General features: G+C 39.9%; 10 protein-coding genes and 1 long non-coding RNA gene across 20 annotated transcripts; 5 read left to right on the top strand and 6 right to left on the bottom strand.

Moving 5' to 3' along the window:
- Window positions 1–18,029: 18,029 nt before the first annotated feature.
- Window positions 18,030–25,373, bottom strand: LOC119904263 (zona pellucida sperm-binding protein 4-like). 3 transcript variants are annotated; one of them, XM_038720779.1, is made up of 12 exons: window positions 25,203–25,373; window positions 24,055–24,369; window positions 23,855–23,964; window positions 23,497–23,734; window positions 23,275–23,397; window positions 23,003–23,184; window positions 19,535–19,632; window positions 19,281–19,429; window positions 18,975–19,152; window positions 18,765–18,830; window positions 18,182–18,256; window positions 18,030–18,105 (listed from the first exon to the last, which is right to left on the bottom strand). In XM_038720779.1, exons 1-12 carry the CDS (start codon window positions 25,348–25,350, stop codon window positions 18,075–18,077), a joined length of 1,713 nt encoding a protein of 570 aa, XP_038576707.1. In that variant the 5' UTR covers window positions 25,351–25,373; the 3' UTR covers window positions 18,030–18,074. The 3 variants fall into 3 exon arrangements, with proteins under 3 accessions (XP_038576707.1, XP_038576706.1, XP_038576708.1); XM_038720778.1 differs by having other exon boundaries at window positions 18,765–18,897; window positions 25,203–25,372; XM_038720780.1 differs by lacking the exon at window positions 18,765–18,830.
- Window positions 25,374–29,737: 4,364 nt separating this feature from the next.
- mpc2b (mitochondrial pyruvate carrier 2b) lies at window positions 29,738–37,161 on the bottom strand. Its single transcript, XM_038720777.1, has 5 exons — window positions 36,800–37,161; window positions 35,256–35,296; window positions 33,146–33,230; window positions 32,510–32,621; window positions 29,738–30,670 (listed from the first exon to the last, which is right to left on the bottom strand). Exons 1-5 carry the CDS (start codon window positions 36,891–36,893, stop codon window positions 30,622–30,624), a joined length of 381 nt encoding a protein of 126 aa, XP_038576705.1. The 5' UTR covers window positions 36,894–37,161; the 3' UTR covers window positions 29,738–30,621.
- Window positions 37,162–42,625: 5,464 nt separating this feature from the next.
- Window positions 42,626–68,855, top strand: dcaf6 (ddb1 and cul4 associated factor 6). 5 transcript variants are annotated; one of them, XM_038720772.1, is made up of 21 exons: window positions 42,626–43,020; window positions 47,856–47,917; window positions 52,560–52,652; window positions 53,949–54,134; window positions 54,228–54,341; window positions 55,210–55,345; window positions 56,397–56,608; window positions 58,137–58,230; window positions 59,091–59,210; window positions 59,934–60,275; window positions 60,566–60,760; window positions 62,650–62,709; window positions 64,207–64,384; window positions 65,250–65,359; window positions 65,503–65,845; window positions 66,023–66,064; window positions 66,724–66,862; window positions 67,468–67,624; window positions 67,723–67,811; window positions 68,502–68,607; window positions 68,740–68,855. In XM_038720772.1, exons 1-21 carry the CDS (start codon window positions 42,924–42,926, stop codon window positions 68,796–68,798), a joined length of 2,934 nt encoding a protein of 977 aa, XP_038576700.1. In that variant the 5' UTR covers window positions 42,626–42,923; the 3' UTR covers window positions 68,799–68,855. The 5 variants fall into 5 exon arrangements, with proteins under 5 accessions (XP_038576700.1, XP_038576701.1, XP_038576703.1 ...); XM_038720773.1 differs by having other exon boundaries at window positions 42,627–43,020; window positions 66,035–66,064; XM_038720775.1 differs by lacking the exon at window positions 60,566–60,760 and having other exon boundaries at window positions 42,627–43,020.
- A 3,195-nt stretch (window positions 68,856–72,050) lies between these two features.
- gpr161a (G protein-coupled receptor 161a) lies at window positions 72,051–83,424 on the bottom strand. Its single transcript, XM_038720767.1, has 6 exons — window positions 82,752–83,424; window positions 80,535–80,922; window positions 77,203–77,924; window positions 76,681–76,788; window positions 74,817–74,942; window positions 72,051–74,677 (listed from the first exon to the last, which is right to left on the bottom strand). The coding sequence occupies exons 2-6, from the start codon at window positions 80,876–80,878 to the stop codon at window positions 74,400–74,402; spliced, it is 1,578 nt and encodes a 525-aa protein (XP_038576695.1). The 5' UTR covers window positions 80,879–80,922; window positions 82,752–83,424; the 3' UTR covers window positions 72,051–74,399.
- On the top strand, window positions 74,429–76,242 carry LOC119904259. The gene is made up of 2 exons (XR_005444675.1): window positions 74,429–74,568; window positions 74,801–76,242. It is a non-coding gene; the product is annotated as an uncharacterized LOC119904259 (long non-coding RNA).
- Window positions 83,425–84,476: 1,052 nt separating the features above from the next.
- otc (ornithine transcarbamylase) lies at window positions 84,477–88,541 on the bottom strand. Its single transcript, XM_038720771.1, has 10 exons — window positions 88,380–88,541; window positions 88,097–88,235; window positions 87,918–87,999; window positions 87,384–87,471; window positions 86,927–87,080; window positions 86,725–86,847; window positions 86,505–86,558; window positions 86,270–86,419; window positions 85,808–85,945; window positions 84,477–84,865 (listed from the first exon to the last, which is right to left on the bottom strand). The coding sequence occupies exons 1-10, from the start codon at window positions 88,457–88,459 to the stop codon at window positions 84,806–84,808; spliced, it is 1,068 nt and encodes a 355-aa protein (XP_038576699.1). The 5' UTR covers window positions 88,460–88,541; the 3' UTR covers window positions 84,477–84,805.
- An 85-nt stretch (window positions 88,542–88,626) lies between these two features.
- Window positions 88,627–102,942, top strand: rpgra (retinitis pigmentosa GTPase regulator a). The gene is made up of 14 exons (XM_038720766.1): window positions 88,627–89,010; window positions 89,255–89,341; window positions 89,600–89,725; window positions 89,825–89,917; window positions 90,706–90,768; window positions 90,862–91,020; window positions 91,158–91,307; window positions 91,423–91,581; window positions 94,143–94,298; window positions 94,399–94,523; window positions 94,758–94,964; window positions 96,405–96,951; window positions 97,055–97,134; window positions 99,028–102,942. The coding sequence occupies exons 2-14, from the start codon at window positions 89,311–89,313 to the stop codon at window positions 102,853–102,855; spliced, it is 5,724 nt and encodes a 1,907-aa protein (XP_038576694.1). The 5' UTR covers window positions 88,627–89,010; window positions 89,255–89,310; the 3' UTR covers window positions 102,856–102,942.
- A 2,739-nt stretch (window positions 102,943–105,681) lies between these two features.
- On the top strand, window positions 105,682–130,992 carry srpx (sushi-repeat containing protein X-linked). Of its 2 annotated transcripts, XM_038720769.1 has the most exons (10): window positions 105,682–105,861; window positions 120,664–120,720; window positions 122,522–122,710; window positions 124,355–124,531; window positions 125,882–126,008; window positions 126,141–126,262; window positions 126,733–126,912; window positions 128,026–128,159; window positions 130,025–130,146; window positions 130,230–130,992. In XM_038720769.1, exons 1-10 carry the CDS (start codon window positions 105,801–105,803, stop codon window positions 130,411–130,413), a joined length of 1,353 nt encoding a protein of 450 aa, XP_038576697.1. In that variant the 5' UTR covers window positions 105,682–105,800; the 3' UTR covers window positions 130,414–130,992. The 2 variants fall into 2 exon arrangements, with proteins under 2 accessions (XP_038576697.1, XP_038576698.1); XM_038720770.1 differs by lacking the exon at window positions 120,664–120,720.
- A 981-nt stretch (window positions 130,993–131,973) lies between these two features.
- Window positions 131,974–180,736, bottom strand: sytl5 (synaptotagmin-like 5). Of its 3 annotated transcripts, none has more exons than XM_038720764.1 (18): window positions 180,599–180,736; window positions 155,570–155,910; window positions 155,263–155,478; window positions 153,077–153,189; window positions 152,810–152,927; window positions 149,138–149,281; window positions 147,822–147,924; window positions 147,578–147,701; window positions 144,906–145,006; window positions 144,118–144,213; window positions 140,786–140,851; window positions 138,454–138,632; window positions 137,521–137,623; window positions 137,269–137,430; window positions 137,061–137,169; window positions 136,080–136,218; window positions 135,509–135,717; window positions 131,974–134,324 (listed from the first exon to the last, which is right to left on the bottom strand). In XM_038720764.1, exons 2-18 carry the CDS (start codon window positions 155,686–155,688, stop codon window positions 134,182–134,184), a joined length of 2,244 nt encoding a protein of 747 aa, XP_038576692.1. In that variant the 5' UTR covers window positions 155,689–155,910; window positions 180,599–180,736; the 3' UTR covers window positions 131,974–134,181. The 3 variants fall into 3 exon arrangements, with proteins under 3 accessions (XP_038576692.1, XP_038576691.1, XP_038576693.1); XM_038720763.1 differs by having other exon boundaries at window positions 147,816–147,924; window positions 180,599–180,735; XM_038720765.1 differs by lacking the exon at window positions 140,786–140,851 and having other exon boundaries at window positions 147,816–147,924; window positions 180,599–180,735.
- Window positions 180,737–182,101: 1,365 nt separating this feature from the next.
- Window positions 182,102–186,915, top strand: dynlt3 (dynein light chain Tctex-type 3). The gene is made up of 5 exons (XM_038720762.1): window positions 182,102–182,255; window positions 183,635–183,676; window positions 183,786–183,909; window positions 184,015–184,092; window positions 185,233–186,915. The coding sequence occupies exons 1-5, from the start codon at window positions 182,229–182,231 to the stop codon at window positions 185,307–185,309; spliced, it is 348 nt and encodes a 115-aa protein (XP_038576690.1). The 5' UTR covers window positions 182,102–182,228; the 3' UTR covers window positions 185,310–186,915.
- Window positions 186,916–196,409: 9,494 nt separating this feature from the next.
- xk (X-linked Kx blood group (McLeod syndrome)) lies at window positions 196,410–208,312 on the bottom strand. The gene is made up of 3 exons (XM_038720761.1): window positions 207,867–208,312; window positions 201,721–201,983; window positions 196,410–200,138 (listed from the first exon to the last, which is right to left on the bottom strand). The coding sequence occupies exons 1-3, from the start codon at window positions 208,109–208,111 to the stop codon at window positions 199,201–199,203; spliced, it is 1,446 nt and encodes a 481-aa protein (XP_038576689.1). The 5' UTR covers window positions 208,112–208,312; the 3' UTR covers window positions 196,410–199,200.
- Between the last annotated feature and the right edge of the window lie 1,764 nt (window positions 208,313–210,076).

The raw sequence follows: 210,076 nt of genomic DNA, 5'->3' as shown, positions 1-210,076 counted from the left end.
TCTACTCCAAGGTGTTGGAATGGAAGGTTTGGCCGATTGTCGAACCTCAGATCGAAGAGGAACAATGCCGTTTTCGTCCCGGTCGTGGAACAACCGACCAGCTCTTTACTCTCACAAGGATCCTGGAGTGGGCTTGGGAGTGTGCCCATCCAGTCTACATGTGCTTTGTAGATCTGGAGAAGGCATATGACCGGGTCCCCCGGGAGATACTGTGGGAGGTGCTGCGGGAGTATGGGGTGAGGGGGCCCTTCTCAGGGCTATCCAATCCCTGTACATCCAAGGCGAGAGCTGTGTCTGAGTACTCGGCAGTAAGTCGGACTCTTTCCAGGTGAGGGTTGGCCTTCGCCAGGGCTGCGCTTTGTCACCTATCCTGTTTGTGATATTCATGGACAGGATATCGAGGCGTAGTCGTGGCGAGGAGGGGCTGTGGTTCGGGGGGCTTGGGATCTCGTCACTGCTTTTTGCGGATGATGTGGTCCTGATGGCATCATCGGTCCGTGACCTTCAGCTCTCACTGGATCGGTTCGCAGCCGAGTGCGAAGCGGTTGGGATGAGGATTAGCACCTCTAAATCTGTGGCCATGGTTCTTAGCAGGAAACCGGTGGAGTGCCAACTCCAGGTAGGGAATGAGTCCTTACCCCAAGTGAAGGAGTTCAAGTACCTCGGGGTCTTGTTCACGAGTGAGGGGAGACTAGAGCAGGAGATTGGCCAGAGAATCGGAGCAGCGGGGGTGGTATTGCACTCGCTTTACTGCACCGTTGTGGTGAAAAGAGAGCTGAGCCGTAAGGCAAAGCTCTTGATCTACCGGTCGATTTTCGCTCCTACACTCACCTATGGTCATGAAGGCTGGGTCATGACCGAAAGAGCGAGATCGCGGGTCAAGCAGCCGAAATGGGTTTCCTCAGGCGGGTGGCTGGTGTCTCCCTTAGAGATAGGGTGAGAAGCTCGGCCATCTGCGAGGAGCTCAGAGTAGAGCCACTGCTCCTTTGCGTTGAAAGGAGCCAGTTGAGGTGGTTTGGGCATCTGGTAAGGATGCCTCCCGGACGCCTCCCTAGGGAGGTGTTCCAGGCACGTCCAGCTGGGAGGAGGCCTCGGGGAAGACCCAGGACTAGGTGGAGAGATTATATCTCCACACTCGCCTGGGAACTCCTCGGGATCCCCCAGTCAGAGCTGGTTAATGTGGCTCGGGAAAGAGAAGTTTGGGGCTCCTTGCTGGAGCTGCTCCCCCCGCGACCCGATCCCAGATAAGCGGATGAAGATGGATGGATCGATGGTTTCACATTTCTGGGCATTTATAACATTTTCCTAAAATTGAGAAAATTACTTTTAGAGATGGTAGGTATGTTTATTGTCACAATATAACAAGTTATAGAGTGAAATTGAGTTTTATAACTCCCTTCTGCTACATAGCAGACAACATACATTAAAGAATCAATTATAAAAAAAGAATGGCAAATAGAAATAAACTGGAGCAGTGCTGAGGATGAATTTGAGTTTAAGAGCCTGATAGCTTGGGGGGGAAAGGCTGCTCTGCAGTCTGGTGCGGCAGCAAAACTTATATGTCTCTTCCCAGAAGAGTAGTTTCTTATTAGTTTCTTAGTTTTGCTGATGTTGAGCAGTAGGTTGTTCTCTAAGCACCACTCTACAAAATTATGAATTTCCTCCCGATACGAAGTGTCATCGTTGTTTGATATCCGGCTCGATGATGGTGGTGTCATCCGCAAACTTCACAACAGAGTTCTCTCCATGTCGGGGGATGCAGTCGTGGGTGTATAGCGTGAACAGGAGGGAACTGAGTACACAGCCCTGGGGGGCTCCAGTGTTGAGCACTAGAGGAAGAGGTGACTCTGTCAATCCGATCAGATTGTTTACTGTAGCCAGCTACCAAATACATTGCCAAAATATTTCTACATCAATTAACATGCAGAAAAAGTTTTACTAATTGATAGTATGCATTATTTTAATTTAATACTTTACTTTGCCTTTTAGTTTATGGTTTACCATTTACAATGTGTGCTTCCATGGGAGCTGTCATTGTTGTGTGATGTCATTACGCTGCTACTCGTGAAGTAGGGGTACACATTTTTTCACCGAGTTCACAAGTAGGAAATCCGACCTCAAGTAGCGTTCCATAGTACTTTTTCTAATTGGAGGTTGGAAATTTCCCAGTCAGGTAGACGAAGTAATGGAACAATATCAAGGTTTCTGCAGGTTTCACCTGGTCAAATTTAAGACCTTTTTAGGGACATTATGAATGAAATTTAAAACCTATATCACAACTTTAAAAAAACAAATGCGCAAAGGAAATGCAGTCACAAAATTACTTGCAGTGTATAGGCTAAATCAATGTATTCAAATTAGGGTTGAGTGATGTCAACAATGAAACACTGGGATGGACGATGACATTGATAATCTACGTAATTAACAAGCTGGCATGCGGGGACCTGCTGACGTGAAAAATGGTGGGAAAAAAAAACTTTAAAAAACTTAACCTACTTCTGATGGATAAACACAGGGAGACAATAATAAACTACACCCCAAAAGATAAACTTGCTAAATAAGTCTACTGAGGTTGAATTCTAACTATTAGATCTGGGAAAAGTAATTTGGTTAGTTTTGATGCTCTCCACAGTGATTTTATATTCATTGCCATTGGGGTCAGGGCGGCATCTGGCCACAGCGTAGCAGGTGGTGACCGCTGTTAAGATCTTTTCACAGGGGAAGCGACACTGCGCCTGCGTAGTCGCCTGGCCCCGCGGGGTCACTCTGCGCTTCCCATGTGAACAGACACGGAGACAAGCGCTCCGCGAGTAAACAGAAGGCGCTCTATAGATAGTAACCACTGCAACGGCTTCTTTGCTCTAATGTATTCCTGCATAGCTGGCTTAAAGTAAAACTATAAGTAACGTTAGTTGATAGGCTATATTATATATATATATATATATATATATATCATATTCACATAGCTGTTAATGTCCCAATAACTTTTCAGTGAACAGTTACATATTTCAGGCAAGTCACAGATGGCAAGGATCAGTCTCTCATCCAACTTCTTTTTGTGCTGTGCGTCGCATACATAAAGTTTTGGCAAGGGCAGGCGTGTGCGTGAGACGAGCACAACCGCGACAGTTTCACGGGAACACGCTCGCTTGTCGCTACGCCTGTTGCAATGCCCGCGCCTCCCTTCCTACACGCTCACCTCTCATTGACAATGAATTAAGAGGCGCATAAATCGCTTCCGTGTGAATAGGCCTTGAAAAGGCCACAAAGAGAGCCCCATGTAATGTTAGGGTTGAGCTAACTTCTGATGGTCTGGCTTAGCATCCTGCGTGTGGGATAAACTTGCACCTTGCCCACTGTAGAGTTTAAAAAGTTACAACAAAGATGAAATTTTTTTACCAAATGTATTTCAGTGTTTTCTGTTTTTCTTAAAATATAAACTGCTGGATTTTAGGACAGACAATTGCATCAGAATGTTGTTGTAAGCCATGTGAGGGAAAAAGGACCTGCCCACATACCTGGAGGATATAAGCATACTATTTTGTAAGAATCAGGACCGTAAGCTGTAAATCTTGAAGGAGAAGCAACTTTCCAGTCCACTGCTGGGGACGGCAGTAACTCAGTCCATAAGGATTTGACTGGAAACTGTGGATCTTCACAGAGAAGCGTCTTCGGTCTACTGCAGTGTTTTTGTTTGTTCTGTAATGCCATCATTTATTCACCAATTTCGTAATTAAATCTTTTGTTAATTTGCATTGGACCAAGCCTCTCCTTGATCAAAATCCATTATACGCAACACCACTGACCGTGAGCTCTCCTTGTACTGGGTCAACGTGTCTGCTGGTCATTATATTTACTGCATGTCAGCTAGTGTGTGTGTGTTTTATGGGCTCATTGATATCTCTTGCCTTCAGGGTGCTAGGGACCTGTTGTTTGTGGCTCCAAGGGGGGCCTCCACTTTCTTCCAGTTTCTTAGCTGTCCATCAGTTGTATTTAACCTCCATTTCACTAGCAAGCAAACAAACAGAAGATGTATGATCTCCGCGACCCTGTAAGCAGGATAAGCGGTTGACGATGGATGGATGTATGATGCTTGCAGTAGCTGAATAGACATTCAAAAGCGTTGTGGGGAAGCTACGTAGCGCCCAAGCATGACGGACCCCCATATAACCCTATGTAGAGGAAGGAGATGAGGAGAGAGACTGGACTGAGAAAGGGGTGGGCGAGAGGGTTGCGGAATGCGAGAGCGAAGAAGAGAAAGTGCGTTGTGTGGGTATTTATGGAAAGCCGGGAGTGAGTCATTGATGTGTGGTCCCGCTCCTGAAACTCTGCTGGTAGCCCCACTTATTGTATTTCACCTATATAACCATGAATGATAGAGCACTGGGTAGTAGGATTAGTGTAGTTTGCTCTTAGGGTTTTCTGTATGTAGGTTAGAAATTATACTGTAGATTGCATGTGCTTCCTTTATTTGTAGTATTTATTTAGACAATGTGCCAGAACTAACACACACTATGTACAAGCTTCAGAGCTTAAAAAAGGGTGTCCCTTTTCACAAATATTTCTTGTATAATATTTCTAGTACTTTTATTTTAATGTTTTGTGAAAAAACTAAACTGGACTGAGCTTGGCATGCTGCAGCGACAAAGACTAAAACTAACACTAAAACTAATAAAAACCAAACAAAAATTAAGCATTTTCAAAAATCCAAAGTAAACTAGCAAACCCACGTTGAAAACAAAAAGTCATAACAAAATAAAAACTAATGAAAAATCCCAAACTATAATAACCTTGCGCAACACCAAGCAGTTTGGAGCCTCACCACCTCATAATGGCAGAAAACACTGTTAACAAGCTGATAACTGGAGAGTAATCTGATTTCTGCATTTCACAGTGTAAACTAATAAGAGTGTAATCTGATTACTGCATTTCACACAGTTACACCTGATAACTGGAAAGTAATCTGATTACTGCGTTTCTCAATGTAACCTAATGTCTAGAGAGTAATCTGATTACTACGTTTCACAGTGTAAACTAATAACTACAGTAATCTGATTACTGTGTTTAACACAGTGTAAGCTGATAACTAGAGAGTAATCTGATTACTGCGTTTCACACAGTTACACCTGACCCACCTCTCCCCCAACACAATCTTCCAACAGTCACCTTCCCCCGACTGCCACGCTCTCACCCCCCCTCTCTGACCCCTCACCTGCACTCACAATTTGTGTAGATGATGTGCGCAAGCTCTTCCAGAGGCAGAAAACCAGGAAGGCTCCTGGCCCCAACAGTGTGTCACCATCCGCCTGAAAATCTACACAGACCAGCTGGCCCCCCATCTTGACACAGATCTTTAACAGATCACTGGAGCTGCGTGAAGCTCCCTCCAGCTTCAAATGCTCCACAATCATCCCGGTCCCCAAACCTCCATCTCTGGATTAAATGACAATAGGCCTGTCGCCCTGACATCTATCAGAGCTTTATTGCTAAGTATTGTTTTACACATACAAGGAATTTGGTGTTAAGGTGCTACACACAGACAGACATGCAGCTGACAAATAGATGTAGAAATATACAAATATTTAATAAACAAATGCAAGTTATATAAGAATAACAGAATACTACAACTGACAATATAAAAATAAATCCCTCTTCTTCTGTCCTCTTCCTCCTTTGTCGGTAACATGCCAATGTCACATCTCCCCTCTGCATCCTCTTCTTGCATCTTCACTGGTTATGACAGTTATTTTTCCTTCCTTGTGTGAAACAATCCATGTAGAAAATCAGTATAAATGGGATCAGTTCGACTGGTGAGTGCAAATGAATCTGTGAGTGCTGTGGTTTTATGAGTACTATTGGATTCGGTTTGTTGAAAACTCCTAGACTGTAGGGAATGTCTGTCATCTGGTTGAGCTGGTGTTGGAGTACCCTAACTGTGCTGATCAGGACTGCGGTGAGCACTGCAGCCATTGTCTATGTGTTGTTGGAGGGGATCCTCACTGTGGAAACACTTTGCACTGTGATGCATGGACTGACGTATCCCTCTCAGCTACCCGGACAGCAGTTGGAGTCGTCAACACCTGATATGGTCCTAGCCAACGGGGATGGTGCCAATGCTTTCTTCGCAAATCCTTGATCACGACCCACTGTCCAGGCTGGATGGTGTGAAGTTGTGTTGTTGCAGGATCAGGAAGGGCCGCTTTAACCTTAGGGAAAATAAGCTTCAAAGCATGCCGATGTAAGCCTGTTTTGAGGAAAAGGGGTGTTACTCATCCGCATGGGACGCCCTGTTAGAATCTCATAAGGGGAGAGACCAGTTGTCTTATGTGGTCAGCCTCACACCTCAACCCATGATAGATTAGTTTCAGTCATTAGTTTTGTTTTTAACATCTGGTTAGCCCTTTCCACTGCACCTCCATTTGCTGGGTGATAAGCACAGTGTGTTTTTAAGTTTATCTGAAGGCTTTGAATGACATTTACAAAATGAGAACCATTATCACTTGTCATTTTTGATGGTAGCCCCCATCGTGGAATGACTTCTCAACAGTGATTCCGCAACTGAGACAGCCGTTGCATGCCTACATGGGAAACATTCAATCCAACGTGAGAGCATGTCGACAATCACAAGGCAATACCTGTATCCTTTGCATGGAGAAAGTTCAATAAAATCCATCATCAAATGTTCAAAAGGACCTTGAGGTTTAGTGTGGGCTGAGAGAGGCATTTGCACACCTCTGCCAACATTGTTAGTAGCACAAATTACACATTTTACAAAAATTCTCAGCAAAAATTGAAAAACCTGGTGCATACCACAACCTATTTACAATAGCCCTCATCCCTCCTTTTGACACATGGTCCTGACCATGTGTCAATTTGGCCAAGAAGGGAAAAATGGACTTTGGGATTACTGGGAGGCCGTCTGAGTTTACCCAGACTCCAGAGAAAACTTTTCCCCAGCATCAACTCCTGTTTGAAGCAAGGAGACATCATTAAGGGAAAAAAAAAGATTTTGTACAGAGAGGGGCAACTGCAAAATGGGGGAGACAAGAGACCCATGAAACCTACGATTTTTCCACAAAGCATGGAAATTGTGACACACATTGAATGTATACCGAGAGTCAGTGTAAACTGTGATGTCTTGTCCTCCTAAGATGAAAGCACGGGTCAATGCAAATAGTTCAGCTGCCTGTGCCGACAAATTATTTGGAAGTTTGGCACTTTCAATTATACCGTTTGCAGTAAATATGGCATAAGATACGCAGGGGGAACCATCACACTGATTTCTCATAGCCGAACCATCTACAAAGAAAACAGAGTTAGCGTTAGGAAGGGGTGTGTCAAACAAAGCATCCCTTAGTTGTGACACCATCTCAACCACCTCCAGGCAGGTATGTGGCTCTCCATCTTCAGCTGTTGGAAGCAAAGTTGAAGGGTTAAGGACAGTACAGCGCTTGAGGGTGACATGCGACATGGTTAGTAGGACATTTTGCCAATGCAATAATCGTACAGAGGTTAGGTGGGCGGTTTTTGCTTGCAAGATAAGGGAATGGACAGCATGCGGGATGTGCACAGTTAAAGGACACATAACAATGTCAGCTGTTGCCAAAACTGCTTTAGTAGCAACTGCTACAGCTCTAAAGCATGCTACCATTGCCCTTTCAGTAATGGACAAGCGTTTTGAGTAGTAACCTATTGGTCGCTGTTTGTCAGCATGTGATTGAGTGAGGATTGCTGACCTAAAACCATTACATTCGGACACAAAAAGATTGAAAGATTTAGTTGAATCAGGGAGTCCTAAGCAAGGGGAACTAGACAGATCTTGCTTTAAGTCAGTGAAAGCTTTTTCTGCCTTAGGGGTCCAAGTCAAAAAGTCAGTCATGGCCAGGTGTTTACCCCCGTGTGTGATGTCGTAAAGGGGGTGGGAGATCCCCGCAAAATTTGTAATCCATGGACAGCAATAGCCTGCTAAACCTAAAAATACACATCTGTTTTTTAGTTTGCGGTTTTGGAACATTCAGAATTGCCTGAATGCCTTCAGGGCCCAATGTGCGACCGTCCGAAGTGATTATATGGCCAAGATAACGCACCGATGTTGACACAAGTTGCAACATCTCTTTTGAAACCTTATGACCATTTTCTGCCAGAAAACAAAGTAGTGACACTGTGTCGTTTCTACAATCCTCCTGTGTAGGAGAACACACCAATATGTCGTCAACATAAGTAATCAGTGTACTCAGTCACAGCCGCAGTAAACAGCGTAGGGCTTGAGGCAAAACCCTGTGGCATTCGCGTCCAAGTATACCGCTTACCATTGAAATATGCATTTGCTAAGTCAATCACAGAGAACCAAGAATTTGATGGAACCAGTGACATTAGCGTTACCACATTAAGTACTGTTGGGGCTGGATGTTGAACAGCTTCATTAATTGCCCTAAGATCTTGTACTGATCTCCACCCCCCCATTTGATTTCTTAACAGGCAGGATGGGGGTGTTGCATGGTGACTGTGGGCATTTAACAACGGAACCTTTCTCTATGAGAGACTGAATCACAGGAGCGATGCCCTCAGCAGCTTCAGGGCTGAGCGGATATTGCCTCTTACATGGTCTGAAGTGTGATTTTGGCTGGACAACAGGAGTTAGACCTTTGATGTCCCCAAAATTACTCTGAGCCCACATTTTTCCAGGCACTACTGAAAGTATCGCTTCCTCTTCAGGTGTTAATTGCATAAGTGTGACTTTGTGTGTCTGCATGTGAACAAGTTTCGAGGCCGTTTCAAATGAGTCAGGAATATTCCAGGTGTAGAACTGATCATTCCCAGAAAATGAGACGATATAGACCAGCTGTCTTACATGTTATCTTAATGCCTGTTGGATCGCAATGTACATCAATTCACAGCGCAAACATAAGGTCGTGACCCATCAAATTTACAGGACAAGCATCAGAGAGAAGAAATGGGTGTTCACCTCTGTAATCCCCAAAACATATAGTTAATGGTTCAGAAATTGGTTCGCAACCTGGAACTCCTGAAGCTCCTACTGTTCAAGAAATTCAATATTTTCGGGGCATTTGGGAGCACTTTAGATTGGATAAATGAGACTTCTGCTCCTGAGTCTACAAGGAATGTCACATCCACACCTTTTACCTTTAGTGTTAAGCTCTAGGGTGTTTTAAAATCTGGTGTTAACTGTACATATTGTTGGTATGTAGTCACTGGTTTGTCACGCTCATCAATGGTGTTTACTTGTGAGTTTGTGTCTATGTGCTGCTCACTGCTCTGACCTGTCTCCACTTCATCCTATGTCTGTGCTGATTGGAACCCAGGAGACTTCACAGTGAGACCCCCCCCCAGGCGGTGCGTGTGGCCAGGATTCCTCTTGGCCTCGTCCCTCTTCTTGGTGAAGACCAGGGGTGGGACACTGATGTGATGTGTGCCCATAGCCTCCGCATCTGTTGCACCTTATTGTGTTTCGGCTTGTGTTTTTGTAGTCCCCTTGATATTTGGAATGTGGTCTCAGGGTCCTTCCTCCAGCGCCTCGCCTTCTATTGTTGCTTTGATGGGACTGCCACCTCTGTCCGGGGTTCTGTGTTGCACCCTGCTGGTAGAACATTAACTGAGCAATAGGCAGTTCTTCTGCAATTTCTGTTCATCTGGCTGCCATGGCCGGTATACAAACACTTCCGGATCCCAGTGGGCATGTTCCTGCTCTCCCGTTGGTCGAGTCTGGGGATTTGGAAATGTCAACATAGGCAGTAGCTGTGCATCCCTTTCTTGTGTTTGGCTCCTGAGCCAGTAGTCAGAAGTAGCTGCGACTGGAGATAAAAGTTTCTTGGGAAAGTTAGTTTGGGTGTTCTTCCCATATTGTCTTTGTTCAGTCACTGTTGTGTTGGTTTTCCTGGGTCTGTTCAGCAGAGGGGGCAGTATTTCCATGTGAATGAGTAGTTTCTGATGTTACCAGGATGGGTGGCTTAGAGACAACATATGGTGGCAGTAAATTCTGATCTGGCCTTTTTGTGTTTATCTTTCTTATCATTTAAAACTGTATCCCATATCTGTTTTACCATTAACCCTGCCACTGATTTAGCTTCCCTGAAGTGTGCTGCCTTTTCCCATTTCTCAAAAGCTTGCCAATCAATTTCTTTCCTATTTTCTTTGCTTTCTCTGTCAACATAATTCTACATCTCCCTAAACAATCTGTACTCAGTGTGCCTAGGATAGGAAAAATGCCTTCAGTTACATCATGCCAAAAAGGATCATCAACAACCACACTCCCCCCCCCATTTCTCTACAATTATTTTAGCTGGACCTGAAAGAGAATTTAGATTATTCCCCATGTTTTCCTACTGACTCAGACTCACTGAACAGATTTGATTTTACTAGCCAGAGTTTGATCCAAGGACAAGGACAGCCTTAAAACGAAGGTTATTTATTTCTCTTTTTTCCCCCAGAAACACAAAGGAAAATGAGAAACTCTTCCGGAAACAAAAATTTTAAACCAGCAAAGGAAATTACGTACTATAAGCACCACTCAAGGAATTATATTTTTAGGCCTTTCTTTGTATAAACCACCAAAGGAAATTACGTACTACTTCTAAAATACCACCAGAGGAATTACATTTTTAAAATGAGATGTATCACCATATAGACTATGGAATTACATACTATCTAATAGCCATCACCCACTGGAATTACATGTCTATCAACCTAGGGTTTTTTTTCTTCAAGGAATGATTCAAAACATCGTACTCACGTTTTTAAGTCGATTGGAGCGTCCAGCCAGTCACCACCCGGTCCAAAGTCAAGCGGGTTCCTCTCTCGTTTTGCGAGGCAGACTTCCTTACCGGTAAATGTTACCTGCGTTTTGACTCGGGCGTTGATCAGCTGGAACGTCCAATCCCATCCTCGTCGCCAAAAATGTCAGGGAAAATAATGCCTTTCCAAAGAATACGGAGTCAAATAGATGCGTTGAATCATTTTTTATGTAACGTGGCCACGGAGAGAACGCACGGTTACTCTCCCGAACTCAGCATTTCCTCTCCTTAAGTACAGAACAAGTACAAAGCAAACAGCAGAAAGGAAATGGTAGATGTAGGATAAACAAATGGTAGAGTATTAGCATACAATCAAAAAATCTTCCTGAGCTAAGAAAGGACATGCAAATGTATGTGGTATCAGATGTTTCTCTGTCTCTTGATTGGTCTATGTTAAATCTCTCACCTACATGCCAGCAGACGTTTATCGTAAATCAGACAACCCTTTGTTTAGGAATAAAAACCCTGTGACCAATGCTAATTTCTCACAAGTTAATTACAGTGAAATCCCTTGACTTTAACCATCGTTGGATAACCATGACCTGGATGACAGAGAATCTTCATAGACATCTTACAGTGAAATCCTAAAAATCAGCAACTTATAAATGTATTTCTCACAGGAAGTCGTTGGTGATGTCACTTACTGATGTTTTGGGGGTTTTCTTCACAGCTCTCACAATATTTCTGTCATCAACTACTGTTGTTTTCCTTGGCCGACCTGTTGGACGTCTGTTGCTCAGTGCACCAGTAGTTTCTTTCTTTTTCAGGACATTCCAAATTGTTGTGCTTGCTCTGCCCAATGTTTGTCCAGTGGCTCTGGTTAATTTTCCTTCTTTTCTCAGCTTGACAATGGCTTGCTTTTCTCTCATAAACAGCTCTCTGTTCTTCATGTTGGTTTATCCTCTTTAACAGGAAATGCAGTCTTTATAGGTTTGAACCAAGGATGAAAATGCAGAGCTATTTAATGTTTGGACAATCAATCTAAAAGGCAACACCTGGGCAACAAGAGACATCTGTCAGTCACATGTTCCAATAGTTTTACTCACTTGAAAAATGGGTGGGTTCAAAGAAAGGCTGATATGTCCTGAGTTGTTTAACACATCTAGATGTGAATACCAGGAAATGAGAGCTGAAATTCTGAACTCTTGTCTCATACTCATCTTTTGATCTTAAACCCAAATGTCTTCAGTGAACAACAAAAATAAAGGAATTTGCCTCACCGTTCCAATACTTTTGGAGGGGACTGTACCTTTTGTACAGCAGCTTATAGTAGTGACAGAAACAAGCCGGTGGACTGCCGAGTCGTTTTCAGGTGGTAGAAGCGTAGCTCTGCTGCTGGGCGCATAACGTAAACATGTAAGTGCAAGCGCTCTCAGAACCCATAGAGATGGCATTGCAGTGCCTGCAGTTAGAAAAGAACTGTCTTTACATGAAAGTCTATGAGAGCGATCTGGGCGAATTACAACCAGACTATTTGGATTTTTATTGACTTTATTTTTAATCATAAATCTAAATAAATAAATTTGCATTAATCTTTCACATTAACATTTCATACCTTTTTGGCCATTTCTTCTTCACTCTTAACTTTGATGTCAGGAACATTATTTATTTTACACTTACACTGACATTTTTCTATGTCAAAAATCAAAACACATCGCTAAAATTAATTATTGTTGTTCATGAAGTCACCTGTCTGTCATTAGGAAAAACACAATTGTGGATATGTAACAGCGGGTAAATATGATCTTTTACCTAATTTTTTTTTTTTTCATTTCATCAGTGCAGTGCCTGCCACATCTGTCTGAGCTAGTCTAAGCTCTAGTGTGCTAGACATTCTCTGGATCCCAGTTTGTTTTTGTATCCCACTATAACTTTTGCTAGGAAACAACGAACGTCTCCATATTCACCCCTGTTATTTGTCCTGACCCAAAACAAAATACTTGATAGTACTGTTGTCGCTATTTGTGTATGAAAAGTGCTGTTTAAATGCAATGCACTATTAAATTGTTATGATAATAATTGACCCTTTAAGGAGGGGGACTGAGAACAATTTCCAGCAATATCCGAAGGTTATTTTAAAACCGGGACACAGAGATGGGCAGGACATTTTCTCAGGAGTTGGGATCATTAGGATTTTATTGACACACTTGTATTGGTAATCCTTATTGGTTCAGTTCTTTATCGATGCTCTTATCAGTCCTATTAATTACTAAATAATTGCATATAGCCATAAAAAATAATAACATTTTTTATTAACTAAATGTTGTTTCTAGAGCAACAACAGGATTTACAACAGCAAAGTCACTAATAGCTCACTGGAAACAAATCTAACATATCAGTAAAATAGATCATATTCTTGACATCAACATAAGTTTAGAAATAATAATAATGTAATAATAATAATAACAGCTCAGTCCCTCCTGTCCTCCTCCTCCCTCTGCTGCTGCAGGAAGAGAGGAAGGTCTGCTGGCCACCAGCTGAGTTTATAATGTGCCATATTTGAATGTGAGTGGCAAACTAAAGACAGACAGCTTTCACTTTTTTCTGTAACAATAAGCTATTATCTGAACAAGCGCTGTGCTTGTGTAAAACCAAAACACAGCTTTGGTGGAAGAGAGACTGAGCAGATTAAAACATCATGTTTTGTATTTTTATGCTTATTAAACAGGAGTGTTGGTAAAGAATTAGTAGTTAATAGTTAAGTCTTTATTGCACCACGTACGTACACTAACCAGCGTAGTTGTCGTCAATGTCCGCTGATCAGCTTCCTGACTTCGATCCGTGTGCGCGCGTGCACTGGCCATAGTATGGCAAGCCATTAGTGCCAAAAAACGTCACTCTTGTAGCATGTTTTGCTAACAAAACGGCGTTTAAAACGGCGTTTTGTGTATAAAAACGCCGCGAAAAACACATTTTGGCACGCCGTAAAAAGCGGCGTTTAGTTAACAAAACGGCGTTTAAAACGGTATTTTGTTAGCAAAACAAACTGCGTAAACAACAGCGTTTTCTAAAATGATAATGAGCTCCGCCCTGTGGATTTTACAGCCACTAAATTTAAACTGTTGTCACCCAATCAGTACAGAAGAAGAACAGACCACACTAATTCAGCACTGATCTACTTTACTGTGATCGTAGCCACCCAACAGCAGAAAGTAACCACAGACAAGCATGAAAAACTCAAGTCCCAGACTGATCAAGTAAATTGACTACATTTACTAAAAATGTTTAACTACTCTAGGTTATAGCTTGTAACATCTATTGATTGATGATTTTAGATCAAATATGACATAAATAAATAATTTGCATTTTATTTATCATCACTGTCGGATTAAAGTATCTCCTAAAATAAAACATACAAACACAAAGAAAGTAAGAAATCACCGTAAGTGGAACAACTATCTTTACATGGTCATCAGTGAACAGGTTAAGCCTCATTTGTCTTTTTATGACCCCTTCAGTCGGTGTAGTATTGATAGCGAGCCTACCCTTGTTTCTACAAAGCTTTGTTTTACCATATCATCCTAAATCCAGGCCAAAGGAAACCTGACACAAACGTGTGTATCAGTCGATTCAGGGAAAACACAGCTTGTCATTTATTCCCTGGCTGGAAACTTTTTATTTATTTATCCAAAGCTATCCTTCCGGACTCCTGCGATAATATTTGTTACCCCAAAACGCTACACTATACAAGTTGCTACAAAAACATATCTTATTCCATATTTATATGTTTCCACATTTATTTATGTTGACTGTATGTTTGTCTACATGTAGCACCTTATCACCACAGCAAATTCCTCGTATGTGTAAAACACTACTTGACAATAAAGCTCATTCTGATTCTGAAAAGGCATCTGCAGCCTATTAAGATACTTGGTTTTAAAAAAACGCTGCATGTATAAGTATTAAGTCAAATATCTAGTAGTAGTAAAGACTCCAATCAATTGTCTCTCACAAATAGTCTGACAGATTCTTTATCCTGGTTGTTCATAATAATAATTTTGAATGTTGTGTGGTTTACACAGTAAAATAAATTTCAACCTTTCAAACTGATTTCATTTTGTCATTATCAGCCAACATTATTCACAATGTAAAGATAGCTTATTGATGATTAACATGATTTCAAAACATGCATCTTATTATTTAGCTTAGGTATCATCAGAAGGTATGCTTTCACAAAGACTTCAGGTAACCTTTCTCAAATATATCCATTTTGGAGGAAAGCAATGCAGTGTTTTTTTTAAAACCAAGTATCTTAATAGCCTGCAGATGCCTTTTCAGAATCAGAATGAGCTTTATTGTCAAGTAGTGTTTTACACATACGAGGAATTTGCTGTGGTGATAAGGTGCTACATGTAGACAAACATACAGTCAACATAAATAAATGTGGAAACATATAAATATGGAATAAGATATGTTTTTGTAGCAACTTGTATAGTGTAGCGTTTTGGGGTAACAAATATTATCGCAGGAGTCCGGAAGGATAGCTTTGGATAAATAAATAAAAAGTTTCCAGCCAGGGAATAAATGACAAGCTGTGTTTTCCCTGTATCGACTGAAACACACGTTTGTGTCAGGTTGCCTTTCTTTGTGTTTGTATGTTCTATTTTTGGAGATACTTTAATCTGACAGTGATAAATAAAATGCAAATTAATTATTTATATCAAATTTGATCTAAAATCATCAATCAATAGATGTTACAAGCTATAACCTAGAGTAGTTAAACATTTTTAGTAAATGTAGTCAATTTACTTGATCAGTCTGGGACATGAGTTTTTCATGCTTGTCTGGTTACTTTCTGCCTTTGTGTGGCTACGATCACAGTAAAGTAGATCAGTGCTGAATTAGTGTGGTCTGTTCTTCTTCTGTACTGATTGGGTGACAACAGTTCAAATTTAGTGGCTGTAAAATCCACAGGACGGAGCTCATTATCATTTTAGAAAACGCTGTTTACGCCGTTTGTTTAGTTAACAAAACCCCGCTTTTTACGCCGTTTTGTTAGCAAAACATGCTACAAGAGTGACGTTTTTTGGCACTAATGGCTTGCCATATACAGACAGAGGAGCGAGAGAGGCTGCAGGTCGGACAGTTATGTTGAGCCTTGAGGTGACCGGTACAGCGCATGTGATACTCAACCATGATAAGGAAACGATCTAGTTCACTCTTTAGCGATCGTGCAAAAGTTCATTTATTTCAGTAATTCAACTTAAAAGGTGAAACCAATATAGACTCATTACATGCAAAATGAGATATTTCAAGCCTTTATTTGATATAATTTTGATAATTATTGCGTACAGCTTATGAAAACCCCAAATTCAAAATCTCAGAAAATTAGAATGTTACATGAAATCAATAAAAATAAGCATTTTAAATACAGAAATATTAGCCCTCTGAAAAGTATAATCATGCATATGTACTCAGTACTTGGTTTGGGCCCCTTTTGCATGAATTACTGCCTCAGTGCAGCATGGCATGGATGTTATCAGCCTGTGGCACCGCCAGGTGTTATGGAAGACCAGGATGCTTCAATAGCGGCCTTCAGCTCTTCTGCATTGTTCGGTCTCATGTCTTCCATCTTTCTCTTGGTTCAGGTCAGGCGAGTTTACTGGCCAATCAAGCACATGGTCATTGAACCAGGTTTTGGTACTTTTGGCAGTGTGGGCAGGTGCCAAGTCCTGCTGGAAAATGAAGTCAGCATCTCCATAAAGCTTGTCTGCTGAAGGAAAGCATCAAGTGCTCTAAAATATCCTGGTAGACGGCTGCGCTGACTCTGGACTTAATAAAGCACAGTGGACCAACACCAGCAGATGACATGGCTCCCCAAACCAACACAGACTGTGGAAATGTCACACTGGACATTAAGCATCTTGGATTGTGTGCCTCTCCATTCTTCCTCCAGACTCTGGGACTTTACTTGTTATTCTTATATTAATTGCTTAAAAAAAAAAAACACAAAAAAAAAACAATTGTGTCAAATTAAGCATGCACAACCTTTTTTAAAAAAAAAAAGTGAGACTGAAGTTGAAATGTAAAGGATGAACTATCTAGTAGTGTAAAGATGTAGAAAGTCTACAATACAGTAATAAATTACAGCTGGGGAACAGTGTTAATTGGTAAAAACAGAGGAAAAGTTCATGAGGAAAGGAGGGGGCAAACCAGCCCAGAAGATATAAGACTGTCTGTAGGCCATAGCTGCTGGGATATTGTATGGGGTTTGTGTCCCGTTTTGGCATAAACTCCTTTTGCACCGACTCTTGACCGCATCCAGAGAAGTTTGATTGTAAATTTGACTAATAGAAAGCTAATTGAGTATTTGACAACATTTAAGTTGGCAAAGGTGGGGACCAGGCTTAACTGGCCCAGCCTGGTCATACATCTGACCCAACATGTTGACCTTGGACCTCAGAAAACACAGTGGACCAACACCAGCGGAGGACATGGCACCCGAAACCATCACTGACTGCGGAAACTTTACACTGGACTTGGATTCTGTGCCTCTCCTCTCTTCCTCCAGACTCTGGGACCTTGATTTCCAAAGGAAATGCAAAATTAACTTTCATCAGAGAACATAACTTTGGACCACTCAGCAGCAGTCCAGTCCTTTTTGTCTTTAGCCCAGGCGAGACGCTTCTGACGCTGTGGCTTGACACAAGGAATGCGACAGCTGAAACCCATGTCTTGCATACGTCTGTGCGTGGTGGTTCTTGAAGCACTGACTCCAGCTGCAGTCCACTCTTTGTGAATCTCCCCCACATTTTTGAATGGGTTTTGTTTCACAATCCTCTCCAGGGTGCGGTTATCCCTATTGCTTGTACACTTTTTTCTACCACATCTTTTCCCTTCCTTCGCCTCTATTAATGTGCTTGGACACAGACCTCTGTGAACAGCCAGCCTCTTTAGCAATGACCTTTTGTGTCTTGCCCTCCTTGTGCAAGTTATCAATGGTCGTCTTTTGGACAGCTGTCAAGTCAGCAGTCTTCTGAGAGACCATTTGTCAGTTATAACATGTTTCACTTTCTGAAATAAATCACCTTTTGAGATATTCTAATTATGACCAGTAGAGAGATTCCTCTGCTCAAACCTTGATCAAGACGCTGAAGATCACTACCAACAGTCTCCTTGTATGAACAGAGTCACTGTTTCACAAGGGAAGTGTGTTTTCATCCCACTCAAGTCATTTACCGACTTACAAGTCTACATTAACAGACACAAGACCTGGTATACTGCGTTATAAAATTGTTCATTTATTCCCCCCCCCCCTTATCTTCATAAGTCTTCTGCAGCATCCTTATGGTGCCTAGGAGAAATTGATTAGGACTTTAAACAAAACCCACACACAAACCCTGAGGTAGTAGCATAGTTTACAGACTCACCTTTCCATTAAAGCACCGATGTTCACATGGCCTATCTGCTGCCAAACACACTTCTGTAGAGCACATGAAATAGATCTACGGGGAAAAAAAAAAAATATGCATGCATTCTCACAACACGAGCCGCATGTGGCCCCATTGAAAACATGGTACCAAATGACAGTGGTAACAATCCGGTGTTGTCAATTGGGGATGGCCGCCGAGACTGATAATTGAAATGTTTACAGGGTCACCAAATATACTTTGGCAGCCGTTAATACACAAGTAAAGTCTGTGTGGGAACCAGGGACAAGTTGCCTCTACAGTACAAAATCTCAAGTGAAGGCAATTCAATTGGAGCAGAGACTTCACACTTGAGAGCTAGACAAGCTGTAGTACAGACTTATTTTGTAAATTTCATTTCAGATTTGCAACCATAGCAGGATAGGATACATTTAGTCAACAGGTTACTGTTCCATTTTAAAAAAGGAACCCTGTAAATAACAAGTCACAACATTACTGTGTCAGGGAACTTCTCAGTCTGCACCAGTTGTATACAGCGTAGCTTTGACCATTTTAGGCCCATAATGGCTTCCTGAATACTTACTTCTTCATCAAGGTATTTGTTTGTCTTTTGAACCATAAACTGGAAGGCATCAACCACGAACCGCCTCTGGTGACGATTTTTGCAGTCAATGATTTTAAGGATGGACACATTTGGAGCATAAAGGTTGGGACACCTCGAGAGAAACAGCTTATGGTTAGGTGTACAGGAGGAAGATGTGGTTCAATACACATTGAGTTCAGTCATGCTTACCCTTCATAAATAAGCACCAGTGCGTTCCTTGCAGAGCGAGGGTAAGCTACACAGTAGTTGACAAGGATTACCGCATCTGGTTTTGGAGATATCAGGCGCAATTCAAGATAGACTGGCTTGCCAAGGAGCAGTCGCAAGGGCCGGTTGTTTGTGGGAAAGTAGCTTGAATACGTCTGATCTTTTGGGGTTAGACAAAGAGCAAACAGTCAATGAAGGACAAAAAGTCAATTTGAGACTTACTCCAGCAGAATTTAAGATTGTACTTTGATTGCAATTGGTTTAGAGTGTAAGGCATAAATACCTGACCTTTAGCAATTCTCAATTCAACAGCATATAAGCCACTAGAGAGGACCGCTGATGGCAAGCTGGAACTCGGGGTCTTCACCATGTAGCCAACGCTGGTTAGTGACTGCGGAGCAACACCTGCTTTGCTATAGCGGCACTCAACCATGAACCTATGCAAATACATGGTTAACATTTAAGCTTAGCACTACACACAAAAACAATAGAGTGGTAGAATTGTGCCCACAGAGTCAAAGTGTATTGTGTAACCCACTAACCTGAGTGGATCACGTGTTGTAATTACACCATACTGGAGGGTCAGAGATTGGACAACAGTCTGCACTTCAGCCAGGTAGATAATTGTCTCACCAACTTCCTGTCAAGAAAAGGCATTTGAATGTAAGATCTTAACTTAAAGTGCACTTTATGGCACACGATTAAAAATCTAAAATCTAGATGCGACACTATCAACATGTGACATAACCGTGCGCCACAATGGCAGGTCAGGGTGAGGAACTCCAGGCAAACGTAGAGGGCTGCAGCATTAAATATGCCTGTATTTGGGAGTATCAGGACATGCATTGTACTTCCTTTCACACAACTCTTGCTCAGAAAAGGGTAGCTATCAATTTGTTTATTTCAACCAGTGAATTTCTCGTGTGGCAGGTTGAGAGTTCCCCCCCCTCCCTCCACTATGTGGCACTGCACTGGTGCCCTGACAACTGGATGCTGCTGCTGTGGCCTATAAGTACAGGTGATGATGCACCTGTGGCAGCCTCTTACCTGGGTGGGCGTCTCAACTGTTGGCAACGGTGGTCCGGTGTTGTGGTGTGCTGATGCGAGTGCTGTCACGGCCTGTAGCGCAACAGTTTAGCTGATGTTTAACAGCCCTAAACCTGTGGAGTCACCTGGTAGGCGTTCTGTATGTGCATGCAACATTGCTCTTGGTCCGTGTGGCAAGTGTGCCGTCTGCCGATGTAACTGTCTGCTGTGTGCGGTTAGCGCATTGTGGTTAAACAGTGCTCCCTGATTGTTTCAGGGCAAATCGTTTGCTGTGCGGGCTGTCTCGCTCTGGCCTGATTGTGTGCACGCGCTGTGGAATCGTGGGGGTATGTATGCATGTCTCTTGTATCCCATTTAATTGGATATATACACACATGCGAATTATATAGTTGTACTAAATCTTCCCCTCCCTCTAGTGATCCGCTGCACTGCTGCCTCAGCAGGGGTTTGAATGGCAGCTTGGTCTGTCTGCCTCGTCTCTGGGTACATCTCCCTCTCTCCCCCCCCTGTGGGATTGTCCTCTGCCTGGTCGGCCCAGTTCCCGGCTCTGTTTTAGCACTAAGCGGGCTTGCTGGTTTTAGCATTTCTTTGGGCCTAGTTCCTACACTCACCTAAAGGATTATTAGGAACACCTGTTCAATTTCTCATTAATGCAATTATCTAATCAACCAATCACATGGCAGTTGCTTCAATGCATTTAGGGGTGTGGTCCTGGTCAAGACAGTCTCCTGAACTCCAAACTGAATGTCAGAATGGGAAAGAAAGGTGATTTAAGCAATTTTGAGCGTGGCACGGTTGTTGGTGCCAGACGGGCCGGTCTGAGTATTTCACAATCTGCTCAGTTACTGGGATTTTCATGCACAACCATTTCTAGGGTTTACAAAGAATGGTGTGAAAAGGGAAAAACATCCAGTATGCGGCAGTCCTGTGGGCGAAAATGCCTTGTTGATGCTAGAGGTCAGAGGAGAATGGGCCGACTGATTCAAGCTGTTAGAAGAGCAACTTTGACTGAAATAACCACTCGTTACAACCGAGGTATGCAGCAAAGCATTTGTGAAGCCACAACACGCACAACCTTGAGGCGGATGGGCTACAACAGCAGAAGACCACCGGGTACCACTCATCTCCACTACAAATAGGAAAAAGAGGTTACAATTTACAAGAGCTCACCAAAATTGGACAGTTGAAGACTGTAAAAATGTTGCCTGGTCTGATAAGTCTCGATTTCTGTTGAGACATTCAGATGGTAGAGTCAGAATTTGGCGTAAACAGAATGAGAACATGGATCCATCATGCCTTGTTACCACTGTGCAGGCTGGTGGTGGTGGTGTAATGGTGTGGGGGATGTTTTCTTGGCACACTTTAGGCCCCTTAGTGCCAATTGGGCATCGTTTAAATGCCACGGCCTACCTGAGCATTGTTTCTGACCATGTCCATCCCTTTATGGCCACCATGTACCCATCCTCTGATGGCTACTTCCAGCAGGATAATGCACCATGTCACAAAGCTCGAATCATTTCAAATTTGTTTCTTGAACATGACAATGAGTTCACTGTACTAAAATGGCCCCCACTGTCACCAGATCTCAACCCAATAAAGCATCTTTGGGATGTGGTGGAACAGGAGCTTGCACGTTTGATTCATTTGTGTGGCGTTTAATTCTTTTTGCCACTGTATTTCAAATGATTTGGCCCATATTTTTTATTCAATAATGGCATGCCTTGTTAAAGAACTTTTGGTTGTCTTCAATTAGTATTTTGTCAATAAAATTTGTTTACATGTGAAACTATGCTCTGGCCTTATTTCAGGTGAACCTGTGGGACCTCTTGATTGTAGTTCCTGGGGTGAAATTCCCCAGGTGGTGTTCGCAATTTTTAAAAATTAAAATATAGAATCACATCCTCGTCATACCACAATTGCATGACGTCTTCACTTGTTTACCATCCCAGTAGGTCTAAATTGTTTCTAAGTAACTGAATGAATGATTGAACTGTGGGGGAAACACGCCAATATTACAATGAGTGCGTGTCCATATTTACAAGTTTAAGCACTTAGTGTATGGGCGATCTCAGCAACTTAGAACTAGCTGAAGAGGGCGAACCGGTGGGCTTTAAGAGGTTTTATACATTTAAAGAACTTCTAAAAACCAGACCAGGTGTTTGAGTCCTGCATTTATTTTTTAACAAATTTCCACACCAGTAAAAAAAAAAAAAAAAAAAAAAGGGGGGGGACAGATATCGAAGGCAATCACTATCCAATCTGATTATTTGGCGCATGCGAGACTCAGATCAGATTTTTGGTAACAGTGTTAACAGCCCAAGTCACATGGAATCTGATCCTTTACAATTCAGGCAACTTTAATATGTAGCCCAAATCAGATAAAGATATTATGCAGATAAGCATAAAGTTGAATCTAATCAGAAGTGGTACTAAATGAAGAGCTGTTTGGGAGCCGAAAGGGCCAGCTCTTGGAAAGGAAGGGATCCATAATATCTGACTCCCTTCAAAGAGCCCTAATCCCATCACTGAATCCTACTTGGCAAAGCTATGACCCACCCTGCTCCAATTGGCTCTGACTGTCAGAGAACAGGATGTTCTTGCTGTTCTGCTGTCTTTATCAAATTGGCTGGAAATTGTTAAGCCATAATGTCTAAAACCAAAACTGTTCACAGGATAGGTAGCAACTCTGTTGCAGAAAGTGAAATAAAAATTAGGTTTTAGTAGCCTGAGATTGTTAACATTTGAAACACCACCATCTCCCCTCCAAGGATCTTGCCAATGTTCAGTCAATCTCAGATGTGGGCAATAAATTGGAATTGAGTATTAAGGACCGCAGTGTGAATATAGCTTAACTAGGACAAAGCTTTTAAACTAAGTTTTACGGCAGTCAAGTTGTGAAGCATCTTCCAACTTGCTAAAAACAAAGTGGAAAGTGCAATTGAAAAACAAAGGGGACGACTTACATAAGCATGAACTCCACATTCTGTAACTTTGAAGTTAAAGATGGCAACTTTGTCGTTGACAATGACTGGTTTACAGTTTGTACTCCCATCACTCCCAGAAATAACGAGCCTGGTGGGGTCCACAGGGATGGATGCAGAGTTGGCACGAATGGCGAACACAAAGTGTTGATTGACAGTGCACTCTACAGAGGAGTGGGGGGGGGGTCACTTGAAATAAAGACATTTCCTATTTGAATTTTTTTAAACCACGTCTCCCTAAACAGAAGCCTCACCATCCATTGGGTAGTAGCAGGCAGATGTAGAAGAATTCACACAGCATCCCATCATCTCACAGTCTGAGGACAATATTCTTGACTGGCCACAAGTCACCTGCTCCCCTGTGGGTATCCCACAACCTAATCGGACAATGACAAAAAAAAACACATTGACATCAAATACCTGTATAGTGTTAACATTAGTATTCAGCACATTTGCTGAAGGCAGTTTGTACTCACCATGGGGCCCTTGTGGCGGCGACCCTGGCCGCTGGGGCCCTTGTGGCGGCGACCCTGGCCGCTGCAGACATGTAGGCCGTTGCGGCAGCACTGGGATTGGGTCAATGTGTTTTATTTGGCCGCTGGAGTGAGGGAACACGCCTGGGTCAAACTTCAGACTTCTCTCACAAGATGTGGTAGTAACTTGTGTCTGATCAAACTCGTCGACATACAACAACTGCAGGCTGTAGCGGTCACTCTGTAATATTCAGAGCTTTGAGGATTGAACTCAATTCAAGACATACAAGACTAAATGCAACAATTTTAGAAGATTACACAGCCAAGGCAATTACTTTACAGTACATTTACAGAAACCTACCTGTTTCACATAGCACCCTGTGAAAGGTACAGCCAAGGTTTTAGTCCAAGGATTCACTTCATACCCACAAGACTCTGGAGCATCCATAACAGACAGCAGGTCCTTTGAGCCTGATGGACATGAAAGCCCAGTCAGTTTACAACATGCATTCAGCAAAATAAAGACTTGAGTTTAAATATGCACAACAGTCAAGTACATACCCACAACTTTAACGTCACTCAATGAACCGGTCAGCAGAGTAATTTGGAAGCCAACATCACCGCAAATCACATCTAGCCCAGTCCGACGCTGACCGGTACTGCTAGTCTGGCTCCTTGAAGGGATATCTTCAAGTTCCATCTGGAAACCACCATCAGTACCTCTGCGCCATGTTCTTGGACTAGAAACTACTGCATCAATCTGGTCTCCATGGTTAGCAAAATTGTATGAGTTTCCACTGGTGTTGGCACCTTGAACTTGAAGTAATGAATCCTCAAGAACTGCATCTTCACTGTGGTCGTCCTCCCTGCGGTCATCTAGAGGAGAGAGGCGCAATTGTTCAGATGACTGCAGTCAAAAAAATACAGCCATTTCCTGTCAAGTCAATGTAAACAGCCCAACCAAATAGCTTCTTCCGAAGTCTTCATGACTAAGCAGTTGCTAGAATGACTGAAACAGACATCTCAGGTCATCTATGCTTGATGCTCTATGCTCATGGAGTTACATAGGCTAATAACGTCTCATAGGTTTGATCCACTAAGTTAATTTAGTTTGTTTTTAAACAGCAGAAGGATCATTGTAGGAGCCAATTTGATTGTAAATTTAAATATTTGCATGATTTGTTCATGCTCATGTCCTTGCAGGTCCAAAAGGAATAAGGAGTGTGCTGCAGCCTAGTGGCATAGCTGACTGAAGGAGCATACGGTTTAGACCTTGTGTCAATTGTATTGTTATCAATACCTTAGTTAACATTTAGTTCATGCAATCATTTTCTTTCAACCTCTGTAAGCAGGAAGTAAATAAACACTCATGTTGGAACACACCATCTGGATATAATTTTTTTTGGTCATGCATTTCTACAAGCAAGCTTCTTAAGTCTCAGTCCATCCAAGAGTGACACACACACAGAAAAAAAACAAGGTGATAACAACAATCAAAGTCTGTGACTTAACTCTGTAAATGACAGTGATGTCTGTAACCATCCCTTATAAATTACATTATGGTCCAGCTGTAAAAACATATGCAGACCCAGATTTGTTAATATGGTGAAGTTCTTAATGCAGGCTTATGTGAAAGAAGACATTTGCAAGAACCTGCTTTCAGTGACCACACGCTCATTATCAGTGCTGTGTCATTGGTGGTCGTTTACCTGGCGATGTAGCACTTCGTGGTTCAGACAGCTGGCGGCTCTCATAAACATTAGTACGTTGAATTTTCTTTATCTGTGGCCATCCCTCTACTGAAACCAGCAGAGTCACAGTCAGGACCACCAGCAGCTCAACTCTGACACCAACCATGAAGCAATGTGAAGGCTTTCCTGTAACTGCTGAACACCCAGACAAAGATGTAGCCTCTTGAAATGCTGCAGGTGGTGGTTTGAAGTTAATTGAGTGCACCTGGTGACTACTGATTGGCTACTCAACTAAAGTCACAGGTTTGGGAATGGAAACCACCTGTTTACTAAAGGAAAGGCCTATTTCATGTTTCTAAGATGTTACAGTTCTTTTAAAATAAATCAATTGACCAACATTTAATTATGTAAATGTATGACATTATCTTACAAGTCACAGGCACACAGCCTGTGCAAATACTTTATTGGACACTTTTTGAAATCAGCTGTTTAACCTCTAACTAACGAACCAGCAGTATCAATGACCCTGGCAAATGACCCCACTGAGGTTAAACAGCTGAGTTTCCCTGCCAGTCAGTCAGAACTGAAGAAGTCCTTTGGATGAGGGACGAAACGCCTTCCAGTATCTTCCACCACGTCCAGTTGCCCTTGACTTTAACCTTCGTTGGATGAATAGTGAATATTCTCTCTGACCAATCAGCAGTCGCGTTTTCACGTTACATTTTAGTATCCCTCAGCTCGCTTGGAACCTCGACGGAGGTGAGGTGATACGAAAAAAAGTACCTGGAAGCAGGTACAACATTTCTACAATGGAAAACCAAACAAAGGGGAGTTTTATATACAGTCTATGGTTTAAGGGGCTTAACTAAAATCAAAGGGCCTCCGCTCAGACAAGCTTGGTTTGAGGGCGTGCCTGACCCCCACTAGCCGCTTGGCAAGCTTTATGACGCATTTTCATTGTGACGTCACAAGTAAAGGAAGTGAAGGGCTGGACTACAAAGAGCTGTTTTCAGGGAGTTCAGAGCATAGACAGTATATTACTGGACGAAGCCACTCTGCTGATTTGAATGGAGAGCAGTGAAGCCAGTTTTGGACCAATAAAATACTACTAGAGGGCTACTTCCTGTTGGCACCAGCGTCTACTGCGCATGATCGCGCAGCATAGCCGTGGTTTGATGACCTAGAATAACAGCAGAAACACCGTAATTCTGGTAGCTGCGTAGCTGCACCAACAAAAAGTTTCATGGCTCAGTGCGTTTGTCTGACTCGGATCGTCACTGATTAATCAGCCCACCTACGAGGCTCACCTGTGAAACACCAATGCAGTGAAACACTGATGGCCGAAAAATTTATAATCTAAGCAATACGGTTACATCTCTCATGTGCGACGGGGTGTCACAGGGTTTTGACGTCATTTTTGGGCCTACATGGATCCCTCCATGCAGGCTTTGGTCGGCTTCACTGTCCGATCTGTCCCCTTGGTTCAGAGCAGTGCTTTCTGTGGGAGATGGGAACTCCCTTTGGGCTGGACTTTGGGCTTTTTCTAACAATTAATGTAATTCTTTTTTTGATCAAAACATTAATGTATTCAGGCTATTAAGTATTCTGTTGCATGGCTGTGTGAAGCTGAAGGTTATCTTTACAAATTTGGTGTCGTGCTTGTTAAAAAAAAAGTATTTAAATAACATTTATTTTAATTATGCCTTCAGCCCAGTGCCACAGTTTAGTGTGAAGATTTTTATTTTATTTTGAAGTGTATGTATGTGTTAGGGTCCTCTTACACTTAATCTTTTAATATTAGTATTATTACTATTATTGTTATGGCTTATAGATATAGATGTATTGGGTTTTTTATCCTTAACCTTTCCTTCTTCTATACTCCTTATGTTAGGTTTATGTCAGAGCTGTTAGATTGTTTTGGTGTTTTCCCTCTCTTGTTGTTCCTCTCCTGTCCTGGAATGTTCATTCAAAGCCAAGAGATGATCTCTGTTCCCCAAAACATAGAAACCTAGACTATGTAAATGATTATGCATCTCTTTGCTCAGGGCCAGACGCCTGAAGCTGCCCTAGGCAGCAGGTCTCTGGACCAGCTGTTTATGTGTCAATAATTTGCTTAATCCCTCACCAGAGAGATACAATTTCCACGACAAATAACACCAAAAGAATTAAAACAATTTATTGCCTTGTGAAAAATAAACAAATTATTAATAAAACTATATCCCTCTCCTTGGTGCAGTCATGTATTCTAAATATATACTAGTAGCATAGATAACATGCTTACTGTGGCATAGTTTCCTTTGCTGTTGCCTGCTCCTGCAAATACTAAAGAAGACCGTGGTCTCTGTGTGAACTGATTATTTTGTAGAAAAGTAAAAATGTTAAAAAGTATTAAATAATTGCATGAGTGTGAGGGAATTAAAATAAATTGGAAGGAAGTTACAATTGTGTTCATATATTTAATGTTTTGCTTAAAGAAATTATGAGAAGTGCTCTTTGGTGTGAACCCATATAGACACTTTAAAAGTATTAAAATCAACTCTGACCATGTTAATTTGGGTTTGCTGATTTTACTGTGTGGATGAGATGTCCCAGTGTCTGCTCTCTTTTATTTCAGTGAGGTCCAGGGTTGGGGAGTAACCGATTACAAGTAACGGCGTTACAAAAATAAAGTAACTGTATTTTGTTACAGTACAGAAAAAAAGGCGTAATCAGATTACAGGTACATTTTGTAATACAAAAAAACACTTGCATATTCTGAATCGGGGAACATAGAGGCTGTTTACACCTGGCATTAAAATGTATTTGGGTGATCAGATTGTGATCAGGTAGCACTTGACCACATGAGTAGTCATAAGTAGGCCTACAGGTATAAATGCACCCGAGACGCATTGAGGACAGATTGTGATCCAATCAACAAAACGTGACCACATGGATGCAAATATGTTGTCTATCCACGTACAACAACTACTTGGGTGGAAATATGTACCGGTCACAGCCTTCTGCAAATAAAATACAAATGTCTGACAGCGCAGACAGGAACCTACACAGTGTGTCCATTCAGTGTCATGCATAAACATGCTCTAACAGTGGCAATTAGGCCTATTGATCATGCTCAGGTTTTTGGTGAACTGATCATGTCCGTTTGTGGTGAACTAGGGCAGGGCAATAAAACAATAATGTTAATTATCGTGATGCAATCTTCCTCAATAACAATATAGAAATGTTCAATAAATATTTGATTTAATTTATTTCAATCACAAACGAATTAGCACTTTCTTTTCTATTAAGATATTTATTGTGTTGAGGAAAAGGGACTGAAAAAAGATATTACTTTATTTTTCTCATGCATATTTGTTTTGAATGTTCTCCCTCAGCTTTGTGAAGTGATCCACTGTTTGATACCAGGCTGCTTTTTGGAATCAAGTGTTTGTCATGTTCTGACCATAAAGAAAAGTTTAAAAGCACAATTAACTATCTGGTTTCTTCAGGAGCAAAAAATCTGCCTTTAAACTTATAATAATAAAAATAATGATTAAATAATGATTGTACTATTTTTGTCCATATCGTCCAGCCCTTACTCATACACTGCTGTATTAAACTTAATACAAACTACTAAAATAACCGAACTTAAGTTTCACTTTCACTTTCCAGCAGAGCTAATACACAGGCGCGCCGCTACAGAGAGGTAAATAATCCATGGAGTAAAACAAATCACGGTGAAAGACATACTTTAGAAAGTTATTTTAACCTGTAGCCTAGTTGCAGATCATTTTTGGCCCTGCGCAAATGAGAGGAGGACGTGATGCAGGCAACAGTTTGAGCTACACAGAACGATTGGACACACTAGGGACCATTCTTCTGCATAATGTAGTTTTAGCTTTTGCTAATTTACATACTTTCCCTGAAGTAAGGTTTTGAATGCAGGACTTTTACGTAATTTAAGTAATAGTAGTTAAGTATTTAAGTAAACAATTTTATACTCCCACCACTGCAACTGAAGTAGCCTACTTTTAGGACCAGACCTAATGTATATTTAAGGGCTGCAGCTAATTAGTATTTTCATTATGGATGAATCTCCTGGTTATTTTCTGTAAATGTGTGGAATTTTTTCCGTGAAAAATTAAAAAAAGGATTAATTATGTATTAAAGTAGTTAGCGATTAAGTTTGTGTGAACTTGATTTGATTGCGAGAGATTTAAAGATATCATCATCTCATCTTACCCTCTGTAAAGCATCTTTGAGTACCCAGAAAAACACTACATAAATCTAATTTATTATTTTTCAGCCCCTCCTCTGGGTCAACCTCCAAACATACTTTATAGTATGGTTTCCATATTGCAACTCAATAACCTTTAGTTAGACACTCACTGCCTCTCAACACAGGCTTTCTATAAAATAAAATGACATCTCAAGGCATTATTATTTTCAGTTTGAATAGTACTAATGGTGAGAAGTAAATTGGTCTTCATGTGTAACACTGGTGCCCCTTTAAACTTCAGCTTCAGTCACTTTGTATTCGCAAATTCTGAGATCTCCATACTTTAAACCAGCTGTATGTGTTAAACATGATTTATTAGCATTACATAGCCATTATATACCTACAAAACCACAATGATCAAGCTCCCAAGTGTCATTTGTTCAAACAGTCAGCAGATCAATAAGTATTTTAAAGTGATGACACTGATTATTGCTAAAATAGTCAGGTGGAACATGTCAAATAAAGTACCATTCTTACACAGAAAAACCATTAAACACCTTTCCAGGAACAAAAGAGGCATCCAGCAGACAGTCTGTTAAGAGCTGTTAGCACATCAGTACCCGTGTTTGCTAGTTGACTCTTTAGAAAGAATCAATAAAAAGCTGCACAGGTTAAATATGTGGCATTTGTGTAAGGTATCCCGATAAAGAATCAGAACATAACAGCATCTTTCTGTACAGTTTAAACTGCAAGAGACATTTTTTAATCAAGTGATTAATAAATTATGATTTACTCTCACATACATTAAAAGACTTAAAGCCATTAAGATGGAAGGAATCATTACATGGTGATCAATAATGATTGAATAATCACTGAGGTACAGATGTCGTGACTAGAATCATGAAATTAAATTTAAAAAAAATTTACAATCATACAACTTGTTGAACAAGTAGTACTTGTGCGTTGATGACCACCTTTCTTGAGTGTGTGTTGACTATAGTTCAAAAACTCTCCCTCTTTTTATTTAATTGTTTTTTACACCCTGAGGAAATTTGAAACTTAAAGAAAAGTGCACATTTCCAACAGGGATAGCAGGCTTAATGTGGTAGAATAATGGTTATGGCATGGGTGTTATGGAGACAACATGTAGAGATGATGAGAAGGGGCAGGTTAGTGCCCGGTGTGACGTCTCCCTCTCTGTCCACTCAATCAGGTGGAGGGTTGGCAACAGGAAAGCTCTCAGGACTCTGCGGCCTCTTTAGCCTGTGCCTTCATATCCTGCTTGTGCCTACCGAGAAGAAAACATATTATTAAGAATAAAATTTGAACAAAATGTTTTTTATTTGCCATCTGTTTCATGTGCTGCTTCAACACAGTCAATAAAAGAATCACACGTGAGCTGTAACAACTTTTTAATCAGTTCTGCTTATTATTTTTTTTAATAAATCATCATATTTAGTTAGATTTTATTACCAAAATCTCTCTGGGCATTGTTCTTTTCTAGTATAGAACTAGAGGAAATAAAAATCTTGATGCACTCATTAGTGTTGCCTTTAGTTATTACGGTGCAGCGCAACCAGCAACCGTGAGACTTTTTTTTTTTTTTTTTACCCTGGGTTTAATCTCTCAGGCTAAACACCAATACCCACACTTGCCTCCTATTTATGTGAGATATTTCCGGTGATTGCCACAGTACTCAAATTAAGACAGGAAGTTTGTCAGACACGCTTGATTTATAAGGACGTCCGTCACTCGCGCAAACACAAATACTACATGGCACAATCGGGCTTAGATGATTTGTTGTGTCGCATCACGAGTGCACATTTTCTGCTAAAATGGATGCTGGAATTGACCATCAATGAAAGATATGGTAAAATATCAGGCCTCTACCAGGGAAACTTTTATGTGGTTGTGTGCACATAAACAGTGCAGACATTTTACATAGGATGTTTGTTTGTTGACTACCTAGCTAAATCTTATTCAGTATATTCAGTATTCAGTACAGCAATCCAGAAATGAATCCTCCTTTCATGAAGTTATGTTTTAGAGAGGTGTTGACTCAACCTCATGGTCAGTTTGGCGGATGTATTTTCTGGTGGTGCTGCTGCTGATTTGAACTTGAACTGAGTTATACTGAGTGGTAGCTCTAATATTTTGTACCCTCACTGATATAAATGGGATGGACTTAATATTAGAAACACCTCAGTATAACACAAATTAAATTCAGGAAATAGCATTTACAATCAACTACAACTGTAACTATCTAGTTATTATTTAAGAATGAAAAGTCATCACATAAGCCCCTTTTCCATTGCACGGTAACGGCTCGTCTCGACTCGACTTTTTTTTTGTTTTCCATTGTGGAAAAGTTGTACCTGCTTCCAGGTACTTTTTTTCGTATCACCTCCGTCGATGTTCTAAGCGAGTTGAGTGGATACTAAAATGTGATTGGTCAGAGAGAATCGTCACTAATCACGAAAAACGGCAATAGTTTTAAGACAAAATATGGAGGTGTGCTTTTCAACACATCTGTACATCTGACTTGGGAGAAAACACATTTTCTGTAACTACTAGGATGTACATGACAATTAATATTTTTACAAGATTTTAATTTGGATTTGGAACCTTGATGCCAAAGTTTAATGAATGCCTAGACTGGTGCAGCTCAAAAATGCTTATTATTTCTAATTTAGCCTGAATTTAAGAGCAGACTTTTAATTTGGCCTGACAGGGATCCTGTTCATTCATTCCCTCACTCACACACACACACACAGGTAGTTTATTTGTCAACTATGTGCAATTGTTTCAGTTTTCATGGTCATTCAGTGAGTTTTACTCTTTATGACAAATGTGTATTGCAGCTGACACAGTAAGAAGTGTAGTAAATGTATAACATACTGTAATGTTAAACATTACACTGAGAAGTAGCCTCCCATTTTGCAGAATGCCCTGATCACATTCACACCTGGAAGCTTCCCAGTACAACCACAGTCTGATCTGCTGCCTGAGTGGTGGTAAGTTTTTAATCTGCCAGTCAGGGGATTGAACCAACAACCCAGTCCCAATCACAAACTAGGCCCCTTATAATAAGGTCAGATAATTCATTGGTCAGTTATAGTGATAGTACCTCCAGATTCTGTAGAGCTGCGAGGCTCCCGCGGAGCCGACAAAGAAGTTGACACAAAACAGGTTCCAGTTCTTCGGGATTATGACCAACGAGTATCTGGACCAGATCAGGCCTGGGAGGAGGAGGACAACAGTGGGTGTGAAGGTTATGCATAATAATGGTTAACCCGCTGTTGTATATGAGAACAGAGTCTATGTTTTGGCAAAAAAATAACAGATAAGATCTGTTTGAAGAAACACATTGCAAAAGCAGACACATCATGCAACCTTTAGCACAGATTGGTCAAATCTCTCTGAACACTGGACTCATCAATTACGAAATGCATGTCAAGAATTCAAGGTGAGAGTTTAAAAAAAAAAGAAAAGAAAAACACTGACTCAATTTAAGGCTACATATTTTGAAAACTTTGCAATAGGAAGTCTGACTTGTCCCTGTAATATAAAAAAAATGCACATTTTCCACAGATGAATTTAAACTTTTTTACACGACCGATAACTCAAACGTTTTCTGGTGCCTGGTTTCTTCTAATTTTCTCATTATATTTAAAAAAAAAAAAACACATGTTGCAAACTGAGAGGTTTGATGGTAAAGTCTCCGTTTGTAGTCCATATTAAGATCCATTTAATCTCATCTCACCAGTGGCTGTCAGCACTGCAGATTGGGAGGTACTGAGTTTGTCTGCTGGTCGAGTCATATCAGCCAAACCAGCTGCAACCAGACCCTGTAAAGATGAAAACTACATTTTACTGTATTTACTGTATGTTAACAGACTAATAATTACAGGTTAACTTAGGTTTATGGCAATGGTTCCCAACCCTGGCGTTTGGGACCCCAAAGGGTTCACGAGATGATTAACAGCAAAGAAAAAAAGAAAAACATCTTTCTGCTACACAAAATTTTGTCGATTTTTTCATACATTTTGTAGACGTGGCCCCAAATAGTCGAAGATTCGATAGGCAAAACCTGATTCAATCCCAATCTCACAGTCCAAACATCGCAGACCCATTATGAAACGAGAATCATACCATTTTAGCTACATGGGGTGCTCAACGTCTGACTTTACATAGAACTACCGGTTTTCTCCCAATAACATATAATGCTTAAATAAACATGTGAAAAGAAGCTTTTTAAAGTGCGTGAATAAATCCAAAACTGTAACCCTGACCCTGAAGGAAGGAGGTCAGCGCACATGTGTGGCGTAGCTTGTGTGTGTGTGGTAGAAGAGGGAGAGAGACCGAGCACATCCAAGAGAAAAGTACAGGAAAATACTGTTTTGGTTCTGAGGACTCATTACTACTATGGGCCTTTCCGAAACTACACCCTCACCACTTCCACTCTGACACGGAGTGAACTCTGGTCGGAGTCACCCTCACAGCCAAATTAAGCTCCCTAACCCGCGTAGGGTTTAAATACAGCGGCCAACTTTCGGACAAATACCCTCTCCCCCCAGCGTAAATAAGATCTGACGTTACCGCTGCACTCACTGCTTATGTGTATCAAATAAACAACAATTGTATTAAGATTCAGGACTGATGTTGAGGGAAAGTGTGTTTTTTGGAATAACGAAACTGGAAGCATTTGTCATTCATGTTGTGTTTGTGTCGAATATTTCTTTAAAAACGTGACTTTAGATATTTACGAAAAAGAAACATTTTATGAAAAGATTTATATTCATTGTAAAGAAAAGCCTATATATTTAAACCTCTTTATCTTAGCCTATATGAAAAATATTACATTCACAAATACAACATTTCAAAAGAAATCAAACATTAAATTGAAGCATTATATAGTCTGAAGAATTTAAAACAGTTAAAATGCATAAAGACTTAACTATTTTACTTTAATGCCTTTGTTGCTTGTTTCGTGATCCCCCTGTGTGTTGTACTGTGTTCTATTATTCTGTCGTTTAATGTAAGCTATTTTGTGAATACGATTTAATAAAAACAGTTTTATTGTCTAGCAGACAAGACCATTTTTTTATTAAACACAATATAACCTTTGGGTTTTACGAAATGGTGATATGAAATGTTAGTGTGATTTCGGAACTTAAAAATCCCACATTTTCACCACTCAATGTGACGGACCCTCCACATGAACGCGCAAACGGAGTGGAAGTAGGTAGGGAGAGGGAGTAGCAAGCAGTTTTGGAAAGGCCCTTTCTGTCCCTCAAGTCCGGACTGAATTGGTAAAAGGGAGCGTTTAAGTATGCTGCCCCCTTTGCTTGAAATCAACTGCAAAAGTTCCTGAATCTTCAGGAGCCAGTTTCACTGGTTGTTTTAAAGTACTTTTAATTGACATGGAGGCTGGCAATTGTGGCTGTAGATGTTATGATTGGTTATAAGTTAGATCCTTGTTGATGAATATTTAAAAATGTTTTGATATTTTAAGACTTTGAAACTTACTATTTATTCCCATTGTAAATTGTTTTATGTTGATATCTCTCTCTATGTCTGCAACCTTTTTAATTGTGCTGCTGCCTGTCTTGGCCAGGACCCTTTTGAAAAAGAGTATAATAAAAAGAATTATAATAAGTTGACATTGTCAGATAACACAAAGTGCATCATTGATTAACAGGCCACCACGCACAGATAAAAGCAGCATATGAAGAGGGGGGGTTGCATGTAGACAACGCTTTTAATCTATTTAATCTTTTAAGGGGTCTCGAGCCACAAAGGTTTGGAAACCACTAGTCTAAGGTGTCCTTACATATATTAAAACAGATTAAACTGTGTGAAAATGCCCTTACCCATTTAAACATCGGGGCCCAGAAGAAAACTGTTTTTGGACCTGGAATAAAAACAGAAAAAAAAAAACAACATGAAAATGGGCAGTTATGTTCTAACACTGGATTTCACAATATTTATTTTTTAAAGGCTTTCCCTCTGACGTAACTAAACTGCCTGCTGGGATTTTCTAATCACTGTAAATATGAAACCTAATTCCATCCAGGCAAGCGTGAATATCTGTATAACAGATACTTGGACACGTCAATGTGATGCACACACTGGAAGCAGACTCTTCAGAAAATCCAGTGTTAAATGTCCCCAAACACACTGGGAGAAGACACACGTACATGTTTGCACACAGGGAAGAAAAATGTGCAGGACCACAAAAAAGTTGCTGGTCTGGAACAAATAAGCTTGCTTTCTTCACATTCCCGCCCAATGCTGTAGGCTAAACAAAAACTGGTACTTCTGTTGCTAAAAATCGTCGTTGAGGGAGTTGGCTTTTGTCGCCGCCCCTTCATACCTAGTCAATGTGCCCTTGACAACCAAAGCTCCAGTACTCTTAATACGCAGACTAAACAAAGACCAGAACGACGCCTGTGACCCCCCGTGACTCCTTAAATCTCAGTACCCTCTAGTTAACAGAGCTGAATGTGTGTTCAAGTTGTACTTTGTGAACAGGAGAAACATATTCAGTTTATCAGGTACTTCTATACAAAATCTCCCCTTCATGAACGTCATAATGTTTTTGTTTAAGCTGTTGTAGAGAGGTCCCACTCATCATTTTGGAGGCTGTCCTTTGCGGTGCTGTTGACTGTATAATTACAGTGGGAGGTGTCTCTACTATACTTAGTCTGGGCTCATTTATAGGAAGTGGATTGTCAAAATATAACTTCATGAAGGTAGGATTTATGGCAGGACTGCTGCATTACACTGTGGTCCCAACAAACTGAGCTAAGAAGTTACTTTAATGTTCAACATTGTGTCACAAGACTTAGACAAATGAAGAATGCTATAAATGATATTAGATCTTAAACAATGAGACAATTAAGACTGAAACATATGCGATTAATCATTTGAAGTAAAAATGTCACATTCACTTTTTTCACCATCTCAAATGTGAGGATTTGCTGCTTTTCTCTGTTTGGTCTAAGTTTAAATTGAATATGTTTGACTTGTGGGCTGTTGGTCTGGCAAAGAAATACGTTTTTTGGGAATATTTCATGGACTGAACAATAAAATGAAATTATCAAATGCACCTGAACTCCTCTCAAACCCAGAATTTAAAACCACAATAAACGTCCTGGCTTAACTTTGCCTGTTATAAACTCCTCTTCCCAGACTGAGCAGCTAAACTTCGTGTTATCACAACAGATTAGGGTCCCACAGAGTGACACATTCAGTCAAACACTTTCATACAGCTCAGACATCAAGAATAAACTGGGGCTGCTGTTTAGACACAGGTTAGTGCATCCACATCACTTCCAGCTGAACACACAGATAACGTTACAGTTACAGATCCAGCCTGCTAAGTTAAGGAGCTGGATCATGAAGTCCACATTACCTGCCGGGTGGTTGTACAGAGGTCTCAGTTTGGCCGGCAGCATATGCTCGATCCGGTCCAAGATCCTGTGATAGGACACTCTCAGCGCAGCCATGACTGTAGATGATCTGAAGGAAATGAAGACCCGAACTCGAAGCTAGCTCGCTAAATGTTAAGCTAGCTAATTCCTTTTTTTAAAAAAAGCCACTGAATTTAAGTTCGGTTTGTCTTCGCCTGTTTGTGCGATGTTAACAGCTAAATAACTGAAGGGTCGGTTAAACGATATGAGAGGATGCTGCTGTGCTACTGTCGACCTTCCCCGGGAGCCACTGTGACCAAGCTAGCGCTGCTAGCTTCTCAGTAGCTTCTGTTTGACCGACAGGACGAGGTGACTTTCTGTACGACGCAACCTACCGCGGGAGGGGCGGGGCTCCATGTTTCCTCTATCCTCATTGGCCCCCCTGGTCAGAACGCCGATATGATTGGTTTAGATAGGATTCTTACTTTTCCTGCCCGGCGTATCTCAACTGGGTGGATGTATTCAGATTTTAGGCGTGATCATCAACATTATAAACACAATTTAGAGCTGTTATAGACTCCATACCACATTTCGAATGTAAAGATCCAAAGTTTTGATTTTATTGAATTTTATTGTAAATACTATGACGTTTTTATTCACAAAAGAATAGCCTACACATGTTTACTGCATTCCTGTGCAGCATTACATATTTCATATATAGTATATATTATGCACCACAAAATATTAGGCTTGAATTCCTAAAACATCAGCCTCTATTTTTTAAATTATATTCATTTTCACTGGTAGTCTTTATATAAATATTGAGAATCACATATCCATTAGCATAATAGAGTATTTTGTTGAGCAGAAATTGATCACCAAATGAGCAACACAGGTAAGACCTACTAAATATCAACATTGGCAGGTCCTGCATTACAACCTGATCTTGAGGGCCTATCATGTAGGTTTCATAACAGGGGCCCAACAGAGAGTTTTTGCCCTAACAGGTTAGTCCTGTCGTTGAGGACTCTGGAAAAGTCTGCAATACAGCAGTGCATGTAGTTTAGTTTAACAACCTGACCGGTTTTCTTCAAACTTTGAATATAATGGTGTCTTATATTTGTGCAAAGCTGAATTACTAGATATGAGATTCCAGACACACTCGATAGATGTGATTTCATTTCATTTTTATGAGGTAAAAAAGTGCACAGGGGTCTCAGAACAGCAGAGGTCCCGATAGTTCCAGGCTTACTGTGTTAAAATAGTATTTGGCAGAAATTCTTTTGGAAACATACACCACTAAAGGACATCAACTGACATGACAAAGACTTAAGAAGATGCCTCCTGAGTCCTGCCTTATTACCTGAATTTAAGGACTTGTCCCAAAGATGGTTCCTGTGTCAAAATCTAGTTTTTAGACCTTCACAATTTCACTTTGTTCTGATATGTTGCACATTGTGAAATTAATGTGTTCAATCAAATTACCACACTAAAAATCCACGGAAAGAGGGCTCAGCAGCTCATTTTTGGCCTGTAGCAAGTTAATCCAGCCTTGCATCTGTGACAAGATATCATCATCAAAGCAAATGCATTAAATTCACAAATGATGATTAAATGAGGTAGAGATTTACTCCCACAAAACCTTAACAATCATACTGGTGTTTTTGAATTTTTGTAGATCAATTACCACATTATCTTCTATTTTACTATTAAAAATGTCATTTTTTAAGTTATTTTTTCAGGCACAGTTTTGTAATATGATTTGAGACAGATGATGATGGAAATCTCTTCTATTTGCACGCAAAGGTAGATTCTGCAAGGTCAAAAATGCAGAGACCCCCAAAAAAGGAAATTATCTGCTAATTTTAATTTATAAACTGGGGTTATTGCGGTCAATAATCCTTCAAATTCTGCAAATTTGAAATATTGATAAAAACAGTGGATATTGATCAACATTCCTATGACCAAAAGCACTCCCTTTTGCTTTACAGGCCCACAACTTGAGAACAGAACATCCCACAGGGCTGTAAGTGGGCTCTTTCTCTTCATATTGAGCAGACGAATCTGCTCCCAATATCGGGTACATGCTTAACTTAAGGAAAATGTTATGGCAGACTAGGTGAATGGACTCAAAAGCAGACTCAAGGCAGGTTCAAATCCAGAAATATAAAGTTTACCTCGCTGGTCTCCAGAGACTCCAGGGAATGGAGACCAGCGAGTGAATTTCCAGGCGGGCAGTGAGCTGTGCACAGGGAGACAAGGTAAGTGATCTCACAAGAAACAAACAAACAAACAACAACAAATATAGCACGAGACTTGTTGGCCGCAACGCAAATACCACTGAGGTAAGCTGACAATCTGGCGATGAGTGAGGTGAAGAACCAGGTTGATACTGCAGAGTCTTGATAAGTGGAATGTAGATCAGGTGCGCAGGTGGAGGTGGAGAGCCAGGCCCAGACTGAGAAGCCACGCCCAGACAACACAGAGAGACAAACAGGGAGACTAACAGGAGACAGTGGGAGGGAAGAGATTAAAGGTTCCCTGTGAAGGTTTTAGAAGTGTTGCTTTAGCAGTGCTACTTGGAAACTGTAGTGAGCTAAGCTAATAGCTACTCATTAAATAAAGCTTCATTACACAGAAGCTACCCCCCAGTGAAATGTAGCAAGCTAAGCTACAACAATATGGCAAAAGTGGCTTAGTTACATCTAAGCTACTTTTAATTTTTAATATTTTATAGTTAGGTCATATATATATATACAGGTGCTGGTCATATAATTAGAATATCATCAAAAAGTTGATTTATTTCAGTAATTCCATTCAAAAAGTGAAACTTGTATAATGTATACATTCATTCCACACAGACTGATATATTTCAAGTGTTCATTCCTTTTAATTTTGATGATTATAACTGACAACTAATGAAAACCCCAAAATCAGAAAATTAGAATATTGTGAAAAGGTTCAATATTGAAGACACATGGTGCCACACTCTAATCAGCTAATAACTCAAAGCACCTGCAAAGGCCTTTAAATGGTCTCTCAGTCTAGTTCTGCAGGCTACACAATCATGGGGAAGACTGCTGACTTGACAGCTGTCCAAAAGACGACCATTGACACCTTGCACAAGGAGGGCAAGACACAAAAGGTCATTGCTAAAGAGGCTGGCTGTTCACAGAGCTCTGTGTCCAAGCACATTAATAGAGAGGCGAAGGGAAGGAAAAGATGTGGTAGAAAAAGTGTACAAGCAATAGGGATAACCGCACCCTGGAGAGGATTGTGAAACAAAACCCATTCAAAAATGTGGGGAGATTCACAAAGAGTGGACTGCAGCTGGAGTCAGTGCTTCAAGAACCACCACGCACAGACGTATGCAAGACATGGGTTTCAGCTGTCGCATTCCTTGTGTCAAGCCACTCTTGAACAAGACACAGCGTCAGAAGCGTCTCGCCTGGGCTAAAGACAAAAAGGACTGGACTGCTGCTGAGTGGTCCAAAGTTATGTTCTCTGATGAAATTGCATTTCCTTTGGAAATCAAGGTCCCAGAGTCTGGAGGAAGAGAGGAGAGGCACAGAATCCAGAATCCAAGTCCAGTGTAAAGTTTCCACAGTCAGTGATGGTTTGGGGTGCCATGTCATCTGCTGGTATTGGTCCACTGTGTTTTCTGAGGTCCAAGATCAATGCAGCTGTTTACCAGGAAGTTTTAGAGCACTTCTTGCTTCCTGCTGCTGACCAACTTTATGGAGATGCAGATTTCAGTGCCAAAGCTACCAGTACCTGGTTTAAGGACCATGGTATCCCTGTTCTTAATTGGCCTGCAAACTCGCCTGACCTTAACCCTATAGAAAATCTATGGGGTATTGTGAAGAGGAAGATGCGATATGCCAGACCCAACAATGCAGAAGAGCTGAAGGCCACTATCAGAGCAACCTGGGCTCTCATAACACCTGAGCAGTGCCACAGACTGATCGACTCCATGCCACCGCATTGCTGCAGTAATTCAGGCAAAAGGAGCCCCAACTAAGTATTGAGTGCTGTACATGCTCATACTTTTCATGTTCATACTTTTCAGTTGGCCAACATTTCTAAAAATCCTTTTTTTGTATTGGTCTCAAGTAATATTCTAATTTTCGGAGATACTGAATTTGGGATTTTCATTAGTTGACAGTTTTGATCATCACAATTAATGAAAACATTTGAAATATATCAGTCTGTGTGTAATGAATGAATATAATATCCAAGTTTCACTTTTTGAATGGAATTACTGAAATAAATCAACTTTTTGATGATATTCTATTTATATGACCAGCACCTGTATGTATGTATGTATGTATGTATATATATTAATCATACACACACACACACACACACACACACACACACACACACACACACACACACACACACACACACACACACACACACACACACAGTATAGGCCTAGATTATATTGAACCAACTTCATTCCACAGTAGCAATAGAAGAAAGACTAAAAACCAGCTCCAAACAGAGTGTGTGTGTGCGAGAGAGAGAGCTGCATCATACACACAGAAACTCTCCTACTTAGTGCCATATCATTGCAGCTAAATGGATTTCCTCATGCAACAAACAGATTGTTGTTTATATAAAGTTACTTAATTATCACATTATTACCATTAATATTGTTTGTTGTTTTAAAATTGTTCCTTTGAAAAGCAAGGCATATTTTTAATGTAACATGGGTCTATATTGTGTTTTTATTCCTCTTTCTTTAGTTTTTATAATGTCATTTCATTATTTATTAATTATCTTTTTTATTGTTTATATGTGAAAATGTAGCATGTGTGGAAGCTACGGCTCTTTCGGTCAATAAAAGAGCTTTGTTACTGAAAAGCTATTTGATCCAGAAAACAGCGACGCTACCACCAAGCTACTGAGAAATGTAGTTAAACTATAATGGCGCTACTTGTAGCGACGCTACTGCCCAACACTGGGTTTTAGTGGCATCTCTTGGTGAGGATTGTGAATTGCAACCAATGGCTCAGTCACTGCTCACCCCTCCCTTTACAAGCGTGGAGGAGAAGCTACAGTGGCCCTACACGTTCTGTCAGCTCTTGTGCTAAATAATACGTGTGGTCCTCCATTTGTTAAAATTTCACTTCTCTTCTTACTTCTAATAAACCAGTCGACTACTACTACTGCTATGCAATAGATCCTCCAAAACTTTACACATTGGACCTTTAAATAGAAATGTCAAGAATAAAGTTGAAATGGTACTTCAACTTTATTCTCATTATATTGACTTTATTCTCTACTTTCCCACTTTATCTCTGAAATGCAAAATATAAATAATACATCATCATCCTCACTTTTTGTGGCCCCTAATGCTCCGTACTGTTTCCCCGGATTAACCTGGTTATTTTACATGTCATTCTGTGTGTAATAATGATGTTGAAACCTGTTATATCTTTTAAATCACTTCTCAAGACATACTTTTATAAAACAGCCTTTTATTAACTTTAGTGCTTTCTTCCATTTCTATCTTGTCCTATATGTCCATTTTATCTGTATCACTGTTGCGAATATCTTATTTCTTTAACTTTACATAGTTCATTTAATTTGCCTCTGCCTTGAAATGTTTTTAATTTGTGTTCAACCATGTTAAGCACTTTGTAACTCTGTTGTGATAAGTGCTGTATTTATAAAGTTTATTATTATAAAGTTTTTATATTCCACACGCAAGAATCCGAAAGAAAAACGACATCAAAGCTCACTCCGCCCCGGCAGCTGTGTGGCTGATTAAACCGAGCGTCCTTAACTTCTCTGTCAAATCCCGTAGTTTATCGCGTTGTTTGGAAACAGCTGTCCGCTGTCTGCTAGAAGAAATAAACCAGGCTATGCTAGCAGGGCAGATAGTTAGCAGCGCAGAGAGCAGGGTTACAGTCAGTGTAAACTCCGGAGGACAGCGGAGACTGGACAGGAGCGGGTCTTTCACCTCCAGCTATGCGGCCGTTGAGCGCCTCAGCTCGCTAACGGCAGCGCCGTCCGGACACTCAGGGACTGATGTCGATGGCAAACCCGTCATAAAAGGCGACATCAACAGGAACGGGTTAGCTCGGATTCAATGTTATTGTTAATCAAAAAACACATATGGTCACAATGTCCTGCTCTGGCAACCTGGTTTGGGATGTAAATAAACGCTTAATTGGATACAACGAGCCAAACACCATCAGGACCAACTATCTAGGTAAGAACAAAACAAGCCTCTTTAATGCTAACGGCAACGTAGGTGATATAACAAGAAAACATGTTCTATTTTAACATGAACTCTGGCTGGTAACTCATGTAACTGTTCACCCATCATCATCATCACTGTGTCCACATCTCTCTGTTATTATCTGTTTATTAAGAGAGCTGCTAAGTTGCGCCTTCTGTAAAGTGTAAATACATCATCTGCTGCCTGCTGGACATTTAATTTAGCACCATCCTCTCCTGTCGATCTGAGTGTCCAGAGCGAAAGCACTACATAGATGGGATTAAATGTTATGTGTAATCCTTAACAGTGAAGCTCTGTCTCTCTCTCTGACGTAAGGGCATCAGCAAAATCATATTTATCTCCTCACTCAGAGAGTTTCCTTTTTTCTTCACGCAGGGAGTTCTGTGTAATCACAGGGTAACAGATTCTGCCATAGATGATGCGCAGCAAAGCTTCAGGCCACATCACCTTATAGCCTACATAATGTAATTGAGCTGTAAAGTATAGCCCTAAAATGGCAAAAACAATTAAAAGCAGTGATCAGTTGTGTAATGTATTTATGAAGACCTAGTGCATTATGCAGCAATTTGCAGGCAGTTGAAATGAGACCTTGCGCAACAAAGTGCTCTACATTTAAAACACGCATACAGCAATAAACACACCTTTTGTCATATAAAAATGAGAATAGTTGACAGTTTTGTAGTGGTCGACTGATATGGGTTTTTCAATGACCAATGCAGATGCGGGGCAGGGCAGCTGATGGCCAATACATAATGCAGCTATTAAAATAAGTCATGTATAATTCTATTTTTCAATGCAGAGTACAATCTAATATACATGGTTATCTTATCTTGCTTTAGATGGAAGAAGTAATGACATAGAAAAATAATACATAAAAATACAATGGGTTTTGCTGTAGATCTCAGAACGTTGCTGGTGTTTAAGGAACAGTGGGGTAAAGTTTGTCTGAAGTGACTGCATTATTTTCTACGGGTATAACAATATTAAAGCTAGCCAGTAATGGTTTTAGAATAGCTGTCTATTAGGATGGGAGAAACGTGTTAACATTTAGAAAAGACGATGGTGAAATTTAGGGCTTTCCCAAAACTCACAAGGAGGAGCACTAACATCGTTCCACAGCAGCTGCAGATGTGTGAATTTTCTGTTTTTCTGCCTCATGAGCACAGGCAGTGGCCAATGATGATTGTCTCAAAATGGCAGATAATCAGACATATTCTCAGTCTACATATGAGGTAGCATGTGGTTTTAAATCTCTGTGTTGGTTGTGAGAGAATAGCGAGGTAAAACAACAGTGACCTCGCTGTAAACAGAGGGCAGCGCTGCTGGCACACTGCGAGACAGAGAGGTTTATAAGACTTGTCTGCAATGTGGCCTGTCAAACAGTCAGCACCTGACACAGAGGTTTAGTCAGTGCTGCATTTAGCTTGACTGAGATATGGTTGGAGCTGTTATTGTGTATGGGTAGAGGATACATGCAGTGACGTTTGGGTCAGAGCTCTTGTAGGATATATTTAGCTTCAAAAAGGGGGATGGGGGAAACAAGTAGTGGTCTACATTAAATTCCAACAGAGAAACTTCCGGGGAGATTAAAGAAAAGGTGTTTTTTATCCCCGAACTAAGACAGATTTAAGTTAATAATGACATTGGATGCTGTTTTACATGGTGATGTGATACTCTGTGCTAAAACTCACAGAAGAAACTTTGATCTCTAATAAATCAACTAAATGTATTTACCTGGCATGTCTGGATCCACTTTAGCGTTTAGCCCCTTATTTCCATGTATAACTGGAAGTGAAAGACAGATCGGGCCAATTTCTGGCATTTTGAGATAATCGACATCGGCCAATACCTGCACTCACAAGGCTAATAAACACAAAATATCTGCGGACACGTCTGTGTGGCTGCTGGGGAACGATGTTGGTGAGTTTTAGGAAGTTGGTGAAAAGGTTAATTTGGAGCCCTAACCCCATCAAATCTACTCTAAAACCATTACTGGCTAGAGTTAAATATATATTGTTATACTGTAGAAAATAATGTAACCTTCAAATCTCAAGCAAGTCCCAAATTACTGTGATGAAAGTCAAGCAATTCAGGTCAAGTCATTACTGGGGTCAAGGAAGTCACAAGTCATATGAAATTATTTGGAACTCAGTTTATGTTGAAAGAGTTTAAGAGAGGTGGCAAGTCAACTGTCATTTTTGGAAGATGTAATGAGTGTTTCTATTCTAACTATATTGAACTATACACAAAGGTATTTCTATTATTTAGCCTACTATTAGCTTCACTGATTATTGAAATGGGGTAGAAAAATAGTAGAGTAGTAGAAACAGGTGCAAGTATAAAAAAAAAAAAAAGTCAAGTTCTTTTTCAAGTCATCTTTCTCAAGTCATGAACACCAAGTCAAATTCAAGCCGAGTCTTTTATCCGTTTTAGTCAAGCAAGTCTCAAGTCTTGAGTCCCCCAACTCTGGCATAACTCAATGTATTTTTCTATTTCATTAATTAATAAAAAATCCATCTAAAACAAAACATTACTGCTAAGATAAACATGCATTTTACATTGTACTCTGCTTGGAATAATGGAATTACACATGAATTTTCTTTGATATCAGCTTTAAATATCGGCCATTGGGCGCCTTGCTCTCTAAATATCGGCATCGACCATTGAAAAACGCATATCGGTTGAGCACTAATAACTGGCCAAACAAATGGGCTTTGTATTGTCACTTTGAGATAGAATTAGTTTCAATTTACCTGTTGGTCAAAATTAATTGAATGTATTAATGCCAATTGTCTCCAATGTGACGATTCGCTGCTTTGGCTTGTTTTTAGATGTAATCGTAAATTAATATATTTGGGTTTCAGGTGGTGGGTTCTGCTCTGTCAATTTGTGTTGGGCATTTTTCAAAATGTTCTGGCTATTTGTTAACAAACAATTGATCGATTTAATTTAAAAAATGAGAAGCAACTGAACTGAACAGAACTGACTGCGTAATTTGTCGCAGCTTGCAAAGCATGTACAACAGTATTCAAATGGCCGGCCCTTCTTTAACCAACATGTTTACAGTCACTTGTTTTTTTTTAAACTAAAAGTGAGTAAATAGTACATTTGTTGTAATTTCTTTAAATAATAGCTTTCAAGCACGTTTTACACCACAAGATATCACATGGCACATTATAGAATAAAATGAGATCAGTCTGATCATGACTCCAGTAGAAATCTTTTTTATATTACTCCTTGTGTTTGGGAGCTTCAGATGAGGCTGTAGCTGTCATTTACAGTAAACACTGACTCCTGCAGCACTAATAAAACCTGTTGGTGCAAGTCAGTGCACTCTTTGGATACACAGCACCTCGCTTTCGCAACTTCTCTCTGAGACATTTGATTATTCTTTTTGAAAATGGAAAAACAGCATTCCCACATTGATTTGAAGAGTCATTTATGTTTCTCACAGTGAACCAATAACATAAATTACTGGCTGCATGCTATTTTAATTACACGTGCTATGGACCTTTCTAATGGAGGACACTATTGCTGTGTCCCAGTTTCAGCTGTATTCAGTGTGTACTACACTAATCGTTATAGTATTCTGTTTTTGGAGTTGGTGTACAAGAAATAAACACACTGAGCCATTTCATCCCAAAAGAAAATGTAACAGTGGAGGCAGCAAAATGTTTTCTGAGGTTGCTCCTGGAGTCCTTAAATAGTTTTCATTTTTAGCAGCAAAGAGCAGCTCCTCCATTTCCAATTGTGCATTACATTGTGGGAGAATAATGTCAACAGCACACTCAAAGATGAAGTGTTTTTTTTGTTTGTTTTCTGCATTGAGTACACTGAATTTAGTTACTTTTACAGTGTGACTACACCACAACAAAAACCTTCAGCTCTTAAGTGATGAAGTATTTCATCACAAAATAACTGATATCTCTAAACATTGCAGTTATTTTCTTCTCTACTGTCGTTGAAACAGGAAGTCACAGCAGAGATTGCGGTTCACTTTGGAGGCTGTTGATCACTGTTTCACTCAGATCCTTTAACAGGTCACATCTCTCAGGTGTGCATGGAGCTGCAACCATGAATCGATTAGCTGTCAACTATGAAATTAATCGCCAACTTTTGTGATAATCGATCTGTTTGAGTCATTTTTTTAAGACAAACTCCATTCCAGCTTCTTTAATGTGAATATGTTCTGGTTTCTTTCCTCCTCTATGACAGTAAACACAGTATGTTTGGCTTGTGGACAAAACAAGACATTTGAGGACATCGTCTTGGGCTCTACATTATTCACCATTTTCTGACATCTCATAGACCAAACAACTACTTGATTAATTGGGAAAATAATCAGCAGGTTAATTGACAATGAAAACCGTTGTTAGTTTCAGCCCTCCTGTCTCTCACAGTTCTTAATTAATGAAATGACTCATAATTATGTCTTAATATGTGATGCATCGTATCATCCTGTCCTTGATGACAGTTGTCCTTCAGAAAAAACTCTTTTCAATTTCATGATTCAGCAGAAAGATGTCCACAAAAATAAACTGCGCTCATATCAGAATTAGTTTCTTATTGATGACGTTTGGAAAAGAGTTTGTTGCTAACTACTACTGTGATACAAAAGGTGCTGAAGTCTCATCTTACAGCAATGTGAAAATGTCTCTTTTTTTTCTCTTTTATGTTTTGGCGTAAGCGAGTTCAAGGGAGGCATCATGTGCATGACAGACAGACAGAGACAGGTAGATGGATAGATGGACGGAAAAGTTAGTAAACTGTCGTTCTTTCACATCTGTTTTTTTCTCTTTTCACAGGCAGAAGAGAGTTTGTCCAGAGACTTAAACTTGAAGGGACTCTGAATGTACACGATGGCTGTGTAAGTGCCTCACAATTGAATCCATTTGTTCCTTTCGTATTAGTGTATGTCTAGGAAAATAAATGTTTGTGGTGACTTACAAAAACAAAACAAACACGTAGTGCCACTTTCCCTTTGGTCAGTCTGTGAGGCCTCAGTGTCTTTGACTTCAGGCCAGGTGGTTAGTGCCTCTGAGAAACCTGAAGCTGACATAACAGTCACACGTCCTGTCACATTATCAGCCAGGCCGTCAGTCCATCCAGAACATCAAAACAGCTACAGCACACAAGTCCCAGCAGAGCTTCAGAACTGAGGCAGTCAAAAGGATTTGGGGAACATTTTTATTGCATGTTGTGAATTTATTAGCTGTTTAATTTAATGCATAGGTAAGCTGAGATATTCTGTTAGCATTGTGGAATGGAAAGGGATTTAAAAAGTGCTGAAACTATTACTAGTTTAATCATTTAGGTATACATTTAAGTTATCTATTGAGTAAAGACACAAAACATCTGCACTGGGTTGCACCGACTATGTGTAAATTTCTCTCCTATGTTAGGGCGCAAAGTCGACACTATAGACGTAGTAACAACTAGTTAGTTTATTACTAAATCAGCTACTAAAATTGTTTGCTCCACAGTTACTTGGGGCATGACTTAACTGCAAAATGACATGCAGTTATTGGAAAATAAGGCTGTGGGGCAGAAAAACTGCATTTTTACCATTAGTGAGTATAATTCTGGCATTTTGTTATTTACACTGGGCCATGTGTAACTATGTAGTTCTTACTTAGAGTTATGTTTTAACTTATCTCTGTGGTGCAGCTTTTATTTAAGTAATGCATTAATTAAAACTTAGTAATAATTTATGTTATAACTAGGCTAAGTTTGAACTTTCACACAGCTGGTGCAACAGTCTGCTGCTTCTAAAATGTGAGGATTTTCAGCTTTTCTCTGTTGCATATAATTATAAATTGTATACTTTGTGTTTTTTTTTTAACCCACTTTGAAGACACTCTGGACTCTAGTAATATGTGATTATACATATTACATTACATTTGTCATTATTTTTAGCTCAATCAAAAATAAAATCAACAGGTTCATCAGTATTCGGTAAGACAAAGATGTGTTGGCCCTCATGAGTTTCTGATCTAGAGGATTGGATGATGTAGAATGCTTTTTCCTCAGAGGCTTTCACCAGGAAGTGATAGATCATAGAGACTAAAAGGATCATCCCTGCTGAATGTGAGTGAAGAAGTGAAAATAAACCAAGTAGAGACATTAGACATTAGACTGGTCTGGAGGTCCCTGCTGGCCCACAATATCTGAAAAGTAGAGTTTTGGCTCCATTGTGGGTTTATTATCTTTTTGAAATGTATATTCTCAATATTGTCCTCTGATCATGTGTTTGTGTGTGTTGATGAATTGATTATTAAATCAACAGAAAATAATCTGCAACATTTTTGACATATTTCAAACAAAATTAGTAAAACAAAAAAAATCTCTGGTTCTAGCTTCTCCACTGACAATGGCAAAACAAGCCATGAGGACATTGGACCTTGGACTGTCACTATTTTATGACATTTCAAAGACTAAATGATTAGTTGAAAATTAAACAGCAGATTAATTGATCATAATTGTTTAACAACATACACCAAATGAATAGACACACCTCCCAACACACATACAAATAAAACGGTAATAGTTGTGTCCTCTCAGGGAGTGGATGGCCTGAGTATTTTCTTATTTGTCTGTGGCTAAATAAAGTACATCTTCTTCTGAACGCCTCGACCATGTCAGCCTTCGGATGGGAGACCTGGTGGTTAGGGAGGTGAAGAAAAGAAAGCATGAGAAAGAGCCACACCAAACATTGCTAAATCAGTAAAAACAAGGAAGTAGTACAACAAATACAACTTGGCATTGTTGGTCAAAGAATGGGAGATTTACAGTAGTAAGTAGTGGTAAATATAAGATTCAGATAACATTACCCAATGATGTAGCTTTCCCTAGATCTGATCTGCAGAAGGTAAGGACAGTAAGTGCCTCTACATTTTCCATATTGCACAAGATACTCAGGCCGGTATTTAAAGAAAGTCGTAATGATACTCTATATTTAGATTACCTCATCGCCTGCACTCCACCACCATACACTCTGACCTTCAGATGATGTGCAGTTTCCCGGAAATCGATTTTGAAACCTGTTAAAGTGTATTATAAGACTGAGTGTTGAGTTCAGTTTGCAGGTTGTGGTAAATGGACAAACGCACATGAGAATGAAGGCCACCCGCGTAGGCAGTGCAATAATGACAGCAGAGCGAGTCTGTGGAAATGAAGAGCAACAGTGTGATGATGAAACACTGAATAAAGCCACAGACAGCAGGTGTTAATGAAGTATTGATCCACAGAGTCATGGATTACAGCTTTAAATGTGTGACTGTATATGTTGGGAGTAGTTCAATTGATTTCTTGGTCTCAGACTGTTTCATTTAAACAATTTAGAGGCCTGAAGTGGTGAAACTATACAATATTTAACAGAAAGTTCTGGAGCTGCACTAAATTAAGGTCTTATTGGAATAATGTGAATACAATTATATATAATAATAGGGTATAGATATAATAGGGTATGCTGTTCCTAACCATTGTTGTGATGAACCTAGGGAAGCTAGAGGAGGCCATATGAAGATGAAACAGATGTCTGGTAAAAAATCTTTTTATAGCAAAAAAAAAGCTATAACAAGAAATGGTATAAAGCTGATCCTCTAGGGAGAAGATAATGATTGTATTGTCCAGGATATCTATACCACAGGCATACCTACTGTAAATTAAGGAAGGCATATTTGAAAAGGACTGGGGAAAATTGACTACTCATATGAAACATGATGCCAACAAGTACTTTAACAGCTGAGTCGTGGCATGAATGAGAAGGAGACTGTTTACTTGTCTCATCCACTGACAATGTTTTGTGTTTATATTGAGTCAGTGTGATGTTGATGGATGTGTTGAGTTCCCAAGAAGCTATGTCTAAAACTGAAAATGCAATAAAGATGAAATAGATAAATTAATGAATTAATCAAAGAAATGCACAGATTAGAGGAAATTGGAAAAATAAATATAATTTTATGTAGGAAAATGTTCTTTTCTTTATTCCTCCTGTGATGATAAAAATCTCATGAACCCTTATATTCATCTTCTGACCCCTGACATGAGGGTCCAGAACAGACTGTATAATAGAAGTGGATGTAGTTCCCGTGATCTCACCCATTGGTTTGTGGACTGCCGGTTTGAAGCCTCGAATTTGGCATTTTGGCCCTCACCATCTTGTTTTTTTGGAACCAGACACCGGACGTGACCATATTTGGATGACAGGGTGGTGCTAGCTAGCTTGGTTAGCAAGATGCATCCGTAATTCACGTAACTGTGAAATTAACCGGGATGCTAAATTTGGCTTCCCGAAAAATGAAGAGCCCACTACTAAAAAGCTTTTTCAACGGCACTAGTCAAATGTACACAGTGCAGTGGATATGAGACGCCTCTATCCTGATTGAAGTTGCTATGACAGCATCATGTCAATCACAAGATATCCACCCCCTAAAAAATCCCCTGCTTTATTATCCTCTTAATGGGACCATCATTTACTAAATGAACTAAAGAAAGAAGACTTGAATCTAGCGATTGAGATCATAAACTCATTAGTAAAGTGTTTACTGAGGAAATAAATCAGGTGAAAAGTAGAGTCATTAGCCGCGTTTCCATCACCGTTTTTTTATGTGCATTTTGGTGTATTGCATTAGAAAAACTTCCTTGATTTCACAAAAAAGTTTTTACGCTCGTTGAGGTGGTTTTTGTCTTTGTCAAAAAAGAGTGTATGCACTAATTGGGAGATAAAAACACTTTTGCCGAATAAGTTCTGATGTAGCGAACATGTATCCCACAACTGATCAGCTGTTTCTGCTGTCTGCGTCTTGACGGATGTCCTCATAAAGCGCAAAGACATAGCGGGTAGCGACATGCCTGCTTGAAACCTGGCCTGAGGACCTTTCTCCATTTTTTTCAGATCCATGGTCCTTCGGTCCATGTGACTGGTTTTGTTTGTGGTTGGCAACCTCTACTTCTTGTTTATTACAGCCATGCTTAACATCAACTACTCACATAACTACGCTAGTTTATTCGCTCGAAGCTGATGGAAACTCACCTAATTCGCATATCCTTTTTTTTCCTTCTTTTGCGACATTTCAATTGTCCACTTACAATTTGCTAGACACTTGGCTGTTGTGGTCTCCAATGCGATCAGACTTCTTTTTGCAACCAGTGCAGTCTCCCTCTGCTGGCCGTTAGAAGGAATGCAGGTTTAAGGCACTTCCATATTGGCTTCTCTTTACAGACCCAGAGGTAACTGCTTGGTCCGGATCCCCAGGTTGGGAACCACTGGTTTAGTCTCTACAAAATATCAAAACCTGTGGAGCCTGTGACGTTTCCCAGAACCCAAAGTGACCCAAATCAGTTTACAATCAAATTATTTGAATAAAATCAGCAAATACTCACATTGACTTACTGTATAAATTATCCAAATAGTTAGTCAGTAAGTCAAATCAGCTAATCCTTTCAGATGTAATGTAAATTGTAAATACCTCTGTCTTTGCTTAATCCAAGTTTTTGTCTCTCCGCAGGTCAACACTATATCCTGGAACGACACAGGTGAATATCTCCTGTCGGGGTCAGATGATACCTTTTTGGTTATCTCCAACCCTTACAGCAAAAAGGTAGGTTGCACTTCCACTTAAAGAGGTGGTATTATGCTTTTTGGCTTTTTCCCTGTCCTTTATTGAGTTATACCTTTTTTGTGCTTGTAATAGGTTTGCAAAGTGAAAAAGCTCAAAGTCCAGTCCAAAGGGAGTTCCCACCTCCTACAGAAAACACTGCTCTGAACTGCCTGAAAACAGCTCGTTTGTAGTCCAGCCTTTACTTCCCTTTCATCCTTGTGATGACACGGGGATGAAAGCAAAATGCCAAGGGGCTAGCCTGACACGCCCTCAAAAACACCAGTGGAAAAACACTGAGCTGCAGCACACACCTCTCCTCTCCCTTCCAAACACTAGCTACCCTCGAGGCAGTCAATGGAGGGAAAGTTGTTACTGTGATGTAGAGACAGAGCTCAGTTATAACTTTATGGATGAAAGATACATTTGTTACAGGTTCATAACTCACCACTCTGAAACTCTTGCTCCAGCCCATGTTCCTAAGCTGGTAAGGGGAACACATACAGCTGAACCGAAGCCATGTTTGCTTCTCACTGACCCGCCCTTCTCTGCTTCTGATTGGCTAGTAGTCCTTAACCAGGAACTGCGCATGTGCAACTCCCAACAAAGGTCATGTAGAGGCAAAATGTCTTGGCTGCATTTGTCATTTAACCACATGGAGCTCAGTTGGCAAGAGAATATTGTGTGCTGGTGCCCTTTTCTCTTATGATTTGAAAATATTTTTTAACTTAAAGAAAGTTCAAATCATCAAACCCAAAAACTGAGTCGGTTATCTTTAATTCTGTGATGTGACGGTTATGTCAGTGGTTTTCACAGCTATTGGTCCTTGTTCATTGTCAATAGATTTGAAAGTGATATCAATGTATTTGTTTCCTTAAAATTAAATTCACACAGAAAGGCAGGGTTTTGATAGTTTAGGTGACAATTTTATGCAGGTTTTGCACCCAAACATGTCAGCAGTTTATTTGTAAATAACACGTAGCGAAATTATCAAAATATGAGGCGAGTCTTTAACTTTTTATCCCAATGAAATTGTCTTGGGGAAACAAACACATTGCAGTTTTTTTGAAGCAGAGCACCAAACAGAATTCAGTGCAGGAGAAGTTTCCCTGTTTGCTCCTTTTGAAATGGGTATGTAGTATAAGTATTATGTCGGATATTAAGTATGTGTTGAGGTGTAGTGTGGTTTAGGTCAGTGTAAGGTCCTGGAGGACATTGAAATCTCAGTTGGTTTCATCTGTTACTTCCCAGCAGCCTCTCCCGTTCAGCTGTCACGTACTTTTCGTTTTTCTTTCACAGGTCAAGAAGTCCATACGTTCAGGCCATCGGGCAAATATCTTCAGCGCTAAGTTCATGCCCCACACCAATGACCAGGAGATCATCTCCTGCTCTGGAGACGGCATTATCTACTACACCAACACTGAGAAGAGTGCTGAGCACAACAGACAGTGTCAGTTCACTTGCCATTACGGAACAGCGTATGAGGTACTGAACAAGAGAAATGCTGGTCCACATTTCACGTGTTTTTTTCCTCACAGTTTCTGTCTCCTAACCTCCACCTCGCTCTGGTTTTGTTAGATTATGACGGTACCAAATGACCCCTACACGTTTCTGTCATGTGGGGAGGACGGCACGGTGCGGTGGTTTGACCTTCGCACAAAGACGAGCTGCACTAAAGAAGACTGCAAAGATGTACGGTGACAGCTGTGATGTTTTTCCTCCTTTCAGTTATTCATCATGCATTTACACTGAGGGTCTCAGGATCTCTAATATCTGCTAACTTATTAATTGGTGAGGATCAGTTAGTGTTTTTTGTAGAACAACTGGCACGCTATCGGCAATAATGTTTATTTTTTTCATGTTACTGGTCTTGACCTTTTAGTTCTTTAAAATGTTTATAAATGTTTTGTAGATAATAGTGTGATATGCTTATTTGTTTCAGAATAGTTTAATGGTCCAGAATGTAAATGTAGATTTCTGTTTCAATCATCCTTTATTTTATTTATGTTTTTTGCATTTAGTTGATTTAGTTGATCTTTGGCTATTATAATAATAATAATTATTATTGATAATGTCCGAAGCATTCATCTCCCACATTTATTAGATGCGTATGTCCTCATCACTGCTCTCTTCACAAACTGTGTCAGTGTGGAGTAATTCAGAAAACACTTTTCTTGGCCTCAGGCTGCATCAGTGGGAGCTGAGTGCCTCGTGTGTGTGCGCGTGTGTGCGAAGCTGTTCCTTCTAGATTGTGTTGCATCTTCTCTTATTTCATGCTCGAGATCAGTACCTGTGACCTTAAAAATGCCTAAGTACTTTTACCAGGCTCTGTTACCTCCCCCTCTTAAAAACCAAATGAAGATATTTTCTTCTGAACTGCTCAGTCATACCTAACTCTATTATTGTCCTCAATTCAATATTACTTAAAATCCTGATTCTTAAAGTGCCACCTCTGCTGGTGCTGACTTTTGCATCGGGCTGATTGACTCTAGGACCAACAGAAATGACTTGATAATTTGGCTTGTTAAGCCTTACCTAATTGTGTTTGCTTTGATTTCAGGACATTCTGATAAACTGTCGAAGGGCAGCGACCTCTATATCCATTTCTCCCCTGGTGCCGTACTACCTGGCTGTCGGCTGCTCTGACAGCTCAGTGCGAATCTACGACAGACGCATGCTGGGCACCAGAGCGACAGGTAACCTGTGCTGCACACTCACGTCATCCACTCAGCTTCCTCTGTCTTTATATTTAAGCTGATAAAGTAGATTCATCATTCCTTTTAACTTTGTATTCATAACATCAAATAATGAGAATCAAGTTAAAGTCACTGCAGATGTTTCTGTAAGGGGAAAAAAAAGATTCACAAAGCATTTTGTATTAAAATTTACCTTTTTTTGAGTATTTTTTTTGTTTACAGTCAGCTGTTTTTTAATAAGTCAAACTGACAAAAACATTTAATGACTTATCATGAGCTTGGGGTCATACAAATGTGTCCAATCAAATATAATTTGAAACTGCACTTTGAAGTCAGTTGGCTAAAACTTAGCAAAAAAAATTAGCAAAAATTGAATGAAACAGATGAAATGGGAGAAAGAAAGCAGTAAAAAAAAAGACAGATAAATGAATAGTCCTAAATACAATTTAATAAAAGGTAGTGACAAACAGAAATGCTTTAAGCCTCGATTTAAAAGAACTGAGAGTTGGAGCAGACCTCAAGTTTTCTGGGAGTTTGTTCCAGATATGTGGTGCTTAAAAACTGAATGCTGCTACTGCATTTTAAGTTTAGACTCTGAGGACAGAAAGCAGATGATCTCAGAGCTCTGGACAGTTCACAGCATAGCAGAAATGTATTTTGGCCCTAGTACTTATAGCTTTTTTTCTAAAATCAATTATTTGACACGCAGGAAGTCAATGCAAAGATCTGAGCTATATTGTTGTCTTAGTGGGTTAAAACTTGCGTAAGTTTTTTTCCAGAAATGTACATGAAAATAGACTAGTAAAAACAGATTCTAGGTAAAAGCAGGGTTAATAAGATGTGTTTTTAACAAGAGCCTAAAAGCTGCAGTTGATGTTGCTGTCCTCAAATTCAGAGGCAAGGAATTCCACTATTTGGGTCTAAAACTTTGTCTCGGTTTTTGGTGTAGTGAGCAACAGAGAGTTTGTGGATCTGACTGCTCTACTGGTGCCATTCTGTATCTTTGCGGCAAATCAACTGAATAGTCAGGGACTCTCTTTGTCATCCTCAGGTAACTACATGGGCCGGGGGACGACGGGCATGTGCGTGAGATTCGTTCCGGCTCACCTGGCCAACAAGTCATGTCGCGTAACTTCTCTCTGCTACAGCGAGGACGGTCAAGAGGTGCTGGTCAGCTACTCCTCAGATTACATCTACCTGTTCGATCCCAAGGATGACCAGGCCCGAGAGCTAAAGGGCCCGTCTGAGGAGAGGAGGGAGGAGGTGAGCAATGACTCGAGTCATACAGCTCTCACATACCAGCGCACATCACCTGAGTCTTGAAAGGAACTGTGTTTCACTTTTTCACTTACCATGCTATATTTTCACGGCCCTCTGGCTGGTAATGTCGGTCTGTTGGTTGGTCAAACCACAACTTTGGTCTAGACTGAAACATGTCAACATCTTCTGACTTTTCCCCTAGCTATCCTATCTTCTCATGAGGTTGACATTTGCAGTTTTGAGTAAAATGGCTCAACATCTATTGGATGGATTGCCATTAAATTTGATTCAGACTCTCATGTTCCTCTCAGAAGGAATTGTAAAAACTTTGGAATCCCTTTAATTCTTGTGTCAAATACAACAACATTCCCATTATCATCAGCTGTACTGTACTATCATCACGGTCTCTACCCAAATAAAGAAAAACAATTCTTAAACAAAACCCCCACAAATGTGCCTTATGGTGGCACTACTAGAAAAGTCAGAGGATCACCAAGTCAGTAGGGCTCTTCCTGTGTTACTATATAGAATTTCATTAACCAAAGTGGTGGACTGACCACTGACGGGCCATCCCATTACCAGCCCCAATCCATAAACAAGATGGTGACGAACTTATTGTAAGCGTTTTACTCTAAACAAACACAACAAGGGACCTTTCTGCCTCTCTAACGGCACTGCAGACATCAGTGCTAAATCTGTGCTGGCTGACGCAGTGCAGTGAGTGGAGCAAATGACCCTGAAGAACAGAGGAGAGAGGAAACACAGTGAGAAAGTAAGAAAATAAAATCTGAAACCTTATTTAAAATGTATTCTTCTTCAGTGTTCCCATCATATCTGTTTGGGTAAGCTTTTAATTTTATAAATCAGTTAAATGAATAACCAGAGAAATTGGACCTCTAATAAACTGAACTGGGAGTACTGATCTTCACGTGTGTCTGAATGTGCTGGATCATGCTGCCAGTGTTTCAAAGCCACATGGTGAGTTCAGCTGTGTCGAGATGCAACCACCACCACACACATTCCTTTCCAAATACAGCGACCGACGCAGGCAGTGTTCCTCTGCCGTCCAAAATAGTTCAGCCTGGGGTGGAGGCGACAGCCAAGCAGAGGTTCATTACCCCTCTCTCCTTTTCCTCCACCTGTAACCTCATTTGTTCAGGGCCTTTTTCTCTCTGATTTATTCAACTGGCTCTTTCAGCCTCTGTTCCTTTTCACCACCTCCAGCCCATATCCAGACCTGATGACATTTCCTGAGGAAAGCAGTTGATAGTCCCTGCACTTAGACCCCATTTTTCTATTTCTGGCTCTCAGCCTGTTGCCCTGCAACGAGAGCCAGGGGACAGGAAAGTGAGGGCAACCTCACCCGTGCAGCCAGAAGGGAGGAGGGGGGCATGTTAAAGAGGACACTGACAGAGACGAGCAGTGTTTTGCTTTGGCAGCGGAGCTATTTTTGATCATGCTTTGACTGACAAACTGCTAATCTTTCCGTGTGTGTGTGTGTGTGTGTGTGTGTGTGTGTGTATTTCCATAGCTGAGGCAGCCTCCAGTGAAGCGCCTCCGTCTAAGAGGTGACTGGTCTGACACTGGACCCCGAGCTCGTCCTGAGAGTGAGAGGGAGAGAGACGGTAAGATCAGAGCAGTCAGTACGGCAACTGACATGTAGGAAAGGCATCTTTATTTAAATAACACGTTTCACTGAGTGCTTTACATAGGCAAATCATAAAGCATTACATTGAGCTTCAAAACAATTGGTAATAACACAGAATCAAATGTATTAAGATATAATAAAATTACATTATAAAAATGAGATTAAATAGAATAAACTACAATAAATGAAATAAAGTCCTATTGGAACAGACCATAAGTACAGTTACAGTGAAGTAAAATGTTGAACGTTGCCCCAAATGATTCAAAAGAAAAAAATAAAAGTGCAGTTGTATTCTATGTATGTGTTCCTGCTCATTTAGTTTAAAGTAGAGACAAAGCTCCCCACATGTTAACAATTTATAGTTGAATCTGGCCCACAAATTAATTTTTGGACATTTTATTTCCTCAGTCTTTTTTTTTTTTTTTTTTTTTTAAGAATTATATTTTATTCTCATTATCTCTTTCTAAACCTAGAGATTAAACAGTTTAAACCTTTAACTGATTTTATCACCTTTTTTAAGTTTAAATGGCTAACAGTCATTTTATTTACACATCCAGGAGATACGGAGCAACGTTAACTTTCATTTAGAGTCACCTGGGAAATGTCCAATATTCACTTTCTTTTAGCCCAGGTTTTGGTCTTCAGGCACTACGAGCAACACTTTTCACATTACATATAGTCATGTGATCCAGTGCCAAGATAAAAATGTTGATGATGTAAGCGGTCGTTCTCCAGGAACACAATCAAACATAGCCGACATTGTTTGTAATTCACGCAACCAGTGTCGTAAAACGCAGCAATAAGCCTGTGAACATTTTTTCTCCTGCGCTGTTGTAGGAGAGCAGAGCCCGAACGTGTCTCTGATGCAGAGGATGTCAGACATGTTGTCCCGCTGGTTTGAGGAGGCCAGCGAAGCTCAGAGCAGCAGAGGAACTCGGCCTCAAACACGACCCAGAGGTGAGGCGTCAACTGATACACAGTCTCTGCACTCAGACATGCTTTATGTCCGTAAGGCGGTTTGTTATCATGGTAATGTTATTATGCCATTGTTTGTTATTGTGTTTTATGCTGTTTTTGTTTATTTTGTTGTTGGGTATTTGTATTTCAAAAGCTCATCTAGGCACAGGCATTGCAAATAAGCTGATATAAAGGTTGTGGCATTTGCTCATGCTATCCAGTTTTTCCAATGCGAATGAATACTGAATAATATATAAATAAAAATGAAATCCATAAAAAGGTGTACTGTGAAAATGTAAACATAAATCTGCTCATGTTTTTCAAAAAAAACATCATCAACTTCTTGCAAAAGAAATGACTGGGGTGCATGCACTGTAACATGCGATTATTTTTTATATTTTTTAGATTGTAAAAAATATGTCTGATTGTTAACAGATTTTTTTGACTTAAATGTTTGTATTATGGTATAAGCTAGTGCTAGTGGTTAGTTAACGAGAATGTCAAGCATCCGGTATTCTTCAGAGATGAAGGCTGATCAACTATGGATCCAGAGACCCAAGATCATGTTCTTATTCTTATTTAACTAAATGTGTCAGCACCACACACACTGAGTGAAACTGTACAGAAGTTATTTATGTGATCCCAACAAAGTCATCAGTACATTTTGCAAAAACTTGTAGCAGCCACGACGATCGTAAACATCTATTTATTTTCTTGCTTCAGGAACCGCTGTCCGTCCAGTGGGGGCGTCGAATACGCCAGCTTTCCCTGCAGGAGGCTCCGATCAGGGGTCCAGCATCCCTGAGAGGCCCGTGGGGACAGACGCCCCAGAGGTACCTGCTGGCCCTGCTGCTGCGGCTGCCGCTATACTTAAATCCACTTCCTCTTCCTCCTCAGGGTCATCCTCAACAGTCACAGCACCTCCTCCTTCTAGCTCCTCGTCAGTCGAGAGTTCTGCCCCTTCCTCCTCCCCCCTCACCTCCTCGCCTGACTTGGAGCAGAGGAGTCAGACAGAAACGACTGGGACCCCCACGCCGACGCCCACCTCAGAACCCGCTCTCTCAGGTAATAGTTACACACACCCCAAATACACTTATACAACAAAATTCACATAACGACTCTTCAGCACAGTGAGTAGGTATCCTCGGGTCAACTCGGTGTGTATGTGAGAGTGTGTTTCTGTGTGTGTGTTTGTTGGAGCCACGCCACTCAAGCAGCAGCCTCACTTCACATTTTCCTCCTTCAGCATCCTGTTTTCCTTTCCTCTTGGTTTCATTTGCCTGACCCTTTTCTCTCATCCTCCCCTCAGTCGTCTAATCTTTCCCTGTCCCTCTCTTCCTCTGCCTCTTTGTCAGAGTACGGTCCTCATCGGCTGCCCATAAGTTTAGTGTGTAGGCGTTTGCAGAGGTTACTTCGTCTGGCCGACCCACCAGGACAGGGTCAGCGATCGGCTTCTTCTTCTTCTTCTTCTTCTTCCTCTGCAGCGCCTGAGAGTCAGTCACAAAGAGCTGCTGCTGCTGCTGCTGCTGCTGAGATGCAACCTCACACAGGTTACCTTCCCCTCCGAGCACTCCCTCCACACGGACTGCTTGCCTGGGCCCCCATCCCTCCCCCGCCATCCTACCCTTCCCCTCTATGTAGGAAAGGACATTTTGGATTCCAGAAAGACCTGGTCTTGCTAGAACTGACCACTAACCCCACAGTGATCCTCTTTCCATTCCCCAGTAATGCACCTTATACTATGGAACCTCTATAGCAGTCGCTTTGTCGCCTCTCCACTGTTTGCCCCTCACTCACTAACGCTCTCGCTCCATCGCTCCACCTGTTGCTTGAGTTTTCACTTGCAGACTCCCCTGTTGGAGTGGCACCAGACAGTGTGAAGCTCTGCTTTGGCGTCCTCATGGCTCATGTGGTTGCTCACCCATGTTTGATGAAACATACTGATCTCTGCTAGTGACCATAACATAGGACCTGATTCACTTTGGTTTGATCTCACTTAAACTTGAGAATCAGAACTAAAGCCCCCTTTTCAGACATTAACATGTAACATTTCTGGCTTCTTCTGCTGTATCTGTTTAGACATAGATGTCCAGTATATAATGTTCTCTATAGGTTAATTCAGACATGACAGAACCTTTTACAGAAAGAGTCACAATACTTGACATCTGGTGCGCAAATAGCAAAAAAATTTAAAAGTAATGATGAAAAGAGGAGAGTATTCTCATTAATCTTACAGACCCGTGAGGGTTTTTTTCTCTTTATTTTATACATGGAGCCTTGCTCAAAGTGAATCCACTCGTACATTTTCTCAATTTCATCATTTATCAGAGAGCAACATCTGTTTTCTAACATCTGACAGTGCACAATGATGTTTTATTTAATTCCTTTAGCTCACATAGTCTGTGTAAAGAATTTTGCTCTATATTCATTTTTTCATTTATTCATTCATGTAGTTTGCATAAAACAAATCGGATATAATGTGAGAGAATGCTGCTCCAGTGATTATACACAGGTTTTAAAATGTCTCCTTCAGAACTGAACTGTAATGCGTAAAATGCTTTTTATAGACTGATTGGACATCAGAAGGATCTCCTTAACATTGTAAAATTGGCTCATTCACAGTGTTTTGTGGTTTGTTAAACTCATTTTTGTGAACTATTAAAGTGCGCTTAATGCAAACGAGACCTGCACTGATTCTCAATCTCAGAGCATATATAACCTTTTGCGGCCTTTATGTTAATTTGACGATTTTCACTTCAGAAAAGCGTTGGGACAAACATGAGAATGATGTGTAAAATCAACATTGCGTTTACACAGCGAGGTGCGAGTCTGAAAGGGGCTTTGGTGGACAAGTTGTTTAGCTCAGTCACTGATGCATCTGACACCAACAATTCATTCATTGAATAAAACGTTTGCTGCTTCTGTTGTTTGTGGGTAAAACCAAGCTGCACTGATGAATAGCAGAGAATTGGAGCTTTTGTTTGGTCGTCACATTTGTTATCGCTAACTTCATTTTATTAAAGTACTTCATTGAAATACAGTGTGTAGCAAGCAGACATTTGGATTGTTTGGGGGTTTTTTGTTTGTTTTTTTGAGGTGTCAAATTATAAGGTCTGTATTTTCCAATTGTGGTGTCTTCCAGTAAGCCTGATGGTTATTATAACATTACAGGAAATAACCAATTGCAAGCAGGACGTGTAGGAAGCATGTGTGAACTTGTCATGATTTACTAATCTACTTTTGCATATAAAAGCTGAAGCTTCACATAACCGTGTGTGAAAGCTTTTTACTCCTTTGGCTGATTTTACAGCTCCTCCTGCTTGGCCTTGGATCCTTTTTTAACATGACTGCAGTTTTTAACCCTTGTGGGCCTTGACTGTGTGAGCCCTCAGGTTTGACGTCCATGTCCGATGTTTAGTCGGTCTCATTTGTGTTCCAGATTCCCCCTCGTCTGTGGTAAACAAACAGCTGGGATCCATGACTCTTGATGAACAGCAGGGTGCGTCCCCCCCCTATACCCCTGCAACCTGCCACTCTCTGTGTCTTCTTCACCCTCCCGCATAAACACAAACACTTTCTGTCCTGCCTCTGCACCTTCTGTCTTCCACTGTTTTAATGCTTTTTATTTCTCTCTGTTGACAACTTTACTTTCCCATCATTCCCATTATCTGTCCAGACGCATATTTAAATCTCTGCAAGCAGAGCATGTCTGTCTGACCCAAGTCACTGTTACTTGGACTGAAGGATACTATAATAATTATAATACTAAATCAAATCAAAGTAACAAAGTCATACTAATCTCTTTGTTGTTGTTTTTTTAGTCTCATGGGCATCCATCAAGAGAAACAGTGACAGTTATATTAGCTGAATATTTACTTATGAACATTTATTTGGTTTGCATCCTGCAGGTGGGGGTCCTTAAGTTAACTAACTGTTTGTACCTGTGCGTAAAGGGTTTGTTCACCCAAATGACAACAAAAAAACTACAACAAAATAAAAACACTTTTACCTAGTTTTGTTTTTTCTTGCCCATGTTTCAACAAGCGCTGCTGCTAATGATCATTCTCATTATTGCTTAACATCATAGAAAAATAAATTTAATTAAATCATAGAAGACGGAAAACCAGCAAATATTCGCACTAGTGCCTGACCGATACTACTGAAGCATCTTTGATTAGTTTCTCCTTGAATTTGTTCTTTTTAAAGAGTTGTGTCCAAGATATGCTCTCTCTATGTTTCTAAATTGTTTGTTCTGTAGTTTATTGTTATGAATTGGCCAATTCATCGGTCTAGTTCTAATTCACATCTGAGAGGCTTGGACAAGTACATTTTTGACATTTTAACAAAAAAATATTTTTTTATTAACTTAAATTATGAATCGTTTGTCCAAATAGTTGCAGATTGAATTGTTGTCTCGACTAATTGATTAATTGACTACTCATTGCAGCTCTAGTTCTGAGAGACAGGCTATTTGTTAGGCTTCTCCTTTCACATTAATACAGTGTTTTTTCCCAAAGCTTAAAGTTAAATTAAACATGTATCATGCTCCCTTGACACAATCTTGCCTTTACTGTAGATAACACACAAGTGTCGCTGTTATCTTCTCATATAAACCAGGTTGTTACACGACTAATAACTGGCTGAAGTGTGTAATGATCCTTCAGGGGCTTTGACTTGTGTGTGCTCTGTGTTGATGTGTTTCTGTCTTGTTGCTGTGGCTGATCGATACGTCTGTCGCAGCGTGTCCACCTTCGTCCGCTCTGTTAATGTCCGCTGCATGTTTTCCTAATTGTTGTTAATCAATTGGAAGTGATGCAACAGAAGGTTGCATGTTTTCAGTGTGCTTTTAAACAACCAGTTATACTGTAAACAACAGAAAGAAATGCCCTTAGCTAAATAAAACCTTTAATCAGAATTATTGTTTTAAGCAGAACAGATTTTTTTCAATAAGTCATTCTTGCTTTCTTCGCCTGCGTGTCTTCCTCTCTCTTACCAGGAGCAGCAGAAGCTGCAGGTTCACCTCCTGATCAACCTGTTTCTGTACCAGCCAGCGGCAGCGCTCCCACCGCGACCGGCACCAGCCGACCCAGTGCAGCAGAGCCAGTCCTCAGCCTGCACTACAGCTCAGAGGGAACCACCACGAGCACCATCAAGCTAGACTTCACTGATGAGTGGTGAGTGATGAGCATGAGTAAATAAAATGCCGGTGAATCACTTGAGAGTTTTTTGTTCTCACCTTGAGCACATTTATTGCGTTGATTGTTTTGATGGAAGTTCATTAATTCTCTCTATTATGAGAGAATCCATCATTTATTTGTTTTTATTGTAGCTCTTTATTCCTGAGGCATGTGATGATGAATCTCAAAAGACGTAAAATGATGCATTACCTCATGGAAATGAATTGCAGGCATCAAAAAGAAAACATCAGACACAAAATTATTAGATATATAATAAATAACAGGCATCATAATCAGCATAACAGTGTCAAGCCCACCTGGCAGCATCAACCTTAGATGCTTATTGAGGAAAGAAAAATACCATTAGGAAGGACGATGTGTAAATATTGGGCAGGCAATTCTTGAAGTTTCTATCACCAGTTTGCAGTGACTTCCATGAAAAATGTAAAATAACTACACTGCACACATGTTGTTTATTCTGGTCTTTTCTGGTGTTTTATGACTGTCTGATTATTTTTCCATCCCATGTAAATTAAACATGAAATCACTGAATATTTATTCCAGAAACTACATTTCACAGAATCATTGCATTAGTTCTTTGTCACTTTCTTTGTTCATTTTAAACCTTCACCGACTAAGATTCTTTAAAAGAACCATAACAAAATGGAAGAATTCCTGGTTCCTTCACAGTTTACAAAGCAGTGGAATCTACTCAATAAACAAATGGTGACAACTCTGTAATGTACCCTTGAGTTCCAAAATGCTCACCCTCTCTGAATGTCTGTAAAAACGTAATGTAAACCATGCAGCCAATCCATTAGAGACTCCAGGGACTCAGTCGCTGTTTCTTCTTCCTCCACAGGAGCAGTAGCACATCCAGCTCTATGGGCAGCGGTGGTGCTAAAACATCTGAGGCTGTGGCTGTACAGAGCAGAGAGAGTCTAAAGACGGAGAGCTCTGTGTCAGAGCAAGGTGAGTCCTGCAGTGTCATGAATATTATTCTGACAGAATTACACCTTAATCAGTAAATAAATTAAAAGCATACAAACACACATCTCCAACAACACAATAGTAAAAGTGAAAATAGTCGTGTATTAACATATATTTCCTCTCAGCTCCCTCTCAGTCCTCGGGGCAGCAGAGTGTGCCGGCCGCATCCACGGAGCCGCCGTGCGACGCCTCCTGCTCCGGTGTTCTCGGCAGCTCGGCAGCAGGTCAGGCCCCGGCGGCGGGCTCCTCTGCGGGAGACACCGTGGCTTCTTCTCCACTGGAGAGGAGTCCACCGGAAGGTATGGAGGACACGTCAGGAGGCTGCCGGAGAGCGGAGCCCACAGCGGAGGAGGGGCAGGGGGGAGAGGAGGGCCAGAGTCAGCCTGCACGGGTCAACCAGGACTCTGATGACAGCGACGACGATCCGATTCTCATCCCGTCAACGAGGTTCAGAGGACAGGGACAGAGGTACGTTAGACAACTTTTTATTCATACAAGCAAGAAAAACCCTTGTGTATTTGAATGCAGGTTATGATCTCTTAGCTTACGAAATTGCTCTTGTTTAATATCACTTTTAAAGAGTGGGTATTCTGATATAGGTTATTTTGTGTGATGCTTTGATTGACCGTTTAACTACAAATATAGATTTAATTCCAGAGGATCTGCAGTAGGAGATAGGATGATCAGGTAAAGTGTTTGCACTGGCAACTTAAAGCATCTACCGTGTCAGGTGTGTGACATGCAGCAGAGCATTAAAACTCAACTGTAGTATGACGATAACAGGTTTTTGTCTTGGTTTGGTCATTTCACTCACAAAAAAATAATATACACACAGCTTCCTGTAGAGTTAGAGTGATGTGCATGTGATGAGCACTGACTCCACAGATGGTGTGAGCAACAGCATTTTAAAGTTGAAGAGAGATGGAGAATGGGGGGGAAAAATGCCTGCATGACATCCTGATGGAAAGGAGACAAACAAATATAAAGATATGATTTCCTTAGTTTGACCTCTCTCTTCTTCTCTTTGAAACACTTTTTTCAACTAGTATTCTTCTTGAACCAGCCTGTATCTGATTTAATTTAGTGGCACTACTGTCGTGTACTTAATGGACACTACTTTGCATAACAATATTAAGAGCTTAATGCAGTTTTGATGGAGCAGGCAGGTGTTTTGCCTTGAAAGTGGCTGCTTTCTAGCTTGGGGTTTGTCATTGGTTAAATTGATTATACTCACATAAATTTCACTCACGATTCCAAGCATGGGGTTCATAAGCATCCGCATGGGTTCGTGTATCTTGTTTTGTGTTTGCTTTATAATCAAATGTGTTGGTTTTCTTGTTTCGCAGACGCTCAGCAGCTGCTCGCATCCAGGAGCTGTTTCGCAGGAGGAAAGAGAGACGAGAGTTGGAGGAGAGTGAGACCCAGAATATCAGGAGACCCTCAGTCAAAATGGTCTACAAAGGTCATCGCAACTCGAGGACAATGGTACATCTCACCCCATTTACATCATATTAGACCTCGTTAAAAAAAGGCTGTTGAAGGAGCATTTATGTATGAAGCTGGAGATCTAGTGTGCAGTGTGTGTGAAAATAGTCTTGCGTGTATTATATATGTTTGTTTAATTCACACGAACAGAAGTATAAAAACTAAATGTAACGACTGTCTGTGCTTTTAAGTAAAAATACTCGCTGTAACTACTTCTTGACAATGAAGAGATTGGTGTAATGCAGATGTAATCCTGCAGTCTGGTCATCGCTATAAGGTTGCCAGGTTTGGTAGTAATTATGCCTGCACCAAAGTGCTAGGTGGATGGAAAAAACTAACTCCCTCTAACACTACAAATTGTTGCTTTTAGATTTCTTTGTGTAGAGATTAATGAAACAAAAACTTTTGTAGTTGTATCTCTGAATTTAGGACAAAGACAGACTAGCTGTTTCCCCCTGTTTCTAGTCTTTATGCTAAGCTAAGCTAATCATCTCCTTTCTCCAGCTCTGTAATTAACGCACAAATATGAGAGAAGAAAAAGCACCTATTCCTTTGGCTGTTAGCAGTGCAGTGACTCACGGTGGTTTCACTTCTTTCATGTCTAGATAAAGGAGTCCTGCTTTTGGGGCAACAACTTTGTGATGAGCGGCTCAGACTGTGGCCACATCTTCATCTGGGACAGACACACCGCAGAGCATCTCATGCTGCTCGAAGCCGACAACCACGTGGTCAACTGCCTGCAGCCACACCCCTACGACCCCAGTGAGTACCCACTCCCCCTTCAGCCTGCATCCCATTATCCTCTGCTCAAAGATGATATGACGACATTTCTGTCTGTTCGTTTTCTGTTTTTGTTTCAGTTCTGGCTTCTTCAGGGATAGACTATGATATCAAGATTTGGTCACCACTGGAGGAGTCGCCATCTTTCAACAGAGTTCTTGCTGATGAGGTATGATTGGCAAGAGATCAGTAATTGGTTTAACTGTCCTGCATTAAAAGCTGCCCAGGTTTACAAGACGTGTTTCGAAAGGTTTAATTTACATAATGCATGGGTCCATTTATGAAGGATACAGTGAACTTTTCTATTAATCTCACCTGAAAAAGCAAACTCAACATATCACCCTCACACAACCAAAACAAATCAGGATTCTGGCAACCTCATGGTGACTTCGGTTCTCTTCTCCTGGCCAAGAAATAATCCAACACATAACCCATTATTTTCCTTCTGTTACCATATATATAACATGCTAATTAGTGATCTTATTAACATGTTGTATATGGTTTGAGGTGCTGGTAGGTGGATTTTAATGCTGCTCGCCGTTTCCCCTGTTTCCAGTCTTTAGCTAACCAACGGCTTCATATTTACCAGATCTTCTCCTCTAACTCTCACTAAGAAAGTAAAGCATATTACATTAAAAGCCTTTTTCCCAAAAATGTCATTTCATTTGACAGTTTTTTTCAAATAACAGACTTCTTAGGTCACTGTACGTGTGGCATTAAAAATATAATTCATGATTCTGTGTCTGATAGAAGACGAGATGCATTTGAGAAGAGAGCTGATTCCTGGATTTTTCCTAAATCCAGTTTTGCCTGTCTCTTCCTCACATCTTTTCTCTTCACCTTCTTCTTTTTTTTCAAGGTAATAACTCGGAACGAGCTGATGCTAGAGGAAACTAGGAACACAATCACAGTCCCGGCCTCTTTCATGCTCCGAATGTTGGCCTCCCTTAATCATATCAGATCAGGTACACACACACAAACTCAAACTATCAGTTCTCGGATACAGAGACCGTATACTTGCCGTGCCTTTCCAAGACTTTGTCCACCTTCTCGTCCTTTTGTCCCTCTCTTTAATTTCTGCCTTTCCCTTGTTGCAGATCGACTAGAAGGTGATCGCTCCGAAGGTTCGGGCCAGGAAAATGAAGACGAGCAGTAGCCTGCTGTCATTTTTATTTTAAAGAAAACACTATTTCTTTTTGCTGTATAGCAACCCGAGATTTGTACAAGTATAGTGTAGAATACTTCCTTTTGAAAATTAGTGTAATTTCTAGCCCCCCTGTGTTTTTTTTATGACTTTCTTACTGATGTTTCTGTATGAGGATAAACTATATATGTGTGAATGCAAAAGGTAAGGACGTCAGAATATATATATATATATACACACACACACACACACACACACACACACACACACATATATACATATGTGTGTATATGTGTGTGTGTGTGTGTGTGTGTGTGTGTGTGTGTGTGTGTGTGTGTGTGTGTGTGTGTGTGTTAAGTGTGAGAATAATGGCGGCTGGTGTGCAAGGATGTTAAGTGCAATATTATTTTGTTAGGAGAGAGTGAGCTTTGATCAGTGTTAACGTGTGACATTTTGAATTTGTAGCACAAAGCTAAGAAATGTTGATGTGCTGCTCCGGCAGTTACGCATGTAAAAAAGGACTTTAAGTAAAACATACTTGGAGAATGCTTTCATTTTGTTGTTGAAGAAAAAAAGAAGCAAAGCTCTGCTTCTTCTTCCCAGAAGGGACATGTCAATAAGTCTTTTACAGAATTTGGAAAAAAAAATAAAACTATGGCATCTGAAAGATAAAATCTTAAGACAACTGTGCAACAAGTAAACAAATTAATTTAAAATCACTCCGTAAAATAATAAAACATTCTGTACTTCACACACAGAGTTACGTTAACTCCAGACAGCAGAGACCATCCATTATACTGCAGAAAACAGACAGCATGTAGTCTGTGATGCAGAAGGTCGACATGACTGGTTCACAATCGCTGTTGCTCTGTCATTAGCTTCATTTTAAGGTTTAAACCTGTTTTGTCGGAAACAAAATCACATGGTCTCTTAAACCCCATTTAATTTAGCCTAAACCCAGATTCAGTCTCCTGTAGAAATCACTTAAACTCCAGTAGAGATCACTGTATCTGAGAACTGCAGATTTGTAAAGCTCAGATCATTTTAGTAATTTCTAAAAGTTAAAAGATAAGTTCACAGTCTTTAAACAATAGTCAGGTGCTCATATGAGCATTTAAATAGGTTTTGCTTGCTATAATTACTCCTTCTGTTCATTCTGGAAATTAAAAGATCCTAAAGCGCCTCCAATGTAAATGACCATGGACAAAATCCATAGTCCTTATTCTGAACAAGGACTGAGAGGTAGACGTCTTATCACTGTGTGCTGCAGCTCAGTGTTTTTCCACGGTGTTTTAGAGGGCGTGCCTGACTAGTCACTAGGCGAGCATTATGACATGTCACAACAAAGCGGAAGAAACAGCTGGACTACAAACGAGCTGTTTTCAGGGCAGTGTTTTCTGTGGGAGAAGGGAACTCCCTTTGGGCTACACTTTGGGCTTTTTCACTTTGCAAACCTATTACATGCAGAAAAAAGGTATATAACTCATTAAAGGGGAGGAGAAAAAGCCAAAAAGCATAATACCACCTCTTCAATCATACAGAGCGAGGACTGTAGATTTGGCTTACCCATCACTTACATTTGACTACTGTTAAGACTGGCATTTTAAAAATGTTGAACTTAAAACCCTTTAAAATCTTCACAATGGACGATCTGATAAAGTCAACACTATTACAGACATTCAGCTAATGTATTTGTACACTGAAAATTTGTCTCATCTGCCTTCATTTTGATTCAATTAATTTGATTCTCATATACACTCACCTAAAGGATTATTAGGAACACCATACTAATACTGTGTTTGACCCCCTTTCACCTTCAGAACTGCCTTAATTCTACGTGGCATTGATTCAATAAGGTGCTGAAAGCATTCTTTAGAAATGTTGGCCCATATTGATAGGATAGCATCTTGCAGTTGATGGAGATTTGTGGGATGCACATCCAGGGCACGAAGCTCCCGTTCCACCACATCCCAAAGATGCTCTATTGGGTTGAGATCTGGTGACTGTGGGGGCCATTTTAGTACAGTAAACTCATTGTCATGTTCAAGAAACCAATTTGAAATGATTCGAGCTTTGTGACATGGTGCATTATCCTGCTGGAAGTAGCCATCAGAGGATGGGTACATGGTGGCCATAAAGGGATGGACATGGTCAGAAACAATGCTCAGGTAGGCCGTGGCATTTAAACGATGCCCAATTGGCACTAAGGGGCCTAAAGTGTACCAAGAAAACATCCCCCACACCATTACACCACCACCACCAGCCTGCAAAGTGGTAACAAGGCATGATGGATCCATGTTCTCATTCTGTTTACGCCAAATTCTGACTCTACCATCTGAATGTCTCAACAGAAATCGAGACTCATCAGACCGGCAACATTTTTCCAGTCTTCAACTGTCCAATTTTGGTGAGCTCTTGTAAATTGTAGCCTCTTTTTCCTATTTGTAGTGGAGATGAGTGGTACCCGGTGGGGTCTTCTGCTGTTGTAGCCCATCCGCCTCAAGGTTGTGCGTGTTGTGGCTTCACAAATGCTTTGCTGCATACCTCGGTTGTAACGAGTGGTTATTTCAGTCAAAGTTGCTCTTCTAACAGCTTGAATCAGTCGGCCCATTCTCCTCTGACCTCTAGCATCAACAAGGCATTTTCGCCCACAGGACTGCCGCATACTGGATGTTTTTCCCTTTTCACACCATTCTTTGTAAACCCTAGAAATGGTTGTGCATGAAAATCCCAGTAACTGAGCAGATTGTGAAATACTCAGACCGGCCCGTCTGGCACCAACAACCATGCCACGCTCAAAATTGCTTAAATCACCTTTCTTTCCCATTCTGACATTCAGTTTGGAGTTCAGGAGATTGTCTTGACCAGGACCACACCCCTAAATGCATTGAAGCAACTGCCATGTGATTGGTTGATTAGATAATTGCATTAATGAGAAATTGAACAGGTGTTCCTAATAATCCTTTAGGTGAGTGTATATAACAATTACATCCATGTCACAGAGCTAAGCATACATTTTTCCAAACAATCGTCATCCTTGTAGTACTCCTGTAAACAGACTTTGATGTGTAACTGTTAACGGCCTTCTTGGTATCTGCAGGAGAGGTGGCCGTTGTTTTGGTAGCTGTTGTAAAGACACCAACATGGCGGAGCTTAACCTCCTCCACTCACAGAATCACAGCAACACAAACATAATGAATAGAAAAATGGTTTATGAAATAAAAAGGTTTTAATAGGAGAATCGATACAAAACTTAGATGCAAATATTTGTATTAATATTTACTTTAAATCCAAAGATTACATCACTTTTCAGCTGTAGTACCATTCAATCACAATATGAAGGTACGAGGTAAGACTGAAGCAACAGAATTGTGCTCTACTTTTTACAAGTCCTCTGAGTTCCTTAAAGGGAGCGGTGGAGTGTATAAACTGAGGTAAACCACATGTACCAATGAATATTTTTCTAAGACACAGTGTTGTAGGTAAAGTTTTTCCTTAAGACAGAAATTGTCCTCTAATTCGACACCTAAGTTAACTTCCAATGATCAATATAGCAACATACAGTCATTTATTTCTGACTTGATCGTGTTGCACTAATATGCAATATTATGACATGCGGACACTTGTTGATGAATTTTAATTAATATAGCAATCTTGAAATACTGATAAGACAGTCTCCAAATGACCTAATTTGAACTTCTTCATTTGATTGATACTCAGTACCTCACTGCTAATCTACTGCTTTACTTTGGTCATTATACCAAACAGTAATAATCTGACAATGAAAGTCGTTTCTATGAGAACAGGTGTTCAAGTGCAACTACTTTTGCAGGTAATCATGAAATATCAGGACTGTCCTTGTTTCTCATACACAATAAGGAACACATCACATTATCAATAGTACAAATGTTGGCCAACAGACGATGACGCTCTCATACACATCCTGTAATATACTAAAATCATTTTGAGACTTTATCATAAATTATGATGTACAATTTTGAAATTGATTTCCTAGATCAATTAATTCCTATTGAGGGTCATGGTTGAGATGTTATCCCAGCGTGCACTGGGGTATCATTCAAAAATAACCCTTGGACATGGCATCAGTGTACTGCAGAGCTAATAAACACAGATACATTGTTACCTGTAAGAAATTGAGTAAAATAAATAAATCATTTTCACAGCACACATCTTGACTTGTCATAGTAGGAGAAGTGCAGGTGCTACTATTAACCTCAAGTGTCCCAGTGTGCCAGGACAGTGAGCTGGCATGCACAAAACCAGGACCTTGAAACTGAAGCAGCTAAATGGAATTCAACCATCATTCATTTTACTATTTATATCTGTGATTTTTCCTACGGTGACATGTCAAAATGTCTCCTGTGAAAAAGGTGTTCTTCCTCCGTCTACATTTTTCAGAAAGATTGTGAATATATGTAAATGTAAAACCGATTTACAGTCAGTTTCAAAAGGAGGACTTCTGCTTACTGTAACTCCTTTAAACAATCTCTGTGAAAACAACAAATCTTTTCCACATGCCAAAGTCCAAACTGAATTCTGTCACCCCAAGGACTCGCAACTCTGTTATCTGCTCCTTTTAAAATGTCTTTTGCGCACCTGCACAGGTGTTTTCACTAATTCTGGCTGATCAGACCTCTCCTTCATGTCATTTTAAAGTCGTCATATTTAACAGGGTCCAACTTGTTCACATCAACATCCCAGTCATAATTATGACAGAGATTTTTCTGACTTTGCACTTAATACTACAGTATCTGAAACACAAATACGGGCACCTCACATAAGCCGAAGTCTGTCATTCAAGGAAATTAAAACAATGTAACGGATATGGTGTTATATTGTCAATAAAAAATAAAACATGGGAATCTTTCTCATCCATCCCATATGATGGGAATGCAACATCAGGCTGAAGGTGGGTGGGGCTATGTTGGGAAATAATGTGAGGTCACCATGTATCAATAAGACTGATAAAAAGTACAAGTTGTCCCAAACGGTTGCAACAAAGCTAACAGTGTCAATAAAGTTCAGTTTGTACACACAGTCCACAAAGAGGTCTATCTAATCAGGCATAAGAGGAAACACCTGTGTATGTGGACCATCGGTGTGCAGAACAAGCACAAACTGGCTCTTTGTCTCTGTCCTGAACAAGGGAGAATTTGAGTTTGAAACGTACGTTCTTAATGTAATGAAGGAATTTTAAAGTGATTGACAACAGTGTTACGAGTCTTTTGGAAGATAGAAACGACGGCATTTCTTTTTTTACTGCCCAGAGGACATGCAATAATATATAGCAATAAACAAATTCCTACTACAATCAGATCATTTAGGTTACAGTAGTTAAGGTTCCTACTTGATTACAAAAATTCATACAAAAGCTTGCAAAGACACTGACACTTGGTCCAACATAGTGGAATGAATAATGTGCCTTTTCCTGTTTTCCTGTAGTATGGAGTGCCCATGTGTACAGATCAGACCTCAAACTGCACCACAGACCGTGAGGAGCACCACTCTGAAAGGGTGTGAAACCCTTGCAGTCCACTAATAAACTGAGTTCGGCCTATAAGCATGTCCAACAAACGAGCAGCCCAGCTGTGCTCAGGCTGGTTTTTCCTCCACATCCTGCTCTTCGTCCTCTCGGTCATCTTTGACGATCCCTTCATCGATACTTTCCAGCCTCAGTCTCTGACCGTCCAGGTATCTGGGTCTTGGCGTTGCCCTGGTCATAAACAGTCCCCCCGGCAGACCCAGATCCTCCCCAAACAGGGTGAGCTTAGCGTCACTCTCTATAGCTTTGGCCAGGCAGGAGGCAAAGGTGTCGAGAGATTTGTGTACCTCTGCGTGGACTTGAACCGAGGATGTGTTCGTGTGTTCACCTGAGGAGAGAAACACAGATACTGCATTACTTGTGACGTCTATTAGACAAATGTTTGTAGCTTACTGACCACAAAGTCATTTTTCAAACTGAACACCCTCCCCTCTAATCTTTTGTGGAGCAGGGGGAATGACAGATACCTTTGGCATGCTCCACCTGATCTTCAAAGGTGACCGAGCTCCTCCTCTTCCCGGACGGATTCCCATGATGCTGTGGGTGGGAGGAGCCATCTGTGGAGAAGTTATCCAGCAGCATCACGTCCGTGCCTGTGTGGGAAACATTACAGTGTACAGAAACCATCTTAATGAGTTTAATGATCAAGACATTTATTTGTATTACACATGACATTACTTGCCCTGCCCATGCCATCCTGACCTGAAAACATGAGCTGTGAAACAGGAATGTGAGGCTGACTGTAACAAGGCTGTGGCAGTATGAAGCAATAGAGTTAGTAAGACCATCTGATAGCCTTTTGAAGCCCATGAATCACTTTATCTCCATTTTATGTTCAAGTTAAGATCAACAGTCACGTTTTCAAAAGTAGGAAGGCCAAAGTTTAATAGCATGAACGTATGTCAGCAAAGACGCAACTTGGTACCTGGTGTCAAAATGGACCTGGTTCCAGCTTCTCAAATGTGATAACATGCATGTTATGAAGAATTTAATACATTTGGGTTTTCGACTGTTGGTCAAACAAAACAAGTCATATATGAAGATGTCACCTCGGGCTCTGTGTAATCTGTGATGACCCTTTTTCACCATTTTATAGAGTAAATGTTTAATCATAAAAAAGTAAATGATTGCTAGTAGTGGTAGATTTACAGATTTTATGGTAAAGACTTTTAAGCAAACTCAACTACAGCTGAAACCATTAGTCAATTACTGGGAAATAAATGTGGGCCAATTTTGATTAGTAATTGAGTGTCATTTCTATTTTTAAAGCAAATCAAATATTATCTTGTTCCAGCTTCTCAACAACAGTATTTTCACTGTTAGTTGGACAAGTCATTTGATTATGGTCAATTTTCTTTTTATTGATTAAACAATCAGTAGAGTAATCAGTCCTGTTTTTCTGTTCTGTTAGAAACAATTTCTTAGCAGGAAGCACAGAACACCTTTGTGTCTATTGGTCTATGATGTGTTAGCAAGCGAATAACTTATTACAGGTATGACACTATGACTAGTTAAAGCTTGCAGATTGTAAGACACATCGCTGGTTGTACGGTCACTGATTACTGATGCTATTTTATTGGATTCAAACAATTTTTTTACATTGGGAATTCCAATACGTGTAAATTTAGGTTGTTAGGAGATTCACAATGTCGCTAATTCTTATACCTTCAGTTTACTGTCGAGCCCTGATATCAGATATTGAATGGAGTATATGTTAGTAGTTTCACACGGGGTATCAAACAGAAGTACTTTAGTGGAACCAGATGTTTTCCTGACATAACATGTAGATGTAGATGTGTAGATAATACATACTTATTCTTAGCAGGTTTTGAAGTGTGTATGTAGTGTGTTCACACTGGAAAAATGACTAAATAAAGTATATTTAAACAGTCAGTATGCAGACTAAAAATGCTTGATTTTTTTGTTGTTAATGGAAACTACTCTCCCACAATGCAATGCACAAAAGAAACAGAAGAGCTGCTCACAGTTGAAAAATAATCTAACTACTTGTGGGTGGTTATGGGTGTGAAACACCTCGATCAGCTCAAACAAAAATCAAGTGTTAAAGCTTGAGAAAGACATCTTGCTGTCTTCGGAAAGTCATTGACAATTACATTTACAATGTTGCAGTCTGATTGACGTTCTACGTTGCACTTACTGTTTATTTTCCTGTTAGTATAAAAATGTAGATTATTGTTGCATACTCACTGCTATAACAGTATACTATGATGATAAGTGTAAACTGTGTAGAATTAGTATCTAGGATGGATTTGGGACACACCAAGGAAGCATTTCCCCCTGTTCTGTCTGCGTTCTGTGTGCAACACTTACATGAGTCCTGAGTGAAACTGAAGCCAGTATCTCCTGTGCTGCTTCCTGGAGCCAGCAGATGACCTCCGCCGGCCAGCATGGCTGTCAGGTGTGGGGACATACCTAAGTCTGAAAGAACACAAGCAAGTTCTGGTCATACAACATGAAAAGCACATCAGCACAGGAATGCAAATCTAAACAGGCTGTACACTGAACCACCCACTGTCTGTAAGTAACTTATTACACTACCCAGTCAATATCTATTCCAGCACTATTTACACTAGTACCCATCATTGCATTACTGTATCCCTGTTTACAGAAACTGTTCAACCTGTTGAACCTGTATGTCTATGCATATATCTTCCTGAACATTGTTCTTGGAACTGTGTATACCTATGTTGTATGTGCAATAAAGGCCATTAAAGAGATTCAGATTTGTGGTCTCTGATTTGGTATCTTAACAGTAAAAAATCAGAAATCCATACACAGAAAGATCAATGTTTCTTTGATTTGCATGATAAACAGAGTCCGCTGCCGTCCCACCTGTGATTCTGTTGGAGATGCTGAAGAGGCGGGATGTCCTTTGCCGAGTGGCGAATGACTCTCTGTAGTAGCGATCTCCAAAACACATCCCCAGCAGCTCCTTCCTCACCGTTTTATTCCACAGACCATAGATGAGTGGGTGGCACACCGCACTGCAGAAAGACAGCCAAGCTACCAAAGTCTCCAGTCCATGAGACACACTCCCTTTTCCCCACAAAGCCTCGGTACACACCACCCCGACATACGGCCCCCAGGTCACGAGAAAGGTGCCGATCACCACTAAGATGGTGACAAAGGCCTTGCACTGACTACCTGCATACACAAGGCTCCGCCGGCTTCCATTAGAGGAAGTTGAGGTGCTTGAGTTTTTCCGTCCATTCCTCTGAGCTCCAGTGGAGTCGTCCTGGGCCACAACAATTGTCCCACAGTGTACTTTCCGGGCTTTCATGCGGGCTACTCGGAAAATGACACCATAACAGGCAAACATGATGAAAAAGGGGGGAAGGGTGCACCAGGTGACCCAGAAGGCAGTGTAGCTCGGCTCTCTGTGCCAAGACGCGACACAGGTCCACTTGAAGCAGTCGAACTCGAAGGAGGACCAGCCGAACAGAGGAGGCACACAGCCCACCAGAGAGTGTAACCACACATAGGTGATGACGACAACTGCCCGGTTTCCTGTGATCTTCATGGGGTAGATCATCGGGTAAAGCACTGCGTAGTACCTGTCGGGAAGAGAGAGGAACACAGTGAGGAAACCCTGCAGAAAGGAAACTTAACACTGTTCTCATGGGAGCCAAGTAAAACCGAGGCTGCTCAGATTTTAGTGAGTGACTCAGATACTAAAGGATGCACTTTCCCAACCACGCTGTAAAGTGATTTCTGAAAAGCTGCAAACAGAATAGAAAAGGGGAGGCTCGGTGCGAGAACAAAAACATGCACTGTAATCAAAAATCCCCAAAGGTGCTGAGGGTAATTAGGACAACAGTGAGGACTGTATGCTACAGAGCCAATTTACAGCAGATCTTTGTAACTAGATTTTACACTCCTTTGTGATGCCTGACAACAGGAATGAATACACAATGTAATAACAGAGTGATATTCAATATCAGTTCCAGCCAACCTAACGTGCATCTACAAAAAGAAAAACAATGAACTTTACTTAACTTTAAGGTTGAAACTAACAATTATGTTCATTATCGATCCATTTGTTGATTATTTTAATTAATCGATTTATCTTTTACTCTATAATATTTAAAGCAAAAAAGGCCGTTTAAAGTTTTCCAGAGCACCAGGGGACTTTGGCAAATCCAAAACCCAAAGACATGATTGTTGGCAATATCTTTTTGTTAGAGCTGGTCTTTAAAAACCCTGTTCTGTTATTGCACACTACTTCTTAATAGGGCTGAAAATGCCCAAATGAAGTTGCAGTATTGATGCCAAAAGACCGTGTTTTTGAGGAATATAAACATTTTCCCTTTTTATCAATTTGACAAAGTGAGCCCATCTTTCCAAATGCATCACTGTCTAATTTTGTCTTAAAACAACCATAAAAAAACTTTGCCTCAATAACATAACAGTAATATAGTCAAAGAATAAGCAAAAACAAAAGTCTGTGTGAAGTGGTGAAAGTGGAGCTCAGTATGCTGGATTAGCCAAATCTGTGGAGCTTTTTTTTTTAATCAGTTTCTTATTTCTAAAAATAGGAATCAATGGAAATAATCTCAGCCCTGCAGATGAATGGTGCATTCATATCAGTCCAAGTTTAAAGTCACTTTGTGTAAGCCTGTCTAATGCTTGTCACTTGAGCTGGGAAATTCTCCAGAAAAAATACCACGACTGAAGTGTGTGGTTAACCAATATTATTTACAAGGCTACATACTGACCTTAAAAAGGGAAACACACCAAAAACTACTAAGTTTGTGAGCATTAATACGAGTCTTCCAAAGACAGAAACAGCACAAACAATGTCACATCTCACTTTCACTTTGTCATATGTTGGAAGTAAAGACACAGCTCACATTTTCTAAAAAATAAAGATAGTTGTGCTTCTTCTGAGAAACTAAAGAAGGTATAATTGCACAGAATTGCCCCCAGAATATGAAAAACACCTATTTATTGGCTTTTATTAAATGTTTTGTTGCATCAGCCAGAAAAGATGTTAACTGTTATCACTCTATGCAACTATACAGATACAGATGTCCCTAAAAACAGTCAGGGAGGTATTCTGAAGTCATATTTTCTATGGATATATGTATTTTTTGCAGACAGAAATATTCAAACTGCTTCATTGACAGCAAATACTGTGTCTTTATTTAAAAGGGGACAGTGCACATTAATAAACATAAGGACAATGCCCAAATGTAAATGAGACAGATTTAGCCATACAGATAATTTTCATCTGAAGTCCCTGGCAGGTTGATGTGATACTGTGAACAACATATGTGAAAACACTTGTGTATCTCACTCTCAAAACTGCACTTTATCTGGGTCATGACTGGGTCATTCAATTACAATGGAACGAATGTGATCAATTTCAAGTCAAGTCAAACATTTCTTCTCAGCAATGCCCCACCAACACTCACACTGTTTAACATGTGGGTGCTGCAACCACAATCCTATACCACTGGCCAGTGAGCAGCAGCACAGGTTGCCTTGATCAAGGACCCGTGAACAAATTCTGGTAACAAGCCGACATTTGTAACAGTTAGGCCACTGCATTAAAAACAGTCAATTATGTTTTAAGTTTGAATTTAAAACTGCATCAATCAGACTTCTACATTATTAATGGATCAAATGACTTTACTAATGTGAGGTGTCCCTCACTCTTTCCCTCAGCTTAACAGAGCGTCTTTCAGCTCCTTGCTTTGGCTTTATGGGCCGCAACATTATTTTTTCAATGATAAACCTCCTCAAAAATCAATCGTAAACTACCTGCTCAGCACCAAACAGCAGACAGACAAAGTTAGCAACGAGATGGTCAGCATGGTGGAGCATTTATCAGATAAAGTACCAAATATTTCCATCAGGAGTTGGTGGATACAAAACAACAGAGCTAACAGAGAGCGAATATTGATATTTGGTCAGAAACACAACTCAAAATGAATGCTAACGCTGCTCTGTATCCACTACATGTGTAAATAGGCAACTCTTCAACAGTTATGTCATATTTGTTAATGTTGTGTTTATGATTGTTGCACTGCCTCCTAGTGACCAAACAGAAATCAACCAATGCAGGTTTAAAGTAACAACATCCACTTCTTATATTTTTTCAAGATATGATTACACAGGGCTTATTCAAGTGCCTTTGTATGCAATCATTATCCAGCACTAACCTGTCAATGGCAATAGCGCCGAGGGTGAGCATGCTGGCAGAGCTGATCAGCAGGTAGAGCAAGGCAGTGAAGTTACACCACACCACCCCAAACACCCACTCTCTCTTTGCCGAGCTCACGGCCACAAACGGCAGCACCAGCATGGACAGCAGCAGGTTGGAGAGGGTCAGGCTGAACACAAACTTGTTGCTGGGTGTGAGCAGGTAAGGCCTGCGATACAGGGTTACCACAATCAGGAAGTTCCCCAGGCAGGCGAGGAGTGTGATGGTCACGATGGAGACTGATTCCAGGGCAGCCAGACCCCCACCATTTGCTGCCGTGGTGCAGTTCCTACTGGTGTTCATGGTGAGAGACTGGGCCACCAGACAGGTGAGGGAATGGTAGGAAACTGTTAGGGGAAATACTTAGTTAGAAATTATGTACACGGATATTACAAACAAGGTATCGCTAAAATGTCAACCTGTTAAAAGTTTGACTGTAAAAACAAGCTCATTTTAGCTCCTGAACTGCAAGTCATGTGTACTTGATATTTCTGCTAACAATCTTTAAATGCAAGCTGTACAATTTTAGTTTTTTCCCCCCTCCATTTCAGGCAAACAATGATTACCATTCATTTCCGTACACTATGAAAATATTTTAGTGGGATCTTGAAACTTGCTAGAGTTGTGTAATCTATCACCATTGAGCCTACATTACTGTTGTAAATGTTACATATTTGTGTGTGTTAACAGTTTAGGGGTGCAAATACCAAATACGTTCATAAATGTATAGATTTTTTTCTGATGTTCAGCCTATAAAATGTCAGAAAATAGTGAACAATTCAGTTTCTCAGACCCCAAGGTGATTTCTCCCAACAACTTGTTTTATCCTTGATATTTATTTAGATATAATAAATAAAAAATCAGTCAATCTTCATATTTAAAAATCACTATTCTTTCAACTGAGCTCTAATGCAGTTTAACAGCAGATTGATGAGACATGTGTGCTGCATGACCTCACAACAACAATAAACTAACTTTGATAAACATTAGCGCAGACTTCATGATCACAGTGATGGATTTCACATCTTTAGCAAGTTTCCAGTTCTGCTATTTGATTTCCGTACTGCACAGAAATTAACTGACTGGTTGCCAAAATGGTCAGTTGTGGTTGTGATGCAATGCGATCTTAAGTAAATGTGCTAAAACATTTAGAAAGAAAATTGATAAGCTCTTTCTTCTGTCTAAGTTACATTTAGCTTCTGTCCTCTCTCATGACTTTTAAGCAGAAAGTACATTTCATCAAGTATTGTACTTAACTCAGCTTTGAGGTACTTTTTCATTTTCTGCTACTTCATACTCCACTCCCCTATCTGACAGCTTAAGTTACTTTGCAGTTTATCACTAAACCATACAAAACATATCGCAGGTTTCTAAAATACGATATATTTGCAGTTATTAAACTAACTTACCGAACTAACGCATAATTAAAGTTGTCAATTTTTGCTCCAGCTCAACCAGCTAACGTACAGCATTAAAATACTTCTTACACGTTTATGCATCAGTAATAATAATTTAATACTGTAATGGATAATAATATAACAGTGACAGCAACATGTAAGCTCTATAACGTTAACTTACTTATTAAGACTTTCAATGCAGGACTTCAAGTACTTATACTTTGTTGTGTTGCTAACGTTACTTTTAAGTAAAGGATCGGATTACTATCCATCGGCTTAAATGATTACCAATGTTCGCATTGATGTAACGCAACTGAGCCATTATTTGCCTGTTTTAGCCTTAGTCCGAACTCAAAATTCTCACTAACAAGTCGTAAAGTTTTAGCCAAGCAAAGTAACTTAGTGGAACCGTGTCTTACATTCAACGATAGCTTTGTTAACGCTAACATTATTTTACAGCAGAAAGGTATATTTGTTGCCATCTCTCACCATGGCGTTAACCACTCGGTTAAAATTCACATTTTAAAGAGTTAGAGTGGCAATAAAACTGAAGTTTAACCCAAAGTCTAGTGACATGTTTCGAATCTGTACAGTGCAATAGTGACATGTGTAGTTAAACTTTGTAAGTGTGAACAGGGTGCAGCGCAGTGACTGCCACTACATAGGGCTGGCTAGCAGTAGCGCTGTTAGCTCAAAGACGTTACCGTTAGTTAGCCGAGGTTAGCTCAAACTTTCTCTCATTGTCCCCCCGAAACACAGCTAAAGTTATCCATCTTTACCTGCTTCGGTTCCGCGGTGTCGCTCCACATTTTCTCCTCCACAAACAAAAACAGTCCATCCTACTTGTCCGTTTTCACACTATAATCCAGTCACTGGGGGCTGAGCCTGAAAAAATCCCTGAAAGCCCCCTCGACATTGTTAAGTTTAACGTTTGTCCCTCCTCAGCCGAATCACAAACGGCCAGCTGCAATGGCGTCCTCCTCCCACCCCAGTTTCAACTCCCTCTCTCCTAGCTGACTCCCTCAGTGCGTGTGGGTGGTCGCCACAGAGAATTGCCTTGTTTTCATATCGCCATTGTAGCAGCAGCTGACGTGATTTCTCAGTGGTTAGTGTGTGTGGCTTATTGCGCTAATGCATATAAATTATGTGCTTTTTTAAATCACCATAACGCTGCAAGTGCTGTGGACCTTAAAATCAGCCTTTTCTGGTTTGGGGGCAACATATAGGTCGTGTAGACGTTTGTGTTTATGTTTACACAAACTCTGTCAATGAGTGCACGTGTATTTTCTTTAATAACGGGCTGCCGATGTTTATGAATGAAGAACTATGGAGCAACAGTTTTATCCGGCTGGACCACCCACGTACATCAAAGCTTCCCGCATTAACACGTCATCTTCCACAATCCAATCAGAAAACAGGGACGTTACCGGCTGCGTCCATGTGAAGGCGCAGTCTGCCTAACGTTACAGCCATGAATCATGACCTCTCCAGGGAGCAAGCTAAATAATATGCACATGGAAGTTAACATTTTAATATGTGACCTTTTAGTGAGTTATAGTTTATATATATTTAATATGTCCAGTGGAGAAAATGTATGGCAACATATGCAGACTATGTCCTTTTTTTTTTTACTTTCTCTTTAAATCTCAACATGTGAAGTAGTATAATTATTATAATTGTATTATATATTTTTGCTATAAAGTCCTTGCTGTAGATGAAATGCTCCTCCACAAGGTCTGAAGGGTGGTGGGCTTGATTTTCTGGTTGGGGGGATGCAGGGGTGCAATATTAGTGCGCTTTTTTTCTTGTTTTTGTTTGTGGAGTTTACTTTGGTTAATGTTATTTTAAAGGTCACCATGGCTTGATGAACTAGTGGTGCCATCCTTTTGTGTGACATTTTTACTAAACATGTTTGGAAAGAGTACGACAATGCCCTATTCAATTAGTATAGTTACTGTATTTTATATTACTTAAGTAGAAATAGGTACAGATAACAGGATCATAAAATAAATACATCATGTAAGTGCCTGTAAGTGTATTGTTTTTATTCTTTTGTGATTTTGTCAGTTTTTTAACTCATTTGATATACACTGTGTACATTTTACTTGTCTAACAGATTTTTTAACACTATATGGTAATACAGCAAAACCAATCTGCACAGCCAAGTGATATACCATACAATGTCTTTTTTAAGAATACATTGGCCGAGTGTTTTTAATTTTTATATCAGATTATTTGATTTATTGATTGCTGCCGGGATGTAAAGAGAATTTCAACAAATATAATAAAAATGTTTTATAATATATAAATTGCCATCCCCAGCTTTAAAGTTATATAGTTCAAATGTGTTCTATGTGAGGATGAACTGGAAGGGCTTAGGCATAGCGAACAATGTGAACTTCCTCCAAAATGTAACTACATGTTGGGCTAAGTAAATACCATGTGGAGACTGCAAGGTATGTGATTGGTCAGCTTGGGCTGGTTGTGTTCATCATTACACAAAGTTGAAGAAATGCTCAGTAATCTTTTACTTTTCAGTAACACGTTCGACATTTCCACTAAACTTCATACAATCCTCTCACAGTACATGTAGAACGTTAACAGATAGCTTTGGTTATTAATGACTGCACAGCAATAATCTCCGATTGAACAGTGAGACAAAGCAAACAATGCCATCTATGCCCTAAATCAGAAAGTGAATTAAACAAAGCCAACACAATTACTTTGAGGTAACTAGTGTTGTGATGGTGCTATCAGTGGGTGAAATGTGACATTGAACTATGTATCAGCTGTCATTACAGCATGACACACAAGTCCACCTTAAGACCTGGAGTTAAAATTTGAGCATGGGGATCTGTGGAGTGTAGTCAGTCAGAAGAGAAACCATCAGACCCTGAAAGAAAAGACAGTTGTTGTTAGCATACAGACAATCAAACTGGAGGCAAAGACTGGAACTGTGACACAGGGTTCATGATACGGTCAGTTGCTGAGCTAAAGTATGCCAGACAGCCTGTGACAGACAAGACAGCTGGGCTGGACGATAAAACAATAATGATAATTATCGTGATAAAATTTTCCTCAATAACAATATAACAAATGTTCAATAAATGTTGGATTTAATTCATTTGAATCACAAACAAATGAGCACTTAATTTTTCTATTAAGATATTTATTTTTTAAAGGAAAAGTTACTGAAAAAAAGATTTTGCTTAATTTTACTCATGCATATTTGTTGAAAAAAAAAAAAAGGAAGTTGAAAAGTGATCCACTGTCAATATTGAATGATATGACATTTTTTATCGTGATAACATTTTTGTCAGTATCGCTGAGCCCTACAAAACAGTAGGTCAGACTCTGTCTCTCCTCTCTGCCTGCTTGGTGGACTGAACGCGGCTGTCTTGATAAGGATAAACTCTGTGATCAATTTCCTGGGTAACCCAAGGACGAGAAAATCTTTTGTTTTGTTACAGACTGACTCTGTAGAAAGTGTTGCATGTGTCTTGAATGACACACTGACTTCGGTTAACTTAGGTAAGCCTAGTGTCTCGTTTTGAACCAATATTCAATAGAATCTTCACACATGTATAGAGGGGTGATCAATAGCCTTATCTGGAGTGAATCTCTGTAGGTTTAGAGAAGATAAATATCCCCAGACAGGAAGTATCCTTCAGATTTGTGGTGGCATTGCATGTGTTGTATGCTGGCACTGTATCTCCCTGGCAGGGCTTAATAAACAAAGCTGTGTAAGTCTTCATTGGTCTCTAAACCTTCTTCACCACACCTAAACCTGGCTCACTTTATTTCCATAACAACAGTATTTTATCAGGTTACTCACCATGATTGTCCACTTTCTATTCTCTGCCTCAGGGAAGACGAGGGAGCGGGACGAATAAAATACCTGGTCATCAACCTCCTCCATTTTTCGGGGGAGACAGTGCAGGAAGGTCCAGTCTGGTTTGGCAACACTTCCTGTCTGTAGTGGAGCAATACAAAAAAATAGTTAAGACCCATTTCAAGTCAGTGTAGTGAAACAACGGCTGTCATCATACAAGGAGAGAAGAGACCATGTGCAAACATACACAGTCAGGACAGAGAAATTGTTTTGCTCTGATTTTCTTACTGTCAGGACGTGTGTACAGCTGTTAAGAGACCAATTTGGGAACGGATACTAACCAAAAACAACAGCTAACTTCTCCAGGAGCTCCCGGTATGTTGTGGGTGACCCTTATTGATTTCTGAGCCAAAAAGGGTGTCTAAAAAGCATCTAAATAATACTAAAGACAATATCATTCTTTACCTGCATTGTAATCTGGTAACCTTCAAAGGCTTTGAGCCGCTTTTTCTTCTCCTCCTCCTGTCCCATGCTGACCCAAGTGTCAGTGACCAAAACATTACTGCCGTGAGCAGCCTCCATCGGGTCAGAGGTCAGAACAAGCTGGGTGCCGTGCTGAGACAAAATCAAAATGTTATGAATGAATAAGTCCTTTGACGAGAGGTCTGTTTATATTAATGCCACCTGAAAGAGACATCACCTCTTTGGAGAGTCTTTGTGCCTCTTGAATAACACTCCTTTCTGGCTCATACCCCTGAGAATGAAGATATAGTTGTAGCTTAGTTTCTGAGTAGGATTATTGATGTCCATTGCAAAACAGAACCACAGGGTTTTATTTTCATTCTCTCAACAAGCAACTGGGGAGATTATATGCTAAAAATGAGGTGAAATGTACATGAATACATAAAAACAAGGTGAACCTTTGGTGTAGCAATCTTAAGATGAACTCCCAATTTGGCCGCAGTCATCATGAAGGAGTGGAGGACGTTGTTCCCATCTCCAATCCAGCTCACTGTTAGTCCACTAAGGGACCCATAATGCTCCTGGAAAAGAATGGCAGTACTTTAGAAAACACCACGTCCTTATCATTGACTGAATCTACATTTCAAGGGTTTTCAGCACCTGTAAGGTGAGGAAGTCAGCCAGAATCTGGATTGGGTGGTAGAGGTCAGACAGGCCATTAATGATGGGGATGGAGGCTTCCTTATCCAGCTCCTCCAGTGTGGAGTGGCTGTAAACTCGTGCCAAGACAATATCACAGAGTCCTGAGAGAACCCTGTAGGTAGGAGTTTAGAGATCAATGGCGGCCGTGGTTCATATACTGGGCCATGAACACCCTTCAGTACATAGTACAAAGCACATAGCAGCAGCAGTGGAAAATACGAGATGACTGTTACTACCTTAAAAAACTCAACACTATTACAACATGTCAAGCAGAGCTACACTGAAAAATACCATGCTAATTAACACTTCCCTGGATGAACACATTTTTAAAAAGTATTGCACATATACATCCAACAACTGACTGGCATTACATTAATTTTTTTCCATTAGTGAAAGTGAAATATTCTATACTCACCTAGCTGTGTCCGTGCAACTCTCATTCACTCCCAGGTGGATGTCCTGAGAGGTGAGGAAACAGGGGTGCCCACCCAGCAAAGCAAAACCTGCAATTATGATATTAAAGCAACTTCAATTTCCCTAAAGCCCAACTTACATGAGTAGTTAAGCAAATAAGGACACAACTTCATGTAAATGTTGACAGGGGACAGTATGTGAAAGAGAGGAGTGGGAATAGTTCAGAGGCAAAGTGTTTTGTTCCTGCAATGCACTGAAAGTCACCTTTCAGCAGTTCTTTTGTGTCCATATTAACAATGACTTTTACGCGGCTGAACAAGCTCGTGAACAGTATCAGCCAAGCTAACAGTATGACACATGTCACATTTCTGTCTGATTGTTTTCATAAATGTAATTTTAAGTGTAAATGGCAATTGAAAACTACCCAGTGCCTTTATAAAAATGTGCTCCACCTCCAGTATTCTGATCATTCATGGGGGTGTTTAAGTGAAGCACATGGCATACACCAGTGCAGATGCTCATACAAAACACACACCAGTTTCTGTGGACATTCTTGTTCTGGTGCTCCTCTTCTCAAATATCATAGCAATCGACTTTCCTTGCAGAAGAGGAAGATACTGAAATAGAAATGACAGTTAGATTGACCCACTCTGAGGCTACACGTTAAAACTGAGGAAAAATAAAAAATGGATAACGTTAGCTAACGTTGGGTACCTGTTTTCCATGCTTGATCCGATGTTTTAGATCCCCAGACACCCACAACATTCTCTTGATTTCATCTGAGCTGAAGTCTTTCAGGGTGAGACAGCTACGACCCTTTAAATTAACAGAACCAAGGGAAGTAGCTCCAGTGCTGGAAAAGCAACAAACGAAGGCATAGTGCATGCATTATTTCTCCTAACAATATTTGCTGACAAAACTTGGCTATCAATATTGCTAGGCTCAGCTCATTGCAAAGCATAACAAGTTCGAGATACAGTTCTCCGGAGTGTCTTACCTAAACCCTCGTGCCGAGCAGTCTTGAAACGTTTTCAAACATTTGAAAACTGTTTTGTTGACAGATAATAGTTTAGACATTCCAGCTCAAAATGATTGCGTAATGTTGTGAGACAATTTCATCAGCGTGCAAGCAACTTTCATTCACTTCCTGCCCCGGATGGCATGCAGCCACAGCTTCGAGCCAACCAACCGGCTGCGTGGCTGCCACTGACGCCACCGCAGGACCAGGAAGTGAGGCGTGGCTTGGCTTCCTCAATGCTACTGGTTTATGGTTAACAACTAAATTGGATAAAAGATAAAAATATTTTAAAAAATTTGGATTTATAATTTGTTTAACGGTCACAGACTAAGCCATTTTAAACGGTTACCACTCAAGAAGATGAACTTAAAACCATAGAATTTGGTAGGGGCATGTCCAGCGACCAATAGTTTTAATCAAATCAATTAAATGTAACCACTATTGTCCGTCAGCGTGTAGTCAATGTATTTGGTAGGCTACAAAACAGGTTAACAGTCCTTGTTGTCTACTACGAGTCCCGTGCGTTTATTTAGGTTTTGAAAGATTATGTCCACCCCCTCATATGCCTGACAGTGGTTTGGTCCACTGCCCACCTTTTTCAAACCCTCAGGTAGGCTATGCTAAATAGCCTAACTTGCTATTTTATACTTAGTTTTTCTTTAAGCGTGTTTTTTTCATTCCATACTAATTAAGTCATCAACATGGTGCTCTGCTCACCAAATATATTTAAAAGCAAACAGACCCATATCAATATTAATCACATAAACCATAACTTTACATCCATGGTTAGCGCATGGACAGCTAGCCATCTTGCCCCCCCCCCCCCTAACGTTTTCTTGCACTCCACCTGTCAGTCAGCAGCACAGAGAGACTCTGTGAGGATGAGCAGGTGAGGAGGGCAGCAGTGGAGATGACGGGGCAGAGCAATGTGGACATACCCGGTGAGAGTACTTTGTAAACATGACATTAGACAGCATATAGCCCTTTACCTTTATGAATGGTATACAAATGTTACTGTATGTGAGTGTGGTTAACCTGCTGCTATTTCTGTCTGGCTGCTTCTTAAATCCCCTGAGAGGTGACAGCAGGTCAGGATTTAGCCGGTGCTAAGTTAGAGACGAGTAACTTAGTGTTGCCTTAAATCCTGCGTGATGTAAATATCAAGGCTGTTTAAAGATGAATCTCACATATCTCATCAGAAGCAGGAGCCATCTTCACATTTGGAAAGAGCAGTTTTGCTGACAATGTGCCTAGTAAATTCTGGCTGAAGAATGACCAGCCAGTGCACCTATCTTGTGGCGGAGAGCACACTGCTGTCATCACAGGTGCAGGCAAACTATGTCTATTGATAATAAATCACTGTGTTCAAAGAGAAGCATGTATCTATCATGCTTCCATCTCTGTAATGATTCTTATGTCTGCAGAAAATGGCAGGCTGCTCATGTTTGGTGGTAATACTTGTGGACAACTGGGGCTTGGATTTAAGCCTGCTGCCAGCAAACCTGCCTCTGTGAAAGGTAAGTTACTTTACAAAGGCTGTAGCTAATGATTGTTTTCATTATAGATTAATATGCTAATTATTAATCCTATAAAATGTCAGAAACAGTGAAAAGGACATGTTCAAATCACTTGTTTTGTCCAGGGGTGGAAAGTAACCAAATACATTTACACAGGTACTGCAAGTTAGGACTTGAATTTGGAGTTGAGCATTTCCGTTGTCTGCTGTCCTATACTTCTACTCTACTACATTTCAGAGGCAAATATTGTACTTTTCACTCCGCTACTTTTATTTAATAACTTTAGTTACTACACCTTTACCAGCTGCAACATTAAATTTATGTACACATTAATGCATCAATAATTATAATCCAGTAATATAATATATATGATTATATAAATTGAGCATTCCATATTGAGAAATTTTACTTTTGATACTTTAAGTCTATCTTTTGTACTTTTACCTATGTAAAATTTTTAATACATGACTTTGACTTGTAATAGAGTATTTCGTCACTGGTTTTGCTACTTTTACTTTTTTTAAGTAAAAAACTCTGACTACTTCTTCCACCAAAGGGTTTGTCTCACTAGCAGGTTAAAACCCTAAGATATCCAGCTTACAATCACATAAGATAAAGAAGAGCACAACTCAGAAGCTGAAACCAGAGGAAAATAGAATTTTCTGTCAATAAACTAATGAATTAATCAAGATATTGTCTCAGCTCTAATTTAAATTTGTCATAGAAGATTATTTTTTGCATTTTGTCATTTATTTAGTAGCTATAATTGCTGTGTATTTTCCTTTCAGCCTTAAAGTCTGAGAAGGTGAAGCTTGTAGCTTGTGGGAGAGATCACACAATTGTCTGCACATGTAAGATGATGAACAAATAATATCTGTATTTTATGTGACAGATGTTTCAACAGCAGTGTTCTATATTTAATTCTGGTTTTTGTATATTTTTAGGGCGAGGTAGTGTGTATGGTACTGGTAGTAACCAAGAGGGGCAGCTCGGTTTGGGCCACTGCAACAACACTACATCCTTTCACCTGCTGAGGCCCTTCTGTGACGATACACCAATCAAAATGCTCTCTGCAGGATGCAACACCTCAGCTGCCTTAACAGGTTCAAACAGTGACAAATAATAATCTGACAAGTGTCTCCGATAGCCAAGGTGCTCTGAGGTCCAAACTGTTTATGTGTGGATGTGTACGTACTCATAATTATGTTTCTGCACTCTGTGTGTGTGTGTGTGTTGGTAGAGGACGGGAGGCTGTTCATGTGGGGAGACAACTCTGTGGGTCAGATTGGTTTAGGAGATGAGGGATTTGCAGCAGAACCCAGAGAGGTGAATGTTGGGGAAGCGGTGATGTGGGTCTCCTGTGGGAACCATCACTCAGCTTTTGTCACAGGTACAGCACAGCCCAAACCAAACACAGCAGACAATCAATCAGTTTGAGTTTTAATTTAACCAACATTAAGATGTTATTCATTGTGCCGACAATGTTGTGTTGGCTTGTGTTTTAGTGGGTGGAGATCTCTACACGTTTGGTGAGAGTGCGAACGGAAGGCTTGGTCTCCAGGTGGAGCAGCTGGCCAATCACAGAGTCCCTCAGCGGGTGCAAGGGATGCTGGGTCATGTCACCCAGGTGTCCTGTGGAGGGGAACACACTGTGGCACTCACAGGTAGGTCAATAGTATAAAAACCATTGTTCCAAAAAGAGACAGCATGACATTTCTACTAATACATTTTTTGTTTTATATACCTGACTATTTCTATTTTACATACATTAAAAATAGAAATATTTCACCTTCTAGCAGGTTTATCAGAGGTGAAATAAGGTGAAAGATCTTTTACTTTAGTAAAAGTATCAATACCGCCAATGCATAGACATGTAAGCATTTTAATGTTAGCTGATCAAAGTGGAGCTGATTTGAACAATTTTATATGATAATGAAGATCTTATATGTGTTTTTCTTCAATTAAGTGAAAAAATATACCAGTCTAATTAGATTATTGTTTCAGACAAAAATTAATTTGTTTAAAGAAACTTTTAGAAAGAGTGTGAGAAACTTGAAAGAAGACAGAGTAAATGATCGCTGCTTCTATTATATATAAGTTGCAATCTTGTCAACGCAGTGGCGCAATGAAACGCAATGATTTTTTAACTTGTTTTATCAAAGTAAGAATTTGAGGGCACGATAACAAATGCAAATTACGTGGTCTAATGAATATTTTTTGCAGTGTTTGCAATATGCACAATTTTAAACTACATCGGCCCAATGACATGACGTGCAATTTTGATGTCCAAACCCCTTTATGAAGTCAAAAATAAGGAAATGTTTTATAAAATGCACCTTTTTTGAATCTATTAATCTCTGTTTATGAAGTGATATGAACATATATTGAGGGACATTATAGTCACAAAATGTCATACCGGATAACTGTCCGGACCTCAGGCTGAAATGCAAAAAAGCTAAACAAACTGTAAAAAATCTAATAAACCCTAACATCTCTGCCACAGGCATTATTGTTTGAGTGTTGAAAACAATATATTTATATATTACAAAGAATATGACATCCAGTTGATTGTTATGCTTTGGAGCGTTCTGTCCCAAACTGGCATTCAGCCAATGTCATACGGGATAACAAGCAAACTGGAGCAATTTTGGGGGTAATTTTAATTTGACACGATATCAGACAGCATGTCACACAATCAGCAAGACCGTGAAGCACCCCTAAATACTGGTGAAAGGTAAGTATGTCTTTAATAAAATGTGTTTAACTTACCTTTTTACTCACTTGCACACTATATAGTAAAATCCTGTGTCATGTGGGATAACGCTAAAAAACATATATAATGTTGAGTTTATGCAAATATGTTTATTTAGCAAGAATTTGCATACTTGTAAGTTGAAGATCAAGGTTGCAGATTTCTATAGTTAGCCAAAACTACTGCCTGATTAAGATTCAAACTGAGTTTTTTCATACCGGATAACAGTTTTGTCATATAGGATAACACTTATTTTCTGTTAGCCCATAATGTCATCAGTTATCTTGCATGACACGTGTTTGCCAATATATTCTTTTTATATAGTTTTCAGCTTTCATTAGTATAATTAACATTCAAATTGTGATATTAACATATTATTGTCTGTAAAAAAAAAATGTGTTGTTCATTGATTGATATTTAATTATGTGATTCAACGTACTTTAACCCAATAAGAAGATTTTTCTATATTAAAAATGTTGTTCAATAACATGATTTTGTATTTTTGATTATTTATGTGCATCGAAATGAATGAAGTTCCCCTACTTTTTAACCCTTTTACGTTTTGTTATGAATATTGATGTAGAGTGACTATGATCTTAGTACTAAATAAAACTTGATGTTGAGAAGTTGTGCTATTTTGAATTCATAAACATGATATTATTGTTTAAATCTATTTGTATACTTACCAAATCCGGGAAAGAAACCACACTGAGAGGGGATCTGTATATCTTTGCAGTGTAGCCTAATTAATTTACTTAAACTATTTTGAGTGTGACTACCTTTGCATGACAAAAACGTTTATTATTATGAACATTATTAATGTGTAAATTGGGTAAAAATGACAATTCGCGTGTTAACTCATATGGTGTCATACCGAGTAACAATTTCAGTCAGGCAGGATAACGCTGTTTTTTCCAAAAAATAGTAAAACATTTTCAGACATTTTAAATCACACTGCAGTGTTAAAATATGGGTAAAGAACTTGAACAAGTAGGGTCACGTTTAAAGAAATCACAGTATAATGAGAAAAAAAAGTTGTGCAAGTTTTTTTTTCTGAGCTCTAAATATTGGTTACTGCCTCACTTTATATATTCTATACGTATTATTGATTTAAAAAGTTATAATATCATAATATTTAGAAAATTCATTAAGGTTATCCCATATGACATTTTGACTGGTGTCGTCACATGATTCTCAGTTAAACCACTTAAAATACATTCTTTGAAAATTTCATTATAGTAAAAAAACATCCTCATAAAGATAACAACTACTTTGATGTGCTGTTTTAACCTATTTCAATTTTTGATCAGTTTAAAACCTTATTTGTCACTGGAGTAAAAAGGACAATAATTCTCCAACGTATTTCTATACATCGAAATTGCACTTAAGTACTTGAGTAAATGCACTTAGCTACTTTCCACACTGCTGATAATCAAAGTAGTCTATTTCACTGTGTTTGTTTTGCTGTGCCAGAGGAAAGTGTGTACACGTTTGGCCACGGTCAGTACGGTCAGCTCGGCCACGGGACGTTTCTATTTGAATCTGATTTGCCAAAACCTCTGGAGCACTTTAGTAACACTAGCATCAATCATGTCGCCTGTGGAAGGAACCACACCGCTGTGATCACAAGTAAGCATTAAGCTCACTCGAGTCATTATTTGTGTAGTGCAGCAGTGATTAAATACAAGTTTAAAATTTTAGCTAAAGCATTTGTTTTCCTCCTTCACAGACAGCGGGCTTCTCTACACGTTTGGGGATGGTCGTCATGGAAAACTGGGGTTAGGGGAGGAGAACTTCATCAACCTGTTCAGCCCAACACTCTGCACACGTTTTCTCAAGTACAATGTTCAGTTAGTAAGTGCCTGTGATGAAAGTGGTTGTTGTCATCCCCAGCTTCACCTCTATAACCTCTGTCAAATGTTTAAACTCTGTACGCTGTATAACGCTGTATAAGTGCAGTGCACTTCCCAAGTGATTTATCCTGTGTGTCTGAAAGTAAATGAGTATAACGTAGGTGAGCAGATTGAGAGGAAATAAACATCACACAGCAATAAACTACATTGATTCCACGGGTTTTCTTATGTTTAGGTGTCCTGCGGTGGTAACCACATGCTGGTACTGGCTGCACCCAGACCACCAGGGAGCCAAGAAGTGGTGCCAAAGAAGGAAGTCACAATCACAGAGAACGTTTTGGAGTCAGGTTACACAGAAATCCTCCTGCTGGACACTTTGATCGATCCTAACCCACTAGTCCCGCTCTCGGCCCTCTTGGCTCGAGCCCGCCACAGAGAAAAAGTGAGAAGCTATACCTTGGTCCTTATTTTCCAGATTAAACAATCTTACAAGACTTACAAAACCAAATAGTCCCTTCTTTCAACTATTATCTGCTGTGTACATATAAAAGGGTTTTTGCAGGCCTTTAATAAAAATAATGAATTCAGCTTCCTCAAAAGAACTTAGAAAATTCTTACATTATACAAAATTTATTTAAAATGTTGTTGAATGTTGAAAATGGTATATAAAATATACTATTGCGTGCTTGGTACATGTTACACACATATAAACTAGGAATTGTTTGGACAGTGGATTGTGCTGCTTATCGTCTCATAGTGGGAAAGACTTTAATGCACCAGGGCTACAACTATTGCTTAATTCCATTATTTATTAATCTGCTGATTATTAATCGATTAATCTTCCAGGAACACTTTCTCTTATAACACCTTGAATCCCTAACCTCTAACATGCACTTCCTGTGCTCTCCTTCCTATATCTCCTTACAATTCTCTTGTATTGATTGCACTATTCATTAACTCTTACTTCTTCCCTATAGGTATTTGCCCCATTATGGTGTATATATATATGTATATGCCGTACACGCTAATAGCTCTTACTAGTATTTATTGCTGCTCTTTCTAGTATCTATTGTCACTTGTAGATCTCTTACTGTATTGATGCTTGTAAGTTGCTTTAGATAAAAGCCAAATGAGTAAATGTAAATGTTTAGAAAAAAAAACAACAATAACCTGAAAATAGTGAGAAATGCCTGACACATTATTCTAGACATTATTCATCTTAAAATGTCTTGGTTTGTTCAACCAACAGTCCAAAACCCAATATATATATATATATATATATATATGTGTGTGTGTAAGACCATGAAAAGCAGTGTATTCTCACATTTGAGAACTTGGAACCATGGATATGAAGTTTGCTTGAAATATTACTTTAATGATTATCTGTTTATCTGATCTGATTATCAAAATAGTTGCCAATCACTTTTCTTTTAATCACCTGATTGATTAACACACTAATTGTTTCAGCTCTAAAATGTAGATTAATTATTTTTTACTGGGTAATCCATCTGTTCATTTAATGCTGCTTATCTGGGTCCAACAAACATCATTTAATTGATTGTCTCATTGGGAATAATTGTTATGTACTGCTGGGAAGTACTGAAATCATAATTTGACTAGTATAACTTGTGAAACCAGTATTAAATTGCATTCTATGCTGTATTTAAATGTCTTTAGAAGTCTTTAATTTAACTTGGTGGGTCCTGATGAAACTACTATAGATAATTGTAATCACTCTTTAACTCCAGTAGGGAGCAGCGTTTCACCAAACTGTAGCTCTGCTGCAGTGCCACTAGCTAACTGCTTGGAGGTGCTCCATAGACGGTGGTGCAACCTTTTTACTCAGTAGTGGTTTTGATGTTTGTCCTCTCATGTCTTTCAGCAAAGCTCTGTGGAACTGTTTGGGGAGATGTTTCAGAACCTCCCACGTCTAAATTCTGGCTTCCTCGACACATCCTGGCAAACATCCAGAAATATCCCAACCCCTAAAACACTTTCAAAGGACATTACAACCCCTTCATCATCCCCCAAACCACAATCAGAAATTACACCAAGCCCACCACTCTCCCCCAGATCTCTGTACAAGAGTCCAGTGTCATCCTCTAAGCCATCAAGCCCACATTTTCAGTCATCAAACGTGTTTCAGAATAAATCCTCTTCCGCTGCTTCCTCTAAGTCTAAATCCAAAGAGTTGCCTTCTCCCTTACTGTCACCAAAGTCTGTAACTAAACGTAGCCCTCACATCCCAGTGTTTCCTAAAAAGACTGAAAAAAAAAGACTGCACAGATTGGCAACCGCTAAAAAGGCCTTAATTGAAAAACTGCCATCTCCTCTACCACCTAAAGAACCCTGTAGCCCAACAAGACCCTCCAGTGATATTTCCATTAAACATCTCAGCGAGGAGAAGCACCCTGCCTCATCACAAACAGGTATTTTCAACCCATAATTTTAACAACTGGAAAGTCTGCTTCATCCAGAGTTTTCTCTTGCTATAGATACTCTGTTTAACCTCATCATTGTCTGTTTTTTCAGAGGGAGAAACTGCTCAGGGACAAATTGTCATAGAAGATGGAGATGAAGAAGGAGTCGACTCTGACTTTTTGCCAAATATGGTGAGAGAAGTGACTTTTTTAATGGCTCCATGTGTCTTAAACATGGAGTCAGTTGATTGTTATTTTCCTCTTTAGGCATCTTGGTTGTGGTCTAGATTATGTGCACTACAGGACAGGAAGCAGAAACGTTGAACACTCACTGACTTTTCCAGGAAATGTGCGTAGCTCAGCAGTGTGTGTGTGTTTGTGTTCTTGCACACGTGTGTGTGTGGAGACATTTTCCACTTGGTATAACTTGAATTTAGTGTTTTGCTCTCGTCATACTTTATATATTTGCTTTATTCTAAGAATGTGTGTAATGATATTCAGAGATTAGGACAGCATCTGCCAATACACAAATCTGTTTGGGCTCCAACCTCAGATACACAAACATGCACACATGCAACACTTTGAAAAAGTTGGCAGAAATCTTGCCACATCTCATCAGTGTTTCCACAGCCAGTGATGAAGCAAGCTGTGAAGGAGTCTCCTACGTTGTTGTGTGTCATAGTACAATATGTGGTGCTCAGTAACCCGCTCCAGTCTTAAATGCGTGCATTCATGTTCAAAGGTGGAAGAAGTACTTGAGAAGAAATACAATAATACACTATAATATCAATTCATTGCAAGTAAAAGTCCTGCATTCAAAATCCTACTTAAAGTAAAACCACTAGAGTATTATCAGTAATTCATTTGATCGTGTTTTATTTTTTTATACATATATAAACCTCATTTTCTTTAACATAGTGATAAAAACTCTTGTCTCAGTATGGATATTTTCACATTCAATTTGAATAAAAAAAACACCTTAGAAAGGAACCTCTGTAGCTTGATACAAGAAAGTATGAGTTGTATCAGTTTGCTACACTAGAAAGATGAAAAATATTTACAAAATTTACAAAAATGCCTGAAACAAACATTTAAAAACAGGTTAGGTAGGAATATTCTTACAGCATAGCACATTTAGTCACTTTCTTTAACCAAAATAAGCAACTAAGTAATAACTTCAGGTGTAATGAAGTATACATTTTCTCAATATTGTAAAGTACAAGTATTTAGTGAAGTACTTGAGTAAATGTACTTTTTTACCTTCGACCACTGTTATCGCACGTGCGTGGGCTTTAATGTGGGACAGAGATTAATACACTGGATAAGGAATCCAAACGACAGTATATGAAATAAATCAAGCTGGCGTGAGAATATATATTTTTTTTAATTAATAGTTGAGTTACTGAAGTTGTATTTGAACGCCTTACTGTGCCAGAGAGACTGCCGTGACAGTAATTAAATAAGGCTGTTTTCGCATCACACCTCGTTGACCCTCAATTAACCACCGTCTGTTTATCTCCAGTGCAGATGGAAAAAATAAGGATTCCTCATTCGTCACCATGGTTTTCTTTACCTCCCACCCACATCTGTATTTAAACCTGATGAGTGATTTGTTATGTGTGCCCACCATGCCATATGTTTATGAAAACCCCCCATCATTTTCCATATGCTGTAAGATATTTTTCTATTTATGTTTCAAATTATACTCATACTTAATGACGTCCAACATATACAGAATACTGGAATATTTTATATATTTGTAATTATATTCAAAATATTTTAAATGAATGACATCTATGCCTACAAAAACTACTGAAACATAACCCTGTGAATTCTGATAATGTGATTATATTTTGAGTGTTATCGTAGTGTGTTATTGAGCAAGAAACCACTTCCTCAAACTAGAGATGACATGCATTTGGCAGTAAAACACAGGCAACTACATATGCCGTCACACTGATTGCAGGTCTGCTGCTGTGCTGGTAAAATGTTGCCACAGTATTATTGCATATGACCTTTTTCTACCTGTTTTATTTTTAGTTTGATGTCGGACTAAATACATATTTTCTCTGTGATTTATTATAGGAAAAGAAGAAGGGCCGAGCTCTTAGAAGAACTACGAAAGAGGCAGAGGCGTTTGCCAAAAAGCTCCAAGCCAATGGAAAGGCAGAACAAAATTCTCACAAAGCCTTACCCACAGAGCTCCTGAAAGGCTCCAGCTACTTAACGAAAGAAGTGTCTCAACTAAAGAGCCCAAAGAGTCCCCAAAAACAAAACCCCAAAGTCACATCTAAAGGCAAAGAGAACATTACCAAGCAGTCCAAGGAGATCAAAACTTGTGAAGATAGACAAGCTCAAAAAGAACCCTCACATTTTAAATCACCAAAACGTGAAAAGAGCAAACTATCAGAATCAACCCCAAAAACTTCACAATCTGTCCGGAAAACACTGACCGAAGCATCGCAGAGAATGACTGAAGTAAAAGAAAATACCAGGAGACATAGAAATGTGAAAAGTAATATAAACCAAGAGGATATTGAAGCCAGCACTTTAAAGACAGACTTGATAAGGAAACCAAAAAAGGAGAAGAATTTATCATCAGCTTTGGACAAGACTCCTCCTGTTATTAAGATCTCTAAAGGAAATGAATTAACCAGCATATCTGTCCAAAGTGAAAATTCAACATCTGTAGAACACGTTGCAAAAGAAGATGCAGAAACCACTGACGTCAGAGCTGTTGGAGTGGAGAGCCAAGGGGAGACTCCATCAAAAGATTTGCACAAGGTCAAATCTGTACGGGGCAAAGGTCAAAGTAAAGCACTAGATGTAAAATCACTACCAGTGAAAAAAGAAACCACACCCGCTCAGCTTGATACTAAGAAATCTACACCTGTGAAAGTTAAAGGGAAACCACACCACAAATCCACAACAGTCAAAAATCTAAGTAAAAGCAAAGAAAATACTCCAGTTAAAAGTAAAAGCAAAGGAAAACTTGTGGAAAATGAGTTAAACATTGCCAAGAACACAGCTCAAAGAGTGAAGGGTAGAGCTACAGATAAGCCAAAGATACCTGATGTTGACAGCTCTAACGTGAAGGACAAAAAGAACGCAAAAGAATCTAAACTGAAAGTGAAAACAAAGCCAAGGAAAGATGAAAGAGGGGAAATCAGAGTTGAAGGAAAAGATGATTTAAACTCTAAAGATAAGGAGAGTGCCAAGCAGAGGAGTAAGCAGACTGAAGCTTCTAGCCCGCTGTTATCAAAACAAGATACACCTATTGAAATGGCGTGTAACCCCATTTCCTCACAAAGCCCAAAAAGAACAGAGGTGGTTTCCAAATCCATGCATGGCCCCGAACCTATTCATAGGGATTTGCTTGTTTCTGATACAAGCAGAGAGGATTTTCCGGGCCTGGCAGGAGAAAAGCCTAGGTGGGGGGAAATTCTCAGTACCGCGGCCACTCTTGTTCCTGCTGTTGGGATAGCAGGTGCAGCTATGGAGGTCCTTAGTGAGGCAGTGACAAAACTTGGGGCTTTCCAGTCTGACAGTGACACAGTCGCCTCTACACCACCTAAAACACCAAGTCGAGGGAAGCAATTCAAAAAGCAGAGTGCAATTATGCAACCTTCCTTTACCTCAACATTGTCACATTTTTCTTCAACAGAAGCAACAGAAGAAAGAAAAGATGTTCAGGTTAGTGTCCGATCAGAGTCAGAGACAGTTCAAGAAGAAGAAAGTAAAGATACCACTCATGATGGGTCACAAGAGGGGGCGGTGATCAGTGACATGTCCGATCAGATTGGGGGTGAAGACATTTCACAAACAGAGGGGAAGAACAGTAGCACGGATATAGAAACGTCCGAGCAAGAAGATGAGAAAACCTACAAGCCTTCAGAAGAAGACGAGGATAATGAGGGAGGAACAACAGGTGCTGAGGACGAGGAAAAGGAGGAAGATGAAGAGGGAGAGAGTGAGAGCGATGTGGAAGACGAAGAAGAAGAGCATGAGGAGGGAAGTGAAAGTAGCGATGACATAGAAGAGGAAAAGGAGAGTGTTTCTGGAGAGGGTGAGGAAGAGCAAGATAATGAGACTGCAGAGGGAGATGGTGAGGAGGAAACAGACTCTAGCAGTGAGGAAGAAAGTGAGAAGAGTGATGTTACAGAGCCTGAAGAGGAAGAAGAAGAAAGCAGCGAGGAAGCAGGTGAAGGAGGGAGCGATTCTGAGGTAAGTGAAGAAGCAGAGGAGGAAAGTGAAAGTGAAGACTCTAGTGAAGAAGAGAACAAAGAAGAAGAGGAAGAAAGTGAGGATGAAGAAAATGAAAGTAATGAAGCATCGGGGAGCAGCAAAGAGGAGGAGGAAGAGGACAGAGAGGGAAGTGAGACTGCAGCATCTGATTCTGAAGAAGACAACGAAGAAGAAGAAAATGAGGTTGACACAGATGAAGAGGGTGAAACTGAGGAACAAAAAGACGACCAAGATTCCACTGAAAGTGAGGATGAGGAGAAAGAAGACGAAGAAACAGGTGGGAGTGAAGGAGAGGAAGATGAGAAACAGGATGGAGAAAGCGTTGAAAATGAGGAGGAGGAAGAGGAAGGCAGCGAGGTTGATGAAGAGGAGGAAGAGCAAGATGAAAAGAGTGATAAAGAAAATGAGGAGGAAGAAGAGGGTGAGGAAGATGAGGAAGATTTAGATGATGCTGAAGCTGAGGACGAGACTTCAGAGGAGGAGGAAGAGAGTAAGGAGGAGGAAGAAGAGGGTGAGGAAGATGAGGAAGATTTAGATGATGCTGAAGCTGAGGACGAGACTTCAGAGGAGGAGGAAGAGAGTAAGGAGGAGGAAGAAGAGGGTGAGGAAGAAGGATCTTTAGATGAAGGGGAAGCAGAGGATGAGGGTGAGGAGGAGGAAGAAGAGGGTGAGGAGGAGGAAGAAGAGGGTGAGGAGGAAGAGAGTAAGAAAGAGGTTACAGATGAAGAGGAAGAAGAGGGTGAGGAAGAAGGATCTTTAGATGAGGGGGAAGCTGAGGATGAGACTGCAGAGGATGAAGAAAAACATGACGAGGAGGAAGTGGATGAGGGAGGAGTTGAGGAAGGGACTGCAGAGGAGGAAGAAGAGGGTGAGGAGGAGGGTGAAGAGAGTAAGAAAGGGATTACAGTGGAGGAGGAAGAGGAAGGTGAGGAAGATATATCTTTAGATGAGGGGGAAGCTGAGGAGGAAGAAAAAAATCAAGAGGAAGAAGAGGATGAGGGAGGAGTTGAGAAAGAGACTGCAGCGGAGGAAGAAGAAGAAGACAGTGAGGAAGGTGCTACAGAAGAGGAAGGAGAAGAGGAAGAGGAACTGAGTGAAGGTGAGGACAAGGAAGAAATAAAGAGAAAAGAGAAAAGTAGGGAGGCTAAAAAAAAGGCGATGGTAGAGAGCGATGAGGAGGAGGAGGAGGAAGAGGGTGAGGAAGAAGAAGAGGAAGATGAGAAGGAAACAAAGATTAAACTAAAAACAGAGCCAAGACTCAAAAATCAGAGAGAAAAAACAAAACAGGAACAAACTGAAGGAAAGAAAGCTAATGATTCTGAAGAAGATCTAGGTGCAGAGAGTGAGGAAGAGGCTGGCGAAGAAGGAGAAGAGAAGGAGGGAGAAGAGGATGAGAATGAGGAAGAGGCTGATGAAGAAGGAGAAGAGGAGAGAGAAGAAGAAGAGGAGGAGCAGGAAGAAGAAGAGGAAAAGGTAAAATCAACAAATCCAAAAAAAGTGGACACACAGAAGTTGCCTCATGAAGTTGCTCCGTCAGACAGAAAAGAAAAGAGACAGACACCCAAACCGGCGCCGAGGACAAAGCAGAGGGCTGCAGGGGAGAAGAAAACGGACGGCCCTCAGCAGTTCTGGAACGATGTACTGCCACAATACCTCGACCTGCAGTGAATCAAATAGTGTTTAAAAACGTGTCGGCTAAAAGTATATTTTTCTTGTTGTATATTTAAACAAAGCCCATTAAAAGACCAAAACCAACAATGCATTACTCTGTCTCTCAATATCCCCAAGCCCATTCATTCCTACTGAAGGCATGATTTAAAGGCTCACTAATCTCCTATAACTTGCCTCAAGCTTTAGAGAAAATAGTAAATTTGTTAGGGACTATTTTCAGTCGTGGATTAATACACATTTGGAGCGCTACAGAGTATTTACAGCAGCAGAGTGTATGTAGGACTGGCTCATATAAACTAACTATATTCATCATATGTGAAGATCCTGTCACCCAGAGCAAGAGAGTGGCTCATGTATGTGTTTTCAGAAGAGCACTCCTTCGATTTAGCATTGCACTCTTATTACAATCTTGGTCCTTGTCAAAACCTGGTGCCTACATTACCCACAATGCAGCTTGGCCACTGAGAGTTTGGTCAGAGATTCTGGTGTGTTATGCTAGTAGAAGCTAATGTTGCCTCAAGCAGAGAGGAGTGGGCTAAAGAGGTCTGGTGAATCACTTCTTTCAAAGTCCACACCCACAGATTTTATTAATTTTCAAACTTTTAATATTCAAACTCAGCTGAGAAACTGATTTTGCACAGCTCCCCCTGGAGCCAGAAAACGCTTTAAACAGCTTTTTTATACATATACAATACATATACAAAATCAGCTCACTTCCTCTTTAAGAGACATTACTAGAGGTCTTACAGAGGAATATATCTCATCTGATTGCTAAAGCAGCAACTTAATAGTAGAGGGGCAAATTCATTGTTGGTTTTGGTCTTTTCATGGGATTTATGACAGTAAGAAAAACAGATTATCACCAGACTATCCATTAATAATGTAAATACGATTACAACTAAAGCTTGACTGTTGGAAATACTGCTCACGCTTGATTGCAAAACATCAATGAACATTTGCTGTATGTCATTTGACATGTTTTCTTTACATCTGGAGACGTTGTTCTTCACGGTCAATATTTGTATTGCTGAGAGTGCCTTGTTTATGCAAACGTAGTTTCATCATTATATGCCTTTGAGAGCTCAAAATGAACTGCAGCAGTCAAATATTTCATTCTGCATGAAAATCAAACCCCACTAATGTCTGTGTGGCTGTTCACTACCTTATTGGTGACAGAATCCCTGCAGTGTACTGTATGTTTAAGTAGGAGGGAGTTAATGCTTTTAATGCTGAAACCCTAAATACTCTCAGGAATATTCTCAGGGACAACACAGACAAGTGTAAGTGTGTGTAAATAACAGGTAATCAAATCAAAACCCTGAGAATTTAGAATCATTAGCTATAAAACCACTTCAAAATGTCAGACCAATCCTCCAGAGTCAGGTGAGCAAAGATGGAGTCATGTAACTCTTTCTTCATCTGACCTGAGGGAGCCGACAGGAGGCGTAACGGTCGGCTGATTCCACATGTAATTACAGTTCAGGAGATCAGCACACGCCTCCCTTTCCTGTTTCCCGTTCACGATAGAGAACACCACCACCTTCATGTGTGGACTCGCCCCCCCACACTACAAAGGGCCTGCGACCAAACCTCATGCTTGTGGAGGAAAAAAATTAAACACTGATTAGTGCTTTGGCGGCTCTTTACTTTCACACTGATTTTCCGCTGTGTGTGTTTGCGTCTGGAACAGAATAATAATCAGCTATATGCAAATATCAAGCCAGAATTGATCTACTATGCTAAAAAATGTTCCTACAGAAACGCAACTCTAATAGAAGATCAAAAAAGTTAAATCATAAATCACAATATTGGTACTATAAAACATTTAGTCAGGATAGTGTTGCTTGGAAACAACTTCAGATCCAACTATTCAATTTCTACCCATGTTTGAAACTAAAAAGCCTTTCCACTGTATTATTGATGTTGTGGGTGTTTGTGTGTGAAACAGTAGAGCAAGAGTTATTGAGCAGTTTCTGGGATATACAGTTATTAGAGTGGAGTGAAGATCCTTATATAGGCCAGTCCCAATACAGTACGTACAGTAGTTGCAGGATGAACCATATATTTTTTCTTGAGTGATGTACAATACACAATGTCTAAAAAATGCATTAAACAATGATTTTATACCAAAAACACATCCTTGTGAGACTAGTAAAAAAATTAAACCAATAATAGCATGACCCCCTTGAAAATAGACCTTTTTGTAACAAATTATATTTTGCAGTAAGTGCATTATAGTTGCTGTTCAATCTGTGCTTTCCCTGCTATGACATTAGGGAAGTAGTCTAACTAAGTCTAAGTCCAGGTGAAGCATACAACACATACACACTTGAACACAAGACACATATAACACCTCAATGTAAAAATACTCAGTTATATTTCAAGTGTAAATGTAAATGATAGTTTTACTTAGGTAGAAATACAAAAGTATTATGAAATGTAGCCTACATAGATGTATAGTATAAAAATAAAAGTACAGCTAACAGACAAATTAAGTGACTTTAACACATTACTAATTGAATACTGTATATTCTTATAGCCTACAATATACTGGTAGTTCCCAAACTTTTTCATACCTTCAACTAAAGTAGCCTACTCTGCGTGTGAGCCCTTAGGTAGAAATGAACTAATTTTAAGTAGCCAAATCCTAACAGACTCACAGGTTAATGCCTACATGTGCAGGTTTAATAAGGTGAACAGGGTTGATTTAGTCCAGCCTCTCCTGGTGATGATGGAGTCCATGTCACAGAGCTGACCCACAGGGGTTGGCACAGCCTCCTCTATCTGCCTCGCCTCGTGCCGGTGGCCGGGCCTGACTGTATTAGGAGAATCCTCCCTTGTTTCTGGAGCAAGAGGCGGGCCTTTGGGAAGCAGGAATGCGCTGGAAGTTTTCCTGCGAGCTCCCCTTCACATGTTAAAGAGCGTCCTTCCCGCGTCTCGATATGGACATGTGGCCGCTGGTGCTCCTGTTTGTCCAGCTCTGCTTCTGCTCCGGTTATGAAGGTAAGGACTGGACAAAAAGGCCCTCATTCACCTCTTGGATATGATTAACCCTGCTGGGGCCAGAAGGATAAAATAATCGAACAGTTTTAAATTAAGACTGGTTAAAGGAACGGGATATCACTGGTTTGAAGCTGGATTTAGGTCAAACGCGTTGAGTTGGGGGAAGTTTTTTGTGTCACTTTCGCGCGTGCAGTAGAGGCTTCTTATCCTCACCGCTGGTTTATGGTGAACCGCGTTGGTGTTTACGTGGAGGGGGTGGGAAGCGGGGGGAGTGCAGTGTGCATCTGGGGGACGTTTCTCTGCACAGAGCTCAGTCTGTAGCACTAATGAAAGCCCTGCAACTGCTCTGCAGTGTGAGTTTAACTTAACTCTTTTGATGCTTTACTAAGAGCGACCTTTTCATCAACTCTTTGAATGAAACTGAAACGTTCACATCTTGGAAAGTGGTTTATCTTTGTCTGGAGGTATTTACAGCACTGATGAAGTTTCTGTCCTGTCGCTGAGTAAACACAGAAGTTCCCTCTCTTTCTCTCAGAAAAGACACAGTGAACTAGAGTTGCAACATTTTAAGTTAATTAATTAAGGAGGTGATCACCACCAGGAGGGTTATTTTTCTTTTCTTTTTTTTGCTATTTTGATAATCTATTAATCATGTAAATCAATGTTCTCTGGTTCCAGCTTCACTAATGTGAGAGTAATTAGTTTTTATATTGTTGTAATTTGAGTATCATTTGGGTTATATAAAAAAAAGTCCAGGAAAGTGACATGTTTCAATATTTTCTCAGCTTTTATAGACAATGTGATTAGTCAGGTTAAAAAAGAACTGGCATATTCATCAATAATGAAAATAATTGTTAGTTGCAGCCCTACACTGATGTATAGCGTCCAACATAAGAAAACACAGCCTCAGATAGATGGAGCCAGACAGAGAAGCGCCTGTAGCCTCTACTGAGGAGCTGAAATGACTTCAAAGCTCAAGTTTGGATGGAGTGTGTGTGTGTGTGTGTGTGTGTGTGTCTGTCTGTCTGTCTGTCTGTCTGTCTGTCTGTGTGTGTGTGTGCAGTCACAGTGGCTTTGTGCCTGTAGATGGTTTGAGAGTGGCTCACCACTGCTGTATGATCATACAGGCTGAAACATGAATGCAAGCTGCAGAGCAGATTTACACTGACAGAATAAAAACTGCCTGTCGAGCTGACAGTGAGGACTCTGGCCTGCACTTGTGTGTGTGTGTGTGAGTTTATTTTACAGGGGTGTGTTTGTGTTTATTGTTGTGGTCAGTTAGTCAATTTATCAGTTGAGTGTGCATGTATCAGTGTCTGAGGATTGGGTGGCAGTGCACCAGAATGAAGTGCTTCAAATATGGAGTTTTTTAAAGGAACTACTTTTTTAACAGTGGAAATCTCTAAGCTTCTGTTTTTAAGCTCTGCCCATGCTCTGTATCACTTCTTAGGGTTAAACCCATTTACAGCAAGTATTCTTGAAAGCCTGATCATATTTTCCATGACGATTTTTGTGCTGATGTGAGTCTGGGGGGATGATACATCATCTGCACACAGGGAGCAACTTGGGTAAATGCCAGCAAGCACCATCAATGGAGAACAGTCACTTTAATAAGTGTTTCTCTGCCTGAAAAAGCAGCAACACTTAACAAGGTGAATCCTGAATAGTTACAAATGAAATCCTAAGGAACAAGTCAGGAACTAACTAACTAATAAGTACAGGGTAATTGAGCATGTTAGGAAGAAAACAGGCAGCATCCACTCCTCAAGTGTCATCAGAGATGTTTTTATGTGGCTATGCAGAGAAAATAATGAGGCAAAATTGTTAACCTCACGGTGTCGCTAGGGGGGAAAGTGAGGGGATCACCAAAGTCAGCTGGGTTCATCCTCTGGAAACCATGAATATCTGTATAAAATTTCATGGAAATCCATCCAATAGTTGTTGAGTTATTTCACTGTGGACTAACTGACTAACATTGCCATCACCATGAGCCATGACATAACTAGGCCACGCTTGTAAGAGAGTGTGTGAAATTCAGTGCATTTCTAAAATTCTAACAGCCCTGAAAATAAACTGTAGGCTATCAATGCTGAACTGGTTATAGAGTTACTGATACATAAAATATTATGATTTTGTTTTGTAATGGATGAAAGACCCCAAATGAACATGATCTGTGGACCACTTGATTGTAAATGATTTAAACAGTATATGTTAAAGAGGTGGTATTATGCTTTTTGGCTTTTCCCCTCTCCCCTTTATTGAGTTATATCTCTTTTTGTGCATGTAATAGGTTTGCAAAGTGAAAAAGCCCAAAGTCCAGCCCAAAGGGAGTTCCCATCTCCCAGAAAGCACTGCTGTGAACTGCCTGAAAACAGCTCCTTTGTAGTCCAGCTGTTTCCCTTCCTTCACTGTGACGTCACAATTAGAACGCGTCATAAAGCTTGCCAAGCGGCTAGCGGGGTCAGGCACGCCCTCAAACCAAGCTAGTCTGAGCGGAGGCCCTTTGATTTTAGTTAAGCCCCTTTTCCACTGCACAGTACCAGCTCGACTTGGCTAAACCATAGACTGTATATAAAACTCCGCTTTGTTTGGTTTTCCATTGTAGAAATGTTGTACCTGCTTCCAGGTACTTTTTTTCATATCCCCTCACCTCATCGAGGTTCCAAGCGAGCTGAGGGATACTAAAATGTAGCGTGAAAACACGCCAGACTGCTGATTGGTCAGAGAGAATATTCACTATTCACTTCATCGTCGCGTGCACCAGACAGAGGCCAGCAACAGAAAGTTTTATATTTTACAGTTTTCGTACATAATTTCATCACTGAATCCACTTCTGAGAAGTTTTGAGGTGAGAAATCAGCCGTGTAGATTTCGAATATTGACAGTTTTACGAGAAGTGATGGCGGAACAAAAATGTGCTTGAATATTTTCGGAGTTGAGGAGCTCCGCAAGTGTCTGCGGGGGAAGCCTGTACCAACCTGCGGGAGGAGCGTGTGAGTCCGGCCAGCCGCCCGCTCACAGAGCCCTCTGCTCCCGCCGTCACACAGACCGCTGCAGCAACAACGGCAGAGGAAAACACGACTGGAAGGTTTTCATACCGCTTATCTGTCTTTACATCCTGAGTAATGTTGAAACATTTTAACTTAAAAAAGAGAAAGCTGTGTGGATCGCTGGTGTGTGTGTCGCATTGAACGTTACATCGCGGCAGTTGTGTGTGGCGTCGCTATGACGACAAGCTACGTACTATCTCTGGTACTATCTGCAATGGAAAACGGAGCAGGGCCGAGTAGAGTCGAGTCTATCGATTTGCGCTATGGTAGCATTTTTCGGCAAGGCAACATAGATCGTCAGAACACCGGCAACAGTTCAACGTTTAATCCTAAAAGACGATGCAACTCCGACTCTGTTTGGGCCTGGAAATTCACAATCATAACCTGTAAGTATGCTTTATTGGTTGTGAATTATATTTAAAATAAACACAGCAATGTAACTTCACAGACTGTTCAAGTGCGGAGTTGTTGTAAATGTTGGCTAACACAGCTAAAGTTACAGCGATAATTCTAACGTTACACCTGATGTGAAAGCTACTGAGCAAACATTCAAATTGTTTGGCCAATTTTTATGTAAAATTGAGTTGAAATTTTTGTAGTGGTTTATGGTAAGATGCGGAACAATGATGTTGTGGACTTGTGAGTAACTTATACCATCTGCTAGGTTACGGTCGCAGTCCGAAGTAGTTCATTTGACCTAATCGTGTATATGACTCGGGAGGAACGGGTTGTCTCAGTGAGTAATTCATTCATTTTCACGCATGCGTGAAGGATCTTGGACTCTTACGTTCACTCGTCACACGGCAGCTGCATGGGCTCCGTCAGCACAGGAAACAGAACTGATTAGTTCACGACAGCTCCTACTGTGGATCAGGAATGAAGGACTTGTTCACCGCTCACATGGGTCCTCCTCAGTCTTTCGTTCACTCTGCAGGCTGAGTGACCGCCAGCGCCGGAGAATGAGAGGCAGGTCAGCCGTCAGGTAACAGTCACTGGACTGATATTATATAGCTATTTTGTTAATTATGTGACATTTTATAAAGCATAACATTATTACAGCGCAGTGATGTTGTGCTAAGTTATAGTTTTAACACAGCCGCAGTAACTTTAGTCCTGCTAGTGTTTAACATTACAGCTAACAGCTGATGAGAGTTGTTCTGGGTCCACTTCAGAGCCCTGACAGGTTTCTACCTGGAGCCGAATTACCCCAGAGGTCGTCTCCTCTCCAAAAAACAGACAGACCCGGTAATTAAAACATTAAAACACAGCCACGTAGCAACGTTAGCGTTAACCCTGTAAACAGCTAACAGCTGATCCAGGTCCGCCAGAGAACACAACGTAACTTTTACTTTTTATTTACCAATACAGAGCTGTGCTGTTGTTTCACAGCTCGTGACTGGTGAACAACCTGTAGTGTTTGAGAGCGATGTGCTCATGTGTGTTTCTCTGTCTGCAGAATCCGGACCTGATGTGGCCCATTCTGCGTCCAGACCTGCCAAACTGCTGCGTTTATATAATGTGTTAATAATTCTTTGTTCCTCTCTCTGTGCTGGAGTTCTTTTAAGAACTTGGTGGCTTGATCCAGATTATTATTAAATTGGTTGAATTTTAATAAGAGTGTGTTTATTCATATAGTGTATCAAGCTGATTACTTCTATATAAGCAAATCTGATAGTAATATTTTACTCATGGATAGGGACATTAGGTTGAGACGTTAGAGATAAAGATAGTAATTATATGCATAAGCCTTTATATGGCTTGGTTGAATACTCGGGAAAGATTGTGAAAATGGAAGGATTTAGGCGGAGTAGTGGACTGCATATAGACAACATATTTCTGTGGTTTTTACATGGTTTGAATTTGGTTGTGGGCCCAAGGGGGGTTATATAATGATGATAGTGATCAAGAGGTGAATTTGTGCATTATACTTTCTCAGTTAAAGCAAGCCAGGCAGCCTTCCGTGTTTGGGAACGGCACGTTTTTTTAATCGCCCACTAGAGGGCTGCAGCGCCACAATAACCAGCCTAGTTCAAATGAATGAAATGAACGAAATGACACAAAAAAAGATTAGTTCATTTTAATGAACGAGATTTGAATGAACAAGTCTGTCAAAAGAGTCGAACTTGCCATCACTGTCTGAAGCAGCTTTGATTTGGATCACACTAACATGTTTCTTACGACCCGCCCTTCTCTGCTTCTGATTGGCTAGTAGTCCTTACCTGGGAATTGCGCATGTGCAACTCCCAACAAAGATTTCTTTAATGATTCAAGCTTTATGATACATATAAGTGGTTGATCACTTAAACTGTGATCACTACAAGCGGTTTCCACTGTAATTATATCACAAAATGCTAATTATTTATACTTGGTTGCATGAAAAAACACTTGCAACAATGAAAAGAAGACTAGAACATGTAGGAATACTGAATACTGAATGCACCACACTCCTAAATTAACTAACCGGTTAGTCTTCATTGAATTCAACTGGCTACAGCTCTGTATATTAAAAATGTCCAGCAGGTGGTACTGAATAGCTTTAATACATAATTTATGGTCTTTTTAAGTTACCAAATATCTCTAAATAGTAAACTAGAATGTAGTTCACAGTATAGTTGAACAAGCTGTTAATACAACACTGACATAATATTGTCTTATAAAGTTGCAAACGTGCCTATTTACACACACGAGACCTGAAGCAACATTAGTATGTATTTGAAGTTGTGTTTGTTTCCACCTGATTAATGTAAGTTAACTTTTAGCTCTGTTTTTGGTCTCTAACAACTCCTTAGGGAGTCATTTGATCTATTGGGAATACAAAATGAATGATTAGTGCAGCTTTAAGAATGTGTAATGATGAGTTTCTAACTGTCTGTGTCTGTATACTAAACACTTTCTGAAAGAATCATTCCCAATGAACTAATTAACGCTAAGTAGTTACTGAGTGTTTACTGGAAACACACCCTTAGTTAACAAATGACAAAACAGACGGCAAAATTATTATTTAAAACACATTTGCACATAAATATTGTTAATATTAAATACATATTTTAAACCAGCCATACTAGGTGCAAGCTAGATAACTTGTTAACATATAATACTATATTTTATGGTGAACTATTGGTCCATCACTGTGACTACTTAGCAATTGTTGTACCGCATTATTAGTGGAGATAAAAACAGCAGCAGCAGTTTGTTCCTCAGGGTCAGCAAATGCTGATGTTAAAGAAAACGTGCTGGTATACAGTATAAATGGGACAGAAATCATTAGTGTTCCAAAAGGAATTATATAACTCTAATCAAGGCGTGTTGATTTGAGTGATAAAAAAATGACATCCCATTTTATTTTCTGCTCTCTAATGCTCTGTTAGCCTGTAGCTATACTTCAACAAGGGACTAAGCTTCCATATAATGGTACTGTATTACAGGCCTCGCAGAGAAAAGCTTTGAATATCAGGCTCTGAAATTTAAAGTTTATTCACTCCCACAGGTTTGTCAGGAAGACAAGCTTCTACACTTCCTGCTCTATTAACATTTTGACATCTTGAACTCCTTTGAAGTTGGAGAGATGAGGAATGTGATGCTGGCTGCTGAGCCCACCTCATCATGTTGACAGATTTGTTACAGATATGAAAACAGATCACATTTTCTCTTCTTGGATTTGTTTGAATATTGAATGCTTTTATATACAAGGACGAATCAGGCTCAGCCTGTCACGGTTTGTCGTGTGGAGGCAGGTAGTAGGACCCAAATGCAGGAAACGAAAGCTGGCAGGTACAGTTCAGAGAATTTATTAAGGGCAACAAAAAGCGAGCACACTTACAGACTGAGTGGCTGAAAGACTAAGTCCAAAACAAAGGTTGTCCAACAGAAAACCAAAATCCAAAACGAGCAGGGAAACAGGGAGACTAAAACAGTCATGCAGAGGGATCACTGGAGTAACAGACATGAAAAGGTTACCGAACACTAGACGACAGACAAGACAGAACCCCAAAATCCAACAGACCAAAATAACAGATAATAACGCTGACTAAACACAAAAGTACAAAACACGGCACGGCAGACAGGCAGAGTGTGACAGTAGCCCCCCCTCAAAAGGACGGCCCCTGACGTCCTAAAATGAAACATCACAAAAAGGAAAAAAAAAAAAACAAACAGATCAAGCCGGCCCAGGGTGGGCGGAGGAAGGTCAGGTGGAGGACAAGTCAGCCCGGGTGTGCGGAGGGAGGACAGGAGGAGGGCCAAAAAAAACAAAACAACAGTCTCTTGGCCAAATACAGGCCGGGCAAGGCAGTTTAGGCCGACCGAGGCGGCCAGAGGTGAACAAAAGTTCGGGGGGCAGACCCGGAGGTCGACCCAGCAGGCCAGGCCAAAAGGGGGGGGGGAAACAGTTCAGTGGGTCGTCCCAGAGGACAACCTAACAGATCAGGTGGCCGGGCAAATCAGGGGGACGGCAGGAAGGCCAACAATGAGGCTGGAAACCCGCTGGAGGCCAAGCTGGCAACGAGGGCGGAACCTCTCCGGAGGCCGGGCAGGAGGCCGGCGGCAAAGACGAATCCTACCTGGAGACTGGCGGCGAAGGCAAGGTCTCTCCGGAGGTCGGGCAGGAGGCCGGCAGCGAAGGGGAGTCAAGAGGACGAGACCCCTCCAGTGGCCGAGCAGAAGGTCGTCATAGGAGGCTAGGGACCTTGGAAGGCAGAGTAGGGCTGAGGTCCACCGGCGAGACTGCTACCGATCGAGCCATCAACAGGGAACGAGGAGTAGGAGTCAGCTGGACCTCCGGTGGAGTAGCTACCGGTCGGACCACAGACGGAAAACAGGGAGCAGGGGTCGATCGGACCACTGGCGAAGCTGGTGCCGGTCGGACCACCGACGAGGGAACAGGAGTTGGCTGGGCCACCAACGGAGCTGGTGCTGGTCGGACCACCAACGAGGGAACAGGAGTCAGCTGGTGATCAGGCAGGTGGGCAGGCAGAAAGCTAGCAGCGCTAGCTGGCCGGTAATCAGGAGGAGCAGGTTGGGGGAAAGACATGCAGAGGGATCACTGGGGTAACAGACATGAAAAATGTTACCGAACACTAGACGACAGACAAGACAGAACCCCAAAACCCAACAGACCAAAATAATAACGCTGACTAAACACAAAAGTACAAAACACGGCATGGCAGACAGGCAGAGTGTGACACAGCCAATTTCATCCAGCAGTTTCTAGCTTTGTTTGTGCTTACGCAAGAAGCCAGGGTGCAGGCTAGATAGCGTGTGAGCTACAGCTACGTTGTGTCTGAAAGGGTAGCCGTGTAGATGATAACATTGAGGATTTATCTAAACAGCAACCTACGTGGGCTGAAAAATGACGCCAATGTGGAAGTGCCAAAAACTGCAGTTCCTCGAATGGCCACTTGAGGCTAGCTCCAAAAGCAAGTCAATCATCATAAACCCCCATGTTAAAATGCCCTACTTTACAGCAGAAAAAAACATATTTACAGCCTGGTACAAAAAACGGTTTTGGTCTCTAGCTAATTTCCCCCTTCATGACAACTGTACAGGGGTGAATCTTTACATAACTCACCCATTTAAATTATATTAAAGCTAGGGTAGGCAAAAGGGGTGTGATGAGACACTTAACCCACAAGACTACATTCGAGATTGGGTTCACAAGATTGAGATGAGACGAGATTTTAAGTCTATTTTTAAGAAATCTTTAATGCTGAATTATATGAATTTTTTTTGCATTAAACACTTTATTTCCTGCTTTCTGATTATGGTGATTTTTTAATTTTATTTATACAAAGAGAAACACAAAACTCAGGTGGCAAGTACAGAAAAAAGTCTGCTCTCAGTCATTCTGTGCTGCTATCAGATCTGTTTCTCCTGCAGATCAACTGATAAAAAAATCATCCCTGCTGATTCATGATTTAGTCTTCCCTCCTCTTTTTCTGTCTTTGTATGGGGAAGTAACCTCTTTAAATGTGACTGTGGCACCTTTTCACCTTAATGATAAACTATTTCATTTTAATTTAGTTGTAAACTCCTGGACTTTAAATTTTATTTTTGTTCTGTTTTGTTTATAGTGTGTATATTTGTGTTTTCTATTCTGCAGCCTGTGTTTGTTTAGTTTTAGTTTTATTATAGTATTATTGTATTAGTAAGCACATCGTGAGCAATGTACAATCCAGAGTCAAATTCCAAATTTCAGCAGATTTTCTGCTCATCCTCAACTTTCTGCACATTCAGAATCTCTCACAAATCTGTGTTCTCTGACATGTCCAGAAAAAAGGCAGAATATTAACAGACTAACGTCATCTTTTAATGAAAAGTCTACCTGCCTTTTACTCTGCGGTGCATTACGTTTTTCCGCTGGTAGTGACGTTATCTCCTTCAGACAGTTTGACTGACGCAGTTTGGGACTGCATGTTGCATGTGAAACCGAAAGTAAATGAAACAATCAGGCAGAAATCTCACCACAAATCCACACGTTAACTTCCAGTGCAGCTCACAGTCCCAAACAGAAAAGGCTGCGCTTCAGTTTTTAGATGCTTATGTTGCAAAACTCTGCCAGTTGCCTTACCATTCGTCACAGCTGTCTGGACCACTGACTGGATATAAAAAGGTCTGGACTCATAGCGCGACCGGGTTCCGCTGATTACTATTACAGCATACACGTGTGGCATCAGCTGGGCGGAGTTGATTCGCTTATCTTATAAGTTATACATTTGTATTTCACTGCGTGAGAATATGTGTGGCTTGACAGCGTGTGAAAAATGTAATTTGCGTGAGTCTCGCAAGACAGCTTTTTACCTGATGAGAGTTCTCGTCACAATTTAATCTCGCGATATCACGTGTCGCAAGATCTTGTCACACCCCTAGAAGGCATTTTATTTTAGAAGCATTTTTTTCAGTGTTTTTTTAATTTTTCTTTACGTCTCAACAGCAATCAATAAATCAAACACAAATAAAAATTAAACAAATCCAGTGTCTGTAGCTCTCGCAGGACTGGAAAAGGATAGGTAGCCAACTGGCCTACCTACCTATTAACCTGCATGCGCTCTGCCCATGCACTCTCTGCGCATGAAAGTGTGTTTTGGGAAAGTGGCTTTGGAGGGAGGGCTGAAGGGAGCAGGTGGGATTTTTTTTGGTTAAATACTTTCAAAATCTAGCTGTTTCTTGCTAGTTCTCCAGCGTTGCCTACTACAGATTTACCGCTTTAAGTGACAGGTGGGTGCCATTATAGGTGGCTGGCCACTAGGTGATTTCAGCAACCAGGCTTCATTCGGCCTACCTCATCTCCACTCCTCTTTCCCATTTTTGGATTAGTGTTTCTGGGTGGCTTTTAGTGTAGTGCCTTCTACAACACATGCATGTTAGCATCTCTTTCTCTTGGCCTGTAGGCTAGTATCGTAGACCTTTTCACAGAGATGACTCCAGGCTCTGCAAAATTTGTCCAACAAGGATATTTTCTGCTCACTACTGAGAGGTTTTGCAGAGTTCACACTGCTCTGAGTGTCCTCATTTGTCCTCTGTCCTCCTGGTTACTTTGGAGAGGGAAGAAGTCCTGACCAAAAAAACAATAGGGACGCAGAAGAAAAAACAAAAACCCAATTCAAGACAATAAACAATAAATGTTGACTAAGTTCTGTCTTAAGTACTGCCCTGCATGTTATTGTTTACATATCTCTTGTTCATGAGTTAAAACAACTGAATATTTCATCAGGCAATTAACCAACAAAGAAAATAAAGATTATAAATGTATTTTACGAAATCATGAGGTTGCAACACAAGTTGAATTGTACTTCTGTTGTGTGTGTGTGTGTGTGTGTGTGTGTGTGTGTGTGTGTGTTTGAAATCCACTGGAGGCTAGTGTGGTGCAATGATGTGCAATCTATATTAGTTATTTTACTTTAAGGTATTTATAATAGAGTTTGGGGCCCTTTTCTTTGAGAGATATTGATTTAATGTCAGAACTGAGAGTTATGTACTTTGCTCCTTTGCTTGTGGTAGGATTATTATCCATCATGGATTTTATATCGGACCTGATCTATTTTGTATTTGATGCTATATATATATATATATACCTAATGCCCCTGCTTTTGGATTTCTTTTCACCATCTGTGTTCTGGTACTGCATTTGAGTGAACTGTAATGAAAAAAACAGTTTCTAATGGCCGGTATGTTCCATACTGTGTACAATGTCTTGGGGTGAAACTGGGTTTCTCTCTCTCTGTCCTATGTGGATATGAGTCTGCAAGGTGCTATAGTCTCATTAAATGGTTAGATGATTATTTCTTTTTCTTGGTCTGTTTAAAGACAACGATATATTGAATATGTGACAGTTACGTGGTTATGTTCATCTTAAAATAAAATATATTATATAAAATATATTATGAGTGACAGGTGGGACAAGCCTTAAAAAGAAAAACACACACACACACACACACACACACACACTGCTACTGCTGTTAAAAGGTGAATTCAAGAGGACTGCGGCTGACTTTTCTGACTTGATAGCAGGCGACTGGAGGGGTGGGGTATAAAAACACTGCTGTCAAGTCGGACACATTCCTCTTCCCGTAGAGTGCGTGAGCTTACTGTGAGCTTAGATTAATGACTGTTCTAAATGACTGATCTTGAGATAATGCAAAAGGTGGTTCCAACTTGGTGCAGCCGGAGAAAAGCAACTGCCTTTTCTGGACTCAGAAAACTGCAGCTGCCTTGCTCCCGCAAGGTTTTAATGTCATGTGACATGGTGACATTTTTCTTACATTTTAATTTTGCTACTCTGATGGTAAGAGAGATGCTGTGTGCATTTACGCACAAGGCACAGCAATGCAACGTCATTTTATTTATTAGTTTATAGTAATGTAGCGCAGTGAGGATCCATCTGTTTCATAGAGTAGGGTAGTGATGCCGTAGTGTATAAGACGCCTGCCTTTGGTGTGAGAGACCAGGGTTCAACTCCCCACTGTGACCCATCCACCATTGTGTTCCTGAGAAAGACACTTAACCCCTAGTTGCTCCAGAGGCGTGTGACCTCTGACATAAATAGCAATTGTAAGTCATTTTGGATAAAAGCGTCAGCTAAATGAACAAAATGTAAATGTCTATAAATTAGACTCCAGTCTGAGTTCAGACATTTCCCTAATATATAACACAAAGCTGCAGAGTAACATTAGGCTTCATGATCAGTGACGCTTTTATCACGTCCACACTTCTGCCTACATCCCCCCTCTGCTGTGAGTCTGCCATTCAATTAGTCAATTGATGTTTTTTTATAATGTGCCATTCATCCACCATTATAATAGCAATGTGCCAAGGTACAAGTGTACCTGGCTTTTAAAGGGAATAGGAGATGACACTTTGATTGGTGTATTGCATGTTACGCCCAAAACACATCTATGACTAATTCACAGACTAAGTACAACCCTTTTGAACCATGTGCCTGGTGCACTGACCATTTTCTCTGCTGTTTTAAACTAGCAAAATTTGAGTTGGACACACCTCAAATGCAACTACACCACGCGCTTCACGCCATGTTCTTAGATTGTTAAAATAGGGCCCCTAAAGTTATAATGCTTAAGATTTTAGTAACAGCAAGTGTGTGTGTGTGTGTGTGTGTGTGTGTGTATGTATGTATGTGTGTATATATATATATATATATATATATATATATATATATATATATATATATATATATATATATATATATATATATATATATATATATATATATATATAAAAATACATAATACTACACTACACTCTACTTAGTCTGAAATACAACTATTGAGCAACTGCTACAGCACAGCTAAACAAACTCATGTTGTTTTGATAAAGAATTCTGTCAAAAATCACCCCTATTTCATCATGTCATGACCAATCATGATCTGATGATCTGACGCAGCGTGAGTAGTTTCCCACACAACTGCAGAGCACAGTAAAGTTGTTACCTTGCTGAGGAGTTGGATGTGTGCAATTTGTTACCTGTGGCTCTTTATCTAACAGCTCACAGTGGCTGCTACTTTTCTCTTCATTAATTTTGCTGAATGATTGCTGTCAGGGCTAACCGCAGTGATAAGTAAAATAAATGTCTTTTCAATGGGGCTGCTTCACAATAAAAGCTGTCCCATGAGTGGCCAGTTGAATGCTTTTAATGTGAAGCAGCAGCAGTAGGTAACATTCACTTTTCATTAGCTGTAACTTAATTCAGTTCTAACAAAGCATAAAGAGAGTCAACAGTAAACAGTGAGACACTTATCAATAAGATGAAATTTCAGGATGATATGCATCCATCAGTTCTTGTGAATCCCTCGTGCATGTGAAGGCAACTTGAATCCAGAGCGTGATGGTGGACTCCACCACTAAACATCTGTATAGTGAGTTACAGAATGTAAATACATTAAATGGGTCTTACAGAAAACATAAATAGTATCATCATATTTCATTTAATGTAAATCTTAATGATTATAACTTTAAAACTCAGTTCCATGAGGCGATTTGCGTCTGAGAAAAAGTATGTGATTGTTTGTGGTAACACCTGCCAGCCAATCAGAAACAAGCTTGCCGTGGTGTAAATTGTTGCATCCTGTTTGCTTGGAGTGGCTGAATGTCTTTACAGAACTGATGAACATTTTCTGGCACTTGTGGCTTTAACTAATGTTCAGCTTGAAGAGGAGACACACACGCGCACACACACACACACGCACCTGTAATTAGTTTTCCATACCTTTCTCTGCCTCCCTCCTTCCCTCCATTAAGAAGCAGACACTGAAGTTTTCCCATTAGACAGCTAAATCTGACTCACTCAGTATGTGGGTTTTTTCTGTACAATCCATGCTGTGTGATCTGACTGCTAAAACCTTAGAGCTTGCAGCATTTTGGTCCAGACAGCTTTTATCAAACTGATAGTAAACCCATGATGAGGAATGGGGGACGGGACTCGAGATGGATCAGGTTCAATGACCACGCAGCTGATGTATGAAGCTTTCGGAGGGAGGAACACTCCTTCACTTGTAGATCCTGAACAGAGGACACATTCACGCTGGGTTCATAACATCCAGGGGCCAAGGTTGAACACCCTTCCCCCAAACTTTAACACCTTCCTCACCCATTTCCTGTTCTGTTTTTATTGCTTCGTGACTGGCTCCACCCCCATCCTTTCTCTTTCCTAAAATAATCCTCCTTGCTCATCACAATTCCCCTCACGTTTGACTTTTATCAGTGTCACTCAACTGTGTCCTCCACAGGCTCTGCAGCCACCACTGAGAAATATTTCAGTTCTTCTTGGATGCTGCTGTTTTATGGTCGAAATATCTTTTGCTCTGTCTGAGTGATCTGTTCACTGTTACAGTTGACTTAAAATGGTAAGTATGATCTATGAGAGCTGTTTTGGAACAAAAAGTTTCTCTTTCCGTTTCTACCAAACTCAATAGGGGGCCACAAAAACCCACAACACTGGATTGAGCTGAATGAATCTGTGTTGAATAGATTCATTTTTCCAAACCAGCTGGAAAAGAGGATCTTTTGACATGTATTCCTTTTGCATGTGGTCTGTCCAAAAGATCCAAATCCCCCCCAAGAGTCTGGTTCAGAGGAAAAGTTAAGCAATCTTTTAAAGCCTGTTCTTGGTGCTGTTTTGCAGTAAAAGAAAAAAAGCCCCCACAGGTCAGCCCAGGACAGTGCTTTCAAACATTGCTTAATATCTTGGATGCAGCTCTTTTTGTCATATTAGTTGCATTTTCTTATTTTCTTTCACCCCCAGGGTCAGGACAGTATGCTTACGGAGACGATGAGGACTGGCATTCTCGTAGATATAAAGGTAACCACATGCTCAGTTTGACACTGCCAAATACATGCATGCATACATATCCAGTACACTCATTCTAAAAAGTGACACGCATTTCAATTTAGGGACTGCTTACGCTTAATTCAAAGTAAACATAGATATTTCAGAGCAATACAGACTGGATCCCATATAGTCTGGGGTTTAGTCGCAAGAGAGCTATAAATGAAATCCTTCAGATTTGATTGGAATGCTCAAAAGTGCCCGTGGCGTAGGGAATAGAGCATGATGTGGAGCTGTCGAGGACTGTAAGCTTGCACCCACCCACACCTCCCTCTCCAGTACAGTTGGATCAGAAACAGGAGAGCAAGTGTGATAGAAATAAATTAGAGCTAAACCATTAACAAAGTTTTTCCCTCTTGAGGATCAAACGCACACCTCTGACCTTTCATATAACTCTACTAGCTACTATGACCCACTAGCTAATGATTGTGTAGCCAGTTGCTTCAAATTACATTTGACTGGATTCATTTTTATTCCCCTGATTCAAGAAGTGTCATAAAAATATGTTAATGTTTACAGGAAGAGGGATTTTTATATCCTCAAAATTATTTTATTGACATATATTTGGAATATAACAAGATAACTGAACAATTAACACAGGGTTATAATTAGAAAAGCGTGTCTTTAAAGAGGCATAATTCAACGGCAGTTAGTTCAGCCAAGTTTTGTAAACTGACTCAATTATGTCAAAGTAGCTTCCAGCTTTAAATTCGGGGTCAGTTAGACACGGAACATTATCGTCCAGGCCAAACCAAACTCTCCCCTTGTGTAAAAGCTCAAATGTTGTATTATTTTCTCTTACTCAGTGGTTGTGGAGACTTTGCCAACACACACACATACAGAGAGAGAGGGAGCGAGAGAGGCTTGCTGTGTAAATGAATACTCATTTTTATTCCTGGAAATTAGCCTAAACTGGCGTATATTCTTGTCTCCAAGTGTGTGCGTGTGTGTGTTGGTCCTCTGGGCTGAGTGTTTGTCCTGAGCTAGCAGGAAATAAACTGCAGATTTTGATTTCCTTGTATTGGAATAAGAACCTTGTGGCCCCACAAACTTGGCATCTAACAAGGAATCTTTACACAAACGTTGTAGAGATGGGCAGAGGTGTCCACCATGGGAGGAGAAAAGCTGAGAACAAATGCATTTGTGGGATAAGTCTTAAAGGAATAGTTTGACATTATGGGAAATGTATATTTGTTTTTTTGATAAGCGTTGAGGTGAGAAGATTAATGCCACACTGACTAGGACTTTATTGTTCTAAAGTAACGCTGATAAATCTGTGTTCAGTCTAATCATTATCATGTTTTAGACAGACTAAATGGAGGGACGGAAATGAGTCCAGGGTAGTGGTAGTGTGATAAGTATCACTTAAGAGCTACACTCTCAACATAGACCTTTATCTGTGTTGAAACCTTCTCTACTCTATTCTCAACTCTATTACCCTCACATCCCGAAACTTAAGTGCGCTCTACACATCATTATCTGTCTCTTCCTCAAGTGAGACTATCTTCTTTGCCTCACAAGACACTGCTGGATTATGGAAAGTCGCAGATAAGGTAATGAGAAATCCACCGTATCTGTCTGAACTCAGATGATGGGTGGGTTTTCACATTTTCACACTTAAGTCTTTCTAAGCTTTTTATAGTCTTCAGGTAAGTTATTATTGGATATTGACATTAATAAGAGTCTCTCCCGTTCCAAGGCCGCACCATAAAAACATGTAATTGCCTTGATGCAGTGACGGAAAGGTCAGACCAGCCATCTTTCCTCCATATAGGGACACCGTGGTGCGCGCCCATTAAGGTGAAACATGGTGACGTGAGCTGTCGCACACCCAGAGGAGAGCACTACAGGAATGTGATGGGGACTCGCTGTAAAATACGCTGCAAGCAGGGATACGAGACCCAGAGCTCAGAGGTGGTGTGTATGGCCAGCAAACATTGGTCCTCTAACTACGCCTGCCGAGGTAAGAACTGAAAATGTAATAACATACACACATGCATATATGCACACATACTCGCACCCATATGCTAGGTTTGCCTCATGTGGATTCCTGATAGTAGTTCTTACAGTTGAGCAAGTTCATTCTTGGCTCAGGAAATAGCAAGTCCACTTCTTTTTTTTTTTACCATAGATTACCCTCTGTGTCAGGGATGGGAGTTACATTTAAAATGAAATAAAATTGCCTGTAGCTGATGTTCATGATTTTTTAAATTGGTTCATTGGTTTGAAAACAGCATTCACATCATAGGACACTAAATCACCTAATTGTAACTCAGGATACCAGGTTTTCATCCAAATGTAGCATACAATTTAACCGAATTTTGAGAAAATCGTCAAAATGCAGATGAATGTGTCTTTCCATCCTCTACTGTTACTGCAGTTATTAGGAGTTGTTACTTTGAGAGAAACAGCTGGTGATACCATTGCAGAAGAGGACTCAACAAGATGACATAGTTAAAAGAGCGCCAGTCAAACCTCAAGCAGCAAAAAACAATGTATGAAATACGGCATTTAAGTTTGTTTTATGTATTAATTTGAGGAACTGTAGTCTCCTCACTGCTTCACACACATCTGGGGTGCATTCAGCCCAGACAGAATGTAGCAAGACGTTTATTTCAACGGAAACGGTGAAGCCATGAACATCCTGTACTGAAGTGCACTGCATTGCTTTTTTAATATGGTGGTGGTGAGATACATGTCGCTGCTAATTGGGTAACATCTCTGACACACCCACCAAATGAGAGAAAACATACCTCAAAGACTGTTGCACACCATTTTGAGGAAACATGTGGATCAATCCTTAAATATAGCAAAAGATAACTGTTTTAATGAAAATTAGTGACATAAATACAAGCTACTCGTTAACTGTGTTCTCAACTAGCTACATCTGTAGGTAATCTGCAAAAGTCAGTAAATATTACATTTTCCAAAATAACTTTTGTTCAGAGAAGATGATTTTCAGAGATTGTTTACCGTAACCAGCTACCTAATAACATTTTGACATCAATTTACATGCAGAACACTTTTTACTATATGATAGTATGTATTATTTTAATTAAATACAGGCAAATATACTTTATGTTGCTCTTTAGTTGATGGTTTTCCATTTATAATGCGTGCTTCCATTGTTGTGACAACTGCTTCTTCATGAAGTCGGGATCTATTATAGGGGCCCAAATGCAGTCCTCCCTCCTGAAGCCCCTAGTGTCTGTGGGCAACTGTGGTTTGAGCATGAGTACTGGGGTCCTTTGTATGAAGAAACTTTATGTGGTGTTTAATTGTACATTTTCTAGTATGAGGTCAGAAATGTTTGAGTTCACGGTTGTCTGGGAGCAGCATTAGATTTCACAACTGCGACAATAGCTACTATTACCACCCAGGATTCAGTTTAGGAGGTTCACAGGGAATCTATTATACAATAACTGTGTGATTAAAAACATTGCATCATGTTCAGCATATTTAAGAAGCAGTTGATTTGTAACTTTTAATAAAAGACCAAGATGAACCACTATACCTAAACCTATTGCATGTAGCCTACCTGAAACCAAATTAAACACAGCAAATCATTCCTTCACCTTCCATCAACACTGAGTTCTTTCTCTGACAGAGATCCGTTGCGCCAAGCTGGACATGCCCGTTAACGGTGGTTACAAGTGTTCAGACGGCTCCTACTTCAACTCTCGCTGTGAGTTTTTCTGCTCCCCTGGATTCAGTCTGAAGGGCCAGAAGTCGGCAACCTGCCAGCACACCAAGGTGTGGAGCGCTGGAGTCCCCACATGTGTTGGTAAGACTGTGTGTGTTGTTCTTTTGTGCACAAATTTCATCTCCCACAGACTGGAAATCCTGCAGACTTATGAGCTGCATAGTAAAAACCCACATAACATGTAATTACCAATAACTTGCATAATGTCAGCTGCAGACTACGACAAAGAATATTCCTCATAATACAAGGTTAGGTGATGGACATGTACTTATACACAGACACACAAACAAACATGTTGTGTGGTTTGTCTCTCATCACCAGAAAATGATCAATGTTTTCAAGTCTGATCAAGACTGAGCCTGAAAATTACATTTTTTTTGTTTTTCATGAAAAGCTGAGCTATAAAGCATGCACTTGTTGATGATCATATAAATGGCTGAATAGTCTTGGGAGCTTGGTAACAGTGGACAATCACAGACTCATTTACTGTAGATCTCACTGCACCACAGTCATCACGTCCTAACAGTGCTGTTTGTGAAGTGATGTGCATGGGTACGCTGCAGTTCAAGAGTCTGGAGGGTCTTATTGTCTTTCTTCGCCTTTCCAAAACCAAAACACAAGAATGGATTAAACTGTGTTTTTCTGCTCTAATGTAACCTGGAATTGTTAGGATGTTCGGCTAACGAGCATACAGCTTGTTGTAACCCAGCATTACTTCCAAGGCAAAGGAGCATTTCAGTAACTAGTGTGTGAGTTTACTGGTTTTAGGACTAGCACAGCCACTGTGTTCCTCACTGCGTGGAAGTCGGTCCTGATGCTGTCAGAGTTTAGGCTAATGTCGGCAGCTCTGTTTTTATTTCTCTGGGGTTCCAGTCCAGGAACCCCAAAGAATGTTACCCCTGATCGCATTATCTTTGCCGGACTCATAGGTTAGTCCTCATCCTAAAAGTCTTTTCTCTTGTAAAGTTAAAAGTGAGGACATACTTTTTAAACAAATAAGTATATAAGCTAAGCAGCCAAACAGGGTTATGTGACAGTCTTTTAGCATTATATCATGTCTGTAGCCATCACTTGCATATTTAAGACCCTGTTTTCAACCAACGCATGAAGGTTTACTTAGCTTATCTAGATAGCGACAGGTGGTCAAATGTGCCACTGACGGCAAAAATGACAGTCGGCAGCTAGAAATGAGAAGCTGCTTTTGTCTACCATTGTCTGAAATCAAGCACCCATTGTTTCAAAAATTACCAAAATTATAAGTGGTAAATCTGCCACTGTTATCATTTTAAAACAGTATATTGCTACACTTTGTCCACATTTCCTATTCTTAATTTGTAGCCTATGTAGTAATTTATACATTTAAATGTAGATGATGTGATTTGCTTTGTCTTTTTTTCTTCCTTTGTTAAAGGCATCTTTCTCTCTCTGTAGATATTGATCCTCCAAAAATCAAGTGTCCTAATCTAAAGGATAAGTGGGCAGAACCGGGAAAGCTGACCGCAAGGGTGACCTGGGACACACCAGAGGGTGTAGACACTGCAGATGGCATCCTTACAGAGTCAGTCTCATCTCCACCACCCTTTCAAGCTTTTCTCCCATTTAGCTTCAGCGCACTCTGTTTTAGTCCTGTTGGTTATTCCACTCTGAAGAGATCCCAGTGAAAGATTAAAACAGGGCCTGTCTTTTGCAGTGTTATCCTGAAAGGGAAACCTTCAAAATCAGACTTTCCAGAGGGGCTCCATAAGATGTCCTACACTGTTTTTGACCGTGCAGGGAACAAAGGATCCTGTCGCTTCACTGTCAGAGTGCGAGGTGAGCTTCTAAAAGCGTCTTTTTGATAATGTGTGAGGAGCAGGATTTTCAGTAACACTTGATTTTGTTGGTTATTTTCATGAAGTCTCCTGGAAAGTGCTAGGAAATAAATTTGTAAACAAAAGTGCAGACAGCATTTACTTGGGTTTGAAAGCTTTTTGCTGATGGAAACTCTGGAGAAAATTTTTCTATAATTAGTACCAAATTACATAAATTTTTCAGAATATTATTTTGAAATTATGGACCTGTAAAATAAAACGTTACCAAATAAAATGGGAAGAACTGATATCTGTTTTAGCATCGCTAAAAACAAATGAAATTATTCCAACCACAATTCCTCCATTTCATTGAATTTGTAGATATATGTGCACAAAGAATTGCATTCTTCCTCTCTTTTTTCTTCCTTTAAATGCCACCTCACTGCCTGTTGTGTTTTCCCTCATTTTGTGTGCCTCTCTCTGTCTGTGTAGTGCGTCGCTGCAGCCCACTCTTTCCCCCAGACAACGGTTACATGAAATGTGACAGTGACGGTGACAACTATGGTGCCACTTGTGATTTCACTTGCACCGGCGGCTACGAGCTGCAGGGCAGTGCTGCCAGAGTGTGTCAGTATGGACTCACTTGGTCTGGCACAGACACAAACTGTGCACGTACGTACTGCATGCAGCAGATAAACACACAAACATACAACAGTTCTTTATTTTTTTTGTTTTTTTGCTCAGAGCAGATTGCAAAATATTGAAAATACAGCTAAACAAGAACAAACAATTGGCCTTCATCAGTAGTTTTTTGCAATGCACTACCTTCAATTTGCTTGCCTCTCTCTTGTGGAAGGTGCTTCCTTGCCATTAATGAAAAATCTAATATTTAGTAAATATGAATGTCTACAATATTCAGGAATTACTCTCAGCACTGCAGCCTTGGGATTTATTTGCAAAACATTCTCCAAAACGTTATTGATAAGAATTAAAACTTTGGTCCAAATGTTCATCAACTTGCGACATGACAGAAAAACAATTACTTTGCAGATATTTCTACACACTACACCCCCAGCAGGCTCCTGTTACTTCCAGTTTAATTTCTGCGATTCTGTTTGAGGTTAAAAATACTAGCTAGATAATTTTTTGCATCATTGCTGACATTAATATTAAGGCTATATTCCAATGAATCTGTCCCTCCTTCTCAGTGATTGGTGGAGATTGTTTTCCATTATTTAACGCTAAGCACAGATTTAGGTTTGCTTAATTTTACTAAGCTACTTATTGTCAGTCAGTTTCCATGTTTCATTCTCAGTAGGTTCTCCCAGCTCAGATTGCCATTTATTTTCAATTTGCTTAGTGCTTTTTTGTGGCATATTGTGGCAGTAAACAGTTGTATGCAAAGTTTGCCCTCCTGTGCTAAACTGGTTCCATATGAGAAGCTCAGTGGAGGAGAAAATGGCCCCCTCTGCTATACATCGATTAGAAAAATCAATACTGGACTTCTCTACTGAATGTCTGTATTTGTGAGACATGAAAAAGTAGATGGGATGGGACTGTGTAACAGCTATTGTGCAACAGACCGTCAAGAATTAATACTCATTGTTTTGTGTTTGGTTGAATACACTTGGATGGAATATAAGTTTCTTATGTAATATCATCTGCTCAAGAGCCCCAAAGAATCCAATTATGTAGCATCTCGCTGTAATATTGTGCAGCACTGAATCTTGTACTGTGTATCATGTCTCTTCGCATCACTTAATTGTACATTCAATGTCATCACAGCCATGAACATTAACGTGGGAGTGCGTACGGCTGCTGCACTGCTGGACCAGTTCTATGAGAAACGACGGCTCCTCATTATCTCGGCCCCAACGGCTGCCAATCATAATTACCGCTTCCAGATGACCAACTTGCAGGTGAGGCACGACTCACAGGGAGAGAACACGAGTTGTATGTGAGGCGAGTGAGACAGAGGGAAGAAGTGATGGAAGTCAATATGGCAGTGGTTTGTGTCTCTGCAGTGTGTTTGGTTTTCTTTCTCGCTTTGTGGGACAAAGAAGTGAGACAAAAAAATAGGAGGTTGTCCAGATGAACAGAAAATGACAAGGCGACAAATAAATGATACTGACACCAGCTTGGATAAGGCTATTCTGAGGCTGGACGTTTCCCCGGCTCGTCAGAGACCATTAAGTCAGAGCTGATCTTTCAAAATCACTGGGTTGTAAGCTGAAAGAAAAGATCATGTTATAAGGCAGTCAGCTCTGTTATCAAAAGTTGTGTGTGCTATTCAGAACTGAATTGAATAGCTAATTAATCAATCAACAGAAAATTATTGAATTATTTTAATAAATGATTGATTTTTTTGGTCATTTTCCAAGCAAAAATGCCAAATATTCTCTGGTTCCTGCTTCACCAATGTGAGTTTTTGCTGCTTTTCTACATTTAACAATAGGATTGTAATTGAATATCTCACGGGTTTTGGACATTTGAAGCCATCATTTCAGACTGTGGGAAATTGTAATAACTTTATAGGATTTTATTCTCCATCCATCCATCATCAACTGCTTATTCTGCATACAGGGTCGTGGGGAGATTTTCTTACCTGCATAAGATTAATTACCTGTTTCTAATACAAACATATTGTTCAAGAATTTCTGGAATAAACTGTCTTGGCAATGAGGTTTTTCCAAGATACAGTCTCTGATTTACTGCAAACAGTTTGAATATAATCTTTCTGCAGTTGCAGATTAGATTAGTTTTAAGAAAATACAACTTTTTTTAATGCTAAGCATGCTCTGTAGAAACAAATTTCGGACACAAATCTGCAATCAAAAAGAACAAACTATAATTGTACGTATACCCCATGTGGTACTTATTGAAATATCGTGGCGCTGCTCAGCTAATTTGAAAAGATTTGGTATATATTCACATGATTTGTGTTTAAAAGGAAAATAAACACACAAGTATCATTAGACATTGGTGTGAGACTGATCTTATATTAATACCACAACAACCCAAAAACTACCAGCTACAACAAGCTGACTGGACAAGACAATGCCTTCCACCAACCTGAACACCACGTGTGAAAACTTGAAATGCAAACTTGACCAAACATACTGACAGAAAGACGTCTTTGCATAAAAGAAGTCTAAACATAAACAATTTCAGGACACCTATGCCTTGTATGAAAAAGTTATTGTACACTAAACACTTTTGTAATTGTTATTATTAAATAACATCTCTTTTAAATTTAAATTGAAACATTTAGAAGACAATGGAGGTATGTGAGCTCATCTGATAGAACTGTGGGGTTACATGAGAATAAAACAGTTAGAAACCACTGCTATACACTTCATACAATTATTTGTTTGGGCATTTTATGCCTTTATTGGATAGCTAACAGTGGAAAGATGACAGGAAATGAGGCGAGAGAGAGATGGAGCATGCCATGACATGCCACAAAGGTCTCACATTCAAATACTAATGATTCACTAATGGAAATATTCTAAGATAAAGTTGAAAACAGCCTTCTAGTATCAAAACTTCACAGTGAAGCTCAAATTTCCAAGTGAAGGAACAATAAACAAAACACATTTTGGAGTAAAGGGGGACTTCAATTAATCTTGAAAATAATCGTTAATTGCAGCCTCTGTGCTGTCTATGCAGCCTTTGGTTTGTTAGAGTTTTATATTCTCTGTAAATTTTGCCTGCATTTGAATCAATAACAAAGCTATAAAACAACAAAGCTTATAGATCAGTCTCTTTGTCTTTGTGGGAACAGCACGCTCAGTGTGGACTGGACCTGAGGCACGTGACAGTGATTGAGCTGGTTGGGACTTACCCAGCACAGATTGGCCGAATTCGACACAGGCTGCTCCCTCCAGCGCTGGCCCTGCAGATCAGGTACTCGCACACCCAAGCACACACTTCCATAACGTGTCTTTGGCTCGCTCCAGCTGCTTATCGAGCTGATGTGTGTTTCCTAGGTTACTGCTCCAGATTCCTCAAAGGTCTTTCCAAATGGTGCTGGTAGACAAGCAGGGCATGGACAAGCAGCGCTACCCGTTCCCGATCACAGCGGCTGAATTATTCACCACCATCGACACCTTCCCCCTTCGCAAGGAGGAGATGGTGCTGCAGCAGGAAGCGGGCCAGTCCTGCCAATCATAAAAACGCGTCCACGGACTCTCAGCCATCTTTGATCCTTTCCCCCCTCATTCACAGCAGACAGGACTTATTCAGATCTTCTGTTTCTAACACACACACACTCCTACCTGAACTCATTCAGTCCTGTTTCCAGAAGGTGTGAGTGTGTCTGTGTGTATATGTGTGTGTAGGTATGTATGAGTGTGTCTGTGTGCCATCACAGGGATATCAGTCTTGACGCTGATCTGAGGCAAGCAGATTTATTAAAAGAGGTTACGAAATGGAGTGGGTCATATAGTACATTACAATCATATTGATTCCTGTGTCTTGTCTATCTGTATGTTTTATTATTATTATTGATATTCTCAAAGCAGAAATATGTTTTACTATTTTGTACAAAAAGTATTTTTACTGTATGAACTGGAAAACTCTTCACCTGTCTAATATTTATGTCTCACGTCACTAATAATGATGTAATCTGACACTCTCTGGAGTACTGTGTGGGTGTGTTTTATGTACAGGACACGACAGTGATGCTGCTCTGTTAGTACGCTGTATGTCTGAAATCACAAGACACTGATTAAATATGTCTATCATAGAGGATGTGATCTTTAGTGTGTCAGTGTCAGTGGAAGAGTCATGCATGATCGCCTGACAACAAATACAAAAATCTTCATCTTATAAAGATAAAACAAAATGTCCCTGCAGTAAGATTATTTCAACCATTTTCTAGTACAAACAACTTGTTTAACATTTTTACAGAACAAAAGTGTCATTTTTTAAGCAATAGTTGGGAAATACATTCACCCTTTTGCTAGGTGTTAGATTCAGTAGATTGATAGCATTTCCATGCCTGCACACTAAATATAAAGCTACTGCCAGCAGCTGGTTAGCTTAGCATAAAGACTGGAACACACATAAGATACGAGAGTGGTATCAACCTTCTCGTCTTCTTCTCATCTTTCATAAGGAAGTTTGTCTTGTTTGAAGATAGAGACACGACTCTTGAACAGTAAGCAATGAAACATTCCAGTGGTGCAAAGGACATAGTTCAGGCACTTCTGTGTGGAGAAACAGGATGTGATGTGGGTTTTTGATACAATATTGGGTTCATGGCTTGTTAAAAAAAACAGCTACGGTAAAACTTATGAGCAAATACATGAGCTGGACCTTTTGATGCATTCATTCACAGGTGAGTCCTGATTGGACAATTGGGACAACTAGTGGAAGATAAAACCTTACACCAAAACATCTACAGAAAAAAACCCAATTCAAAAACAGACAATAAAGGTAAACACAGTTATTGAAATAAATGCTTCATAAAAATTGTCTGAAATCAATTTCCCCATTCAGATCCGGGTGTATTGTTGCATCAGGTTTTTGGAATGGATAAAACATTCTGCTTTTTTGTCTTCTACATAACAACAATTACATATATACTTTTTGGACAAAAAAAAAGACTTGAAAAGATGGATTTTAGTATGTCTTAAATTGTTGTTTTTCTAGCTGTACCTACAATGGTAGCACTTAATCAATCTTATTGTTTACTAATCAAAATATTCTCCAAAAAAAAGGCAGTCAGTCTATGGAAAGATGCTTTTATTTCAAAATATCCCTGTAACACATCTGGGAGAAAATAGGCTTGAATACAGTGAGTTTGATGCTTGGAAACTAGACACAACAGAGATAGTACATGCTGTACATCAAATGTTTCTTCAGTAATCAGGTATTGCACGAGCCTCTCATCTAAAGTATGTTGAACACCATGTATTATTACTATAATTGTGCAGTGTGAAACTGTTTGTCTCTGGGAGCAGAGGGTTTGCCAAGGACAAGCAGACAAAACTGGCATTCCACATGAAAAAATGGTTGTACAGGGTTTAAGTTGAGAATTATCAACTGCGTGATTCATCACAGGATGGTGGATCGCAGAGCCCCTGAGCGACAGGGACAAGGTCACTGTCACTGACTCATTATTAGGCTCCCCCTGAGATGAAGGCAGCTCGTCTCAGCGCTGACTCACTCTATAACACACAGCCCTCGTCTCAGGGTTCCTGGGAACACTTTCCCGTCTGAGCTTAAAGTCATGTCATTATCAGTGCTTCATATTACTTTCTTTTGTTCATCTCCCTCTGTTTTCTCTAACACCATGCAGTTTCTATGATCACGCTGATACAGTGTTATGATTATGATGAAATCTTGATTTTTTTTTCTTCTGACAACCAAAGGTGGAAAGTAACCACAACTACTCTCTTTTCTGCTTAAATGCAATTTTTAAGAACTGAGAGCTGATTAATCAGTTAGTCGATCAAAAATTACCAACAATTTTGCTTTAAATTAACTGGTTGTCATTTATCAGACAACACAAAGAGTCTATGGCCATGCTACGGCTCTGTGAGGCTGTCCACAGTGGAGCTTTGAGTGGAATTGCTACATATCAGCATGCTAACATGCTCACAAAACAGCACTAACTTGCTGATGTTTTGCAGGTATAATGTTTACCGTGTCCACCGTCTTAGTTTAGCCTGTTAGCATGCTAAAATGTGCTAATTAGCACTAAACATAAGTTACAGCTGAGGCTGATTGGATTGCCATTATTTTGCAGGTTTTTGGATGCAAACCAAAGTATTGATGATGGCGCTAAAGAAACATCAGAGACTCAAAGTTTTTACAATTCACTCTGTGGAGAACAACACATTTTGTTTTCCATCCAATAGCTGTCAAGACATTTCACTTCAAAACCATAAATGTGAACCTCAAGGTGACTGGCGCAAGAAGAAAAGGTTTGCCGAAGTCATTAGGATTCATCAACTGGGAACCATAAATGGCGGTACAGTCTATCCAGTAATTTTGAGATATTTCAGTCTGGACCAGAGGGGTGCAGCGACCAAACAAGACTGACATTACCTTTATGAAGCTGCTAGTGTGGCTAAAAATGCTCAATGTATGGTCTAAAATCAGTATTTATACTTTTACCCTAAGAAGAAGGAGGATACTCCATTTTGCTTAATTATTATTTTCCCCCATAAAGTGTTGTAAATGAAAGCATATAAGACTACTTTGGAAAGCATCGGATATTAACTGATGATTGATAATAATTTTTGTTTCCTCACAAGTGATCATCAATAATGTTTCAATAATAAAGTTAGGTAAACATACTACTTGAGTAAGAAGAATAGCACTAGTCACTTTCCACCTCTGTACACAACTGTTTATAAGGAGATGAATCTCAGCATCATCGTGTGCTTCAGACCAGGGTAAAGCTTGGTTGCTAATAAAGGGAATGTCTAAGTCTCTACATTATTGATCAGTGCCTCATCTAACGCCTTACAAATAGTCTCTATCAGCTGTAACTACATGCAGATGTGACTCTGTATGAACATGAATCACAGAGACGAGGACAGACAGATCAGGAGTCACACCGTGTGCTTATTCAGTAGATACAGTAAGTTACATACAACACATGTTTTTCATATACAGCAGTAAACAGCAGTGCTTGGTCAATACTAGATGCTTTGGAGGGCAGGAGGGGGTACATGTGTATGATTGTGTAAGGCATGACTGGCTGTTCTGGACAGGAACAGGGATCTGAACAGGGCATCTCAGGGGAGAAGAAGTAGTGAGAGGGACGGTCTCTGTTCCTTTATGAGTGTTGGACCCTTTGCTGTTGTTTTTATGTTTTTTTTCTGACCGTTCCACTTCTCCACCTCTTCGCCTTCACATCACTTCTTTCTGTTTCTCCTCTCCATCTGTTATTCTCTTTTATCCTCTCTGTCTGTGCTTTGGTCCGCCTCATGTGTTGCACTTGCGCATGCTGGATCGCAGCATCAGAGTACACTCGTGAGGGATTTCTGGGTTTTCAATCATACGTTGCCACAGCCGCTGCTCCTCCCCGTAGGAGTCCATCCAGTCTACCTCGTTCCCGTAGCTTTTGCCTTAAGTGAAGAAGAGACAAACAAATAAACATTTGTTTTATTTTGTTAGAGCCTCTGTAAAGGCCTGATAACATTAATGCTCTCTCAACACTTCTAGATATATAGATGTGATTTATGTATTTGCGTTTATAAAACCCATTAGATAGTCTTCTTCTCATCTTTCATAAGAAAGTTAGTCTTGTTTCAAAATAGAGACACCTTTCTGAAACAAACTTTTTTCACTGGCAGATAGCAGTGTGCTTTAATGCTTAATAGGTAAATCTCAGATGCACTCAACAAACACCGGTGCTCTTGAAGAAGCATTGAAGTGATTTTTTGAACAAGTGAAAATTTTGGACAAATTAAAGATTTTTGGTAGTATGTCATAAATTCTTGTTCTTTCAACACTTCTAAAAATTAGATGAAGTGATTTCTATAGTTAAGTTTATAATTATAAATGAATGATATACATTTGTTGTGCCATGCATACAACCAACATTGGCTTACAAGACACAGATCCAGAATACTCCGTATATACATTGTGAAATGATACTTCAAAAATAGGTTGACATTTTCAATATAATATCCAACTATTCCTTTAAACATAAAAATTTAACAACCATTCCAATTTTTGATCATCTGTATGGAAAAGAATACAGGGTTTTGTTGAGCAATTTCAGGGAAAATAAACAATCATCAAAGAGTGTACAATACAAAAGAAAATGGGCCTCAATTTCCTCTTCTCCAAAATCGCACAGCTCACACAATCTGTTTTTTCCCTTTGGATATTTTTCAGCCTGTGAACCTCAATAACCAGAGGAAGAATACCAGCTCTCTACTGCTAAGATATGCTACTAAATATCTTTACGTTATCTACCATAACTTATAATTCAGGGACTTTGTTTGGTATGCAAGTATATTCTTAATTTAGGTTTTTGCAAGATATTTTAAGCCATTTTTTCTTGAACTTACTTTTATGGAGTATGCATTACAGCAGAAATTATTCCCGAAGATTTACAGCATCCGCCTCCTCAAATTTCCAGTAAAGCTCTTTAGCCCACCGACAACTGTGCAACTTCAGAGGTTTAAACCACCTTATCTGAAACTCTGTCAAGACTTTGACCTTTTAAGAGAAATAAACGTCTCTCAGACTAACAAAATCTAACCAGGTGCTTTTCTTTTCCAGCAGTCAAGCTTACACACACCTGTGCCAGCCCCAAGCCTGACTCCTCCCAGGAAGACATTGCTGGCCAGAGCTTCTTTGTCCCAGACCGTGAGCTCCAAGCAGACGTTGTTGAGGTCTCCTGGCTGCAGGCCACAATAGGTGAAGGTGTGGTTCCACTGTGGGTTCACAGTGCGTCGCTCCACCACTGTCTTGTGCTTGGTTGACTTGTTGCTGTCAGGCAGGAGGTATCTGGGGGTTAAAATAAACAAATTTACTTTACAATGCTTAGTCTGTGTTTTTCAAAACTCAAATTTTATGTAGTAAGGGAGCCAGGAGTGAGGGGTTAGTATCATGGATAGATTACTGAACCGGGTACAGGCCCAGAGGCAGTGGACCAGAGACTTTGTATAAAATGACAACATTTCAACATTTCTCATTTGAAAGTCAATCAAATTAGTAAAATTAGTTTTTGGCATTAGTTTATTACATAGAATAACTGTACCAAGAATGCTAAGAATCGTTGCTTTAGAACTGAGTCTTTTACCAACATTGTGCCTCAGTTTAGCATCCATTTAAAGGTTTCTAACCCGCCCATGAAAGGAGCATCTCACCCTTTCACAAAAGGATCAGAAGTGCCTCCAGACTTGACAGCAGTAAGATTTTTGGCTCCTTTGACCAGCAGCTCAACCATGCCCCCTTTGGGCAGAGTAAAGCTGCTTGTCTTCTTGCCTTTCAGGAACCCTTTCTTCACTGAGGGGGAAGGGAAGCAGACAGAGAGAAAGAACAAACATTCTTCAATTCAAAAGTTCAGATTTATTTATTTTACACTTATGAAAACAAAGCGTATGCACACAGACATGAATATTCACCTTTTACTCTATGCACACATAAACTTATGATGATAAGCATGTTTTTTTTTAACAAAGAAAGAATAACCTGCATTCAGGTGTCAACAAACCACAAATTAATGAAAACATTAGAAATAGATTAAACCAACAGAAACATAATCAAAAACAAAATCAACCATAAATGTAGACAATAAAAATAAGTATTAGGAAAACTCATAATATTGTAATAGCAGCGCTAATTAGAGACAGAGAATAGAATTCTCAGCAAGTCTTTAAATTAAATTGCGAGAGAATATTTGTGTATGAACAAGTTTTTCAATTCAGGCGGCGGAAGGAGGTGCTTATTTTAGATAAGTTAATTTAACTCTGTTAACAAGCAGCCTTCTCCCTGGTGGGTCACTCTGTAAACTGTGCAGACAAACATTGATCAAACCCACAAAATCATATTCTAAAGTCTATTAGGGATCTGAAAGTTCCCAAATATACCATAGAAATTAAAAGAAAATGATCTACAAGAAAACTAGGACATTTCCATCTCATGGAGTGGTTTATCTCACTCAGTGTAAACATCATATAACTTCAACAAAGAGCTGAAACAAGCTTATACAGAATATACTGAATAACATTCTAAAAGGGAAATTTATTGTCTAACTCTATCTGTCTGTGAAATTATTCTACCTATTTTAAACAATATGAGTTAGAACATGATATATAATTTAATAGCCATCACAGTTATGAATGTACCTTGTACTTGGTCCAGAGGCAGCGTGAGGTTCTTCTCTGCAGGAATGTACTTCAACACGACAGTCAGTTCTCCTTTATACTGCATTGTGGAGTCTATATTGCTCTCCAGCTACACAAACATCAATCACATCATTCATCATTGTTTTTACTGTATAACGCAGAAGAAGAAGACAACATGTGTGACAACATGCTCGATTCTAGTTCCTACCTTGGGCTGCAGAGCGTACCAGTCCTCTATTTGGGAATCAAACTCCCAGGAGTCAAAGGTCAGCTCCACCTCTCCCAGGAAGCTGTTGTGTCCAAACCGGTCATGGTGCCACACAGAGACCTGCAGGGTTCGTGTCTCCAGCTGCGAGTGGCTGATCACGTACTACACACCACAGGCAAAACATGAACTCAAAGACCAATGTTTTGAATTGGGCAACTTAAGTTCACAGAATAATCTTTGCAAACCACTGACCCTCAGAGTCTCATTGAAAACGGGGTTAATGGTGTTGGCCTTGATGCTTGTCTTCCTCTTGCTCTGTCGTGACATATCTGGCAGCAGGTAAGTCTTCACATAACTGCCATGAAGAAGACAAGGTGACTCAGAGGAGATAAATATTAATTAAACATGGACCATGCACAAAAAGCATTAATCTTAAAATGAGAAGAGATGATTTACACCAGATTTAGCTATTAGCTCATTTCCATCTGCAGTCCCTGGGCAGGTACACACAGAACAATCACCAGTCACTAAAAACAGTAATGCAACACAATGACATAGTCTCCATCACAATTATACAGACAAATCCACAAGCACACATCAACACATAAATACCAGCAAATACATCCAGTACACTATTATTTATTGTCTATACCACTGCCCCTGATTTATTATACAGTAGATGCTCATGTGAACAACTATTCATTAATGGCATTAGTAACATTTGATGACTTATTAGAAATGGCAGAAACACCTGACCTTTAATGAATTCCTTTATTAATGATTTGACTATTATTGACACACCAGCAGCGGTGGTTTTTCACAACCTGGCACCCACAGTGTTGTTATTACTGGTTTATAACTGAAGCAAATAAAAAAATGAACACTAAACATTTTAAAACAATAAGTATAAATAAATAAATAAGAAAAAGATAAGAACTTGAATGCTTAACTTGTAAGCCAATGTGGACATTTGAACAGTTGTTGGAAGGTGTACTTTGCCTCTTTTTCTTAGATACTGTTTTCCCCTGATGTTTTTGTGCTAAGCTAGGCTACTTAACACACAGAAAATAAAACGGACATATTAATATTCTCATCTATCTCCTGGTAAGACAGCGATGTTGGAGTATCTGAGCGCTAAGCACAGTATTTATGTGTGTGTGTGTGTGTGTGTGTGCGCACTCTTACGCGTCTGTGCGTTGCCTCCTCTCATCTCCTGTTGCCAGGTTGTGACACTCTTTCACCAGGACATTGAGAGCACCGGTTTTGTAGCTGTAGCTGATTTTCAGCAGGATCTCGCCGCTCACCCTGGCGTTGCCATAGTCACCAGTCTCGCTGTACATGCTCATCATGCTGTTTATGCTACTCTGTTAGGCAAACACAGGAGATTGAGAGCGAGATATGAGAGGAGAAGGTCAAAGGAAGAAAAGGGAGTTGAAGAGGTCAGGAAAGAAAACGGAGAGCAACACATGAGGTATAAAGTGTAAAAGAGATGATCTGGAAAATCAAGAAAACAAATAAAATATGGAAATAAAACAGTATGATCTTCAGTTGAATAAAATCTGTGGCAATGCACGGTAATGTTATGGGGAAGGCTCATGCCATTAAAAATGTGCATTGCTGCACTCGCACATGGTTGCATACTGTGGACTTCAGAAGATTCAGTGGTCTGCTGGACACATAGGGGAGATGAGGGTATTCTGGTATAGAGGACGTATGAACAGGGCCCTCATTAAAAAAAGAGAGCACTGCTCAAGTTTGCCTTGAAAAATCAGAAGCTGGAAGGCACCTGGAGCACCTCCTCTTCAGGAATGAGTGAGTTTGGAAAGGTTATTGCTTGTGAAAGGATGTGGTCCATCATATAGGACATTAATGGAGCAGAAAACTATTTCCTATGTATGAAGTGGAAGGATGTAGTGGAAGCACATTTGTGTCACGGATATCCATGTGGGATTTATGCTTTTATAGTTTCTTCCAGTATAATATGTTTTTTCCTTTTTTCTCTTTTTTTTTTCACTTTGACATATTTTGGTCGACCCTCTTGTTTGTGCGTGTGGGTGGAAAGGGGACTTTGGAAAAGTTATGGATTTCAAAATAGGTTGTAATTTTTCATTTGATGATATTTTGATTACACTGCAAATTAAAAACTGAAATGCTCAAGCTGATCAATCTATTAATCGTTCTTCAAATTGTTTATTTTGTATGGACAACTGCCCAAAACCCAAAAGATGTTTAATTTACCATCAAATAAGTCTAAGAAAAGCAGCTAATCCTTACAGCTGAAAATCTGGAGCTACACTTTTGTTTGTTTGAAAAATGTCTTGCCGTTGCTGATTCATTTTCTGTTGCGCAACTCTCAATTAATCACCTTTCAACTCTAATTGCATATAAAAGTCATTAAATAAGTACATAAATATTGTTTACTTATTGTGTTACATAAATATTGTTTACTTATTGTGTTACATAAATATTGTTTACTTATTGTGTTGTCCCACTCAACATGTACAATCTGAAATCATAAAATCCATTCTTAAATTATGGCTAAAAACCTATTTTGAGCTCACAATGACCTTTGACCTTTAAGTCAAAAGTGTCACCTGTTCAGTGTACAACCAACTGTGAAATATGGTCACAATCTTCCCTTCTGGCCAAAGAAAGGACAAAGTGACCCTAACCTTTGAGTCAAAAGTGTCATCAGTTCAGTGTTTGACCAATTGTGAAATTTGGTCATCAATTCTTGAATCTAATCAGTTCTTCCTTGCGTCCAAGTGAATGTATGTGCCAAATCCGAAGAAATTATGGCTACGGCTATCGCCACCGCAGAGGCCAGTCGTATGGTCTTGTTATCATCAGTAACACCCAGAAAGTTAACAGTAAATTCTTGACAGTGAGTGTATTGACCTGTGTGGCAGCGCCTCCTGAGTTTCATAGATAGCCAAATTAAAAAGTTTTTAAAAAGTCTTTCACGACTTGAAGCTTAAAGACAACATTTTGCCTCCTCATATTGTTCACCTGCAAAACCTATTTCATTAACAAAAGACTCCAAATCATTACAACCGCAGCAGGTAATTTCGTCTGGAAAATGCCTTGGAAAGCAGGCAAACATGACTGTGGTAGCTCTGGAAAGGATATAACGTGTTATAATCCACTGATAATAGCATTGCTGTCTGGCAAGTGCTGAAGTAAAGAAGCCCGAATTGAGCCACACTGTGCTTCTTCTAATGGAAAGTCTACCTCACTTATATCCTGCAGGGAGCCAGTGTGATACATGACTAGTTTAATGTGAGGAGCTTAGACGTAATGGAAAGAGACAAAAAGAAAACATTAAGAAAAGCAAAGTATGACCAAAAAGACACACTGAACATTCAGGTATATTCTGAATATATGGCAGTACATTTAGGAAAAATCAGCATACATTATATATCAAATGTAATATTTGTGCTTTGGTGCTGCACCTTTATGTTTCTATTATGTAATGGTGGATTTAAATGCATGCACAAATATGGAATAGGAGACTTACAGTCTCAGCATCCGAGTCAGGGACATTGAGGTACCCCCACCTTCTCTCTGAGCAGGGAGTGGAAGACTAGCAGCCGATTCATTTAAGAGACAGAGAGATAAACGGGGGAAGGAAGGAGGGAAAAGAGAAGGAGAGCGATCTGAGCACTTTTGATGTGTTACTGATAGAGCCAGACCTCGAGCACAGACCCCCCCCCCAGGCCCCTGAGGAGGAGCAGCAGAAACCCTCCTGTCTACAGCGCCACAGCCAGAAACCACAGTGCGCACGGTTACCATGGAGATTATCAGAGGAAACCACAGAGATTACAACTGATCTGGAATCGTCTGTGAAATCAACACGTACAGGACAACAGTCAGAATGAGGAAGGAGTGTAGTTCCTCCATAATGTTTACTATGTCTATCAAATCTTTATATATTTATAATTTTAAATGTTTCCAGGTCCCCAGAGAACGGCTTTGGTGATCTTGAATTTTCATCTAGCACCGCCTGTAGGTTGATTTTTGAGATTTTGAGTGAAACATCTCAACAACTCGTGGATGGATTGCTATGAAATGTGGTACAGACATTCATGTCCTCCTCAGTGACGCAACTTTGGTGATCCCTTACCTTTTCATCTTGTGCACTCCAAGTTCCATTCTGTATTTGTCCAGTACGATCAGTTTTGTGATCAAAAACCCACAAAACTAACAGTCCTCAGCTGTTATACTGACAGGTGGCCCAATTACTTTTGTCCACCACATTGATACCAATGAGGGTAGGCTAAAAACAGTAACACTTCTCTGCATAATGCAATACAATTCAACAGCATGAGAAACTACATCTTTGAGGGCAGCACAGGGGCTCAGTGGTTAGTACTCTCTCCTTACAGCAGGAAAGTCCTGGGTTTGATTCCAGGCTGGGGCAGGGCCTTTCTGTGTGTAGTCAGTGTCTTGGGCAAAAGGGACTGGAGAAATTAAGAATTTACATAGGTTGAGGCTTAGATCTGGCATTGCAGAGAACACATTTTGCATACTGTACTGTTTATGCTTGTATATATGACCAAAGTCGATTTCATTTGATTAAAATAATCATAATCAACCTCTCTAAATTAAAAGAATAAAAATAACGGTTCCTCTAAAGCGTGAAAAACACTACTACAGTGGCGCTTTCATTATCCACCCTCCATGAAGTGAATCACGTAAGAGTGAGCAGAATATATTAGAGCTCGACTCAATGATAGACTCAACTATCTGCATAATATCCCTCATCACCTCCTTCCACTTCCATTCATACAACCAACAGCAGCTTAGTGACGGGCTGCTGTTGTTATTTATGAGATGACTTGATAAATGTCAGACAGGCAGGACGTCTGTCTCACCTGTTTACCTATGCAGCTCTCACTTTACACACGCACGCACGCATGCACACACGCACACACACATACATAACAATGAACATGGTATGAGTCAGCAAATAAGCCAATTATTTAGGACATTTGCATAAGTGGATTTTCTGCCAGTGTCCAGAAGAAAATAACGTGTGATCAAGTTCACTTTGCACAAGGCCCAAGTGTAAACATGGGAAATCAAGTCATGTAAAAAAGGGTACCATTTTAATATGTGTGATAACAGTTAACCATGCAGATAGTTTTATGTGTCCATGATTTGAGATATCGATCATTTGTGCCACCCCCCCAGTACAATGGACTTCAATTCAACTTGTGTTGTTGAGGGCAACAGAAAATCACATTTAAAACATATCAGCAGCAACATCTCTTTCCAGAATCAGTGTCCCTGTTACTCTAGTCAGTCAGCAGAACACAGAACCGTTTTGACAGGAACTATTTCAACAAAAATCATTTTAGTTACAACAAAAAACTGTTCACAGCGAGGTCTGTGGATTATCCAGAGTAACACTATTTCAGAAAAGAGATATTGCTCTTAAAATATTAAAACTGTGACTGGAGTCTGTTGTTGTTATTGCTCTTGAGATGTTCACCGTTGTATAATTTCTTTTTATTGGACTGAAAAATGACATTGTTTGTGTCTAATTGGCTGTCAAAGATAAGGAACAAAGCCACTTATGGGCAATACAATTTACAATATTACCTTGTTGGTGAGGTAAAGGTGTTAGCAATCAGTTGCCTATTTTCTCATTCAGCAGACAGAGCAACATTAGCAGTCATTTGGAGTTATGTTTGCACCCACTCAAGTCCAGATCTCTTTTTAGTCTTCCCTAACTCCTGGGGGAAGCATCTGGCTCTTTAGCTGCTAAATGCTTCACTATATTCACCAGCTAGTCCCTAACTTTGTCTTTCTGCTATTTGGTGCAAAGCAGTTTGTGTTCAAGTTCAATGCTCATAGTCATTTACTCCATGCATCCATCATCAACCGCTTATCCTGCGTACAGGGTCGCGGGGGGCTGGAGCCAATCCCAGCTTACATCGGGCGAAAGGCGGGGTACACCCTGGACACATCGCCAGTCCATCGCAGGGCCACACATACCCAAACAACCACTCACACTCCCATCCACACCTAAGGACAATTTTGGAGACACCAAATCACCTAGCCTGCATGTCTTTGGACGGTGGGAGGAAGCCGGAGCACCCTGAGAGAACCCACGCGGACACAGGGGGAACATGCAAATTCCAGGGGTTTGAACCCACGATCTTCTTGCTGTGAGGCAACAGTACTAACCACTGCATCACCGTGCCGCCCGTCATTTACGACATAATTATTAATATAATAATATTGAATAGTGCAGCTTTAAATGTATTTTCTTATTCATGTGAGCATCACAAAAGAAAATTCACTTAGCTCCATTGCCCAATGCAAAAAACAAATAAAACCAAAAACTGTCTGTAAAGCTAGATTCCACCAGGGGTAAGAGGGATAATATGTTTTTGGGTAACGTGGCTTAATCAATCATATAATATGATAAAAGAATATAAAGTTATTACTAACAAGGAATTTTTAACAAATATACACAGAACAAACACTGCATTAACCTACATTTACATGTGTTTCTGCAGCTTGTTCTCATAAACATAACAGTAACCCTTTACATTATCATACTACAAAGTCAAGATAGATTATGTAAATGCTACAGGCTTCCTAAGCGTGCAGTGGAAGGTGTCGTGACACAAGCTGTCCCCCGGCCTCAAAGCTTACACTATGTTTACACAGTCAACAGTAGAACAAACACACCTGACGCATGTGTCAGCTGATGGTGGTTAAGCGAGTGATGTGTGTATACGTTGTGTGCATGTTTGTACTGCACAATATGAATACAGGACTTCCCAGAATCTGGTTTTGATCATGGTGTGTTTGAACTAGCTTCAACATGGGTGTTACCGTTGACACTGCGTTGCTCAAGCGTCGGCTGGCAGGATTGCTGTGGGCCGACATCAGGGCATCGATGTCTTCCTCCGCATCCTCATCAGAAAACTCCTGCGGATGACAGCATTCAGATTTAATCAAAAGGGAGATGGCATCTGGGAGGCTGGCCAAAGCGTCTTTGAGCGCTGCACAGTTTTCCACACCGCAGCCCTGTGTGGGTGGATGCAGCCGGCTTCCATAAATCCGATCAGACAGAGTCAGGACAGAGTGTGGTCATTTGTTTACTAGTTAATCACGGGCAAAATCACACTGTTATTGGGTTTACAGTAAAGTTGTGAGCATGAATGGTATTAGTCGGTTAAAAAAAAATCATGTGTCTGAGTGTCTGCATTTTCGTGAAGCGCTGTGAATGCAAAGGAACACCCAGTAAACACAGAGACAAAGCAGCCCTATACTGAATATCAGACACTCCACCTGTTTTCAGCCTACAGCCGTTTAGATGTTGTCATGCTCTTTGAAGTGAGCTCTGAAGGGAAATTAACATTCAGCCCCACATCTGATGCATCACGTTGAGTTCATCAGCCCACAGATCCTGAGCTCGATGTGGACATACTGTATAGTAGATTTATGGCTTTAAAAGGGGTGTGGACTGAAAAATCAAACAGGCTGTGTGGATTTCACACTCAAAAAGCTTTTCCTGTGATTGTGAATTCTGTGGTGAATTTGTTGCAGAAATCAAATACGTTGTCAGTGTGCAGGGATGCAGCTGAAGGAGGATAAGGGCACAAAGTGATGGCGCTTACTTTTTCATTGAGTCCGGGGACGGAATGGCTTCTGAGACTGAAGGCGTCGTCACTGGGTTCAGAACCAGGAGCTGACAGGTCCATCTCTGAGCGACTGTGATCTGGCCAAGTGGTGAGAGGAGAGGGAGACAGGGGATGCAGAGGAGTACAGTAATACAGTAATAATAACAAACTTAATTTACTTTGTAACTAGCGTGCCAGAAAAGCAACTAAAAAGTTCTTGCCTAGAGTTAGACAAGAAGATCGAAACCATCTCTCATGACTTTTTGTTAAGTTTGGAGCTAGAGTTGGAGGCTCCACCTGTCAGGCTTTCTGTTCTCACACAGCACATATACAGTTTACAATGATAACGGTTGCAGATTACCTCTCAAAATTCAAACATCGAGTCATGACGTTTAGACAGCAGTAGATAAAAGCAGCTTTTCATTTTGCTGAAATTTCAAGTGTCACTGGCAGATTTTATAAGCTGTAGTTAGCTTGCTAATGAAGCTAATGTTAGCTCCATGAGCAGTGTTGGGCAAGTTTTTTCCAAAATGTATTACATTATAGATTACCAGTTAAATTTGAGAGTAATTAGTTATATTACAATATTACTGTCTCAGAATTGTAATGGTTTACACTACTTTTGTGTTACTTTGAGTTACTTTCACTGCTATTTGGGCGCGTTATCATGGTATGATAGTACGATGGGGGGGCGGGGGGATATGGGTGAATCATCTCCCAAGTAAGAAAGACGCTGTGCGCATTTATGCATGAGGTACAGCAGCATAATGTCATTGATTATTTGAATCTCCTGACACTCCGACAGGATCCGTCAGGATGAACTGACAGCAGCCTCTCTGATCATGAAAGTAATTCATTAAAGCACAAACACATGGCCTATAGAAATCTATTTACGCATGATCCATCAGGGGAGCTACCGTCTTGTTAAGAGGAGACGAGCTCCCCCGTAGTTTGCACTCTGCCTTCAATGTCAACCATCGACTTTCAGCAGGAAATAACGTTACTCTTTTACTCATGGTCATGGATTTGTTTTTCTGGTGGTGAAATGCTTCTTTGTGTTGGTGAATTATTAAAAAAAGGTGTGTTGTAACGCGCGTTACTGAGATTGTAATGGGTATAATATTACCGTTTTCTTTTAGTAATTTGTTTTATTACTGGTTACAGCAAAGTGGTCTTGCTCTAAATATGCACTTGATGGCTAGATTCATGATATCATTCTAAAACACTGGGGCGTAAGCAACAGGTCCCAGACATAAGTCAGCAGGTTCACCAGTTGATGATCTATGGAAAATTACACATAGTGGGAAATACTACACAGTGGATGTGCTAGTCCTGACCAGGGCTTTTCGTAATGTAACCTGTAACCCCACAAACTAATGTAGTTAGTTAGATAATCAGGTGAGATGAAACTGGAAACATTAACTTTTTTTACATAAAAATTTCATTAAAGGGTCAGTTTTAAAAAAAATAACTTTCTGACACATTTGCTGAAACTGTCACTATATCCCGAGTAGTACATGAGACAGATAATCTGTGAAAAAAAATCTGGTTCCTCTGGTTCCTCCTACTGCTCCTGATGCCATTTGCAAAAATCCACCCTGCCCGAGTCAAAACAACCAATCAGAGCAGTAATTTACTGCTCCTGCATGCTCTCACTCAATCAAGCTCAATATCTAAAGCGCGCTTCAGAAGTTTTGCAAACACTAATTGTCTGAGAAACAACCAGCAGCAATGAAAGAACACAGTTAATAGTACAAAACACTCATGTCCCATCTGCACAGGAGCTTCGGGCTCATGTTCGATGCCATGGCTCTCGTATTGACGAGTGGCAAAGAAGCATGATGCCAAACAGTGGGGAATAACTTTTGAGTTGGGACAGTGGTGTACTAGCCTCTCATCCTGCTGTTAGACGTTGTCAGTTGTTGCCGACTGCAGCTTTAAACATGTAAAATAACTGTACAGGAAAAAAAGAGAAAGGAAATTGGAAATTGATAACCAGTGTAAAGAAGCAGGCACAACTGGGTCTAAAACTACAGGAGGCAGCTTTACCACAAGAGTTTGTATGAGATTTTTGAAACAGTGAGCATCTGAGTTTTGAGGATCTGAGGACTCGTCCAGAGACAAACTGTAGTCAGGATCTTAAAATCCTAAAATGGGAAATACAATGCTACAAAACAAAATGATTATATCTTCAGTATACAGTATAATACTGAATATGTGGTCTGACACATCTGTGGGTGTGGATGGGGACCTCACGCAGCAGCTTTTTTCCAGCTAATTTTAAAATCTTAACACACTTCTTAGCAGCTGTTACTAGTGGAGATAACACAGAGAGACACAAAGTAGAGCAGATTATACTTTAAAAAGAGGAGAGTTCAACACATATAGCAGAGCAGTGACAGGGGCTTAAGTTAGGAGTCAGGAGTGTAGAGTAGTTCAGCCCTTTACGAGGTACTTCATGGTCTGGGTTGGAGAGCAGCTAAGTGTTTCTGCACAGCCCTGTTTAAACTGTCTAACCTCCAGTATAATACTGCTGCCTCTAACACGTCTTGAAACTGTGACTCAGATATTGAAATATTTGTGTGTGGACAGCAGGAGCCATGTCGCTTCAATGTGAAGCAAAAAAAAAAAAAAGACTAAGGAAGAGGTGTGGGTCATAGTGGAGATACCTGATGAAACTGAGGCCCTGGACACAGAAATGGTCGGGGTGCCTGAGTTCGTCCTGTGATGGCCGGCAGCCTTTTTCTCAGATGCGCTGTCGCGTAAACTGGCAGTGCTCTCTGCTCCGTCAGGCTGCGTGTAAACAAACACACACACACACACACTCAAGCGGTTAGGTTTGATCTGGATAGTTTATCCTTGCGTGTTGGTATGTGTGTTTTGTGTTTGTGTGTATCGGTTGCTGACCCTGACCCTCCGGTTGTCGCTGGGAGTAGGGGATCTCTCCTGAGTTTGGGACCGCAGGTTGTTGGGAATCGTGGGTATCCCCGAGGACTCCAAGGCCACTGCACCGCCCCTGAAAACCAGGATCCAGATCAACAAGAAGTATTTAACAGCCATGACACTCCTTTCATCCGTCATCATGAAATAATGTTAATTTAAGTCTTGCATAGTTGTGTAACACTTGTGGGAAACAACCTGCTCAAAGCTCTTTGAATTTCACTCAAATAGATTTACTCAAATATCACGTTAATGTCATTGCCATCTCACTTTCTTCAATGCTCTTTTTTTGTTGTCACTGAAATGTTTTCAAACAGATATCAACCAGCTTAACCCTCTCATGTATGAATTATTAAAAACATTATCAAGATTTTTTAAAGATTCTTTTTATTAATCAAAATTGGGTTAATATAAAAATCCATTTACATTTTTTTCAAAATTCTGTTTTGTTTTTAAATTATTTAACTGTCCCCGTATGTGGACACCATGCAAAAAAGGAGTAAAATGCCACACCTGACAATATGTTTTTTATACATCAACATACAACATGTAACAGATAACATAGTTGTAGTTAAAACTGATTTCTTCACATTATGTGAGTACAGTACTTATTCTTATTTCATGTAAAGGTCGGAAAGCAGTCAAATGTTGCAATTTAATGCTGTAGTTTGCATTGTTGTTAATGTTCATATATTTGTTAAATGTCTGTTTTATTATAATACAATACAATTAATCACATCTTTGAAAGTAGAATAGATATACTAGCTGGTTACAGAAATCCAACTTTATGCAATCTGACTCCACTGTTGCAGGGCGTCCATATACGTGGAAAGTTGATTTTTGGTGTATAAAAACTACATTTTACTCTAAATTTTAATTTATAAACATAAACCTGTTAATAATACTTTACTGCACATACTAAAATTTTCTTATCTTGACTGACCTCCTTGAATAAAAGTTTTTCATAGATATGTCTGAGGCATTTAGCACATGGCCATCACAGTCGGCCATCTTGGACTGATGAGGTCATCAAGCAATAAATACTTGGAGTAACCACTGTTACAATGTTGCTATCAATCAACTGCCACTGTCCTCAAATGACTTGGAGAACATAACCATGATATATTACCCCAAAATGGAGTTACAATAACTGTCCCCAAATGTGGACACCATGCACGAAAGGGTTAAGCCTAAAATACTGTGTTAATGTGAACTCTTATAGAGCAATGGTATGACATTGATGCGGGGTACAGTACATATCTCAGTCTATTGGTAGTGTGAATAGGCACCTGTTTGAACGTGGACTCGGTGCAGAGCGAACACTTCGTACGCTTTGAGCATCTCCATCCGAAGCAGATTTGACACTGACACTGTCGACTCCGTTCTCCGGCTTCAAGGTGTTTCGGTTGCCTTTCTTATCCATCTTCATCCTTCTACACACAAACACAGGGAGTCTGTTATCTGCTGCATGTTGGAGATAATCAGTCATGTCCATTATTGCAGAGTCACTACACTATATCTCCCTGCCCTGTCTGCTTTATCAAAATCATCTGGGTCACTCAACTCTACAGTTTGCATCCTGCAGATGAAAAAACACTCTAGATAGAGATTGTTTTGGCAATTGTTTTGATCAATTATTTGCACTAAGTAGGTTGTTTACCATCCCGTTTGCTTCTATTTTTTGTTAGGAATGTGGTTTTGTGTTCATGTTTCCTGTTTAAATCTGTTTTTGGTTCTGTGTATTCTGTGTAGCCTTGTTCATTATTATTCATCTGCATCCTTAAGTTACTTAGTATCTGTCTTGTCTCGTGTCTTAGTTCTTAGTCCTGTACATTAGTTCAGGTCTTTAGTGTTTACTCCTGGTCTTGTGTTCTGTTTAGCCTTGTGTGTTCCTGTGAACCTTACTTCCTGTTATATTTTGGTAACCCTCTGTACCTGGTGTCCTTGTCTAGCTTTGTTTGATTACCTGATGTATCTCACCTGTGTTGCTCCCGCCCCACTCGTTAGTCCCTGTGTATATGTATGCCTGCTTGTGTCTCCAGTCTTGGTCACATCCTGTGTATGTGCGTCTAATGTTGTGTGTTCCTGCCTGTTCCTTCGTTTTTCCCTGTTCTGGATTATCTTTGTTTGGACTTTGCCTCGAGCTCCTTGTAAGCCTATTTCAGTTTAGTTTTGAGTTAATAAATCTCTTTTTGAACTGCATCCTCTCGCCTCGCCTTGCCATTGTCTGCATTTGGGTCCTCACCCCAGTCTGCACTCAGCACCCTCACCTGTGACATTTTTATTAGTTAGCAGGATAAAATAACTAACTTCCTGATTTGAATGAAATTTCTTGGAAATGTAGGCCATGTGATTAGCCATTAGCCAGATACAGAATAAGATACAGAATATTCAGCCACACTTGCACCATAGCTGCACAGACAGCAATGTTGGTCCACAACTTGAAATATCTCAACAATTATTCACTGGATTGGCACAAAATTGTGTAATGACATTCATGGTCCCCAGAGGGTGAAGCCGACTGACTTTGGTGATCCTCTGACTTCTCCTCTAGCGCCACCATAAGGTTCACATTTTTTTGTGAGATGCTTTGACAACCAATGGAAGGATTGCCATGAAATTAATTTAAAACTGTGTGTTAATTAGCAAATATTAACATGTTAAAAAGCTACACTAAGCTAATGAACATAGTCAACATTATATGTGCTAAACAGCAACATATCAACACAATTTCACCGTCATCACTGTCAATCATAACTTGAACCCCCCCCACCACTGAGAAGGGTAGCAGCCCGCAGAAGGTTCTTCCCAGAAGCCACCGCACACAAAACGTTATGACATTTATCTCGGCCGCTCGGCCCCACTATACTATAATTATATTGTACAGGATACTAATACTTTAATTTCTGCAAATATTTATTTATAATAATGATGATAATAATAAAGCAGTGTTTCAATTCATACCACTGTTGTTGTTTTTTTTGTTTGTTTCAAAGTGATTTTGAGTTTCACAAGCCAAGAATGTTCTGTACATCATGAGCCAGAAGTATCTTGATTTAGGGTTAAAACTTTACAACATTACTCAGAATTTAATGATAGAATAACAGCGGTACGACCAAACATTAACAGTATCGTACACACCGTGGACATGTCTGCTGCGTTGGCTGCAGTGGTCTGTGTGACTGGACCTGGGGGAGCTGACCGGCCGCCAGCAAGCTAGCTAGCTAACTATTCTAGACAGCCTCGCGAAGCATGTTACCTTTACCCTAACCATCACAGTGTGTGTGCCTAAACCTAAGTTACTGATTGTATGCATGTCAACCGGTTAACCCTACAGCTGCGCACATGGGCCTCAAGGCTGACGTGCTAGCAGATAGGGTTAACCTCCATTGCTGTGCAGGCTCCGGTAGGTTACAGCAGCTATTTAATACTGACACCCGACGGCACCTGTGGAGCTTCTCAACTCCGACATTTTCGATTCGCCTTCAAAAAACTGCCGATATTCACAATCTCCACAGTTGATTTCTCGCCTCAAAACTTCTCAGAAGTGTATTTAAAGTTCTGTTGTTGGCCTCTACAGAAAAAAATCCGCTTTTCATTAGAATATACTGTATGTGGGCCGAGATTAACGTCAACACGTTTTGTGCGTAGTGTCTTCTGGGACAAACCATACTTGGAAGTTCAACTTACGTCACGTCTGCTCAGGTCTGCAGGCTGCAGCTAGATATAGTTGCCACCATCCACTAACAGCAGCGATCAAGATGTTTTGGCTTCACTTTTTGGGAGCTGTCATATTAGCCATCTTTAAATACAGTACTGCCTCACAGAGCTTCTAGCATGGCTGTAGATTTTAGTCTTGCTTCCAAAGTTTTTAATGTTGAAATAACAATTTAAAACTTTGTTTCCATTTGTTTTTTACTACAATAATTACTTAATAATTACGTCAAAATTTATTCATTCATTTCCGTGTTTCCTGTTTTATTTTGTTACTTATCTCTCCTCTCGTTTCTGTCCACCTCACTTCTTGCTCTTGTGTTTTCTCGCTTGTTTGATTATTTGCTCCAACCTTAATCACCTCCCTCTTGTACATTTATGTATTATAAATTTATATTTTATGCCTGAATGTGGATTTACTTTGGATTTCTGGTATTTGGATTTTTGCTTGTGCCTTTTTGGAGCGTTTGGAGTGTTTTTTACACTTGCCTGCTTCTTCACAGCGTAAGGCTGTTTACCCGTCATTTATTTATTAATAAACACCAAAGACTGCTCTGCCTTGTGTATAACCTGCGTCCGAATCCCTGCTTTACCTCCTCCCTGCTTGACGTAACATGACAATATAAATCCCATGACTCTCTATTACTACTGTTTGTGAATTCTGATGCAGATGTAGATTCATATGCACATTAAAACATTTAACTTTTACATGAAATTGTTTATAAGATGCAGTAGCACTTTTTTTATATTAAACTTTACTGCTAACAAGATACATGATCAACAAAAATCTTTAACATGTATTTTGTAAATTGTATTTGGAAGATGTGAATGCAGACACTCTTTAGAAGCCACCGCTCTGATCTCTTACTGTGATTTTGAAATGAAAGTAGTTCATTTTTGTTGACAGAGCAGCCCTCATAGATATATTATAACAGAGCTGGTATGGCTTCTTTGTCCGAATCACTGCGATGTCTTCAGGAACCATTCAAGTGCAGCCAAGATAAGGAGTGATACTAGCCGGCACAATCTAATTACTGCTGTTATTTTAAGAAATGTATTTTAAAATGCATTCAGGTCCTCTGAAAAATCAAATGAGCATCCACTTGTTGTTTTCTAATGCAGTTTTTTCTAGTGCATATTTTGCATGTTTCATGTTTTCATGTTGTAATTCACTGAGTAAACCCTATTCAGAATACGTATGTGTTTGCAATGTTAATTAAGCTGTTTTGTACTCTTCCACTACTTACCCTTTCCTCCTGGCACCATCCACAGCTATTAGTAGTGGACTTCTTTTGGATCTTGGGGTGTCTGGGTTCTCTAATTGAGAAGGTGCTGACAGGTTTTCTGTAGACTTTTTTGCCGTGGCTTGTGATAAAAAAAAGAAATCAAGAATCAAATAATAAAATCAGCGTATTTCCTACACTACTTCACCACCAAACATATTATTTCCGGACTCTTTTTGGTCTGGCTTTAAACAGCTTTAAAGATTTCAGAACATTAGGGGTGAAACTCACTGGGGGGGCTACTCATGATTGTCTGTTTGATCACGTCACTGCTCGGCACTCCCTGCTCAAAGCGCTTGGACCGCTCCTCCAGAAACCACTCTCCTGTTACCACCTTCAGCTCCCTGCAAACACATCTGCATTTTACTTGGATTACAATGTTTCAACATTCATCAAGTGTTTAAAAAAAATCCACCCAAACTCTATCCATCAAGAACCAGTGAGTTATTTTGTGATGACAGGGTTTTGGCAGGCTTCATAAAGTTAAAATTAAGGCCTGTTTTATATCACATACTCATATGAAAGATATCAATGAAAACCAGTAGGGATGATAAGGCATATAGTTATTTACCATGTCCATGAAGGTAATGACATCACATTATTATCAGTACCTTCAAGATATAACAAATCCTGATAATATTGATCATTAAACATAATGAACGGATGGATACTGGGGGATTACAGTGTTTGCTGTAATCACACAAAACATTTCAAAAAAATATTAAAAATAATAATATGAATATACACAAAAATATTCCAGTAAATATAAATGAAATTTAACACATTTTAATAACTACTATGGCATTTTAGGGAAACTCTAAACATATGTTTAAAGACTTTTAAAGACCTGCAGATATCCGGGATGAAAAGTGATTTGTGCAACCTGCACTTTTTCTCATTCCGATTTTTCTGCTTGTGTTTCAGTCGGTGATTTTCTGCATGACAACTTTAGCTGTGGGCTACATGTGTAGGTGGAGAGAGCAAGAGTTGAGAACACTTTCTTACACTTATTCGAAAACAACATCTTGTGGCCACAGTGTGATTATTCAGGCGACGGTGATGGAGAACTTGATATCACTCCTAATACTTTGTGCAAAGTGATAGAAGAAACCCCCCCCCGCTAAGTGGATTCTGAAGAACAGACACCAAACCCTGATGTTTCCTAGTAAGAATTTCATTGCTTCCAAATAGTTAAATTGTAGCAGGGCTATAAATATCTCACATAACTTCTTTGTCTTCGATATATAAACCATGCCTTGAGGGCAGGCCAAGGCTCCAGCAAGATTTGTCTTTCTTAATATTTCTAATAACACTTCTTTACACAAACAAGTTGACATTTACATTAACTACATTTTAGTATTATGTTTTAAATGTATCAAAATGGAAGAATAAACATCTAAATCAACATATTAAAATGCAGTGATGATGTAGCAGCTAAAACTTGACAAACCTGAACACTAGCTAAAACCTACAAAGGCTGGACAAACCACAAATAAAGATTGTTTCCACGAACTTGAACAGATTTTGGTCTAGAAGAAGCATAAACCGACTGAGTAAATTGCACTAGACAACACAACAGACGACTGGTCAGTAACAACGGCTGCTATACAACTAAACACGGCAAATTCCACCAGACCGCCAACTGTTGAGTGTTATTATACCAAAACAAATACGTACGGGAACCAGCAGCTTGCACTGTTTATATTCAGTGAAGTTTCTGCAGAAGAGGCCAAAAAAAAGGAGAAAAAAGGCTCAGAGTTTGGGTGAGATTCTGGATAGAGAGGGACGTTGGAGTCTACAGCCTACAGAGGAAACTAGAGGTCAGTGAGCTTTGTAAACAGGGCTAACTTCAGGGAAAACTGTTTATTTACCTGCATGTCTCCCTCAGGCGACACACAAGTGACATTATCGGACACTACACATGTTTTTAAAAATCTTTATGCGAATGACTGAAGGCTCTTTACACTTATAAAACACTATTTTATCTTGTCTGCTGAATGTCAACACCAGCTGACCGACACTGGAACAGACCCAGTCCAGCTTGGTCCCATCAGTCGCTAAGCCCAAATAATTTTCATAAACTGCTCAATAGTCATAATGTTTGTTGTGTAGCAGGAAAAGCACAGGTGATGGCTCAGTCCCAGTAAGCCATGACAGTGAGCCAGCATGAAAAATACCAGCACCTTGGAACCAGCTCACATAAATGGGATGCTGTGGTTTTTAATGTTATCAATCACCTGTGCTTTCCCTGCTGTGACGAAACAGGTTTTTAATGCTTTAGTGTTTCGTGTTTGGGTGGATTATTTTTTTAAGCCTTGTAGAAGATCACAGCACTGAAACACCTGAGGCTCCCACAGACAAATGGAGACATGCGTGGTGTCATTAACCATCTAAGCCAAACCAGGCATCACACTTACGAGATCTTGGCACAAACATTACACTTCCACTGGTGTGTGTTGGGAGCTTTCACGCGGCAGTCGCTGCAGACGCGCAGCTGACACTCCTTGCAGAGATCTCCTCGGTCGAAGATCAGGCCCAAAGTCTTCAGGCAGCGAGCGCACTGTCGTTCCCCCAGCTCCTGGGGCCGACGGGAACCTTTTCGTTTGATCTCCAGCAGCTCATTCTTTAGCTTCCTATTGCACAGAAAGAGGAGAACATGAAGGGATATTAAGAATACTCTGAGCGAGATGGAGCGAGTACAAAAGGTGAAACTGAAGTCCTCACCGTATCCTCTTCTCCTCTCGTTTCCTTAATTTCTCATCTTTCTGCAGCACCTTCAGGATCATATCTCTTTCATGTTCCAGTAGAAAGGAGAGGTTCAGATCCTCCCCGTCCTGCTCCATTGGTCCCTCAGTCTATAGTCAGCCAATGAAATCAGCCAAGCAATGTTGCATGGAGGAAGTCATAAAGAACTACATTACGCTGCAAAGTGCTCCTCTTTCTGAATGGGTTGGTGTTCTTTTAGCCCTGGCATAGTCTGAACTTCCTGGTGTCCCTCCAGCGTTTCCTCCTCTAATCTTCTGTTTCTAGTGAAAGCTGGCAAGAGGTGACCACTCTCAGGAAACCTAGACGAGGTCAAACAGACACAAGGGAAGGTCAGTAAAATATGGCTGACATTAATGACCTAGAAAAAATAGGGTTGGCTGTTAAAGCCCTGGTTAACGTGCCAGTGTAGAATGCATTAATTAAAATAAAACAATGATTTTTAGGATTACAAGGGGAAGCATTTGAGAGCTCCACAGCACCGTAACAACCTTCCAATTAGGCTCCAAGCCTGACATTCAGTGCACAAGACTCACATTTCTCAGCTTCTATTAGCAAAGCTCCATCTTTCCCTTAAATTCATGACAAGACTAATTTTCTGCACACCTGCATGCCAATCCACACAGCCACACAATATTCATTGGGCAGAGGCTTTTGTACAAAGATGTCATCCCAAGTCAGTCTGTCAGTCCACCACTTTGGTCCAGACCAAAATAGCTCAACAACTGTTTGATGGATTGCCATACAATGTGGTACAGATATTCATGGTGTCCAGATGATGAATTGCAATAATTCTGGTTAGCCCTTAACTTTTCATCTAGAGGCATCATCAACTCATAATTTAAATTTGTCTAACACTTTAGTTCATAGGTGTCGTTTACACTTGGGATGCTGGGGATATGTCCCCACCACTATTTGAAATGGCTGATTTTGCCCCCATCACTTTTTAAAAGTACAAATTGTTAGAAATGTTCTGAAAAGTAGCTTGCACCAAGAAATGAAAATATTTGAAACAGAAAGGTTTATTTGCAAATTAAGAAAAATTAAAATATAGAAGAAACAAATATGCATTGTCCAAAAAAAGTAACTTAAACAAAAAAAACCCTACTGATTCTAAAATCACCCAAAATGTTCATGCGCCAATCAGCAACTTTAACAAATTCTTAACAGTTTCTTCTTGTCCAAGTTTTGTGTTCTCTCCATGTGAACATGACAAACAGCAACACAGTTGAGTCAGGTTTTTGACATCTTTTTCTCTAATATTAAAAGGGTATGCAGCATCTATTTAAACATAGGGTTGATTTATTATCTTTAGCTAACTTTGTTAACGTTATTCCTTAAGTCTTTTCTATTTTGTCATATTTTAGGGCAGTGATTTTGGATAAACTGAACACATGCACTGGTGCTTTCTGTACAGTAGATGTGGTTTTGGCGTTGTTCGATTGACATGGTGTTACAGGTGTGGATGTGATGGATGACTTTTATGAGTATTTCCGGACTGTCGCCTCTTTAGCCTACACTATGCCCTTTTGATGTGCTGTTATGCAATATTTTTTCCGACCTGTAGTAACTCTGACCTCATACTGGTCCCCCGTTATATTTCCTAAAATTGCATATGCTGAAGATCACTTTTCAACACAAAGTGACGCCCTTGCTTTAGTTTATGATGCAATCCTTGGTGAACTACTTACAATCCCATCAGGCTAAGGTGTAATATGTGTTTAGTGCTAATTAGCGAATTAGTTCAGTGTGTTAACACGAACATTGTAAACATTTCCTGCTAAATATCAGTATGTTAGCATGTTACACGCTGACATTAGCATTTAGCTCAAAGCACTAATGTGCCTCACAGAGCTAGCATGGCTGTAGACTCTGCTGCTAAAAAACTTACTATGACAGGAGGAGCCAGGGATTGAACCCCCAACCCTACGATTAATGGCTCTGCCACATGAGACATGACCACCTTGATTATGATAAATGGTCCACAGGGAACAATGTCAAGCAGTGGAATTGTGACACCTAGCTGTGCTGTCGAAATGCTAAGTGGATATGATTTCCTCTGATGTTATTGCTACTCTGATTTGAATGCTCTACATGAACACACACACAGAGACAATATTCTCTATCCAACTGCAGTGCCTGATCAAGTAAACTGCAAGTGAATAACCTGATTTGCACAAAAATTGCTTTCCACCCTGTCAATAAAACCAAGGATGAAGATCAGAAACTAGGAGAGGAACAAAATTCTGTCAGTGGTTGTGAAAATTAAGTTGGGAAATAAAAATTGAATGGAGTGGAGGGATCTGCATAAGCCCACACAAGCCTCCTTCAGTCCTTATTCATTACCGTCTCTTTCATCCTCAGTCTTTCTTCTCTCGCCCCATCCCTTCACTTTACATGAATTAGCACTAATGAACTGAGAGACATCATCTCAGCTTCATTTGTTTCCAAAGGCACATCATGACATCAGTGATTATAGCATTTTAAGCTGAACTGCAGGTGCATAGTAGCCAAAGAAGAGATTTTTATTCACCTTTAAGATGTGAGGTGGGGATTTAATAGCTGAAATAATGATGATTTACAGATACCTTTGCATTTAAAAGATTCAAACTGCTGAATACAGACATGTAGGCACTAAACAAAATGTCAAAGTCATTACAATTCATCCTGTGGTCAACATGGTTGTCTGTACCAAATTTCATGGCAATCCATCCAATAGTTGTCAACATTTCACTCAAAACCACAAATGTCAATTTCAGTGTGGCGCTAGAATAAAATTTGGTGCAAATCCATCCATACATGTTTACAACTTTAACAGAATATGTGTCAGCTTTGACCTGTTGGTAGTGCTAGATGAAATGTCAGAGGATTACCAAAGTCAGCAGGGGACATCCTCTGGGGATCATGAATGTCTGTTTCAAATTCATGGCAAACCACCCAGATAGCAGACCAACACTGAATCAACATTACCTTGCTATCTGGGCATCCATTAGCACAAATGCAACCTCAAAAAAAAAAAAAAACACCATAAAGACTATAAAAAAATATAATCTTCCTGTAGACTTTATTGCAGGACTATTTTATTAGACTGTGTTAGTTTTAGCTAGGTGTGCCTAAAAACTCATAACTGAGTGCATGTAAAGCAAGAATGCCAAAATGCCGATTATAACAACACAGAGAATTGAGGCAGCCAAGCAACTATGTTATATGATGCTCTTGACGTACAGAGCACACATGACAAATATTTGGTCAACAAGGCCAAACTAATATTTATCTGAGCCTCTATCATATTATAGTCATTCTGTGAGAACAAAACACTGTCTCAGAGTTTGAACTGTGTGCTGCAGTAGGCGTGGTGTCCTGACGCAGCCCTCCCTGAGTACACACAGCACACATTCCTGCTGCCGCTCTCTCTGTCCTGGGTGAACATGAGTAGAGGAAATGCACTTACTTCTCAGCTCAACACTAATAACGTGGCTCCAAGGAAAGCACTGTGACTCATTGCCTTCTCAGTATAGTGTGGGGAAGGTCTTTATCTTTTCCACCATTCACAATTCATGTGGTTCAAACATATAATGGATAATTTGTCACTGAGTCTGTGTTCTACCGGGGACATCTGGCCACAAGGCAACATTGTGGTCTGCTTGGTGTTTTGTAACTCTGTGACATTTTACCACCAATAAGTCTGGTGTTTCCTGCAGGTGGCCGGGCTTACAGACAGCAGAATCAATCTGCCAATTAAAGACCACAGGTGTGCCGGGAGCAGCTGGCCTCCAGTTGGCAGAAAAGCAAAGTAGACATGGATGAGAAATGAACATGGAATAAACATAATAAACAGTCATTACTGAACATTCAGCGGGTGGACAGAGGAACACAAAAATGACTTTGAAGTTATAAACCGAGGTCTCATGAAGCCTTCCGAACAGCTTCAGTCCTTCATTACCTCTATCTCATCACAGAGCTCACTCTCAGATTTGAGATAATCTTGGCCTTGTCACACTATAAGTATCTTGGTATTTGGATGGACGATAAGTTAGCTTTCACACACATGTACAAATACTGTAGATATGTTTTTAAAGAAACTCAGGCCAAACAAGCTTTTTATTTTCACAAGTCCTGTTTCCCCTCTGAAGCTAAAAAGAAACTTGTTTAAGCCAACTTTTTATCTGTGATTGACTATGTGGATCTGTTGTACACGCATGGGGCATCATCTCTACTAGGAAAACTATATTCTGCCTAACATGCAGCATTGCGCTTTATCACACGTACCAGATCGTCCACTCATCATTGTGGTTAATACAAAATGGTTGAATGGCCTTCTCTAGCTACACATAGGCAGTTACATTTGTGTGTTTTATCTAAAAGACAATCCTCTGCATATTACCCAGTTACTTGTAGCCTCCTTAACTTTGCGGTCAGTAGTTACCAAACATGGTCTAGCAGGCTACTGCTTTTAAAACTTAGGAAATACTGCTTTTAAAACTTAGGAAATACTGCTTTTTCATATTGTGCACACTCAACAAGGAACTCCTTACAAATGATTCTCCAGTTATAGAAGCACTTAGGGAGTTCAACACTCTGGACAGTAGATGTTTCCCATAGGCTGGATTCTTTAAGTGTATGTATAGCTGTCTTGGAAGAAGGTTTAACGTATTGTATTGTCATATGTGTGTCAATGTAATATGTTAAATAAAGGTTAAATAAATAAAATAAAATCTCAGTTTACTTACTTTTACTAAAAAATGCAGTGCCCAGCTGCTTAAGGAAGTTACTGAGCCTTTAAAAAAACTACATTTATACACATTTTTAAAGATTTATATATCCAGTACTAACCAAAGGGATTCGAGCTTAGAGCTATTTGTTTATAATATATATATATATATATATACACTTTACTCTCATTCACAGCGGTAATTAACACCTCTATACCTCATCATTTTAAGGCTTTTACATTATTACAGTTTACTTCAGCATCTCAACATAACATTAGAAAGTTTCCCCCTCCAGCCAAATTGTTTTGCTCATCAGTACTCCTGTGATTTAAAAAACAAACATTTGGGTCCTGTCCTCTCCAGGTGTTTACTGTTTCTGTTGCCTTGCAATCATAATATAATACAATATGATGCAAGTAAAAGCAGTGATCGTTTTAAAGATGTAATATGCTGCTAACTGGAAATCTGCGCTCAAAAACTCAAAATCTTTGCAAATATGATTTGGTTACTTGAAAATTAAGTTACAGTACCCACCCACATTCATACCTCTCTCTGTTTCATTCTTCATTCCCAAATGTTATTCTGGTGTTAAGAAAATAGGAGAAACATTTTCTCCATACATAGGAGATGATGGGTGGGAAACATCCATCATAAACTAGATTCAGCACAACAAAGTCATTTAAGATAGACTGAAGGCTGGGCAATATAGATGATATCATAAACAATACTTTTCAATATTTATTTATTTATATTTACCACAGTGTGGCAAATTGATGCAAAATCCCACACAAAGATTATTAAACTCATAAAAAAAAATAGGTCCATTTAGTAGATAATCTATATATTATATGCTGAGCTTTTTATGACATCACATGATCTTCATCAGCAAATCAGTTTTCTGAACAAGAAGTGCTCAGAAAAAAAAAATTTGAACGCTTCTTCATTTAACGATGTACTAACTAATTACTCAAAATAAACAATTAAGAGATTGAGACTGAAAAACGTTCAATTCTTTTGATTGGTGGATGCTTACGTACTAAAAAAATATAAATATTCGAGGAAGTGACACAAAATTGAGGGAGTCACCAGTTTTTCTTCATATATCTTGTTTACCAAACATTATTACATCTGAATGAATTATACTTTGATGCTCATGGCTTCTATAAAATGAACTGAATGACTGAATTGTGGAGAATTTAACCAATGTAATGATGTGTAGCATGTTCACCTTGACTATTTGTATGCACGCTCTAAGCAGCACACAACTAGCTCAAGCAGGTGACCCGGTGGGCTTTAAGAGGATACGTCCGGTATGTGTTCGATATGACGGGAATACTTTGATTTCAAAATGCTCCCTATTTTTGAGGATCTTATTGCCATTGCTACACTAAAAACGTGGTGTAACAGTAGCACAAACAGAAAAGAGTCATGAAGTCAGTCAACTGACTCAGAACTGATGTCATTTGCTCAACCCAGATTTTGGTCACCATCCCTTTGATATCTGCCTGTCCCTGTGTTTGTGTTGAGGTAAAGATGTCACAGCAGTTTCATCACTATGATAATGACTTAAGAATCTCTCCTACATTAAGAGGGTACTATCTGCACTGGAAAATGAAATTGAGAAAAGTACCTGGTAACAAAGCAAGTTGAGCCGAGCTTTACCATGCAGTATAAATGAGGCTTATACCCCATGTCGGCCCTGTGATTGTCTGGCGACCTGTCCTGTCAGCCTCTCACCTCCCCTCTAAAGGTTAAGCAGGTATACCTAAAGGACAAACTGATGAATTTTGCTGTAGTACTCATACATACAACTGTGCATTTTCCCCCTGACATCACTTTCTCTTTCAACGTGTTCTGCTCAGCTCATATTTCTCCCTCTTGTTCACTTCTGAACTTCAGTAGGATCTCAATAGCAGGGCAGCAATAATCAAACCGGTGCAGAAGCTTTGAATGTATCACACACACATTTCACTCTGCGTAAATGCGGTTACAAAACCTTTCTGCGATAGAGTCAAAGTGGGATGAATGAGGTCGAGAGAACATTATATGGTGTGAGCTGTATTTCTGCAGAAATGTGGGTCACGCCCCCGTCCTCTCCAAACTGAAAATTCATCCAGCTTCTACATCAGTTTTAGCCCCGTTATTTCAGCAAGGAGCATCTTTGACTCCAAAGATCTTTTTTTGCCTCAAAGAAAGTAAATAAACCGTACAATAGCCCCTTCACCTTGTATCAGCAGATTCTTAATCTCTGGGAGGCTGAAGTTTTGCCACATAATTTCCCCAGGCGCTTAATTTTCTAGCATGTACTCTTCCACATAATGTTGACAGAGGTGACTACAGTGTGAAGAGCAGCATGTACAGACCATTAATAAATTATACAACGTGCCAGGTCAATGTAACAGACAGATGCACAAGTCTGTTAACCCTTTTTCTGTCTAGATGATTTTCTTTAGGTTGAAAGTCGATGAGACCTCCAATCATTAATGCACTTAAGGCTCAGCTCTGCTCTTTTGTTTTAATGTATATCCCGTAGATCTCCCTGTGGTAATTCACAGGATGCTGCACGTCTTCCTCCTGAATCATTAACATGACACAGATGGCAGTAGACAGTGATGATGAGTGGCAGAGAGCGTCTCTGGTGACCATTAAACAGCAGGTCACTTCACCTCTGCCAGAGATCTTCTTCTGCAGGCTGCAGCGACAGCCATCACTTTAATATGCTTTAATGTGGTCCACACACACACATTAAGTGTAGAAAACATTAATTATTTATCAACAAAATTCAATAATGACACACTTCACAGCTGCTTACATCGGTGACATGGTGCACAAACTAGAGAATAGAGCATAAAGTATACTGATACTGCATCTCCGTTTTGGTATGTTTTGCTTAAACAAGTACTGAAAGGTCTAGGCACTGTATCATTCCTCATCTATTTAATCACCTCCCAACATCTGTGCGCATGCCAAGATGAACTGATCCTACCAACGAGTCCGTGTAGCCAAAATCCGATGAAGCTTTTTCTCATTACTGCTCCATTGCTGTTCATAGAGAGGAAGTAAGTTCCATTGTCACTACACATTATTTTTGGCCATTACAGTTGTCTGATGACTTGAACGCTTGCAAGTTGAAAACATGGGAATCTTACCCATTTCTACCATCAATCTGTCACGGCTGCTGCAAGTCACAGGCCTTTTCTATCTAAACATTGTGTTAGTGATGAACAAATAGAGAACACATGTAAATAGAAATATGTTTTGACTGTTAAAATCTTATTTTATTTGGTTAAACTTGCATTAAATGATGTGTTATGTTAAGTTGATATGGCGAACATGTCAGCAAACAGATGTTTCATCCAGCGGACATGCAGAACCATTAGTATTATTTGGAGTCGTGTTTCTGTTCACCTGATGAATGTATGTCCTATATTCTCTCTCTTTTAGCTCTGGTTTTTCTCTCTACCAGCTGCGGAGGAAAATATCTGTCTCTTCAGCTGCTAAATGCGCCACTATGTTAACCAGCTAGTACTGTACAATGGGTTTATTAAAATAACAGCAGCCTGCTGCTCGAACAGTGTTGATGAGAATGATCCAAAAAGCAGAACAAAGAGCCACTAGATGCTAAAAACGTCAGTAGAGCTGAGGAAACAAGTGACAGCTTTCACATTGCACATTGTCATTTGATCATTTGTTAATATATAAATATTGATTAGTGTAGCTTTAATATTTTATCACTTAGCTTGAATGTTGAAATTAGTTATTAGGAAGTTATGTTTTCAGTGCCGACAGAAAATCCACTGGCCTGATGTCCATGAAACTTGGTGGAAGGGTGAAGGATGGGCCAAGGCAGAATCCATAACTTTTTGGAGCGGATCCAAATCACAAGGCGGACACACAAAAAATATTTTCACTTCTGTTAACTTTGCGATATGATTCAACTGTAACAAGTCTATGGCAAAATTATGTTTTTTTTTCAGCACATTATTACAACCCGTACTTACGTTTATTATGGTAGCGACCTCTAGTGGCCCTAACCAAATAGTTTTGTTGCCTAAACCTAAACAAACTGCGACCGTTTCATGTTAACCATGTGTTAAACGTCATGTGACTTACATTACGTGACTTGCGTAACCTAGTTAAGGCCTGTCCCTGGACTGCAACAGGAAACCCTCATATGTGTAATTTTGGGAGGCATTGATAAACAACTTATTTTGTCATTTAGCTTGAAGGACTTGTTGCATAGAAGACCTTGGTGAAGGTCTGTGCTCTCCGAGGGCCCTTCCAGTTATGTATTGCATTTGTATTACATCCTTAATAAGCACCGAAAATCTTTAAAGATATACCAGAAGGCCATGCATGCATTAACTGATGTGAAAATAATGATTTATATGGAAATGCTCTGTTTTTGTATAGCGCCTTTCTAGTCTTTGTGACCACTCAAAGCACTTTTACACTACATCACAGCATTCACCATTCACTCACATTCATACACTGGTGGAATAGCCACCAGGGGCAATTCAGGGTTCAGTATCTTGCCCAAGGACACTTCGACATCCTGAGCCACAGCCACCCCTTTACCAGATTTACTTTGTTGATGTACTGCTATTTTTTTGATTGTAATCTTTTTTTTCAAAGATAAATCTCAGCACAATTACTGTAGGTTATTTCAATGTCTGAACATGAATTCTTTCGGAGAAAAGCAACCCCTGCTTGTCCATTGCCTTCAGTGAAAGGGGGAATCACACAAGACAGCAGAACAAACTGGACTTTAAAGCCAGACAGGGTGCTAAATTGCCTAACTCTTTTATTCAAGGAGTAATTCCAGTGGGAAACATCACGACAGATGACAGATGACCAATGCACAGCAATGCTCGGAGCACATATAGTTCAATTGATTTTATAAGTAAGAGGCCGCGATGAAGCACAAAGCTCTTGAGATAGATTTCTGCCCATAAAACCCAGAGAGTCGGGGCAATGAAATTTACCAGTAGTGAGTCTACAGTGAGCACACAGTATCTTTTTTACAACGCTGCGAGTGCTGTGCAGATTGTGACAAAGATACATATGGATGTTGTATCTCAAAATGGTTTCCAGCTCGCTCCGCTTATCTCAGCTTAAAGGAAATTAAGCAAATAAGATGTATCCCGCTATCTCAGCTGTATATCTCCCTGCATGTAATTCACTTCCTGAGATCGGATGTGGAGCTGTTTTCACAGCCAGGTGAAATCAATAGGTTGCCATCGTCTTCACAGAAAGGTCCAGTGCTGGATGAGACCGAGAAGAGTTGGATAGGTTTGGGCGAGGAGGAGACGGCACATTCAATGATACATGACGTGTTTGTCCGAGTGGAAAGTATCCCTTCCTGTGTGTTCTTTTCATTTAAGTGGTGACCTCTCTCTCTGTCTCCCTTACTCTTTCTCTTGCCTTTGTCGCTGTCTGACTCACACACACACACACACACACACACACCTCAGGGCAGATAACAAATCCGAACCACTGCAGTGCACTAATGACCTTCTCTCTCAGCCCAGAGACCTGTCAGCCACACTGTCCGTGTCACTGCCAATCATGCGAGGCTCTATCTGAAGACATTCCCGTCACTAGTCTTCATCCCCTTCATCCTTCAGTGCCTCTGCTGAAACACAGCCCATCAAGGTTTGCCAATCAGAATCCAATTTGAAACCTTAATTACTTGGTTGGCTCAAAGGTAATGAAGCAGCATTAGACACCAATTGGAATAACTCACCTCCGTCAAAGCCTGACTAGCATTCTGTCCTCGCCAGATTTGGCCTTTCTGGCTCTGATTATGAGTCCACAGGGAGGGTGGAGATGTCAAATTGCTGCTGAAAGAAAGATCCACCAGAACAGCAGCCAATGCTTTGATCTAATCTCTAAGCTGGCTGTCTACAAATTTTCATGCTTGGACTGGGGGATGAGTGTTAGCACAGGAGAGACAGACAACTTTGTGAAGGTTGGCGTATGCTTGAGACAAGCTATTTCATGTGTCTGAAAGGCAAAAGTGTTTATAACACTGAAAGCCGGGTTGAAGCTGTCATAGAGAGGGGTGAGATACAATCACCGCACACACTTTCTGACAGTCTCTGCTGAAAGCATTCATGGTGTTGCGCCAGACACAAAAAGTGACAGAAGTTGTTGCATGGAGAATAAAAAAATAAGAGCTAGAGTCCTGCTTACTTTCTCACCTCCATACACCTGGACAAGTACTGCATGAAGTGGGAGCAATTGCTGGATTAACAAAAATTCAGCCCTGGCACTGTAGCCACACCAGCCCACATTACCACGCATCCCCACTCACGAACACACGTTCACTAATTAGGCTACATTTGTGTACTGGTGGTGAAATAATATAAGCAGTAGGCCAACCACATGTAACAGATCTGTAACTTTTAATGTATGTGACAGGGACACAATGCTCCATAGTTTTTAAAAAGCACACGTTTAACAAATTTACAACTAGGGCTACAGTTAAAAATTAAAAAATGGCTGTCCATCTGAGTATGTTGTAGAGTCTGTGTGCTCTCTGTCTGTTTGTCTGCAGTTCCTGTCTTTCTCTACTGCAGAGAGAGTTAATTACAAACCGAACATTTGTGTGTCACTGTTTTCTTCCTACCTCTACCACACTCCTCCCTGTCTCTGCTAGGCCTACAGTAGCATCCTTCCTCACGGCACTGGTACTACGGGACCAGGGGTCTGTGACTGTACTGATTCCAGCTACATCCTAGTTCATGAAAGCAGTATAGGATGTAAACATCGCAGGAAAATGTTTTCTCACACACTGCTCTCAACATTGGAATACACATAAATAAAAACAAGTAAGTCTGTTAGATGGCAGAAGTAGAAAGGATTATGGTTTTCTGTACTGACAAAAGTAACTTTACTGACAATCAGATTACATTTCACTCTCTCTGATGAGGTGTTTAAGTAACCTACTTGAGTTTGTCCATCTCAGGACCAGGCTGGCTTTATATTTTGTCTTCTTCTTTTCTTGTTATTATTATTAGGCATAGGCCATAAGTAATAAAACCTCATCTGATGCACCGTCGTCTAGGGCTGTGCCATATGACGAAGGCTGATGAGCCACACAACACTATCCACCAGTGGCAGCCGTGAGGTGCGTGTCAGTCAGGTAACCTTAAATTACTTGCCCACGGATATACAGCTTACTTTATAGTTCGCCAAGACATGCTGTTGTTGTGATGTTAGCTGTAACAGCAGGAGAGCTGCGAGTGTCGCTGTCTGGAGCTGCTGAGCTGACTCTGGGACCGTCTCGTCCTCTCGTGATAGCTTAGCAGCAGCAAGTAACGTTAGCGTCAATTTGCTAATCCATAACCTAGCTAACATTAGTTACATAACTTGCTGTGTCATTGTTTAACGTTACTCTATCATGGTAAGGTTAACCTATTTGTTATGGTGTTGGATTTCTCCCTTCTAAGTTTTCACTTACCCCACCTTTATAATGCAGAGAAATATCCTGAGTTCCAGTTGGAAATGCCATATTTCATTGTATTTACAAAAAATTTTCTATATCGGGATATATTGTTATTGGGATATGAAATGACCTACATCGGGATATGAATTTTTTGCCATATCGCACAACACTACCGTTGTCCTGTAAAAACAATGTACTTATTCAGCATTTCCCACAGACTGAGAGTAGGCTATATTTCAGGTTATTTCTCATTTAACCTTTTTAATGCTACTTACATACTTCTCCACCTTTATTTTAGAGTTTACTCACTAGACTACTTGAATCTGACTTTCTCCATCACCAGTAGGCTAAAAGTAGGCCGAAATGACACAACACACGTCATTTCCACCCACGTTTCCGTTTTCAACCGCATGTGCACAGAGGACGCTTTTTAATGAGGATGATCGAAACTGAAACTAACGTTGTACCCAGTTACAACTGCACCAGTGTGTTCACTGTTGTTTTACCTGGTCCGTGCTTGTAAAATATCCACGTGTCTGCGTCTTATAACGTAATAGATAGCATCTCTCTCAGTGTTGCTTAATGCTTAAATGGGTTGCCAGATATGCTTGGGCGGCTGTTAATGTACCTGAGCGGCCCGCCCAAGTAAAGCCTATGTGTGGGAAAGTGATATTATTATCAACCTGACCGGACCACCCCAAAATAAATGCCCCTCTGGCATTTGCCAGAATTGCCAGATGGCCAATCCGCCCCGGGATGCAAGGCGTCACTATGCTTCAACTTTAGTGCTTGTCAGATAGTTTAATAGCATCTGAAACCTCCTACGAAGAGTTTACATGCAAAACATGTCATGAGTTCATGAATTCTGATGCATTGATATAGGTTAAACTTGCACCAGTATAGAAAATTATTAAAATTAGCTCCATTTCAACCACCTATGGCATAAACAATATACTATAGGGGCCTTTTTTTTCTGCATTTAGCTAGTAAGTTAAATTTTTTTTACAAGCCTCTGTGTTTTACCACCACCATTGTTTAAAGAAATTCCTGCCCAACCATGACTAACATTTAAAATACTGCCCTTACAGCCACGAAGCACATGTGTCACAGCCACTGTAACATAACAACTTTCAGTGGAGCCGTCATCAGTAATGACCTATCAAGCCTGCAGGCCTCCACAGCTTCCTGCAGGACCCAATGGACCGGAAAATAGGAAAAACAAACCAACAGAGTTAGTGCCACCAAAAACCTTATCCAGACCTCCCACCCCCATCAACTGTCCTCTCTTGTACTCCAAACACTCCTCCTTCCACTATCGGTTCGCCCGTTTTCACCTTGACTGAACTCTCCTGAATAATTCTTATCTAACCGCTGCTTATTGTCCTTGCATTGATAGGTTGTTTGTGTCAGTTCACCCGCTAATTAAGAGAAAAGGGCAGTGTGGGCTCAGGAAAAGGCTGCCACTCCTCCAAACAACACAGCCAGGGACGGAAAAACGATGATTGGTTTGGTTGGTTGTGTTGTGTTGCTGTGTGGGTGTGACTGCTGGAATAAAAGACTACCAGGAACAGAAAAGCAAATCTGGACTCTAAAGGGGAAAGGAACAAGACAGTTAAATCAGGTGCTCAGTTGTGACTGAATGCAGGTTAAGTCTTCTGACCTTTAAATCTTTGTTTTTCATCCACAGGGAACTCACAGCACATCTTAAAACAAACCTCGACGTGTAAGAATACAAAAAGCTCAAGACATAGTTCTCCTCCTCATAATGTTACAGATTAAGTTCAGAGCACTCGTATTGTGATCACTGTTACATAAAGTTAATATTTTCTGGAATACATTCAAAATTTTGACTGCTTTGGAAAACTGCTTTATTATTTAACGCTGTGTTATAAAATGTACCCATGTTAAAAATAACCTATTACATTAAAATGGCATCACCCAAAATAAAGCTGCCTCAGATCATTTCCTACGCTGTGAAGTCTAATACCAGTGGAGGATGACAAACAAAAACACAATTTCCAGATTTTGCAGCCACAAGCGCCCCTCAAACAAACATCAAACAACGACCGATGTAGCTTAAATTCTGCCCAATTATAAAATTAAAATTAAAGTTGGGATTAGTGGCTGCCTGGCATAAGAATCTACAGGCTCCCTAGTGGCTCAGATTTAGTCACAGTGGTGTTTTGAACTGAATGCTAATGTCAGCATCATAACATGCCCCCAATGACAATGCAGGTATAATATTTACCCTGGTTTACCATCTGTTTACCATCACCATGTGGGGCAGCTGTGGTTCAGGAGATAGAGCGGGTTGCCCGTTAAATGGCAGTTCAATGTGCATGTCGAAGTGTCCTTACTGATTGATACTGAACCCCGAATTGCCCCTGGTGGCTATTCCACCGGTGTATGAAAGCGCTTTGGATGGTCACAAAGACTAGAAAGGCACTATACAAATACAGAGCATTTACATCTTAGTTTTTAATGTTAGCATGCTAACATTTGCTTATAAGCACTAAACACAAAGTACAGTTGAGGCTGACGGGAATGTGGGCAGGGGCGTAGTCGGTTTCCCAACAACTGCCCTCACAACTGCAAGATGGCCACTACAACAAATACTTTGTGATAATTGGATTAACTATAATTTTTTTTTGGCAATGTGCTCTAAAGTAACATGTGAAATGATCAGGATATCCTTCCTGCATTTGTTATTGAGGCCTTGTATAAAGGTTAAAATCCTTTTTAGCATCTTAAATATTAAAGTTGATATAATGTCAGATCAATTTGCTCTTATTTAAACTATATACACACAAAGTTTGTTTGTTGAACATTTTTGTTCCGTGTTCCCCTAGTGTTTAACTCCAGCCATGCCTGTGGAGAATTTGGAAGTCTGTGCTAAAGTTTATGTCATGTGAGTTTTTCATGTCAGTAGTTGTCAAGATATTTCATCTGAATCATTGTGGTGGACTAATTGCCCACATTTCCATCCCTACATTCTAACTGTATGATTAAGGAGCATCCACAGAGGATTCAGCCTCTCTACTGTAAACTGTGTCACGCATAAATAAAGTCCATGACACCAAAACCAACTGCTCCATCGATAACATCACTACCTCTTTGTATAAAGGACCTGATCACATTAGAAAAGAAAAATCAAGTTGTAAAAAGTTATCTTCTTTAAATAACACAGACCTCTGACACAAATGAAGTACCCCGTTTATTCTCTCTTTGTTGCCATCGTGTTTCTGTTTGTACTGCAGCAAAAATCCACATAATTCAAATCTAATTCTGAATGCTTAACTACTTTAACTCCCCGCCTCCTCTCCTCCTCCGCCCCCACCTGCACCCTCAATAAATCAGTTTGTTTGTTTCTTAATGTGATTAATTACACACAAGAACTTCTATGTGACAGGTGACAGAGACAAGCGACGACCCTCGCTCCCTCAGTCTTCAGTACAGTCAGCTCTCCCCATGTCTGCAGTGTGAAACAGGCCAATTTATTCTGCCAAAACTGAAACCAGCATGAAATGGTCCAGATTTGAAGCCGCAGTCTGCCGTCTACTCCACAGATCTGGCACTGTTGAGGCAAACGATAGAAACTGTGAGACGGTTCAAGTGCAGGCAGTCTGGTTGTTGGATAAACACACACTTTCAGCGCACAGTATCTGAAATCTCAAATTGTACGGAATCAAATTAATAAATTTTACTCTCAGAAGACGTTCCCCTTGAATGGAAATGGGAGTCAAATCTTTAAGGAACTCTGTCAGAGATTATTCACAGATAAACCCAAGATGGAGGTGCACCTTTTAGAAACACTTTGCACAGCAAACCCCCTTTTGTTTTTCAGCCACATGTGTTGAAGATTTCCGTGTTGTTACTATGAGCACTTAAAGAACAAGAGATGAGAGGCTTTTTAGAGTGAGACTGGATCTCATTAACCCAGTTTTAGCCGTGGCCTCTGCTGCTTCTTCACAGGGAGAGAAAGAGACAATCAGGTTATAAACCTCTCCCTCTCCTTTCGCCAACATGGCTGAATATTTCATAGCACTCATTGCTGCTTAACCGCTGCTTTCACTACAGGCTAATGGAAAGATGGAAATCCTCTGAAAATGCCTGTGTGTGTGTTCGGAGTGTAACAACTGAATAGCATGTGTGATTTAAAGATGAGTGGATGCTAACAGATTAGGATTTTTTTTAAAGATTAGCCTTGTGCCTGTTTAAACTGTATCCTGGATCCTTAGCATAGCTGGAACATCGAGGAGACAGATGCACAATGAGATTCAGTGTTTGGAGGACAGATGCTGTATGCAGAGGCTGAGCCTCCAGGACCGATCGATGAATATATAACTGTATTTAAGTACAAATTTGAGGCATTTGTACTTTCCTTGAGTCATTTCTTTTCATGCCACTTTCAATTCTACATCACATTTCAGAGGGAAATATTGTTCCTTTTACTTCACTAAAACTATCCAACTGCTGTAGTTACTAGTTACTTTACAAATTGCATAACAAAGACATGAGGAGCTCATAAAATATGTTTTGTTATAATAGTATTACTACAACAGTAAAATGCAGCTTTTACACAAATGCATGAGTAATAATAATCTAATGTAGTATAGTAAGTAAATAATAATAGTATAACACTCACAGGGGCCATTTTTCTGCATGAGTACTTTCACTTTTATTGCTTTAACTACATTTTCCACGTTTTTAGATACTTTTAATCCGTAAATGCAGGATTTTTACTTGTAATGTACAGCACGGTTTTAGTACTTAAGTGAAGCATCTGAATACTTCCTTCACCACTGCTCCTGGATTGATGTGTTTAAAAGAATGCATCTACAGAATCAAGTCAGAGAAGCAAGTAGAAGGATTCACTTGTCAGCCTTTTCCCACACTGACAGTGACAGTAGCCAGGCGTTTTGATCTCTAGTTTCACATTTCAGGGGAGTTTATTTGGTGAGGGAAGTGGTGATGAGTGAGTTTCATCTGGTCATGACATTCATTTAAATACAGCACTTGTAAAACAAAAAAACACATGTGTGCTCTCAGCATCCCACACATGCAAGGAAAATCCTGGCTAGGGGACAAAACAGCTGTATCTGTTTAACGTTCACAGATGCTTATGTGAACAACTGAATGCAAAACTATGAATGACTTCCAGGAGAGACAGTCAAAAATGTGGGCTGTTATCCTCATATTTAAACAATATTGCTCTTCCATCATCTTTATATTATGGCCGGTTTTTCAGTCCACCTTCCAATATGGCAGAACAGACAGACAGATAAAAGCAAATACATAACTTCAGTGTCTCAGTGATATGAACTAACAGTGAATAGAGACATTTCAATATGGACTTTGCTCTTTACAACAAATATGGGTGAGGTCGACTTACTGAAACCAATGATTAATGCTCCAGATTATGTGATTAAAATGTGCACTACATTTTAGTCATACACCCGTAGGTCTCCACCTACAATGACATCATGAAGTGGGTGACCTTCTACCTTGCAATAAAAAGAGCACTTGACCTGATACAGAAAAAAACATCGTGTGATGCTTTAATAGACGGTCAACATGGAGTGTCCTTAAATTGACAGATTGAAATTTTGGAATCAGGAGACGGTTAGCTTAGCTTAGCATAAAGACGGAAAACAGCTAGCCTAGTATGTAACAGACCGTGTATTAACATTTCACCTCCTGGTGATAATTCAATAATATTGTCTCTATTTGACTGTATCTTCACAAAATTCGCATTTCAATATATGAAACAGTTGTCGTATGTAAATTAATAAGTTACATTTGACCCAAAAGTACTTGAGCATTTTCACTGTCATTCTTACCATCTCACATATCATTATAATACTGTATCATTTCATACTTATATCTGTGTCTATTGCAAACCTTCTCTTAATTACCCAAACAAAATATTCATAACTCTAGGTCCACTTACCGCTGTAGGTTTGTTGTTTATTATTGCATAACAGTGATGCGGGGAAACTAGTTTCAGGTGATTCTTTACACAAACAAAGCCTACCTTAATCTGTTCAAATATATTCATTGATTAAACACCTTGATACAATGAATCTAATTACTGTCCGGGTTTGATGTACACTCTGCTGTGTTGACTTTTCCACACAGCAGACCAACCTGCTCAAAATGCTGCTACTGGGAATTAATTTAATAATGATGTAAGAGTCCAGTCGGCCAATCACGCCCCACCGTCCCCCTTCAGAGCGCCCACAGAGGCTTGTGTCCGAACAGTAGAGGATTAGGGAGGGCGACACAGAGGCATCACTCTATGACCAGCAATACTCAACTGAGTCATTCCTCTCAGCACTGCCTCCAAATTACATTTCTACTTTTGTGATGTTTTTTTCTCTCTCCCCTCCCACATCTGCAGTGTTGGTGTGTTGGACAGGCTACCTCTGATTGCTTTGCTGTGGCCGTGATTCAATGATGCATCTCTGAGGCCGCATGGGGCTACAGGCTGCATACCAAACGGCAATGCACTAGAGAGCCATGGATGAGACAGGCATCAGTGAGTGGGAGGCAGGGAAACCCCGCACAACATGGCACTACAGAGATTCAATGCAGCAATACAGGGGAGCTTAGCTACAGAATCTCAGGTCATCAACAGAGTTAATCCAGATATAATTATGCAGCTAATCTCAGAAATTATAGATGGTTTAATCAGCCAATACTCAATGTGGCTCACGTTTTAAAAGAAGACTATTATGTGCATCTCCATAACTCTTTTCCTGTTCATTGTCTGTGAGAATAAAAGGGAGTAGACAATGTAAATAGGATTTATTTGAGGGATAGGGGTGGTGCCAGTACGGCCCTATAAAATCAGACAGCAGTAACTACAGAAGAAGTGAAGTTGACGGGAAAACTGCACACAGAAATAAATGCTGTAATGATGTAATTTTGCAGTTTTTCTTTTTAGGCTAATTATTTAGCCATAGAGTCAAGATAATATGTCTACTTAAAAATACCAACCTACCCAGAACCTACCAACAAAATGTGTTGTTTTAGCTTTATTCAAGTTTGTAAGGATTAAATTTATCTCTGTTGTGCCATATGTATGTCTGTCAATACTATACTTAAGTCAATTTAATAAAATACATTAACACACAAAATCGAATTAACTTCACAACTTCAAAATCTGAGTTGGCACTGTTAGCAGGTGTTTAGTTGTTTTTTTTCCTTCAGGTTTATTAAAATTTATTATTTTCAGTTATAGGTAACAGCCAAGCTTCAACCCTTAACCTTAACCCTGCATTCTTTAAAATGGCCAGCAGGGGGCGACTCCACTGGTTGCAATAAGAAGTCATTGCGATGTCAATGACAAAATGACCGTACTTTGCACTTGATTTATTAGCTCAGATAAAAAAATCTCTGCCCGCTACCACAGAGACCTGTCGATAAGGTTAGAGGCGAATCTTAGTCACTGCCCCTACATTTAACTAGCCATGAACTTGTTTTTGAGTGCTGTCTGGGCTTTTGTCAAATAACTTTGACCCTTTTACAGTTAATTATAACATTTTGGTTGCCTAAAAAGGAGGCAGACACCATCTCCACATTTAAGAGTAGGCTTAAGACTTTCCTCTTTGATAAAGCTTATAGTTAGGGCTGGCTCAGGTGAGTCCTGAACCATCCCTTAGTTATGCTGCTATAGGCCTAGACTGCAGGGGAATTTCCCATGATGCACTGAGCTCCTCGCTCCTCTTCTTTCTCTCCCTCTCTATGCGACCTCATCCCATTAATGCATGTTACTAACTCGACTTCTCCCCTTTCCCGTAGTCTTGTGCTTTCTCGTCCCTCTCCTCTCTCTTCCTATCACTTCCTGCAGGTGTTTCTGGCTCTGGAGCTGTGGAGTCTGGATCTGTGGCTGCGGGTCGCCTGCTGCCCCTGTGTTCCTGCTCGGCATCCTCTACTGCAACAACTATTGTTACTAGTCCTATTGTTATTATTGTTATTATAATCATTAACATTACGATTGTTATCATTAAAACTACTATATATATCTGTACCATTATTCATTCAGTCTATAGCAACATCACCTTTACTGTCTGTACCTCTGTGTGTATATTGTGTAGGCTGCCTCCCTCCCCTCTCTCTCTCCCTGTTGTGATTTGGCGCTATATAAATAAAACTGAATTGAATTGAATTGAATTAAAAATGTCTAGTTCAGTGATTGGTTGTACTAAAAGACACTAAAGAGTCAGCTGTTAATTTTTTCTTAAGACTGTTTCGCTAACCAAAATTGACATCAAAATTAATATCACAGATGCACCTTATTAACCAAGCAAGGTCCACACATCTGGTTCCAAAAAGACAAGATGGCGACAGCCAAAATGCCAAACTCGAAGCTTCAAAACAGTAGTCCACAAACCAATTGATGAAGTCCTGGTGGCTACGTCCACTTCTTTTTTACAGTCTATGGTAACAAATCTACGGTAAAATCAGTATGTAAATGTATGGCTACATCACCAGCTAGCTTCCACTTGATATAGCGTTCTTGTTTTAGCTTTCTAGTTTGCTGTTTTGTTTGTAACAAAGCGCAGCACCTCAGGGTTTGCAATTTACATACTGTTGTTTTGACCTAATATGCAGTCACTAGTGGTTGAGTGTAACTAAGTACTTTTAGATTAGATTAGATTCTTTATTGTCCTTTTCAGGAATTTTTTCCCCCACCATCTACATATAAACACCATATGTACCAATTATTTTGGAGGCGTTGTTTGTGATGTATTGAAGTTTATTCCTATTGGGCACATTGAGTATGTTGAAATAACAGGTTGAACAGTAAAGGAGGATGGGTTGAATTACGCTTTTGTAGAGCAGCAGCAGAAGGTGGGTGGCAACAGAAAGGGATGTGAGTTTTCAGATGGAGAGTACTGTAATGTACTTCAGTACAATTCTGGGGTACTTGTACATTACTTGAGTATTTCCATTGTCTGCTACTTTATACTTCCTCTTCACTACACTTCAGAGATAAATATTGTACTTTACTGCACCACGCTTGTCTGCTAACTTTAGTTACTAGCTACTTTGCAGATTTAGACTAATAATAGAAAATATAACCAAAAAATAACTGACGTACTGATGTATTATCATAATTATAATACAGTGTATATACACACATCAGAGGGCACTAATTGGCGGACTGTGGTCAGGATTTGGTCCAGCCGCCATCCTCTCCGGACCTCCAACCTGCAGCCAATTTATTATTAATGTGAAAATTCTAGTTGAGAATTACTACCTCCTGACGGAGCGTTTCTATTTTAACCCGTGCAGCTTTTCTAGCATTTACTGTACTGGTTTAGCGACACAGGAAACTCACAGACAGATTGATTGATTGATCACTTCAAGCTACACTTTTTATTTCATTTTTTTCTCTAATTAAGCACTTTATTTTAGTTTACTTAAATTTAGAATTTATTATTAGAGTAGTTATTGTTTATTATCCCTCCAGTTTGATGTGAAAACTGTAAATCTTGTTGAAATATTATTTGATTTGACAGTCAGTTGTTGACTAAAAACACATGTTGATACAACTATACGTTATGGCACTGAATGATAACGCAAATTAGTTGTTATGACATTCCGGACCTATGCTTTGGGAAATTTTCTCTGCACAATTTTCTGGCACATTATTCAGAAACTGGCCATTCTGCATTTACAAAAATTACAGTAACATGTTAAATGCAAGAACATGTATTTCTACACTGTGGTATTGGGCTACACAAAATACAGAGCATAACAGAAATGCCTGCGTAAACAATGCAGACGATGTGAACGTATGTGCCTGCATGCATAAACACACACACACACACACACACACACACTTCTGTCTTGCCAGATCTTGTAGACGCAGACCTCTAATGCTGTGTGACTGCACTCCCCAGGGCTTCTTTCTGCTCCGCTGGATGAGCTCTGCTGCCTGCATGGAGAGAAATCAGGGATTCCCTACATTCGCTGGCTTCTCTACTCCTTTTATTCACCCATTTATTCCCCCTCTGGCCTCACGCTTGTGTGTGTGTGAGAGAGCTGTATAAAAGCTCGGTTATCATTAGGAAGCCATTCTCCCTGTGACAATGATAAAACTGCCTCAGCAGATGCAGCTATTGCTTATAGGAGCCAAATGAACCAATTTAGAAGCGTCACAATGACAAATAATAGTATGGCAAGATATCTTAGGCAGCAACGGCTTGTTGTTCGTGCAAAACAACCCAGAAATGTTAAATTTGTCAGGTCTTTTTTTACTGTTGTTGACACTAGAAAGAAAGCTCATACAAGAGATTGCTTACTTTAATATTACATCCACTTACAAGGCTTCATAATGAAGCTACTGATAATATATGAACTCATGGGTGTCATTTTCACTCATTAGTACAGCTGCTTGGTTTTAATTTACAGCTGTCTCCAGTCCAAAACACACAGACCTAATGCTCGCCAGTCAGGCTCAAGACTGATGGCTGATAGAAAACGCTGGCTAAATATTGTCTGTGGCCACTTTGTCAGTGTAAGCAGCCACTTTGGCTAGCAGCCACTCTGTCTGACAGGTCTATTAAACAGTTTGGTACCTTGAATTGGCCTCTTGAATTATCAGACCACATTGGCTGCTTAAACTGGTAAATAAAAATGTAACACTTGATGCTCAAAAACTGCAGTAAATGAGACTAAAGCCTGGTGTTGAATTAGTCCATTTGTTTGAATCTAAAGGGGTAAATAAAGTTTCAAAACATCAGAATTTCACCAGATATTACATGTATTAGTCAATTAATTGGTTATTTTGTGAACAGACAAATTAGTTTGATAACTGAATAATCATTTAAAGCATAGATTGAAATTTTGGGAAATCAGCTTATTGACTTCTGAGAGTTAGAGGAGGAGATTGATGCTGGACCAGTGTGTGAGTAGCTATTGATCTTTTCATCTAGCTGTCTGCAACATAGCAAACCATTTCCCAAACTAGACATTTATCAAGCAAAGATGTGAGAAATTTCAGCTTCTTAAATGAGAAGATTTGCTGCTTTTCTCTCATTTATATCAGTGTAAATAGAAAATCTTTTAACCGGTGGTCAGTTACATTTTGATATTATTGATTAACAATTAATTCATTTGGCGTTGAAAGGATTATTTGCTACATCACACGGTAAATTGTTAGAAAAAAATTAATAAATATAATTTCACACATTTAAATATTTGATATAGCTTCATCACACCAAATCGCATGAACTTCACCACCAGTGTCAACAGCTGTGGCAGTTAGAGCTACTTTGCTAAGTTAGCTACTGTTAGCAGGAGTTTAGCTGCGAGCTCACGCAGAAGTGTCGCTTCTCCTACATGTCTGGATGTAGCCAGTGCTTCACTTAGTTGCATGGAATAACAAGCTAAAATGTATTATTTGCAATAACAGTACAGGTAGCATTGGGTAAAATACAGAAGCCTAGGTCTATGTAAATTTAGTATTAGCTGGCTATATTTAGACTCGAATCTTTAAGTTATCTGTCAAACATTTCCTTGTTCCTCTTATAACCTAAGCTTATAAACTACAAGGATTTACTGCGTTTGTCTTATGTGATTGTAACTAACAGCTGCAAACACATAAGTTCAACAGTTCAGACTGTTGGTCGAACAAGACTATCGCTTGATTAGACTTTTTTCACTGTTTTTTGACATTTTATAGACCAAAGGATTCATCAAAATTTTTAGACTCATCCATAATGAGATTTAATAATTAGTTGCAGCCCTAATCATTTTAAAGTTGCAGCTGGTAGAGTTGTACTAACACAAATGTTTTTTTTTTATTTAACTTTTGGGTAGTTTAATGTAGGCCAGGCCTAGGCTAAATAACACGGAGTAGTATTTATGCTCAGTAGGATATTCGTCATCTTAATCTGCAAGGTAACTCTGGCTGTCAAATAAATGTAGCTTAAAAAACAAAATGTAATTTTGTAATGAATGAAAAAAAGGGAAAAAAATGTAATATAGCCCAGGGTGTAAGCCCAAACCCTCCTGTAAGGATTTCTTCAGGTACCTGAACCTGCTGACAACATCATCCCATTTCTTTTATCTTAAACCACAACGGGATCTCACACCTGGCATCAGTGTTTTCCCCAAAAGAGCCTCTGAGTATAGCAGCATCAAACCGAATCATAACATTGACTAATCTTAGGCACAAACCACCTCTGAATTGTAATCAGAGCGGCCAGTGTGTCTCTCCACTCCTTTATACTGAGCACTGATATCCAGCCCTGAAGACATGCAGCGACACACTATTACTGTTTGTCTGTCACCTTTTTGTTCCCTGAGAGGCTCTGGGATATCCTGATAAAAACTACCACAGACAAGGTCATCAGTAATTTCCAGCTGTAAAGACATATTATAGGACCTAAAACTGGTTTCTCTCCAGTCACTTTGCCTTTGAAGGTAATCAAACCCAGGTGACCACTGCCTACCTTGAACCTGACACATCATAGTCTCACCTGAGTTGACTGCAGGTTAATTTGCCGTCAAAACCAGCAGAGGCAACAAGAAACGACATAATGAGTTTTTTTGCTGCATTGCACCTGCCCTAACGCGCCTAACTTTATCCGGGAAGTGGCTGTCTAATGTGACTAATTCTCCGAGGTCGTGGTCGAGATGGTGGACAAACCCCCCCCCCACACACACACAACCAAAACAAGGAAAAGACACAAATAAAAATCTTTAACTGGAGACACGCGGCAGCGGCTGGCTGTGCCATATGCCAGAGGAAACACGGTGGTGTTTGGTGTCCCGCTGTGTTCCCGGTTGACCTGCAGAGCCGAGGTGTCTTACCTGGAGGCTGCGGACAGCGGAGAGGAGCCGGCAGGGGAGCACGGCAGGTTGAAGAGTCCGTCCGGGGATCAGAGACAGTGCGTGAGTGTCTCGGTGCGCCTCGGCACCGACTGAAGGCAGAAATCCACAGCCAGGGTGTTCCCGACAGGAGGGGGCGTGGTGTGTGTGTATGTGTGTGTGTGTGAGTGAGTGTGTGTGTGTGTGTGTGTGTGTGTGTGTGTGTGTGTGTGTGTGTGTGTGTGTGAGTGTGTGTGTGAGAGAGAGGCACGCAATCCTCACAAACAGGCTTATTTCTGACAATGCGTCAGTTGTTTCTGCTCAAACTCAGACCCCTGTTGTTTTTATGAAATACGCCAATTAAACTGGGTCACTAAGTGCATTTCACTGCAGTGCTGGGCTCGATATAGGCGCAGGGGAACTCCTTATTGTCACTGGTGGTACATTATGTATTATGTATTTCCCTGCTGAGCTCCTCTGGGAGTTTGTATTTCAGGTTATGGCCAGAGGAGCAGCCAGACTATTAGTTTATTTAATAGTGCTGCATGTAGCTAAAATGAATAGGTTGATCGTCTTGGACAAACATGGCAGTGGTGGTGACATGGGGTTGGGGGGTCACAATATCACAATAAGAGGACCATATTCCATATCAATAGCCCACAGCGTCTTTAGGCATTTAAAATAATCAGTGGGCTACAACTGCCCTTGCCTGTCTTTCTTTGTGGCCTCTTTTCTTGTAACAGTCACACATGGATCTCTGTTTTGTATGTGTCCTACTAGACACATCCCGTCTTTGCATGCCTCCTCTTTCAATAGCCTACATGGTTTAAATCACATATTCTCTGTTAGGGTGACTGTGATATAATTGTGATAGGCCTATAATAAGATGTTATTAATGTTCCCTGTCCATGTTAAATAAATACAAACTTTAATCTAGTTTTGTATGTCACATTTCATTACATCATCACAGGAACACAAAAGCACAGGTGAAACATATTATCACAGTTATTTTAGACATTTCACACAAAGTAACATGATTATATGTAAAAACAACAGTTTCACATAGATTAGCCTATATGTGAAACAACAAGAATTCCCATATGAGGTCTGTTTTTTTTATATTTTGCATTGGAGCCTATGTGGAAACATGATATCAGTTAATGTGAAGTCAAAGTAATTTGCCTTGTATGAATGATATTACCAGTTTAGACAGTAAATGTCCTGTTTCCAAAAGGTAACTCCATCCGTTTCACTCGTGGCATTACTGTGGAAGTCTTGAGTGAATAATTGGATTTTGTACAAGCGAGGGTTCAATTTGTTTTCATTTTATTTAAACTGGACTTGTGAGGATCTCTGAAGCTTCGGCCTGAGAAATAAAGACAGATATTTACAGTGTGTTTCAGACTCCCTGTGATGTTGACTCTGGCCTGGTGTTGCCTGTCTGAACTCCACCACAGTGAGGCGACATGTTAACACAGTCTGCAGCTTCAGGAGGCGCAGACGCGTCTTTTCTGCGCTCTTTGTCTCCGAACATCAGGAAGTAAACAGGAACAATAACGGAACAGCAGACGGACACCGGTGATAATAAAGACAAGAGACTTATACAAATATCGCTGTAGCAGTGTCAGTAGCGATGGAGGAATATAACTCTGGAGAGGAGGTAAAGACATTTTAAATTACATTTATTTAACTATCGAAAACACCACCGCAAAGACGCATCGGTTGGTTAACGTTAGCTAAATTTGCTAGCTTAGCATTTAGCTGAGGCTAACGGTGTTTTCACCGGGGTGTGGTCTTTATATTAACAATATTATTTATTACAGTCAGAATCAGCTAGTTACAGTGACAATTACATATTTATAATTTATTAAAATTAGTCAAATATAAAATAGTGGATTCTTAACTTAAGTACAATACTAATAACAAATAAATATAACGTTATGTAACGTTAGTTATAATCAGAAGAATGTGCTTGTTTTAAGTATTAAAAGTGAAAGTACTTAATGTAGAAAAAGGCCCTTGGACTGTTAATAATATATCATTAGGTTATTATTACTCATGCATTAAAGTGAAAGCAGGATTTCACTGTTGTAGTTGGTTGATGTGGATATTATTTTAACTATTTTATATAAGACTAACCTTAAAACTATTGATTATTTTCATTATGCGTTAATCTGCTGATTAAAATAAATTGAAATTTTTAAAACAAAATCTTCACAGTTGTGGGGTTGGGACCATGAAATGCTTGAAAAATGACTAAACCATTATCAAAATGGTAGTCAATAAATGTTTCTGTCTATCGATTATTTGATTAATCTTAGCACCAATCTTTTCAGCTGTACTTTACTTTTATAAGAAAACATCATCAACATGTACTTGTATAAATGCGTGTGGTAGTTTAATCTATAACAAAATTTCATATTTGATAAACTCTCATGTGTTTGTGTGTTAAAAGTTTGTAAAGTAACTTGTAAAGCTGTAGTGAAGTAAAAAGTACAATATTTCTCCTTGAGATGTAGTGGAGTAGAAGTACAAAGTGGCATCAAAAGTACTTAAGTACAGTACTTGAGTAAATGTACTTAGTTACTCTCCACTACTGCTAAATGTATTGAGGTGCTTCACACTCTGCAGGAGGGAATGGTAACCTACAGGGATAATCTTAGTGCCACAAAATAAGATTAAGACTGATTAAATAAAATTTTCCCCCAGGCTGCTGTTTTTGATTACGACTTTGTGTTAGGTTCACTCTTAGCAGTAGGAAAATAAATACCTTGCCTTTAGCTGCTTGGCTTAGTCAAATTTTACTATGCAGCTTGACGTTATTGACCAATGTTTACTTCTTCTCTTTGTTAGACCTGTGGATGTAAGCCATGTAAAATCATTAAACTTTGTCTTTCCAAATGTGTTGTGCAGAAATTGACTTATATATAGACACAGTCCTTTAGATAGTTTCTTTGTGCAATAAATAAATAAATAAAATACAACAATGGAGATGCCACTAACTAACCATGTTTTTGCTTTTTTTTAATTTCACTGCAGGTTCTCTTCAGTGCTGATGAGGCCAGTACGTCAGTTAAAGAGGTACCTTTTTCATCCTTTGAAACATGAATAACTTGTATTTTATTATGAATCCACCCTTTGCTGTGAAGACAGTGTACATGGTGTTCTCTGTGTTTGGTTTTTGTCTCAGTGTATTGAAGGTGTTCTTGGTGGAGCAGATTATAACCAGAGTAAAGTGAATCAGTGGACGGCCAGTATAGTGGAGCACTCTCTGACTCACCTGGTCAAACAGGGACGGCCGTTCAAATACATAGGTTAGCCAACTGCCCATCGTTTACAATAACACGAGTTAATAATGTTGGCACGACGTAAGCTCGTAAACATGTGACTGAGTAACACTGCTCCCTGATGTTTTGCAGTAAACTGTACGATCATGCAGAAGAGCGGCGCTGGTCTTCATACAGCCAACTCCTGCTACTGGGACACAGCCACTGACGGTGAGAGATGACTTATAATTGGAGCTGGTATCATTGATACCAAAACAATGCTTTTTGCAATATTTTACTTTGTTGTGTTTGTCTACACTCATATTTTAATTTAATAAGATGAGCCAGAATTCTGAAATGTGAAATCTCATCTAAACACAAGCTGTTGTACAAGTTCTTTTCGTAAATAAAATGATCTTAAATTAGCAAAATTATTATTTAAATCAGGAATTATCTGATAGATAAATAAGTTAACAAGATTATGAATCAGAGCAGACATTCAGTGCCAGTTTCTGGTTCTTGACAAATTTCTGTTGGTCCCAAAAAAGTGTTTATCTGATACGTAGCCCTTCTTTTAATCTTTTAATAGAGATTGACAAATTGTCCAAGCCAATTTTAGCTCATTGCAAATACACTCATATCAGTAAACTCAAAATGATTGTTCCAAAATAAATAACAACTACTGAGTGAAAGCCAAGATCAGTTTCACCGGTGATGTTCTGTTTAGTGTTTACTGTCGGGCATCACTAAAAAACAAATAGCAACCACTATTAATTGGAGAAAATAAACTTCGTAAGAAAGTCATGCTCTTCATAACAAGAGGGTTCTGTTAATATATCAGAATCAATCAAGTGTTAATGTGACATAGATGTTACAGTGTGAAGCCTATATTTGTTCAGCAGGAACTAAATACGCCTTTAAAGAGGTGGTATTATGCTTTTTGGCTTTTTCCCTTTCCTTTATTGAGTTATATTTTTTTTTTGTGCATGTAATAGGTTTGCAAAGTGAAAAAGCCCAAAGTCCAACCCAAAGGGAGTTCCTATCTCCCACAGAAAACGCTGCTCTGAACTGCCTGAAAACAGCTCGTTTGTAGTCCAGCAAAATGCGCGTCATAACGCTCGCCAAGCAGCAAGTCCGACACACTGGTGGAAAAACAGTGAGCTGCAGTACACATCTCTCCCTTCCAAACACTAGCTACCCTCCAGGCAGTCAATGGACATAAAGTTGTTACTGTGATGTAGAGACTGAGCTCAGTTATATCTTGGATGGAAGTATCTTTCATCCATAGTTAGTTATAACTTTAACTCACCACTCAGAAACGGTTGCGCCAATCCTGCTGTGTCATTTCTCCTGCTTATTTGTCTTGTTCAGGAAGCTGCACTGTCAGGTGGGAGAACCGCACCATGTACTGCGTGGTCAGTGTGTTTGCTGTCGCCGTGCCTCTGTGACAGCAGCACCGAGCTGCGCCGCGCTCTCTCTCTCCCAACACCGTCATGTGTCCGTGACCAAGAAGCCATGGAGATCCTCTAATGATACCCTCTGTTCATATACGAATAGCTTCTGTGTCCACACAGGCCAGAACATTCAACTTCAGGATACGAGTTGTGGTTTTGTGAGTCGACAGCCTGCGTTGGTGTGACTGTGAGAAAATGTTGCTTTGTAGAGGACCAGGATCAGAGTGCAACTCTGAAGCAGTACTTTGTTAAGTAGTTACACTTCAAACATCGCATTTGCCCCAAATGTTGTAATCTGTGCTTTATGTAAAACTTGATTAGGTTTTAGTCATGCTAGCAGCAAGGCTCTGGAGATGTTGGTCTATCAGTCACTACCGAAACATCTCACCAACTATTGGATGGACTGCCATGAAATTTACTACACACATTATTAAAACCCCACCCAATGCTTTGGTTTATGACCAAATAGCAGCAGAATTAACAACATTCCCATCAGCCTTAGTTGAACTTTAGTAAACATCACCAGGAAGAAGCTAAAAATTGTTTAGTGCTAATTAGTGTTAACACTACACCTGCTAATCATCAGCATGTTAACATTATCATTGTGAGCAGGGATGGGAAAAAATACATCAAAATGTATTTCAAAATAAGATACCAAATACTGTAATTTAAATTGTATCAAAATAAACTGTATTATTGTATTTCAAAAATACTCAAAACACTTTTCCAAGGTACAATGAAAAGTGTTATAACTTATATCTATCAGCCTTCACCACTACACTGACTCAGATGATCAGGTGGACATTGTTGGGTCATGTGATAAATCAGACATGCCACCAGGTAATTGATCAAATATTGACATATTCCTGTGATCACGCAGATAAAGATTAGTTTTAAAGTAACAAACAGTTTCATGTTTATCTAACAGTTGGCTCAAACGCTTTTTTATTTTTTATTTATTACAACCGATGAAAACTGAAACTGTGGGGGCTTCTACCCGGGTCACAAAATTAGCTAATAGAAAATGATTTAGCCTAGGCTAATAAAATGAACATGGACGCTTAACAGGAACTGTTAAGAATTGTGTCAATTTATGCTAAAAGGGATGGAAAGCAATGAAAACCCACACGTTTCCCACCTCGACCTTCTTCTGCAAATTACTGAGTAAGCCAATCAGTGGCAGGATTGTTATGATGTCATCACATAGACTTCTCACATATTTTACTGTATTTTTAAAACTACAAAATACAAAACACTTAAATATTTTGATACAAAATATGAAGCAATTTTCATCATCCCTTTCACATACAAATTACAAAATCTTGTTTTGTCATTTTAAATACATGTACCATAAATACTGCCCATCCCTGATTGTGAGCATGTTAGCTCATAGATGTTAGCATTTAGCTCATAGCAATGCAGTAAAGCCTCACAGAGCTGCTAGCATCGCTGTGGACTCTTAATCTTGTTTTAATTTGTCTCCTTCACTACATTCCCAAATAAAACTGAATGAACTTGCTGTAGTAAAAAGTTTGGTATTTAAGAAAAATCTGACTGTTGTGTTTTAGTAGGTAGACACTTACATAAAGTATAAAGTGCCTTTCCTTGTGTGCATTAATATTTAAATGTTTTACATTGGTCTGTGTCTGTAATTGCATATATGAGTGTGTTTTCAAGATGGAGGATGGTCCCAACGAGCACTTTTCCTAGACTTTCTCTCTAGAAATCCTGGGTTCTTCTGTGGAACTGTGTTGAGTCCATGAAGGCTGTTTAATAGGTTAAATTGTCAGAATGTCTACAGTGTAGTCATGAAATGTATTTAATAATTCAGTTTATCTCTACAAACCACAATGGAATTGGATATGTTATACAGATTGACACAAAGGAAAATGCTGCTATTTTGCAGTTTGGGAGTTCGTCCACTGGAGGTCAGCCCAGGACAGTGTGCAAGATTTTATTTTTTTTGTTTTTTATTGACAAATATTCCATATACAAAAACATGGCATTGACTTGTTACATACTGCAGAAAGGATCAAGTGCATATCAAAGATAGGTGAAAACAAAAAGAAAGGAAGATAAAAGAAGTTTAAATAAAGGAAAACGGCTAGGGTTTTTTTCCCAAATCATATTCTGCTATAATACTAAAAAGTCTCGTTGCATTCTTTGTTTTCATAACATTAAGGGCTTTTGTAAAGGAAAGAAGCTCATTATGAAATACACAAAACTTAGGATTCACTTTCAAAAACTTTGACTTGTGAATATAAAATTTCCCGAGAATGACAAAGTTAATCAGAAAGTCTTTGTTGTTGTCCATGGCACAACCATAGATAATGTCCTTCAGAGAATGGATGGATACACACCGGTAAGAATTTTAAAATGGATTTCTTTGGGGAATATAGGGAATTTTAAATATTTGGTTCATAACGAGTGAATGGTACATGTAGTGGCTATCTTAATTGTTCGTAATTATAAGCTTCAACTAAACTTACTTCTATCATAACCACATTGTATGAACGACGTAAGATAATTTTACGCGTTGAGTTGGCCCGTAGAGAACCAACGACGGTAAAACAACCGTGTTGCTCCGCCGTCCACACTCGTTTATTGTTTTCCTTCCTTACCGCTTCCTTCAAACTTCAAAATAAGAGTTCCAATACAGAAATTGCACCGAAATACCAAAATAAACACAAGAATGACAGAGTAACAAATGTTATAACATAAACAAACTTGCTACTAATAAATGGTGCTTACATTCCGGCCCCTAATTGTTAATTCTGCAACTTAACAATTACGTCTTTGAAATTAAAGCATCATTTCTCTCAGAATTAAGGATTCATCACTTGCACAAACAAAACTTGTACTTAACCTTCTTAACCATAACAGTATATTTCAAATCTACATTCAAGTGAACTCAAAATGCACTTATAACATGTATCAACATCTTGCCTTATACAAAGGTATACTTATGGCACATATAACCTAAAAAATGCCTTCACTTAGTTTACTCCTCCATTTCAAGCAACACACATAATTTATGTATTGGCCTTTCCAAAATGCTAGATTTAGTTTTGACAAATACACATCTCACAATCCCTTTGAATCAGAAAGTGTCCGTTCAACTGTTCCTACCAACCAGGAACTTCTTGGTGCACTGTCATCAACTATAAGGACAACATCTCCTGATTTCAGATTTCTCCTTGTTACTGTCCACTTCTGCCTCTCTTGCAACAGTGGCAAGTACTCTTTAGTCCATTGCTTCCAAAAGATGTCAGACAGGTACTGCACCTGTTTCCACCTCCTCTTGCCATACAAGTCCTCTCTGTCAAACAGTCCTGGTGGCAGCACAGGCTGGCCTTTAAGGAGAAGCAAATGGGTAGGTGACAGTGCCTCCAAATCATTTGGGTCACTTGACACTCTTGTTATAGGCCTGTCATTAACAATTGCCTCGACTTCACACAACAATGTATGAAGACATTCGTCGTCGAGAGGCTGCTGTTTCAGAATATGGTTGAGGATTTTCCTCACAGAACGTATCTGTCTCTCCCAGATGCCACCAAAATGTGAACCTGTTGGCGGGTTGAACATCCAGGTAATGCCCCTTTGCATGAACATTTCTGAGATTTTTGAGTGGTTCCATCTTTGAATTGCCTCACGCATTTCTTTCTCTGCTCCCACTAGATTCGTTCCATTGTCTGATCTCACGACAGACACTTGACCTCTCCTAGCAACAAATCTCCTGAATGCGTTTATGCACGAGTCAGTTTCAAGTGTGCTGGCAACTTCGATGTGAATTGCTCTAACAGTGAGACAGGTGAACAATACACCATACCTTTTTACTGTACTTCGCCCACGTTTCACTTCGAAGGGCCCAAAATAGTCTATGCCCACATTAGTGAAGGGTGGCTTGTCAGGCATTAGGCAATCTTGTGGCAAATTTGCCATCCTCTGTTCTCCAGGTTTTGCTGAAATCTTTTTACATGGTACACACTTTGACAATATTTTTCTAACAGCAGAGTTTGCTTGCGGGATCCAGAATCTCTCTCTCAGCCAGGATAGCATGTAATTTCTCCAACAATGTCCTGTTTCTTTGTGGATATGTCTGAGGATCAACGTGGAGACATGATGATCTTTAGGAAGTATCACAGGATGTTTGATATCTGCTGGCAGTGCAGACCGATGCAATCTTCCACCAACCCGTAAAATCCCGTCTTGGACAACAGGATCAAGCTTGACAATGTGACTGCTTCCTTTAAGTCTGTCACCTTTCTGAAGAGCTATAAATTCATCACTAAAGCATTGATTTTGACAAAACTTGATAATCTCAACTTCTGCCGTAACAAAATCTTCAGTGGTGAGCAAAGACCCCTTGACAGTTGACTTGAACTGTTGCATTCTGTGTGTAACCATTTCAGTTTTCTTCTCATGACTTAAATGATGACTTAATTGTGACGTGATAAGCTTGCGGTGTGCGCTCAGATTTTGAAGCAGTTTTTTAACCTTCATGATCCATGAAACTGCCCTTTTTAAACAATGCCACTCTGAATAATAACAAATGAGCTTGTTAAGTGGATTCTCATGCATGTTGATGACAGTTACACATACTGCTTCTTTCACTTCAGCATCATCTTTCTGTATGTCTTTCATGTCTGGTGAAACTGGCCAGTGTTTCCTGTCCTTTGTCAAAAACTCTGGCCCACCAATCCAGCTTTGACACGTTTTGAATGTTTCTGCAGGCATTCCTCGTGACGCGTGGTCAGAGGGATTCAACTCTGAATTAACATACATCCACTGACTTGGCTCTGTGTTGTCTATAATGAGTGACACTCGGTTTGCAACAAATGTTTTAAATCTCAGATTTTCACTGGCGATGTACTTTAACACTGTAGTACTATCACACCAAAACACAGATTCTTCAAGCTGCATGTGCAGCTCCTTTTAGTCGATCCATTTTTACAGCAACAGCAGCCGCTGTCAGCTCCAGCCTCGGAATTGTTGTTTGTTTCAACGGTGCCACTCTGGACTTGCCGATGATGAACGAACAGTGAACTTTTCCGTCTTTATTTGTCATGCGAAGGAAGTAAACAACTCCGTAACCTTTCTCACTCGCGTCTGCGAAATGATGCAACTGCGCAGATGTCATGGTTCCAAAGCCAGTCGGTTTCAGACATCTATTCACGGTAAAACCATGAAGCCTTGTCAGGTCTGAAAGCCATAACAATATCCTTTGAGCCAGTTCTGCAGGGATGTCTTCATCCCAGGTGACTTTCATGCCACACAGCTCCTGCAAGATCATCTTTGCTGGAAGAATGACAGGTGACAGAAACCCTAAAGGATCATATATCGCACTTACAAATGAGAGGATACCTCGTCTTGTCTGTGATGCTGGTTTTGCATTTATCCTGACCTTTGTACGTCTGACTCACTACACCAGGTCACTCCTAGTACTCGCTCCTCAGGTAATGCATCATGACTAAGATCCAAGTCTTTGACCTCTTTAGCCCTTTCTGTATCAGGAATGGAAGCAAGAACAACTCTGCTGTTGCTCATCCACTTCGTTAAGTGAAATCCTCCGCTCTCACACAGTGCTGTCAAGTCCCTGACCATAGCACATGCTTGGATTTCATCTGACACTGACAACAGACAGTCGTCTACATAAAAATTGTCCAACACTGCTGCAACTGCAGCAGGAGCCATGTTTTCCTTAGCATCTTCAGCCGTCTTCCTCAGCGCGAAGTTTGCACAGCTGGGGGAGGATGTGGCCCCAAACAAGTGAACCACCATTTTGTATTCTTGCAGAGGTTTTGTCAAGTTTCCCTCCAGCCACCAGAGGAAGCGCAGCAGGTCACTATCCTCAGGTGGTACACGTACTTGGTGGTACATAGCTTCTGTGTCTGACATTAAAGCTACATGATCTTGCCTGAATCATGTTAAAACCCCGATTAGTGAGTTAGTTAAATCTGGACCCTGAAGAAGCTCTCTGTTTAGTGACTTGCCTTGATATGATGCTGCACAGTCAAAAACTACACAGAGCTTTCCTTTTTGGGGATGGTAAACCCCATGATGAGGTATATACCAGACCCTCCCATTGTCAGACTGGGTCTCTTCATCTGGTACCGGGACAGCATGGCCTTTGCTCAACAGGTCAGACATGAAGCTTTGATATTCACTGTGAAAGTCTTTGTTTTTGACAAGTTTTCTTTTCAGGTTTTCTGCTCTCTGCACAACTACACTGCGGTTGTTAGGCATCTTGACGTATCTGTTTTTCAGGGGAAGTCCTATGGTATGGTGACCATCAACACTTTTTGCTGTTTCACTAACACAGTCCATAAACTGAACGTCTTCTCTTGATATTTCCTGTTTTTCCTCACTGGCCTTTTCAGGAAAATCATGATTAAACTGCTGTACCAACAGGTTCTCCACACTAGCAATAGAAATGCGATTCACAGAAACACTGGGAATACTCTCAGATGCAGTGTTGCAACTGTCTCTCCTGAGAGGACCATTGATGACCCAACCCAGGATTGTTCGAACTGCATATGGACCATTATCCTCACTGTGAATTACTTCCCATGGTTCCATAGCCTTGTGCACATCACATCCTATTAAAAGTCCAATGTCTGCATCTATGTGTGGAAGCTGGATTCCTTGCAAATGTGGCCAGTTTTCCAAATCTTCAGGCACTGGAATGTACTCTTTGGACACAGGAATATCTTTGTGGGTGTAGATCTCAGGTATGTCAATGTAAATGTTCTCTTTCAAACCACACACCTCTAGTCCTTTAATATGGTAGCTTGACTCCAACTTTTCCTGTCCCATCGTGCGAAGCAGGATTTGAGTACTCTTGCCTTCCATGTTGAGCTCTCATCAAGCTCTCTGTGCAGAAAGTGGCTTGACTTCCATTATCCATGAATGCATAAGTCTGAATGATCTTATTGCTCTTCTTTGATTTGACACACACCGGTACAATCAACAGCACACAACTGTCTTTTCCGGCCCCAGTAGCTCCACAAATTTCACCTGAAATGTGAGCTATTGCACCAGTCTCTGTGTTTTCGGCAGTGTCTTTCTGCCTGTTTTCTGCAGCTACATCATCCTTTTCTTTTGAGAAGTGGAGCATGCTTGGATGTTTCTTAGAACAATATTCACATGAAGCTCTTTTCTTACAGTCTTTGCTCAGATGTCCTTGTGTCAAGCATGCAAAACACAAACCCTTTCTGATTTTGTGACATTCTGCAAGTATGTGTTGTTTTTCACAATATACAAAAGGCTTCTGGAAGGCACTGATGTTGCAATGGAATGAGTTTCTACCATTATCTGGTGGCCTTTCAATTGCTGTAGGTGCAACACTTGTAGCAAATGCACTCCCCTTTGGCCTGGATGATTTTGTCGCTTTCACATTTACATTATATTTTCCCTTATCTTCAGCATCCTTTATGTCACCGAAAACAGGATCCACAGCTATTTTAGCTTGTCTGTTTATGAACATGACTAAATCTGAAAACTTTGCTCTTGTACCACGTTTTTCTTGAATGTCAAATGCAGAAACTCTCGACATTTCTCTCATTTTGTACGATAACTTGGAGACAATGTTTCTGAGGTTAGTGGGACTGTCCATTTCTGTAAGTTGGGTAATGTCTTGTGTGGCGTTGTTACATCCAGTGAGGAACAAAGAGTACCTCTGAAGGGCCTTGCCGTCATCTGGTTTTATTTGTGGCCAGGTGAATGCTCTACTCATATAGGCAGTTGCGATTTTTAGTTCACTGCCATGGTGATAAGTTAGCAACTTCCACGCCTCACTATAAACTTGATAGGGATATGCTGGCAACTTCTGACTAAGTCCCTGGGTTCCCCTCTGGTAAACTGCTCTAGGTAATATAACCTGTCACTGTCACTATCAGCTTTGGCTTGAATGGTATGATCAAATGCTCTTATGAAAGCTTTGAACTCAAGTGGATCACCACTGAAAAGAGGGACATCTCTCTGGGGCAAATGTGACAGTCTTTGCTGTTTGACTAACATCTCAGTGATATCATTTTGTTTCAACATTACTTCATACAGATTTACTGGACTTCTGTTAACATTAGATTGTGTGTCAGTTTCTTGTTTCACTTGAAGATCATCTGCCTTTAATTGACCAATGTGCTCATAATTTATCATAGGCTGTTGGTTATGTAGCTGTGGCATTCCTGGTAAGACAGTCTCAGGATGAATTCCTACATCACCTTTGCAGTTGTCATACTCACTGTTTTCCAACACTTGTATTTTTGCTGTAGAAGCAGCAATAGCTATCTCAAGCTCAAGTTGTTCCTTCTTTGCCTTTAATTTGCATTCTTCGATGTCCAACGCCTGCCTCTGTTTTAGTGATGCTGCACGTGCAAGTAAGGCAGCACGTTCTGCTTGTTCTTTCTGTCGCACCGATGATATGGATGAGACTTTGGATGATCTTGAAGAGCGGCAACTAGCTGAGCTCGTTGTGCTTTTATCTGCAGACTTCCTCTCCGCTGGTGTGGCAGCCACAGACACGCTGTCATCCAGATTCACATCCTCCTGATGTTGTTGCCTTGATGTAGCTATCCATGTTTTAACATCAGTTATGAAAATGCTGAACTGTTCCATTTTTGGCTTGAACCAATACATCTGATCAGCAGCTTACAGTAGATTTTGAGAAAAATTGGGAAATTGAGTTTCTAAAGGATTGTAGGGTATGAGATGTTATCAATCAAATTCCTAACTGTTTTGTTAGGGATTTTAACCTTATTAAAGACAATTCCTCCAACTAAAAGTACGGGGAGAGAAGGGGTGACAGGAGTGGGGTTCATTAACATTCCATTAGTTATGGAGTTAAAATGATTACGATTGGCAGTGAGGTCTTAGACAGAAGTTCTCATATGACATGAGATAACCCTCACTGTCTACTAAATGGATCACAGACTAAATACCCTTATCCATCCAGTCCTTGTTGTACAGCGATTTGTTTTTGACCGTAATATATCTATTATTCCAAATTGGGGAGTTATGAGGGGTGAAGTTATGATTATATAGGAGTTTCCAATATAACAAACCCTGCTGGTGAAAAAGGGATAGTTTAATTGGAAGTCTTTGAATAGTGAAATCACACTTTAGTAAGAATTCTATACCTCCTAATTTCTCAAAGTTTTCTGGGGATATGATACCAAAAGTTATTGTTGTTCAGAAAGGATTTTAACCAATTAATTTTTAAGGTTCCATTCATAAAGTCAAAATCAATAGCTTGCAGGCCACCATCCTTAAATGTTTTGGTCATCTCTGTTTTCTTAACATAGTGGACTTTCCTTCTCCAAATATAGTCAAAATTGATTTGGTTGATCTTTTTAATAGCTCTATTAGGAATAGCAACTGAGTATGCAGGATAAATACACCTTGAGATACTTTCCATTTTAGTCAAAAATATACGGACCAATAAACTAATATCTCGTAACATCCATGAGTTAAGTCTACTTCGGCATTGCTCTATTACTTTCCACATGTTCAGGTTTTCACATTCAGTCAAATTTTTTGAGATATGTATACCCAAGTATTTAACAGTGGACCTAATAGGGACATTGTGTGCTTCAGTCAAATCATAAGCATGAATAGGCATTAATTCACATTTGGTCAGCCAGCTGGCTGATGATAATTGGACTACCGAGAACATCCAATGGCGCGTTGTTAGAATTTTTAATGAAAATAGAGAGCATTTCAGTCGCTATTATAAAGAGAAATGGGGAAAGAGGGCAGCCTTGCTTAACCCCACGTTTGACTGTAAAACGGGGAGAAGTACCACTTGGTAAGGAGACGGAGCAATTAGTATTATCATACAGGGATTGAATAACGTTTTGAAAATTATTACCAAAACCAAATAATCTTAGACAGTCACAAATAAACGGGTGTTCAATTGACTCAAAAGCTTTATAAAAGTCAAGGAAAAAAATAAAGCCATCATCTACAATTAATTGTCTGTAGTCCAGAAGGTCGAGCACTAAACGAATGTTATTATGAATGGATCTGTTCTTCATGAAACCAGATTGAGAGTCGCTGATGATTTTGTGTAGATTTGTTTTTAATCTGTTAGCATAGATAAGGGTTACAATTTTGTAGTCGGTGTTCAACAAAGTTATAGGTCTAAGATTGTCTATTATTTTAGGATCCTTGCCGGGCTTTGGGATTAAAGTAATTATACCTTGTTTCATGGAAGGGGGAAACGTAAAATGCCTAATTGCCTCTTTTAACATAAGAAAAAATGAATCTTTTAGTAAGTCCCAGAAATGTTTATAAAAATTGGTTGTAAGGGGTGATTTGTTTAAGGACAAACATTCTACTGCTTTATCGAGCTCGTTTAAAGTCAAATCAGCATCGCATAACTCTGCAAATTCATCGTCTATGTGGGGGGATAAAATCCTTGATATGCTGAAAGAAGGAGTTAGCATCATTAAAAGAAAAGTCAGACGAATATGATTTAGATTAGAAAGAGACTATTTCCTTGGCAATCAAGGCAGTATCTGTAATTACTTGGTTATGAATCAATAAAGCATTGATTGAATTCCTCTCCTGCCTTCTCTTTTCTAAACGACAAAAGTATGATGTGCTCTTTTCTCCTTCCTCAACCCATTTCACCCTGGATCTGATATAAGCCCCTTCAGCTTTTCTAAGATAGACTTTGTCAAGTTTAGTTTGCAGAGTAAGTAATGCCAGTTTATCACTGTCAGAAGGTGGTGTCTTATTGGAGTAAGTGTTTATTTCTTTAATAATGTTAACTTCTTTAGTTTGTTAGACCTGCTGTGAGATTTTCCAAAGTGTATAGAGTATTCCCTAATTTTAAATTTCATAAAGTCCCATTTTAAAACATAAGATGGCACAGAAACATCAGTCATCACATCTGAAATTATGGTTTTGATACCCTCATGAAATGATTGGGATTTAAGAAGACTAGAATTGAATTTCCAGTACCCTTTGTTTCTGCGAAGCGCACCAGGGGGATTACACACAAGCTTAATGACAGAATGATCTGTGAGAGGAGCAGCTGACATACTGCAGTCAGAAACAGAGTCCATCATAGAGGGAGAGACTAACCAGAAGTCTATTCTAGACTTTGCTTTATTGTTTGGTTTGAACCATGAAAATTGTTGGGAGTCAGGGTATTTAAGGCGCCATGGATTCAATAGGTTGTGGGTACCACAAAAATCAGAAAGGATTGGGTTAAAAGAGCTGTTTTGACATTTGGGAGGATATCTATCAAGACATTCATCGTTAACCATGTTAAAATCGCCCCCCATAATTATATTTGCAGCAGGATAAGTTAACTTTAGGTTTTCAATAGCAACAGAAACATCCAAAATAAACTGTTTTGATTTGGGTTATTGAAGCCATAGACGTTGACAAGAATACAGTACTGCTCATCAAAGCTCAGGACACAGATTATCCAATGACCATTGTTACTTCTTCTTGAGGATACTAATTTACCCGGTCAGTAAGAAAATAAAATAGCTAAGCCTGCTGATTTAGTGGAACCATGATCAAAAAGAATTTGGTCACCCCATTGGTTTATCCAGAATTTTTCATCCACCAGTTTTGAGTGAGTTTCTTGTAGCAAAATAAAATTAGCTTTTTCGCCCTTACAAAATAAAAATATTGATTTTCTTTTTGTGTTATACCTTAGGCCCCTAGCATTAATTGAAATACAAGAAAAAACGACATTCATTCTAAGAACAAACAAGCAAACGCTAGAAAAAATGAACTTCAACTAACTGTAATTGAAGAAAAAGGAGGCCTAAGTAACAGGCAGTGTCCCTTTTAATGTCCAGAAGTCAATCTAAACCATCCAACCCGTTTGTTACAAACAAGAAGTACTTCAATTACATTTTCACAAGTATAGGCAATATACCTTGTGTGCCGCTGCTAAGTAATTCTCTGTCCGTTGATATAACCAGCACCACCTTTGAATTAAGCCCTTTTTCCGGCTGCTCTCGCTTGTTGTATCTGTGGCCACAGCATCGCTCGCGACTCTTTGTCTGCCTTACAGAGGTCTTCGATGAAGCCGCTCCCTGCAGATAGCTGAATCTTTGGTCATCTTCCACAGCGCGTCTCGGTGTGTTCTTTGGGTGAACTGGACGATGAAATGCCTCGTTTTGTTTTCCTCGCGTCGTCCCAGCCGAGTCCACGATGTAGTTAATGTTTGGAGCCCATGATGTAGAAACCGCTTCACGAGTAACTTCACCTTCTTTTTCTTTTATCCCACGAATCCTGAGGTTCCAGCGGCGCTTGTAACGCTCGAGGTCTAGGACACGCTCTGTTAGCTCTTCCTAGGTTTTCTTCACTGATACTTCCCGCTCAGTGGTTTGTAGGTGAGTTTTGCAATCCTTGATTTCAGCAGCGTTGAATTCGACTGCTTTAGCAATGCTAGTTAGCATGACGGAGTTCTGGTGTATCTGGGAAACGACTGTATCCACCTTGTCAGTAAGCAGCTTAATAGCTTCTAAGACGGAAAACATACCTTCCGAACTTCTATCCCCGTGTCTTTCTTTTTGGAAACTGGTGGGTTCTTTGCCGGCGAGAATGGGTCTTTAAAAGTGGGACAAGCAGACAGAGCTTAGAGATAAGCGTTCACCTGGTCCGCCATCTTGCCCGGCAGCCAGGACAGTGTGTAAGTGCTTAAAAGAAAACACAATTTTCACATATAAATATAAATTTATTTAGATATTTCTAGCAGGATTTTATTTTTTAAATGCCTTTTGATCTTGCTCTGTATGATAATGTTTATTTTAGGTTTTTCAGTTATTTATTTTTTTGGCTTAAAAGGTTTCATGTCTTATTTGTACAAACATCCGGATACTGGAGGCTGTCATCCCTCTGAAGGTACATTGCAAAAAAAGAATTAGTGCAAAAACAAAGACATTCTCCCACACACTTCAAAGGTTGAAAATAAGCAAAAATACTTTTTACAATTGTGGACATTTTTCTATTCTATATAATGTATGTGTGTAATTATTTTGTAACTAATGAGACATACAGACGCAGAGCTGACAGACATAACAAGCTTGAGTTAGAAAACTACAAATGCATCCAAACAAAGCATTTCACATCACTACAGCTGCTGCAGCTGCTTAGCAGTTGAATCAAAGCCACTTAAAATCCCTTTTGTAAACGTGCAAAAACATTACACTTGGAGATGTCCGTGCTTTACAGTAACGTGTTTGGTGATCGAACAGGCTCTTAACAATGTATGGAGAGTCACGTCTCATCACGTCTCAAGCAAAAATACATCACAGAAGCAGCACATATTAATGATAAAGCTCTTATCGAGGAGTAAAAAAGCTTGTTGCTTGCAGCCATAAAACTATGGGGGTGTTCAGGGAAAAACTGTACAAATCAGACCCCCCTCCCCTGCGGAATAACTGTTACACCTCATCTGAGGCTCCACACATGCATACCTCCATTCTAAAAGGGATACTAAATACAATCAGTTCAAATGCATGGCTCCTTGTGATCAATAATGCAGCATATAAGTGGACACAGTCGCAAAACTAAAAGAAGTAATGTTGGTGTCCATGTGTCTTTGATTGTAAATAAAGGCTGCAGGACGACAGGTCAGGACGTTGGCTGATGACACGGGTGAGCACCAGCTCTATAGCAAGTGAAACACTGCGCATGTTTGCAGCCAGAATAGATCTAAAATTAAGGACACATTTGCTTCACGTGAGAGTAATATTTAGTGGTAGAAAACGGAGTCGAGATGGATGTATGAAAAGTGAGATTAAAAGTGTAAACTCAACTCACACATGGGGATTCGTGTGGCACTTAAAAGGTTACAGAGGGTATGAAAGCTGTCACGGTCGTTCCTCTGCATGGCAGGTCCAACAGTTGTGATGCTTCAGGCATTGCAGGATACAATGTGGCCAATGTCACCGTTGATTCCACCAACTATATTATTGCCCATTTCATTAGGAGTGTCATAGATTGTATCATCAAGCATGTCGTACGTTGTGTCGTTAGGGATGTCGTCTGTGGTGTCGCTGGCTGTGTCGTGGACTCTGTCATTCGCTGGTTCTTTGTGTGTGGTCGGGCTCGACGGCTCCAGGACAGACTTTCCCATCGGCCTGTTCTGTGGCGAATCAGAGTTGCACATGAGGCAGAGAAGAGAGGAGCAGTCCCAAAGGCCCTGGGTCATGCTGGAGGAGAAGAGCCTCCGACACGGGTGGCAGAACTGGTAGAAGACCATCATGAAGAAGATGGCGATGGCGTAGGCAACCAGCAGCTGCAGCACCAGCAGCGGTGCACAGATGAAGTTGTAAAAGTCTGTTTTATAGATGTACCACAGCAGAAGCAGCGAGGCGTTCTCCACAAAACGCAACATATAGTACACGGCCATGCGGTACCAGTTCTGGGACTTATTGATGAGGTCCGGGTCATTGAGTTTCACCTGCACGGCTGACCAGCAGAACATGTTGATGCCGGCGTAGAGGAAGGTGAGCAGGCAAAGCACGATTGTGGTTCCCACCCTGGTCAGAGTCTTTTCGATATTCTCAGGGAACGGCGAGTGGCTCTGCCAGAACAGGATCCAGGGGTATAGGAAGAAAACCAGGAAGTTAAGAAGAACCACGGGCAGGACCCAGAGCTGCAGCACAGAGCTGAACAGAACCAGAACCACCACACGAGTGGCGATCTCAAAGCTTCTCCACAGGAAAATGCAGAGATAAGCCATGGGCCGGACGTCCACTTCATAGTCATCATATTTGATCTTAATGGCCAGGATGTTGCAGCGCAGCGCTCCATACACAATAGACAGGAGGGAGATCACCATCAGTGTGCCTGACATTAACAAACACAGAGAAATATGAGGACAACATCACTTAAAGGATAGGTTAGTGCTTTCCATGTTGATTTTGGTTCACTTTTCCAGATTTTTATGGATTAATTTCAGTTCTTATCACCCATTATATAATTTTCCCCACATGCACAATATCAGCACAAACTCAGCTATGGGTCTGACTTCTTAGTTTGTCAATTTAACCAAGTATAAAGCTACCAGCAACCCAAAATACATTGCAAAATTACAAAATAAAAATAGATTCATACCATAAAATACTTATAAATAAAAATGTTGTATAATTATTGTTTCACTATTTATAAATACAAATACAGCCAGCAGATAAATGTAAGAAATAATACAACTATTACATATAAAGTGATTTTATCCCAACTTGTTCATTTGTTATAGATGTCTGTGTGTGCCTGTAAATCACTGAAAATATGAATAATTTATTTTGAAATGTTTTTATGGTCATATAATTATGGTGGTTATGTTACTATACATGAGTAAATTAACTGATGAATATAGACCCCCCCCCCCCCCCCCCACCCCCAAAAAAACATTCAATATTCCAAAATATATTACAAAGTTAATATGAGGCTTCAATCTGAGTTCATCAAATCAACATGTCTGTTTAGTCCAATCCACTGTACTACTGTCCACTTTATTTGATTAGCTCTTACTGCTGACGCTTTATTAACTTCAGACAAACTCTGGACTTTGAATTTTTGTTTCAGAACAAGACTGTGGATGTTGCCTTCCATCACTTGCACTGGAAACAAAGTATTATGGGATCTTTTAATTACCAGCACAAAGAGGAGGAATGATTACAGCAAGCACAATCTGTTTAGATGTACATTAATTATTGTTAAAAAGACAGACTTGAAATATTGTGATCTTTTCCTTTAAAGCCCTGAAGCCCACATTCACATTCAGGATGTTAAAGTGCTAAGCGTAAAATAGAAGTGTCAGACTGCCAGTATTTAAAACATCTTTTATTTTGTCCTAATTCAAAGACCAGATGTCCTGCGGTGACGTTGTGTGAACCTTTACTAAATCTCTCTCAGGAATAGAAATACTGGCACCCACACACGCGCGCGCACACAGGCACACACACACACACACACACACAATGATGTTTCCATCACTTCAGAGGACATTATATTACACTGACTTATATTAATTTCCTGGAGACTCACCCTAACCACTACTTGCCTAAACTAACATCTTCACCCTGAAAGTGAATTGTTTGTGACTGTGTAAACAGATTTAGGTCCCCACAATTTAAGTAATACACGCTCCCACACACAAACACACACACAAAGAGTTGAACAACCTGATTTCAGATCTGCACCAACTGGCAGAGAGAATCACCATTTTCCATCCTCGATATCAGAGAGGCAGTTACATAACACCACTTTGACTCATGAAAACACCATCCTCTTATTTCCAATATGGCACTTAGCTAATCAGCCCACATCACAGTGGAGCTGTGTACTGGTGACGAAGGGGAGGACAGACTGCTCAATTATAGGTAACGTGAGCAGTAAATCAAAGAGTCACACGCACTAAAATCCCCACCTCTTCCGATGGACACCCCCTGCTGCAGTACGCAGATGTAGAGCTGCAGGGTGAGCTGGGGGGCTGATCCCAGGAAGGCCTGAATGACAGAGGTACGGGCGAAGGCTGCTCGGTGCGTAAACAGTTTCCCCTCCGCCTGCCCCACCTGCCGCTCCACCTCCTCAGACTGACCCCTGCGAGGAATCTGCTTCTTCCTGGTGATGCTGACATAAGGCTCCTCCACACGGCCCACACTGCCGTAGATACAGAACGCCTCCAGACACCTGCAGCACAGCAACAGAGACCATTAAGAGCTGCAGACACTTTAGAGGCACTTAATGAAGTGCTGCAGATAACTTTCCATTTTCAATCCATCCAAATGCATATTATTGTTTTTCATTTTAATTACAATTATCAGGCTTTCCATTAACTTCATCAAAACAGAGGCTTGTCTTCCTTCTTCACCACATTAATAATAATAATAATAATGATAATAATTTATTTGAGTAGCACTTTTCAATACAGGTAAAGTTCTTCAGCATACAATCAACATAAAAACACATACATACAGTAAGTCAAAATAAAATAAGATAAAAATAAAAGTTGACATCACCCAAACACACAAAAACTTAAAGAAACAAGTCTACTGCGGTGTTAGCAGCTCTGTGAGGCTATTCTCAGGCTCAGTGGTGCTTTGAGCTGAATGCTAATGTCAGCAAGCTAACAAGTTCACAATGACAAAAACAATAAGGTGCTGATGTTGAACTATTCAGCATCTTAGTTTAGCATGCTAACATTCGCTAATTAGCACTAAATACACAAGTACAGCAACTGACAGGAATGTTATTAGTTTTGCAGGTATTGAACCAAAGTACTGGACAAAAAAGCTAAAGTTAAGGGATCATCAAAACTATTAGAAAGCATCCTGAGGGGAACATGAAGGCCTGTACAGAGTGGCTCTGCAACCCATCCAATATCTGTTGACCCATTTCAGTCAGTATGGCTGCAAACTCTTGGTCTTGTTTGATAAGTGGCTTAAATGATTAAATCAATTATCAAAACTGTTGAAAATTGATTAATTACTTATTTAAAAAGTAAACTTCACAGCATTTCCTGTGTCAGCACAATGTGATGAATGGCATATTTTGCTGAAGTGCCTCTTTATACACAGATTAGATGTTGGATCACTTTCGACCACACTGAGTCAGCTTCAAACACAGTTTAAATGCTCACTATAAGAGCTAAAAAAAAACTTTAATTGATCTTTGGAAAACATCACAAATACCTTCAGTACATCTTGAGCAAAATGATTTGTCATGCACCTCCCATTGTGAAAGAATCAAGTTTGAGGAAATTTTATGAAAATTCGGTCCCTTAAAGGCTTTTCTGGAAGATGTTTGTATCACTTGTAAAGATAACTCTCACGCTTTATCAGACTGAATGGACTAGTGCGGTCTACTGGGTAAGGCTGCACTTTTATTATTTTTGATTTTATATTTATTTATTTGTTTGTAATGTCCCTTTTGATTGTGTGTTTGTTTCCTGTGTGTGCATGCTCCTAATATTTATTGTGTTCTTGTGAGTTTTCTTCTTTTTCTGAAGAAATGTAGGGCTGGAGCTTCTGCTTTTTCTCATTTTTGATTAATTTACTGATTATTTGATTTTTTGATAAATGGTTTAGTCTATATAATGTCAGAAAGTAGTGAAAAATACCCATCACAATTTCACAGAGCACAAGGGGATATCTTGTAACAATAATCAATCATTAACAGATCAGTTTAAGTTTTAAGTGATATAATATAAATACAAGGAGCAACTACTCACATTGGAGAAGCTGTAACGTGAGAAAAATTGGCATTATCTGCTTGATAAATTATTTAAACTATTGATTAGCCAATCTGTTGTAGATAAATTTTCTCTCTCAGTAAAAGGTCTGTGATATGACTGGTGACCTGTGTGTACCAAGGAAATAACATACCAATGAAATGCAACAATTGTGAGCAGCTGTAGATGACAGTTTATTATATACTATTAAAATATATATTTATAATACTCATCATCAGTATCTATCGGTACACCAGCATTTAGCTCTCTGTTTAAAGAGATTTCAGTAACAGTCACAGTCAGTTGTCTGCCAGTGAGATACTAAAACACTTTAGTGCTGGGTTTGGGAAAAAGGCCAGAGGTCTGTGTTGGTAAAGCAGCACTGATACAGGGTTCCAATAAAACAGCAAGGCAGGGGGATTTAAACCAAGCGGCTGCTGAGGGACAGACTGTTTATCAGCTTGAACTACACTGGAGTGGCACACCCAGTGAATGCATGACTGATTTAAAAAAATATAAATAAAAAAGGCTGAGTCTTTGAGCAGCTTTTCGGATGTTAAAATACCAAAATCTCATTGAAGGATGAAGCGATACGCATCTGTCCCTGCTCAACTCCGCATGTTTTAAGTTGATGTGTTTGTGTGTCTTTAGGTAACAGAGTAAGTGGAGTTTACTCACAACAGACAGATAACATAATCTCGACTTAAAGCGGCTATAATCAACATTTATATAATATCAATGGATCACATTATTACTGCAGTTTCTTTCAGCTTTGTGGCATCTTTCAGCTCTTTGTTCGGTTTCCGGCTCCCAACTGCTCAGCACCAAACAGCAGACAGACAAAGATATTGACTAGCTGGTGAACATAGTGGAGCATTTAGCAGCTCAAGAGATATTTTCCTCAGGAGCTGGTGGAGAAAAACTGAGCAAAAAGAGAGTGAATCTCGGGTGAACTCAAACATGACTCCAAGTGAATCATAATGTTGATGTGTAAAAAAGCAACTGTTGTTTATGCCTAAAGCCTATTCTTGGTGTTTTTTCGCAGGAAATTTCAAGTTTCCACATCATACTGTAAGTTGCATATTGAACTATAGTTTCTAAATCCACTTGTACATGTCATCTTAACTTTCCTCCTTCACGTTCCTACTGAATGTGAAAAACGTCTTCTAGTGTCAAACTCTGCACCCCCATCACTCTGTACTGTTACTTTTTTAAAATACTTTTTTTGAGTGAAGGGGGACTCTAAATATTGTAAAATCTACAGAAAACATTGGTACATGGACCTTTAATATTATTTTGTTAAACTACTGTTCCTCAGGCCAACAATGTACTTTCATGCTTATCAAACTTCTGTTGGAGATTAAATGAAGAAATGAACACATGTCTGATGTACACTCACAAACAATTAAAATAAGGTTGCTTATTAGAGTGTTTTCAACACATTAAAGCAGCAGTGCAAAGCGTTGTTGTCACGACAAAGCATGATAAGGACTCTGCTTAAGTTATTAGAAGTGTTGTTTTGGGCGGATGAGACTCTGAGAAGAGGAAGTGTACAGTACAGAGACAGACATTTCCCTCTCTGGTTGTGTTGTCAGAGATAAGGAGCCAGCTGCGACACACTCTATTCTTAGATCTGCTCTTCACTGAGGACAGACGCAGTCTGAAGAGTAATCATCTGAATGCACACTGGAGGGGAAACAGGAAGGGTCAGCACCACAGAAGCCACTGCTGGGGAGTCAACATGCTGCCAGAGATAAAAAATATGGATGCTGTTGGGTCTTCATAAATATAACAGTCTCTATCAGTTTATATACTCTGGCTGAAGGCTAATTGAATAGTAACAAGTCTACTTAAGATGGCAAGTAACAGCTGTTTATTTTTGATTAATTCATTAATTGTTTAATCTATAACATTTCAGAGAAAATAGTCCAAGGAGCCCAAATTGACGTCTCCAAACTATTTTTGTCTAAACAGTCCAAACTCCAAAGATATTGAATTCATGATGATATAAAACAGAGAAATGCAGCACAAGTCACACATCTGAGGAGCTGGATCCAATAATCCATTGGCATTCTACTTAATAACTGACTGAAATGATCAATCAATTATCAAAATTGCTGGTTCAGGGTAAGTTTGTTTATTGACTGATTACTATTATTGATAACTACTATTACTACTATTACTATTGAACTGAATAATCTACAGACCAATCCATTATTCTAAAGGTTCACAAAACATCTAAAAATTGTAAACACAAATACAAAGCACAAATTGAGACTTTCAATTGAAATCTTTTGATTGCTTGTCAATAATGAATGAAACAGTAACTGTATAGGTCTGCTTTTCTAAACAATACTCACCCGTGTCTCACACACCACACATTCATCTCCCCCAACAAAAACAAACACACAGACAAATTAAGTATCTATAACATACTCTAATAGTCAGAAAAAAAGTAGAGGAATAATAGAAATAGAAAATAAATAAACAGGATAGGGGGGAAAGATTGCTCAGAGATTACTGAAGCTTAGGGGCGCCACACTGCGTAGCCTACTGTACTCTCTGTTCCCCAAACAGTAAAACAGATTTTCTCTAGATTCCAAAAATAACTTTTAAAACGGCTGAAAATCCGGATGTGAAAAATGAATTGGCAGAAACAACATTATAGGAGTCTATGCTCAGTAGATTAAAAGGTCAACTTGAAAATGGCATTTCCTCTCGAGACCTTTTTTGGTACTATTGTATAAACAAAGTGCCTCTCTAGGTTTTGACAATAACTTAGCATTATGAACTTCTGTAAATATTTCTCTTTTTATGAAGAAAAAAACACTGAATGAAGATATTTTGCAGGAACTGCTGATATTTTTTGTCTTGACTTTGTATTTGCTGCTTAATTTCATTAATTTACCTTTGGAGTTTCTTCTCCGTTCTTTATCATATTCACTCCTGTCAATTACATGCCGCAATGTACCAAACCTCTTCTTTAAAACCTTAAATGCCAAATATTGTCTCAGATTAATTTCTGTCAATCCACTGATCAGTGAATTGACTAATCGTTCCAACTCTTATGATGGGCTTCCGTTAGGGCTGCAACTAACAAGTGTTTTTATTCCCTTGCCTGTCCATCTGCCTTTTAGTTTCTTGATTGATCATTTACACATACGCCTCAATTTCCTAGCATCCAAGGTAAAGGTTTTCAAATCTCTCTATGAAACTACAAGTTGCTAAATTGACTGTTTATATTCACAAGGCCTACTGTCATGCCATGAGTGTGCTTATGATTGCAACTAACAGCTGTGTAGACTAATCCATTAATCGTCATCGTGATTTAATCATAAAATCAGAGCCCAAAGTGACGTCTCTCTTTATTTATGATAAAACTGCACACTTTACACACCTGATGCCTGTTTTGTACAGAACATTTTCTTAACATTTTCTCTATTGATTGATTAATCATTTACCCATATGGCCATCACATTTATTTACTTTCAAATGTCTTTAATTTAGCCTTAAAGCCAAAGAGATTCGCTTTACTAAAATGACTAAGAAAAGCTGCACATTCTCACACTGAGAAGCAAGTGTTTGTTGAAAAATGATTTAAATGATTAATCGAATACTAAAATAGTTGTCTGTCTCGTTTCAGCTCTAGTTTCCATATTACAGGAGATGAATGAGTTTTTTGGTTTTTTTAACCAGATCTCCTGCTGTTTGTATTGATCATGCTGTCTGTGAGTACAGTAGGGAGGCTTTCTACATGCAGGATTAGGCTCCTACTGCTGCAGGCAGATGGTCCAGACAGGTCAGATCAGGGCTTACACGGGAAGAAGGTCTATTATGGTTTAAAGCACTAGTGTGCAGATGTTTTCCAGCTTCAACAGCTTCTTCATGCGCTCCAGCAGCGCTTTATGTCCTTTCAGACGGAGCAGCCATGAATAACACAGCTGAAGATGATCAAACTGTCACAGGGAAGAGATCTTATTGGATAGCCGGTGGTGGCTGAGCAGACTGGCAGCTGTGTATATAACATATCGATAAGCAATGGGCGTATTGATCAGCAGTATATTTCCGAACTACATGGCACAGACATACATTCACTGCGCATAAGCAGCGAGTTGGAGCAAAAGGACGGAGAAAATCAAAACAACAGCATGTGCGCGACGCATTCATCAAAGCATCCGTAATCAGCTTATGTGCAGGCAGGTTGGGGATGTTTTTAAACGAGAAAAATCACCTCTGTATAAACCGTTTCTTTGTGTGACACGGTGGAGATCAGGGACGCGATCCCGTGCGCCTGTACGGGCCAGCCTTTAGAGAAACAGACAGATCAACAAGCCACCACTGACCTGACGACGGGTCCGAGCTGCAGGATGTGCAGCAGCAGGACGAGCGGTCTGTCTCTGCTCAGGTCCCGGTGGATGAAGGTGAGGGTCAGCTGCACGAGCACGGACGGCACGAGCGTGAAGAGGAGCGTGAGCCCCTGCCAGATTTGGTCTCCAGCTGAGCGATACGTGGAGCTGAGGTAGAGCGCTGCCGTGGTCTCGGCCGTGAACAGAGACACCGACACAAAGATGGAACTGGGGAGTCGCATCCTCGCTCACTCCGCCATTTGGGGAATGCGGGAAACACGCTGCTTCGCACGGGGTCCGCACGTCCATAACGTTACCACCGAGCGGCCCGTCAGTCAGTCACCCGCTGGAGGGGACGCCCGCACCCGCAGCTCCTCTGCGATTTTGAGGCCGGCAGGATGTTTTCACAGCCAAGTGTGGTTCCGGGCAGGGTCTGCGGGGGGCGCAAGAGGCACTGCGCTCTCTGGCGCGTGCTGTCGGCACGACACCTGTCACTGAAACGCCCTGCGGACTGACATGTAGCCTATAGGCTCGATATGGTTAGACAGCATTAAGGATTGTTTTACTTATCAGATAAATCACAGATAAGTTAGAAACAGGAGCGTCACTTTATTATTTAAATTAATATTAAGCTATGTGTTGAGTTTTAAGGATACAATTCAGAAAGTAAACCTTTCTCACATATTTGGGTCATTTCTGCTATTGGTGACTTTTAAGTCCCCAGAAAGTTACTCTAAATATTGTACTTGAAATAAATTAAATTATAACATCAACACAAAACATTTCTGTCTGTTTCTTATGCAAGTTTTATGGCGTTAACTTGGGTGTCCTACTCTTGAATTTCCACCCTGTTAGGCTAAATTATGAAGAAAGTAAACCACATTTTTCAAAAATAACAACCATGTTTGATATCTACACTAAAGTACTATGTATTTGTGGAGAGATATCTTGTGCTTGCTGTCTCACAGAGCAATGGCTAATTTGGTTTTAAAATGTACACCCTGTTAGGTTTATATACCCAACAGGTTGGAACATAACAGGGTGGACATTTGAAAAAATCTATTACAAAATATCAGGAAATGCATATAAATGCTAATAATAATTAAATTGTCATTTAAACTGTTTGTGTAATTTACCAATATACATGCAAGTTAACACTTTTGATATATACAAATATATTCTATATCCATTTAGTTGGCTTTAACTCTGTCCCACTGCATCACTATCAAGTATCAACTGATCACACCCTCTTGTGTATGATCAGTTAATATTCATTTACACAATGTTTGGATAGGTAGTAACATGTATTTTTTTATGTTTAATGTCCTGTATGTTTAAAAAAGTATTTAATGTATTTTCTATTAATTTAAAATGTGTGAGTTAATGACAAAGTTAGGTTCCACCCTGTTGGTAACATTTATTTTTTAAATAACTTAAAGACCATATTGAAAGTTTTGCATATTTTTATGTTAATTTGTAAAGTTGAAAATGATTAACATCATACACATGTTTGTTTGTGTACATTTCTGTTATAATTCAACATTTTTGCGTAAATTGTGTGCAAAAACGTGACATTTCTAAAAAATAAACATGTGTTCTGCTCAAAAAGTCTTGTTTTATTAACATTCAAGGAAATAGGATGTATGTGTTGAAATAAGGGACACATAAGGTGTAAGAAAAGCTAAGTATTGTTGAATATTTACATTATTAACACTTTGCAATATCTATGTGTCCCTAACAGGGTGGAACTCTCTCACAGTCCAAATCTGAAGTGCTTGAGCTCTAACAATACACATTCATTAAGATTAAACATGTAATTTACCTCATTAAATGTTAAAAACTTGAAAAAATTATCATATTTCCCCAAAATGTTAGCACATCGAAAAATCACCAATAGCCAGGAATGCCTCATTTACCCATGACAAACATTAACACCAGCCTACATCTGTAACACACAAAAGAGCCATTTAATATCAAGGGGAAATAGACAGAAGGGGGTATTTGTACAAATTATTTGTCTCGGGAATTATTAAAATTTTGAGATTTTAGGATATCTCTTCTGAGAAGACTTTCTCTTATAACACATCTAACCCCAAACCTCTAACATGCACTTCCTTTGCACTTCTTCTTCTATCTCCTTATTATTATCTTGTATTGATTGCACTATTTTGTTAACTCTTACTTCTTTCCCTAGTAATAGGTGTCAT

Source organism: Micropterus salmoides, unplaced genomic scaffold (genome assembly GCF_014851395.1).
Source record: "Micropterus salmoides isolate LMB-PRFRI ecotype aquatic unplaced genomic scaffold, ASM1485139v1 Ms_hic_scaffold_15, whole genome shotgun sequence".
In the NCBI taxonomy this organism is placed as follows: Eukaryota; Metazoa; Chordata; class Actinopteri; order Centrarchiformes; family Centrarchidae; genus Micropterus; species Micropterus salmoides.
The sequence above is the reverse complement of the archived record's forward strand: the minus strand, read 5'-3'. Positions and strand labels throughout refer to the sequence as shown.

What these genes read in the sequence shown, in the direction of transcription:
- xk (XM_038720761.1), bottom strand. Translation starts at nt 208,111, where the DNA reads ATGCGACTCCCCAGTTCCATCTTTGTGTCGGTGTCTCTGTTCACGGCC. An exon ending in CAGCTCGGACCCGTCGTCAG is followed by an intron (nt 201,984 to 207,866) that starts GTCAGTGGTGGC and finishes GCTGTGCTGCAG; the next exon opens with GTGTCTGGAGGCGTTCTGTA. An exon ending in GGGGGTGTCCATCGGAAGAG is followed by an intron (nt 200,139 to 201,720) that starts GTGGGGATTTTA and finishes TGTTAATGTCAG; the next exon opens with GCACACTGATGGTGATCTCC.
- LOC119904263 (XM_038720778.1), bottom strand. Translation starts at nt 25,350, where the DNA reads ATGGTTGGTGTCAGAGTTGAGCTGCTGGTGGTCCTGACTGTGACTCTG. An exon ending in GCCGCCACAAGGGCCCCATG is followed by an intron (nt 23,398 to 23,496) that starts GTGAGTACAAAC and finishes TTGTCCGATTAG; the next exon opens with GTTGTGGGATACCCACAGGG. An exon ending in TGAATTGAGAATTGCTAAAG is followed by an intron (nt 19,153 to 19,280) that starts GTCAGGTATTTA and finishes TAACCCCAAAAG; the next exon opens with ATCAGACGTATTCAAGCTAC.
- gpr161a (XM_038720767.1), bottom strand. Translation starts at nt 80,878, where the DNA reads ATGAACACCAGTAGGAACTGCACCACGGCAGCAAATGGTGGGGGTCTG. An exon ending in GGCGCTATTGCCATTGACAG is followed by an intron (nt 77,925 to 80,534) that starts GTTAGTGCTGGA and finishes TCTTCCCGACAG; the next exon opens with GTACTACGCAGTGCTTTACC. An exon ending in CATCTCCAACAGAATCACAG is followed by an intron (nt 76,789 to 77,202) that starts GTGGGACGGCAG and finishes GTGTTCTTTCAG; the next exon opens with ACTTAGGTATGTCCCCACAC.
- sytl5 (XM_038720763.1), bottom strand. Translation starts at nt 155,688, where the DNA reads ATGGAGCAGGACGGGGAGGATCTGAACCTCTCCTTTCTACTGGAACAT. An exon ending in CGAGAGGAGAAGAGGATACG is followed by an intron (nt 155,479 to 155,569) that starts GTGAGGACTTCA and finishes TCTGTGCAATAG; the next exon opens with GAAGCTAAAGAATGAGCTGC. An exon ending in GATGGTGCCAGGAGGAAAGG is followed by an intron (nt 149,282 to 152,809) that starts GTAAGTAGTGGA and finishes GTTTGTGTGTAG; the next exon opens with AAGGATGAAGATGGATAAGA.
- srpx (XM_038720769.1), top strand. Translation starts at nt 105,801, where the DNA reads ATGGACATGTGGCCGCTGGTGCTCCTGTTTGTCCAGCTCTGCTTCTGC. An exon ending in TGGAGTCCCCACATGTGTTG is followed by an intron (nt 124,532 to 125,881) that starts GTAAGACTGTGT and finishes CTCTCTCTGTAG; the next exon opens with ATATTGATCCTCCAAAAATC. An exon ending in CTTCACTGTCAGAGTGCGAG is followed by an intron (nt 126,263 to 126,732) that starts GTGAGCTTCTAA and finishes CTGTCTGTGTAG; the next exon opens with TGCGTCGCTGCAGCCCACTC.
- dynlt3 (XM_038720762.1), top strand. Translation starts at nt 182,229, where the DNA reads ATGGAGGAATATAACTCTGGAGAGGAG. An exon ending in ACGGCCGTTCAAATACATAG is followed by an intron (nt 183,910 to 184,014) that starts GTTAGCCAACTG and finishes GATGTTTTGCAG; the next exon opens with TAAACTGTACGATCATGCAG. An exon ending in CTGGGACACAGCCACTGACG is followed by an intron (nt 184,093 to 185,232) that starts GTGAGAGATGAC and finishes TGTCTTGTTCAG; the next exon opens with GAAGCTGCACTGTCAGGTGG.
- mpc2b (XM_038720777.1), bottom strand. Translation starts at nt 36,893, where the DNA reads ATGGCTGCGCTGAGAGTGTCCTATCACAGGATCTTGGACCGGATCGAG. An exon ending in GGGCCCCGATGTTTAAATGG is followed by an intron (nt 33,231 to 35,255) that starts GTAAGGGCATTT and finishes TCATCTTTACAG; the next exon opens with GGTCTGGTTGCAGCTGGTTT. An exon ending in CAGCTCTACAGAATCTGGAG is followed by an intron (nt 30,671 to 32,509) that starts GTACTATCACTA and finishes TCTTCTCGGTAG; the next exon opens with GCACAAGCAGGATATGAAGG.
- dcaf6 (XM_038720772.1), top strand. Translation starts at nt 42,924, where the DNA reads ATGGTCACAATGTCCTGCTCTGGCAACCTGGTTTGGGATGTAAATAAA. An exon ending in CATCAGGACCAACTATCTAG is followed by an intron (nt 43,021 to 47,855) that starts GTAAGAACAAAA and finishes CTCTTTTCACAG; the next exon opens with GCAGAAGAGAGTTTGTCCAG. An exon ending in GCCTCAAACACGACCCAGAG is followed by an intron (nt 59,211 to 59,933) that starts GTGAGGCGTCAA and finishes TTCTTGCTTCAG; the next exon opens with GAACCGCTGTCCGTCCAGTG.
- otc (XM_038720771.1), bottom strand. Translation starts at nt 88,459, where the DNA reads ATGTCTAAACTATTATCTGTCAACAAAACAGTTTTCAAATGTTTGAAA. An exon ending in TTAAGATTGCTACACCAAAG is followed by an intron (nt 86,559 to 86,724) that starts GTTCACCTTGTT and finishes CTTCATTCTCAG; the next exon opens with GGGTATGAGCCAGAAAGGAG. An exon ending in GTTACCAGATTACAATGCAG is followed by an intron (nt 85,946 to 86,269) that starts GTAAAGAATGAT and finishes GCTCCACTACAG; the next exon opens with ACAGGAAGTGTTGCCAAACC.
- rpgra (XM_038720766.1), top strand. Translation starts at nt 89,311, where the DNA reads ATGACGGGGCAGAGCAATGTGGACATACCCG. An exon ending in GAGCAATGTGGACATACCCG is followed by an intron (nt 89,342 to 89,599) that starts GTGAGAGTACTT and finishes ATATCTCATCAG; the next exon opens with AAGCAGGAGCCATCTTCACA. An exon ending in CCCTGCCTCATCACAAACAG is followed by an intron (nt 96,952 to 97,054) that starts GTATTTTCAACC and finishes CTGTTTTTTCAG; the next exon opens with AGGGAGAAACTGCTCAGGGA.